Here is a 288,358-nt window from a genome sequence, read left to right as displayed (position 1 = left end):
AAAACTGAAATACGGAAACGGAAGGCATAAGGAGTACCTTCCGTTTTTTATTGCGGATTTATTGAAATGAATGGTTCTTTATACGGTCCGTATACGGAACGCAAAAAACGGAACGGAAACGAAAAAATAATGTTTGTGTGCAAGAGGCCTAAGGCTCCATTCACACGTCCGCAACGTCTTTTGCGGATACACGGAGCCGCGGATCCGCAAAACACGGAAAGCGGAAATGTGCGTTCCGCATTTTGCGGACCGCACATTGCCGGCTCTAATAGAATATGCCTGTTCTTGTCCGCAATTGCGGAACGGAAGTGCGGATCCGCAATTCCGTGTCTGGGCAGAACATCATGCTGCCCCATAGAATGAATGGGTCCGCAATTCCGTTCCGCAAAATGCAGAACGAAATTGCGGACGTGTGAATGGAGCCTAAGGGCTGTTTCACACGAGCGGATGCCGTGCGTGACATCAGCTCCGTGAATGACAGCCAAGACCCGATGCAGACAGCAGAAGCACGGAGCATTAACATGACTGATAATGCTCCGTGCCTCTCTGTGATCTCTTTACTACGAAATCACAGTGACAACTTTATCTCATTGTGATTTCGTAGTAAAGAGTGAAACAGCCCTAAGGGTTACATAGCATCCTAAATCAATATAATGCTATGCGACCCCAGCAGTGTTGGAAGTTCAGGACAGGTGCTGCGCTGCGAGCCCAAAGATTGACACTCGCTTATGTGAAACCAGCCTTAGGATGCGTGATCAATATCAGATGGGTGAGGTGCCATCTCCCAGAACCTCTGCTGATCAGCTCTTTTCAGGAGCTGCTGTGCATTGGGACCACCAGGCACCAGACTTCACAGCTTTGTACATTGTGTAATGGCTGTGCCTGCTCCTATTCACTGAAGGATGACCAATTCTAAAATTATAAAACCCCCAGAAAATCCTTTAACGGAAACACGGATATCTCTCTAGCTGGCTATTTATATATTAAGTCCACATTCCGCCATTACAAGGATATTATTACATTCTCAGCACAGGTAATATTGGCTGCACTGTGGCTGTAATGAAGTCTGACCACCCTATTCGCTCATTCAGACATTTCTAGAGAAAAACAGGATCTGAGCAGAGAAAAATTGAATTGATGATCTCAGATTACAGCAGAGGAAATAATCCTACAGGCAGTTTCATTTCTAACAATATATTTCTATATTACGGAGAGAAAATCCATTCTGCACTGTAATGATTCTTCTCGTATGCTCGGCGGGATTACTGGGGCAAAGCTGTATTTGGCACTATTAAAAAGAACATTTTATTGTATACAAGACTGAATGAGTGCACTAAATGCATACAGTTACTTGTTGGCACATATGTTACTGGTCCCAGAGCTGCAGTAATTTGGCCCAGTCGTTTGTGTGAATTCTGTGTGTTTCATTATTTTTACACATTGGACACATTCATTTAACAACAAATCCATAAAATCACTGCTTTCCATCCAATGCAAAAAATGTTTTCACTAATGTGAAAGGTGTAGTATGAATTTGCAAGAAAATGGTTTTACCTGGGATACTGGTGTTTCTAGGGTAAGTTGATCGTTTTTCAGTTTATTTAATTTGTTTTTAATGGACCATGAAATGGTGGTGCAGTCAGAACCCGGCAGAGTTTCCTTCTGTTTCTCTGCTCCAGCTTTAAACGACATTATTGGTTCACTTTTTGTGTATTTGTTTTAATCTAACCTTCCATATTACAGGTATATGGTTGGTAGTTACATTTTCCATATTTCATTATGTCCAAAAGATAGAAATGTGACAGATTTTTGGTGGAAAGATCAAGTCATTTACAGAGAAAATGGGCCACCCTAGCTGTGTTCAAGTCAGCATGTGTTCAATTTAGTATTCCGATTTTGTTACCATGTTCTTGAAATAAAATGATTCTTTATGCGTAGAATCAGGGCCGGTGCAAGGATTTTTGCCAACACAAGCGAAGCTACATTTTGGCCCCCCTATCCCCCCCCTTCCCCCGCAGTTCACCTGGCCCTGGTCCCATCTTCATCAGCTGGCTTCTCCTCTGTGTGGTCCTGGTATGTTCACTCTGCTTCGGACAATCGCTGGTTTGAGGACCGTATTTTTCGCCCTATAAGACGCACCGGCCTATAAGACGCAACTAGGTTTTAGTGGAGGATAATAAGAAAAAAATATTTTCCATTGCACCTCAGGTCAGACCAGCAATTATACCCCCAATGTTGATCAGGCCTCAGATCAGACCCCCAATGCCTTAGATCAGCCCCCCATGTCAGCCATCATTCCCCCATGTCTGCCCATGCCATAAGCCCCCCATGTCAGCCATCATGCCCCCATGTCAGCCATAAGCCCCCCATGTTACATTTCTCCCCCTCAAGGCCTCCATGTCACATTTCTCCCCCTCAAGGCCTCCATGTCACATTTCTCCCCCTCCATATCACATTTCACCTGCTCAATGTCACATTTCTCACCCCTCCATGTCACATTTCTCCCCCTCCATGTCAAATCACCTATGTCACATCAGCTCTCCATGTCACATTTCTCCCCCTCCATGTCACATATTTCCCCTTCCATGTCACATTTCTCCCCCTCCATGTCAAATCACCTATGTCACATCAGCCCTCACATTTCTCCCTCTCCATCCATGCTGCCACATTTCTCCCCTTCCATCCATGTTGCCACATTTCTCCCCCCTTCATCCATGTTGCCACATTTCTCCCCCTCCATCCATGTTGTCACATTTGTCCCCCCTCCATCCATGTTATCACATTTCTCCCCCTCCATCCATGTTGTCACATTTCTCCCCCTCCACCCATGTTGTCACATTTCTCCCCCTCCATCCATGTTGTCACATTTCTCTCCCCCTCCATCCATATTGTCACATTTATCCCCCCTCCATCCATGTTGCCATATCCCCCCCTCCATCCATGTTGTCACATTTCTCCCCTCCATCCATGTTGTCACATTTCTCCCCCCTCCATCCATATTATCACATTTCTCCCCCTCCATCCAGGTTGTCACAATTCCAGTTGCTGCTGCCTGCCGCCTGCCGTCACTCGGCAGTCACACCCCCCTGACCCCATGACTGTCTGTGTTGCCGATGCCGTGCTGCTGCTGAGCCTACGTGCCGCTCTGTGAGGAGGTGAGGGCTGGGGCCACACGGCACATCTGCAGGCTGGGGCGGGGCAAGTCCCTTCTCTGTGCCCTCAAGTAGCCACTTTGTCTGCCTTATTATAGAGCCGACCCTGCGTAGAATGTGTTTCATATGATAAGGATTAATATGTTGTCTTATGCTACATACAGGGTCAGGTTTGTATTAGCTTTTCTTTGGGTGCAATAATACAGAATTAAAAATAACCATCAAATACTGAAATGTGTAATGTGATCATATAGGTAGAAAGTGCACCTATTTGCAAAGTTTAGTCTGATTTGTCAGATTGTTGATTAAATGGATTATTTATTTAGTCTGATTTGTCAGATTGTTGATTAAATGGATTATTTATTTATTTATTTATTTATTTTCCTATGTCGTCAAAGTGGAGCGCTTGGTGCAGAAATAAAAGAATATATTACCCCTATAGATGTCACCTATGTTGTACTCCAGGAGTGTATTTTAGTACTATTGCAAAATGTGTTGAGCTGCAATACCAGACACAGCCCATGAGCAAGAATGGCACTCATGAGGAGGAAAGGATATGGCAGATGAGAATTTGTAAAGAAGGCCAGTCATATAAAAAAAATACAAATTAGCTTGAAATTAGCTTGTGACATCTTCTAAAAGTATGGGAAACAATGTTCTATGTGGGATACAATCATGTGTTTTAAGCCAGTTGTCCAAACATACCATACAGTCTTTGTAGCTAGTGATTTATGTAGTTTGGGCCCTGATCCCTATAGGGTAGTTGATACAGAACCACATCAAATAAATATTAACAATACAGAGCCCTAATAATAATCTATAAGGCAGCCATATGTACATGGCTACATAGCATCCAGATAAATAACATTCAACAGCATCCAGGTTGAGCACAGTGATGGTTATTGTCTATATCCCTGGTGGCCTAGTGGAGTGAAGGGTTTCATGTCTGTATCCCTAGTGGTCTAGGGCAGTGAAGTGGTTAATGTTTGTATGCCCGGTGGTCTATTAAGGTAAAGGCATAAGAGTCATAATTCCTGATTATGTAGGACAGTGAAAGGGCTAATGTCAATATCCCTGGACATCTACAGAAGTAAATAAGTTAATGTCAATATCCCTAATTGTCTACAGCTGGTACAGGATTAATATCAGTATAGTTAATGATCTAGGACAACTAGAGGGTAAATTCCAGCATACCTATTGGTAGAGGACATTGAAAGGGTTAATGTCAAAATCCCTGATGGTCTCCCACAGTTGAATGGTTAATTTTTAGGATCTTTGGTGGAGGCAGTGGAAAGGTTAAGGCTACACACCAGGAATGCAGCAGTTACTCACCGCTCCAAGTTCCAACATTTTTATGGATGTAGCCAGAGGCCAGACACTGATAATTCAGCATTTTGTTGTCGCCCACACTGATCATAGAGATCATTCTCTGAGTGATTGGACAGAGAGATTCAGGAGTAGAGATGTCCCGAATAGTTCACCGGCGAATAGTTTCCGGCGAACATAGCTTGTTCGCGTTCGCCGCGGCGGTCGAACATATGCGATGTTCGGTCCGCCCCCTATACATCATCATTGAGTAAACTTTGACCCTGTACCTCACAGTCAACAGATACAGCAGACCCTCCCACCTCCTGGACAGCATCCATTTTAGATTCATTCGGAAGCTGCATTCTCAGTGAGAGGAGGGACAGTGCTGCTGCTGCTGATCTAATAGGGAAAGCGTTAGCTAGGGCAGTGTTCTGTGTCCACAGACTCATCTGCTGTTAGGACAGCATCCTGACAGCACCCCAAAAAGCCCTTTTCAGGGCTGGTACATCAGTCTGCTTTTTTTTTTTTATTTAGATATATTGCAGTTGCCTGCCCGTGTTGTGTGAGAGGCTGCAGGCTCAGTCACAGACAGTACTGTGTGCACACCATTCATACAGGGTGTGACAGAAAATACCTTGCAGATAAAAAAAATTCAATTTATTATTTATCTGTGATATAATCGCAGTTGCATGCCAGTAAATGTCTGGCCCACAGACAGTACTGTGTGCACACCATTCATACAGGGTGTCACAGACAATACCTTGCAGACCAAAAAAATTCAATTTAATATTTTTCTGTGATATAATCCCAGTTGAAAGCCAGTGTGTGTCTGGCCCACAGACTGTACTGTGGCCACTGGCTACTTGGCTAGGCCACCACTCATACCGTTACAGGGTGTCACTCACTCACAAATACCTTGCAGATAAAAAAAATTAAATTTAATAATTTTCTGTGATATAATCGCAGTTACAAACCAGTGTGTGTCTGGCCCACCACTCATACCGTTACAGGGTGTCACTCACTCACAAATACCTTGCAGATAAAAAAAATTCAATTTAATATTTTTCTGTGATATAATCCCAGTTACAAACCAGTGTGTGTCTGGCCCACCACTCATACCGTTACAGGGTGTCACTCACTCACAAATACCTTGCAGATAAAAAAAATTCAATTTAATATTTTTCTGTGATATAATCCCAGTTGCAAGCCAGTGTGTGTCAGGCCCACACAGACTGTACTGTGCCCACTGCCCACCACTTATATAGGGTGGCACAGTACCTTGCACGCATAGTACCACTTATCTAAAAAAAAATGACAGGCAGAGGCAGGCCACCCCGCAGGCGCCGTCGTGGTGCTGTGATTTCCACTGGCCCTGGAATAATGCCCAGTGTTCAGAAGCCACGTACCCTGAACCCAAAAAATTCGGAGAAAATAGTTGACTAAAAACCTTGACGCACCATCCTCCTCCAGCTCAGCTTTGGTCACCTGCTCTCAAGTTACCACTCTCCCGCCCACCACCACCACCACTACCACCACAGCACGCCAATCAATTTTTTTTGTGTGTCTGCCTCTGATAACAGCAATGCCATTTGCAACCTGTGCCAAAAGAAACTGAGTCGTGGGAAGTCCAACACCCACCTCGGTACAACTGCTTTGCGAAGGCACATGATCGCACATCACAAAACGCCTATGGGATCAACACATGAGTACAAGCAGCACACAAACTCAAAGCCACCATCCTTCTCCTGGTCCAGCATCTTCAGCCACGTCAACCACTGCTGTCCTCCTTGCCCCCTCTCAACCACCCGCCACTCTGCCTCTCACCTTCAGCAGTTCCATCTCATCTGCCCACAGTCAGGTGTCTGTCAAGGAAATGTTTGAGCGTAAGAAGCAAATGTCACAGAGTCACCCCCTTGCCCGGCGTCTGACAGCTGGCTTGACTGAACTCTTAGCCCGCCAGCTTTTACCATACCAGCTGGTGGAGTCTGAGGCCTTCAAAAAATTTGTCGCTATTGGGACACCACAGTGGAAGGTACCCGGACTAATTTTTTTTTCAAAAAAGGCAATCCCAAACCTCTACTCAGTGATTGAAAAGGAAGTCATGGCATCTCTGGCATACAGTGTTGGGGCAAGGGTCCATCTGACCACTGATACCTGATCTGCAAAGCACGGTCAGGGCAGGTATATCACGTACACTGCGCATTGGGTCAACCTGCTGACGGCTGATAAGCATGGAATGCGTGGCTCTGCAGCGGAGTTGGTGACACCGCCACGACTTGCAGGCAGGCCTACTGCCACCTCCTCTACTTCTCCTACTCCATCCTCTTTGATAACCTCCTCGGCTGAGTCCTCTTCTGCTGCAGCGTCTGGCTGCACATCAACGGCACTCCCCCAGCTCCCCAGGGGCTATTCCACATCCCGGATACGACAGTGTCACGCTGTCTTGGGGTTGACTTGCCTGAAAGCAGAGAGCCACACCGGACCAGCACTCCTGTCTGCCCTGAACGCACAGGTGGATCAGTGGCTGACACCGCACCAACTGGAGATCGGCAAAGTGGTGTGTGACAATGGAAGCAATTTGTTGGCGGCATTGAATTTGGGCAAGTTGTCACATGTGCCGTGCATGGCACATGTGTTGAATCTCATCTTACAACGCTTTGTGTCTAAGTACCCAGGCTTACAGGACGTCCTCAAGCAGGCCAGGAAGGTGTGTGGCCATTTCAGGCGTTCCTACACGGCCATGGCGCACTTTTCAGACATTCAGCGCCGAAACAACATGCCAGTGAGGCGCTTGATTTGCGACAGCCCGACACGTTGGAATTCAACACTCCTAATGTTCGACCGCCTGCTCCAACAAGAAAAAGCCATCAACGAGTATTTGTATGACCGGGGTGCTAGGACAGCCTCTGCGGAGCTGGGAATTTGTTTGCCACGTTACTGGACGCTCATGCGCAATGCCTGTAGGCTCATGTGTCCTTTTGAGGAGGTAACAAAACTAGTCAGTCGCACCGAAGGCACCATCAGCGACCTCATCACATTTGTTTTCTTCCTGGAGCGTGCCCTGCGAAGAGTGCTGGATCAGGCTGTAGATGAGCGTGAAGAGGAAGAGTTGTGGTCACCACCACCAGAAACAGCCTTGTCATCATCGCTTGCCGGACCTGCGGCAACACTGCAAGAGGATTGTGAGGAAGAGGAGTCAGAGGAGGAATGTGGCTTTGAGGAAGACCAACCACAGCAGGCATCCCAGGATGCTCGTTGTTGTCACCTATCTGGGACCCGTGGTGTTGTACGTGGCTGGCGGGAAGAACAGACCATCAATGACATCAGTGAGGACGAGGAACGGGAAATGAGTAGCTCGGCATCCAACCTTATGCAAATGGGGTCTTTCATGCTGTCATGTCTGTTAAGGGACCCTCGTATAAAAAGGATGAAAGAGAACGACCTGTACTGGGTGGCCACGCTACTAGACCCCACATTTCCGCCACTATAAGCAGAAAGTGGCGGAAATGTTACCAAATTACCGAAAGTCAGAAAGGATGCAGCAGTTCAAAGCCAAGCTAAAAAATATGCTTTACACAGCTTATAAGGGGGATGTCACAGCACAACGGGAATTTAACTGGGGAAGAGGTGAAAGTAATCCTCCTCCTACCACGACCACGGCGGCAAGGACAGGACGCTGTACAGATGTGTTGTTGATGGAGGACATGCAGAGCTTTTTCAGTCCTACACATCGCCACAGCCCTTCGGGATCCAGCCTTAGAGAACGACTCAACCGACAGGTAGCAGACTACCTCGCCTTAACTGCAGATATCGACACTCTGAGGAGTGATGAACCCCTTGACTACTGGGTGTGCAGGCTTGACCTGTGGCCTGAGCTATCCCAGTTTGCGATAGAACTTCTGGCCTGCCCCGCTTCAAGTGTCCTGTCAGAAAGGACCTTCAGTGCAGCAGGAGGCATTGTCACTGACAAAAGAAGTCGCCTCGGTCAAAAAAGTGTTGATTACCTCACCTTCATTAAGATGAATGAGGCATGGATCCCGAAGGGACTGACAGTGGGGGATACGTTTGACTAGCAAAAGGCCTGATGGCATGCCTTGGCCTCAAAATGGTCCCCACGCTGCTGTATTTAATGTCTGCATACCGGATGACTTTCGTGAATTCTCCGCCACCAACTAGGGTTCAAGCCACAATGTTTTAGTCACCTTTCTGCCTTAAAAACATAAAGTTTTCCGGCCGCTGCTACAACAGCGGCTGCAATAATACCATTATTTTTCAGGCATGTGTACATGCCTAATTTTTCTGGCCTCTGGTGCTGCACTGTGGCTGCAAAAACAAAACAAAAAAAAAAGGCACATACAAGTGTCAATTCCCCTTCGTGATCGTTACCTTGTTGTGGTGAAGGGGCTTGCGTATCACAATGAAGCGATCATCACCTCTTTGAGTGTGTTGGCAATGTTACCACATCCCAGATGATTAGGCCGTTGCTTCATTATGATCAGACCAAAAGCGATCGGCTGGATAATTTTTCATAGAAAAAACATTAATTTTTTAACCATCTCCCCGTTCGAAAAATCGATTTAATAAATGGACCCCAGATTGGGGACGTAACAAGGATTAAACTGATGAGAAGAGAGAACTACAGAAAATAGCACTCATATCGGGTGTGAGAGTAAATTGCACGGCGCAGACGTAGTGACCATGGCGTGGATGCAAACAAAGAGGAGGGAGCCAGCGTTTTTTTTTAACCATCTCCCCGTTCGAAAAATCAATTTAAGAAATGGACCCCAGATTGGGGACGTAACAGGGATTTAACTAATGAGAAGAGAGAACTACAGAAAATACCACTCATATCGGGTGTGAGAGTAAATTGCACGGGGCAGACGCAGTGACCGTGGCGTGGATTCAAACAAAGGGGAGGGAGCCAGTGTTTTTTTTAATCATCTCCCCGTTCGAAAAATCTATTTAATAAATGGACCCCAGATTGGGGACGTAACAGGGATTAAACTGATGAGAAGAGAGAACTACAGAAAATACCACTCATATCGGGTGGGACAGTAAATTGCACGGCACAGACGCAGTGACCGTGGATTCAAACAAAGGGGAGGGAGCCAGCGTTTTTTTTAACCATCTCCCCGTTCGAAAAATCTATTCAATTCACCTTTCGGGGACCCTTGGTGTTGTACGTGGCTGGATGGAGGAAGAAACCTTCAATGACAACAACGGGACATGGCTAGCTTGGTATCCAATCTTGTGCAAATGGGGAGTTTGCGGTTGGGCAAATGGACTGTTTGCGGTTGTTTGCGGTGCATTAAAAGGGGAGTTTGGTCTGTCAATGTCTGTGAAGCGGGCGTAACCCTTACACTACCTGATCGATACAACATCATACTTGATCGTATACACACACTGGATGTTTTAAACCACTTTGTTCAAAAAAAATTAGGATTGTTAGGTGATTTATGCCCTTTATGGATTAAAACCCGACTCTGCGTCAACTATGTAATTTTCCAAGGGAGTTTTGCCATGGATCCCCCTCCGGCATGCCACAGTCCAGGTGTTAGTCCCCTTGAAATAACTTTTCCATCACTATTGTGGCCAGAAAGAGTCCCTGTGGGTTTTAAAATTCGCCTGCCTATTGAAGTCTATGGCGGTTCGTCCGGTTCGCCCGTTCGCGAACATTTGCGGAAATTCGCGTTCGCTGTTCGCGAATGGAATATTTTATGTTCGCGACATCACTATTCAGAAGCTCTCTGCCCGATCATTGAGGGAAGAGTTCAGGGGATCCACATAGGAGTAGGTTTTTCCTGAGTGGGGTTTACTTCTGAGATGTGCAGCTGTACTATTAATTATCTTAGAAAGTACAGTCAAACTGCCCTAAGTTTGAAGAATGTTGGTGCTATATGACAATGTGAACTATAAGCTTCCAAGTCAGTCTTATTCTTCAATGATCATATTATGTTATTCTGGGCAAATTTGAAGCCCACAAATGCCATAGTCAACTACAGCTGATGAGAAGCATCTCAAACTATGGTCTGTTCAGTTTCAGAAGTTTAACTGTACTACGTACCTGCTACTTTCTATCAAGTCTGAATTCAACACAATATTTACTACTGTACATTGGCAGAATTTTATTTGTTATGTAAAATAATTATAATACATGTCATTGAAATATTGGCCCACATTTACTAATGATCTCTAATAAATGGACAGCATAAACTTCTTGCTACAAGTTAGACACTTACTTAACAAGACAGTACAGAGATACTATAGGGTCCAATAACAAAGTTTACTGTGGCCTTCTGTGAAATTTCAATTTACAATTTCTTTTACTACGTGGAGGAATATTTGAACGAAAATCATCCACTTGAAAGGGGTTTTCCGGGATTTTGTTACTGATCACCTATCCTGAGGATAGGTCATCAGTATCTGATCTGTGGGGGTATGACACTCAGGACTCCCACCGACCAGCTGTTTTGAGAAGGCAGCGGCTGTGCTTGGTATCGCGCTCGGTCTCATTCACTTCAATGGGGCTGAGTGCGATACCAAGCACAGCCGCTATGCAATGTAGGCACGGAGAAGGCTGATTGGCGAGGGTACCCAGTGTCCTGAAAATCCCCTTTAGCATACAATTTCTTTGATTTTACAGTATAACAAAAATAACTGACAATTTAATGACTCACAAAAAGGAAAAGTATACTGTATACTGTAAAGTAACAGGAAAATATAGGGTACCAATATCATAATGACTTAAAGAAGAAATAGCCCATGAGATAGCCCATGAATTCATATATCTCAATTGAACCATACAGTAAACTCAGAAAATGTAAAACAGGTGCATTATAAATATGCCACTCATTCTGAAAACTGTATTTCTCAATGTGTTTATACCAGACAATTGTCATAAATACATTTATACCATCATTGGGGGAAGTTCAGTGCATAGGAATTTACACATCACCCTTGAGCTCAATGGAAACTGTTAAATCTGCTTCAACTGAGCTCCCCCTAGTGGTGGCTGCAGAAAAATGTTGTGGTTTTCAGTTTTTTGTCTCTGTGGTAGGTATGCTACTGTTGCAAACAACTCTTACTTATATTATACAATACATTTTTGACAAAAAAAACTGAGGCAGTCCACTAATAATAATAAATTTTTTTAGTAGAAAGAAAGTCAAATATGGTGCACACAGGCATCCTTTTTGGTATAAAAAACACTTTGGTAAAGTGTCTAAAGAAAGTATAGAAAATGGAAATGGTGCATATAACCAATGTTGGACTAGAGTGCCTTGGGCCCACCAGTAAAAGTTGTTCTGGGGGCCCACTGTACAGCTACATGTAAACTATAACCTGCTAACACAGTGGCAGGCAGCAGCAAGAGGCTACATGATGATTGCATGTTGGGGGTCCCTGTAGCAACTTCAATAAGATGTGTCCCTGAGAAAGAGCACGCTGGCTGGTCTGCCTCTGCACCTACAAATCATCTCAGCCATTTTATGCATCTATGATAATAAACTTAGTAGTTTGTTAAATACATCTACCCAGTTTGTTATATGAACGCATAGGCTGGTTGGGATGCTGCCTATCTATATCTAGTGCAGTCAGTCTACTGTCACTTGTGCCAAATGGGTAAGGGGTGGGGAACTCGGGGCCTACCAGGGAATTTACCTGTTACCCTGTGGGCCAAACTGAGCCTGCATATAATACCAGGGAAAAGGTACAATGAGGAGATTTATCAAAGACCAGTGTTTTACACCAGTCTTGTCTTTGAAATCTCCTGAGATGCAGGAGGATGCACCTGATAAATGACAAGGCGCAGGCCTCATCATAAATCAAAGGCATCCTCTGGCCATCTATTCTCCAGATTTCTCTCTTCATTTGTGCTGAAAACTGTCCTGAATGTGTTAAACCAAAACAAATTGCAAAAAGATTTAGATTCACTGGAATCCGAAGTTAATGGAGAAAAAAGAAGTAAGTTTAAGTGAGAAAATTCATAAAAAGTAGCACAAAAAATAAAACATTCCTTTACTTGCAACGTTGATAATTTATGTATTATGGCTGTAAATTCTAAATGGCTTCAAATATGTCAAATTTATTTCAGTCCCCACCCTACCCCCCCAAACACACTGGGGAGATTTATTATTACTGTCTTAAATTTAGACACTTAAATCTAGACCAGGCAGAAGATATGATAAAGCTATCACAGTGACTCAAGTTATGATACAGACTTTTACTTATGCCACCTATTGATTGGTGGCAGGGGTGTAGCTATAGGGGGTGCAGAGGCCCAGATGCCTTAGGGGGCCCAAAGAGCCTTGTGCCACATAAGAAGATACTGGTATTATAGAAAGTGCATGCTGATCAAGTTACACTTCTGGCTGGATGCCAGGGGTTAGGTCAAGAATTTGGCATAAATGCTGTTACAATTTTTGCCTCAGTCAGCACGAAGACTATGTGCTGCCTGGCCCCTTGCCACAAAGCACTAAGGGAAGGGGGGCCCAAGCTGAACTCTTGCACCAGTGCCCATGAGCCTTTAGCCACGCCCCTGATTGTCAGACTTTATACCAATGCTTTGTGCCAAAAATGTGGCACATTTTCAGCCATGCCCCTGCCTCAAAGTCTCAACCCCTCTTTGGAGATACACCACATGCACCTCATGTCAAGTGAGGTGCAAAAAGTGACTAAAAAACAAATTGTGGCCTATTTAGGTGATTATGCGGCTGGAGGTACATTAGACGGTCAGTGGATAACAATTTTACTGCAGGCCAGTGGAGTATAGGCCCCAAAAAATATGCATTACCCTGACAGAAAAGAACAAGTGATTATGTGGCTGGAGGTATATTAGGTGGTCAGTGGATAACAATTTTACTGCAGGCCAGTGGAGTACAGGCCAAAACATTAGGCATTCACCGGACAGAAAAGAACAAGTGATTATGTGGCTGGAGGTATATTAGGCGGTCAGTGGATAACAATTTTACTGTAGGCCAGTGGAGTACAGGCCCCAAAAATTATGCATTCACTGGACATAAAAGAACAAGTGATTATGTGGCTGGAGATATATTAGTCGGTCAGTGGATAACAATTTTACTGTAGGCCAGTGGAGTACAGGCCACAAAAATTATGCATTCACTGGACAGAAAAGAACAAGTGATTATGTGGCTGGAGACAGTGCTTTAAGTGGGCCAAAAGAGGTGCCGGTACTCTATTAGGCGCCGGTGCTCCCCCCCCCTGCACATCAGACCCCCCCATCACACACATATATATTAGTTCCTCTATGTACCAGTACAGTACCCCCTCCACCACCGCACATTCGTTCCTCTCTGTACCAGTACCCCCCTGCACATCAGACCCCCCCCCCACTCATCACACACACACACATTAATTCCTCTCTGTACCAGTACCCCCCTGCCAGGGGGGTACTGGTACAGAGAGGAATTAATGTGTGTGTGTGTGTGATGAGGGGGGGGTCTGATGTGCAGGGGGGTACTGGTTCAGAGAGGAACGAATGTGCGGTGGTGGGGGGGGGGGGGGGGTACTGGTACATAGAGGAACTAATATATATGTGTGTGATGGGGGGTCTGATGTGCAGAGGGGTACTGGTACAGAGAGGCACTAATGTGTGGTGGTGGTGGTGGGGGGGGGGTACTGGTAAAGAGAGGAACTAATGTGTGTGGTGAGGGGGGGGGGGTCTGATGTGCAGGGGGGTACTGGTACAGAGAGGAACGAATGTGCGGTGGTGGGGGGGGGGTCCTGGTACATAGAGGAACTAATATATATGTGTGTGATGGGGGGGTCTGATGTGCAGGGGCCCCCTACACATCAGACCCACCCATCAGACACATATATATTAGTTCCTCTATGTACCAGTACCCCCCCCCCCACCACCGCACATTCGTTCCTCTCTGTACCAGTACCCCCCTGCACATCAGACCCCCCCCCCCCCCCCTCATCACACACATCAATTCCTCTCTGTACCAGTACCCCCCTGCCAGGGGGGGGGGGGGTACTGGTACAGAGAGGAACTAATGTGTGTGGGGGGAGGGGGGGTGCCTGTCACTCACCAGTACTCTTCAGAAGTTGGATTCCAAAGCAAAGTCGATGTTCTTTGCTGCACCGTCCGACTCCTGACTCCAAGGAGGACCAGTCACTGGTCGCCGCACTGATCGCTCCTCAGTCACAGGCGCGCGGGAAGGAGTTGACGTCACCTAACGTGAGGTCAACTCCCTGCCTGCGCCAGCCTTAGCCGTACTCTGCAACGACCCGCCCCCCTCCACTAGCTGCCCAGCCAACGACATTAGGGAGGAGATACTGCCAGCTCTCCGCTGCGCTCCGGCAGGGCCGGCCTTAGGTGTCCAGGCGCCCTGTGCGAGCTAACCTTGTGGCGCCCCCCCCCCCCCCAAAAAAAAACAAAAAAACACTGCTTGTTGCTGGCATCATGGCATAGGCTGGCTGACTATCCAACCAAGTAGTTACCAGCCCGCACACCCCAAAGGCCGGTGTAATGTTATACTTCCCTACTTCGTGAGATTTCCCTACCTTCGTCACTTCCGGTCGCACCGGACATGACGTGAGGAGGTGTGCAGCGCCGCGCAGGCGCACAATGACAGGTTAGGGAAGTTTCACAGCAGAGTGCGCATGCGCCAGGAGTCTCGCCGGCGGTTAGGGTAGGGAAAAACTATGGGCCAGTGCGCAGGCGCAGTGATCGGATGGATGTTCTCAGCTGGACACCGGCCGACACTGCGCATGCACCGGGAGCCTCACCAGCGGTTAGGGAAGGGAAAAATTATGTACGGGTCAGTGCTTTTTCCCTACCCTAACCGCTGGTGAGGCTCCCAGCGCATGCGCAGTGTCGGCCGGTGTCCTGCTGAGAACATCCATCCGATCACCGCACCTGTGCACTGGCCCATAATTTTTCCCTACCCTAACCGCCGGCGAGGCTCCCAGCGCATGCGCACTCTGCTGTGAAATTTCCCTAACCCGTCATTGTGCGCAGTGCGCCCCCCCAATATAATAAACATTGGTGGCGCAGTGCGCCCCTCCCAACACTCCAGTATAATAAACATTGGTGGCGCAGTGCGCCCCCCCAACACCCCAGTATAATAAACATTGGTGGCGCAGTGCGCCCCCCCCAATATAATAAACATTGGCGCAGTGCGCCCCCCCAATATAATAAACATTGGTGGCGCAGTGCGCCCCTCCCAACACCCCAGTATAATAAACATTGGTGGCGCAGTGCGCCCCCCCAACACCCCAGTATAATAAACATTGGTGGCGCAGTGCGCCCCCCCAACACTCCAGTATAATAAACATTGGTGGCGCAGTGCGCCCCTCCCAACACTCCAGTATAATAAACATTGGTGGCGCAGTGCGCCCCCCCAACACCCCAGTATAATAAACATTGGTGGCGCAGTGCGCCCCCCCCAATATAATAAACATTGGCGCAGTGCGCCCCCCCAATATAATAAACATTGGTGGCGCAGTGCGCCCCCCGAACACCCCAGTATAATAAACATTCGTGGCGCAGTGCGCCCCCCCAACACCCCAGTATAATAAACATTGGTGGCGCAGTGCGCCCCCCCATCACCCCAGTATAATAAACATTGGTGGCGCAGTGCGCCCCCCCCCAATATAATAAACATTGGCGCAGTGCGCCCCCCCCAATATAATAAACATTGGTGGCGCAGTGCGCCCCCCGAACACCCCAGTATAATAAACATTGGTGGCGCAGTGCGCCCCCCCATCACCCCAGTATAATAAACATTGGTGGCGCAGTGCGCCCCCCCAACACCCCAGTATAATAAACATTGGTGGCGCAGTGCGCCCCCCCATCACCCCAGTATAATAAACATTGGTGGCGCAGTGCGCCCCCCCATCACCCCAGTATAATAAACATTGGTGGCGCAGTGCGCCCCCCCAACACCCCAGTATAATAAACATTGGTGGCGCAGTGCGCCCCCCCATCACCCCAGTATAATAAACATTGGTGGCGCAGTGCGCCCCCCCTCAATATAATAAACATTGGTGGCGCAGTGGGCCCCCCTCAATATAATAAACATTGGTGGCGCAGTGCGCCCCCCCTCAATATAATAATCATTGGTGGCGCAGTGGGCCCCCCCTCAATATAATAATCATTGGTGGCGCAGTGGGCCCCCCCTCAATATAATAATCATTGGTGGCGCAGTGGGCAGTGCCAATGAGGGTTAAAAAATAAAAATAATAATTAACTCACCTCCTCCAATTGATCGTCTTCTGTTCTTTCTTCATGACCTGTCAAAGGACCTGTGGTGACATCACTGTTAGCATCACATGATCCATCACCATGGTAATGAGTCATGTGATGAGCTCAGTGACGTCACCACAGGTCTTGAAGAAAACAGGAGAACGGCAGCTACGCGATCATCTGGAGGAGGTGAGTTAAAAAAAATTTATTATTTTTTAACCCTCACTGGCACTTCCCACTGAGCCACCAATGTTTCTTATACTGGGGTGTTTGGGGGGGAAAGCGCACTGCCTACCAACGTTTCTTATACTGGGGTGTTGGGGGGGGGGGGGGCGCACTGTGCCACAAACGTTTCTTATACTGAGGGGGGGGTGGGGGCGCACTGCCTACCAACGTTTCTTATACTGGGGTGTTGGGGGGGGGGGGGCGCACTGTGCCACAAACGTTTCTTATACAAAAACAGGAGGCGGGTGCTGGAATCAAATAGCCGGCACCCGACCTCTGTGACAGGGAGCTGCGATCAGCTACAATTAACCCCTCCAGTACCGCACCTGAAGGGTTAACTCAACTGCAGCTGATCGCAGCTCCCTGTCACAGAGGTCGGGTGCCGGCTATTTGATTCCAGCACCTCCCTCCTGTATTTGTATGACAGGTCAGTTTTCTTCATTGGTGGCGCAGTGGCCACAGCCCCTCCCCTCCTCCTCCCGTCTCTCTTCTTATTGGCAGCGGCGGGGGCAGCAGGCAGGTCAGACAGGGGAGGAGGAACGAATCAGGTCAGACAGGGGAGGGCTAGATGGAGGGGGCGCCCCGAGGGAGAACACAAGTTCAGCCTCGCCTGCCGCATATTACATTGCGAGCTGTCGGCCGCCCAGCGCCCCTGTTACTATGGCGCCCTGTGCGGCCGCACAGCCCGCACACCCCAAAGGCCGGCCCTGCGCTCCGGTACCGGAAACCCACGTACTGGGCGCACGGAGAGGTGCTGGTACTCTCCAGGGCAATTTTTGGAAGTGGCGGTACTGAGTACCGCCGCGTTCCGGCCCACTTCAAGCACTGGCTGGAGATATATTAGTCGGTCAGTGGATAACAATTTTACTGCAGGCCAGTGGAGTACAGGCCACAAACATTAGGCATTTACCGTACAGAAAAGAACAAGTGATTATTTGGCTGGAGATATATTAGACGGTCAGTGGATAACAATTTTACTGCAGGCCAGTGGAGTGGCTAGTGAAGTACAGGCCCCAAACATCAGGCATTCACCGGACAGAAAAGAACAAGAGATTATGTGGCTGGAGGTATATTAGATGGAGAGTGGATAACAATTTTACTGCAGGCCAGTACAGGCCCAAAACATTAGGCATTCACCTTACAGAAAAGGCCTTTTATGCCGCTGTATATACATAAGACAAGGACCATTCTTTGTTCTGTGTGGTGGCGGATATGTGTGGGCTGGCATGAGGAAATTCAATTACACGTGGTTGTCACAGGTGTTGAATTCCTCCGAGATCCATGCCTCATTTATTTTTAGAAATGTGAGGTAGTCCACACTGTCGCGAGCTAGGCGAGTGCGCTTATCGGTCACGATCCCCCCTGCTGCGCTGAACGTCCTTTCGGACAGGACACTCGATGAGAGCAAGCCAAGAGTTCCAAGGCAAATTGTGCCAGCTCTGGCCACAGGTCAAGCCTGCACACCCCGTAGTCTAGGGTTCCTCGCTTCTCAGAGCATCCACATTGGCCGTTAACCCGATGAAGTTGGACACCTGTCGGTCTAGGCATTGCCCGTGGCTTGATGGGTTGGCTGCAAGAATGATCTCCTATCCGAATCGACCAACACATCTTCAAACCGCCCTCTTCTTGCAGGCGTGATAAGATTGGTACCCGCACCTGTTTCACTGTGGGTGGAAATTCCTCTGCCAGCGCCCTCAAGATCAGAATGCAGCATCTCTCGCAGCAAGGCCTGGAAATGCTGCATTCTGACAGCCCTCTGTGATGCTGGTAACATGTCCGCCATTTTGTGTTTGTACCGGGGGTCTAAGTACGTTGCCACCCAGTACTGGTCCTTGCCCTTTATGCTTTTTATACGGGGGTTCCTCTTCATACACTGCAGCATGAAGGCCTTCATTTACACTAAATTGGAAGCAGTGGAGCTCCCTGGCTCCTGCTCATCGGCCAGAAGAATGTCATCCTCGGTCTTCTCCCCTCAGCCATGGACAACACCAGGGATCCCTGAAAAGTTTAAAGTTCCCCTCAAAGTCTGCTCTTCTTGCTCCTCCTCCTCCCTCCAGCCACCATCCTCCTCTGACTCCTCTTCAGCAGTGATGAGCGGCATAGGCAATATTCAAATTCGCGAATTTTTGCCCGAATATTCGCCATAAATTAGTAAATTTGAGAATTTGTGATTTCCAGTCATTGTTTACTTGATTGCGAAAATCGGCAATGTAATATATTCGCGATAAATTTGCGATAAATTCGCAATTAGAATATTCAGCACTATTCGCGAATACGAATATATAGCTCTATATTCTAAATATCAGCAAATTCTCGAAGAGGCGATATTCGCGATAAAAATTTGCGATTCGAATATTCGCGCTGAACACTACTCTTCAGACTCCTGCTGACTTGTCTCAGATGGAGTAGCCCCCCTGGGAATTCATTCAGCATTGCGACTATCTCATCTTCCTGCTTCTGCTCCTCGATGGCTTGATCAATGACACCACACAATGCACGCTCCAGAAAGATGGCATAAGGTATGATGTCACTGATGGTGCCCTGGCTGCGACTGACCAGTTTAATGATCTCATCAAATGGCCTCAGAAGTCTGCATGCGTCGCGCATGAGCAGCCACTGGCGCGGTGAAAAGAAACCAAGCTCCCCAGAACCTGTCCTGCTACAGAGTTCGTACAGGTAGTTGTTAACGGCACGTTGCTGCTAGAGCAGCCTATCAAGCATATACAAGGTGGAGTTCCAGTGCGTCGGGCAGTCACAAATCAGACGTCTGACGGGCAAGTGGTGTCGCCGCTAAACGTCAGCAAGGAGAGCCATGTAAGATCTAAAATGGCCAGAGATTTTCCTGGCCTGCCGCAAGACATCCTGGACCCCGGGGTATTTGGCAACGAATCGCTGCACAACTAAGTTTAGGACGTGTGCCATGCACAGCACGTGTGTCATTTTGCCCTGTTTCAGCACGCTCAACAGATTGGCACCGTTGTCACACACCACTTTACCAATTGTCAAATTGAGCGGGGTTAGCCACTGATCGGCCTGTGACCGCAGAGCTGAAAAGAGTGCAGGATCGGTGTGGCTCTTGGCTTTCAGGCGCAACAGCCGCAAAGGATGCAATATGGATGATCACACTACTGTACATTAGTAAGTCTACATAATAAATACTATTTTCTGAAGTGAGACAACTCCTTTAAATGTCCATTACATATTAAACTCTTGACAACTGTCTGGATTGTGGCTTCTTAGAACACATTTAGGAAACACTGATATATCTGCTCCGTTATGTACTCCTGAAAAATATGGAGATAAAGAAGAACACCCCTTAATAAGAATGGTAATAGGATAAAAAGTTTTTCATATAATCATAATGAATATATTTACAAGCATTTCATTGTCATGCATCAAGACTTCATGATCCACAGTTCTGAGAGATGTAATTTGCCATTTCATATATACCGTTAAAAATATGAACCAAGTTAGTTGCTGAATAATTTTAAAAAGTTATACATTAGCTCCCTCTTCTGTAGAAAGACCTGCAACTGAAATGACAAAAGTAATGACTGCATAGTGAATTTTGTGGTGAGGATTTCCATATAGTAAAAAAAAAACTTCTAAATTACCATGAAAATTAAACAAAAAGCTGGTGTTTCAAGTTTGATTGTCGGAATAGGTTTGTTTTGGCAGATAGAAGAGGTAGAATATTTTTTTTATACTTTTTTATAAAACACATTTTTTTCTTAATGGCATATGGCATGCAAATATTTACAGATTTAGCAAATTCTCATTAGTTTTCTGCATGGTAGGACATTGTGGTGACATGCAATGTGTCACTTGTACTTTGCAGTGAGGAAAATGTATAAACTACTGCACCAATTATTTCTACCACTAGGTGGCACTTTGAATTATTGCAGTAAAAAGCACTGCTATGGTTTGCTTTTGAATACAGCTTCCTTTAACAGTATACTAAATAAGTATAGTACTGAATGAATGAATGAATATTGTTATACGAAACTAGGCTTGCATGAAGAATTATTATGATGTATGAAAGGCACAAATTGTTACCCCTGTCTAAAAATGAATTTTTCGAAGTCTCCTAGGACATTAGACCAGAGGTATAGCTATGCTTTCTTTCACAGAGGAAAACAATTCCATATGCAACCTCCCCATCTGGAATTTAATTCCATTTTCTTCACTGCAACCATCATAACTGCCACCACCACTAGGTAATGTAATGTAACCTTTTTTCTTTCTTATTAACACCATTTAATCTAGTGTGACTTCAATAAATTTAGGGGCACATTTATTAAGACCGGTGCCAGTCTTAATAAAGGCCCTGTGCTGGCGGTGCTGGAGTAGAAAATGAATGAATGAGATGAGCCTGCTGGCCCATCCCCTTCCTCGTCCTCTATAACAGAATATTTGTCCATTAAAAAACTTTTCTCGATCAATTAGCTTGTCTGCAAGCTGAACCCCCAGCTGGCGACGTTGCTGGTGGTACAGTCTCTGTCGTACCATTGTACTAGTGCCTTGTATTCTCACGAGGTGGAGAACAAGGCCCACTCCTTGCAATTCTCACTGTGCGGCAAGCTGCACTCCAAAGTGGACACCTGGAGCAGCTGTTTTTCAAGGCCCACTGGATCAATGTTTTTTGTGGCAAGGAAGCACCCCAGCAACATGGCCAGGTCCTTTTGTCCCCCCTCCTCCCCACAATTGCATCGGACTGGTTCCCACAGAAAGCACATATCCGCCTCCTGCATCTCCTCCAAGAAATCAAGGTTAGAAAGCCCAAGTAAATAAAGCAACCCCCCCAAGGTAGTTAGGACATAAACCTCAAAAGGTGCTGCTAGGTGGTGGAGAGATTAAACTATATAGCAGTGGTGCAATATAGCAGGGTTAGATAAAGTCATGGGAGAAACCCATAGTAAGAGGGGTCAAATAAAACAACAGAAATTAAGCTGTTCATTGAGCCCCTTTGGGGCTATGGTTTTAAGATAAAAAATCCACCGGGCTTCTCTTTGAAGCAACACAAAATTATGTGTGAGGCCTTGCTTAAAGATTGTGAGACATACAAAGTGTTAACTAAGGATCCAATTGATATTTTCAGACAGGAACTCAAGACAATTCTAGATGAGGCCAAACAATTGCAGTTGATTACTCAGGACGAATATAATTTCTTGCTACCACCTTTCCCACGAATGTCTACTTTTTACTGTCTCTCGAAACTGCACAAGGGGCTTTCACTATTAAAAGGTAGTCCAATTGTATCGAGGGTTGGGAACCTATGCCAAAATGTGGGCATTAACGTTGACCAAGTGCTAGCCCCTTTTGAGACAGCTTTACCTTCTTATACGCGTGATACAACATATTTGCTCAAACAAATTGAAGGGGTTTACATCGAGGAGGGTAGTTTCCTCTCCAGTATTGATGTTGAGGCCCTGTATTTGTCAATTCCTCATGAATTAGGGATTAGGGCCGTAGACCACTTCTTATAAACCCGTGGATGTCAGTATCGTGCCCACAGCCTGGTCCTCCTCCACATCCTGGAATTTACACTCACCAAGAACATCTTCACTTTTAACAAAAAGCTCTACCACCAGCTCAGGGGTACTGCAATGGGGAGTCCCTGTGCCCCATCATATGTAACTTTGTTCCTGGGCTAGTGGGAGAGCTTGTTGTTAAAAGTGAAGATGTTCTTGGTGAGTGTAAATTCCAGGATGCGGAGGATGCCCAGGCTGTGGGCACGATGAGATGAGATGACTGAGGACATTCGGTCAATAGGGCTGTGGGCGCGATACATAGACGACATTTTCATCATCTGGAATGGGGAAAAGGGGGGGTTCGAATCCTTTGTGAGTGGTCTTAACAACAATCAGATAGGCTTGAGATTTACATGCGAGTCCGACAAAATGTCCCTACCTTTCCTAGATGTATTTATCACAAGGAATAGGAGAGGTGAATTGGACACCTCTGTATACAGGAAACCTAACTCCACCAATTCCCTCCTGAGGTGGGAGAGTAGCCATCCTCTCCCCCTCAGGAGAGAAATTCCAAGGGGGCAATACCTCAGACTTAGGAGGAATTGCTCTAACAAACATGAAATCATCTCACAGGCCTCTGATTTGTGCCAGAGGTTCCTACAACGTGGGTATCCGTGATAGGGTCCTTCTACCAGCTTATAGGTTCGCTTTACAAAAGGAGAAATCCGCTCTACCCACTCTGAGACACACTGAAGAACATAGCAACAAGCTGATATGGCCGCCAGACAGGTATGGGAGATTGTCACCAAACACTGAGAGATCCTTACAATGGATCCCGATTAAAATAAGTTTTGGGTGACTACCCCCACATAACCCACCGTTGCAGTAAGAGCCTATGGTATAGATTGGTGCACAGCCAATTTGCATCCCAGACTGCATTGGGCAGCTCTTGGATCCAGAGGAGATCCAAGGGTTGTTGCAGATGTGGCGGGTGTGTCGTATGCCGTCACATCCACACAGGGAAAACCTTTAGGAGTAATATAACTGGCAGAAAATATTCCATTCCTGATTACATTAACTGAAAAATACAGGGAGTCATTTATAGATTCACGTTTGAGTGCGGTATGGAATACATTAGCAAACCCATTTTAGAATTTCACAGAAGGGTAGGTGAACATCTCAGGGAGAGATACTCCTATTGCCAAGCATATCTGTCAATTTCATAATGGCATAGCTCATGTCTCCTTCATGGGCATTGACACCGTGAAACCACCCGTGAGGGGAGGCAATTGGGACAGGGAGTTGCTTCAAAGAGAAGCCCGGTGGATTTTTTATCTTAAAACCATAGCCCCAAAATGGCTCAATGAACAGCTTAATTTCAGTTGTTTTATTTGACCCCTCCCACTATGGGTTTCTTCCATGACCCTATGGACACTATCTAATCCTGCTATATTGCACCACTGCTATATAGTTTAATCTCTCCACCATCTAGCAGAACCTTTTGAGGTTAATGTCCCCATTACCTTGGGGGGTTGCGTTATTTGCTTGCGCTTTCTATCCTTGATTTCTTGGAATGTTTTTGTTTAAGTTTTTCTCTTTATTTCTGTCCATTTTTGTTTAATTGTCTGGATACATCGACTGTAACATAATTTTGCCTCACTGCCCTGTCGACATGTTGTTTTGATTTGTATTCCGTCTAACAAGCTCCTATTTATTTCCCTTCTGATGAAAGGATAATGTTACCAAGGATGCAGAATGCCCTTTTGTGTCCATTTGTAGCAACCGGGACGGCTTCTGTCTTGCCTGGCATCCTGGTTGCTATGCACAAGACTTGCCCTCTCTCACTAGCTTTGTTCCACCCCACATGACCCTGCTTGGCGCCCAACGTGATGTGAGGCGGTGGCCACGTGACCAGGTCACATGACCGGATAGGCGGCTCTTATGAGTAGGAGCACGCGGTGCGGACATTTAAACTGCCGGACTTGACATCAAACCTTGCTGATAGGTGAACCCTCCACATCAGCGGGGACTGTTGGCATCCTGTTGGGCTGTGATGCGTTGGTTAAGGGGTGCACCCTTTCTTTTGAATTGACTTAAGGTCCACTGACCGGGGGCCCCCTCACCTATATGCTTCTGTCCATCTCACCTGGTCTTATTTCTGAACATCCTTTTAATGGGCATTGATTTGGGACCCTTAATCCAATATACCCTGTATATGTATTTTGCACAATACCCTAACCACTAGGTTTCCCCTGACGAGTTATCAGATGAAACGTGGCACGTCAGGATTTTTCTTTAGGGTTTACCAGGGATACTGCCCGGGTTTAGGGACAGGTATCTGGACAGGGTCGCCCCTGTCGGGTCGGGTGCTCTGTGTAGATAGGTAGATAATTTCTAGCCCCCTACCCCCCATGATAGGGATAGCTAGGGCTAGCACTTCCCGGTGCCTATCTATCACAGCTGCTGACCAGATACCAGGATTTCCACATCTCTTGGGATCGCACCTTCATCTGTTTGAACCATCTTACCTGCATACTTCAGGATTGGTTAGAATTTTAAATTTTTTCAAGCAGAGCCAAACAAGTGCCCCATTTGAGATATTCGACTGGTATGCTGATCTAGACAAGTTTTCTTTTTATGTCTTTTGTGTTGTTGTATGTCATACTATGGTGCATATCATATATCAGTAAAAGTTAAGTGTTATCTCCCTATTTTTAGCTTCTTCTGGAGGAGATTTGGTGTTGCTACCTACACTTTAGCCTGTCTCTGGCACATACCCTGTTTCCTGACCCCATGGATTTCTGGGCAGGCAGACTGAAACAGTGGCCGAAACTGGCACAACATGCTATCTTTCTTCTTTCTTGCCCAGCCTTCAGTGTCATCTCAGAGAGGGTTTTCAGTCCAGCAGGGGGCATAACACCCAAACGTACCAAGTTGTCTTCCGCCAGTGACCAAAACTTTTCACTTTTGTCAAAATGCACCAAGTCTGGATTCGGGAAGATTTTCACACTCCTCTGACTAAGGCGGATGAATAGATCTAGCCTTGCTGATGGTGCCCCATCTATCCACTGTTGCTGTCTGCCTGCCTGCCTGCATACAATCATGTTGCCTGCCTGCCATTATATTCCATAAGGCTGGTGCTGCTGCCTCCATCATGCCACTTCCACCTTCATGCCACTGCTACTCTCTAACTACCATCATGCTCTGTATGGCTGCTGCTACCTCTGTCATGCCACTGCCAACATTATGCCACTGCTGCAGCTTTCCTACCATCATGCTCTGTATGGCTGCTGCTGCTACCTCCATCAAGCCACTGATGCCTTCATGCCACTGTTGCTGACTACCATCATGTTTCGTACGGCTGTAGCTGCTGCCTTCATCATGCCACCGCCAACACTATTAAAGATACAAATCTGCCACTACTATTAATACCATCACTACTACTATAACTACTATTACCCATAAACAGCTGATGTACAGCCTTGCATGTTACATGCTATGCTGCCGCCACGTGCCTCTAGTACTCTGCCCTTTCCACATCCACACTTTACTGCTGCTGCTCTAAATTAAAAGGAAGAATTTTCCAAGTAATGTTGGGAATGAACCTCTTTTTCTTCTGACAATGAACATTTGTCGCATGGGCAGGCATTCTGACCCTGTGAGGGCATCATTTTTGGATGCTTTCGAATATTAAAAAGCATAACATATGCCAAGGCTCGGTGTGTTTTTAAAACGGTCAAACATGTGTTTATCCATAGCTATGTATATCAGTGTCCCTCAGACATGATTTACTATTGCCATCATTGCATTCAAGAGCGGGGTGGGGGGCATAAAAAAAAAATCATAAATTAACGAAAAGAGAAAACATGTTTTCCTAAAAATCTTGAGTCCTCAGAGACTAGTAGCTTCCTCTAATAAAAATGTGGTTGTTGAGGATTAAGAAATTCACCAGTCAGGGGCCAATAAGCATACACAGAATTGGTGTACAATACAGTCTGGGTTTCCCTGTTCTCAGTGTTTATTTATACATATAGACACAAACAAAAAGCCACTCAGATGTTTACGAATAGTGATGGATGTACATCAGCCGGGACATACCAGAGGGGGATCAATGACAATAAATTCCCAGAAAAAAATATGTATTTTAATCAAGGGCCATTTTTATGTGTCTTAAAGGGAAACTGTCAAAAATGTGCCCTGCTGGAGCCTAGAAAATTTTTGTTTTAGACCACGGGAGTACAGGCCCCAAACATTAGGCATTCAACGGACAGAAAACATCAAGTGATTATGTAGCTGGAGGTATATTAGACGGACAATGGATATCAATTTTACTGCAGGCCAGTGGAGTACAGGCCCCAAAAATGATTCATTCACCGGATAGAAAACATCAAGTGATTATGTGGCTGGAGGTATATTAGACGGTCATTGAATATCAATTTTACTACAGGCCAGTAGAGTACAGGCCCCCAAAAATTATTCATTCTACGTACAGAAAAGAACAAGAAAATAAGTGGCTGAAGGTATATTAGACGGTCATTGGATATCAATTTTAATGCAGGCCAGTGGAGTACAGGCCCCAAACATTAGGCATTCACCGGACAGAAAACAACAAGTGATTATGTGGCTGGAGATATATTAGACGGTCATTGGATATCAATTTTAATGCAGGCCAGTGGAGTACAGGCCCCAAACATTAGGCATTCACAATTCACCGGACAGAAAACATCAAGTGATTATGTGGCTGGAGGTATATTAGACAGTCAATTAATATCAATTTTACTGCAGGCCAGTGGACTACAGTCCCCAAAAATTATTCATTCACCATACAGAAAAGAACAATTGATAATGTGGCTGAAGGTACATTAGGCAGTCACCGTACAGCATTTTTACTGTTGGCCAGTTAGATTACAGGCTCCAAAAGAAACGCATTCACCGTACAGAAAAGATCAAGTGAATATGTGGCTGGAGGTATATTAGACGGTCAATGGATATCAATTTTACTGCAGGCCAGTGGACTACAGGCCCCAAAAATTATTCATTCACCATACAGAAAAGAAAAATTGATAATGTGGCTGGAGGTACATTAGGCGGTCACCATATAACAATTTTGCTGTTGGCCAGTTAGATTATAGTCCCCAAAAATTATGTATTCAACGTACAGAAAACATCAAGTGATTATATGGCTGGAGGTATATTAGATGGTCAATGGATATAAATTTTACTGCAGGTCAGTGGAGTACAGGCCCTAAAAATTATTCAACTACCGGACAGAAAACTTCAAGTGATTATGTGGCTGGAGGTATATTAGACGGTCATTGGATATCAATTTTACTTCAGGCCAGTAGAGTACAGGCCCCAAAAATTATTCATTCAACGTACAGAAAAGAACAAGTGATTATGTGACTGGAGGTATATTAGACAGTCATTGGATATCAATTTTCCTGCAGGCCAGTACACATACATGTCAAATATATATATTTAAAAGGAACTAAAAATATAAAATTGGATTAAAAACATGGCTAACGAAATCCCCCCTCTTGAAAAACCCTAAATGATAATAGTTGAAATTCGATAACAAGTGGTTGTCACAGGTGTTGAATTCCTCCGTGGCCCCAAACATTAGGCATTCACAGAAAAGTCCTTTTATGCCGCTGTATTTACATAAGACAGGGACCATTATTTTTTCTGGATGATGGCGAATATGTGTGGGCTGGCATGAGAAAATTCTATTAAACGTGGTCGTCACAGGTGTTGAATTCCTCCGAGATCCATGCCTAATTCATTTTTAGAAATGTGAGCTAGGCGAGTGCGCTTATTGGTCACGATCCCCCCTGCTGTGCTGAACGTCCTTTCGGACAGGACGCTCGACGAGGGGCAAGCCAAGAGTTCCATGGCAAATTGTGCCGACTCTGGCCACAGGTCAAGCCTGCACACCCAGTAGTCCAGGGGTTCCTTGCTTCTCAGAGAGTCCACATCGGCCGTTAACCCGATGTAGCCGGACACCTGTCGGTCTAGGCGTTCCCTGAAGCTGGATCCGGAGGGTGGCTGTCGATGGGTTGGCTGCAAGAATGATCTCATATCTTAAGTGACCAACACATCTTCAAACCACCCCCTTCTTGCATGCCCTATAGGATTGGTACCCGCAACTGTTTCTCTGTGGGTCGAAATTTATCTGCCAGCACCGGCAACAGCAGAATGCAGCATCTCTCGAAGCAAGGCCTGCAAATGCTGCATTCTGACAGCCTTCTATGATGCTGGTAACATGTCCACCATTTTGTGTTTTTACCCAGGGTCTAAGTACGTTGCCACCCAGTACTGGTCCTTGCTCTTTATGCTTTTTATACAGGGGTCACTCTTCAAACACTGGAGCATGAAGGCCCCCATTTGCACTAAATTGGAAGCGGTGGAGTGGCCTGGCTCCTGCTCATCACCCAGGAGAATGTAGTCCTCGGTCTCCTCCTCCCATCCACGGACAACAACAGGGATCCCAGAAAAGTTCAAAGCCTGCTCTTCTTGCTCCTCCCCCCACGCACTATCCTCCTCTGACTCCTCTTCATACTCCTGCTGACTTGTCTCAGATGGAGTAGCCCCCCTGGGAATTCATTCAGCATTGGGACTTCCTTATCTTCCTTCTCCTGCTCCTCGACAACTTGATCAATGACCCGACCCAATGCACGCTCTAGAAAGAAGGTGTAAGGTACAATGTCACGGATGGCGCCTTGGCTGCGACTGACCAGTTTGGTGATCTCATCAAATGGCCGCAGAAGTCTGCATGCATCGCTCATGAGCAGCCACTGGCGTGGTGGAAAAAAAAACAAGGTCCCCAGAACCTGTCCTGTTTTCGTACAGGTAGTCGTTAATGGCACATTTCTGCTGGAGCAAATCAGACATCAGGCAAGTGGTGTCGCCGCTAAACGTCAGCAAGGCGAACCATGGCCGTGTAAGATCTTCTAAAATGGCCAGAGATTTTCCTGGCCTGCCGCAAGACGTCCTGGACCCTGGGGTATTTGGCAACGAATCACTGCACGACTAAGTTCAGGACGTGTGCCATGCACGGCATGTGTGTCATTTTGCCCTGTTTCAGCGCACTCAGCAGATTGGCACCGTTGTCGCACACCACTTTACCAACTGTCAAATTGAACAGGGTTAGCCACTGATAGGCCTGTGACCACAGAGCTGAAAGGAGTGCAGGACCGGTGTGGCTCTTGGCTTCCAGGCACAACAGCCGCAGCACAGCATGGCAACGTCTCACCTGGCACGTCGAATAGGTTCTCGGGAGCTTGGGGGGTGCAGCCGAAGAGGCGGTAGCAGTGCAAAAGGAGGAGTCAGCCGAGGAGGAGAGGGAGGATGGAGTAGGAGGAGGAGAAGAAGAGGCAGGCCTGCATGAAATCCATGGCGGTAACACCAAATCCACACGGGTGCCACGGGTTGTATGCTTGACAGCCGTCAGAAGGTTCACCCAGTGGTCGGATGTATCTTGGCACCGACACTGTGTGCCAGAGATACATTCACTTGCCGCTGAACATGGCCATATAGCTCTGGGATGCCTTTCTGGGAGAAATATTTCATTCCGGGGACCTTCCATTGCTGTGTGCCAATGGCAACAAATTTTCTAAAGGCCTCCGAGTCCACCAGTTTATATGGCAGTAGTTGGCGGGCTAGCAGTTCCGACAAGCCGGCGGTCAGCAGTAGAGATGTCCCGAATAGTTCGCCGGCGAATAGTTCCCGGCGAACATAGCTTGTTCACGTTCGCCGCGGCGGGTGAATATATGCGATGTTCGGTCCGCCCCCTATTCGTCGTCATTGAGTAAACTTTGACCCTGTACCTCACAGTCAGCAGACACATTCCAGCCAATCAGCAGCAGACCCTCCCTCCCAGACCCTCCCACCTCCTGGACAGCATGCATTTTAGATTCATTCGGAAGCTGCATTCTTAGTGAGAGGAGGGACAGTGTAGCTGCTGCTGATTTAATAGGGAAATCGATAGCTAGGCTAGTGTATTCAGTGTCCGCTACAGTCCTGAAGGACTCATCTGATCTCTGCTGTAAGGACAGCACCCCAAAAAAGCCCTTTTTAGGGCTAGAACATCAGTCTGCTTTTGCAGTTGCCTGCCTGCCAGCGTGTGTGTCAGGCTCACAGCGTATACTGTGCCCACTTGCCCAGTGCCACCACTCATATCTGATGTCACAATAGCTTGCATTTAAAAAAAAAAAAAAACTTTTTTGACTGTGATAATCAGTCTGCTTTTTTCCCCCCTGTGTAATCTAATTGCAGTTGCCTGCCTGCCAGAATGTGTGTCAGGCTCACAGCGTATACTGTGCCCACTTGCCCAGTGCCACCACTCATATCTGGTGTCACAATAGCTTGCATTTAAAAAAAACAAAAAACTTTTTTGACTGTAATATAATAGCAGTCAGTTTCCTTCACACGTGTGAGTTTCAGGGCCTGCCAGGGCACAGTGTCACACCAGTGCAACTCATATCTGGTGTAACAGTAGTGCACATTTAAAAAAAACAACACTTCTTTGACTGTGAAATAATATCAGTCACTTTCCTTCACACGCGTGCTTTTCAGGGTCTGCCAGGGCACAGTGTCACACCAGTGCAACTCATATCTGGTGTAACAGTGGTGTACATTTAAAAACAACAACACTTTTTTGACTGTGAAATAATATCAGTCAGTTTCCTTCACACGTGTGCGTTTCAGGGCCTGCCAGGGCACAGTGTCACACCAGTGCAACTCATATCTGGTGTAACAGTAGCGCACAATTAAAAAAAAATAAAAACTTTTTGGACTGTGAAATAATATCAGTCAGTTTCCTTCACACGCGTGCGTTTCAGGGCCTGCCAGGGCACAGTGTCACACCAGTGCAACTCATATCTGGTGTAACAGTGGTGTACATTTAAAAAAAAAAAACTTTTTTGACTGTGAAATAATATCAGTCAGTTTCCTTCACACGTACCCTGAACTCGAAAAGTTCTGAGGACATAGTTGACTGGCTAACACAGGACACCCAATCTTCTACAGCTTCTGCTCGGAACCTTGACGCACCATCCTCCTCCAGCTTAGCTTCGGGCACCTCTCAAGTTACCACTCGCCCGCCTACCGCCACCACCAACACTAGCACCACAGCCGCTTCACTTGATCTATCAGAGGAGTTATTTACACATCAGTTGGAAGAAATGAGTGATGTGCAACCATTATTGCCAGAGAATGTAGATAACAGGGATATGTCTCAGTCAGGCAGCATTACACACATGGACGTACGGTGTGGTGATGATGATGATGTTGTACCCGCTGCTGCTTCCTTTGCTGAGTTGTCAGATACAAGTGAAGCGGTTGATGATGACGATGTGTCCGTGGATGTCACGTGGGTGCCCGCTCGAAGAGAAGAAGAACAGGGAGAAAGTTCAGATGGGGAGACAGATAGGAGGAGGAGACGAGATGGAAGCAGGGGGAGGTCGTCGCAAGGAGCTAGTGGCACAGTCAGACAGCATGCATCGGCACCCGGGTCAGCCAGACAGCACGCCAATCAATGCATGCTGTTGCCACCACCAGAATGCCGTCATTGCAGAGCTCAGCAGTGTGGCATTTTTTTGGTGTGTCTGCCTCTGACAACAGCGATGCCATTTGCAACCTGTGCCAAAAGAAACTGAGTCGTGGGAAGTCCAGCACCCACCTCGGTACAACTGCTTTGCGAAGGCACATGATCGCACATCACAAACGCCTATGGGATCAACACATGAGTACAAGCAGCACACAAACTCAAAGCCGCCATCTTCCTCCTGGTCCAGCATCTTTAGCCACGTCAACCACTGCTGTCCTCCTTGCCCCCTCTCAACCATCCGCCACTCCGTCTCTCGCCTTGAGCAGTTCCTGCTCATCTGCCCACAGTCAGGTGTCTGTCAAGGACATGTTTGAGCGTAAGAAGCCAATGTCACAAAGTCACCCCCTTGCCCGGCATCTGACAGCTGGCTTGTCTGAACTCTTAGCCCGCCAGCTTTTACCATACAAGCTGGTGGAGTCTGAGGCGTTCCAAAAATTTGTAGCTATTGGGACACCGCAGTGGAAGGTACCCGGCCGAAATTTCTTTGCACAAAAGGCAATCCCCAACCTGTACTCGATTGTGCAAAAGGAAGTAATGGCATGTCTGGCACACAGTGTTGGGGCAAGGGTCCATCTGACCACTGAAACCTGGTCTGCAAAGCACGGTCAGGGCAGGTATATTACCTACACTGCGCATTGGGTAAACCTCTTCGATAACCTCCTCGGCTGAGTCCTCTTCTGCTGCTGCATCTTGCTCCACATCAACGGTACACCCCCAGCTCCCCAAGGGCTATTCCACATCCCGGATACGGCAGTGTCACGCCGTCTTGGGGTTGACTTGCCTGAAAGCAGAGAGTCACACCGGACCAGCACTCCTGTCCACCCTGAGCGCACAGGTGGATCAGTGGCTGACTCCGCACCAACTGGAGATCGGCAAAGTGGTGTGTGACAACGGAAGCAATTTGTTGGCGGCATTGAATTTGGGCAAGTTGACACATATGCCGTGCATGGCACATGTGTGTAATCTAATCGTACAACACTTTGTGCATAAGTACCCAGGCTTACAGGACGTCCTGAAGCAGGCCAGGAAAGTGTGTGGCCATTTCAGGCGTTCCTACACGGCCATGGCGCACTTTTCAGATATCCAGCGGCGAAACAACATGCCAGTGAGGCGCTTGATTTGCGACAGCCCGACATGTTGGAATTCAACACTCCTAATGTTTGACCGCCTGCTCCAGCAAGAAAAAGCCGTCAACGAGTATTTGTATGACCGGGGTGCTAGGACAGCCTCTGTGGAGCTGGGAATTTTTTTGCCACGTTACTGGACGCTCATGCGCAATGCCTGTAGGCTCATGCGTCCTTTTGAGGAGGTGAAAAACCTAGTCAGTCGCACTAAAAGGCACCATCAGCGACATCATACCATTTGTTTTCTTCCTGGAGCGTGCCCTGCGAAGAGTGCTGGATCAAGCTGCAGATGAGCGTGAAGAGGAAGAGTTGTGGTCACCATCACCACCAGAAACAGCCTTATTAGCATCGCTTGCTGGACCTGCGGCAACGCTGGAAGAGGATTGTGAGGAAGAGGAGTCAGAGGAGGAATGTGGCTTTGAGGAGGAGGAGGAAGACCAACCACAACAGGCATCCCAGGGTGCTCGTTGTCACCTATCTGGTACCCGTGGTGTTGTACGTGGCTGGGGGGGAGAACATACCTTCAGTGAGATCACTGAGGACGAGGAACGGGACATGAGTAGCTCGGCATCCAACCTTGTGCAAATGGGGTCTTTCATGCTGTCGTGCCTGTTGAGGGACCCTCGCGTAAAAAGGCTGAAGGAGAACCACCTATACTAGGTGTCCACGCTACTAGACCCCCGGTATAAGCAGAAAGTGCCTGAAATGTTACCGAATTACCGCAAGTCGGAAAGGATGCAGTAGTTCCAAAATAAATTAAAAAGTATGCTTTACACAGCGTATAAGGGTGATGTCACACAACAACGGGAATCTAACAGGGGAAGAGGTGAAAGTAATCCTCCTCCTACCACGACCACGCCGGCAAGGACAGGACGCTTTACAGACGTGTTGTTGATGGAGGACATGCAGAGCTTTTTAAGTCCTACGCATCGCCACAGCCCTTCGGGGTCCACCCTCAGAGAACGACTCGACCGACAGGTAGCAGACTACCTCGCCTTACCTGCAGATATCGACACTCTGAGGAGCGATGAACCCCTTGACTACTGGGTGTGCAGGCTTGACCTGTGGCCTGAGCTATCCCAATTTGCAATAGAACTTCTGGCCTGCCCCGCTTCAAGTGTCCTGTCAGAAAGGACCTTCAGTGCAGCAGGAGGTATTGTCACTCAGAAGAGAAGTCGCCTAGGTCAAAAAAGTCTAGATTACCTCACCTTTATTAAGATGAATGAGGGATGGATCCCGAAGGGACTGACAGTGGGCGATACATTTGACTAAAAAAGGCCTGATGAGATGAGCTGCCTTGGGCTAAAAATGGTCCACGCGCTGCTGTATTTTATCTCTGAATGCCGGATGACTTATCCGCCACCAACTAGGGTTCAAGCCGCAATGTTTTAGGGCACTTTCTGCCTGGGAAACAAACATACATTTTTCTGGCCGCTGCTACAGCGGCTGCAACAATACCTAATTTTTCAGGCATGTGTACATGCCTAATTTTTCTGGCTTCTGGTGCTGCACTTTGGCTTCAAAAACCAAACAAAAAAAAAGGCACATACATGTGTCAATTCCCCTTCGTGATCGTTACCTTGTCATAGTGAAGGGGCTTGCGTATCACAATGAAGCGACCACCTCTATGAGTGTGTTGGCAATGGCAATGTTGGCACACCCCAGTTGATAAGGTCGTTGCTTCATTGTGAACAGACCAAAAGCGATCGCCTGGATAATTTTGCATAGAAAATTTTTTAATTTTCTTTGTGATCATCTAAGGTGATAATTAAAGCCTACTAGGCCAACAATGGGCCCACACTACAGAATCATTGTTTTCTGGGTCACTTAACTGTCACTGAACTACCTCAGCACGACCATAGGCTTTGAAAAACCCCCATCGCCTGCAATCTCCCAAACATGCGCACAAGCACAGTCATTACTACACTAAGATTGACGCATAGAGGTATAAAATTTATGTCATGAGTGTGTCAACTATTGACAACTCTTTGCGGTTGTCTAAAATCTATTACATACACGTCCCCTGATAGGGGACGTAACATGGATTAAACTGATAAGAATAGAACTACTTAACACACCACTCCTATCTGGTGGCACATTAGATTGCACACGCAGTGCCCCAAATTTGAAGAAGGAGGACTGACCAAGCATCTTTTTCCATCTCCCGGTTCCTAAAATCGATGCCATATACACGTCCCCTGATAGGGGACGTAACAGGGATTAAACTGATAGGAATAGTACTACTTAACACACCTTATAATAATAATAATAATAATAATAATACTAGTGGACGTAACAGGGATTAAACTGATATGAATAGTACTACTTAACACACCTTATAATAACGCAGAGAGAGGAGTCTGAAGAAGAGGAGTCAGAGGAGGAAGGTGGCTTTGAGGAGGTGGAAGACCAAACACAGAAGGCGTCCCAGGGGGCTTGTTGTCACCTTTTGGGGACCCTTGGTGTTGTACGTGGCTGTGATGGCATGTCATTTTAGAATATTGGAATATGCCTTTAAACAGCGGATTCAGCGGATCTCCCTCCCCTGTCATAGAGGGCCGGGTATGTGATAGGGCCGGCACCTGCAGCCTACATTTGTATTAATGGTTTACTTATATTACTTGGTGGTGCAGTGCGCCCCCACCCTCCCCAGTATTATAATCATCGGTGGCAGTGGCAACAGGGTCCACTCCTCTCCTCCTCAGTATTCTCATTGGTGTCAGTAGCAGCTTCCGCTCGGAGCCCCAGCAGTACAATTGCAGGGCTCCAATCGGTTACCATTGCAGCCAGGATGCTACTGAAGCCTTCTCTGGCTGCCATGGTAAGCTCCTTACTGCTGTGTGCACAAAGCACAGGGAAGCAGGAACAGTGTAAAATCCTATTCACCTTAATAGATCTCTATTAGGGTGAATAGAAAAAGGGTTATAGCCCCTTAGGGGGCTAATAGTTATTAAAATAAAAAATAAAAAATAAAAAAACAGCAACCGGGCGCTTCCATCAATACAGATGGAAGCGCTCATTCCTGGAGCAAAGGGGAGCCGGCGGTCCTTTCGTTCAATAACCACAGCTCCTTCTCTCCTCCAGGCCCGGCCCAGCGGTGACGTCATGTTGTGTGTCTCACTGCTGTGCTGGGCAGGAGGAGAGAAGGAACGCAGGGAGATCAGCTGCGGTTAGTGAATGAAAGAACGCCGGCTCCCCTGCTCTCCAGTAATGATAGGTATGTGAGGGGGCCACTGGGGGGTCATTACACTGTGGGGGGCCAGGATTATAATACTGTGGAAGAGGGCCACTGGCTGGCTCATTATATTGAACGGAGGGCCACTGGGAGGTCATAATACTGAATGGAGGGCCACTGGGGGCTCATTATACTGTGTGGGGGCTAATTGGGGTGTCATTATACTGTGTAGGTGGCCACTGGGGGTCATTATACTGTGAGGAGTCAGGGTTATAATACTGTGGAAGGAGGCCACTGGTGGGGTCATTATTTTGAATTGAGGGCCACTTGGAGGTAATAATACTGTATAGAGACCACTGGGGGTTACTATACTTTCCAGAGGGCACTGGGGGTCATAATACTGTGTGGAGGGCCACTGGGGGTCATTATACTGTGTGGAGGGCCACTGAGGGTCATTATACTGTACGAGGGGGCACTGGGGGGTTATTATATTGTATGGAGGCCATCGGGGGTCACTATACTTTTCAGGAGGCATCGGGGGGTCATTATTTGGTGTGGGAGTCACAGGGGACACGTAAATGTAAAAAATGCCACAAAGGGCCCACTGAGATTTATCTCTGCAGCTCATTTAGAGTGACCATGGGCCTCTTGGCTGCTTCTCTAATTAGTGTTCTCTTTGCCTGGGCTGTTAAGTTTAAGTTTTTTTGCATGATGGATTGAACAGTGCTCCATGAGATGTTCACAGCTTAGAATATTGTTATAACCTAACCCTGCTTTACACTTCTCCACAACTTTATCCCTGACCTGTCTGGTGTGTTCCTTTGTTTTCATGATGCTGTTTGATTACTAATGCTCTCTAACAAACCTCTGAGACCTTCACAGAACAGCTGTAGTGATAGTGAAAATAAATTACACACATATGGACTCTACCTACTAATTAAGTGACTTCTGAAAGCAATTAATCACACTGGATTTAATTTAGGGGTCTCAGAGTACCAGAGGCTGAATACAAATGCACGCCACACTTTTCAGATTTTTATTTATTAAAAAGTTTAAAAACCATGTATCATTTTCTTTTCACTTCACAAATACTTGCTACTTTGTGTTGGTCTATCACATGAAATCCCATTAAAAAATGTGGAACAGTTCAAGGTGTTCAAGGCCTTGTACCTATGAAACTGTAATCTTTGTTGGTCTCATGTTCATACATGCCCACATTACTGAGAAAAATTATGTTTTAATACATGAAAATGAGCCTCAGAGAGCAATGGGGGTATTGTCATTACTCCTAGAGGCTGAGATGCTACACCCTTTGCACTTTAATTGACAGGGCCAGGCAGGCATGATCACGTTTTCACTGCCTGGCCCTGTCAATCAAAGTGCAGAGGGCACAGCAGTTGCAGACAGAGCTGAAGCTCTAGGAGTAAGGCAATGACCTGTTGCTCCTAGAGGCTCATTTATGAAAAGATCATTTTCCCAGCACTGCGGGCACATATGAACATGAGACCAACACAGATGCCTTCAGCTGCCAGGTGCACATGCAACAGATCAGACAATTTAATAGGTATAGATCTGCTGACAGATGCTTTTTAAACTTAGCAGTGGCATTGTGTAGGGCTTGCATGACAATTAAGATATTACCTTTGCTTTGGAAGTCCGTGGCTGCATCTTTCAGAAAAAGCACTTTTTTGAAATATGCAAATAAGATATTCGGATCACCAAGGGCAGGTCCTAGTTTAGATTTGTCTCTCTTCTCAGTAAGACACTCCTTTCCTTTGTTGAATAAGTTCATGGCACATGTTTAAAGCTCCTACTTTATTGCCATTTCTGCCTTCTCCTTTCTGGGTACATAGCGAGTGCTATGTGGAAAGAGGAAGTGGCAATAACATTTCCTCTATTAGACCTGATCAGCTTTGCCTGTGTAAAATACTCCCATAGGAGGCTGTTTCCCCCTGTAACTGAAGCTTTTTTTGGATGCCCTAGTTACAGCTGAAAAGCCCCAAGGGGATTTTTAATGAGGTCTTTTGGACATATTACATGCCAACAATATATTAACCCTTTCCCGGCTGCCCAATGTAAATTTATATGGCGGACAGAAATCAAAAATTGGCACAAGCTGGTGCGGGCACCATAGCCACAGAGTGTCTGCTGTTTTAAACAGTTTTTAACCACCTCCGGACCGCCTAACGCAGGATCGCGTTCCGGAGGTGGCAGCGCTGCGCAGAGTCACGCATATACGCATCATCTCGCGAGACGCGTGATTTCGCTCAAAGCCGGCCCGCGCATGCGCATCGCAGGCCGGCAAAAGTTAAAGAAGAAGTTCGTCACCAGCCTGCCAGCAACGATCATTGGCTGGCAGGCTGGCGATTTTTAAAAAATCCAATCACAAGCCATATAACAGATCATATTAGTAAATATGATCTGTTATATGGCTTCTCTGCTTCTCTGCTGGTCCTTTTCGTCGGTTGGATCCAGCAGAGAAGCAGACTGAACTGTGAGTACACCAAACACTACACCTTAGCCCCAGATCACCCCCCTGCACCCCAATTAACCCTTTGATCACCCCTTTGATCGCCCCTGTCAATCACTAGTGAAAGACAAAAAGTGATCAGTGTAAACTGTCACTTTTTTTTTTCACTAGTATTGGCTGTTAGGTTTTAGGGATAGTTTAGGCCCTTTGGTTAGGTAGTTTAGAGTGAGTTAGCGCCCAGCCCACCGCACCGCAGTCACTTATTCGCTGTTTAGCGTATCGCTAATCAGCATTTGTACTTTTATAGTATCTGTAAGTGATCAAAACTGATCACGGTCAGATCTATAATAGTATTAGTGTCACCTTAGCTCGCCCTCCACTCAAAACGCAGTGTTTGCCCGATCAGGCCTGATCGGTCGCCCACACGTGCGTTCACCCACGCCCGCCCCACCGCAGTGACAAAAAAATATATTTTTTTGATCACTGCACATTCACTTTACACGCACTGCGGCGATAAAAAAATCAGTTTTGATATTTTTTATCAACCGCAGCGGCCTCCGGTACTTCACTAGCCTCCCCTTTGTAAGACAGGCTTGCTTTTTTTCTTGGGTAGTCTCAGGGAATACCCCTAAATTTAGTAGTCCAAAATGTCAAACAGGGGGTATTCTTCTGAAGAGGCCTACAGGATTCTGACCCAGTCGGATGAGGAGTGGGAACCCTCATCTGACGAATCTAGCGGGTCAGAATATGAACCTGTGGAAAGCAGTGGCTCTCTGACCCAAAGTTCGGACGAGGAGGTGGAGGTCCCTGGCAGCACCAGGCGTACCCGGCCCCATGTCGCTAGACCACAGGTTGCGCAGGATCCGCTTCAAGAGCAGCAGAGTGGGGCTGTCGCTGCCGGATCACGTGGTGAGGCATACACCAGCAGCGCAGCCCTTCCTGGACCTAGTACCAGCACTGCCGTACAACATGGTGAAGTAGCGAGCACCAGAAGGGCAGTTGAAGCTGGTACGGTGGCACGTGCAATAGTTACCCCGTCGCAGCCACCGCACAGACAGGCCCGTAGACCCCCTAGAGTCCCTGAGGTGCTGGCAAATCCTGATTGGCAGTCACCAACTTCAGCCGCACCAGTAGTTCCCCCTTTCACCGCCCAGTCTGGAGTTCGTGTTGAGACGGCTCAAATCGGTTCGGCCCTGGGATTTTTTGAGCTGTTCTTGACTGCGGAGCTCTTGGACTTAGTCGTGGCAGAGACAAACCGGTATGCCACACAATTTATAACCGCAAACCCGGGAAGCTATTATGCCCAGCCTTTCCAGTGGAAACCAGTCCAAGTTTCCGAACTTAAAATTTTTCTGGGCCTTCTCCTCAACATGGGCCTGACAAAAAAGCATGAATTGCGGTCATATTGGTCAACGCACCCGATTCATCACATGCCCATGTTCTCTGCTGCTATGTCCAGGACACGATTTGAGACCATCCTGCGTTTTCTGCATTTTAGCGACAACACCACCTCCCGTCCCAGAGGCCACCCTGCTTTTGACCGGCTCCACAAAATTCGGCCCCTCATAGACCATTTCAACCAGAAATTTGCAGATTTGTATACCCCTGAGCAAAACATCTGCGTAGACGAGTCCCTAATACATTTTACCGGGCGCCTTGGCTTCAAACAATACATCCCAAGCAAGCGTGCCCGGTATGGGGTCAAATTGTATAAGCTCTGTGAAAGGGCCACAGGCTATACCCACAAATTTCGGATCTATGAGGGAAAAGATCAGACCCTGGAGCCGGTCGGTTGCCCTGACTACCTGGGGAGCAGTGGGAAGACAGTCTGGGACTTGGTGTCACCCTTATTCGGCAAGGGGTACCATCTTTATGTGGACAATTTCTACACAAGTGTGGCCCTCTTTAGGCATTTGTTTCTAGAACGGATTTGCGCCTGTGGCACCGCGCGAACTAGTCGCGTGGGCTTCCCCCAACGGCTTGTAACCACCCGTCTTGCAAGGGGGGAGAGGGCTGCCTTGTGTAACGAAGAACTGCTCGCGGTGAAATGGAGAGACAAGCGTGACGTTTACATGCTCTCCTCCATTCACGCAGACACGACAATCCAAATTGAGCGAGCAACCCGTGTCATTGAAAAGCCCCTCTGTGTCCACGACTATAATGCGCTCATGGGAGGGGTGGACTTCAATGACCAGATGTTGTCTCCGTATTTAGTTTCCCGCAGAACCAGACGCTGGTATAAGAAGGTGTCTGTATATTTAATTCAATTGGCGCTGTACAATAGTTTTGTTCTCTACAGTAAGGCTGGGAGAACACGATCTTTCCTCAAATTCCAGGAAGAGATCATCGAGAACCTCCTTTACCCAGGAGGTTCCGTGGCCCCATCCACCAGTGTAGTTAGCCGTCTACACGAGCGACATTTCCCCAGTGTAGTTCCTGGTACCTCAACCCAACCGTCACCCCGAAAAAGATGTCGTGTCTGTAGCAGGAGTGCAATAAGGCGTGACACCCGCTATTTCTGTCCTGACTGTGCTGACCACCCTGCCCTATGCTATGGAGAGTGTTTCCGGAAGTACCACACACAGGTACACCTAGCATAGGGATTGCATCTCACAGGACAGGCACACAGGGCTATTAGGGCCCTTTTACTCTCAGCTGCTGCAAACCTCTCCTTTCACCTGGGATAAAGTGCATAACGTACTTTGCCACATCTTTGGGCGATTTGCGCTTTGCACATTGTCCCATGGGGAAGGAGAGGTTTGTTCTATAAAGGTAAAAAAAACGAAACAAAAAAAAAATTACCGGTAAGTAAAAAAAGTTAAAAAAGTTTAAAAAAAGTTAATATGTTCTGTTCTAAAGTTAATAAAGTTATTGCTTTGCGGCCTGGTTTTTTCTTTTTTTTTTTTTTTTTTTTTTTTACCTTTCAGGTGGACCAACTGATCGACTAGCTGCAGCACTGATGTGCATTCTGACAGAAGCATTGCGCTGCTGTCAGATTACACGCAAGTCGGTGTATGCGGCGCTGCAAGACGAGATTTCTCCTCTGCAGTAAAAGATACGTTTGCCGAGGCATATGAGCTGAGGAGGTGGCGGTGTTCATATACTTTGGCAAACACTTTGTATATATAAAAACAAAAATCCCGGCAATGATTTATTCATCCACATCAATTGATGTGGATGGAGAAATCGGGTTTGCCAGGGCATACGAGCTAAGTGGGTATGGATGTTGGGCGGAGCTCCTATGTCCTGGCAGACGCCTTTCCCCTCCTTTTTTTTTTTTGGCAGAGATTTTTTCATCCACATTGATCGATGTGAATGAAGAAATCTGTGCCGTTCATTTTTTTCTTTCAGCCCAGAGGCTGAACGGAAAAAAAAAATCTCATTACCCGTATGCTCAATATAAGGAGAATAGCAGAAACTCCTAATGCTGGGCATACATGTAATGATTGTGGAGACCCTCAAATGCCAGGGCAGTACAAACACCCCACAAATAACACCATTTTGGAAAGAAGACACCCCAAGGTATTCGCTGAGGGGCATATTGAGTCCATGAAAGATTGAAATTTTTGTCCCAAGTTAGCGGAAAGGGAGACTTTGTGAGAACAAAATCAAAAAAATCAATTTCCGCTAACTTGTGGCAAAAAGATTTTTTTTCTATGAACTCGCCATGCCCCTCATTGAATACCTTGGGGTGTCTTCTTTCCAAAATGGGGTCACATGTGGGGTATTTATACTGCCCTGGCATTTTAGGGGCCCCAAAGCGTGAGAAGAAGTCTGGTATCCAAATGTCTAAAAATGCCCTCCTAAAAGGAATTTGGGCACCTTTGCCCACCTAGGCTGCAAAAAAGTGTCACACATCTGGTATCTCTGTATTCAGGAGAAGTTGAGGAATGTGTTTTGGGGTGTCTTTTTACATATACCCATGCTGGGTGAGATAAATATCTTGGTCAAATGCCAACTTTGTATAAAAAAATGGGAAAAGTTGTCTTTTGCCAAGATATTTCTCTCACCCAGCATGGGTAAATGACACCCCAAAACACATTCCCCACCTTCTCCTGAGTACGGATATACCACATGTGTGACACTTTTTTGCAGCCTAGGTGGGCAAAGGGGCCCACATTCCAAAGAGCACCTTTCGGATTTCACAGGTCATTTACCTACTTACCACACATTAGGGCCCCTGGAAAATGCCAGGGCAGTATAACTACCCCACAAGTGACCCCATTTTGGAAAGAAGACACCCCAAGGTATTCCGTGAGGGGCATGGCAAGTTCCTAGAATTTTTTATTTTTTGTCACAAGTTAGTGGAAAATGATGATTTTTTTTTATATATTTTTTTTCATACAAAGTCTCATATTCCACTAACTTGTGACAAAAAAATAAAAACTTCCATGAACTCACTATGCCCATCAGCGAATACCTTGGGGTCTCTTCTTTCCAAAATGGGGTCACTTGTGGGGTAGTTATACTGCCCTGGCATTCTAGGGGCCCAAATGTGTGGTAAGGAGTTTGAAATCAAATTCTGTAAAAAATGACCTGTGAAATCCGAAAGGTGCTCTTTGGAATGTGGGCCCCTTTGCCCACCTAGGCTGCAAAAAAGTGTCACACATCTGGTATCTCCGTACTCAGGAGAAGGTGGGGAATGTGTTTTGGGGTGTCATTTTACATATACCCATGCTGGGTGAGAGAAATATCTTGGCAAAAGACAACTTTTCCCATTTTTTTATACAAAGTTGGCATTTGACCAAGATATTTATCTCACCCAGCATGGGTATATGTAAAAAGACACCCCAAAACACATTCCTCAACTTCTCCTGAATACAGAGATACCAGATGTGTGACAATTTTTTGCAGCCTAGGTGGGCAAAGGGGCCCATATTCCAAAGAGCACCTTTCGGATTTCACAGGTCATTTTTCACAGAATTTGATTTTAAACTCCTTACCACACATTTGGGCCCCTAGAATGCCAGGGCAGTATAACTACCCCACAAGTGACCCCATTTTGGAAATAAGAGACCCCAAGGTATTCGCTGATGGGCATAGTGAGTTCATGGAAGTTTTTATTTTTTGTCACAAGTTAGTGGAATATGAGACTTTATATGAAAAAAAAAACAAAAAAAAAAACCTTCATCTTTTTCCACTAACTTGTGACAAAAAATAAAAAATTCTAGGAACTCGCCATGCCCCTCACGGAATACCTTGGGGTGTCTTCTTTCCAAAATGGGGTCACTTGTGGGGTAGTTATACTGCCCTGGCATTCTAGGGGCCCAAATGTGTGGTAAGGAGTTTGATATCAAATTCTGTAACAAAATGACCTGTGAAATCCGAAAGGTGCTCTTTGGAATATGGGCCCCTTTGCCCACCTAGGCTGCAAAAAAGTGTCACACATGTGGTATCTCCGTACTCAGGAGAAGGTGGGGAATGTGTTTTGGGGTGTCATTTTACATATACCTATGCTGGGTGAGAGAAATATCTTGGCAAAAGACAACTTTTCCCATTTTTTTATACAAAGTTGGCATTTGACCAAGATATTTATCTCACCCAGCATGGGTATATGTAAAAAGACACCCCAAAACACATTCCTCAACTTCTCCTGAATACAGAGATACCAGATTTGTGACAATTTTTTGCAGCCTAGGTGGGCAAAGGGGCCCATATTCCAAAGAGCACCTTTCGGATTTCACAGGTCATTTTTTACAGAATTTGATTTCAAACTCCTTACCACACATTTGGGCCCCTAGAATGCCAGGGCAGTATAACTACCCCACAAGTGACCCCATTTTGGAAAGAAGAGACCCCAAGGTATTCGCTGATGGGCATAGTGAGTTCATGGAATTTTTTATTTTTTGTCACAAGTTAGTGGAATATGAGACTTTGTATGAAAAAAAAAATCAAAAAAAAATCATCATTTTCCACTAACTTGTGACAAAAAATAAAAAATTCTAGGAACTCGCCATGCCCCTCACGGAATACCTTGGGGTGTCTTCTTTCCAAAATGGGGTCACTTGTGGGGTAGTTATACTGCCCTGGCATTCTAGGGGCCCAAATGTGTGGTAAGGAGTTTGAAATCAAATTCTGTAAAAAATGACCTGTGAAATCCGAAAGGTGCTCTTTGGAATATGGGCCCCTTTGCCCACCTAGGCTGCAAAAAAGTGTCACACATCTGGTATCTCCGTACTCAGGAGAAGGTGGGGAATGTGTTTTTGGGTGTCATTTTACATATACCCATGCTGGGTGAGAGAAATATCTTGGCAAAAGACAACTTTTCCCATTTTTTTATACAAAGTTGGCATTTGACCAAGATATTTATCTCACCCAGCATGGGTATATGTAAAAAGACACCCCAAAACACATTCCTCAACTTCTACTGAATACAGAGATACCAGATGTGTGACACTTTTTTGCAGCCTAGGTGGGCAAAGGGGCCCATATTCCAAAGAGCACCTTTCGGATTTCACAGGTCATTTTTCACAGAATTTGATTTTAAACTCCTTACCACACATTTGGGCCCCTAGAATGCCAGGGCAGTATAACTACCCCACAAGTGACCCCATTTTGGAAAGAAGAGACCCCAAGGTATTTCGTGATGGGCATAGTGAGTTCATAGAACTTTTTATTTTTTGTCACAAGTTAGTGGAATATGAGACTTTGTAAGAAAAAAAATAAAAATAAATCATCATTTTCCGCTAACTTGTGACAAAAAATAAAAAGTTCTATGAACTCACTATGCCCATCAGCGAATACCTTAGGGTGTGTACTTTCCGAAATGGGGTCATTTGTGGGGTGTTTGTACTGTCTGGCCATTGTAGAACCTCAGGAAACATGACAGGTGCTCAGAAAGTCAGAGCTGCTTCAAAAAGCGGAAATTCACATTTTTGTACCATAGTTTGTAAACGCTATAACTTTTACCCAAACCATTTTTTTTTTACCCAAACATTTTTTTTTTTATCAAAGACATGTAGAACAATAAATTTAGAGCAAAATTTATATATGGATGTCGTTTTTTCTGCAAAATTTGACAACTGAAAGTGAAAAATGTCATTTTTTTGCAAAAAAAATCGTTAAATTTCGATTAATAACAAAAAAAGTAAAAATGTCAGCAGCAATGAAATACCACCAAATGAAAGCTCTATTAGTGAGAAGAAAAGGAGGTAAAATTCATTTGGGTGGTAAGTTGCATGACCGAGCAATAAACGGTGAAAGTAGTGTAGGTCAGAAGTGTAAAAAGTGGCCTGGTCTTTCAGGGTGTTTAAGCACTGGGGGCTGAGGTGGTTAAACAGCAGACATCGGGAACTAATGTCTTTTAGCCCTTCAGATGTTGTGGTCAAACGTGACTACGGCATCTGGATGCCCTAAAACCACGCTTTCAGGTGTGCTCCCCCAGCAGGGATTGAAGGAGTGAGAGAGTGTATGCGGCAGCCCCTCTGCTCCTGTGTGCATATTAGTTTCTATGGAGGCATTGCCTGTGGCAGGGCTCCATGGGTACATAGTTAATTTCTCATAGACTCCAATGCAATCTTATGATTGCTTGTTATACTTCCTTATGGGAACTATAAAAAAGTATTTTTTTAAAGTTAAAAAAAAATAAAAATCTAATATTCAAAATTAAAATCACCCCCCCCCCCCCTTTTTCCAAAATGTAAAAATGTAAATAAAAATTGGGGGGGGAATACGTTTGAGGTGAGAAGGAGGCCATCTACGTAAAAATGGAGAAGGAATTCTATACAGAATTAGGAAATTTATCTGCCCAAGCGGCAGGAGAGGAGCAGTAGAGCAGGAGGAGCTAGAGGGAGATGATTAAGACAATGCAGATGACTGAGATAGACCGCGGTAGTTTGCAGTGGAGATGGAGGCAGGGAGTCTGTCCGAGTCCTTTGCTCAAATGGCCAGATGCATGCTGAGTATCTTGCCTAGTGATAGCCGCATTATCACCATTCGGCAGAGGGATGACTACTGGCTCTCCACAGTGTTAGACCCTTACTACCGGTCCAAAATGGGGGCCTTTTTTACACCTTCTGAGAGGGATGAAACACTGCCAAGACTGCTGGAGGGGAATGGGGGGGGGGGGGGGGGGAGGGCAGGAGCAGCATCAGCTCCATTAGCAGCAACTTAAGTCTTGAGTCTCTAACGAGAAATTTTCTTCACCCGCCTACTGAAGAAACCACCCAGCAGGACATGGAGCAGAACCTGAACCAGCAGGTGGTGGCATACTTGGATTTCACCCTGTTATCCCATATCCAAGATCCCCTGGAGTACTGGGAATTCAAACTTGAATTGTGGTCCTGGGCAAACTTTGCTGCCAAGCCACTAGTGTGGCATCATAGCCACTGTTTAGTGTGGCAGGTGGCATAGTTACCCTAAAGAGAACTCGCCTTTCAACACAAAATGTTGAGAGATTAACCTTTATAAAGATGAATCACGCCTGGATCAAACAGGATTACCAGACACCGGTGCCTGTTATGACAGACTAGATCATTCTGGCAGTAATGATCTGACTGTAGTGTGCTGCCACACCTGAAAATTGGCCCGTCACTTCTGCTCATGTGCTGCTGCCACTATTCTGATGCTGTCACCCGCCTAATGCCACAAGTCTGCTGCCTCTACTCCCATATGCTCCTACTGTGATCTGTCACCATCTTGTGCTGTTACTGCCACTGCTGTTGCCCCTCCCTCCATTCTGTTCTGGGGTCACTATTATAACTCTTAATGCTGTTGCCACCCTCACTACTCTGTTACAGAAACACAATTGTGACTCTTCAGGCTGTTGTCAGCCTTATCAGTCTGTTCTGAGGCCACCATTGTGACTCTTCATGCTGTTTCCACCCTCCCCACTCTGTTTGACTCTTCATGCTGTTGCCACACTTACCAGTCTGTTACAGTGCCACTAGTGTCCCTGTTTGGCTGTGTTGACATCACTGTTTATTTTTTCCGTCCTTCTGATCCGTCAGAAGAACAGAAAAAAATATTTAAAAAAACGGGTCCTGTTGCTTGAGCGTCCATGAAGCCTCTATCACATGGTCAGTATTTGCATCAGGATTTGATCATGATTTGGAAGCCAAAAGCAGGAGTGGGTCCAAAAAACACAAGACATGCAAATATTTCCATCACATGTTATCTCTTTTTCGACCCACTCCTGTTTTTCCCTTACCAATACTGATCAAATACTGATGCAAAAAACTGACCAAATACTGACCATGTGATAGAGGCCATAAAAGTCTTGCATGCAGGACTTCTTTTCCATCTGAGTAAAACTGATTTCAGATGCAAATTGACAAAACTCACGCTTGAGCATCCATGAGGCCTCTATCACATGGTTAATATTTTGCATTAGGATTTGATCATGATTTGAAAGCCAAAAGCAGGAGTGTGTCCAAAACATGGAATACATGCAAATATTTCCATCATATGCTACCTCTGTTTTGGTCCCACTCCTGTTTTTGCCTGATCCCTGTATAGCAGCATACCGCACGATAAGGGACTTCTGGCAATAGCATACTATCTTGGTACAAGAGGGATATTCTTGAATGCCCACAATCATTTCATTATGACCTTGCTTGAATTCACTCTGAAGCATTACTTCCTGTTCAATGAGGTTTTACCACCAGCTCAGGGGGGCGGCGATGGGGTTCCCCTGTGCCCCCACGTACATCAATCTCTTCCTTGGCTGGTGGGAGGACAATATAGTTTTTCCTAGCACACAACATGGTGGAATGAAAAGATAACCTTCTGGAAAAGGTATATTGATGATTTTTTTGGTGCTTTGGAGTGTCAACAAGGACGAGTTTATCAGGTTTGTGGATACTCTGAATAAAAATGAAATTGGCCTGAAATTCACATACAGATGTAGCAGGGTTAACACACAAACTCTTAACTGAAATTTCTTAACTCATCGTGTTATCTTAAAACAAAAGTCATTGAAAAGCAATTGAAGGTGTTTACTTAACGCATTTAGTTTAGATAACACGTCTCTTAAAGCATGTGTGTTAACTCTACTACATCCGTATGAGATACAAACTGAACAGATAAACTTTCTAGATGTGAAGGTCAGCAAACGGGGATAGACTTATGAACACCATCTTTAGAAAATCTACAGCAACCAATACAATTCTGCACTGGGAAAGCCACCACCCTGTCCCGCAAACAAAAAGGGATCCCTAGAGGCCAGTATCTACGGGCAGTGGCGTGGCGGGCCACACCGGGTGACACCAGCAGGGCCGGCATTTACGAATCATTTGTATTGCCGTCCTCGGGAGAGGGAGAGATGTGTCTGGGATTCGAACCCACAACCTTCGAATCATTTGTATTGCCGTCCTCAGGAGAGGGAAAGATGTGTCTGGGATTCGAACCCACAACCTTCTGTATCAGAGGCAAAGCACTTACCCACACAGCCATAAGAGCTGCATTGCCACTGACTGAAAAAATATGAGACTTCTACTGTTATAGCTGGCTAAGTGTACATCTATACACATGACAGCTGCCCCAACACACCCAGCACTGCTATATCTCTATATGACAACTGTCCCAGCACACTCAGCTCTGCTATATCTCTATATATGATAGCTGCCCCAGGACACCCAGCTCTGCTACATCTAATACACATGACAGCTGCACCAGCACACTCAGCTCTACTATATCTCTATATATGACAGCTGCCCTAGCAAATCCAGCACTGCTACATCTATACACATGACAGCTGCCCAAACACACCCAGCTCTGCTACATCTATACACATGACAGCTGCCCCAGCACACTCAGCTCTGCTATATCTCTATATATCTATCTACTGTATAGCAATACTTAGAGATATATAGATGTAGCAGAGCTGGGGCACCTGTCATGTGTATAGATGTACACTTAGCCAGCTATAACAGTAGAAGTCTCATATTTTTTCAGTCAGTGGCAATGCACCTCTTATGGCTGTGTGGGTAAGTGCTTTGCCTCTGATACAGAAGGTTGTGGGTTCGAATCCCAGCAGAAACTTTTCTGAAATACAGGCTAAATTAGAATACACAAGCACTGACTCCATATATGTATACATACAGGAAGAGGCTGCATCGCATCGCTGACATGGAGGTAAGTGGAAGTGTTTTTTTTAATACCCGACTGTTACTGCCATGGGGGGAGCGGGAGGCACTTGATACTGGCACATGGGGGGAGGGGGGTTGGCACCTGATACTGGCACATGGGGGGGGGGTTGGTACTATGATACTGGCACATGGGGGGAAGGAGAGAGGCACATGGGGGGGAGGGGGGTTGGCACCTGATACTGGCACATGGGGGAAGGAGAGAGGCACTTGATACTGGCACTTTTGGGGGGGGGGGGGGAGATGGCACTATGATACTGGGACATGGGGGTGAGGAGAGAGGCACATAGGGGGGAGGGGGGTTGGCACCTGATACTGGCACATGGGGGAAGGAGAGAGGCACTTGATACTGGCACTTTTGGGGGGGGAGATGGCACTATGATACTGGGACATGGGGGGTGAGGAGAGAGGCACTTGATACTGGCACTTTTTGGGGGGGGAGATGGCACTATGATACTGGCACATGGGGGGGAGAGAGGCACTTGATACTGGCACTTTTGGGGGGGAGATGGCACTATGATACTGGCACATGGGGGGGAGAGAGGCACTTGATACTGGCACTTTTTTGGGGGGGAGATGGCACTATGATACTGGGACATGTGGGGGAGAGAGAGGCACTTGATACTGGCACTTTTGGGGGGAAAATAGCACTATGATACTGGCACAATGGGGGATAGAGGCACTTGATACTGGCACTTTTTTTTGGGGGGGAGATGGCACTATGATACTGGGACATGGGGGGGAAGAGAGAGGCACTTGATACTGGCACATGGGGGGGTTTGGCACTATGATACTCCACCATAGCCCCCATATATGGCTAAAAAATTATTGCTTCGGGGGGGAGGGGGTGGACACCATTTTCTACTGCACCAGGTGACACCAGCCCTAACAACGCCACTGTCTACGAGTACGTAGGAACTGTTCCAGCATAAATGATTTACACTTGGGAGGGAAGGGATGCAAACGAGCTCCCAACAAGCTCTGCCTCTAATGCCACCAGATGTAAGGCAGCTATCCTATAAGTCAATGTTCAGCTCTTAAAATAAGTCTTGAGACACGACTTGGATATTAAATAAGCCAGCATCTCATCTGCAGACAGCTGTTTCGGGGTGATTGCCCCTCATCAGTGCAGATCAGAGTACTGGCTTAACTCTCCCTAAGGAGAGTTAGTTCCCCCCTGACCCGGACACAGGTCTCTCGCCCAGTTAAGCCTGAATTGAATAGAGGGGGTAGGACATTAAGGGTGGTTTGCTTTAAAGTAGCCCCCACTTTTTGTCCTCCCCTTCTTTCATCGGGCAGAGTTCTTTTCTTTGTTGTGAGGGGCTCCACCCACCATTACCCTTTGGGGTTGTGTGTGGGCCGGCACTTACTCCGGCTGTCCTGGAGCTCATGCGATACGCTGAACAGGAAGCGACGCATGCGTTCCAGGAGACCGGAAGTACAACTCCGGTCATTTTTCTGGACCTCTGATTCTTTCCCCTATCATTACCCTAACCAATTGCATCTTTATCCTGATATCAACACATTCCATTATTGGGTCTTTTTAGTGGATGACACACGCCTACTTTTTTTTTTGGGGGGGGGACGGGCTATATTATTGTCCTTGTGTATTTTTTTATTCATCCAAAATTATAGGGCATCCTTTTATCTGATGTAGATTAAAAGTTAAGTCTTAGTTGTGTTTTGCCTGATCAAATGCTAAAGAAATACTGACTGTTTGTGTAACATCCCAGAGTGGGGTTACTAAACGCTTTTATCCCGCTACAATCTGCTAGGGCATCAACACGGTCATTTGATGTGATTTCCCTCATGTCATTCACAACTGTGAAAATGAAACCATTTTAAATGTGATATTTTGTTTGTAATGTTTCAGGTCTACCAGCAGGTGGCAGCGTCGTTGGTGGGAATAGTTAATGTTATGGCCAGTTCTGTTCTGCCCCCCTGCTTAAGGGAAGTGGAGTTTCCCACGCCCTGCGGCAAGGGAGGGAAAAACCAGTTAGATCCAGTGTGTTCCAGCTCTCCCTGCAAGGGGAAGGCTGTGCAAGTAGGAGCTCCCAGAAATAGGGATCCCAAACCAGGATCTCGTCTCGGTTGAGACCAAAGATCACCCTTCCCAGTCTGAGCCTTACAGCCTTAGCTGGTGACAAGCAAGCAGCCATCTCCAGAACTCCAGGACGAACCATTCCCTGTGAGCATAACTGTGAGTAACATCCAAAGACCAGGAGAAGCCAAATTCCTCCCCAGCTAGTCAGTCCCATACACAGCAGAAGACAGAGCAGAAGATGGTAATTCCTTCCATATTCTCCAGGTATATGATAGAAGCAGAAAACAGATTGCTGCCATCCATAGCCAATACCTGCTGGGACCAAGGACTATTGCTGTATCTCGTGTGGATTAATGCTGCATCAAGTAAAGGACGAGTTTGAAATCTGGATCTCATTCATTGCTACCAAGTTCCTCAATTACTCCTACTAGCAACACTCATTTATTGCAAGTAAGACAGGATCCAGGAGTCCAGCCGTACCAAGGTAGGAGACACCGTTGACACTATACCTACTACCACACAGAGACATTACACCACTCTGGCATTCCTAACCTGGTACATGAGTTGCAACACCTTAAAGGGCCCTGAGACTGTACCCTGCGCAAGCTGCAATTGGCGTCACAAACAAAAACAATAGACTTCTATATCCATATGCGGACCCACTGCATTATTTTGGCATCCGCCTAACCGTACCATGGTCCTGCTCATTGCATTTTGAGACGGATGCTCAAACTACAGGATCCGCATTTTTTGGCCTGTTCTTCTGATCTGTCAACATAAACAATGATGTGAGTATAGCCTTACTGCTGACACCCTCCCCACTGTCATGGGGCCACTACTTAAACCTTGGGCCACTGCATAGTTAAGTCCACACAGATAAATTAGAGCTGACACTAACATTGACCAGTAAGGCTGAGTGCAACCTTCTGTTAATTGGTCAGTTATTTCCATTACTTATTGTGAGCCAAATTCAGGAGCCAAGCCTACTCTTGGATTAGGTATCATGAATAAATCTGTATCTGTTCTGTGGTTTTGACCCACACCTTCTTCCGGCTGACAGTAACTAATGAGAATAACTGACCAAATCTGTGAATTGTGAACTAAGCCTAATAGTGACGCACAGTCATTCTACAGCTAAGGCTACTTTCACACTAGCGTTCGGGGCTCCGCTTGTGAGTTCCGTTTGAAGGGGCTCACAAGCGGCCCCGAACGCATCCGTACTGCACTAATGCATTCTGAGTGGATGCGGATCCGCTCAGAATGCATCCGTCTGCCAGCGTTCAGCCTCCGCTCCGCTCAGTGAGCGGACACCTGAACGCTGCTTGCAGCGTTCGGGTGTCCGCCTGGCCGTGCAGAGGCAAACGGATCCGTCCAGACTTACAATGTAAGTCAATGGGGACGGATCCGTTTGAAGTTGACACAATATGGCTCAATTTTCAAACGGATCCGTCTGAAGCTACTTTCACACTTAGAATTTTTTTTTCAATATAATGCAGACGGATCCGTTCTGAACGGATCCAAATGTCTGCATTATATGAGCGGATCCGTCTGGGCAGACCCCAGACGGATCCGCTCTGAACTCTAGTGTGAAAGTAGCCTAACAGAAGGGATTCAAACGCATATGTTTACACTGCCACAATACGGATCAAAAGAATCTTTTTTTTTATTCCACTAAAGAGTCATTGGGGCACCTGCAGGGCGCGCAGGGTTTATATATTTTTTTGCTTTACTTAAAGAATGCAGTCTGCTTTTTTTTGTTTAGCTAGAGGTTAGCTGGGAATGTTGGTGGCCTGTACGATAATGTGCATGTCCATATATGTGACCTGCCTCTCATTCTGACACACAGTAACAGTTTCACTACCAGAAAGGATTAACTATGCATGTTGATGCATTGCACACTGATGTACACCAGGATGCATTCTCCCTAAAGTTTAACTGCAGGCAGGTTTAGACCTGATTTAATGTGCTTAGTAAAGAACTAATTCGTAATGAAACAAATTTTTGGGAAAAATTGAGCTAAGGGTACCAGCGTTTTTGTTTTCCGGTATTGAGTTCCTTCCTAGGGGCTTAATACCGGAAAAAACTGATCAGTTTTATCATAATGCATTCTGAATGGAGAGCATTCCGTTCAGTATGCATCAGTTCAGTCCTTCTTACGTTTTTTGGCTGGAGAAAATACCGCAGCATGCTGCAGTTTTCTCTCCGGCCAGAACTCCTGAACACTTGCTGGAATGCCGGATCCGGCATTAATTTCCATTGAAATGCATTAATACCATATCCGGCCCTAAGTGTTCCGGCAAAACGGATCAGTTCTTTCCATCCGTGCATGCGCAGACCATTAAATCTGTGAAGAAAATAAATACCGGATCCGTTTTTCCAGATGACAACTAGAAAGACGGATCCAGTATTGCGATGCATTTGTCAGACGGATCCGCATACCTTTGGGTTTCTGGGAAAGATTTTTAAATATTTCCTTTCAAAAAGAAAAGATCTCTTGGAAAACTTTATGCGATTGAGCTAAGGCCTCTTTCACACTTGCGTTGTCCGGATCCGTTGTGTACTCCATTTGCCGGAGGTGCCCGCCGGATCCGTAACACCGCAAGTGAACTGAAAGCATTTGAAGACGGATCCGTCTTCAAAATGCGTTCAGTGTTACTATGGCACCCAGGACGCTATTAAAGTCCTGGTTGCCATAGTAGTAGTGGGGAGCAGTATACTTACCATCCGTGCGGCTCCCGGGGCGCTCCAGAATGACGTCCATGCGATCACGTTGTCCATGCGCGTGGGGCGCCCTGACGTCACTCTGAAGTGCCCCGGGAGCCGCACGGACGGTAAGTATACTGCTCCCCCGCTCCCCACTACACTTTACCATGGCAAACAGGACTTTAGTGTCCTGGCAGCCATGGTAACCATTCAGAAAAAGCTAAACGTCGGATCCGGTAATGCGCCGAAACGACGTTTAGCTTAAGGCCGGATCCGTATTAATGCCTTTCAATGGGCATTAATTCCGGATCCGGCCTTGCGGCAAGTGTTCAGGATTTTTGACCGGAGCAAAAAGCGCAGCATGCTGCAGTATTTTCTCCGGCCAAAAAACGTTCCGGTCCTGAACTGAAGACATCCTGATGCATCCTGAACGGATTTCTCTCCATTCAGAATGCATGGGGATAATCCTGATCAGGATTCTTCCGGCATAGAGCCCCGACGACGGAACTCTATGCCGGAACAGAACAACGCAAGTGTAAAAGAGCCCTAAGACTGTAAAAGCGCAGCATGCTGCGGTATTTTCTCCGGCCAAAAAACGTTCCGTTCTGGAAGTGAAGACATCCTGATGCATCCTGAACGGATTTCTCTCCATTCAGAATGCATGGGGATAATCCTGATCAGGATTCTTCCGGCATAGAGCCCCGACGACGGAACTCTATGCCGGAACAGAACAACGCAAGTGTGAAAGAGCCCTAAGACTAACAAAGTATAAACTGCTATTGCTAGTGGTGCTTGATCAATGTTCTTTCTTGTTCCCGGGAGGTCCTGCCATCAGGCCTGCTCTGTACCTTCACACAGGCTGCAGTTTGATTGCCAGCAACATCTCTCTGTCTCTACCCATACGCCAACACACTTGTCCTAACTATTGTACTTGTCCTAATTGTCACCAGCCAATGGCCAGAGACCTTGGGGTTGAGGTCAGGGCTTTGTGTGGGCCTGTCAAGTTCTTTCACACCAAACTTACACAACCATGCCTTTATAGACCTTGCTTTGTGCATTTTTGCATATTCATTATGCCTCCACCAAACTTTACAGTTGGCACAAGTAGGCAATGTCCTTCCTCCTGGCATTCACCAAACTCAAACTCGTCCATCAGATTGTCAGATAGAGAAGTGTGATTTGTCACTCCACAGAACATATTTCCACTGCTCCAGAGTCCAGTGGCAGCTTTCTTCATACCACTCCGTCTGAAGCTTAGCATTGTCTTGGTGATGAAAGACTTGCATGCAGCTGCTCTTCAAAGGAAACCCATGCCATTTTGTGCTGAAGTTAATGCCAGAGGAGGTTTGCATTTATTGAGTCAGCAGAGCATTGGCAACTTTTATGCACTATTTGCCTCAGCACTTGACTACTTCACTCTGTCATTTTATGTGGTCTGCCACTTTGTGGCCAGGGCCGGACTGGCCTGCCGGGATACCGGGAAATTTCCCGGTAGGCCGGCAGGCCTGAGTGCCACAAGGCCGCGGCCCTGGTGGCAAGTGGGGGGCGGCCGGCGGCAGGGCACAGCAGCAGGAGATGAGCGCTTCCATTGTGGAAGCGCTCATCTCCATAGTCATCTGTATCGCCGTCCTCAGGACGGCGATACAGATGTCTATGCTGCGGCAGGGGAGGGAGAGATGTGTCCCCTCCTGTTCTTCTGATAGGCTGCCAGCACTAGGCCGGCAGCCTATCAGAGGCCGGTGCAGGCGGCGCGATGATGTCATCGCGCCGCCTGAGCCGTATAGTGAGGGAGGCCTGCATCGCATCGGAAAGACCTGCATCGCATCGCTGGAGGTAAGTATAAGTGTTTATTTTTTTTATATAGGTACAATACTGGATCATGATAAGGGGGGGGGGGCCTACTGGCACATGATAAGGGGGCTATTGGCACATGATATGGGGGCTACTGGCACATGATATGGGGACTATTGGCACATGATATGGGGGCTATTGGCACATGATAAGGGGGCTACTGGCACATGATATGGGGGCTATTGGCATATGATATGGGGGCTATTGGCACATGATATGGGGGCTATTGGCACATGATATGGGGGCTAAGGGCACATGATATGGGGGCTACTGGCACATGATATGGGGGCTACTGGCACATAAGGGGGGCTACTGGCACATAATAAGGGGCGGCTACTGGCACATAAGGGGGGTTACTGGCACATAAAGGGGCTATTGGCACATGATATGGGGGCTATTGGCACATGATATGGGGCTATTTGCACATGATATGGGGGCTATTGACACATATGGGGTCTATTGGCACATGATATGAAGGCTATTGGCACATGATATGGGGGCTATTGGCACATGATATGGGGCTATTGGCACATGATATGGGGGCTACTGGCACATGGTATGGGGGCTATTGGCACATGATATGGGGGCTATTGGCACATGATATGGGGGCTACTGGCACATGATATGGGGGCTATTGGCACATGATATGGGGGCTATTGGCACATGATATGGGTGCTACAGGCACATGATATGGGGGCTACTGGCACATGATATGGGGGCTACTGGCACATAAGGGGGGCTACTGGCACATGATAAGGGGTGGCTACTGGCACATAAGGGGGGGTTACTGGCACATAAAGGGGCTATTGGCACATGATATGGGGGCTATTGGCACATGATACGGGGGCTATTTGCACATGATATGGGGGCTATTGGCACATATGGGGTCTATTGGCACATGATATGGGGGCTATTGGCACATGATATGGGGGCTATTTGCACATGATATGGGGGCTATTGGCACATATGGGGTCTATTGGCACATGATATGGGGGATATTGGCACATTATATGGGGCTATTGGCACATGATATGGGGGCTATTGGCACATGATATGGGGGCTACTGGCACATGATATGGGGGCTACTGGCACATGATAAGGGGCGGCTACTGGCATATAAGGGGGGTTTACTGGCACATAATAAGGGGGGGTTATTGGCACATAAGGGGGGGCTACTGGCACATGATATGGGGGGCTCTGGCTGCTGGCACATGATGGTGGGGGGGCTCTTATTACTGGCACATGATCGGGGGCATCTATGGGGACACATCTTACTGGCACATGATTGGGGGCATCTATGGGGGCGCATCTTACTGGCACATGATTGGGGAGCATCTATTGGGGCACATCTTACTGGCACATGATTGGGGGCACTATAGGGGCATCTACTGAGGCTAAAAAGAAGGGGTATTTTATATGGGGGGCTCTGTATAGGGGCATTTTATACTGGGACATATTATGGTGGGGGGAGGGGGGAGGAGCACTATGGGGTCATCTACGGGGGCACTGAGAAGGGGTATTTTATATTGGCACATTATGGGAACATTTGCTCAACTGGGGGCATTACAAAGGGGTATGTTTTGCACATTATAAGGAGAATTATTTCTACTGGGGGGGCATTATGGTGGGCTTTATTACTCCCCCATGGTATGAGCCCCCTAGTTGCAGCACCAGCCTTTCCCTGCTCTGCTATCCCTCTGCTCCTTCTCCAAATCCTTATTATGAAATCTTTCTCATTAGGATAAAACACAACATCAGCTCCGCCGAGTCCCCCAGCCAAGTGTTGAAGTGGTGTCCGAGATCCCCAAGGGTCAAGCCAAGTAATTGTAAGTTTTCATGTGAAATATGTTTATGTTTGTAGTTGATCTTTATTATCGATTTTACATTGCAGATTTTTTTTATTTTTTCCAGCATATGGGTGAGATTTTATAAATATTTTTATTATTTGGTCGAAAGGCTCATTGGGGGGAGGGGGGATTGTAACAGGACTGCCGTAGAATATCCAAAATAGCTGGTGAAGTAAAATGTTGCATGCAACAATCATTAAATAGGTGGCCAACAAAAAAGGGGCGGGTCAAAGGGCGTGGTAAAACACTGTCTGAGCATGCTGAGAGTTGTAGTTTTGCAACAGTTGGAGGCATCTTGGTTGGGAAAACACTGTGATAATATGAACAATGGGGGTTCTACAAAAGAGCTATCGTAGGGCAACGTTCATATTCGTGTTTACACACGTGTTTTAAAATGAATGCTTTCTCCTATTATAAACAAGTAAATAATGACGCAATGCTGTGGGGCTGGTGTGCAACTTTTTCCAGGGCTGGTTTTTATCCCCAGTCCGGCCCTGTTTGTGGCTGTGTTGCTAAGGTTCCTAAACACTTTCACTTTGCAATAATACCACTCATAGTTTATTGTGGAATATTTAGGAAGAAAGAAGTTTCATGAACTGACTTACTGCAACAGTGGCATCAGTGCTCCAGACTAAAAAAAATACCTAGTAGCCATTGGCTCCTGAACTGAAAAATGTAGTCGCCAAATTAAATTTTTAGTCGCCAAATCAAAACCGAATAAAAATTTTGGTATCATGACAAAGCTACGCCGATCAGATTGGCGTAGGGTTGTTTCGATACCAAAGTTTTGATTCGCTTTCGTCACCATAAAAAAGTATTGCGATACTCAATACCGTGCAAAAAAAAAAAACACCAAAAAAAGCCGCGTGCATTTCACATTTTATGAAACGTTCGGCCCATAATAGAACAGTCCTATCCTATTTTTTGGGGTGACAAGGTGCCTAAAAATGGCGAATGCTCACCGCATAGGAGAAATGTTTTAAAAATTTAATAGTTTGGACTTTTCGGACACAGCGCTATTGTCACGAGGGTATCGAGAACCACGCCTGACTCCGTTATACCCGGGGTCAGGAAGTCGCAGCGGTTGGCTGCACGCTCTATTTAAGATAGGGCTGTTTAACTTATGGTAGATTTCTGGGTTTGCTTTGCAAACCCTTTTGGCTCACTCAGGGATCCGTAGCAACTTCTCCTCAGCTGTTCCTTGTCCAGCAATCCCAAACCTCCTTATATTCCTCTCTCACACTTCTCTGGTTGCCAGAGATAGAACTTCCTGCCTGGACATCTATTCTGACCTTCTGGAGCTGTGTTGCTACGTTCTCTGGTAGTTGGTCCAGAACGCTACCCTCCGGATCCCTGTTGGACCTTTGTGGTCTATTGTGATCGCCCACCTGGGTGTATGTGTTTGTCTGTTTTGTCTGTCCTCTCCCTGGTGTTTCCCTCTTAGTGATAGTGGTGCGGACTAGCGATCCCACCGGCCCGTTCACTATCTAGGGCTCATTTTAGGGAAAGCCAGTGTTTAGGCACGTGATCGCCGCACGGGTGAGGAACCCGTCTAGGGACGTCAGGGCAGTCAGGTGCCAGCTGCAAGGTGAGTTAGGGGTCACCACCTTTCCCTCTCCCTTGGGCAGGGCTTTCCCTTTTATCCTCCCTGTGCGTGACGTCAGTCATTACATTATCTCTGGCCATTATTTTGTGTAGGTAAAAAAAAAAAAAAAAATTTTTTTTTTTACCTACTTAGAATCCAGTATGGATCAAATTGCTGCTCTGTCCAAACAATTTCATGGCCTGTCTTGTGAGGTGGCAGGATTGAAGGCGTCGGTCCTCCAGCAACAGCAGCGATTACAACTGAGTGCAAGCCCAGCGGTTGCTACTGGTAACCAGGTTTTTGCGGAACCCAAGGTCTCTCTCCCTGACAGATTTTCTGGGGGAAGGGACAAGTTTTTGACATTCCGTGAGGCCTGTAAGTTATATTTTAAACTGCGCCCTTACTCCTCTGGTAATGAAGATCAGCGGGTGGGGGTTGTTATTTCCCTGCTGCAGGGGGACCCGCAGTCCTGGGCGTTCTCTTTACCTACTGATTCCCAGGCTCTCCGGTCAGTGGATAAGTTTTTCGGGGCTTTGGGTCTCATATATGACGACCCTGACCGAGTCGCACTGGCTGAATCAAGATTACGGAGACTCTTACAAGGAGAGCGGCCGGTAGAGGAGTATTGCTCTGAATTCCGGAGGTGGGCTACGGATACCCAATGGAACGACCCGGCTCTCAGGAGTCAGTTCTGCTCTGGGTTATCCGAAAGGGTTAAGGATGCGCTTGCATTATATGAGACCCCGTTTTCCCTTGATGCGGTTATGTCCCTTTCTATCCGTATAGAGAGACGCCTTAGGGACAGGTTGAAAAAACCGGAGCAATTGGTAACCCCTCCCAAGCAGCAGTTAGTCTGTACGGACTTAGACGAGCCTATGCAGCTAGGAGAAACTACTCGTCAGGTCCGTCCTCCTGAGGCTCGCCGTAGGCGTGGGGTTTGTTTTTTTTGTGGGGAGTGGGGTCATTTCATTAATGTCTGTCCTTCTTTCCTCAGAAGCAAAAGACCGTCGGAAAAACTACTAACCCCAGGCTGTGTGGAGGATGTCAGCCGGGGGGTATACGTTTCCTCCATACGTACATCGCAATTTGTGTTGCCAGCGGTTATTATTTTTGGTGATAAGACGGAGACTATTTCTTTCTTTCTAGACAGTGGAGCAGGAGTAGATTTGATAGATGCCCATTTTGCCCGCACTATGGGTTTGTCTCTCTGTACGTTACAGAGACCCATTCCCATATTCGCTATTGATTCTGCTCCCCTGTCTCAGAGAAACCTCACCCACATTGTTCATAATTTACACCTTCGGGTAGGGGACCACCATAACGAGATGCTTTCAGGTTATGTTCTGGAGGGGCTTCCCACTCCGGTGGTGCTGGGCCTTCCCTGGTTGGTAGCGCACAATCCAGTAGTGGATTGGCAGGCCAGGGAGATATTGGAGTGGAGTGAGCAGTGCAGAGAAAATTGCTTAAATAGCAATTGCTTAGTCGCCTCCATAACTACCCTACCTACATTTATTTCGGATTTTGAGGATGTTTTTTCTGAAAAGGGTTGTCAGAAGTTACCACCTCATCGTCCTTATGATTGCCTTATTCCCGGCGCAAAATTACCCAAGATCAGGTTATATAATCTTTCGGATCCAGAGAGACAAGCCATGAAAGATTATGTCTCCGAGAGCTTGGCTAAGGGACACATCAGACCCTCTTCTTCACCCGTGGCTGCAGGGTTTTTCTTCGTTAAAAAGAAAGATGGGGGCCTGCGTCCTTGCCTAGATTTTCGCGAATTAAATCGGATAACCATCCGAGACCCATACCCTCTTCCTCTCATTCCTGACCTGTTTAACCAGATTGCGGGTGCTAGGTGGTTCTCCAAACTTGATCTTAGGGGGGCCTACAATCTGATTCGTATTAAGGAGGGGGATGAGTGGAAGACAGCATTTAACACCCCTGAGGGGCATTATGAAAATCTAGTTATGCCTTTCGGTCTGACCAATGCTCCTGCCGTCTTTCAACATTTCGTTAATGACATTTTTAGTCATCTTATCGGCAGGTTTGTGGTAATATACCTAGATGATATTTTAATTTATTCGTCTGATCTGAAAACACATGAGGTGCATGTCAGACAAGTACTGCAGGTCCTACGGACGAATGAATTATATGCTAAAATTGAAAAATGTGTCTTCGCCGTTCAGGAGATACAATTCCTAGGTTATTTTTTATCTGCTTCAGGTTTCCGTATGGATCCTAGGAAGGTCCAGGCAATTTTAGATTGGGATCTTCCTGAGAACCTCAAAGCACTACAACGGTTCTTGGGCTTCGGGAATTTCTATAGGAAATTCATAAAAAATTATTCACTTATTGTAAAACCGCTTACTGACATGACTAGGAAGGGGACTGATTTTTCTAAATGGTCTGACGCCGCTAAAGTTGCTTTTTCCTCTCTAAAAGAGAGGTTTACCTCAGCACCTGTACTAGTCCAACCTGATGTCTCTCAGCCTTTTATTGTTGAAGTCGATGCGTCAGAGGTGGGAGTGGGGGCGGTGCTGTCTCAGGGTCCGTCTCCTGGCAAATGGCGTCCTTGTGCTTTCTTTTCTAAAAAACTATCTGCAGCAGAAAAGAACTACGATATTGGCAATAGGGAACTATTAGCTATTAAACTTGCGTTTGAAGAATGGCGTCACTTCTTAGAGGGGGCAGTCCACCCCGTCACTGTGATTACGGACCACAAAAATCTTCTGTACCTCGAATCAGCTAAGCGTCTCACCCCTAGACAGGCTAGGTGGTCGCTATTTTTTACCAGGTTTAACTTTGTGATTACCTATCGTCCTGGGGCAAAGAACATCAAGGCTGATGCACTATCTCGTTGTTTCCCTGGAGGGGGTAATGTGAGTGATCTGGTGCCCATTCTTCAAAGAGGAGTGGTTGTTTCTGCGGTACACTCTGTTTTGGAGGGGAAGGTGTTAGAGGCCCAGGGGGACGCCCCGGTCTCTTGCCCCTCAGAGAAATTGTTTGTACCGTTGAACCTACGTTTCGAATTATTAAAGGAACATCATAGTTCGGCACTTGCTGGGCACCCGGGTAGTAAAGCAACCTTGGAGCTATTGTCTCGTCGTTTTTGGTGGCCAAGGTTGCGTCAGGATGTATTGGATTTTGTGTCTTCTTGTTCTACCTGTGCGCGCGCAAAAGTTTCACATACACGTCCTGCAGGGTCTCTATTACCACTCATCATTCCCAATAGACCGTGGACACATCTGTCAATGGATTTTATCACTGACTTACCTTTGTCTGCGGGTAAAACAGTTATTTTGGTAGTAGTGGACAGGTTTAGCAAAATGGTACACTTCATTGCATTACCCGCACTACCTAATGCTAAGACTCTTGCTCAGGTATTCGTCAGTGAAATCGTGAAGCTTCACGGGGTCCCCTCCGATGTTGTTTCGGATCGGGGTACCCAGTTTATTTCTAAATTTTGGAAAGCTTTTTGTTCCCGTTTGGGGGTACACTTGTCCTTTTCCTCAGCTTTCCATCCTCAGTCGATTGGACAGACTGAGCATACCAACCAAAACCTTGAGACATATCTAAGATGTTTTGTGTCTGAAAACCAAGAGTTGTAGTCATCATATTTACCGTTAGCTGAGTTTGCCATAAATAATCGTCATCAGGAATCCACTGGCAAGTCACCATTTCTTGGTGCATATGGTTTTCATCCCCAATTCTGTACTTTCAAAGAGGGGGGGTCTTCTGGGGTTCCCGAAGAGGAACGGTTTTCGTCATCTCTTTCATCGGTATGGCAGAAGGTGCAAGCTAACTTGAAAAATATGGGAGGTAAATACAAATGCATGGCTGATAAGAGATGGTCGCCAGGTCCGGACCTAGGAGTGAATGACTATGTGTAGTTGTCTACTAGGAATATTAAATTGAAGGTTCCCTCTTGGAAACTGGGTCCTAGGTTTATTGGCCCTTACAAAATTGTAGCCATCATCAACCCCGTGGCTTTTCGCCTGAAGTTACCTCAGACTTTTAAAATTCATAATGTTTTTCATAAGTCGTTACTCAAAAAATATGTTCCACCTCTAGAACCGTCACCGCTGCCACCCCCTCCTGTTGTCGTGGATGGTAATCTAGAATTTCAGATATCCAAAATTATTAATTCTCGTCGGGTCCGCCGCTCTCTTCAATATCTGGTGCATTGGATAGGTTACGGTCCCGAGGAAAGAATGTGGGTTCCTGCGTCTGAGGTAAACGCAGACAGGCTAGTTCGGGTTTTTCATGCCTCTCATCCTGAGAGACCTGGTCCTGAGTGTCCGGAGGCCCCTCGTAGAGAGGGGGGTACTGTCACGAGGGTATCGAGAAACACGCCTGACTCCGTTATACCCGGGGTCAGGAAGTCGCAGCGTTTGGCTGCACGCTCTATTTAAGATAGGGCTGTTTTCCTTATGGTAGCTTTCTGGGTTTGCTTTGCAAACCCTTTTGGCTCACTCAGGGATCCGTAGCTCCTTCTCCTCAGCTGTTCCTTGTCCAGCAATCCCAAACCTCCTTATATTCCTCTCTCACACTACTCTGGTTGCCAGAGATAGAACTTCCTGCCTGGACATCTATTCTGACCTTCTGGAGCTGTGTTGCTGCGTTCTCTGGTAGTTGGTCCAGAACGCTACCCTCCGGATCCCTGTTGGACCTTTGTGGTCTATTGTGATCGCCCACCTAGGTGTATGTGTTTGTCTGTTTTGTCTGTCCTCTCCCTGGTGTTTCCCTCTTAGTGATAGTGGTGCGGACTAGCGATCCCACTAATCTAGGGCTCATTTTAGGGAAAGCCAGGGTTTAGGCACGTGATCGCCGCACGGGTGAGGAACCCGTCTAGGGACGTCAGGGCAGTCAGGTGCCAGCCGCAAGGTGAGTTAGGGGTCACCACCTTTCCTTCTCCCTTGGGCAGGGCTTTCCCTTTTATCCTCCCTGTGCGTGACGTCGGTCATTACAGCTATGTAATATGTTTATTTATTGTTTATATATTTTATATGTAAAATTGGGAAAGGGGGGATTTAAACGTAATATTTTAGGGTACTTTCACACTAGCGTTCTTCATTTCCGGCATAGAGTTCCGTCACAGGGGCTCTATACCGGAAAAGATGTCTTCAGGTCAGTCTTTTTGACTGATCAGGCAAAAGATAAAACCGCAGCATTCTACGGTTTTATCTCTGGCAAAAAAAACTGAAGATTTGCCTGAATGCCGGATTCTGCATTTTTCCCCATAGGAATGTATTAGTGCCGTATCCGGCATTCAAAATACCGGAATACCGGATCCATCCTTCCGGTTGAACCGTGCGATTTTCACACATGGTTGCTAGGATGAAAGTCTATTCACTGTATTACTTTCCCTTATAACAACATGGTTATAAGGGAAAATAATAGCATTCTTTAATGCAGAATGCGTAGTAGAAGGTCAATATAATAAACATTATATACACCCCAATATAATAAACATTGGTGGCGCAGTGCGCTCCCCCCCCAACACCCCAGTATAATAATTATTGGTGGCGCAGTGCACCCCCCCAACATAATAAACATTGGTGGCGCAGTGCGCCCCCCCTTCCCTAGTATAATAAACATATAAACATTGGTGGGCAGTGCCAATGAGGGTTAAAAAACTAAATAAAAATTAACTCACCTCCTCCAATTGATCGCGTAGCAGCCGGTCTCCTGTTCTTTCTTCAGGACCTGTCAAAGGACCTGTGGTGACATCACTGTGCTCATCACATGATACATCACATGATCCACCACCATGGTAATGGACCATGTGATGGAGCTCAGTGACGTCACCACAGGTCCTGAAGAAAGAACAGGAGACCGGCAGCTACGCGATCAATTGGAGGAGGTGAGTTAATTTTTATTATTTTTTTTAACCCTAATTGGCACTTCCCACTGCGCCACCAATATTTATTATACTGGGGGGGGGGCACTCAATGTTTATTATACTAGGGGGGGGCGCACTCAATGTTTATTATACTGGCGGGGGGGCCGCACTTAATGTTTATTATACTGGGGGGGGGCCGCACTCAAAGTTTATTATACTGGGGGGGGCCGCACTCAATGTTTATTATACTGGGGGGGGCCGCACTCAATGTTTATTATACTGGGGGGGGCCGCACTCAATGTTTATTATACTGGGGGGGCCGCACTCAATGTTTATTATACTGGGGTGTTGGGGGGGCGCACTGTAACACCAATGAAGATAACTGACCTGTTAATACAAATACAGGAGGCGGGTGACGGAATCAAATAGCCGACACCCGACCTCTATGACAGGGGGCTGCGATCAGCGGCAGTTAACCACTCAGGTGCCGCTCCCTGTCATAGAGGTCGGGTGCCGGCTATTTGATTCCGGCACCCGCCTCCTGTATTTGTATTAACAGGTCAGTTATCTTCATTGGTGGCGCAGTGGCCACAGCCCCTCCCCCTGTCCCTCTCCTTATTGGCTGCGGCGACAGCAGCACAGGGGGGAGGGAGAGACTCTGCTGAGAAGAACATGATAGTTCAGCTTCTGTGCCCGCCGCTGTATTCAGAGCTGCGGCGCGGCTCTAGTCGCAAATGGCGACAAGACTAAAAAGTCTTGTCGCCATTTGTAAATTCTAAGTCGCATTGGCGACCATTTTGGTCGCCATCTGGAGCCCTGGGCATCCTATTACAGTACCACTCTCGAATTCAGTAAGCTAGGTCTGTGATGGCTAACCTCCGGCACTCCAGCTGTCGTAACACTATGACTCCCAAGATGCACTCTTTTTTCGAACTCCATAGAAATTAATGGAGCATGCTGGAGTTTTACCACAGCTGGAGTGCCGGAGGTTAGCCATCACTGAGCTAGGTGCTTGATTTTATACACCTATTGCAATGGGACTGAATGAAACACCTTATTTAAAGAATAGTACAGCCAATGAAATCTATTTAACTTTTATGCTATTTCGTATTTTTGTATCTTTTATTATCTTGTAAATATAATTCCATAAACATCTTAATACAGTAAATCTCTTCTAAAGAAATAACCTTGTACAGTTGCTTTTACAATTCTGCTGTGCCCTATAACAGAGAGGGATGTAGACATAGAAGTGTAACTACTACAACACCTAATGAGAAGCTGCAGCCCATTCAATTATCCTAAGCAGTCTGTCGTTTTGCTGTTTGATTGACAGCTAATTATTGTGGTGCCATTTCTTTGGCTGTAGGATTTAATCTCCCAGATGGAAAACAAATCAGTTGGTCCTTGCATCACAGCTGAGGTATGGTTTGGCTCAGATTTAATTTATTCTTTTAAGCCAAAAGCGTCTTGTAATTTTAAGGTACAAAAAATACCATTTTCAGACTTAAAGCGCAAAAGTGAAAAGCACCAGTCAGACTTACAGATTTTATGATATTGCGGGGAATATTGGCACAATTTGATATGCAACTCTCTCAAGTAATGTCATATGTGGATGATTCCCATTTTGAGATGTAATGGTGGCATTTTGACTTGGGAGCTTTTTGTAATGGTTAAACATGAGGTTGGAAAAGCATTAAGTTGGATTGTAGAGAGGAACGAGACAAATCTCTGAACAACACGGAGCAGGAAGGAATCAGTCACAATTTTAAATTTTGAGAGCTTTTCAAAACATGTCAGTTCCCAAGTAGGTTTTACACTAGGGATATAACAACAATCCTTTTACTTACCTGTACTACTGAGATCTATCAATTATCCAAGTGTCTTACAGTTCCTTGGCCAATTTAGGTATTATCCAACCATGTACAAAATGTAACATGCATAACCAAGTGATATCCCATTCTAACTATATTCTCTGCAGTAGAAAGTCATATAACAAGAAAAGAATAAAAGCTTAGTGGCTAAAACTTTGTAATACTCATCATGTAAGTTATTAGAGAAGACAACACATTTTTCAACAGTACATATCATTTTAGATTGTGTATAATATTGTTCATACTTGAGTGCATCTATATTTAGTTGAGTTATGTAAAAGTGATTGATGGAAACAGTGTAATAAAAGTACAGAGAGCTCCTGTAAAGGTTATGCAATAAAAGAAACAACAGTGCCCATTAGACAGTCACCATCAAAATGACATGACTTTTATCTCTCAAAGCCCCATTAGCCAATGCAAATATATGAAAGTGGTCATATGATACTTTTGCCTGCAGATCTCTTAAAAAATGGCAGCAAGCAAGTGCAAAGGTGTCCTTTTCTACCTGTCCTATTGGATCTCAGCCCAACATATCCCAAAATGTGTACCAAGAGATGAACAGCCTTTAAAAAATGATTTTGCAATACTATGTCATCAGCTATGTATCCTACATGGGAGTATGCGTGGCCACAAAGTGATTGTGCGGAACTATGCAGCCTGTTAATGGTTCTGCTAGCATGTCACAATATTGCTTTAAATTGGCTTAATGATAAAGTCCTTAAAGAGGCTCTGTCACCAGGATAAACCCTATTAAACCAGACATACTGACTGGTAGGGCTCATCATGCGTATTAAAACTATGCCTTTCTTTTGTCTGTATTTTAAACGGCTGCAGAGATATCTGTGTTTTTATTCATATGCAAATGAGCAATTCGAGCACTAAGAGGTGGGGCTGAATATTCTGAGCACTGCTCTAAAAAACCCTCTGTGCTCTGCACACGACCCCCTCCCCTTGATTGACAGGGCTAGACATCAGGCTGAGGGCTGAGCTGTGTCCTAGCTTATACATACCTACTGTATATATGTGTATTATACACACTCTGTACTATAGCTTCACCACACTGAGATCTGCTCAGAAAGCTAATCTACATATTACTGCTTTATTCACAGGTACAATATATGATTATAAAGACACCAGTGATGTGTGATAGCTTATAAGCAAAGAAAAAACATGCATCTCTGTAAAGTAGTGTTATAGCTTAGAGGTTAAGTTATTGGTTTTGCATGTAGAGATCCTGTCACAGTGGAGAGTGGCGGAAACTCCCCACCATACAATGGGAAGCAGACGGGATAGCAACTAGGACAGCGACTGGGATAAGGGAGCAGGTCACCTCCTAAAGCATGTATAGTACCCTAAGCTCATGAGATCAGAGTTCGGGTGGATTTGATTGTGACGCCCCAGACGAAGCGAAGGCAAAACCCGGGTCGGGCAAGTTTACACGCTATATGCAAGTTGTTTTATTGTAAGTACAATAAATTATACCTTTTAAAAAAGATTCGGGTATTGCACTATGATCTGTTCCTCTTGAAGGAAGTCGCTTTGCTGGTTGGTATCGAGACCATATACCGGGGATGCATCTGTGAAGCTGCGAAATCTCCGTGAAGACTTCCTGTTTGTGAAACACTCCCCATTCAAGTTTACCGCTGACCCATATGTAATCTTTCACCTCCTAAAGCATCCCTAATCCTCGCCCTAACTCCTCATCGTATGAGCGGACCTGGATGGTAGGATGGCTCATACCCAGGAAATCTAGGACCCTGAGTCGCCCTGATAATCCCTCAAATAAAGAAAGGGCAGAGACGACCTGTTCATCCCAGACACAGATGAACAGGAGTCTCCAGCGGCCTAGCTGCAAGGAAAAAGAGGAGACTGTATACAGTAACTGGATAGGAAGGTAAGCACACCATACAACACACTTACAAACAACCACACCCAGGTATTCAGCACACCAGTTATTACCTGGACCCCCATGCAACAAGATGCTCGGCGGCCCCAGGCAGCGCTGCATACAGGCTTGTGGTTCCCCCTCCGGGGAACCCTGAGCCCCCCTTCCGGAGGCACACCTCACAGGGAACATGTCTAGAAAACATGCTGGACTATAGACACCAACAGACCAGATATGTAACAATCACTAGACAAGACAACAGCCACCCATACATAAACAACACCAAACATATGCAAGCGTAGTGAAGGGAAGGAGAACAACGGGAACATAGAGGAGACATCATGGTGACCTTGATGTTTCACAAGGTGGCCCTCAAGCACTGGGCAGATAGCAGAGGCCTGGCAGGAGCACAGGTCCAGCACAAAGCAAGGCTGGAGGAACACTGAACCCACCCAACAGGCCACAGGCAATATAAACCTTGTGGCCACACCCAGGACACACCTAAATCCCCACCAGCTATATAATTAATCCCTCCGGCACCAAGGCCCCAGGAGAAAGGCATCTACATGCTGCAACCACAAAACGTTGCCGCTGGCAATAGCATGCACTGCAACCGTGTCACGGCGCACACCAAAGGCCGTGACAGATCCCTGGTTTGAATCTCAGGAGAGACTTTTAAGTTTTTTTCTTCCACATTTATCCCATAAGAAAAGGCTATGTCCTTATCATATTGAGAATAATCATATATTTTTATATACTTTATAATCATATATCTCACGAGCAGGGTCCTCACTCCTTCTGTACCAGTCTGTAACTCGTCTTGTTCATGCTTAGTGCAATTGTCTGTATTATGTATGTGCACCCCTTATCATTTGTACAGTGCCATGGAATGAATAGCTCTATAATAATAATATATTGTGTCTATGAATAAACCAAGTAATTGGTCTTAATATAGTAAGGCTATATTATTATATGAGTATGTATTATTTATTATAGTATAGCCTTTCAATAAGGTTTTAAATAAAAATTTATATACTGTATATAATAATAATAGAAAGAAAATATATATTTGTCCTGGGACTTGAAGCAAGCATGTCTACATACAAGGTAGACCACTATACCACTAAGCTATAGCATTACTACTTAGAGATGCATGGTTTTTCTATGCTTATAAGCTATCACCTATTACTGGTGTCTTTTAAAGTTCAAAGATCCAGCTCCACTTCAGTAAAGGAATTCTTTTATTTTTGCTTGCGGTAAAAACCCATCCAGTTTACAAAAAGTCTTGTCTACGCGTTTCGGGCTACCATAAGACAATTTAAGCCCTTACTCATGACATCGTAAGACATTAAAAAGGCGATATTTGTAAGGCAGGTTGCACCTGTCTTCACTAATTGTGGTCACATGACTGCAAACACCCTCAAAAGATGCCACACCTTAAACAATACTTCACCACAGAAAACGAAAAAAAACATACAATAAGTAAAAAAAATCCTTGAGTTATATTAGCTTGAAATAAGTTGTTTAAAGGAATCATTCATAAATATGGGAGGCTGCAAGAAATCTACACATAAAATTATTTTTTTATGTTCAACACCAAGTTTTATTTGCAGATATCGGGGGTGTCAATGGGGGCCAAGTTCTCTCCCTCCATAGCCAATATTTTCATGGCATGGTGGGAGAGGAGCTTTCTCCTCATCGACCCCCACCCTTTCTGGCATTGCATCAGGTGGTATGGTTGTTACATCGACGACCTGATCTTAGTGTGGACGGGCGATGTGACGACCATACCGTCCTTTGGCTGCTACATAGATTCCTGTGTGGAGACCATCTCCTTTAGTCTTCATCATGACACACATCTGGATCTTTGAACTTTTGGATTTATGTTTGCCCGGTTTCTGATACGGGCTTTCCGTGCTCACAGGTGAAGGTAGGGCAGGTGAGAGCTGCTGAACTTTCCTTTTCATACTGGTGTCTTTACAATCATATATTGTGTCTGTGAATAAAGCAGTAATATGCATATTAGCTTTCTGATCAGTTCTCATTGTGGTGAAGCTATAGCATTACCACATAGAGAAACAGCTTTTCTATTCTTAGAAGCTATCACATATTACTGGTGTCTTTACAATCATATATTGTGTCTGTGAATAAAACAGTAATATGTAGATTAGCTTTCTGAGTAGTTCTCATTGTGGTAAAGCTATAGTACAGAGTGTGTATAATACACATATATACAGTAGATATGTATTAGCCAGGACACTGCCCTAAGCCTGTCTAGCCCTGTCAATCAAGCGGAGGAGGTGCTCAGAAGATTCAGCCCCGCCTTTTAGTGCTCAAAATTCTCATTTGTATATGAATAAAAATACAGATTTATGTGCAGCTGCTTATCATACAGACAAAAGCAAGGTACAATTTTAATCAGCATGATGAGCCCTACCTGGCAGTGTGTCTGGTTTAATAGGGTTGATCCTGGTGACAGAGCCTCTTTAAGGGAGTTGTCTAGGCTAGCCTAATTAAATAAAACTAATAGCAAGCAGCAATCAGTTAAAGTTAAAAAGAAAACCTTATCTTTCAAAACTCTCTCTGCTCCATGGTATGGCTCCCAGCAGTCCCTGCTGGACCGGGAGTGATCCACAAAATGCACATATCATACTGAAAACATTTGGACACTCCTGGAGGATATATACAGTTTATCTTCTCTATATCAGGCATAAACAGCGTGATGAAAAACACAAGATGCAGAATAACAATCAAGACTGGCAAATAGTCAATATAAGTTGTCTTCTTTCTTCATCTGACCTACACAAAGAGATATGGTGTCAATATTATATTGAAGAAACTTAGAAGGCTAGTTTCAGATGGCTGATGGGAAACTCTTCCATATTCTGACCTATTCATTTGAATAAGGCCTCATGCACACGACAGTTGTTTTTTGCGTCCGCAAATTGTGCGTCCGCAAAAAAAAACAGATGCGGCATCCGTTTTTTTGGGAGGATCTGTTTTTTTCCACAGATCCCTTGTAATAAATGCCTAAGGCTACTTTCACACTTGCGGCAGGACGGATCCGACAGGCTGTTCACCATGTCGGATCCGTCCTGCGGCTATTTTGCCGTGCCGCCGGACCGCCGCTTCGTCCCCATTGACTATAATGGGGACGGGGGCGGAGCTCCGGCGCAGCACGGCGGTGCATGGCGAAAGCCGCCGGACTAAAAAGCCTGACATGCAGTAATTTTAGTCCGACGGCCTTTCGCCGTGCACTGCCCTGGCTGTGCCGTAGCTCCGCCCCGTCCCCATTATAGTCAATGGGGACGGAGCGGCGGTCCGGCGAAATAGCCGCAGGACGGATCCGACATGGTGAACAGCCTGTCGGATCCGTCCTGCCGCAAGTGTGATAGTAGCCTAACCTTGTCCGCAAATGTGAAAAAAGTAGGACATGCACTATTTTTTTGCTGAAGGGAAACACGGACAACGGACGCGGAACACAAACGGATGAACTATCAGCATTTTTTTGCTGAACCATTGAAATGAATGGGTCCCCATCCTATCCGCAGAAAAAACGGAACGGAGGCCTGAGGCCTAAATGATTCTTGCAGGAAAAATGGACAGAAAATATGCTGCAATTTTCTCTTCATGGACAGATGATCCTTGCAGAAAATCGTCCATGTGAATGTACCGATTCAGTTGAATGGGTCAGTGTTTTCAGGGGTGCACCTAGCCATTCTGCTGCCTGAGGCAAAAACTGAACCTAACCCCTTTGCCACAATAAATGTGCTTATTGCCCATGGCCCTTCCGCTGCCCCCCTCTTGCCCCTACCTGGTGCTGCCTGAAACGATCGCCTCACCTTGGCCTCATTGGTGGTGCACCCCTGAGTGTTTTCATCTAGGTGCTAGTTCTAAAATTGGACTGCGACCAGATAGAAACATTTCCAGTCTGAACACTCCCTAAGGTATGGGCTCCACAGAACTTTATATTAACAACGTGTCATATCCTGACTGTGATCTGGCATGAGATTGAAAGATGTAGATTTTCTGCAAGCCCATGACAAGAATGGGATTTTGTCTGTATCATTAGAGACTTAACACTTTAAATTGCCATACATGACAGTTTAGAAAAAAACGTACAGTACAAACCACCCCTTATTCAGACTGGATTTCCTATGACAGTGTTTCAGTTGCACTGTTTATTATACGTACTGTCCACCTTCTTTATAGCCCCTACAACATTATGCTGTATATTCAGTCCTAAAAACATCAGTTGACATATTATGTACTATACATATATCAATACATAGTAGAAAAGTTAAATATTGTGAGGCAGTGACATAGATATGATCTACTCCATAATAAACTCGTGTTCGTGACAAACCAAGCTCTGTTGTCCTGGGTCTGGCAGAATAAAGGGAAGACTGTAGGCCAGGTAGATGCCCTCTCACAAGCATCTTGGTTTGGTGCTAGTGTTCACTCCTACGGGCTTGAACAAAGGGGGGGGGGGATATGTGAGGCAGTGACAGGCCTCACGGCTGCTAGGGGAAAGATATGGCAGGAGTTTCCATTTCTCCGCTGTCAATCAGCAGGTCACAGCCTGTCGCATCCGAACAATCAGTCTGGGATAAGAGCCCAGTCCAGACTGTAAGGAGGAGGAAGAGTCTGTGTGCAGCAGAGGCCTGAGAAGGCTCTGTACAAGTGGGCTCAGCCGAGCTGGATGAGGGGCCACGGGGCTAGGTGTTAGCCTGAACTTTGGGGGACTCCGCAAAGTCTTGGAATCGAAGGTCGCTAGGCCAGAGTCAGGAGGACTTCTGGGCCACAATCCCCCAAAAGGTACTGGACTTTGTTACAGCCTGGAAGTGCTGGATTGTTAGGCTGGAAAAAGCCAGATGTTCTTCCCGTGTGTGAACGGGGCTTTCAGTGAGGTAGGGAGTCCTCATGTTTAGTTAGAGCCCAGCCGGGCAGGTGTTTTATTTGTATTGTTTGTTTTGGTTTTACTGAGGTGCCAAATATAAGCAATGTTTGGCCCCTAACCCTGTGGTCGATGAAGATCATTGTGAGAATGACCCCCGAATAGGAGGCGATCCCTTACAATATATACTAACTTTTTTAAAAACATAACCCCAATTTCTCATCTTGACAATGCAATCCACCCTTGTCTTAAAGGGGTTATCCCATCATAATGATCACTGTTAAATCAGTTAATGATTTGACAGTGATTATTTTTTGTAAATATACTTGATTAACAAATTCCCACCGTTTAGGAGAAAATTCATCCCCACTTACCTTATTGTTGTGACTCGGTCTCCCCTGGTTACGGCCACCGCTCTTCTCCAGAATCCCGATGGTCGCGCTTGCTCAGAAGACTCCTTCTTTGCTCCCGGCCGGGCTGCTCGCTGTCCTGAATGCGCACGCTGCCGCGCATGCGCGACGGTGACTTCTTCCCGGCCAGAATAGTACAGAGCTGCGAACGCCGGCTCTGTACTATATTGGCCAGAAATAAGTCACATGGCGCATGCGCGGCAGCGTGCGCGTTCAGTCCAGCGCGCGGCCCGGCCAGGAGCAGACTTCAATCAAGATGAAGCCCGCCCCCAGCCAGAATCCAGGAAGTGAACGGCGCGGTGGCAGCAGGTAAGTATGAAAAGGCGAAGTGGGATAACCCCTTTAATAATAATTATGTGATAAAGTTTTGAATCTGGGAGGCACTCAAAATAGATGGGGTCGTGTATATTAATCGCAATATGTGAACTGGGTCAGTGGCTGCTCCGAACTGAAATAAATCTGGATAGGTGCTCTACCCAGCGACTCACCCCTGTGTCACTGAAGGAAATTGATTATAATAAATTGATTATAACAAAATATAAATGTGGGAGGCACTCATAATTACCTAGGGTTGTGTATAATAACCACAATATATGTAGTATTGTTAACAATTTATTGATGCTATTAATGAAAAAATTAATTAAATTAAAAATTTTTATAGTTGATCTGCTAAAATTTACAAAAAAGTATAAGAAAGGTACTAAAAAGGAAGAAAAAGTAAAAAAAAAATGGTAATAGAATAAAAAAATAAAAAATAGAAAATAATAAGGTCACAATATATTATCCGTATTGTCCACCCTCTTTATAGCCCCTACAACATTATGCTGTATATTCAGTCATAAAAACATCAGTTGACATATTATGTACTATACATATATCAATACATAGTAGAAAAGTTAAATATATGCTAACTTTTTTAAAAACATAACCCCAATTTCTCATATAGACAATGCAATCCACCTTTTTCTTAATAATAATTATGTCTTCCACCGGAAACCCTCAAGCTCTGCCATTCTGGTACTTACAGAAACCCAAAATGATACCCAATATCCTGTACAGCTAATGGAGGTAAATATTTAATTGTGTATCTATGCTTCATTTTGTATCCCATAATTGCCTAATTCTGTAAATTGTTAGTCCACTTTAAAATCTATGCAGTTCTACATCCTTTCAGAGTCTAACATTACACAGCTTAAGTTTATAACCTTAAATATTTCTACACTAAATAACAATTGACATTTTTCTCCCCAATTTCCAGCTTCTATCAGTCCCTCCATATTATAATAAAATTCTGCTCCAAAAATGGATTTATTTAATTTACCATAATCTACAAAAATGGATATTACAAAGTAATTAACACCTTCTCTCACAGACAAATCTGGCTGTGACATTTTTGCTTCTTCATTCCAATCTTTCCTGACCCATAATTTTTTGCTAACATATTAATGAGAAGGCTTGTTTTTGTGGGCCGACTTTCTTTTTTAATGACACCATTTAATGTACCATATAAAATATAGAAAATTTGTTTTTGGTCAAATTTTTTCGAGATTCATTGTGAGTAAAAAATTCATGTAGTTTTGTTATGTTTTACTTCTAAAAATTGCAAATAGTTTTTTGTTGCCATAATCTCAAAAACATTTTGGGGGAGATTTATCAAAACTGTCTTAGTTGTCCATAGCAGCCAATCAGATTACAACTTTCATTTTCCAAAGGAGCTCTGAAAAAACGAAAGGTGGAATCTGATTGATTGCTATGGGCAGCTAGCTGATTTTCCTTTACACTAGTTTTGATGAATCTCCCACTTTGACTTTTTTGACAATCGAGCTGTATTCTGAGTGAACTGCAGTTTTTATTTGTACCATTTTGGAGTAATTGTCACAGCAGTTCTTGCTTTTTTTTAAAAAATTTTAATTTAATTGTCCGGGAATAAATAACATGACATTCTAGTAGTTCAGAATTTTACAGGCACAGTGATACCAATTATGTGTATTTATAATTGTTTTGATTTATTATGTGATAAATGAGGAGAGGGATTCTTTTGCGCTTTCTTTTTAAATTGCTTTAAAAATTATTTTACATTTTTTCAACTCTTTTTTTTAGTCTTACTAGTGGACCTTAATATGTGATTGCTTGCATAATACACTGCAATACTTTTGTACAGTGCAGTATGCCTTTTAGTGCTATTCTATTACACTCTTTAGCAGGATGTATAGTACTGATAAGGCAGATAGCAGTACTAGGCTTCCAGATGCCATGACAACCCCTCAGACCTCACAGTCAGTGAGCATGGGAGGGAGGCTGTTTAGTAACAGAGGAAACCCCTTCTCTGCCTAACCATTTAGATACCACAGTCAGTATTGACTGCGGCATCTAAACAGTTAAATGGGCAGGATCTGAGATATCTCTTACCTGACCATTGCAGCAATATGTCAGCTGTAATATACAATTCGATATAGAAAGCATGCAGGACTGACCAGTTATATTGAGGCATGGAGAAAACTGCCCTGCAACCTCTCGCTTACATATAGATGTTCAGAAGTGGTTAATAAAACTAATTTAAACAGAAATTTCTATTGTCATAGCCAATATAAACCACCTTTTGGAAGAGTGGTGGTTGCCCATAGTTTTTAGATTGCGTGATGATAACACATAAAAAAATTATACAGTAATCAAAAACTATTTAACCATTAACTATACTTATATATAGCATATAGCTGTTGTTCTTGATCCTCCATTGTGTGGTCCGACTCCAACCCATTCCAAACCATCTCTACTGGGTTTAGGTCAGATGACAAGCATTGGTTTACTATATATATTTATTTATACATATGTTATAGTATGTTCACAGAGCCATTACATTAACCCCTTCATGCCCAGCACCATACATGTACAGTGCTGGGCGGGTGTTTAAAGATGGTGTCTGCTCCTGCCCGCTGCGGGCGCCATAGCCGCAGGTGGCCGCCTGCTTCTTTTAGCAGACACCCGTGGTCATGTCCGCAACCGGCAGTAATGCTCATCGTGGACATTTATCCCCTTAGATGCCGTAGTAAATCCTGACCACGGCATCTGGGCGCGCTGAAACTGAAAGTACACACTTTCGGTTGTGCTCTGGCTCCCCCGTGTGGCAATCAGAGGAGCCAGAGCGTGTATGCTGCAGCCCCTGTCTTTATGAATGACAGGAGGCTGCTGCATAGTACAAACCGGATTCCAAAAAAGTTGGGACACTAAACAAATTGTGAATAAAAACTGAATGCAATGATGTGGAGATGGCAAATGTCAATATTTTATTTGTAATAGAACGTAGATGACAGATCAAACGTTTAATCCGAGTAAATGTATCATTTTAAAGGAAAAATACGTTGATTGCAATTTTCACGGTGTCAACAAATCCTCAAAAAATTGGGACAAGTAGCAATAAGAGGCTGGAAAAAGTAAATTTGAGCATAACGAAGAGCTGGAAGACCAATTAACACTAATTAGGTCAATTGGCAACATGATTGGGAATAAAAAGAGCTTCTCAGAGTGGCAGTGTCTCTCAGAAGCCAAGATGGGTAGAGGATCACCAATTCCCACAATGTTGCGCAGAAAGATAGTGGAGCAATATCAGAAAGGTGTTACCCAGCGAAAAATTGCAAAGACTTTGCATCTATCATCCTCAACTGTGCATAACATCATCCGAAGATTCAGAGAATCTGGAAAAATCTCTGTGCGTAAGGGTCAAGGCTAGAATTGAGCGAACACCTGGATGTTCGGGTTCGAGAAGTTCGGCCGAACTTCCCGGAAATGTTCGGGTTCGGGATCCGAACTCGACCCGAACTTCGCCCCGAACCCCATTGAAGTCAATGGGGACCCGCACTTTTCGGCATTAAAAAGGCTGTAAAATAGCCCAGGAAAGGGCTAGAGGGCTGCAAACAAATGTGGATAGGGAAATGAATAAAAATAAAAATAAAATAAAATTAACCAATATCAATTGGAGAGAGGTCTCATGGCAGAGAATCAGGCTTCATGTCATAGCAGAGAATCAGGCTTCACGTCACCCACCACTGGAACAGGCCATTGTCAGATATTTAGGCCCCAGCACCCAGACAGAGGAGAGAGGTCCCATAGCAGAGAATCAGGCTTCATGTCATAGCAGAGAATCAGGCTTCACGTCACCCACCACTGGAACAGGCCATTGTCAGATATTTAGGCCCCGGCACCCAGACAGAGGAGAGAGGTCCCATAGCAGAGAATCAGGCTTCAGGTCACCCACCACTGGAACAGGCCATTGTCAGATATTTTTAGGCCCCAGCACCCAGACAGAGGAGAGAGGTCCCATAGCAGAGAATCAGGCTTCATGTCATAGCAGAGAATCAGGCTTCAAGTCATAGCAGAGAATCAGGCTTCATGTCATAGCAGAGAATCAGGCTTCACGTCACCCACCACTGGAACAGGCCATTGTCAGATATTTAGGCCCCGGCACCCAGACAGAGGAGAGAGGTCCCATAGCAGAGAATCAGGCTTCATGTCATAGCAGAGAATCAGGCTTCACGTCACCCAACACTGGAACAGGCCATTGTCAGATATTTAGGCCCCGGCACCCAGACAGAGGAGAGAGGTCCCATAGCAGAGAATCAGGCTTCATGTCCCCCACCACTGGAACAGGCCACTGTCAGATATTTAGGCCCCGGCACCCAGACAGAGGAGAGAGGTCCCATAGCAGAGAATCAGGCTTCATGTCACCCACCACTGGAACAGGCCATTGTCAGATATTTTTAGGCCTTGGCACCCAGACAGAGGAGAGAGGTCCCATAGCAGAGAATCAGGCTTCATGTCATAGCAGAGAATCAGGCTTCAAGTCATAGCAGAGAATCAGGCTTCATGTCATAGCAGAGAATCAGGCTTCACGTCACCCACCACTGGAACAGGCCATTGTCAGATATTTAGGCCCCGGCACCCAGACAGAGGAGAGAGGTCCCATAGCAGAGAATCAGGCTTCATGTCATAGCAGAGAATCAGGCTTCAAGTCATAGCAGAGAATCAGGCTTCATGTCATAGCAGAGAATCAGGCTTCACGTCACCCAACACTGGAACAGGCCATTGTCAGATATTTAGGCCCCGGCACCCAGACAGAGGAGAGAGGTCCCATAGCAGAGAATCAGGTTTCATGTCACCCACCACTGGAACAGGCCACTGTCAGATATTTAGGCCCCGGCACCCAGACAGAGGAGAGAGGTCCCATAGCAGAGAATCAGGCTTCATTTCATAGCAGAGAATCAGGCTTCAAGTCATAGCAGAGAATCAGGCTTCATGTCATAGCAGAGAATCAGGCTTCACGTCACCCACCACTGGAACAGGCCATTGTCAGATATTTAGGCCCCGGCACCCAGACAGAGGAGAGAGGTCCCATAGCAGAGAATCAGGCTTCATGTCATAGCAGAGAATCAGGCTTCAAGTCATAGCAGAGAATCAGGCTTCATGTCATAGCAGAGAATCAGGCTTCACGTCACCCAACACTGGAACAGGCCATTGTCAGATATTTAGGCCCCGGCACCCAGACAGAGGAGAGGTTTATTCAACTTTGGGTTGCCCTGCAATATAATGGTAAAATGAAAATAAAAAAAGGATTGAATGAGGAAGTGCCCTGGAGTACAATAATATATGGTTAAGGGGAGGTAGTTATAAATGTCTAATCTGCACAAGGGATGGACAGGTCCTGTGGGATCCATGCTTGGATCATTTTTATGAACATCAGCTTGTCCACATTGGCTGTAGACAGGCGGCTGCGTTTGTCTGTAATGACACCCCTGCTGTGCAGAATACACGTTCAGACAAAACGCTGGCCGCCGGGCAGGCCAGCACCTCCAAGGCATAAAAGGCTAGCTCTGGCCACGTGGACAATTTGGAGACCCAGAAGTTGAATGGGGCCGAACCATCAGTCAGTACGTGGAGGGGTGTGCACACGTACTGTTCCACCATGTTAGTGAAATGTTGCCTCCTGCTAACAAGATCCGTATCAGGTGGTGGTGCAGTTAGCTGTGGCGTGGTGACAAAACTTTTCCACATCTCTGCCATGCTAACCCTGCCCTCAGAGGAGCTGGCCGTGACACAGCTGCGTTGGCGACCTCTTGCTCCTCCTCTGCCTTCGCCTTGGGCTTCCACTTGTTCCCCTGTGACATTTGGGAATGCTCTCAGTAGCGTGTCTACCAACGTGCGCTTGTACTCGCGCATCTTCCTATCAGGCTCCAGTGCAGGAAGTAAGGTGGGCACATTGTCTTTGTACCGGGGATCCAGCAGGGTGGCAACCCAGTAGTCTGCACACGTTAAAATGTGGGCAACTCTGCTGTCGTTGCGCAGGCACTGCAGCATGTAGTCGCTCATGTGTGCCAGGCTGCCCAGAGGTAAGGACAAGCTGTCCTCTGTGGGAGGCGTATCGTCATCGTCCTGCGTTTCCCCCCAGCCACGCACCAGTGATGGGCCCGAGCTGCGTTGGGTGCCACCCCGCTGTGAACATGTTTCATCCTCATCCTCCTCCACCTCCTCCTCATCCTCGTCCTCCAGTAGTGGGCCCTGTCTGGCCACATTTGTACCTGGCCTCTGCTGTTGCAAAAAAACTCCCTCTGAGCCACTTCTAAGAGACTGGCCTGAAAGTGCTAAAAATGACCCCTCTTTCTCCTCCTCCTCCTCCTGGGCCACCTCCTCTTCCATCATCGCCCTAAGTGTTTTCTCAAGGAGACATAGAAGTGGTATTGTAACGCTTATAACGGCGTCATCGCCACTGGCCATGTTGGTGGAGTACTCGAAACAGCGCAACAGGGCACACAGGTCACGCATGGAGGCCCAGTCATTGGTGGTGAAGTGCGACTGACCCGTGTGTGCTGCAGCTGAAGCTCCACTATGGCCTGCTGCTGCTCGCACTGTCTGTCCAGCATGTGCAAGGTGGAGTTCCACCTGGTGGGCACGTCGCATATGAGGCGGTGACCGGGAAGGCCGAAGTTACGCTGTAGCGCAGACAGGCGAGCAGCGGCAGGATGTGAACGCCGGAAGCACGCACAGACAGCCCGCACTTTATGCAGCAGCTCTGACATGTCGGGGTAGTTGTGAATGAACTTCTGCACCACCAAAGTCAGCACATGCGCCAGGCAAGGGATGTGCGTCAAACCGGCCAGTCCCAGAGCTGCAACGAGATTTCGCCCATTATCGCACACCACCAGGCCGGGCTTGAGGCTCACCGGCAGCAACCACTCGTCGGTCTGTTGTTCTATACCCCGCCACAACTCCTGTGCGGTGTGGGGCCTGTCCCCCAAACATATGAGTTTCAGAATGGCCTGCTGACGTTTACCCCGGGCTGTGCTGAAGTTGGTGGTGAAGGTGTGTGGCTGCCTGGATGAGCAGGTGGAAGAAGAGGAGGAGGGAGCCGAGTAGGAGGAGGAGGCAACAGGAGGCAAAGAATGTTGCCCTGCGATCCTTGGCGGAGGAAGGACGTGCGCCAAACAGCTCTCCGCCTGGGACCCAGCCGCCACTACATTTACCCAGTGTGCAGTTAGGGAGATATAGCGTCCCTTGCCGTGCTTACTGGTCCACGTATCTCTGGTTAGGTGGACCTTGCCACAGATGGCGTTGCGCAGTGCACACTTGATTTTATCGGATACTTGGTTGTGCAGGGAAGGCACGGCTCTCTTGGAGAAGTAGTGGCGGCTGGGAACAACATACTGTGAAACAGCAAGCGACATGAGCTGTTTGAAGCTGTCTGTGTCCACCAGCCTGAATGACAGCATTTCATAGGCCAGTAGTTTAGAAATGCTGGCATTCAGGGACAGGGATCGAGGGTGGCTAGGTGGGAATTTACGCTTTCTCTCAAATGTTTGTGAGATGGAGAGCTGAACGCTGCCGTGTGACATGGTTGAGATGCTTGGTGACGGAGGTGGTGGTGTTGGTGGTACATCCTCTGTTTTCTGGGCGGCAGGTGCCAACGTTCCTCCAGAGGCGGAGGCAGCAGAAGAGGTAGCAGGGGGAGCCTGAGTGAGTTCCTTGTTTTTAAGGTGTTTACTCCACTGCAGTTCATGCTTTGCATGCAGGTGCCTGGTCATCCAGGTTGTGCTAAGGTTCAGAACGTTAATGCCTTGCTTCAGGCTCTGATGGCACACCGTGCAAACCACTTGGGTCTTGTCGTCAGCACATTGTTTGAAGAACTGCCACGCCAGGGAACTCGTTGAAGCTGCCTTTGGGGTGCTCGGTCCCAGATGGCGGTGGCCAGTAGCAGACGGACTCTCTTGGCGGCGGGTGTTCTGCTTTTGCCCACTGCTCCCTCTTTTGCTACGCTGTTGGCTCGGTCTCACCACTGCCTCTTCCTCCGAATTCTGAAAGTCAGTGGCACAACCTTCATTCCATGTGGGGTCTAGGACCTCATCGTCCCCTGCATCGTCTTCCACCCAATCTTCCTCCCTGACCTCCTGTTCAGTCTGCACACTGCAGAAAGATGCAGCAGTTGGCACCTGTGTTTCGTCATCATCAGAGACGTGCTGAGGTTGTATTCCCATGTCCTCATCAGGAAACATAAGTGGTTGTGCGTTAGTGCATTCTATCTCTTCCACCACTGGGGAAGGGCTAGGTGGATGCCCTTGGGAAACCCTGCCAGCAGAGTCTTCAAACAGCATAAGAGACTGCTGCATAACTTGAGGCTCAGACAGTTTCCCTAATATGCATGGGGGTGATGTGACAGACTGATGGGCTTGGTTTTCAGGCGCCATCTGTGCGCTTTCTGCAGAAGACTGGGTGGGAGATAATGTGAACGTGCTGGATCCACTGTCGGCCACCCAATTGACTAATGCCTGTACCTGCTCAGGCCTTACCATCCTTAGAACGGCATTGGGCCCCACCAAATATCGCTGTAAATTCTGGTGGCTACTGGGACCTGAGGTAATTGGTTCACTAGGACGTGTGGCTGTGGCAGAACGGCCACGTCCTCTCCCAGCACCAGAGGGTCCACTAACACCACCACGACCATGTCCGCGTCCCTTACTAGATGTTTTCCTCATTGTTACCGTTCACCACAATAAGAAAAAAAATATTTGGCCCAATGTATTGAATTCAAATTCAGGCCTTTTTTTACAGGCACCTAACACTATCTGGCTATCTATTTAGGTACCGTATTACACTAATACAGGCACAGCAGTAACGACAGATTTAGCTGAATATAAATTGTAGGCCTAGTATTTAGGCGCTGGATGACAGGTATCCCTTTTACGGACAGAATTAGACTTGGAAATGCACGGTAGCGTGTGAAGTTGTTGAGGATGACCCTATCCGCACCTTCAATCTAATATACCCTTTTATGGATAGATTTAACCTTGGCCTGATAGAGCAGAAACCACTAATTTAGGGAATTGCTAAGTTGGGAATTGTATTCAACCCAGAACAAAAACTGTGCTTCGGCAGACAGCAGACAGTATTACAATTGGCTAGCCACAGCTGAAACACCAGATTTAGGGTACTGCTATTTTGGCAATTATATTTTACCCCTCAATAAAATAGCAAAATAGCACAGCCAACCCCCTGATGTAGGATATAGCAAAAAAAAACAACACACTATTGATGGTTAAAAATGGACTTGGTGGCAGCTTGTGCTGGCGCACCACAAGACACAAAATGGCTGCCGATCACCCCAGAAAAAAGTGACTGAAAAACGCTCTGGGCAGCCTTAAAACAGTGAGCAATTGAATAGCAGAGGTTGTATGATACACAGCTGTATATCGATCACTTCAGTAAATAAATCCCTGCCTAATCTCGCCCTAACAGCAGAAGCTGCATCCTCTCCCTACACTGATCAGAGCAGAGTGACGTGCGGCGCTACGTGACTCCAGCTTAAATAGAGGCTGGGTCACATGCTGCACTGGCCAATCACAGCCATGCCAATAGTAGGCATGGCTGTGATGGCCTCTTGGGGCAAGTAGTATGACGCTTGTTGATTGGCTGCTTTGCAGCCTTTCAAAAAGCGCCAAGAAAGCGCCGAACACCGAACCCGAACCCTTACTTTTACGAAAATGTTCGGGTTCGCGTCCGTGTCACGGACACCCCAAAATTCGGTACGAACCCGAACTATACAGTTCGGGTTCGCTCATCCCTAGTGGTGTGTAATCATCTGAATTGACCTGCGGTTTTCTGCGATCGTCGTTACGGGGGTGTCACATGACCCCCCTGGCGTTGTGACAGGATGCCGGCTGAATGATTTCAGCCGGCATCCTGATCCGATTAACCCCCGCGGCGCCGCAATCGCATTTTAAAGCCATGACGTACTGGTACGTCATGGGTCCTTAAGGACTCGGGAAACATGCCGTACCGGTACGTCATGCGTCCCTAAGGGGTTAAAGAGGTGGATGAGTTCTGTAAGTCTTACCCAGGCAACTAGCCCCCAGCACCTTTTACACAGTCCCTTGGTACCTCTCCAGATCATCGAGGTACCGTTTGAGCGAATCGCTATGGACCTAGTAGGCCCAGTACCGAAGTCCGCTGGGGACACCAACACATCTTGGTTGTCCTTGATTACGCCACTTGGTACCCGGAGGCAGTGCCACTGCGAGACTTATAGCTAAAGAGCTAATGGAAATGTTCTCTAGAGTGGGGCTACCTAAAGAGGTCCTGACTGACCAGGGGACACCTTTTATGACCAAGGTCATGAGGGAACTCTGTAAGTTACTGTGTATTAAACAGAAGGAAGGCGGCATGACGTAGACACGATGCGTGCTACGGCCCCACCCCCCACACACCAGCCTCGGCTCTTGCCCCAGCTCCCGTATGCTCCTCTGCGCTGAATGATTTCAGCCGGCATCCTGATCCGATTAACCCCCGCGGCGCCGCAATCGCATTTTAAAGCCATGACGTACTGGTACGTCATGGGTCCTTAAGGACTCGGGAAACATGCCGTACCGGTACGTCATGCGTCCCTAAGGGGTTAAAGAGGTGGATGAGTTCTGTAAGTCTTACCCAGGCAACTAGCCCCCAGCACCTTTTACGCAGTCCCTTGGTACCTCTCCAGATCATCGAGGTACCGTTTGAGCGAATCGCTATGGACCTAGTAGGCCCAGTACCGAAGTCCGCTGGGGACACCAACACATCTTGGTTGTCCTTGATTACGCCACTTGGTACCCGGAGGCAGTGCCACTGCGAGACTTATAGCTAAAGAGCTAATGGAAATGTTCTCTAGAGTGGGGCTACCTAAAGAGGTCCTGACTGACCAGGGGACACCTTTTATGACCAAGGTCATGAGGGAACTCTGTAAGTTACTGTGTATTAAACAGAAGGAAGGCGGCATGACGTAGACACGATGCGTGCTACGGCCCCACCCCCCACACACCAGCCTCGGCTCTTGCCCCAGCTCCCGTATGCTCCTCTGCGCTGAATGATTTCAGCCGGCATCCTGATCCGATTAACCCCCGCGGCGCCGCAATCGCATTTTAAAGCCATGACGTACTGGTACGTCATGGGTCCTTAAGGACTCGGGAAACATGCCGTACCGGTACGTCATGCGTCCCTAAGGGGTTAAAGAGGTGGATGAGTTCTGTAAGTCTTACCCAGGCAACTAGCCCCCAGCACCTTTTACGCAGTCCCTTGGTACCTCTCCAGATCATCGAGGTACCGTTTGAGCGAATCGCTATGGACCTAGTAGGCCCAGTACCGAAGTCCGCTGGGGACACCAACACATCTTGGTTGTCCTTGATTATGCCACTTGGTACCCGGAGGCAGTGCCACTGCGAGACTTATAGCTAAAGAGCTAATGGAAATGTTCTCTAGAGTGGGGCTACCTAAAGAGGTCCTGACTGACCAGGGGACACCTTTTATGACCAAGGTCATGAGGGAACTCTGTAAGTTACTGTGTATTAAACAGAAGCAAGACGGCATGACGTAGACACGATGCGTGCTACGGCCCCACCCCCCACACGCCAGCCTCGGCTCTTGCCCCAGCTCCCGTATGCTCCTCTGCGCTGATCCCAGCTGATACCAGCCTTGCCGTCCGACTGCCCTTCGCTGCCTGGGAACCGTCGACCGATAACTGCGGTATTGTCCGCGAAGCTTGGCCGTGCCTGTGAAGCAGGTGAAGTGTCCCGGCTCTGCGCTTAAGTACATCACACCGCGCCGCGAACGATCATGCGCCCGGTGTACAGAGGAGCTACCTCCGCTGGTGTCAAAGCGGTGAGCGGTCCGTGGGGAGAGGAGACTTGTTATCTGGGAGCTCTGGGAGATCTGTGACGGACTTATTGCGGGGATGCCGTTTCTGCACATGGTGACCTACCTGCTCTCCTGACTGGGCCACCAATTGAGAGCGAACCCCCTCCAGTAAACGAAGCTGCTGCAATTCAGGCTGTGTCATAGGCGGTGTCACTCTCTGGGTCTCCTTGACAAGGGCACTCCAGGACACGTGAGACTGTTTGCTTATTTGTTTTGAACTGTAAGTAACAGTTAAATTCTATGTGTTTTTCAGAGTTTTAAAAGTCCAGTGAGGGCGGTTTGATCTGCTGGAGGTCCGCACTGATTTAATCATCTGCGCTGGAGTCAGGGTGGACCCCCTCTGAGTGAGGTTATGATGTTTTAGGGGGCCTCAGCGACCTTCTTGATCCCCATATTAAGGGTCACGCCATATCAACCCCCTCTCATTAACATCCCACTGGCGATACGTAAATTTGAGTGCATGTATTGGAATTTATCCGGCAAGTAGTGGATACCCAGTCACTTTTGTAACAAAAAATATATAAAATGCCCCCTAAACCTCAGAACAGAAAGTCACTGGGTAATACATCACCTAAGGGAGGTACAGTCCGCAGCCCCATGACGCAGCTTGACAAATACCTTAAATCTCCGCTCCCGCTAAGTAAGACCAGGAGTAATCAGAAACAGTTATTGCAAACGGAGGGTCGTGATGAAATTGAATGTCCGTTGAATAGGGCAGGATCTAGTAGTGTACCGGACGTGGATAACCAAATGAGTAATATTGATTTAAAACTAGCGGGTATACTGGACGCAGTTAAAATCACCAATCAATCATTAAGCACCTTGACAGTTACGGTCGCAGCTGTACAGACCGACATCTCGGTAATCCGAGATGATCTCAATAAAATGAGGCAACGCATAAAAGAGACTGAGGTATTAACAGCAGAGCTGCAGAAAGAAACTAAATGTATTAAAAAAAGGATTGAAGAAGTAGAGGTGGATAATAAAGTTCTGAAAGATAAAATGGCCGACTTGGAGGACAGATCCAGAAGATACAACCTTAAATTAGTTGGTTTTCCGGAAGGAGTAGAAAGAGATGACTCCCCTGATTTTATTCAAAAATGGTTACTTGATAACATAGTAACCAGAGAAAAATCCTCAACATTTATAGTTGAACGAGTACACCGTATCTCTATTAGAAAACCACCATTAGGGTCGGCTCCAAGGCCTTTGTTAATCAAGATGCTAACCTCAAAAGATCGGGACAATATCCTTAGACGAAAAAGAGAGATACAAACTGTGAAATATAATGACTATAACATTGAGATATACCCCGACTTCTCTAAAATTACGCAAGATAAAAGAAGAGAGCATAAAGATATTAAGAAGAGATTGATACAAGCTAAAATAAAATACTCGATGATCCAGCGAAACTACGCGTCATCTATAAGGACACGGTTCAATTTTTTTCCAATCCAACCGACGCATCAGATTGGATGGACTCTAAGGGAATCAAATAGGACATACCCTGAGATGTGTTGATAAAGAGAGAGCTGGGGGGGCTGACGGTGTTGGGGGAGGGGAGGCTTAAGGTTAGAGACCTATGAGATTTATTTTTCTGATCATGGGCCAGCACAGGGGGATAGGGGGGGTGGGGTTTGGTTTAGGGGGGAAGGAAGGGTTAAGAGGGTTTGGGGGCAAGGGAGGGTCATTTCCGCGGGGGCCGCTGGAGTTGGGGGAATGTTCTTCTATTTACCCCTTACTTTTTGTCTGGTGTTGTTATAAAGGAAGGATATGTCAAGCATATTAACTTGGAATATCCACGGGTTTGAGGATAAGCATAAAAGGTGTGCGGTTTTTGACTTAGTTTCTAGACACTTACCTGCTATAGTGGCCTTGTTAGAAACACAACATCCAATAAATACCCCAACCATGGGATGATTACTTCTTTAAGTAATAAAGCCTTTGGCATTACTGATACTAATACATAACGTACACAGAAAATGCCAGACCGCTAATACTGATAAATTTCTTTATTACAAAAAATCACATTAAATGAATCACAATTAAATACATACATGGTTAAAAGAATCGGTACAGGAGATAAAAAAACGACATCACTGGAGGAAACACACAGTGGACGCAGGTCCCAGTTAATCCGACATGATTGTTCACTAAAGTGCATACATAGGATTCAATTGAAAGCAGAACATAGGACAATTACCCATACTGTGTCTCCTCCAGGATGGCGCCAACGCCGAAACGTGCGTTGGGGTTGGTGTGTTTCCTCCAGTGATGTCGATTTTTATCTCCTGTACCGATTCTTTTAACCATGTATGTATTTAATTGTGATTCATTTAATGTGATTTTTTGTAATAAAGAAATTTATCAGTATAGCGGTCTGGCATTTTCTATGTAGGTTATGTATTTGTTAGAAACACACCTATCACATGAAAAAGTTGCAGCATTTGGTAGAAAGAAATGGGCCTCATATGAATATCATTCTTATTACTCTACATACTCTCGGGGTATTAGTGTCTACGTTCATAGCCAGGTGGATTACGACCCAATAGAACAATCAATAGATCAAGAGGGACGGTATATCTCCCTTACTGTAATTGGCAGGGTCAAAGGAATATCCTTGCGTTTATTTACATCCCACCACCTGTCACTACCAGAGCTTTGGGACGTTCTCACAGCTCTGTTTCTCCACCCCTGTGATGATGTCACTACTAGAGCTGGGAGGAGTTCTCACTGTTCTGTTTACTTTTGGTTTCCTTCCTCCCAGCTGTTCCTCGTGCGTTTGATTTCCCTCTCTTTATATCACCCCTCCTCCTATTGTAGGGCGTGGATTATAGTTCTCATTTCAGTTGTAGCTCTTGCTTTAGTATCTTCACTTGTAGCTATCAGTTCACTGGACCTGTGTTCTGCTGCAGCAAGCACTCCGGATATTGCCAGCTGTCCTTGGATCCGTCTTCTCCGCGGCTGCAACACCTTCAGCTAAGTGTACAGACATTGTTGTGTACCTGATTATTTTCTAACTGGATCTGAGGTGGCCACGGTTCCCTCCATATACTGAGTAGGGCACCGGTGGCCGTGCCCCTTCCACTATTGTAGGGGTTACAGTGGTCATCAGTCTTAGGCACGTGGGCATGCCTCGTTCCGCCATTTGGATCCGGGCATGTGCTTTAGCAGCATAGGGAGAGCTTTGAGGGTCGGACAGGGGATCCGCTTTCTGGCGTGGTTGACCGCATGCAGGGTCTTTCTTTGGAAGTAGCGGATCTCCGCCAATCTATGACTCAGCTTCAAGCATTGGGCTCTGCTCCGGCTCATGGAGTCTGTTGCGAGCCAAAGGTCTCACTTCCGGAGACGTTCTCCGGGGGCAGTGAGAATTTTGTTCGCTTCAGAGAGGCATGCAAACTCCATTTTTGCTTGTGTCCCCACTCCTCTGGTAATCAGGAGCAGAGGGTGAGGATTGTCATCTCCCTGCTCAGGGGTAATGCTCAGACTTGGGCTTTTTCGCTGCCATCAGGGGATCCCACCCTTCGATCTGTGGAAAGATTTTTTGTGGCCCTGGGGCAGATTTATGATAACCCGGATCGTGTTGCTCTGGCCGAATCTAACTTACGTGTTTTATGCCAGAACAAACTGTCTGCGGAGCTTTATTGTTCTGAATTTCGGAGATGGGCAGCTGATTCGGGTTGGAATGATGCTGCACTCCGGAGTCAGTTCTGTCATGGTCTCTCAGAGAGATTGAAAGATGCGTTTGCTTTCCATGAGAGACCAACGTCCTTAGAGTCTGCCATGTCATTGGCGGTACGCCTTGACAGGCGTCTAAGAGAAAGAAACGAGACCTCTCTGTCCAGCCATTGTCAGTCTAGGGGCAGTGGTGCAGACTCATTCAGTGTGCAGGGGCCTCATCCTGTCTCGCTCCCCTCTGAGGAGGAGCCCATGCAGCTAGGTCGACTTGCCCCTGATAAAAGAGGATTTAGTCCTCAGAGTATGGTGTGTTTTTGTTGTGGGGGCATAGGTCATTTGGCAAATGTTTGTCCGTCTAGGAGATTCTTGAACTGTACTAAGAGCGATAATAAGAGAAAAACCTCAAAAGGTAAATCATCAAATTCTGCTTCATCTGCTACTTTGGGCAAAGTTGATGTAGGAATTGATGCTTTTCCTCTGACCTGCAGTTCCCGTTTTCTCCTGTCTGCCAGGGTGGCGCTAGAGAGCAAAGTCATTTCTTGTGAGATTTTTGTCGATAGTGGAGCGGCCGTCAATCTTATTGACACTCAATTTGTAGCCATGCATGGTTTTCAGGTTTGCACATTAGAAAAGGATATACCTGTTTTTGCTATTGACTCTGCTCCACTCTCACAGAGATCTCTGAAGGGCATTGTTCACAATATCCGGCTAGCTGTAGGTGACACTCATGTGGAGGATATATCTTGTTTTGTCCTTAACGGATTGCCTTCTCCTCTAGTTTTGGGGTTACCCTGGCTCACTAGACATAACCCCACTATTGATTGGCAAGGAAGGCAAATAAATGAGTGGAGTGACTTTTGTAGAGAGAATTGTCTCACAGCGACTTTTGCAGAGGTGTCTAGTAAAACTGTGCCATCATTTCTCTCTGATTTCTCGGACGTTTTTTCCGAGAGCGGTGTTCAGGAGCTACCTCCTCACCGGGAGTTTGACTGTCCCATTAACCTCATTCCGGGCGCCAAGCTGCCAAAAGCACGCCTCTACAATCTCTCACAACCGGAAAGAATCGCAATGCGAACTTATATCTCCAAGAGTCTCGAGAAGGGGCATATTCGTCCCTCAAAGTCACCTGTGGCCGCAGGTTTTTTTTTTGTTAAAAAAAAAGATGGCTCTCTGAGACCTTGCCTAGATTTTAGGGAGCTGAACCGTATCACGATTCGCGATCCCTATCCCCTTCCTCTGATCCCGGACCTCTTCAACCAAATTGTTGGGGCCAAGGTGTTTTCCAAATTGGATTTGAGAGGCGCATACAACCTGGTCAGGGTCAGAGAGGGGGATGAATGGAAAACGGCCTTTAATACCCCTAACGGGCATTTCGAGAATCTCGTTATGCCTTTCGGCCTGATGAATGCTCCGGCCGTCTTTCAGCATTTTGTTAATAGTATTTTCTACCATTTAATGGGGAAATTTGTATTGGTGTATCTTGATGATATTTAGATTTTTTCCCCTGATGTTCAGACCCATCAGGATCATCTTTTTCAGGTTCTGCAGATTCTGCGGGAAAATAAATTGTACGCCAAGCTGGAGAAATGTCTTTTTATGGTATCGGAGATTCAATTTCTGGGTTTTCTCCTCTCTGCTTCTGGTTTTCGCATGGATCCGGAGAAGGTCCGTGCTGTACTTGAGTGGGAGCTTCCTGAGAATCAGAAGGCATTGATGCGCTTTCTGGGTTTTGCGAACTATTACAGAAAGTTCATTTTTAATTATTCCTCTGTTGTCAAACCCCTCACTGACATGACAAAAAAGGGGGCGGATTTTTCCTCTTGGTCGGAGGAGGCGCTTGCAGCCTTTTATAAGATTAAAGAGAGTTTTGCGTCTGCTCCCGTCTTGGTGCATCCCGATGTTTCCTTACCTTTTATTGTTGAGGTGGATGCTTCCGAGGTGGGTGTGGGTGCGGTTTTGTCCCAGGGCCCTTCTCCTGCCAAATGGCGACCCTGTGCCTTTTTCTCTAAAAAACTCTCCCCGGCAGAGAGAAACTATGATGTGGGAGATAGGGAGTTGTTGGCCATCAAGTTGGCTTTCGAGGAATGGCGCCATTGGTTGGAGGGGGCCAGGCACCCTATCACCGTTTTTACCGACCATAAGAATCTGGCATACTTGGAGTCGGCCAGGCGTATGAATCCGAGACAGGCCAGATGGTCTCTGTTCTTCTCCAGATTCAATTTTGTTGTTACATTCCGACCTGGGATAAAAAATGTGAAGGCTGATGCTCTCTCTCGCTGTTTTCCGGGAGGAGGAAACTCCGAGGACCCGGGTCCCATTTTGGCGGAGGGGGTAGTTGTTTCTGCTCTATATTCCGATTTGGAGGCCGAGGTCCAGGCTGCCCAGACTGAGGCACCTGCCCGTTGTCCTTCTGGGAAGTTGTTCGTGCCTCCTGAGCTACGTCACAAACTCTTTAAGGAGCATCATGATACGGTTCTTGCTGGTCACCCCGGGAGTAGAGCCACGGTAGATCTCATTGCTCGGAGATTTTGGTGGCCGGCTCTTCGTAAGTCGGTGGAGGGTTTTGTGGCTGCTTGTGAGACCTGCGCTCGCGCTAAGGTCCCTCGTTCACGGCCTTCAGGTTCCCTTCTCCCGTTACCCATACCTTCCTGTCCTTGGACACACCTGTCCATGGACTTTATCACGGATCTTCCTCGTTCCTCGGGGAAGTCGGTGATCCTGGTGGTGGTGGACCGTTTTAGCAAGATGGCTCATTTCGTACCTTTCCCTGGTTTACCCAATGCTAAAACGTTGGCGCAAGCTTTTGTCGACCATATTGTTAAATTGCACGGCATTCCCTCTGATATTGTTTCCGATAGAGGCACGCAGTTTGTGTCCAGGTTCTGGAAGGCTTTCTGTTCTCTTCTGCTTTTCACCCACAGTCGAATGGTCAGACTGAACGCCTCAATCAGAATCTGGAGACATATTTGCGCTGTTTTGTGGCAGAGAACCAGGAGGATTGGTGTTCATTTCTCCCTCTTGCTGAGTTTGCTCTGAACAACCGTCGTCAGGAATCTTCTGATAAGTCACCATTCTTTGGTGCATATGGGTTCCATCCGCAGTTTGGGACATTCTCGGGAGGGGCTCTTTCTGGTTTACCTGAGGAGGAGAGATTTTCCTCGTCTTTGTCTACCATTTGGCAAAAGATTCAGAGTAATCTTAAAAAGATGAGTGAGAGTTATAGGCGTGTGGCTGATAAGAGACGTGTGCCTGGTCCGAACCTGAATGTGGGTGATCTGGTGTGGTTGTCTACAAGAAACATTAAACTGAAGGTTCCCTCCTGGAAATTGGGTCCCAAGTTTATTGGGCCTTATAAAATCTTGTCAGTCATCAATCCTGTTGCCTTCCGTCTTGATCTTCCACGGGTTTGGAAGATACATAATGTATTTCACAGATCTCTCTTAAAACCATATGTCCAGCCCACGGTACCCTCCTCTTTGCCTCCTCCTCCGATTTTGGTTGATGGCAATCTGGAGTTTGAGGTTTCCAGAATTGTGGACTCTCGCATTGTCCACGGTTCTCTTCAGTACCTCGTTCATTGGAAGGGTTATGGTCCTGAGGAGAGGATGTGGGTTCCGGTGTCGGACATTAAAGCCACTCGCCTCATCAGGGCATTTCATAGGGCTCATCCTGAGAAGGTGGGTCCTGGGTGTCCGGAGTCCACCCGTAGAGGGGGGGGTACTGTCACTACCAGAGCTTTGGGACGTTCTCACAGCTCTGTTTCTCCACCCCTGTGATGATGTCACTACTAGAGCTGGGAGGAGTTCTCACTGCTCTGTTTACTTTTGGTTTCCTTCCTCCCAGCTGTTCCTCATGCGTTTGATTTCCCTCTCTTTATAACACCCCTCCTCCTATTGTAGGGCGTGGATTATAGTTCTCATTTCAGTTGTAGCTCTTGCTTTAGTATCTTCACTTGTAGCTATCAGTTCACTGGACCTGTGTTCTGCTGCAGCAAGCACTCCGGATATTGCCAGCTGTCCTTGGATCCGTCTTCTCTGCGGCTGCAACACCTTCAGCTAAGTGTACAGACATTGTTGTGTACCTGATTATTTTCTGACTGGATCTGAGGTGGCCACGGTTCCCTCCATATACTGAGTAGGGCACCGGTGGCCGTGCCCCTTCCACTATTGTAGGGGTTACAGTGGTCATCAGTCTTAGGCACGTGGGCATGCCTCGTTCCGCCATTTGGATCCGGGCATGTGCTTTAGCAGCATAGGGAGAACTTTGAGGGTCGGACAGGGGTCACCCTTTATCCTCCCTAGTTTGGGTCCGGTCAGTAGCTCTTTTACTGTGTATACTATTGTTGCTCACATACAGCCGTGACACCACCTTTTTCATCTACAGTACTGGGAAGATTGATGGATTTTATTTCCACAAGGGATGAATGCCCGGTGCTGGTGATGGGCGACTTCAACTCGGTCATGGACGTAAAAACAGATCGGATATCCGCCATCACCAACTATGAACAAAACTCTAGATCAGGTACCGTACTTTATAGAATATGTAGAGAGATGGCATTGGTTGATGTATGGCGGTTTCTGTATGGAGATAAACGTGTTTTCTCGTGTTTTAGTAACACATACAGGTCTATGTCTCGAGTTGAACTGGCCCTCGCCAGCGCCGGGCTCATTGATAGGGTCAAGAAAATGAACTATGAAAGTCACGGTATCTCTGACCATTCCCCGGTTATGGTATTAATTGACCATTTCAAGAAAAGTAACATAACTAGGAGTTTTAAGCTTAACCCCCACTGGATAGCATTAATGGGCGACACAGATCTGATCAACACTGAGATTGAGCATTTCTGGACTTGTAATGCTAACTCTACACATATCCACATGGTTTTGGATTCGTTGAAGGCCTATTTACGAGGTTTTTATGCCTATCAAATTAAGAAACAAAAGAAAAATTTTGCGCAAACACAAAAAAAATTTGAGGGAACTTGAGATTATTCAGGTAAACACCTTAGAAAAACAACAACAACTAAAAAAAGTTAGAGATGAATATAAACAATATTTATATAAGAAAGCTCAAAATAAAATGTTTTTTCTGGGTCAGAGAAACTTTAGCGAGTCCTTAAGACCAAGTAGATTATTATCTACATTAATAAAAAATCAAAGAGGGAGTAACAAAATTAACAGCATCAAGACCGGTTCGGGGAGGGTTCTGCGGGACCCTGAGGATATCCTAGGGGAATTCACCACATACTTCTCTGGATTATATCAAGCGGGGCATGCAGACCTTGGAGAGAAAATGGATCAATATCTTGATAATATTCTGATCCCTGAACTTGATAAACAAGATACTGAAAGGTTGAACAGACCGATCCAATTGACAAGTTACAATCCACGTTGAGATCTATTAAGGGCAATACATCCCATGGGGCAGATGGCTTTCCGTTCAAACTATACTGTAAGCATGAGGGAGTGATTCTGCCTCGATTGCTGGAAGTATTGGATCAATCATGGAAGGTGGGCTTTCTCCCCCCTTCCTGGATGGATGCAATCATCACCTTAATCCCTAAAAAGGGAAAGGACCCACAATTAACAACTTCATAACATCCGATTTCTCTGAATACAGATTACAAAATCCTGGCTAAACTCCTAGCCAACAGATTAAAAACCGTAATCCATAAAATCATCCACCCCGACCAAACTGGGTTCATCCCTAAAAGGGATATACAGGACAATATAAGGAAAACCTTCCTGAATATACAGGTGGGAGGGGGGGAGGACCACTCCATTCTGTCTTTGGACGCAGCTAAGGCCTTCGACAGGGTGGAGTGGTCCTTTCTTTGGAGAGTGATGACCCGAATGAAAATGGGTAGTTATTTCTCTGGATGGGTTCAGATTCTATACCGGAACCCTGTATCCAGAATTCGTATTAATGGGGAATACTCACCGCCCTTCTCCCTAACACGAGGAACACGTCAGGGTTGCCTCTTTCCCATCTGCTCTTTTCATTGTTTCTTGAACCACTTGCATGCAAAATCAGAGCAGATGAGGAAATAATAGGTTTTGGCTGTGAGGGGGATGTCAACAAAATAAGTCTATATGTTGTCGACATTCTGCTTTTTTTGAAAAATGGATATGTCACCTTACCCAGGCTTATGGAAAATATAGATGACTTTGGATATCTATCAGGTTATGAAGTAAACGGGGAAAAATCTAAATTCCTTCCGCTAAAACGTCCGGTTCCTTCGGGTCATAATTTTAGGGTCTGTATACTAAACCCAGTTGACTCTTTGCTGTATCTCGGTATTCATATCGGGACGAAATTGGAGCACTACACGAAACTGAACATCTCCCCAATGGTAAATAAAGTAAAGGAGAAAATCAGAACGTGGCTAAAACTCCCTCTGTCAAAAATCAATCGTATAGCTCTTATAAAAATGACTCTACTACCAATGCTATTATATGTAATGAATGCAAGCCCAATAATGATTGAAGATATGTTCTTTCACAACCTTGAGAGCCTTTTTAATGAGCTAATATGGGGTCGCAAAAGGGTCAGAATTAAATTACAGTACCAATATAATAAAGAACAAGAAGGAGGATTATCAGTCCCCTTTCTTAAAGGATACTATATTGCCGCACAACTGAGATGGTGTATGAGAAATCGGAAGAATGACTGTGTTCGGCTAATTTTCAAGGATTGTTGTAGACCCCAGGAGGACATTTTCCATATCCTCGAAACTGGAACCCCTGATAAAAGAGTACTAGAAGGCCCGTTTAGTAAAATGCTCAGGGGAGTCTGGAAACAGGTCAGGCTTATGGTTAGACTATCTCAAGCGGTTCAGTTTACTCCGCTCTGGGGGAATGCTAACTTACCGCATGTTAGGCAGTTATTGGATGTTGAATATTGGGAAAAACGGGGGATATTTTTTATTTCACAGGTTTTTTATAAGGGGCAGGTAAGACCACTAACGGAAATTTTTCCGGACATCACATTAGGATTCATCTATATATTTCGATATGAACAGTTACGACACGCTATAAATTATACAAAAAATAAAAACTACTTAACAGTAATGTTATGAAACGACACTAAATAGCTCTGTCACATCACATATATATGCAAAGTTAAAACATGAACACACAAAACTTATCACATTTAAAAGTGAAGCTAAATGGGAAAAAGACTTGCAACTAGGGATGAGCGAACCCGAACTGTATAGTTCGGGTTCGTACCGAATTTTGGGGTGTCCGTGACACGGACCCGAACCCGAACAAGTCCGGATTCGTGTTCGGCGCTTTCTTGGCGCTTTTTGAAAGGCTGCAAAGCAGCCAATCAACAAGCGTCATACTACTTGCCCCAAGAGGCCATCACAGCCTTGCCTACTATTGGCATGGCTGTGATTGGCCAGTGCACCATGTGACCCAGCCTCTATTTAAGCTGGAGTCACGTAGCGCCGCACGTCACTCTGCTATGATCAGTATAGGGAGAGGTTGCAGCTGCGACGTTAGGGCGAGATTAGGCAGATTAACTCCTCCAAAAGACTTCATTCTGTGATCGATCTGCAGCTGTGGATCATTGAAGTGCTATTATTGACTTGCTCACTTTTTTGAGGCTGCCCAGAGCATTTTTAGATCACTTTTTTTCTGGGGTGATCGGCGGCCATTTTGTGACTTGTGGTGCGCCAGCACGAGCTATCACCAAGTGTATTTAACCATCGATAGTGTGGTTATTTTGTGCTATATCCTACATCAGCTGCAGGCTGAGCCTGTGTCACCGAAGTGCATTTAACCATCAACAGTCTGGTTATTTTTTTGGCCATATACTACATCAGCTGCAGGCTGAGCCTGTTTCACCCAAATGCATTTAACCATCAACAGTCTGGTTATTTTTTGGCCATATATTACATCAGGGGCAAGTTGAGCCTGTCACCCAGCGCCTAAAAAATAGACCTGACATTTCTATTCAACCAAATCTGCACAGTTTTAGCTGGTCAAGTTATTTGTAGTGACCGTCAAAGCAGACTTTTTGTTCTGGGTTGAAAAAGCATTCCCAAATTTGCCATTCTGAAAATAACTAGTTTGTGGTATTTCAGGCCTACTTGAAATCTATCCCAAAAAGAAAATCTTCCATTAAAGTTATTGATAGTATCATTCAGAAAAACCTAAGACACACGCTAGCGTGCTGATAGAAGTGTCATTCTGTGATTAAAGCTATAACTGTCACACAGCGCAAAAAAAAAACAGGTCTCACATCTCTATTCAACCAAATCTGCACAGATTTAGCTGGTCAAGTTATTTGTAGTGACCGTCAAAGCAGACTTTTTGTTCTGGGTTGAAAAAGCATTCCCAAATTTGCCATTCTGAAAATAACTAGTTTGTGGTATTTCAGGCCTACTTGAAATCTATCCCAAAAAGAAAATCTTCCATTAAAGTTATTGATAGTATCATTCAGAAAAACCTAAGACACACGCTAGCGTGCTGATAGAAGTGTCATTCTGTGATTAAAGCTATAACTGTCACACAGCGCAAAAAAAAACAGGTCTCACATCTCTATTCAACCAAATCTGCACAGATTTAGCTGGTCAAGTTATTTGTAGTGACCATCAAAGCAGACTTTTTGTTCTGGGTTGAAAAAGCATTCCCAAATTTGCCATTCTCAAAATTGTGGTGAACGGGAACAATGAGGAAAACATCTAATAAGGGACGCGGACGCGGACATGGTCGTGGTGGTGTTAGTGGACCCTCTGGTGCTGGGAGAGGACGTGGCCGTTCTGCCACAGCCACACGTCCTAGTGAACCAACTACCTCAGGTCCCAGTAGCCGCCAGAATTTACAGGGATATTTGGTGGGGCCCAATGCCGTTCTAAGGATGGTAAGGCCTGAGCAGGTACAGGCATTAGTCAATTGGGTGGCCGACAGTGCATCCAGCACGTTCACATTATCTCCCACCCAGTCTTCTGCAGAAAGCGCACAGATGGCGCATGAAAACCAAGCCCATCAGTCTGTCACATCACCCCCATGCATATCAGGGAAACTGTCTGAGCCTCAAGTTATGCAGCAGTCTCTTATGCTGTTTGAAGACTCTGCTGCCAGGGTTTTCCAAGGGCATCCACCTAGCCCTTCACCAGGGGTGGAAGAGATAGAATGCACTAACGCACAACCACTTATGTTTCCTGATGATGAGGACATGGGAATACCACCTCAGCACGTCTCTGATGATGACGAAACACAGGTGCCAACTGCTGCGTCTTTCTGCAGTGTGCAGACTGAACAGGAGGTCAGGGGTCAAGACTGGGTGGAAGACGATGCAGGGGACGATGAGGTCCTAGACCCCACATGGAATGAAGGTCGTGCCACTGACTTTCAGAGTTCGGAGGAAGAGGCAGTGGTGAGACCGAGCCAACAGCGTAGCAAAAGAGGGAGCAGTGGGCAAAATCAGAACACCCGCCGCCAAGAGAATCCGCCTGCTACTGACCGCCGCCATCTGGGACCGAGCACCCCAAAGGCAGCTTCAAGGAGTTCCCTGGCATGGCACTTCTTCAAGCAATGTGCTGACGACAAGACCCGAGTGGTTTGCACGCTGTGCCATCAGAGCCTGAAGCGAGGCATTAACGTTCTGAACCTTAGCACAACCTGCATGACCAGGCACCTGCATGCAAAGCATGAACTGCAGTGGAGTAAACACCTTAAAAACAAGGAAGTCACTCAGGCTCCCCCTGCTACCTCTTCTGCTGCTGCCGCCTCAGCCTCTTCTGCTGCTGCCGCCGCCTCGGCCTCTTCTGCTGCTGCTGCCGCCGCCTCGGCCTCTTCCTCTGCCTCTGGAGGAACGTTGGCACCTGCCGCCCAGCAAACATGGGATGTACCACCAACACCACCACCTGCGTCACCAAGCATCTCAACCATGTCACACGGCAGCGTTCAGCTCTCCATCTCACAAACATTTGAGAGAAAGCGTAAATTCCCACCTAGCCACCCTCGATCCCTGGCCCTGAATGCCAGCATTTCTAAACTACTGGCCTATGAAATGCTGTCATTTAGGCTGGTGGACACACACAGCTTCAAACAGCTCATGTCACTTGCTGTCCCACAGTATGTTGTTCCCAGCCGCCACTACTTCTCTAAGAGAGCCGTGCCTTCCCTGCACAAACAAGTGTCCGATAAAATCAAGTGTGCACTGCGCAACGCCATCTGTGGCAAAGTCCACCTAACCACAGATACGTGGACAAGTAAGCACGGCCAGGGACGCTATATCTCCCTAACTGCACACTGGGTAAATGTAGTGGCGGCTGGGCCCCAGGCGGAGAGCTATTTGGCGCACGTCCTTCCGCCGCCAAGGATCGCAGGGCAACATTCTTTGCCTCCTGTCTCCTCCTCCTCCTAATCAGCTTCCTCCTCCTCTTCTTCCACCTGCTCATCCAGTCAGCCACACACCTTCACCACCAACTTCAGCACAGCACGGGGTAAACGTCAGCAGGCCATTCTGAAACTCAAATGTTTGGGGGACAGGCCCCACACCGCACAGGAGTTGTGGCGGGGTATAGAACAACAGACCGACGAGTGGTTGCTGCCGGTGAGCCTCAAGCCCGGCCTGGTGGTGTGCGATAATGGGCGAAATCTCGTTGCAGCTCTGGGACTGGCCGGTTTGACGCACATCCCTTGCCTGGTGCATGTGCTGAATTTGGTGGTGCAGAAGTTCATTCGCAACTACCCCGACATGTCAGAGCTGCTGCATAAAGTGCGGGTCGTCTGTTCGCGCTTCCGGCGTTCACACCCTGCCGCTGCTCGCCTGTCTGCGCTACAGCGTAATTTCGGCCTTCCCGCTCACCGCCTTATATGCGACGTGCCCACCAGGTGGAACTCCACCTTGCATATGCTGGACAGACTGTGCGAGCAGCAGCAGGCCATAGTGGAGTTTCAGCTGCAGCACGCACGGGTCAGTCGCACTGCGGATCAGACCCACTTCACCACCAATGACTGGGCCTCCATGCGAGACCTGTGTGCCCTGTTGCGCTGTTTCGAGTACTCCACCAACATGGCCAGTGGCGATGACGCCGTTATCAGCGTTACAATACCACTTCTATGTCTCCTTGAGAAAACACTTAGGGCGATGATGGAAGAGGAGGTGGCCCAGGAGGAAGAGGAGGAAGAGGGGTCATTTTTAGCACTTTCAGGCCAGTCTCTTCAAAGTGACTCAGAGGGAGGTTTTTTGCAACACCAGAGGCCAGGTACAAATGTGGCCAGACAGGGCCCACTACTGGAGGACGAGGAGGACGAGGATGAGAAGGAGGTGGAGGAGGATGAGGATGAAGCATGTTCACAGCGGGGTGGCACCCAAAGCAGCTCGGGCCCATCACTGGTGCGTGGCTGGGGGGAAACACAGGACGATGACGATACGCCTCCCACAGAGGACAGCTTGTCCTTACCTCTGGGCAGCCTGGCACACATGAGCGACTACATGCTGCAGTGCCTGCGCAACGACAGCAGAGTTGCCCACATTTTAACGTGTGCAGACTACTGGGTTGCCACCCTGCTGGATCCCCGGTACAAAGACAATGTGCCCACCTTACTTCCTACACTGGAGCGTGATAGGAAGATGCGCGAGTACAAGCGCACGTTGGTAGACGCGCTATTGAGAGCATTCCCAAATGTCACAGGGGAACCAGTGGAAGCCCAAGGCGAAGGCAGAGGAGGAGCAAGAGGTCGCCAACGCAGCTGTGTCACGGCCAGCTCCTCTGAGGGCAGGGTTAGCATGGCAGAGATGTGGAAAAGTTTTGTCACCACGCCACAGCTAACTGCACCACCTCCTGATACGGAACGTGTTAGCAGGAGGCAACATTTCACTAACATGGTGGAACAGTACCTGTGCACACCCCTCCACGTACTGACTGATGGTTCGGCCCCATTCAACTTCTGGGTCTCCAAATTGTCCACGTGGCCAGAGCTAGCCTTTTATGCCTTGGAGGTGCTGGCTTGCCCGGCGGCCAGCGTTTTGTCTGAACATGTATTCAGCACGGCAGGGGGCGTCATTACAGACAAACGCAGCCGCCTGTCTACAGCCAATGTGGACAAGCTGACGTTCATAAAAATGAACCAGGCATGGATCCCACAGGACCTGTCCATCCCTTGTGCAGATTAGATATTAACTACCTCCCCTTAACAATATATTATTCTACTCCAGGGCACTTCCTCATTCAATACTATTTTTAATTTCATTTTACCATTATATTGTGGGGCAACCCAAAGTTGAATGAACCTCTCATCTGTCTGGGTGCCGGGGCCTAAATGTGTGACAGTGGCCTGTTCCAGTGGTGGGTGACGTGAAGCCTGATTCTCTGCTATGACATGAATACAGATTCTGCGCTGACATAAGGCCAGATTCTCTGTTACTGAACCTTTCTCCTCTGCCTGGGTGCCTGGGCCTAAATGTGTGACAGTGGCCTGTTCCAGTGGTGGCTGACGTGAAGCCTGATTCTCTGCTATGACATGAAGACAGATTCTGTGCTGACATAAGGCCAGATTCTCTGTTACAGGACCGCTCTCCTCTGTCTGGGTGCCGGGGCCTAAATGTGTGACAGTGGCCTGTTCCAGTGGTGTGTGACGTGAAGCCTGATTCTCTGCTATGACATTAAGACAGATTCTGTGCTGACATAAGGCCAGATTCTCTGTTACGGGACCTCTCTCCTCTGCCTGGGTGCCTGGGCCTAAATGTGTGACAGTGGCCTGTTCCAGTGGTGGGTGACGTGATGCCTGATTCTCTGCTATGACATGAAGACAGATTCTGTGCTGACATAAGGCCAGATTCTCTGTTACAGGACCTCTCTCCTCTGTCTGGGTGCCGGGGCCTAAATATGTGACAGTGGCCTGTTCCAGTGGTGGGTGACGTGAAGCTTGATTCTCTGCTATGACTTGAAGACAGATTCTGCGCTGACATAAGGCCAGATTCTCTGTTACGGGACCGCTCTCCTCTGTCTGGGTGCCGGGGCCTAAATGTGTGACAGTGGCCTGTTCCAGTGGTGGGTGACGTGAAGCCTGATTCTCTGCTATGACATGAATACAGATTCTGCGCTGACATAAGGCCAGATTCTCTGTTACAGGACCTCTCTCCGCTGCCTGGGTGCCTGTGCCTAAATGTGTGACAGTGGCCTGTTCCAGTGGTGGGTGACGTGAAGCCTGATTCTCTGCTATGACATGAATACAGATTCTGCGCTGACATAAGGCCAGATTCTCTGTTACGGGACCTCTCTCCTCTGCCTGGGTGCCTGGGCCTAAATGTGTGACAGTGGCCTGTTCCAGTGGTGGGTGACGTGAAGCCTGATTCTCTGCTATGACATTAAGACAGATTCTGTGCTGACATAAGGCCAGATTCTCTGTTATGGGACCGCTCTCCTCTGTCTGGGTGTCGGGGCCTAAATGTGTGACAGTGGCCTGTTCCAGTGGTGGGTGACGTGAAGCCTGATTCTCTGCTATTACATGAATACAGATTCTGCGCTGACATAAGGCCAGATTCTCTGTTACGGGACCGCTCTCCTCTGTCTGGGTGCCGGGGCCTAAATGTGTGACAGTGGCCTGTTCCAGTGGTGGGTGACGTGAAGCCTGATTCTCTGCTATGACATGAATACAGATTCTGCGCTGACATAAGGCCAGATTCTCTGTTACGGGACCTCTCTCCTCTGCCTGGGTGCCTGGGCCTAAATGTGTGACAGTGGCCTGTTCCAGTGGTGGGTGACGTGAAGCCTGATTCTCTGCTATGACATTAAGACAGATTCTGTGCTGACATAAGGCCAGATTCTCTGTTACGGGACCTCTCTCCTCTGCCTGGGTGCCTGGGCCTAAATGTGTGACAGTGGCCTGTTCCAGTGGTGGGTGACGTGAAGCTTGATTCTCTGCTATGACATGAAGACAGATTCTGCGCTGACATAAGGCCAGATTCTCTGTTACGGGACCGCTTTCCTCTGTCTGGGTGCCGGGGCCTAAATGTGTGACAGTGGCCTGTTCCAGTGGTGGGTGACGTGAAGCCTGATTCTCTGCTATGACATGAATACAGATTCTGCGCTGACATAAGGCCAGATTCTCTGTTACGGGACCGCTCTCCTCTGCCTGGGTGCCTGGGCCTAAATGTGTGACAGTGGCCTGTTCCAGTGGTGGGTGACGTGAAGCCTGATTCTCTGCTATGACATAAATACAGATTCTGCGCTGACATAAGGCCAGATTCTCTGTTACGGGACCTCTCTCCTCTGCCTGGGTGCCTGGGCCTAAATGTGTGACAGTGGCCTGTTCCAGTGGTGGGTGACGTGAAGCCTGATTCTCTGCTATGACATTAAGACAGATTCTGTGCTGACATAAGGCCAGATTCTCTGTTACGGGACCTCTCTCCTCTGCCTGGGTGCCTGGGCCTAAATGTGTGACAGTGGCCTGTTCCAGTGGTGGGTGACGTGATGCCTGATTCTCTGCTATGACATGAAGACAGATTCTGTGCTGACATAAGGCCAGATTCTCTGTTACAGGACCTCTCTCCTCTGTCTGGGTGCCGGGGCCTAAATGTGTGACAGTGGCCTGTTCCAGTGGTGGGTGACGTGAAGCCTGATTCTCTGCTATGACATGAATACAGATTCTGCGCTGACATAAGGCCAGATTCTCTGTTACGGGGCCTCTCTCCTCTGCCTGGGTGCCTGGGCCTAAATGTGTGACAGTGGCCTGTTCCAGTGGTGGCTGACGTGAAGCCTGATTCTCTGCTATGACATGAAGACAGATTCTGCGCTGACATAAGGCCAGATTCTCTGTTACGGGACCGCTCTCCTCTGTCTGGGTGCCGGGGCCTAAATGTGTGACAGTGGCCTGTTCCAGTGGTGGGTGACGTGAAGCCTGATTCTCTGCTATGACATGAATACAGATTCTGCGCTGACATAAGGCCAGATTCTCTGTTACGGGACCGCTCTCCTCTGTCTGGGTGCCGGGGCCTAAATGTGTGACAGTGGCCTGTTCCAGTGGTGGCTGACGTGAAGCCTGATTCTCTGCTATTACATGAATACAGATTCTGCGCTGACATAAGGCCAGATTCTCTGTTACGGGACCTCTCTCCTCTGCCTGGGTGCCTGGGCCTAAATGTGTGACAGTGGCCTGTTCCAGTGGTGGGTGACGTGAAGCCTGATTCTCTGCTATGACATTAAGATAGATTCTGTGCTGACATAAGGCCAGATTCTCTGTTACGGGACCTCTCTCCTCTGCCTGGGTGCCTGGGCCTAAATGTGTGACAGTGGCCTGTTCCAGTGGTGGGTAACGTGATGCCTGATTCTCTGCTATGACATGAAGACAGATTCTGTGCTGACATAAGGCCAGATTCTCTGTTACAGGACCTCTCTCCTCTGTCTGGGTGCCGGGGCCTAAATGTGTGACAGTGGCCTGTTCCAGTGGTGGGTGACGTGAAGCCTGATTCTCTGCTATGACATGAATACAGATTCTGCGCTGACATAAGGCCAGATTCTCTGTTACGGGACCTCTCTCCTCTGCCTGGGTGCCTGGGCCTAAATGTGTGACAGTGGCCTGTTCTAGTGGTGGGTGACGTGATGCCTGATTCTCTGCTATGACATGAAGACAGATTCTGTGCTGACATAATGCCAGATTCTCTGTTACAGGACCTCTCTCCTCTGTCTGGGTGCCGGGGCCTAAATGTGTGACAGTGGCCTGTTCCAGTGGTGGGTGACGTGAAGCTTGATTCTCTGCTATGACATGAAGACAGATTCTGCGCTGACATAAGGCCAGATTCTCTGTTACGGGACCGCTCTCCTCTGTCTGGGTGCCGGGGCCTAAATGTGTGACAGTGGCCTGTTCCAGTGGTGGGTGACGTGAAGCCTGATTCTCTGCTATGACATGAAGACTGATTCTGCGCTGACATGAAGCCAGATTCTCTGCTATGGCATGAAGAGACTGATTCTCTGCTGACATGAAGCCAGATTCTTTGCTATGGCATGAAGAGACTGATTCTCTGCTGACGTGAAGCCAGATTCTCTGCTATGGGACCTCTGTCCAATTGATATTGGTTCATTTTTATTTTTTTTATTTTTATTTAAATTCATTTCCCTATCCACATTTGTTTGCAGGGGATTTACCTACATGTTGCTGCCTTTTGCAGCCCTCTAGCTCTTTCCTGGGCTGTTTTACAGCCTTTTTAGTGCCCAAAAGTTCGGGTCCCCATTGACTTCAATGGGGTTCGGGTTCGGGACGAAGTTCGGATCGGGTTCAGATCCCGAACCCGAACATTTCCGGGAAGTTCGGCCGAACTTCTCGAACCTGAACATCCAGGTGTTCGCTCAACTCTACTTGCAACCTAATGAGCAGATCCCCTGGGATACTGTTTATAGGAATATTTTAAAAATCCACCGTTTCTCTTGCTCACATGTGAATTCTTCTCAAAATAATACACAGTCTATATTATACACCATTTTTAATCTCCATCATTTACAAAGATAAAGAACCAAAGTGCTATAAATGTCACATGGGCAGAGGGGACTATAAACATCTATTATGGGAATGTTCAGGTATAATAGAGTACTGGTTTAAAATATTTACTAAAATACAGAATAGTTCCCCTCTGAAATATGAAGCCTGTACTGAATATGCGATTCTTTGCAATCTCCCAGAGACTAATAAATATAAAAAGGAGCAATTACTTTGGTTTAGGGGGATCTCCCTCGCTAAGATCATAATAGTGAAGTATTGGGGTTCGTGTAAATACCCACCTTTCCAGGAATGGAAAGAGTATATGGATAGGGTAATGGAATATGAACTTGGCCTCGCCCTGACAGAAGGGAAGAAATCAACCTGGTTACGGACATGGGGTGACTGGAATTAGGCTGCACTCAGGAATACAACGGCGGCTCAGCGGAAATGGGGATTGTTGGGCGGGATAGGGGGGTAAGAATAAGAAGAAAGTTCAGTTTGTGATGATATCATGTTGCAGTATATCACACGAGTAGAGAGAGGGGCGGTACAGTTACACCAACAATCCGCACAATAGCGCGGCGGTTATCTGGGCTGGTGAGGATCTACACACTCGCGGTTGTGCACAGCTGATCGCAGTAGGTAAGGTACATCTGGTCACAGTATAAGAGAAGGAATATACAGCGGCACTCACCAGTGTGTTGTAACAAAAAGGTACTTTTATTCCATGTATAGGATGTAGCAGGGGGCAGACAATTCTTAATCACGCATCCAAACAGCGACGGCCGTTTCGCGCTACAAGCGCTACCTCAGGCTGTGCGCCGGCGCGTACTTTCGCGTCACCCTTTTAAATACTGGCGCTGTCTGTTGTCATGGTAATCGACAACAAAGTTGTGCCCACATCAAAGGTTAATAGAAAAATATACATGCAACATGACAACTACAAATACCAAGCAATACAATTCCACATGACAATTACGTGTGCAATATATAACTATAAGAATCGACTCAAATCATTCCTGTCATTTAATCTGAGCTCACCTAGAGCTTGCGTACGCAGAATCCATCTCGCTTCCCTTCGCAGGAGGAGGCGGTGTCTGTCCCCTTCCTGCAGAGGGGTGGATACAATCTCTAGCCCTGTGAAAGAGATACATTCCACGTTACCTCCATGAACACTTCTTATGTGGTCTATAAATCTCGGGCAGCCTTTTCCTGTTTTTACGGAATTGAAGTGCTCCCTCACTCTTTCAAACATGCACCTGATTGTCTTCCCAATATAGAATCGCCCGCAGCTGCAGAGTAGTAAATATACCACATACGTGCTCCTGCAGTTGATAAAACTATTGATTCTATGTTGGGTGCCTGCAAACTCGATATATTTCTTTTGGGAATTATGGGAGCAGAGTGAACAGCTGCCACATCGAAAATTGCCCTTTGGAATATTATTCCTGAGCCAATTATTACCTTTAGTAGCCTGAAACCTGCTTCTCACAAGTCTGTCCTTAATCGTGTGGCTTCTTCTGAAAGATATGAGTGGCTTCTGTTCTGTAAGTTCACTCAGGGTTGCATCCCTCCTCAAAATGTCCCAATTCTTGGATACTACTGAACGAATACGTTCTGCCATGGGGCTATATTTGAAAGAGAATGCAAACCTTGAACCCCCACTAGTGGCCCTGATCTGTTTATTTCTACCACCACTACTCGTAAGTAGATCATTCTGGGAGAAGGCATCCTCTACTCTCTTTATATCCTTGTTGAGTAATTCTTCTGGGTATCCTCTCTCTAACAATCGCTGTTTTAAATCTGATGCCTGTCTGTGATATCCACTATCCCTACTATTTATTCGCCTTAGTCTGATGAACTGACCGTAGGGTACGGCTTTTTTCACACTTCGTGGATGGAAGCTGTCGTAGTGGAGCAAGGAGTTGGTCGCCGTGGGCTTGCGAAAGCCCTCCGTGAGCAACTCGTCGCCCTCAACCACGACAGCCACATCCATAAATTCTAATCTTGTACCTCCAAAATTGAGGGTGAATGTCATTCCCATGTCATTCGCATTAAGGTATTTAACAAACTCGCCACACTCAATCTCTGTACCTTCCCATACTATGAATGCGTTGTCCACGAAGCGTATATACGTTTTCAACCTGGGTAAAAATGGATTCATAGTAGAGTAGATATACTTATCTTCTAATCTGGCAAGGTACATATTTGCAAATGTGCAGGAGACGGGGGTCCCTATAGCTGTACCCAGCCTTTGCCTATACCACTCGTTTCCAAACTGGAACACATTGTTGGTTAAAATGAATTCAAGTGCCTCACCAATGAAATCACAAAAGATCTGACTTTTTCCCAGATTAATTACGATGTCAAGGACTGCCTCTACACCCGCACCATGAGGGATGTGGGTGTAGAGGCTTTCCACATCGAGGGATACCAACTGGTACCCTTCCTGCCAATGCAGTTCCTTTAAAGCCAATAAGAAATCATTGGTGTCCCTGAGATAAGCAGGGGCACTTACCAAAGCAGGCCTCAAGAGCCAGTCTACATATTTAGACAAAGGCTCCGTCACTGAGCCAATCCCCGCGACAATGGGGCATCCAGGGGGGTGGCTCAGTGACTTGTGGACCTTGGGGAGAAAGTACCACGATAGTCTAGCTGGAAACGAGGGAACAAGTTTGTCCAGCATATTTTTAGGGAGGAAACCTGCCTCCACATATTTAGTGACAAGGGACCTAAGTAGATGCTGGGTACTAGGTATGGGGTCCCCCCGCACCCTTTCATACACGCGAGTATCCCCCAGTTGTCTGAGGGCTTCCCCTATATAGTACTCACTAGACATGAGAACTACATTGCCCCCCTTGTCCGCCGGCTTTACCACTACATCATTTCTGGAGCGCAGCCACTGCAGGGATTTCTGCTCTTCAAGACTGATATTGGGTTGGGCTGTAGAATAAATAATAGCTCGGATATCTCTCATTACTTGATGTTGGAATATGCCAATGCTACTGCCGGAGGGCATAGGGGGGCAAAAGGTGGATTTGACTCCACCTTTGAATGGATCCACAGAGGCATCACCAGGGGGTTCCTCGATGGTATCAATCCCCGTGAGAAATTCCAGACAGGCTAATTCCTCTGTATCAAATTTAGTGGATATATGAAAGCCTACAGGATCAGGACCCAGGGGTACCTCTCCCTGTGTATGGACAACCTTCTGCGCTGCATCCCTGAATAATTTGTGTAAATGGAGCTTACGGGTGGCTTTAAATAGGTCCACTTCAAACGTGACAGGTTCAAATTGCTCAGTTAAGCTATATCCAAGTCCTTTACTGAGGACCCTCATACAACCTGGTGGTAATACTTGGTCCGTGAGATTAATCACCAAGTTCTCATCAGATGGTGAGGAAATGGTTATTTCCTCCAGGACACTTGCTTCTTCTCTCTTTCCGATTTCCTGACTCCTTTTCTTCTTGGTCTTTCTACGGCCCCTTCTGACCTTTTTCCTAAAGGGTCACTCGTCTCTCCCTCGGTATCAATTGTCGCTTGATTAATTTCATCTGATACACAGGTTTGCATTCTCTTTCAAATATAGCCCCATGGCAGAATGTATTCGTTCAGTAGTATCCAAGAATTGGGACATTTTGAGGAGGGATGCAACCCTGAGTGAACTTACAGAACAGAAGCCACTCATATCTTTCAGAAGAAGCCACATGATTAAGGACAGACTTGTATCCACAGGGGGGGGGACAGACACCGCCTCCTCCTGCAAAGGGAAGCAAGATGGATTCTGCGTACACAAGTTCTAGGTGAGCTCGGATTAATGACAGGAATTATTTGAGTCCATTCTTATAGTTTGCACACGTAATTGTCATGTGGAATTGTATTGCTTGGCATTTGTAGTTGTCATGTTGCATGTATATTTTTCTATTAACCTTTGATGTGGGCGCAACTTTGTTGTCGATTACCATGACAACAGGCAGCGCCGGTATTTAAAAGGGTAACGCGAATGTACACGCCGACGCACAGCCTGAGGAAGCGCTTGTAGCGCGAAACGGCCGTCGCTGTTTTGATGCGTGATTAAGAATTTTCTGCCCCCTGCTACATCCTATACATGGAATAAAAGTACCTTTTTGTTACAACACACTGGTGAGTGCCGCTGTATATTCCTTCTCTTATACTGTGACATCATGTTGCAGTATGTTCTTAAAATTAGAATAATAAAGAGGGGAAAAAACAAAACAAAAACAAAAAAACAGTTACGGACGTCCGTGTACCATCCATGGTTAAAAGATTTAACAAAACTCTAAAAACCATGTTAAAAAGGGTGGTGTCGAAAGATGGAAAGGATTGGGACCTTCTTCTGCCCTATCTCTTGTTCGCAGTGCGAGAGGTGCCCCAGGCCTCTACTGATTTCTCGCCCTTCGAATTGCTATATGGCAGACATTTTCGTGGTTTGTTGGACGTAGGCAAAGAGGTGTTGGAACAACAACCCACTCGGCATAAAAGCATCCTTGAATATGTTACCAAGATGTAACAGCGGAAAGAGACCGTTTTGCCTCTTGTAAGGGAGCATATGGAGGCCGCTCAGCGAGCCCAGAGTTAGATCTATAATCGGCAGGCCCGGGTCCGGATCTTTAACCTGGGCGATCGGGTTTTGGTTCTGGTGCCGACCGTGGACAGTAAGTTCCTAGCCAGGGGGCAGGGGCCCTACGAGGTAAGTGAAAAAATTGGAGATGTAAATTACAAGGTACACCAGCCGGGGAGGCGAAAGCCGGAACAGGTTTACCATGTTAATTTACTAAAACCTTGGAAGGATAGGGAAACCTGTATGGAAGACAACTAGCGACTGGGTTTTCTAGGGGAAGAGGTTCCGGCTCCTCTGTCTGATGCAAGGGCAGCGGTTGCCACAATAAAATTGCTGACAGCCTCTCCTCTAAACAGGCTCAGGAGACCAGGGAGTTCGTTAGTCGGAACACGGACTTCCGTAATCCAACATGACATTGTCACTGAGCCTCAGGCAAAAGTCCGCTTAAAGCCATACCGGGTGCCCGAGGCTCGGCGAAAAGCCATCTCGGAGGAAGTGCAGCTCATGCTGCGGCTAGACGTCATTGAGGAATCTAAAAGTGAGTGGGCCAGTCCTATAGTCTTAATTCCTAATCCAGATGGGACATTACGATTTTGTAACGATTTTAGGAAGTTGAACGAAATATCTAAATTCAATGCATATCCCATGCCTCGGGTAGATGAACTAATTGAAAAGTTGGGCCAAGCCAGGTATTTTTCTGTTTTGGACCTCACTAAAGGGTACTGGCAGGTGCCTTTGACGGAGGCTGCCAAAGAGAAAACTGCCTTCGTCACACCAGAAGGGCTGTACCAATATAAAGTGTTACCCTTTGGCCTGCAAGGCGCCCCAACCACTTTTCAACGTCTAATGGATATTGTACTTCGTCCACATCGGTGGTACGCCTCGGCTTACCTGGACGATATTAGCATTCACAGTATCGACTGGGAAAGTCACCTGCCCAAAGTACAGGCCGTAGTGGGCTCCCTTCGAAAGGCGGGACTAACAGCTAACCCAAAGAAATTTGCGATAGGTTTAGATGAGACTAAATACCTTGGGTATGTCATTGGGCGCAGAGTCATCAAACCCCAAATAGACAAAATAGAGGCGATACGGAATTAGCCCCGACCTGCCACATCTAGACAAGTAAAGTCGTTCCTGGGAATGGTGGGCTATTATATGAGGTTTGTCCCCCATTTTGACACTTTAGCGGCTCCGTTGACAGGGCTCTTAAAGGGACGGAAGTTCATGATAGTCCGCTGGAATGACCAGGCGGAAGAGGCTTTCTCCGCTTTGAAGTCAGCCCTGTGTGGGTCCCCGGTTTTGGTGACACCCAACTTCAAGAGGGAATTTGTGGTACAGACCGATGCCTCCGAAGTAGGTCTCGGTGCGGTACTGTCTCAGGAAGTCAACGGGGAGGAGCATCCTGTTGTCTTCCTCAGCTGTTACCTCACTCCAGCGGAGACCCGGTACAGTATAGTAGAGAGAGAGTGCCTGGCCATCACGTGGGCACTCTAGTCTCTCCGCTATTATCTGTTGGGGAGGAAGTTCCGTCTGGTGACCGACTACTCCCCTCTCAAGTGGAGGAGCCAGGCCAAGGAGAGGAATGCTTGGGTCACCAGGTGGTTCTTGTCTCTGCAAAACTTTAAGTTCACAGTAAAACACAGGGCAGGCCGGTTACAGGGAGACGTGGATGTCCTGTCCCGAGTACACTGTCTGGCGTGTGTTCACCCCCTCAGGGTTGACCAAAGGGGGGAGGCATGTAGGAAGGCGCAGGAGTCCGTCATTGACGGAAGATACGTGTCACCAAGGTTCCTGGCCTCGGTGAGATAAGAACCGGTAATTTTGTGTGTCAGCCGCAGCTAGTGCTCGCTGACACTGTTGTACTTAGTATGGCTGTAAAGCAAATCCGGGCCGGTTCTTATGGGGAGCAGCCAAAGAGCAGGGTGGGTGGCTGTTCCCCACGTCCAGGCCTTGTTTTGGGATAGGGTTTAGAAAACCCAGCCAGCAGCTCAGCTGGGTGTGGTGTGATTCTCCAAGTGATACTGGACCTGTGGAATCTCTGTGTTTTGGGAGCTGAGGAGACCCTCCACGCTGCAAGGATGAGAGCCGCATAAGAGCAGCCTGCTGTGGACTGCCAGGTGATTTGTGGAATCTTGCTGTGTGAATTAACACCAAGACCCTGTAAAGTGTAGTTTTTTTACTTTTCTGCTTGTTTTCGTGTAAATAAACACTGAACTTTTGTTTTTTAACCGTGGTCTTGCCTCTGTGTTGCGTCCGCAAATATTTTATTCTATCTTTTCATGGGACAACACTGAAGATATGACACTTCGATACAATGTAAAGTAGTCAGTGTACAGCTTGTATAACAGTGTAAATTTGGTGAGCCCTCAAAATAACTCAACACACAGCCATTAATGTCAAAACCGCTGGCAACAAAAGTGAGTACACCCCCAAGTGAAAATGGCCAAATTGTGCCCATTTTACCTCCCTGTTGTCATGTGACTTGTTAGTGTTACAAGGTCTCAGGCGTGAATGGGAACAGGTGTGTTAAATTTGGTGTTATAACTCTTACACTCTCTCATACTGGTGACTGGAAGTTCAATATGGCACCCTATGGCAAAGAACTCTCTGAGGATCTTAAAAAAAAGAATTGTTGATCGACATAAAGATGGCCTAGGCTATAAGAAGATTGGCAACACCCAAAAACTGAGCTCCAGCATGGTGGCCAAGACCATACAGCGGTTTAACAAAACAGGTTCCACTCAGAACAGGCCTGGGCCATGGTAGACCAAATAAGTTAACTGCACGTGCTCAGTGTCATATGTATGACACGTATGAGTGCTGCCAGCATTGCTGCAGAGGTCAAAGGGGTGGGGGGTCAGCCTCTCAGTGCTCAGACCATACGCCACACACTGCATCAAATTGGTCTGCATGGCTGTCATCCCAGAAGGAAGATGATGCACAAGAAAGCCCACAAACAGTTTAGTAAAGACAAGCAGACTAAGGACATGGATTACTGGAACCATGTTCTGTAGTCTAATGAGACCAAGATAACCTTATTTGGCTCAGATGATGTCAAGCGTGTGTGGCGGCACCAAGGTGAGGAGTAGAAAGACAATTGTCTAATTGCCTACAGTCAAGAACGGTGGTGGGAGTGTCATAGTGCATGCATGAGTGCTGCCGGCTGTAGGGAAATACAATTTGTTGAGGGAACCATTGATGCCAACATGTACTGTGACATACTGATGCAAAGCATGATCCCCCTCCCTTCAGAAACTGGGCCGAAGGGGCAGTATTCCAATATGATAACAGCCCCAAACGCCTCCAAGACGACCAATGCCTTGCTAAAGAAACTGAGGGTAAAAGTGCTGGACTGGCCAAGCATGTCTCCAGACCTAAACCCTACTGAGCATCTGTGGGGCATCCTCGAAAGGAAGATGGAGGAGCTGAAGGTTTCTAACATCCACCAGCTATGTGATGTCATCATGGAGGAGTGTAAGGGGATTCCAGTGGCAAACTATGAAGCTCTAGTGAACTAATAGTGGCCACACAAAATATTGATGCTGTGGGCAGAATTTGGCCATTTTCACTCAGGGGTGTGCTCACTTTTGTTGCCAGTGGTTTAGACATTAACGGCTGTGTGAGTTATTTTGAGGGCACACCAAATTTACACTGTTATACAAGCTGTACACTGCCTACTTTACATTGTATCAAAGTGTCATATCTTCAGTGTTGTCCCATGAAAAGATAGAATAATGTGAGGGGTGTACTCACTTTTGTGAGATACTGTGTGTGTGTATATATATATATATATATATATATATATATATACAGACCAAAAGTTTGGACACACCTTCTCATTCAAAGAGTTTTCTTTATTTTCATGACTATGAAGGCATCAAAACTATAAATTAACACATGTGGAATTATATACATAACAAACAAGTGTGAAACAACTGAAAATATGTCATATTCTAGGTTCTTCAAAGTAGCCACCTTTTGCTTTGATTACTGCTTTGCACACTCTTGGCATTCTCTTGATCAGCTTCAAGAGGTAGTCCCCTGAAATGGTTTTCACTTCACAGGTGTGCCCTGTCAGGTTTAATAAGTGGGATTTCTTGCCTTATAAATGGGGTTGGGACCATCAGTTGCATTGAGGAGAAGTCAGGTGGATACACAGCTGATAGTCCTACTGAATAGACTGTTAGAATTTGTATTATGGCAAGAAAAAAGCAGCTAAGTAAAGAAAAACGAGTGGCCATCATTACTTTAAGAAATGAAGGTCAGTCAGTCAGCCGAAAAATTGGGAAAACTTTGAAAGTAAGGGCTATTTGACCATGAAGGAGAGTGATGGGGTGCTGCGCCAGATGACCTGGCCTCCACAGTCACCGGACCTGAACCCAATCGAGATGGTTTGGGGTGAGCTAGCCCGCAGAGTGAAGGCAAAAGGGCCAACAAGTGCTAAGCATCTCTGGGAACTCCTTCAAGACTGTTGGAAGACCATTTCAGGGGACTACCTCTTGAAGCTCATCAAGAGAATGCCAAGAGTGTGCAAAGCAGTAATCAAAGCAAAAGGTGGCTACTTTGAAGAACCTAGAATATGACATATTTTCAGTTGTTTCACACTTGTTTGTTATGTATATAATTCCACATGTGTTAATTCATAGTTTTGATGCCTTCATAGTCATGAAGATAAAGAAAACTCTTGGAATGAGAAGGTGTGTCCAAACTTTTGGTCTGTACTGTATATAAAAATTTGTTTCTGTCTGTCTAAATGTGTCTGTCTGGACGTTCTTTATGCGTGAAGGGGCAGGCACTATAAAAAAAAGACGGGCAATGTGGAGGTCACTGTTCAAAGGGCAGGCACTGTGAAGGTCATTGTTAAAGGGGCGGGCACTGTGGAGGTCATTGTTAAAGGGGTGATCAATTTTAAAGGGGCGGGCACTGTGAAGGTAACTGTTAAAGGGGCAGGTACTGTGGAGGTCACTGTTAAAGGGGAGGGCACTGTGGAGGTCACTGTTAAATAGGCGGGCATTGTGGAAGTCACTGTTAAAGGGGCAGTCACTGTTAAATAGGTGGGCACTGTTAAAACGCAATCATTGATTTCAACAAAACTTGGTATACACATCCCTTGCTACCTGGAAAGAAATCTTGTGGGGGGGTCACAGCTCTCTATGACGTACTGTTCCTGAGATATTCCCAAAAAAATGACCTGCATTGGCCAATACAAGCCTGCAAGTCTTTCTCTTCATATCCCAACTGCCATACACACGGTCATATGTCCCTTATCACTCAATAGAAGCTTGCAGACCCTTAGTCTCCACATACACACTGTTTTACTCCAGGTTTCCAGAACAACCCAGCCATTTTTCTTCCCTGCTGTAGGTCAGCTTTAGGCTAGGGCTACACAACGACATGTGTTGTATGGCACATAGGGCACAACTACACTGCTACATGTGTCACACAACAATATTTAGAATGATAGTCTATGGTGTTGCACTGCGACATGTGACATGCTGCGATAAGACAGTCGCAGAAAAATCCCTCTTGGATGTATTTTTTTTGCAACTGTCGTGTCGCAGTCACAGCATGCCACATGTCGCAGTGCGACACCATAGCCTATCATTATGAAAATTGTTGAGACAAAATGTCGAGCGACACATGTCGTCATGTAGCCCTAGCATTAAAGGGGCAGGGAGCTGTGGTGGTTACTGTTAAAGAGGTGTTCACTGTGGATGTTACTGTTAAGGGGGCAGTACATACAAAGTAACAAAAAAATTTTTTAGAACAGAAAATATAGTAGTCAAGTGGCAACATAAGGAATGTATGTATTATATATTATTATAGATACCATCTCAGCTGAGTAATCCTTCATTGGGTGGTAGATGTCTAAAAAATAATAATGATACATATTAGATATCCAAAATGAACAGGAATTGTGCATTGATCAACCAGAATCCTAAATGTGCATAATTTCATAGTCCCTATTGAGACCTCTAGGGTATAGGGTATCCAGGGTATGGATCCAGTAAGCCTCCCGGCGTAATAATAATTTCTTGATGTCTCCTCCCCTTCTGGGTCTGGTGACCCGTTCTATTACCTGGAACTTCAATTGGGCAATAGTGTGTTTACATTTTTCAAAATGGGAGGGGACTGGAAACAATAGGTTCTTTGTCCTAATGGTGGACTTGTGTTTTCCAATACGATCTCTGATGGTTTGCATTGTTTCTCCAGAAAGGACTTTCGTTTAGCCCATCCACTAATTTTGATACATTCCAATATGACTGACTTAAACCAATTCTTCCGCAAATTGTGACTTAAAGCTCACTTCTGTGATTCAGGAAACAGGACTTTAGGTCCGGATGACGGGGAGAGACCAGGCGGCTGTCACGGATGTTTGTGAGCAACAATAGAACTACACAGTACAGAGCTACTGACTGGACCCAGAACTAGGGAGGATAAAGGGTGACCCCTGTCCGACCCTCAACGCTCTCCCTATTCTGCTAAAGCACATGCCCGGATCCAAATGGCGGAACGAGGCATGCCCACGTGCCTAAGACTAATGACCCCTGTAACCCCTACAATAGTGGAAGGGGCACGGCCACCAGTGCCCTACTCAGTATATGGAGGGAACCGTGGCCACCTCAGATCCAGTCAGAAAATAAACAGGAACACAACAATGTCTGCACACTTAGCTGGAGGTGTTGCAGCCGCAGAGAAGACGGATCCAAGGACAGGCTGGCAATATCCGGAGTGCTAGCTGCAGCAGAACACAGATCCAGTGAACTGATAGCTACAAGTGAAGAAACTAAAGCAAGAGCTACAACTGAAGTGAGAACTATAATCCACATCCTATCATAGGAGGAGGGGGTATATAAAGAGAGGGAAATCAAACACATGAAAAACAGCTGTGGTGAAAGAAACCAAAAGTAAACAGAGTAGTGAGAACTCCTCCCAGCTCTAGTAGTGACATCATCACAGGGGTGGAGAAAGAGAGCTGTGAGAACGTCCCAAAGCTCTGGTAGTGACAGCGGCTTGCGCCTGGTAGATTTAGGTTTAAAGAACGTCAGTAAATTCATGCCTCCAAAATCATACCACCCAATTGAAACTTACGTACAATTGGTGACTAGAGACATTAATAAGCATATAGACGAGATTAAGAGAGGTGAACTACGGTTTACAGAGAATGTGACACCACAAGAAAGGATAGCCATTCATTCCCTAATGCAGTGTTTCCCAACCAATGTGCCTCCAGCTGTTGCAAAACTACAACTCCCAGCATGCCCACACAGCCAAAGGCTGTCCGGGCATGCTGGAAGTTCTAGTTTTGCAACAGCTGGAGGCACACTGGTTAGGAAACACTGCCCTAATGGATGATAAAAATTTGGTTTTGAAACCAGCGGACAAAGGGGGTGCTATTGTCCTCATGGACAAAATGAAATATGTAGCAGAAATTAAGCGACAGCTCTCGGATAATAATACATATGAACCTTTGAACGGGGATCCGGTTTTTAATATCAAAGAAAAAATCCTGAAGACTGTGGATCATTTTGCTACACTTTGTATCTTTGACAAAAATATGCATACCTTTCTAATTAACCATACACCAATTACACCGGTTTTTTATGTGCTCCCTAAGGTCCATAAAACCCTAATTGACCCCCCAGGACGCCCGATTGTGGACTCGGTGGGATCCATTTTATCACCATTGGCAATAGTGCTTGAGAAGATACTTACACCCCTAATAAAGGATACTCCATCCTTCTTAGCAGACACGCAACATTTTCTCAGCACTATAGCCCAACTAGGACCTATTCCACCAGAAAGTCTTTTGGTGACGATCAATGTGGTAAGCCTATATACCTCCATTGAACACAGTGGAGGTATACAGGCAGTTAAGTCATTTCTAGAAAAAAGTGATTACTCTTCTACTGAATGTGAATTTTTTGTACAACTCCTCCATTTTGTCTTATATGATAATTATTTCATGTTCGAAGATACCTACTATCTGCAGAGGTGGGGGCCCCGCCCTATGCAAATACTTATATGTCAAAATTTGAAGATACATTTGTATATAACACTGAGTGGCACCACAACCACATTTTATTGTGGAAAAGATTCATTGATGACATTTTTTGCATATGGGCGGGGCCACGTGAGACCCTCGCGTCCTTTCTCTTACATCTGAACCATGCATGTATTGGCCTACAATTCACATTAACTTGTGATAGCCAAACAGTAAGTTTTCTTGACACAAGGGTAATCAAGGATCCCAATGGTAACCTCTCTACTGATTTATTCAGGAAAGAGACGGATAGAAACAGTATCCTCCACTTTACCAGTGCTCATCCACCTTCTCTGAAAAGGTTAATTCCCAAGTCCCAGTATCAGAGGGTGAGACGTATTGTCTCTGATCCCTCTATACAGGGACTTAGAATTGATGAAATGACCAAGAGGTTTGTGGAAAGAGGGTATCCCTCATCAGCTCTAAGAAAAACTTTGAGTGATCTGGATAACCCCAGTAGATCTGAAAAGGTAGAAGCCCCAAGAGTGGAACTCATTCACAAGTACCATGCTTTCAATCACAAATTAGACAATATTGTGAGGAAGCACTGGCACCTGCTGGGAAAAGCATACCCCCAGATTGAAGAATTTAAAAATCCCCTGCTTATCTGTAACATCTGTAAAAATCCCCCGCTTATCATAGAGATAAGCTAGTACGCGCTGATATGGGGAGTCCGAAAGGTACCCTTAAACAGAGTGTACTTGCTACACAGCGGAAAGGTACGTTTCCCTGCTTGCATTGCTTCCAGTGCTCAAATATAATCAAAGGACCCAATATCTATCACCCACATACTGGACGTATATATCCGGTGGATGGTTTCTTCACCCGTGAATCTACTAATGTGATATACCTAATCAAATGTCCTTGTGGGTTATTATATATTGGAGAAACAATGCAAACCATCAGAGATCGTATTGGAAAACACCATTAGGACTAAGAACCTATTGTTTCCAGTCCCCTCCCATTTTGAAAAATGTAAACACACTATTGCCCAATTGAAGTTCCAGGTAATAGAATGGGTCACCAGACTCAGAAGGGGAGGAGACATCAAGAAATTATTATTACGCTGGGAGGCTTACTGGATCCATACCCTGGATACCCTACACCCTAGAGGTCTCAATAGGGACTATGAAATTATGCACATTTAGGATTCTGGTTGATCAATGCACAATTCCTGTTCATTTTGGATATCTAATATGTATCATTATTATTTTTTAGACATCTACCACCCAATGAAGGATTACTCAGCTGAGATGGTATCTATAATAATATATAATACATGTGTCTTGATACATTCCTTATGTTGTTACTTGACTACTATATTTTCAGTAATACATTTTTTTTTTGTTACTTTGTATGTACCACCCCTTCCGGTGTCTGACGTCACTGGGAGGTGCTTTATCCTCATGCATTATTGGTGTATATAAACCTGGCTTTGTAATGGATACTTACCTGTTGAAAAAGGCTACCTTAGCCGAAACACGTCCTAGAATATGGGACATTTTGTTATCTTGCAATAAAATTCCAATGAGCATCAAGTCACGTCTGCTGGGATCCTTTACTTCATTGCACGTGGAAACCGGTCCTGGTCCCGCGCGGCGTGCATCAGAGCGAGTGCTGACTGATTTATCTTGATACTGTTAAGGGGGCAGGCCGCTGTGGAGGTCACTGTTAAAGGGGCCGACACTGTGGAGATCACTGTTAAGGGGGCAGGGGTCACTATTAAAGGGGCAACTGCTGTGGAGGTCAATGTTAAGGCAGCAGGGTACTGTGGAGGTCACTGTTAAGGGGGCAGGCCCCTGAGGAGGTCACTGTAAAGGGAGTGGGGTGCTATGAAACTCACTGTTAAAGGGGTGGGCTGCTGTGAAGGTCAAAGTTAAGGGGATGGGCTGCTGTGGAGGTCCCATTTTAAAGTGGCGGGGCACTGTTAAAGGGTGTGGGACTGTGGAGTTCACTGTTAAAGGGGCAGGCTGCTGTAGAGGTCACTATTAAGGGGGATACTGTCGATATCTTTTAACGACACATGCAAACATTAAAATAAATAGATGAAATATATCCGTAAGAAGCCGGGTCCTTCTGCTAATATATATATACACTGCTCAAAAAAATAAAGGGAACACAAAAATAACACATCCTAGATCTGAATTAATTAAATATTCTTCTGAAATACTTTGTTCTTTACATAGTTAAATGTGCTGACAACAAAATCACACAAAAATAAAAAAATGGAAATCTAATTTTTTAACCCATGGAGGTCTGGATTTGGAGTCACACTCAAAATTAAAGTGGAAAAACACACTACAGGCTGATCCAACTTTGATGTAATGTCCTTAAAACAAGTCAAAATGAGGCTCAGTAGTGTGTGGGGCCTCCACGTGCCTGTGTGACCTCCCTACAACGCCTGTGCATGCTCCTGATGAGGTGGCGGACAGTCTCCTGAGGGATCTCCTCCCAGACCTGGACTAAAGCATCTGCCAACTCCTGGACAGTCTGTGGTGCAACGTTGGTGGATAGAGCGAGACATGATGTCCCAGATGTGCTCAATTGGATTCAGGTCTGGGGAACGGGCGGGACAGTCCATAGCATCAATGCCTTCATCTTGCAGGAACTGCTGACACACTCCAGCCACATGAGGTCTAGCATTGTCTTGCATTAGGAGGAACCCAGGGCCAACCGCACCAGCATATGGTCTCACAAGGGGTCTGAGGATCTCATCTCGGTACCTAATGGCAGTCAGGCTACCTCTGGCGAGCACATGGAGGGCTGTGCGGCCCTCCAAAGAAATGCCACCCCACACCATTACTGACCCAATGCCAAACCGGTCATGCTGGAGGATGTTGCAGGCAGCAGAACATTCTCCACGGCGTCTCCAGACTCTGTCATGTCTGTCACATGTGCTCAGTGTGAACCTGCTTTCATCTGTGAAGAGCACAGGGCGCCAGTGGCGAATTTGCCAATCTTGGTGTTCTCTGGCAAATGCCAAACGTCCTGCACGGTGTTGGGCTGTAAGCACAACCCCCACCTGTGGTCGTCGGGCCCTCATATCACCCTCATGGAGTCTGTTTCTGACCGTTTCAGCAGACACATGCACATTTGTGGCCTGCTGGAGGTCATTTTGCAGGGCTCTGGCAGTGCTCCTCCTGTTCCTCCTTGCACAAAGGCGGAGGTAGCGGTCCTGCTGCTGGGTTGTTGCCCTCCTACGGCCTCCTCCACGTCTCCTGATGTACTGGCCTGTCTCCTGGTAGAGCCTCCATGCTCTGGACACTACGCTGACAGACACAGCAAACCTTCTTGCCACAGCTCGCATTGATGTGCCATCCTGGATAAGCTGCACTACCTGAGCCACTTGTGTGGGTTGTAGACTCCGTCTCATGCTACCACTAGAGTGAAAGCACCGCCAGCATTCAAAAGTGACCAAAACATCAGCCAGGAAGCATAGGAACTGAGAAGTTATCTGTGGTCACCATCTGCAGAACTACTCCTTTATTAGGGGTGTCTTGCTAATTGCCTATAATTTCCACCTGTTGTCTATCCCATTTGCACAACAGCATGTGAAATTGATTGTCACTCAATGTTGCTTCCTAAGTGGACAGTTTGATTTCACAGAAGTGTGATTGACTTGGAGTTACATTGTGTTGTTTAAGTGTTCCCTTTATTTTTTTGAGCAGTATATATATCATACAGTGGGAAAAATTGATGCACTGGCGATTTTGCAAGTTTTCCCACCTACAAAGAATAGAAAGGTCTGTCATTTTTATTGTAGTTACACTTCAACTGAAAAAATAAAATAAAAACCAGAATATTAAATTGTATGATTTTTAAATAGTTAATTTGCACTTTATTACATGAAATAATATTTGGTACGGAAACCTTTGTTTGCAATTACAGAGGTCAGACGTTTCCTGTAGTTCTGGACCAAGTTTGCACACACTGCAGCAGAGATTTTGGCAAACTCCTCCATACAGATGTTTCAGGTTTCGGGGTTGACACTGGGGTACATTGAGTTTCAGCTTCCTCCAAAGATTTTCGATTGGGTTCAGGTCTGGAGATTGGCTAGGCCACTCCAGGACCTTGAAATGCTTCTTACGAAGCCACTCCTTAGTTGCCTTGGCTGTGTGTTTCGGGTAATTGTCATGCTGGAAGACCCAACCATGACCCATCTTCAATGCTCTTACTGAGGAAAGGAAGTTGTTGGCGAAAATCTCGCAATACATTGCCCCATCCATCCTCCCTTCAATATGGTGCAGTCATCTTGTCCCCTTTGCACAAAATCACCCCCAAAGTATGATGTTTCCACCCCCCATGCTTCATGGATGGGACTGTGTTCTTGGGGTTCTACTCATTCTTCTTCGTCCTCCAGACACGACAAGTGACGCTGTTACCAAAAAATTCTATTTTGGTGTTATCTGACCACATGACCTTCTCTCATGCCTCCTCTGGATCATCCAGATGGTCATCGGCAAACTTCAAATGTGCCTGGACATGTGCTGGCATGAGTAGGGGGACCTTGCGTGCCCTGCAGGCTTTTAATCCATGATGGCGTAGTGTAACGGTAATCTTTGACTGTGGTCCCAGCTCTCTTCAGGTATCCTGTGTTTTTCTGGACTGATTCCTGATCTTTCTCAGAATCATCGTTACCCCATGAGGCGAGATCTTGCATGGAGCCCTAGACCGAGGAAGATTGACAGTCATCTTGTGTTTCTTCCATTTTCTAATAATTGCATCAACAGTTGCTCCCTTCTCACGAAACTGCTTGCTTATTGTCCTGCAGCCCATCCCAACCTTCTGCAAGTCTAAAATGTTGTCCCTGGTGTCCTTAGACAGCTCTTTGGTCTTGGCCATGGTGGAGAGGTTGGAGTGTGATTGATTGTGTGGACAGGTGTCTTTTATACAGGTAATGAGTTCAAACAGGTGCAATTTATACAGGTAATGAGTGCAAAGTAGGAGGTCTTCTGAAAGAAAAACTAACAGGTCTGTGAGAGCCAGAACTCAGAACTCTTGCTGGTTAATAGGTGATAAAATACTTATTTCATGCAAAAAAATTCAATTAATTAAAAATCATACAATGTGATTTTCTGGATTTTGAAAATTTTTTTTTAGATTCTGTCTCTCACAGTTGACGTGTACCTACGATAAAAATTACAGACCTCTTCATTCTTTGTAGGTGGGAAAAATAGCAAAATCGCCAGTGTATCAAATACTTTTTCCCCCCACTGTATATATACCGTATTTTCGCTTTATAAGACATACCCCATGTTTTAGAGGACGAAAATAAAAAAAACAATATTTTTCATCTGATCCTCAGATCAGACCCCCAAATCAGAACCTCAAATCAGACCCCCATCATACCTCCATGTCAAACCTCTATATCAGACCTCAAATCAGACTTCCATGCCAGACCCCTATCAGACTTCAGATCAGAGATAAAATAAATACATTCACATACCTCTCCTGCTCTGCCACTCATCTTCAGGTCCGGCCCGCACTGCACAGTGTGCACTATGTCCTAATGCTGTATGCAGTCAGGACAGTGCACCGTGGCCCCAGGGAAGAACACCAGGGAGGGTGAGTACAGGAAGTGCTCGTAGCATTTCATTCCCTGAACTTACTGCATACTTGTGAGCACTTCTGTAATGAAAGCCCTCACTATTATTCACTTTATAAGACGGACTGAAATTTTCCCGCCACTCTTGGGTGGAAAAAGTTTCTTTAAAGCGAAAAATTCGGTATATACAGTATATATACCAGTGCATCTCAATACATTAGAATATTATAAAAAGTTCATTTATTTTAGTAATTCAATTCTAAATAGTATATGAGTGAAAATTGGATATTATTTAAATTCATTACACACAAAGTGATCTATTTCAAGCGTTTATTTATTTTAATATTGATAATTATGGCTTATTAAGAATTAGTATTAAGAAAATTTTGAATATTCTAAAAAATCTATCAAAATAGTTATTTTTAATACAGAAATGTTGGGCTACTGAAAAGTATGTACAGTATGTATTCAATACTTGGTACTACATTAATGCGACGTGGCAAGGAGGAGATCAGCCTGTGGCAACACTGAGGTATTATAGGAGCCCAGGTTGCTTTGATAGTTGTCTTCAGCTCGTCTGCATTGTTGTGTCTGTTGTCTCTCATCTCCCTCTTGACAATAGGTCAGGCAAGTTTACTGGTCAATCAAGCACAGTGATATCGTGGTTATAAAACCAGGTATTGGTAGTTTTGGCAGTGTGAGCAGGTGCCAAGTGCTGCTGGAAGATGAAATCAGCATCTCCATATACAGTGGGGGAAATAATTATTTGACCCCTCACTGATTTTGTAAGTTTGTCCAATGACAAAGAAATGAAAAGTCTCAGAACAGTATCATTTCAATGGTAGGTTTATTGTAACAGTGGCAGATAGCACATCAAAAGGAAAATCGAAAAAATAACTTTAAATAAAAGATAGCAACTGATTTGCATTTCATTGAGTGAAATAAGTATTTGAACCCTCTAACAAAAAAAGACTTAATACTTGGTGGAAAAACCCTTGTTTGCAAGCACAGAGGTCAAACGTTTCTTGTAATTGATGACCAAGTTTGCGCACATTTTAGGAGGAATGTTGGTCCACTCCTCTTTGCAGATCATCTCTAAATCCCTAAGGTTTCGAGGCTGTCTCTGTGCAACTCTGAGCTTGAGCTCCCTCCATAGGTTTTCGATTGGATTAAGGTCCGGAGACTGACTAGGCCACTCCATGACCTTAATGTGCTTCTTCTTGAGCCACTCCTTTGTTGCCTTTGCTGTATGTTTTGGGTCATTGTCGTGCTGGAACACCCATCCACGACCCATTTTCAGTTTCCTGGCAGAGGGAAGGAGGTTGTCGCTCAGGATTTCACGATACATGGCTCCGTCCATTTTCCCGTTTATGCGAATAAGTTGTCCTGTGCCCTTAGCAGAAAAACACCCCCAAAGCAAAATGTTTCCACCCTCATGCTTGACGGTGGGGACGGTGTTTTGGGGGTCATAGGCAGCATTTTTCTTCCTCCAAACACAGCGAGTTGAGTTAATGCCAAAGAGCTCTATTTTGGTCTCATCAGACCACAGCACCTTCTCCCAGTCACTCTCTGAATCATTCAGGTGTTTATTGGCAAACTTCAGACAGGCCTGCACATGTGCCTTCCTGAGCAGGGGGACCTTGCGAGCCCTGCAGGATTTTAATCCATTGCGGTGTAATGTGTTTCCAATGGTTTTCTTGGTGACTGTGGTCCCTGCTAATTTGAGGTCATTAACTAACTCCTCCCGTGTAGTTCTAGGATGCTTTTTCACCTTTCTCAGAACCATTGACACCCCACGAGGTGAGATCTTGCGTGGAGCCCCAGAGCGAGGTCGATTGATGGTCATTTTGTGCTCCTTCCATTTTCGAACAATCGCACCAACAGTTGTCACCTTCTCTCCCAGCTTCTTGCTAATGGTTTTGTAGCCCATTCCAGCCTTGTGCAGGTCTACAATTTTGTCTCTGACATCCTTGGACAGCTCTTTGGTCTTTCCCATGTTGGAGAGTTTGGAGTCTGCTTGATTGATTGATTCTGTGGACAGGTGTCTTTTATACAGGTGACTAGTTAAGACAGGTGTCCTTAATGAGGGTGACTAATTGAGTAGAAGTGTCTAACCACTCTGTGGGAGCCAGAACTCTTAATGGTTGGTAGGGGTTCAAATACTTATTTCACTCAATGAAATGCAAATCAGTTGCTATCTTTTATTTAAAGTTATTTTTTCGATTTTCCTTTTGATGTGCTATCTGCCACTGTTACAATAAACCTACCATTGAAATGATACTGTTCTGAGACTTTTCATTTCTTTGTCATTGGACAAACTTACAAAATCAGCAAGGGGTCAAATAATTATTTCCCCCACTGTAGATTGTCAGCATAAGGAAGCATGAAGTGCTCTAAAATTTCTTGGTAGATGGCTGCGCTGATTTTGGACTTGATATAACACAGTGGACCAACAACAGCAGATGACATGGCCCCCTAAACCATCACTGACTGTGGGAGCTTCACACTAGACCCCAAGTAACTTGGATTGCGTGCCTCTCTACCCTTGCTCCAGATTCTGGGACCTTGATTTCCAAATTAAACTCAAAATTTACTTTCATCTGAAAACAGGACTTTGAACCACTGAGCAACAGTCCAGTCATTTTTCTCTTTAGCCCAGGTAAGACGCTTCTGACATTGTCTCTGGGTCATAAGTGGCTTGACACAAGGAATGCGACAGTTTTAGCCCATGTCCTGGATATGTGTCTGTGTGTGGTAGCTCTTGAAGCACTGACTACAGCCGCAGTCCACTCCTTGTGAATCTACAAAGAATTCTTGAATAGCCTTTTCTTGAAAATACTTTCAAGGCTGTGGTTATCCCTGTTGCTTGTGCACCTTTTTCTACCACTTTTTCCTTCCACTTAACTTACCATTAATATGTTTGGATACCGTACTCTTTGAGCAGCCAGCTTCTTTGGCAATGAACTTTTGTAACTTACCCTCCTAGTAGACAACCTCTGAACAGCTGTGAAGTCAGCATTCTTCCCCATGATTATGTAGCATACTGAACCAGACTCAGAGACCATTAGGAAATCTTTGCAGGTGTTTTGTGTTGATTAGCTGATTAGAGTGTGACACCATGAGTCTTTTTCACATGGTGTCTAACATTTGGGTTTTCATTAGATATAAATCATAAACAAACAAATGCTTTAAATAGATAACTCTGTGTGTAATAATTCTATATAATATGAGTTTCACTTGTTGAACTAAATTACTGAAATAAATTAACTTTTTGATGATATTCAAATTTTATGAGTTGCACTACTATATACTCCTCAACACTGAGGTTGCAAAAGTCAAGGAATTATGGAAATCACAGGATCAATAAATACATGCTAATAATATGCAAATTATACAAATTGGGAAACAAAATATTCAAAGCATATTTATTTATTCAGTGTCGAGTATGAGCGCCACATGCAGTAATGCATGCTATCAGTGAGGTTATTAATGGCTGTCTGAGGAATGTTCTGTCACACTAAATACACTTGGTCATGCAAATAATCAAGATCTGCTGCTGGCAGTGCCCTTTGCAATTGCTGACCAATGACACCTCAGATGTGCTCGATGGGAGACAAGTCCGGAGATGCTGCAAGACATGGTGGAACGTTTAGTCCACACAGGCAGCTCAAAGTTGCATGAACAACATGCAGCCTGACATTGACCTGTTGAAAAATAGCTCCTGAGTCACTTTTGGGAAATGGCTGTACCACTGGTTTCACGACCAAATCAATGTAACACTGTGTCATTAGTGTACCTGAAATTAAGACTAGAGGGGTCCTACTACCATACATTATGCCACTACCTGTGGCTGGACATCTGGCTCATAGCCAAATGTTATGCAAAGGCCTTTTGATGGTTTGTGTAAACACTGCCACCCTCGTGTGGGATATGATGTCCAATTTCACTTGCAGTACAGAATGGATTACAGTGGGCCTTTCTTCTAATCAGATGATCGTTCCATGTTGAGGTTCACCTCTGTGACCTCTTGCTGTCATTTCAGTTCGTCGATGTTCTCCCAACTACCAGGACATGCAACGTTAAACAGTTCTGACATCTCGGCATAGGCACGAGTGATAAAAACAAGAGTAAAGCAAGGTCTCTCAGTTCAAGGATTCTGTGCCTCTCAGTTTGTGACAATTAGCAATAAGTGGTACCTCGACAAGCAGGAGGCATCACACAATTCCAATTGACTTGATCCGATTTTTAAAGGGGTTGTCTCACTTCAGCAAGTGGCATTTATCATGTAGAGAAAGTTAATACAAGCCACTTATTAATGTATTGTTATTATCCATATTGCTTCCTTTGCTGGCTTGATTAATTTTTCAATCACATTATACACTGCTCGTTTCCAAGGTTATGACCACCCTGCAATCCAGCAGCGCTGGCCGTGCATGCACACGATAGGAAAAAGTGCCGGCCTCTCTGGTGGCCAGGACTGTGGGAGCTCACATAGGCCTGTACTTTTTTCTACAGTGTGTAAGCATGGCCACGGCTGATGGATTGCAGGGTGGTCATAACCATGGAAACGAGCAGTGTATAATAATTGTGATGGAAAAATCTATCTAGCCAGCAAAGGAAGCAATATGGATAATAACAGAACATTAGTAAGTATTAACTTTCTCTACATAATAAATGCTATTTGTTAAAGGTTTTATGAGGCTAAAAAACTTACAATCTGGCTTTCTTTGCCCCTTTCACATGTTACAGATTGGAGCTAGGTGCTTGAAAATTTGATCATCTGCAGATCTTAGCAACACCTAGTACTTCCTTGATTTTCAAAACCTTAAAGGGAACCTGTCACCTCCAAAAGTGATATAAAACTGCCAGCATTACCTTATAGCAGCCCCCAGTCTGTAACTGATCATGTGTGTGAGCCAGAAATTCATTAATTCATACTTCAGAAAAACACTTTTTTATTCTCCCTGAGCGCCCTATTTACAGTGTGTTTGAAGTCAAGGGGGCAGCGGCCTCCTTGCTTCAAGACAAGCAATTCCCGTCTTTTCATCGCCCCCTCCCGATTATGATTTACATATTTACCATTCCTTGGGATCGTGCCAGTCTGGCTCGATTCGGCGAGCGCGCACGCTGATTAATGTCGGTGCGCACGCCAAATCGAGCCGGCCGGCGCATACACAGTTCCAAAAGTATGCCCGGCTGACTGCGGGAGCCCGAGATGACTGCGGGAGCCCGATCCCAAGTAATGGTAAATATGTAAATCATAATCGGGAGGGGGCGATGAAAAGGCGGGAATTGCTTGACTTGAAGCAAGGAGGCCGCTGCCCCCTTGACTTCAAGCACACTGCAAATAGAGCGCTCAGGGAGACTAAAAAAGTGTTTTTCTGAAGTATGGATTAACGAATTTCTGGCTCACACACATGATCAGTTACAGACTGGGGGCTGCTATAAGGTAATGCTGGCAGTTTTATATCACTTTTGGAGGTGACAGGTTCCCTTTAAGGCTTGCCCTTCTTGGTGTTGCAAAGAGAAAGGTTAAAAAGAGACACAGGCCCATCAAGTTCAACGTTTTGCAGATCAATTATACATAATTATTAATTACTGCATAACCTTCAATGCCATTTGCTAACAGATAAGCATCTAGCCCTTTTAAAATTCTGAGATAGTATGTGCCATTACTACCTCTTCAGGTTGGCATTCCATAGTTTGGCTACTCCTAATGTAAAGAATCGTTTCCTGTACTGATGTCTAAATCGCTTTTCTTTCACACGTAATGAATGTCCTCTGGCCCCTTGTAAAGTCTTTGGAACAAATTCTGTGCAGATCTTTGTACCAAGGACACATACAGTGGGATGCGAAAGTTTGGGCAACCTTGTTAATCGTCATGATTTTCCTGTATAAATCGTTGGTTGTTTACGATAAAAAATGTCAGTTAAATATATCATATAGGAGACACACACAGTGATATTTGAGAAGTGAAATGAAGTTTATTGGATTTACAGAAAGTGTGCTATAATTGTTTAAACTAAATTAGGCAGGTGCATAAATTTGGGCACTGTTGTCATTTTATTGATTCCAAAACCTTTAGAACTAATTATTGGAACTTAAATTGGCTTGGTAAGCTCAGTGACCCCTGATCTACATACACAGGTGAATCCAATTATGAGAAAGAGTATTTAAGGGGGTCAATTGTAAGTTTCCCTCCTCTTTTAATTTTCTCTTAAGAGTAGCAACATGGGGGTCTCGAAACAACTCTCAAATGACCTGAAGACAAAGATTGTTCACCATTATGGTTTAGGGGAAGGATACAGAAAGCTGTCTCAGAGATTTCAGCTGTCTGTTTCCACAGTTAGGAACATATTGAGGAAATGGAAGACCACAGACTCAGTTCAAGTTAAGGCTCTAAGTGGCAGACCAAGACAAATCTCGGATAGACAGAAGCGACGAATGGTGAGAACAGTCAGAGTCAACCCACAGACCAGCACCAAAGACCTACAACATCATCTTGCTGCAGATGGAGTCACTGTGCATCGTTCAACCATTCGGCGCACTTTACACAAGGAGATGCTGTATGCGAGAGTGATGCAGAGGAAGCCTTTTCTCTGCCCACAGCACAAAAAGTGCCGCTTGAGGTGGGCTAAAGCACATTTGGACAAGCCAGCGTCATTTTGGAATAAGGTGCTGTGGACTGATGAAACTAAAATTGAGTTATTTGGCCATAACAAGGGGCGTTATGCCTGGAGGAAAAAGAACACAGCATTCCAAGAAAAACACCTGCTACCTACAGTAAAATATGGTGGTGGTTCCATCATGCTGTGGGGCTGTGTGGCCAGTGCAGTGACTGGGAATCTTGTCAAAGTTGAGGCACGCATGGATTCCACTCAGTGTCAGCAGATTCTGGAGACCAATGTCCAGGAATCAGTGACAAAGCTGAAGCTGCGCCGGGGCTGGATCTTTCAACAAGACAACGACCCTAAACACTGTTCAAAATCCACTAAGGCATTTATGCAGAGGAACAAGTACAACGTTCTGGAATGGCCATCTCAGTCCCCAGACCTGAATATAATTGAAAATCTGTGGTGTGACTTAAAAAATGCTGTCCATGTTCGGAAGCCATCAAACCTGAATGAACTAAAGATGTTTTGTAAAGAGGAATGGTCCAAAATACCTTCAACCAGAATCCAGACTCTCATTGGAACCTACAGGAAGCGTTTAGAGGCTGTAATTTCTGCAAAAGGAGGATCTACTAAATATTGATTTCATTTTTTTTTTGTGGTGCCCAAATTTATGCACCTGCCTAATTTTGTTTAAACAATTATTATTGTTTAAACGATCTGTAAATCCAATAAACTTCATTTCACTTCTCAAATATCACTGTGTGTGTCTCCTATATGATATATTTAACTGACATTTTTTATCGTAAACCAACGATTTATACAGGAAAATCATGACGATTAACAAGGTTGCCCAAACTTTCGCATCCCACTGTATATTCATACATGTAAATAAAATCACCCGTTTGTAAACCTGGAGTGCGTTTTGTGAACCACTAGCCTTCAGTGGTAGAAAGTTTTTTTTGTTTTATTACATTATTTTGCCACATTGGTTCCCTTTTATTTCTGGACATTTTGTTACCACTACTATACGATGATATATTGTTTAAATCAGGTTTTTTTCTTATACATATTTTTAACAAAATGCTGGTAGTTATTTTTAAATTTCAATGTCAATATCTATATTTAAACAAAAACCATAAACTCCTGCAGTTTTTGCACTGACAACTAAGCCTAATAACAGGCACCACTTCTTGGTCTGTACAGATCACTTTACTGCAGTTATCTGCTAGTCATTAGAATGCCAGATATCATCTCTGTGTATAGATAACACAGGATCCACCATTCACAATAAATGACTGTTAAAGTTTATCTACTCCCTCCTGACCTCTGCACAGGTCACAGAGCATGCCTAGAAAACTCTCCCATAGAAGTTAATGAGGTCCCATCCTGTCCATTGTGTCTATGGTCTATGTGGCTGCTGTAAAGCATATCTCTAAGTGTTCTCTAAATGCTGTTAAAAACAGTTCAAGCAAGATGGCAGCCCCTATAATCATGTTCAGCAAATAAAACAAAACAAAAAAATCTGCAATAAGAAAATAAAAACAGATTGCAAAAAAGCTATGTGCTGCTATCTGGTTTTACCTGGAAGAAAAAGAATTAGGTGACACATTCCCTTTAAGTTCCATGTTTTTGTCGTTTCCTTTTCTAGGACTTTATTGAATATTTTATTGAAGCTTTCCATATTACGGTCACTGCTGCCCAAGTTCTCCTGGACCTGCAAATCTAATATTGTATCCGGTCTGTTTGACAAAACCACATCCGGCAAATTATCTCCACTGGTTGAGTCACTGACTAGCTGAGACAAATAATTGTCTAGAACTGTGGCTAAACCATGGCAAGTCCAGGTTTTTGAGTTCTAATACAGACACTAAAATGCAGCATATAATGTGCAAGGTCTTTATAATATGGCCGTGAAATTGTTCCAGCAGTCAATTTCTATAAAACCAGGAAAGAGGGAATAAACAACATTTATTTAGCAAATTCACAATATTTTCAATGCACAGAATATCTATTTTTCCATGGTAATGTCTCCTTAAGTACAACCGTCTGTTTTACTACCTTTTTTTTAAATAACAGATGGCATCATTAACTGCTAGGTCCTGAAACAGTGCACTAACTTCCTAGATTCAGTTTACTTGTGCTTGTAAAATATCCCTAATGAGCTAATGGTGCAGAATTACGGACATTTCTTCATTCGTTTGAGGTTACTTAGAAAGCTGATTCAATCAGGCTACCATAAAATAAACAGAAAGACAGCTTTGTGTTTAAATAAGGGACTGTAAGATATCAGACACGGTGTGAATATCTCTCTTTACAAAAGACAAAAAATAGACCACCACATACTATACAGTAAAAGCACCACAACACATTTACAAAATAGTCCCTCCGTGCCATCCACATACAAAATACAATATACTCCTGACTACAATCTGTATCATTTCATACCTCAGTAAAATAAAACAATAAAAATCTTCTAAATTAACAACGCCGCAGATATAGTGCATCAAAAAACGTAATGCCAGCTATCCGTGCCAAAGGAACACATTTTTGAAAAGGTCAAGTGGAATCCTTGGTCTCCCAAATGAGCATATTTTCACACCATGGTGTAGTCTTGCAAAAAGGGCTAAATGCAGTATTTTTAGTAAAGAGTGGAGTTGAGTGGGAGGGGGTTTGCTGGATTCAAAGGCTTAGTTGGCATCTAGCTTTGCCATTTCCTGCACGTATATGCCTATGCTTTCACTGTCAAAAAGCACAAAATACACAGTCTTGATTGAAGAGGACATTGTAGACACAAAGTAGTTGGAAATCGCTTTCAGGATAACCTGCGCGGCGGTCTGCTTCGGGAAGCCATTTCTGCCAAATCAAAGGAGTACAGGGTAAATTATCACTGTGAAGAAGTCAAACAGGATCATTACAAAGTAAAAAAAATACCATAGGACTATAACCTTTATTATTAATAATAATCTTTATATAGTGCCATATTCTGCAGTGCTTTACAATACAGACAGAATCAGACATTACACAGTGGCAAAACTAATCAACAACAACAGGAGTGAGAGCCCTGTTCCCATGCGCTCTATGAGTGCCGCTGGACAATAAACATGTTCATCAGCTTTCGTTCGAATAGGCCTATTACACAGGCCGATATAAAGTAAATGTGAGAGGAAGGATTGTTACCGCACTCAATTCTCCCTCATTTAGTTCTAGTGATTACTGACAACATGTCCCTGCTTACACCAGGAGATGTGCTGCCGATAATTGCACAAAAAACAAACGCTGTATGCCAGTACTTTGAAGGAAACATATGGCAAAATTTTGGACACTGTATTATTGCATGATTACATGAGCAGTGTTCCATGGCATATTTGTGCACTCTATGGCGTTAGAATTTAAAAAGTAAATGTCAATACTTATTTGGGTACCCCCGCTGAAATATTATCCACTATAACCACCCCCAGCATTACTTATTGGCCCTAATGACTGTGAACCTATATCTTCAGGAAAATTCTGGTTTCAGTGCAGTTAAAGGGGTTGTCCCTTTAAGACAATTTATTGACTATCCACAGGATAGGGTATAAGTGTCTAATTGGCAGTGGTCCAAGAGCTGGGGCCCCTGCCAATCGTGAGCTCCCCGTTTGAATGGAGTGGCGGACAAAAAACTGTAAGCTCGAAATTTCCATTTTTTTTAAATAGCATTTTTTTTTCCAGCAAAAACATTTATATTCACATTTTAACATCTGAAATAGAAAATGATACCTTCATTTAAATTATCATGAAGAAAATATAGAAAGTGACAGATGGGCTATGTATGATAGATAAAAATGTGAAAAGAAGGTTTTCAAGGTACAAATGTGGGATTTATATTAACACTATACATATAAAAATACTGTGCAAAAGTTGTGTTTCAGTTCAGCTATGTGAACATAACTCTTTTTTCTCTCCTTGAAGTACAGCATGATTTATATGATCCTTCTGCCCAAAGCACAATCCTATTCTGCAGTTATAAAGAGGAATTAAGCTGTTTCTCTTGCTTTCAGAAGTCGTGTCTGCCCCACAGATGTTTTCAGTTCAGCAGCTGCGCCACTAAAAGTACTGTATACTGCTTTTATAATGCAGTTTGACTTTGAGTTCTTTAATAAATACCCTTAAGTTTTTGTAAGGTATCTCAATCAGCATAGTCTATAATGGGACAGTTCTACTACTCCATTAGCGAAAATGAAGAATGCAAGACTTCTTATGTTGCCAATTTACGCTATTACAACATGAAACCATTACAATGTTTAAAACCAACTGCCATATGGATGATGGAATCATAGAATATAATACACTGTAAACATATATCTATATATTTTGCAGAGTATTTTCATTAGTATACTATGTGAATACATAAAACTTTATAAAATATCTTATTAGGCACAAGTGTCATCTTCCTAATCATCTGGCAGCATTTAGTCCCCATTTCCTTGCAAGAACTCTGTAATGTTCAGAAACATCTTCAGCCTGTAAAACACTTGTCTTCAATGACACAGCACCAGTATATACAGAGGAGTGAGATACAGTAGCAGGCAGGAGAACTAGGGATCAACCTGTTTGTGACACTCATACTGTGAGAGGGGAACAGGAAGTGGATCACTCCTGTCCATGGCCTTCCTCTAGTTTTGCAATTCACTGCAATACTAGGCACCTTGGACAGTCATGATGCTTTTTCCTGGAAAATAAGTAGAAACTTTTTAGATCCTGGCTATTCCCTAAATGTAACATTTGAACCCCTGTGATTTGGCTGAACTTTACGCACCATAAGGATTTATGGCAATGTAAGTTTGGTTCCGTCCAGTATATTGAATGTTAAAGGGTACAATATGCCCATCGGGAGAAATAAATGTTCAGAAACGATACAGAGGTAAGGAAAAGACCAAGAATGCACAGAATAATAATTACATTTCTGAAATGAATGGAAACCCTAAGATATCTAGTTACACAAAGGCACATGCTTTGCAAGGTGGGGGTTCTCATCTCAATGTAGCTATTACTTGTCCACTATTCCAAGTAGATCCATAAGGCACAGGAACCTGACTATGACTAACATAGACAACAATACAGACATAGAGGGAGAGTAGAGAGCTGAGGTGTTTCTGAATATATTCATAGATTGCAATGTCAGTCATGAAAACAATTTCCTAAAAAAAGACTCAAAAACGTGATACACAAAACAGGGAAGTAGTCAAATAGCTGAAAAAGCGATGCCTAATGATTGATATACAGTAAATCTGAATAAACAAGTACAGTATGTATCATACTTTTCGGACTATAAGACTACTGGACTATATAACGCACCTAGGATTTTGGGGAGGAAAATAAGTGAAAAAATATTTTGTAATCAGACCCCCATTCTTCATCAGACCTCAGATCAGACCCCAAGATCAGACTCCCAAGCTCCATCAGCCTCAGTCATACCTCTCAACCTCCATCAGTCTCTGATCAAACCCCCCCCCAGCCTCCATCAGATCCTCCAGCCTATGTTAGCCTCAGATCAGTCTCTCATCAGACCCCCCCAGCTTCCATTCGCCTCGGTTTAGCCCTCCATCAGACAACCGAGCCCCCATTAGAGTCAGATCAGACCTGCAATCAGCCTTAGATAGGACCCCCCAGCACCAATCATCCTCAGATCGGACTCCACAGCCCCTATCAGCCTCAGATCAGACCCCTCCCCCAGTCCCTCTCAGCCTCAGGTCGGACCTCCCAACCCTCATCAGCCTCAGTTCAGCCCCCATCAGACCCCCCAGTCGCCATCAGACTCAGATCAGACCCCAATCAGACCCTATCAGCCTCTGATTGGACCCCCAACCCCACTCAGCCTCAGATCGCACCCATCAGACCTCAGATCAGACATGTCCAAAAAAAATAAAAAATTTCCTCACTTACGGCATCGCACATCCAGGACTCACCGCTCCATTGCTTCTCCGAGGTTCCGCTATGTAATGTTAGAAAATACTATGGCACTCCAGGCAATTTTAGAAGCCTTTAATCCAGAAATGTCATATAACTACAGTACAATTCATATCCAGAGAGTTTAAATAATCAGGCCATATCCAGAACATGTTGTTCTACTCTTGGCCACAGATCCCTTGCTACATTATAAATGACCTCATGATTATTTAAACTCTCTGGATATGAATTGTAGTAGTTATATCAAATTTCTGGATTAAAAGCATCTAATTACCTGGAGTGCCAAAGAATTTTCTACATATTTAATGTAACGTCTGTCCTCTATATGCACTACGTCCTGCTGCTGTGCGTGCACAGGACACCACAGGGGGACCTGAAAGAAGATCAAGGGAGGTGAATACAGCCAGCTCAGCACTGCCCTCATCTCCCCGTGCCTCCTGCATGCTAATGACCACTTCCATAATGGAAGCGGTCATTAGCATTCAGAATATAGGATGCACTGCCACTTTTCCCAAATTTTTGCATTTTATAGTCCGAAAAATACGGTATTTAATCTGTTTTAGGTCCCCAGATTTAGTCTTTCGGACTTAGCTGAGAAGCTGGTTCTACATTGTTTGAGACAACAGTGAGAACTCTAGCACTATTATTTCAGTTGAATTGTAGCAACTGCAATGTTTTTATTATTAGAGGACTGGAGGGAACATAAATGCCTGTCCTCCACTATCTGCTCGGGGTGAGGTTTCTATGTGAACTACAGGTTAGCAAGGTTGTGGTAAGCAATGTTGGCTCATAGCACTGGGGTCCTGGGTTTAAACCTAACCAAGGACAACAAGGACTACTTGGAAGTTTCTATGTTCTTTTCATGTTTTCACGCGTTTCCTCCCACACTCCAAAGACAAGCAGAAGAAGTGGATCAGCACTCGCCCTTTGATGCTAATAAATCTTCACTTTATTGCCATAAACAGAATACAGGCAAATGTGATGCATTTCAGCTAAACAGCCTTTCTCAAACAAGCTCCAAAGACATACTGATAGGGAATGTAGCTTGAGAGCCCCGCCACTATGAAATGTAAGTGATGACAATGTCTATAAAACACTGTGGAATATGTTGGTGCAATATAAGTAAGAGAAATTAATTTGGCAATAGGCTTCCTAAACCATAAAAACCTATTTAAAGGGGTTGTCCAAGTTCTCAAATCCCCCCTTCCCCCATGTGCCGGGCCCCTCACAGGTAATATACTTACACCGCTCCTGGTCCTGCTGCTTCTTCCTGTACACGGATGAAAAAATCCGGTGTCGGGGGAGGGGTGCAGCCAATGGCAGGTGGGGACGGGGACGAGCCTCTCTAGCATCACACGGGATGCTAGGGAGGCTCGTCCCCACCTGCCAATGGCTGCTCCGCCTGAAACCGGATATTTTAATCCGTATACAGGGAGAAGCACCAGCAGTGGCGGTGCCGGGACCAGGAGCGGGGTAAGTATATTACCTGTGAGGAGCCCCGCACATGGGGGGGCTGTTTGAGAACTCTGATAACCTCTTTAACTGTGTAGTACATTGAGTTGCCAATACTGAAAAGGCACCTTTTTAATCTGGCCCCAAGACCAGCAATCAATGAGAATTTCTTCTTAAACTGTCAAATAATCTGGAATCTCATGTCCAATATAGTTCTGTGCACTATCCTAATCCAGAATCTAAGAAGATCAATAAGGGAAGGTTTAGTAAAAATCACGTTCTCCATTGTAATGACTGAGGAGACAACTGAGGAGCCCAGTAACATAAGAAGACAATGATTTCAAGCACCACCCCCATTTTAAATCAACCAGCCTGCTCTTCTAATTCAATCAGGATGACACAGTGGTGTCACCTGCCTTGTCCTCATTAACATTTTTTCCTAAGCTAATGAGAAGGCCATTGACATTATGTTAGCAGGTAATTTTATGGCAGGTCTGAAATGCTGTAGAAATTGGATTTTTTGTGATTGAAGGGGTTGTGCAGGCAGTACATATTGATGACTTATCTTCAGGATATGTCCTCAATGTCTGATCGGCGGGGGTCTGACATCTGGCACACCCACAATCATTTGTTTGAAGAGGAGGTCATGTGAGTGCAGCTTCCTCTTCATTACCACTGAGCGTCATCTTCCTTGCAGCGCCGGCCTAGTGTAATTACAAGTATTTGCTCCATTCAAGTGAATGTGGCGAGTACTTGTACTTACACTGCGATTCTGGGGCGAAGGGCAGGGTAATGAAGAGGAACTAGTGCTCGCTTGGCGCGCAGCCTCTTCTTTAGGGTCCATTCACACTTCCGTTGTTTCTTTCCTGATCTGTTCCGTTTTTTGCGGAACAGATCTGGACCAGATCTGGACCCATTCATTTTCAATGGGTCCTGAAAAAAAACGGACAGCTCAATGTCTGATTTTTTTTCAGGACCCATTGAAAATGAATGGGTCCAGATCTGGTCCAGATCTGTTCCGCAAAAAAACGGAACAGATCAGGAAAGAAACAACGGATGTGTGAAAAAGGCCTTAAACTGATGATCGTCAATTAATTGTAATTCATCTAACCACTCTTCATAATAATCTAGAGTTAATGCAAATATTGCCCCCATAAAAACTGAAGCAGCAAACTTTGTGAAAAACAAAACTTTTGGCCACAACTGTAGTTAATTCAAGTTCTTATCAACTTCCCTATATCACGCCGTACACTCATTGTATGTAGAAGGTATAAGCATCATTGTTAGTCCTTTTATGCAGAGCTTTCTATGAACTGAAGCAAGACTGGCATGGGATTGAATGTTTTATCATAGCAGGTAATACAGTGGCCATAAAGAAACTGGAACTCAAAAGCTTGGATATCACCTTATGAGTCTGAAGAATGGATTGCTGACAAAATGATATACAAAGACTGTAGTGTCAGACTAAACAAATTAGGCAAACTGAAAAGAATGGCGTGGTATTAAACAAGCAGGGGGTGCTCAAACCCACATGCAGTTGTGCATATATATAGGGGAGCAATTCCTGCACTTGTGGCCCGTTGCTAATGGCAATCCCCAGCAAAAATGCATACAGTGGAAGATGCCCGCAGCGAACCACAAGTACCACAATAGACATCCTACACAAGATAGCAATTATGTGGATGTGATAATCAATATAACAAAATAATAACTAATTAGGTTCATAAATTATTTTTGTCTAACAGAGTTATTATTATGTAGACGTGACAAAGCATTTATGTTGTGTGCTCTGAATCCCACTTCTAACTCACTTCTATTTACTATTGGAGTTTCCACAACATCCACCGTTACTTAGAGGACCTGTCACCTATCCTGACTTGTCTGTTTTAGTAACTACTTGTTTTCTCCGTGCAATAATATCTATGATGTTCCATTCCTCTATTATTCATATTAGAAGTTTATCTGATGAATTACCAGCAACCTGCAATAAAGGTCCATTTGGGTGTTAATGGTTGGGGTTGTGTCCCTGCACAGTCTAACATTTGCAACTCTGATTGGATAGTGTCAAAGTGGGCAGGGACATACCCCCAATTGGTAACAACCAGATAGAACTTTACTGGAGACTGCTGAGGGCCACTTGGTATGTATGCACAAGGGTAAACTTCTGTTTTTGTTTGGTTGTCTACTCGTCCAGAATATCATTACTTATCTTGATCCTGAGCTGCACCATTTCTTATGACCCAGAGCTGCATTCAACCGTTGTGCAAGTTGACAGTGGAAGCCGTCAACACTATATAGACACGTTGAGCTGAGCTCAAATAATGAGTTGACCTACTTGATTCTTGTGGAGATACTTTTTACTTCACTAAATGAATCTACATTGATGTAAAACCATCACTTCTCAAAATGCAAATCATCAGAATATACAAACTATATAACAGGTCATAACTCAGTGCAAGACAAGAAAGCAATGTATTCACAATGTTACTGAATGTTTTATGTGGATTATACACAGTAAAACGTGACTTTACACTTGAACTTTATTGGCACCAGCTGTATCACTCACCTTCCACTGCCAATTGAAGGGAACGCAATTGATTTGATTTTTTTCTCCTCTGCCAAAGCCAAGCAGTTCTTCACTGTCTTTTCCAGCAGTTCTTCACACTTATCAGAGCCCCAGCTTGGGCTGTTGCAATGGATAACAAACTTTGCAGGTAATCCATGACCCGAGCTCACTGCAGCTGGTCAGACACAAGAGACAAGAGACATCATTGTGAGAAACCTTGTACTCATGGAAACTGTCAGACTTCAGTCCCTCCGTGGTGGCGCTCAGTTCCCTAACAGATTACAGCTGGTAGTTAGGGGACACATTAGCTGGACAGTCTATGATCAGCTTATTGTCCGAACAAGGAAAATACATTGTCCAAAGGGGATAACACCTTAAAGAAAATGTATTCTGAAACCAACTCAATTTCATATGTACGGCACTGGTTAAAGAGTAATGTAGGTAGTTTATAGTTTGAAGACGAAGAAAGGGTTTGGGGGCAGATTTATTAATGAAAATGATACCGATTTAGGCTAGTTTCCCACTAGCGCTTAGGATCCGACAGGCTGTTCCACACAGCGCTTTTCTTCTGGTCGATTCTCGGCGAATATTTGCCGGGTTGTGCCAGGATCTCTGCTGGTCCCCATTATGTTAATGGGGCCAGACAGCGATGTTTAAGCTTCCCGCAATGCTGGAATGCACAGAGATCCAGCAGGCTGTTCCCTGCTGGATCCTAAGCGCTAGTGTAAAGCTAGCCTTACTTTACACACTTTTTGCAGCTTGTTTGACTTGGACTTGGCTTAGAGGGAAAGAGATGAGGCTTACCAGAGAGGGTTTGTGGCTTAAATTGTGCCAAAACTGAGCCAGATATTATGCACAAAATTCTGGCGCAAAGTAAGCCACGTAATAAGTGGCATGAAGACCAGACAGCAGCCAGCCACTCTGATTATTGAGGCACATCATTAGACTTAATAAGACAGTGTTAGTAAATCTACCCAATGTATCCTAACATAAGAAACATTTCAGAGGTATTTCCATCTTATAAAGGGGTGGCCTATCACTAGGATATTCTGAAACACCAATCAGGAGAATAAAGGTCTATGTGGCTTATTCCGTGCACAAAGGTGCTCTCAGCCCCCTGCTTCACAAGGAAACACAGCCCCATTCAAATCAATGTTCCCTGCACAGTGGGTGACTGGGAGCATTGCTGGGCAAAGATATGTAAAGAAGAAGCAACCTTTAACTAGTGCTGAATCTATTTAAAGGGATTGTCTGACCCCCAATTCAATTTGAATTATGGCTCTGAAACTGTGTGCAAAGAGGTATCTCCCAGGGAAAGAGAACCATCTCGATAGCGCCCCCATCTGGAAGTGGCTCTATTATGTACTTACCCAGCCACACTAATGCATCGCAGGTGGTGCTCTATCGCTATGGCAACCAGCCCTGCTAACAGTGGAGCGGGTCAGCCTATCAAGGAGCAAGGCTACCGGACCAATCAGTGTCATGTGCTTTCTGAAGGAAGTTGCCTGTGATCTGGTCTTCTTGCTTGCCTCACAGGCTTTGTCTATGTTTCATGTGGGTGCCTGGACTTCTGACTTTCTGCCCATTAGTGACTTTGCCTCGAACTGCTGATTCCAGTTTTGATGTTACCTCATGGTTTTGACCCTGCTTGGTTTATTATTCTGTGTTTGTTTCTTCTTCGGTTCTGATGGTATTCTCTGGTTTTGACTCAGCCTGTCTGACTTCCCCTTTTGTCTCCTTTATATAGGTCCTGCACACTTAGTCAAGTCAGGGACTGTCACTGAGTTAAGGGCCTCCGTTTAGGGCGGCTCATCAAAGTAGGTAGAGACAGTGGTATTGGTGGAGGTCAGCTCTGCACTGTTCCCTGCCTGACATGACATAATCCCTATATTGGATATTTGACTTTGCTATTTTCCCTTGACATGTTCTATTAAAATATTGCTCCTACACCCCCTGTAGTTTTCCCGCTCAGTATGTTAATACTGAACATCGGTACAGGGAGGAGGAGACGCCAGGGTTTCTCAATGGGCTCCTTCTCCCTGGCTGTGCCGCGATCCAATCACAGCGGAGAGCGTCACAGCCAGGGAGAAAAAAAAAGTTCACCTTCTCCCTAGCTGTGACGTTCTCCGCTGTGATTGGATCGCGGCACAGCCAGGGAGAAGGAGACGCCCATTGAGAAGCTCTGGCGTCTTCTCCTCCCTGTACCGATGCTCAGTATTAGCATACTGAGCGTGAAAACTACAGGGGGGCACAGTGGGTCGTAGGAGCGATATTTAAAAAACAGGCAGAGTGGCAGCATCAGCACAAGTACTACAAGTAAAAAGGTATTTATCTAGGATAAATATAAACCATGAAAGGTCCTCTTTAAAAAGTCGGACTTTGACTCATAGGGGGTCACTTGCAGAAGGTGCTGCTAACGAGATGGTTCTCTTTCTCTGGATATTGAAAGTGATTAGCATAAAAAAGCACTAACCTATTCACCATTCAACAATTACTCCATTCCAGCGTCAAGCGTCCTATCCCCTCTGTTTCAGTCACATGTGGCCTGAAATTGTGACATTGCATCAATCATCATGTCCACTGCTGTAGCCATTCACTGAATTCAGCAGTTACATGCTGCTTGCAGATAAATAACTGCTGAGGCCAGTGAATGGCTTCAGTGGTGCATGTGATGATGGACGAGACCTCCCACTTATGGTCCACAGAGGACTGGAAGCAGCGAAGACAAGATGCTGGGTGCAGAAACAGGGAACCAGTGAAAAGTTTACTGACTTTATTTTTCTTTATTTTACTGACTTTCAGGGCCATATTTAAAAATGTTCTGGGGTTGTACAACCCCGTTATTTATGAGGATCACGAGAATTATGGGAGCTTGATCTCCATCAAACAGTAAGTGAGGGCATATACTAGCATTACACCATTGTTTGCTATCATGGAAATAGCCTTTTAAATGAATAAAATCTAACTGAAAATTTTTCACACACCTGAAGTGTGAGAGTCCTGTAAAAGGGTGCTCGCTAAAAAACACTGGAATGATAATAAAACAGTCACCAATGACACCAAGACTTAAAAGCAGACTCAAAAGAATTATACAGAAGGCCTTCTTAAATAGTATTCTTTCATTTCTTATAAATATGTTCAGTATAAGCTTCATTGGAACCATACTATTTAACATTGAAAACAGCTATCTTAGTCTTTCTCACGTCAGTTATACTATATCATCCTAATGAAATATAATCCATGAACTCTGACGGGACCATATTCCCAGCAGCCTGTTACAGCAGAAACAGTCTCCTCTACTTGTGATCTACAATACATTTAGTAAAGCACCTCTAGCTAGAAAGAAGCTATAGATTTATGGATGCATGGCAGATGTTCTCTAGGTAATATTTTGCCATCAAGTCATCTGCTCTTGCAACTAAACCAATATATTTCCCCCTGTAACACAAATTACCAGTAATGACTGTATGCCTTTGATGCTCCTCGGTCTACAGAAATCCATGTTTATCATGTATACCCCATTATTCATGGTCATAAGCACATGTGTGCTCATTGCAGTCTTTCAAATATCTAAATTATGGAATTTCTTAGAAAACGTGGCCATAAAATCTTATCGAAACAGTGATTTTCACAGCTACACTTCACTGCTCCGTGTCATGATCCATCTGCAGCATTAAAGTTAAACAATTCAAGACACTGCTGTGCAATAATATTGCAATATGTGCACATAATTGAAAGCCAGTGTTCGTCAGATCAACATCTTTCAGGAGGCGACCAAAAAACCCTGCTTTTATTTGGTATGAACATGTTCATTCCTTCGATGTTATTGCTTTTCTTTTTCTGCACAGACATAAAAGAGCCATCATCAAGGACGAAAATTAAAGTGATTGCTTGAAAACCCGGGTCAACTATAAATTTCATGGAGTAAGGGGAGTACCAGGAACAATTGTGCAGTTGGGCGTTGTTCCCTAACATATTGAAGAAGTTGAGCTCTGGACATTTCCAATTTGTTCTAATTTATGTTCCTCTGTTTCGTTTGGCATATGGAGAATGCTTCATAAATTCAAGAGAAATCTAATAAAACAACCTGACATTCTTGTAATCAGAAGGGGAATTATATGCAAAATGTGCCCAATATGGCAACTTAAGTGTTTCACCTTTTCCTCTAGAATTAGAAGTTATCCATGGTGTGTCTGTCAAGTTTTCTTGTCCTTGAAACAGCATGCACTTGGTGAACTTTGCAGGTTGACAAAAAGCAGCCAGAGGATTATATACTGTGTCAACCACTATCACAGTTGTAAATGGAATTGAATGCAAGAGTGAAATACAATTCACTGGTTCCAGAAAACAGGCCCTTATACAACTTCAACCTCAACATGCTGGACATGGCCCATAATGCACAACAGTTATAGCTGTAATGTTCTAAAGACATCAAATCTAATTTATCCACTAGCTTATCTGTTAATCTACAGACTAAACCTGAGACTGCTAACCAATCCTAACCATAGTGGATGTCCCCAAAAGCAGTCTCTTGCACACTCCCAAAAGGTACTATACATTGAAGTATATGATGACATTAATTGGACAATTTCCCAATAAACATCAACTTCCAAAAAAAGGCATTGAGTATGTGTTTCTTTATTCTTTTCTATATGTTTAATAGTTGTTTTATCTAGGTTATTGGCATGAAAGACTGCAGCTAGTGTTTCCGTATACATTCCTTCCCAAGCAAATGGATTGAGAAATATTTGTGGCAATGTCTTTACATTCTCACTTTGTGCATATTTCTCCCCCAAAAATCAAATAAAAATTTGAAAAAAAAACTTATAACCCACAGGTCTTGGAACATTTGTTAAACTTAGGTTCATAAGGATTGCAAGTAGCTGCAGAACCATGGTCCAAGCAACAGACTGGTCTGCAAGCAGAGACATCATAGCCTATGGACTGCCATAGTGTGACTTAACCCCTTCTTACCCGAGCTAGTTTTCACCTTCCTGCCCAGGCCATTTTTTGCAAATCGGACAAGTGTCACTTTATGTGGTAATAACTTTGGAACACTTAATTATCTAAGCCAGGGGTGTCAAACTCAAATTCATCGGGGGCCGCATCAGCAGTTTGGTCCCCCTCAAAGGGCCGGTCCCGGCCTGACCTGCAAGCGCTGACTGGGGTCACATAGCATTATACTGATTCATGATGCTATGTGACCCTTACAGTTCTGGAACGTGTTGGATAACACTGACATAATGCTGTCAGTGTTATCCAACACATTCCAGAACTGTAAGGGTTACCGTATTTTTCGCCCTATAAGACGCACCGGCCCATAAGACGCACCTAGGTTTTTGAGGAGGAAAATAAGAAAAAAAAAATTTGAACCAAAAGGTGTGCTTTTGGTGGGTTTTGAACTAATTGTGGTCTGTGGGTGGCACTGTTATGGGGGATCTGTGGATGGCACTGTTATGGGGGATCTGTGGATGGCACTGTTATGGGGGATCTGTGGATGGCACTGTTATGGGGGATCTGTGGATGGCACTGTTATGGGGGATCTGTGGGTGACGCACTGTTATGGGGGATCTGTGGGTGACGCACTGGTATGGGGGATCTGTGGGTGACGCACTGGTATGGGGGATCTGTGGGTGACACACTGTTATGGGGGATCTGTGGGTGACACTTATGGGGGATCTGTGGTGACACTTATGGGGGATCTGTGGGTGACACTTATGGGGGATCTGTGGTGACACTTATGGGGGATCTGTGGTGACACTTATGGGGGATCTGTGGGTGACACTTATGGGGGATCTGTGGTGACACTTATGGGGGATCTGTGGTGACACTTATGGGGGATCTGTGGTGACACTTATGGGGGATCTGTGGTGACACTTATGGGGGATCTGTGGTGACACTTATGGGGGATCTGTGGTGACACTTATGGGGGATCTGAGGTGACACTTATGGGGGATCTGTGGGTGACACTTATGGGGGATCTGTGGGTGACACTTATGGGGGATCTGTGGGTGACACTTATGGGGGATCTGTGGGTGACACTTATGGGGGGGATCTGTGGGTGACACATATATAGCATCTTATGCTATGTGTCATCCACAGATCCCCTCCATAAGTGTCCCTGTAGTGTGAATGACCCCCAATACACGGGCTAGGGGCCGGCATCTGCTTTTATTATGTCAGCGGGGCCCGTGCAGTGACTATTCTACTACACGGGCCCCGCTCACTGTATAATCCTATGTCTAATAGTTAATTGTAATTGTATGTAATCGCATAAGGAGCGCTGGGTATTACGGTACTTACAACTACAAGCGCTCGCCGCTCGGTAGGTAGCAGAGAGGAGGCAGGAGGCAGGCCAGGAGGAGAGGCGCTGGCAGCGTGAGTCATACGTCACGCGCCTGCTTCATTCATAAAGTGGGCGGCGCAGGCGCGTGACGTATGACTCACACTGCCAGCGCCCGTCCTCCCAGCCTGCCTCCTCTCGGCGAGCGCTTGTATCTGTAAGTACCGGTAATACACAGCGCTCCTTATGCGATACACCCGATACAGGAGCCAGGAGGAGCGGGGGCCGCCTGCGGCTACGCGGGCCACATGACGAGGTCTGGCGGGCCGGATTCGGCCCGCGGGCCTTGTGTTTGACACCCGTGATCTAAGCCATTCTGGGATAGTTTTCTCGTGACACATTGTACTTGATGACAGTGGTAAATTATATATTTATATATATTATATCATTTTGTAAATGTCATTTAATTTTTTTTAGGACATTAGAAGGCTTAGAAGCCATTTTTAAAATTTTCCAAAACCATTTTTTTAAGCAGCAATTCAGATACAAAGTAATTTTGAGGGGCTTACGTAATGGAAACCACCCATAAATGACCCAATTTTAGAAACCACACCCCTCAAATTATCCAAAACTGATGTTACAAACTTTGTTAATCCTTTAACCACCTCAGCCCCCAGTGCTTAAACACCCTGAAAGGCCAGGCCACTTTTTACACTTCTGACCTACACTACTTTCACCGTTTATTGCTCGGTCATGCAACTTACCACCCAAATGAATTTTACCTCCTTTTCTTCTCACTAATAGAGCTTTCATTTGGTGGTATTTCATTGCTGCTGACATTTTTACTTTTTTTGTTATTAATTGAAATTTAACGATTTTTTTGCAAAAAAATGACATTTTTCACTTTCAGTTGTAAAATTTTGCAAAAAAAACTACATCCATATATAAATTTTGCTCTAAATTTATTGTTCTACATGTCTTTGATAAAAAAAAAATGTTTGGGTAAAAAAAAAATGCTTTGGGTAAAAGTTATAGCGTTTACAAACTATGGTACAAAAATGTGAATTTCCGCTTTTTGAAGCAGCTCTGACTTTCTGAGCACCTGTCATGTTTCCTGAGGTTCTACAATGGCCAGACAGTACAAACACCCCACAAATGACCCCATTTCGGAAAGTACACACCCTAAGGTATTCGCTGATGGGCATAGTGAGTTCATAGAACTTTTTATTTTTTGTCACAAGTTAGCGGAAAATGATGATTTTTTTTTTTTATTTTTTTTTTCATACAAAGTCTCATATTCCACTAACTTGTGACAAAAAATAAAAACTTCCATGAACTCACTATGCCCATCAGCGAATACCTTGGGGTCTCTTCTTTCCAAAATGGGGTCACTTGTGGGGTAGTTATACTGCCCTGGCATTCTAGGGGCCCAAATGTGTGGTAAGGAGTTTGAAATCAAATTCTGTAAAAAATGACCTGTGAAATCCGAAAGGTGCTCTTTGGAATATGGGCCCCTTTGCCCACCTAGGCTGCAAAAAAGTGTCACACATCTGGTATCTCCGTACTCAGGAGAAGGTGGGGAATGTGTTTTGGGGTGTCTTTTTACATATACAGGGCTCCAGACAAAAAAAAATCTCAAGGAGCCATTGGCTCCTAATCTGAAAAATTTAGGAGCCAAATGAATTTTTTAGTCGCCAAATGTAAAATACATATAATTATAATAAAAAATAAATAAAGACTTGTCTGGCTACAGTGCGGGGAAAGCGGACTGGGGTGACGTTACGCAGTCCGGCATGCTGCCCAGGTGTGGCATGGCACAGTAGGGCCCATCCCTTGCGGCTCTTCAGCGTACGGGGCCCCAGTGAACACTGAACAGACGCGTCCACTCTGGGGTTCACCTGAACCCCTACTACTTTGGTGTAAGAGCGGCTCAGCCCCAGCTCCGGCCCCAGCTGGCTGAGCAAGGCCTACAGCTGAGCCCATATCCGGTAGTTATCCAGGCAGTTAAAGAGAAGGGCAGACTTCATGGGCCCCCTTGTAGGGAGGCTTCCAGTAGGGCCCCTTGGGTTTGTAGTAGGGGGGCTGTAGCCGGTAAGTGGGCCCATAGTTTGGGAAGGGCGGATAGGGAGGGTGCATGATCAGAGTCCTGCAAGGAGCAGGTGGGCTGCGCGGCTGCCCCTTATATCAGCCTAACGTTACTTTAACGACCGGCAGCCTTAACACCTTCACTGCCAGCCACACCTGAGCCTCCCCAGCGTGGTGGCATCTCCGCATCGTAGGCTGTACAAATGGCAGAGTGCTCCCTCATACCGCTGCACGTGTGCCAACTGATGGAACTGGTCACAATCACACTTATCAGGCTCACACCAGAAAAGGTTCCCCCCCACCTTAGCATAAAATAGGAGATGTGCAGAGAAAGTTAGGTAGGTAGGTAGGCGGGGGGAATACTGGGCAGCAGCAGCCATTAGCAAGTGGTGAGGTGATCATCAGTCATCTCACCACTTGCTAATGTTAAGTATGTAAAGGGTTAATAGGAGCCGCTGGTCAAGACACTAAAAAGCCAGTGAACCATATCTCTTTCAAAAGTCTTAGGAGGAGGAGATAACCTCCAGGAGATAACCTCTCCTCCTACTAAGCAAGGACTATTGAAAGAGATATGGTTCACTGGCTTTTTAGTGTCTTGACCAGCGGCTCCTATTAACCCTTTTATTCCCTTATTAAGAATGTTTGTGAGCCCAGGCAGGGAGCTCACACGGAGCACCAGCAGCGGCCCCTGAGTGTTATCAGGGTTGTAAAGACGATAAGGATTAGCCTTTATCAGCGGCAGCGCAGGGGTGACTGTGACAGTCTGTAGATTGTTAAGTATCCGCTTCTCAAGCTAACCTCTGTTCTATGGAGCGGCTCCCTGTCTTCATGACTCTGAAGCTGCTGCTGTGTTCAGCGCAGGAGAATGGGGGTGTGAGAAGAGCATCCAATGGTACAGCAGCACACTGATACTGACCAATCAGCAGCCTCCTCTCTAATAACAGAGCTCTATACTGTGCGGAGCTCTGTTATTGGATTGCCGCCTGCCTGCTGTATGAAATGCCGTTCTTCTTAAAGCGGCAGAGCAGAGGAGGCTCTAGGCGCAAATGGCGACAAGACTACAAAGTCTTGTCGCCATTTTGCAATTCTAAGTCGCATTGGCGACCATTTTGGTCGCCATCTGGAGCCCTGATATACCCATGCTGGGTGAGATAATTATCTTGGTCAAATGCCAACTTTGTATAAAAAAATGGGAAAAGTTGTCTTTTGCCAAGATATTTCTCTCACCCAGCATGGGTATATGTAAAATGACACCCCAAAACACATTCCCCACCTTCTCCTGAGTACGGCAATACCAGATGTGTGACACTTTTTTGCAGCCTAGGTGGGCAAAGGGGCCCATATTCCAAAGAGCACCTTTCGGATTTCACAGGTCATTTTTTACAGAATTTGATTTCAAACTCCTTACCACACATTTGGGCCCCTAGAATGCCAGGGCAGTATAACTACCCCACAAGTGACCCCATTTTGGAAAGAAGACACCCCAAGGTATTCCGTGAGGGGCATGGCAAGTTCCTAGAATTTTTTATTTTTTGTCACAAGTTAGTGGAAAATGATGATTTTTTTTTTTTTTTTTTTTTTTTTCATACAAAGTCTCATATTCCACTAACTTGTGACAAAAAATAAAAACTTCCATGAACTCACTATGCCCATCAGCGAATACCTTGGGGTCTCTTCTTTCCAAAATGGGGTCACTTGTGGGGTAGTTATACTGCCCTGGCATTCTAGGGGCCCAAATGTGTGGTAAGGAGTTTGAAATCAAATTCTGTAAAAAATGACCTGTGAAATCCGAAAGGTGCTCTTTGGAATATGGGCCCCTTTGCCCACCTAGGCTGCAAAAAAGTGTCACACATCTGGTATCTCCGTACTCAGGAGAAGGTGGGGAATGTGTTTTGGGGTGTCTTTTTACATATACCCATGCTGGGTGAGATAAATATCTTGGTCAAATGCCAACTTTGTATAAAAAAATGGGAAAAGTTGTCTTTTGCCAAGATATTTCTCTCACCCAGCAGGGGTATATGTAAAATGACACCCCAAAACACATTCCCCACCTTCTCCTGAGTACGGAGATACCAGATGTGTGACACTTTTTTGCAGCCTAGGTGGGCAAAGGGGCCCATATTCCAAAGAGCACCTTTCGGATTTCACAGGTCATTTTTTACAGAATTTGATTTCAAACTCCTTACCACACATTTGGGCCCCTAGAATGCCAGGGCAGTATAACTACCCCACAAGTGACCCCATTTTGGAAAGAAGAGACCCCAAGGTATTCGCTGATGGGCATAGTGAGTTCATGGAAGTTTTTATTTTTTGTCACAAGTTAGTGGAATATGAGACTTTGTATGAAAAAAAATAAAAAAATAAAAAATCAGCATTTTCCACTAACTTGTGACAAAAAATAAAAAATTCTAGGAACTCGCCATGCCCCTCACGGAATACCTTGGGGTGTCTTCTTTCCAAAATGGGGTCACTTGTGGGGTAGTTATACTGCCCTGGCATTTTCCAGGGGCCCTAATGTGTGGTAAGTAGGTAAATGACCTGTGAAATCCTAAAGGTGCTCTTTGGAATATGGGCCCCTTTGCCCACCTAGGCTGCAAAAAAGTGTCACACATATGGTATCGCCGTATTCAGGAGAAGTTGGGGAATGTGTTTTGGGGTGTCATTTTACATATACCCTTGCTGGGTGAGAGAAATATCTTGGCAAAAGACAACTTTTCCCATTTTTTTATACAAAGTTGGCATTTGACCAAGATATTTATCTCACCCAGCATGGGTATATGTAAAATGACACCCCAAAACACATTCCCCAACTTCTCCTGAGTACGGCGATACCAGATGTGTGACACTTTTTTGCAGCCTAGATGCGCAAAGGTGCCCAAATTCTTTTTAGGAGGGCATTTTTAGATATTTGGATACCAGACTTCTTTTCACGCTTTGGGGCCCCTAGAATGCCAGGGCAGTATAAATACCCCACATGTGACCCCATTTTGGAAAAAAGACACCCCAAGGTATTCAATGAGGGGCATGGCGAGTTCATAGAAATTTTTTTTTTTTGGCACAAGTTAGCGGAAATTGATATTTTTAATTTTTTTCTCACAAAGTCTCCCGTTCCGCTAACTTGGGACAAAAATTTCAATCTTTCATGGACTCAATATGCCCCTCACGGAATACCTGGGGGTGTCTTCTTTCCGAAATGGGGTCACATGTGGGGTATTTATACTGCCCTGGCATTCTAGGGGCCCTAAAGCGTGAGAAGAAGTCTGGAATATAAATGTCTAAAAAATTTTACGCATTTGGTTTCCGTGAGGGGTATGGTGAGTTCATGTGAGATTTTATTTTTTGACACAAGTTAGTGGAATATGAGACTTTGTAAGAAAAAAAAAAAATAATTCCGCTAACTTGGGCCAAAAAAATGTCTGAATGGAGCCTTACAGGGGGGTGATCAATGACAGGGGGGGTGATCAATGACAGGGGGGGTGATCAATGACAGGGGGGTGATCAATGACAGGGGGTTGATCAATGACAGGGGGGTGATCAGGGAGTCTATATGGGGTGATCACCACAGTCATTGATCACGCCCCTGTAAGGCTTCATTCAGACGTCCGGATGCGTTTTGCGGATCCGATCCATCTATCAGTGGATCCGTAAAAATCATGCGGACGTCTGAATGGAGCTTTACAGGGGGGTAATCAATGACAGGGGGGTAATCAATGACAGGGGGGTGATCAGGGAGTCTATATGGGGTGATCACCACAGTCATTGATCACGCCCCTGTAAGGCTTCATTCAGACGTCCGGATGCGTTTTGCGGATCCGATCCATCTATCAGTGCATCCGTAAAAATCATGCGGACATCTGAATGGAGCTTTACAGGGGGGTAATCAATGACAGGGGGGTGATCAGGGAGTCTATATGGGGTGATCACCACAGTCATTGATCATGCCCCTGTAAGGCTTCATTCAGACGTCCGGATGCGTTTTGCGGATCGGATCCATCTATCAGTGCATCCGTAAAAATCATGCGGACATCTGAATGGAGCTTTACAGGGGGGTGATCAGGGAGTCTATATGGGGTGATCACCACAGTCATTGATCATGCCCCTGTAAGGCTTCATTCAGACGTCCGGATGCGTTTTGCGGATCGGATCCATCTATCAGTGCATCCGTAAAAATCATGCGGACATCTGAATGGAGCTTTACAGGGGGGTGATCAGGGAGTCTATATGGGGTGATCACCACAGTCATTGATCATGCCCCTGTAAGGCTTCATTCAGACGTCCGGATGCGTTTTGCGGATTGGATCCATCTATCAGTGCATCCGTAAAAATCATGCGGACATCTGAATGGAGCTTTACAGGGGGGTAATCAATGACAGGGGGGGTGATCACCACAGTCATTGATCATGCCCCTGTAAGGCTTCATTCAGACGTCCGGATGCGTTTTGCGGATCAGATCCATCTATCAGTGCATCCGTAAAAATCATGCGGACATCTGAATGGAGCTTTACAGGGGGGTGATCAGGGAGTCTATATGGGGTGATCACCACAGTCATTGATCATGCCCCTGTAAGGCTTCATTAAGACGTCTGGATGCGTTTTGCGGATCGGATCCATCTATCAGTGCATCCGTAAAAATCATGCGGACATCTGAATGGAGCTTTACAGGGGGGTGATCAGGGAGTCTATATGGGGTGATCACCACAGTCATTGATCATGCCCCTGTAAGGCTTCATTCAGACGTCCGGATGCGTTTTGCGGATCGGATCCATCTATCAGTGCATCCGTAAAAATCATGCGGACATCTGAATGGAGCTTTACAGGGGGGTGATCAGGGAGTCTATATGGGGTGATCACCACAGTCATTGATCATGCCCCTGTAAGGCTTCATTCAGACGTCCGGATGCGTTTTGCGGATCGGATCCATCTATCAGTGCATCCGTAAAAATCATGCGGACATCTGAATGGAGCTTTACAGGGGGGTGATCAGGGAGTCTATATGGGGTGATCACCACAGTCATTGATCATGCCCCTGTAAGGCTTCATTCAGACGTCCGGATGCGTTTTGCGGATCGGATCCATCTATCAGTGCATCCGTAAAAATCATGCGGACATCTGAATGGAGCTTTACAGGGGGGTGATCAGGGAGTCTATATGGGGTGATCACCACAGTCATTGATCATGCCCCTGTAAGGCTTCATTCAGACGTCCGGATGCGTTTTGCGGATCGGATCCATCTATCAGTGCATCCGTAAAAATCATGCGGACATCTGAATGGAGCTTTACAGGGGGGTGATCAGGGAGTCTATATGGGGTGATCACCACAGTCATTGATCACGCCCCTGTAAGGCTTCATTCAGACGTCCGGATGCGTTTTGCGGATCCGATCCATCTATCAGTGGATCCGTAAAAATCATGCGGACGTCTGAATGGAGCTTTACAGGGGGTTGATCAATGACAGGGGTGTAATCAATGACAGGGGGGGTGATCAGGGAGTCTATATGGGGTGATAACCACAGTCATTGATCACGCCCCTGTAAGGCTTCATTCAGACGTCCGGATGCGTTTTGCGGATCCGATCCATCTATCAGTGGATCCGTAAAAATCATGCGGACATCTGAATGGAGCTTTACAGGGGGGTGATCAATGACAGGGGGGTAATCAATGACAGGGGGGTGATCAGGGAGTCTATATGGGGTGATCAGGGGTGATCAGGGGCTAATAAGGGGTTAATAAGTGACGGGGGGGGGGGGTGTAGTGTAGTGGTGCTTGGTGGGACTTTACTGAGCTGCCTGTGTCCTCTGGTGGTCGATCCAAACAAATGGGACCACCAGAGGACCAGGTAGCAGGTATATTAGACGCTGTTATCAAAACAGCGTCTAATATACCTGTTAGGGGTTAAAAAAAACACATCTCCAGCCTGCCAGCGAACGATCGCCGCTGGCAGGCTGGAGATCAACTCTCTTACCTTCCGTTCCTGTGAGCGCGCGCGTTCACAGGAAATCTCGGCCATCGCGAGATGACGCATATATGCGTGACTCTGCGCAGCGCTGCCACCTCCGGAACGCGATCCTGCGTTAGGCGGTCCGGAGGTGGTTAAGGTGTTCCACAAGAATTAAAGGAAAATGGAGGCGGAATTTCAAAATTTAATTTTTTATGCAGATTCTTCATGTTAATAAATTTTTTATTTCAACACAGCAAGGGTTAACAGCAAAATAAACCTTAATATGCATTAGGCCTCAAGCACGTGGCCGTCGTGCGGCCGTTCTGTGCATTGGGGACCGCAATTTGCGGTCCCCAATGCACGGGCAACGTCTGTGCGGCGGCCGGGACGGATCGAGATCCATTCAATTTGAATAGGTCCGTGATCTGTCCGCACCGCAAAAAAATTTAACATGTTTTATTTTTATTTGCGGTGCGGAGGTACGGACAGAAACACCACAAAAGCACTTTTGTGAGGCAAGGAGAAAAAAAATGGCTATTTTGGCATAGATTTTTTTTTTTCAGCATTCACCTAAGGGAGTATATAATGTGATATTTCTATAGAGCAGGTTGTTACGGACGCGGCGATCCCCAATGTGTCTATTATTTTTATTTTTGTTAAGTTCTACACAGTAAAAGCATTTTTGAACAGAATAAAATTTTTGTGTTGCCATCTTCTGAAAGCCATATTTTTTTTTTTTTGGGCGATTGTGTTAGGTAGGGTCTCATTTTTTGCAGGATGAGATGACGGTTTGATTGGTACCATTTTGGGGTACATATGCCTTTTTGATCGCTTGGTATTACACTTTTTGTAACGGAAGGTGACTAAAAAATGGCTGTTTTGGCACTTTATTTTTTTTTTGTGGGTCATGTGATACTTTTATAGAGCCGGTCGATATGGACACGGCGATACCTAATATGTATACTTTTCATTTTTCACTATTTTTTTGATTACTTAATTATGGGAAAAAATAGTGATACAATTTCAAAATTTCAACATTTTTGGCAGATTTTCCATTTTAATATTTTTTTTCCAGTTACAAAGCAAGGGTTAACAGCTAAACAAAACTCAATATTTGTGGCTTTGATTCTGTAGTTTACAGAAACACCCTATATGTGGTCGTAAATTGCTGTATGGGCACACGGCAGGGCGCAGAAGGAAAGGAATGCCATACGGTTTTTGGAAGGCAGATTTTGCTGGACAGTTTTTTTGACACCATGTCCCATTTGAAGCCCCCCTGATGCACCCCTAGAGTAGAAACTCCAGAAAAATGACACCATTTTAGAAACTACACCCCTCAAGGTATTCAAAACTGATTTTACTAACTTTGTTAACCCTTTAGGTGTTCCACAAGAATTAATGGAAAATAGAAATACAATTTCCAAATTTCACTTTTTTGGCAGATTTTCCATTTTAATAATTTTTTTCCAGTTACAAATCAAGGGTTAACAGCCAAACAAAACTAATTATTTATGGCTCTGATTCTGTAGTTTACAGAAACACCCCATATGTGGTCGTAAACTGCTGTACGGACACATGGCAGGGCGCAGAAGGAAAGGAATGCAGGGCGCAGAAGGAAAGGAATGCCATACGGTTTTTGGAAGGCAGATTTTGCTGGACTGGTTTTTTGACACCATGTCCCATTTGAAGCCCCCCTGATGCACCCCTAGAGTAGAAACTCCAAAAAAGTGACCCCATTTTAGAAACTACGGGATAGGCTGGCAGTTTTGTAGGTACTAGTTTAGGGTACACATGATTTTTGGTTGCTCTATATTACACTTGTGAGGCAAGGTAACAAGAAATAGCTGTTTTGGCACTGTTTTATTTTTTATTTACAACATTCATCTGAAAGGTTAGATCATGTGGTATTTTTATAGACCAGGTTGTCAAGGACTCGGCGATACCTAATATGTATACAATTTTTTTATTTATTTAAGTTTTACACAATAGTCTGAGAGCCATATTTTTTTCATTTCTTTGGCGATTATCTTAGTTAGGGTCTCATTTTTTGCAGAATGAGATTGGCACTATTTTGGGGTGCATATGACTTTTTGATCGCTTGCTATTACACTTTTTGTGATGTAAGGTGACAAAAAATTGCTTTTTTTACACCGTTTTTATATTTATTTTTTTACAGTGTTCACCTGAGGGGTTAGGTCATGTGATATTTTTAGAGATCCGGTCGATACGGACGCGGCGATACCTAATGTCTACTTTTTTTTTTCCCTATTTTTTTACAATTTTTTTTAAACTTTATTAAGTTTTTGTTTATTTTTGCTTGAAACTAAATTTTTGGGGGGGAAAAATTTAGTTTTCAACTTTTTTTTCACTTTCTTTTTTGTCCCACTTTGGGACTTCAACTTTTGGGGGTCTAATCCCCTTTAGAATGCATTCCAATACTTCTGTATTGGAATGCATTGGCTGTATGAGTAATACAGTGTGTATTACTCATACAGCTTCCTGCCTGTGAGATCCAGGGGGCTGGATCGCACAGGCTCGTCACCGGAAGGCAGCGTCGATGCCTAAGGAAGGCATCGCGCTGCCTTCCATGCCATCAGGTCCCCCTTACAGCCGCCGCAACTGAATTGACCTGCGGTTTGCAGCGATCGCCGACACGGGGGTGGGGGGGGGGGGTGGGGGCCCCTCGCGCATTGTCCCAGGGTGCCTGCTCAATGATTTGAGCAGGCACCTTGTTCCGATCACCGCCCGCCGGTGATCGGAACTAAACATGACGTACCAGTGCGTCATGTGTCCTTAAGTACCGGGACATCATGACGTACCGGTACGTCATGTGTCCCCAACAGGTTAAATCGCACTTTAATGCGACTACTCCAAAGAGTTTCAAATGTCTCATAGCCCTGTATGTTATGTAATACAATAGAAATGTGGAGCTTCATTGTAGGTACATGAACATACTTGCTTTCCATTACCATTTATACATTTAATGACCTTCCGTGAGTGATGCAGGTCCTCAGTCTGCATTAACGTCTTCTGGTGTCGCTGAAGTTGAGGAGGGGTAAAGTGCTGCCGGAGAGCTTCAGCTCTAGGAAGTGGCTGTTGCATTCCTAGTACAAGCTCAGCTTCACAGCCGTTAACCTCTGTGGTCTGTACTGCGGAGTGATTGAAGGGGACTCCACCCTGTACAGAACGTAGCTGGGGAAGTGATCCAAAAGTCAGCACATACCAGAGCATATGTGTTAATTATCTGATTATACCCTGCATCCTGACCCCCTAAGGAACCCACTTTGTTGAGGGAAACGTGTCGGGATCTTGGGGGTTTCACCCCCAAACACCTTTAGGGTAATTTAGGGCTATCTAGCCGAGGAACGCGGACAGACAGTCTCCACCACTGGGATTCTTCTCTGGGCTGAGGGGTACAGTAGGGTGATATAGGGTAAGTTTATTGCCCTCCCCCGGGACCCCGGCCTGTTCCTTTCTGTATGTATATCTCATTTCTACCTTTATTTTTTCTATCTTTGAACTATCAGGGTGATTGATTGGCACTGCAATCCAATCATAGTTTGGGTAATAGGTTTTAGATTGATATATTAACCCCTTAAGGACTTAGGACGTACCGGTACAGCATGGTTCCTGAGTCCTTAAGGACCCATGATGTACCGGTACGTCATGTGTTGTTCAGATCACCGCCGCCCGGCGGGCGGTGATCGGAACCCGATGCCTGCTCAAATCATTAAGCAGGCAGCTTGGCTAAATGCGCGGGGGGTCCCGTGACCCCCCCGTGTCGGCGATCGCCGCAAACCGCAGGTCAATTCAGACCTGCGGTTTGTGGCTTTTACCTGTGCTTGCGGCGGTGATCCGGCGTGCCATCGGGTCAACGTGCGGCTGTAGGTGGGACCCGATGGCATCGAAGGCAGCACAATGCCTAAGGAAGGCATCGCGCTGCCTTCCGGTGACGAGCCTGTGAGATCCAGCCCCCTGGATCTCACAGGCCGGAAGCTGTATGAGTAATACACACAGCAACCAAAAATCATATGTACCCTAAACTAGTACCAACAATACTGCCACCCTATCCCGTAGTTTCTAAAATGGGGTCACTTTTTTGGAGTTTCTACTCTAGGGGTGCATCAGGGGGGCTTCAAATGGGACATGGTGTCAAAAAAAACAGTCCAGCAATACCTGCCTTCCAAAAACCGTATGGCATTCCTTTCCTTCTGTGCCCTGCCGTGTGCCCGTACAGCGGTTTACGACCACATATGGGGTGTTTCTGTAAACTACAGAATCTGGGCCATAAATATTGAGTTTGGTTTGGCTGTTAACCCTTGCTTTGTAACTGGAAAAAAATTATTAAAATGGAAAATCTGCCAAAAAAGTGAAATTTTGAAATTGTATCTCTATTTTCCATTAATTCTTGTGGAACACCTAAAGGGTTAACAAAGTTTGTAAAATCAGTTTTGAATACCTTGAGGGGTGTAGTTTATAGAATGGGGTCATTTTTGGGTGGTTTCTATTATGTAAGCCTCGCAAAGTGACTTCAGACCTGAACTGGTCCCTAGAAATTGGGTTTTTGAAAATTTCAGAAAAATTTTAAGATTTGCTTTTAAACTTCTAAGCCTTGTAACATCCCCAAAAAATAAAATATCATTCCCAAAATGATCCAAACATGAAGTAGACATATGGGAAATGTAAAGTAATAACTATTTTTAGAGGTATTACTATGTATTATAGAAGTAGAGAAATTGAAACTTGGAAATTTGCAATTTTTTAAAGAATATTGGCAAATTTGGTATATATTTTTTTATTAATTAAATTTTATTTATTTTTACTTCATTTTACCAGTGTCATGAAGTACAATATGTGACGAAAAAACTATCTCAGAATGGCCTGGATAAGTCAAAGCGTTTTAAAGTTATCACCACTTAAAGTGACACTGGTCAGATTTGCAAAAAATAGCTGGGTCTTTATGGTGAAATAGGGGTTAAACATTACAGTTTTAAGGGTCCTATATATAATTTTTGTGGATTAACTATTTCTTTAATTAGACTCATGTATATATCCTTTTTTAATACCAAAGCATATGTAAATTAAATGCAGAGAGGCAGAAATGAAAATAAAAAATGCTGGTCATTAAAGGGGTTAAAGGATCGTCATGTGTCATTTAACCACAGCAGACATCCATGGGTTGAAATCATGTAAAGCCATTACCTCCAGCTATATCTAAAGGTCCATTCTTTTTCTTCAGTTCAGTGACAGCTTCCATGAACTCTTTCCCTCCTTTCTTCTCTAAGGCACTGCCTAAATGGAAACAATATATAAGTTACATTTACTATATTACAATAATCAAGCTCTTACTTATCCTTGTTTGACCAAATGGCTGAATAAACATAGAGACAGAACAATACTGACTGGTAATCAAAAGCAAACAACAGCATTAAAGGGGTTTTCCAGGATTTAGATACTCATAATCTATCCTTAGGACAGGGCATGAACATCTGATCAGTGAGGGTCTGACAGCAAGCACCCCCACCAATCAGCTGTTTCTAAAAATATACAGTGAAGCTGGAAGCATAGGGCTCCATCCATTGTATAGTGTCTGGCATCAGTGTACTGTAGCTCAGTTCCTATCACCTTGAATGGGAGCTAAGCTGCAGTAACTCTGGCAAGGCCACCACACAATGGATGGAGTCTTCTGCTTCTGGCTTAATCCACTGTATATCTTCTGGTAACCCTGAACGATCAGATAATGATGACCCATTCTGAGGATAGATCATCAATATTTAAGTCCTGGAAAACCCTGTTAAGCACAGTTCTGTTCACTGGTGTAAATAAATGTAGTATAAATTAAAGGGCAAACCTCAGGTACCTCTTACACTGCCCAATGCCATCCCAATTACAAGAGGTGATTGATGATATCTAAGTTAAATAAATGGCTGTTAGTATGATCACTTGTCCACCGTTCACCTTGCATATTGTCAACAGTAATCAGGATGATGTGCTGCTGAACATTTTGCTCATGTTTCTGTGGTTTGGCAGCAACCTTACACTTGAGATGTTCAATTTTGACCACTGGCCCGATCCTTAGACAGCTCTAAAGGACCCTTACACTGGATTGTTGTTTAACAACAATGAATATGTAATACTTGGACACTAGTTACATTATAAAGTCTACATCCTTCCATAGAAATGGGGTATTGAGAGCCTTACACAAATGCACAAAGCTGGGTTTGATTAGAGCAGAAAGAATCCAAAACTTCTTATCAAATAATGGTGGGCTGCCACCAATGTAATATACTCATACAGTGGTGCTTGAAAGTTTGGGAACCCTTCAGAATTTTCCATACTTCTGAATAAATTTGAATTAAAACTACATCAGATTTTCACACAAGTCCTAACAGTAGATGAAGGTGAAGCTAAGGCCAGGTATTTTCAATCAAAGGGATGACAATCAGCTGTGAGTGGGTGACCTGTTTTATTTAAATAGGGGTCCATCATAGTCTGAACTTCACAATATAGGTTTATGGAAGTGTAATATATCACAAACAAATCGCTAGAAAAGGTTACAAAACCATAAAAAGCTTGGACTCCATATTCAGGACCATTATTAACCTCCCCAGGAGTGGTAGACCAACAAAGATCAAGCCAACAGCAAGGCGTCTAATAGTTTATGAGGTTACAAAGAAATTCAAGGTAACCTTTAAGCAACAAAATGCCTCACATTAGCTACTGTTAATGTTCATGAGTCCACCATCAGGAGGACTGAACAACAATGATGTGCATGGAAGGATCGCAAGGAGAGCACTACAGCTATTGCAACAATATATTGTAGATGGACGAGACCCAAAATAGTTTAAATAAGAAGCTTTGCATTTGTAGAAAGGAAAACACTGCAACACTGTATCATGGTTTGGGTCTGGTTTTGCTGCATATGTCTTGTCATTGTTGATGGAACAATCAATTTTGAACTATACCAGCAAATTTTAAAGGGAAATTTCAGGACATTTGTCTACGTGCTGTATCTCAGAAGAACGTGGGCCATGCAGCAAGACCCTAAGCACACAACCAAAGAATGGTTAAAGAAGAATGAAGTTTTATGGCAGAGCCTCCGGGAATCCCATGGCTGCTTGTTGGGGATTATAACTGTACACCTGATGAACGTCTAGATAGGTGCAGGGTGGAAGGAACTGGGAGATCACCAGGAAGCTCTGCGTTATGTAATATTATGAAAGAGGTAGGCCTGATAGATGTATGGAGGGTGCGGCATCCTTCAGAATGTAAACATTCCTGCAGCTCGTCCACATATTATAGTCTGTCCAGAATAGATCTGGCACTTGCGAATGCTGCAATGTTTCCGATGGTCCAGTCCTCTGATTATCAGCCTAGATCGTTATCAGATCATTCCCTACTGAAGGTGGAGTGTTCCGGGGGGGGGGCAGGCCGAAAATGTGGAAATGTAATGCAATTTGGCTGCAGATTCTGGGGGATCAGACAAACATGAATGATGTCCTACCGGAGTACTTTACATTTAATGTGGGTACGGCATCTCCACATGCAGTGTGGAAGGCCATGAAAGCTTATTTGAGGGGTCTTTTGAATAAGTCCATTAGTACACACAAAACTCGGTCTAGGGAAGCAGATGTTAGGATTCATAAAGCTGTGGCTGATGCGGAGGAGGCCTTTGGGGCAGCACCACCACAGTCTACCAGCAGGGCACTGAAAGAAGCGCAGGAGCAATTAAGATGTCAATTGCCTCAGTCAGCTGATAGGAAACACATCTTTTATAAGCAATGTCTGTTCGCAGAAGGAGAAAGGCTGGGCCATATGTTATCCGTTATCTCTAGGGCCCAACAAGGATTGACATGTATAACTGAATTATTGGATCCCCAGGGGAAGTCGTGTGTGGGTACTGAGGATATCCTGGGTATCCTGAAGGGTTTTTACTTCTCTCTTTATACTTCTAGGGCCTCTGGTTCATAGGAGGAGCTGCTAACATTTTTACGAGATGCCGAGCTACCTAAATTATTGGCAGCGGCGAAGGAACAATTAGAAGCACCTATTAATTTGGAGGAACTAGAGGCTTTAAAAGATATGGCCAATGACAAGGCTCCGGGATTCGATGGCATTCCATAAGAGATTCCAGGGAGTGCTGCTGCCGGAACTGCTGAGAGTTTTTAACTACTCTTTTGAGGTGGGCTCTCTCCCTGACTCTATGCAGGAGGCGCTCATAGTATTGATACCGAAGCCAGGGAAGGACCCGAGACTTCCTGACTCGTATAGACCCATCTCACGTCCGATGTCAAACTTCTAGCCAAGGCCCTGGCAAAGCAATTGTCCAAAGTGATTCTTACTATAATAAATCCAGATCAGACAGGCTTCATGCCTCAAAAATCCACCGCTATTAATATTTGCAGAGTGTACATCAGTCTACAGGTCTCGGTGGATAATTGCGGAGATAGAGCTGTTCTGTCTCTTGACGCCGCCAAGGCATTTGATAGTGTGGAGTGGGGATATCTCTGGGGTACATTAAGTTGTATGGGCTTTGGACAGCGCTTTATTAAATGGACACAGGTACTGTGTATTCTAATCCGAAGACAAGGATCAGAGCTAATAAGGGGGAGTGTCCTCCTTTATTCACCTGGCTCGGGGGACTAGACAGGCATGCCCGCTGTCGCCCCTACTGTTTGCAATAGCCATAGAGACCTTTGCGGCAGCAGTGCGAAAATCCTCTAACATTAGAGGGTTTCAATATGGACAGGCACATAATAAAATTGCCCTGCATGCTGATGATACTCTACTATTTCTGGGAGATACGTCAACTTCCGTGTCGGCCACTATGTCTCTTATAGACCAGTTTAGTAGGTTGTCAGGCCTTACTATCAACTGGCAAAAATCGGCACTGATGCCCATTGATGGACAGGCTGTGTCTGCCACGGCCATCGCTAACAATATCCCATATTTTGAGAGTATTAAAGGGGTTGTCCAAGTTATATTTATTGATGACCTATCCTCAGGATAGTTCATCAATATCAGATCGGCTGGGGTCCGACACCCGGCACCCCCGCCGATCAGCTGTTTGAAGAGAAGGCGCGTGCCATGCCAGCGCTGCCTCCTCATTGTTTACCTGCTCGCCATTGCATCTGCAGCGGTGAGCAGGTGTAATTACACCCAAGCCGTTCCATTCATTTCAATGGTACGGATCGCTCCTATACAAGTGAAAATGAATGGGGCGGCTTGGGTTTAATTACACCTGCTCACCGCTGCAGAGGCAGTGGCGAGCAGGTAAATAATGAAGAGGAGGCAGCGCTGGCACGGCACGTGCCTTCTCTTCAAACAGCTGATCGGCGGGGGTGCCGGGTGTCGGACCCCAGCCGATCTGATATTGATGAACTATCCTGAGGATAGGTCATCAATAAATATAACTTGGACAACCCCTTTAACTCCTTAAGGACACAGCCTTATTTCACCTTAAGGACCAGGCAATTTTTTGAAAATCTGACCAGTGTCACTTTAAGTGGTGACAACTTTAAAACGCTTTTTCTTCTCCAGGCCATTCTGAGATAGTTCTTTCGTCACATATTGTACTTCGTGACACTGGTAAAATGGAGTAAAAAAAAAATCATTTTTATTTATAAAAAAATACAAAATTTGCCAAAAATTTGGAAAAATTTGCGAATTTTCATGTTTCAATTTCTCTACTTCTATAATACATAGTAATACCTACAAAAATAGTTATTACTTTACATTCCCCTGTAGTTTACAGAAACACCCCATATGTGGTCGTAAACTGCTGAACGGGCACACGGCAGGGCGCAGAAGGAAAGGAATGCCATACAGTTTTTGGAAGGCAGATTTTGCTGTACTGGTTTTTTTGACACCATGTCCCATTTGATGCCCCCCTGATGCACCCCTAGAGTAGAAACTCCATAAAAGTGACCCCATCTAAGAAACTACACCCCTCAAGGTATTTAAAACTGATTTTACAAACGTTGATAACCCTTTAGGTGTTCCACAAGAATTAATGGAAAATAGAGATACAATTTCTAAATTTAACTTTTTTGGCAGATTTTCCATTTAAATTTTTTTTTTCCAGTTACAAAGCAAGGGTTAACAGCCGAACAAAACTCATATTTATGGCCCTGATTCTGTAGTTTACAGAAACACCCCATATGTGGTCGTAAACCGCTGTACGGGCACATAGCAGGCCGCAGAAGTAAAGGAATGCCATACGGTTTTTGGAAGGCAGATTTTGCTGGCCTGGTTTTTTGACACCATGTCCCATTTGAAGCTCCCCTGATGCACCCCTAGAGTAGAAACTCCAAAAAAGTGACCCCATTTTAGAAACTAAGGGATAGGGTGGAAGTTTTGTTGGTATTAGTTTAGGGTACATATGATTTTTGGTTGCTCTATATTACACTTTTTGTGGGGCAAGGTAACAAGAAATAGCTGTTTTACAACATTCATCTGACAGGTTAGATCATGTGGTATTTTTATAGAGCAAGTTGTCACGGATGCAGCGATACCTAATATGTATCCAATTTTCTTTATTTATGTAAGTTTTACACAATGATTTCATTTATGAAACAAAAAAAAAATCATGTTTTAGTGTCTCCATAGTCTGAGAGCCATAGTTTTTTCAGTTTTTGGGCGATTATCTTAGCTAGGGTCTCATTTTTTGCGGGATGAGATGACGGTTTGATTGGCACTATTTCAAGGTGCATATGACGTTTTGATCGCTTGCTATTACACTTTTTGTGATGTAAGATGACAAAAAATTGCTTTTCTTACACCGTTTTTATTTTTATTTTTTTACGGTGTTCACCTGAGGGGTTAGGTCATGTGATATTTTTATAGAGCCGGTCGATACGGACGCGGCGATACCTAATATGTATACTTTTTTTTTTATTTATGTAAGTTTTACACAATAATATCATTTTTGAAACAAATAAAATCATGTTCTAGTGTCTCCATTTTCTGAGAGCCATAATTATTTCAGTTTTTGGGCCATTATCTTGGGTAGGGTATGATTTTTGTGGGATGAGATGATGGTTTAATTGGCAGTATTTTGGGGTGCATATGACTTTTTGATCGCTTGCTATTACACTTTTTGTGATGTAAGGTGACAAAAAATGGTTTATTTAGCACAGTTTTTATTTTTTTACGGTGTTCATCTGAGGGGTTAGGTCATGTGATATTTTTATAGAGCCAGTAGATACAGACGCCGCGATACCTAATATGTATACTTTTTTTTATTTATTTAAGGTTTACACAATAACAGCTTTTTTAAAACTAAAAAAATGATGTTTTAGTGTCTCCATATTCTGAGCCATATTTATTTATTTTTTTGGGCAATTGTCTCAGGTAGGGGCTCATTTTTTGCGGGATGAGGTGACGGTTAGATTGGTACTATTTTGGTGGGCGTACACCTTTTTGATCGCTTGCTGTTGTACTTTTTGTGATGTAAGGTGACAAAAAATGGTTTATTTAGCACAGTTTTAATTTTTTGCGGTATTCATCTGAGGGGTTAGGTCATGTGATATGTTTATAGAGCCAGTCGATACGAACGCGGCGATACCTAATATGTCTATCCCCCCCCCATTTTTTACCTTTTTTTTAACTTTATTTGGGGGAAATGAAGTTTTTGTTTATTTTTACTTGAAACTTAAAATTTTTTGGAGGGAAAACTTAATTTTTTAAACTTTTTTTTTCACTTTATTTTTTGTCCCACTTTGGGACTTCAACTTTTGGGGGTCTAATCCTTTACAATGCATTCCAATACTTCTGTGCTAAAATGCATTGGCTGTATGAGTAATACTGTGTGTATTACTTATACAGCTTCCGGCCTGTGAGATCCAGGGGGCTGGATCTCACAGGCACGTCACAGGAAGGCAGCGGCCATGCCTCAGGAAGGCATCGCGCTGCCTTCCATGCCATCGGGTCCCCCCTACAGCCCCATGGGGACCCGATGGCACCGCCGCCGCCCGCACAATAAAAAGCCGCAAACCGCAGGTCACGGGACCCTCCCTCCTTAAGTACTAGGACATCAGGGCGTACGCCCTGTGTCCTAAAGAGGTTAAGTATTTAGGGATTCAAATTTCGCCCAGGCTCATGGACTTTGAGGAGTTAAATTTGTATCCGCTGTTGGCGAAACTCCAGAGTGAAGATTAGAGCATGGTGTAAGTTGTTTCTTTCAGTAGTGGGAAGAGTTGATCTCCTCAAGATGGCAATGATGCCTCAACTCCTATACATCCTCCACAACGCCCCTGGATAGATTCCATAGAATTAATTCCATCTTCAGGGATTAAGGATAGCGGGGAGGTCAGCATAGGATAAAATTGGAGACATTGCAGTATGCCAAGACGGCAGGGGAAATGGCTGTACTGAATCCTTGGGTCTATTACTTAGCAGTGCAGTGTCAACATTTTAAAGGCTGGTCGGACTACACACTAGTTGATATGACTAGTCAGATTCTGCAACAAAAAATAGGTGGGAAAGATCTTATGTGGATTCTGGAAGGAGCAGGGATTCCAATTCTGGAGTAAAACCTTCCCTTGATAAGGCTCATGAGAAAAGTGTGGAATAAGGTTAAGCAACTGAGAGGTGTTACGGGCACTAGTGAATTGGCTCCATTATGGAACAATTTCCTTCTACCCGAGTTCCTCTCATTGACAGGAATGAATGATTGGAAGAAGAACAAGGGGATTCTTAGTATAGGTGATTTATTAGATAATGGGGTGTTTAAATCCTTCACGGAAATACAGGAGGTATTTCAAATCCCGCACATGAGTTTCTACCAATATCTCCAATTGCGTCATGCATATAACACTACGATTAAAAAAAGGCACTGGTATTATTAAAACAGAGATAGCCCAAAATTAATGCTTTCAGGGGGGATAAGAGAGGCCTGATACAGTCCTGATCAAAAGTTTAAGACCACTAGAAAAATAGCAAAAAATCATATTTAGCATGGCTGGATATTAACAAGGTTCCAAGTAGAGCTTCAACATGCAACAAAAAGAAATGGGAGTAAGACAAAACATTTTTTGAGCATTCAATTTAATGAAAACAACAAATAAACTGAAACAGGCTGTTTTTCAGCTGATCAAAAGTTTAGGACCACACCTCTAAAAAAAAAAAAAAAAAAAAAAAAAAAAAAAACACACAAAACAGAAATCCAAATTCCAAACATGAACTCAGTAATGAGTAGCTCCGCCGTTATTGTTTATCACTTAAAAAATTCGTTTCGGCATTCTTGATGCAAGCGTTTCCATGAGGTGAGTGGGAACATTTCTCCAAGTGGTGAAGACGGCCACACGAAGGCCATCTACTGTCTGGAACTGTTGTCCATTTTTGTAAACTTCCCTTGCCATCCATCCCCAAAGGTTCTCAATTGGATTTAGATGTTATTCTCCTGGAAGAAGTCCCTTGTCCTGCGGGCATTGTGTACTGTAGCGTTGTCCTGTTGAAAAACCCAGTCGTTACCACACAGACGAGGGCCCTCAGTCATGAGGAATGCTCTCTGCAACATCTGGACATAGCCAGCGGCCGTTTGACGCCCCTGCACTTCCTGAAGCTCCATTGTTTCACTGAAGGAAAAAGCACCCCAGACCATTATGGGGCCCCCTCCACTGTGGTGCGTAGAAAACATCTCAGGTGGGATCTGCTTGTCATGCCAGTAACGTTGGAAACCATCAGGACCATCAAGGTTAAATTTTTTCTCATTAGAGAATAAAACTTTCTTCCACCTTTGAATGTCCCATGTTTGGTGCTCTCTTGCAAAGTCCAAACGAGCAGGTCTGTGGCGTTCAAGGAGACGAGGTCTTTGAAGACTTTTTTTTGTTTTTGAACCCCTTCAGTCTCAGATGCCGTCTGATGGTTATGGGGCTGCAGTCAGCACCAGTAAGGGCCTTAATTTGGGTCGAGGATCGTCCACTGTCTTGACGGACAGCCAATTGGATCCTCCGGCTCAGTGCTGATAATTTTTTGGGGTCTTCCACTTGACTTTTTTTTCCCATAACCCTCAGGATCATTTAAGAAATTCCAAATGACTGTCTTACTGCGTCCCACCTCAGCAGCGATGGCGCGCTGTAAGAGACCCTGCTTATGCAGTTCAACAACCCGACCACGTTCAAAAAGGGAGAGTTTTTTTTGCCTTTGCCATCACAACGTGTGACTACCTGACAGAAAATGACAATGAATCCACATCTTTGCACAGATTTGGCCTTTTAAAGGCATGTGGTCCTAAAATTTGGATCAGCTGAAAAACACCCTGATTCAGTTTAATCGTTATTTTCAATTAATTGAATGCTCAAAATTTTTTTTGTCTCACTCTCATTTCTTCTTGTTGCATGTTGAAGCTCTACTTGGAACGTTGTTAAGATCCAACAATGTAAAATATGATTTTTTGCCATTTTTCAAGTGGTCTTAAACTTTTGATCAGGACTGTATCTATGCTTTACTCAATGCTGCTGGATAAATTCCTGGATTCCAACCCATTGACACGGATGAAATGGGAGAGAGATGTGGGGGTGATATCTCAGGATCAATGGGATGATATTTTAGAGGCGGGGCCACTGGTGTCATTGAGTGAACAGGGGAAACTATCCCAACTTTTTATTATTCATAGAGTATACAAAACGCCAATATTTTTATAGCACATTGGTGTTAGAAATGATGGAAAGTGTCCAAGATGCTTATTGAAACCTGCTAATCTGCTTCACATGATGTGGCACTGTCAGAGATTAGATGAGCATTGAGTGGGTATATTAGAGATTATACAACAAGTATTTTCCGTATTGGGTTCTGTCTCTAAGGTAGGGACGGACGAGGCTATAAAGGTCGCGTTAGGAAGGCTCTTGTATGTAGCCAGGAAACTGATAGCCTTACACTGGATACAGGCGAGTCCTCCGACAATTGAGGAATTCCGCTTAAAGGTTAATAACATGTTGGTGTATGAAAAAGCTATATTCCTAAAAAGAGGTTGCCCACATAAGTTTGACAAGCTATGGAGTAACTGGATGTCTTATAACCACATTGTGATCTAAGAGTATAGGGTAAAGAGACAGACCATTGCCGGAGTGAGTAAGGGTAAGAGAGGGAGGTAGGGAATACTGGGGGTGGGGTGTTGGTGGTAGGTTTTCATATGTCTACTTATCTATGAAATGACTCTAAAGTACAAAGTGGATCATATCAAATAGATTTATTTTGGTATGACCTTATATACCTAATGTGAATTTGTAACATTATTCTTGTCAATAAAAAAGATTTGATTTAAAACAATAAATAAAATTAAGTTATATATTGGAATGCCAAGTCAAAGGAATGACCTTAAAGTGTTTTTTCAGACCCCCCTTAAGTGGCTGGAGTGCTACAGCAGTGGTGCAAATGAACTGGAACTCAGTGGCAGGGAGCAGGTAAGTATGTTTCCCTCTGGAGGTCCAGCCATGGGGAAAGGGAGAGTTGTGAGAGGAGCAGTGCATATCATATTCTGCCAGTCCTGACTGCTACTGGAGAGGGATCTTCTTCTCAACACCTGCACGGCACAGTAGTATACCTTTTAAAAGGGATTATGCCATGATTGATGTAAAATATGAAAATCAGACATCATATAGTACATGACAATCTCTTTCTAACAAAGCTATAACCTACCCTGTACCTCACATAGAACCAGGGATCTCCCCAGTGATTGTTCTAGTTTTCTGTTTCTGTCTATTTATTTCTGGCTTGTAAATGCCACAACGGAATATATGGCTGGCGACAGTGGAAAACAAAAAAGGAAAAGAACAAACAGAAGGTGACGCTATATAGGTAATTTTTATTGAATAGCTTGATGGCTATACAAAATTTTTAATTATATGTAATTACAAAAGTATTCAGATCCAGGTGCTGGTTTGAAAAATGTACTGTAGAATATTTTCTTGTAGCACATACCTCTTGAAGGTGGTTTTGGAGCTAAAGCATAAGCAGGCTACCTTTAAATAATCAAAAAGGGTGTGTTCTCCAAAAAGCATAAAAGGCAGAAAAAAAAATATAACTTTTTAGTTAATAGCAGGTATTAACCCCTTCTACCTCGGGCCAGGTTTCACCTTCCTGACCAGGCAATTTTTTTGCAAATCGGACATGTCAATTTATGTGGTAATAACTTTGGAACGCTTTTACTTATCCAAGCCAATCTGAGACCTTTTTCTGGTGACACACTGTACTTCATGTTATTGGTAAATTTGAGTCGATATGTTTTACCTTTATTTATAAAAAATATCCAAAAATTAGGAAACATTGGCAATCTTAAAAATTTGAATTTCCTGGCTTTTAAGACAGATAGTGATACCTCATAAAATAGTTAATAATTAACATTGACCATAATATCTACTTTATGTTGGCATCATTTTTAAATGTCATTTTATATTTAGGATGTTAGAAGGCTAGAAGAAATTTAAGAGGCAATTATTAAAATTTTCAAGAAAATATACAAAACCCGCTTTTTAACTCATTAAAGGGTTTCTACCACTTAGTTTTCACATAATTAGCTTTCAGACACTAGCGATCCGCTAGTGTCTGCTCTAACAAACAATCCTAATATAATAGCTTTTGGGGCAGCCGTTTCGCTAAAAAAAGAACTTATATTGACATGCTAATGAGCCTCTAGGTGCTATGGGGGCATCATTAGCACCTAGAGGCTCGGTCTACCTTCACAAAATGCCGCCGCCCAGCACGTCCCTCCAGCCCGCCCATCTCTTCCGGAATGCGATCCTCCCTGTGAGCGTATGTATTCGGCTCATGCGCAGTGAATGTCTGACCGCTTTCCTCTCAGACATCTCCACTGCACCCGTTCCTCGGAGCACTATGACGTCATCGGCGCAGGCGCAGTGGAGATGTCTGAGCAGGGAAGTGGTCAGACATTCACTGCGCATGCGGCGAATACATACGCTCACAGGGAGGATCGCATTCCGGAGGAGATGGCCGGGATGGAGGGACGCGCTGGGCGGCGGCATTTTGTGAAGGTAGACCGAGCCTCTAGGTGCTAATGACGCCCCCATAGCACCTAGAGGCTCATTAGCATATCAATATAAGTTATTTTTTTAGCGAAACGGCTGCCCCAAAAGCTATTATATTAGGATTGTTTGTTAGAGCAGACACTAGCGGATCGCTAGTATCTGAAAGCAAATTATGTGAAAACCAAGTGGTAGAAACCCTTTAAGGACCGGGGCTCATTTTCACCTTAAGGACTAGGTCATTTTTTGCAAATCTGACCAATGTCACTTTCTGTGGTGATAACTTTAAAACGCTTTGACTTATCCAAGCCATTCTGAGATTGTTTTTTCGTCACATATTGTACTTCTTGACACTGGTAAAATGGAGTCAGAAAAATTCATTTTTAATTATTAAAAAATACCAAATTTACCAAAAATTGGGAAAAATTTGCAAATTTTCAAGTTTCAATTTCTCTACTTCTATAATACATAGTAATACCTCCAAAAATAGTTTACTTTACATTCCCCATATGTCTACTTCATGTATGGATAATTTTGGGAATGACATTTTATTTTTTGTGGATGTTACAAGGCTTAGAAGTTTAGAAGCAAATCTTGAAATTTTTCAGAAATTTTCAAAAACTTTGGCTGTTAACCCTTGCTTTGTAACTGGAAAAAAATTATTAAAATTGAAAATCTGCCAAAAAAGTGAAATTTTGAAATTGTATCTCTATTTTCCATTAATTCTTGTGGAACACTTAAAGGGTTAAGAAAGTTTGTAAAATCAGTTTTGAATATCTTGAGGGGGGTAGTTAATAGAATGGGGTAATTTTTGGGTGGTTTCTATTATGTAAGCCTCGCAAAGTGACTTCAGACCTGAACTGGTCCCTAAAAATTGGGTTTTTGAAAATTTCTGAAAATTTTCAAGATTTGATTCTAAACTTCTAAGCCTTGTAACATCCACAAAAAATAAAATATCATTCCCAAAATGATCCAAACATGAAGTAGACATATGGGGAATGTAAAGTAATAACTATTTTTGGAGGTATTACTATGTATTATAGAAGTAGAGAAATTGAAACTTGGAAATTTGCAATTTTTTTTAACAATTTTTGGTAAATTTTTAAAAAAAATTATAAATAAAAAGATTTTTTTTTTACTTCATTTTACCAGTGTCATGAAGTACAATATGTGACGAAAAAACTATCTCAGAATGGCCTGGATAAGTCAAAGAGTTTTAAAGTTATCAGCACTTAAAGTGACACTGGTCAGATTTGCAAAAGATGGCCAAATCCGTAAGGTGAAATAGGGCCGAGTCCTTAAGGGGTTAAGGACCAGTTCAGGTCTGAAGTCACTTTGTGAGGCTTACATAATAGAAACCACCCAAAAATGACCCCATTTTAGAAACGTCACCCCTCAAGGTATTAAAAAATGATTTTACAAGCTTTGTTAACCCTTTAGGTGTTCCACAAGAATTAATGGAAAATAGAGATACAATTTAAAAATTTCACTTTTTGGGCAGATTTTCCATTTTAATAGTTTTTTCCAGTTACAAAGCAAGGGTTTACAGCCAAACAAAACTCAATATTTATGGCCCTGATTCTGTAGTTTACAGAAACACCACATATGTGGTCGAAAAACTGTTGTACGGGCACACGGCAGGGCACAGAAGGAAAGGAATGCCATACGGTTTTTGGAAGGCAGATTTTGCTGGACTGGTTTTTTGACACCATGTCCCATTTGAAGCCCCCCGATGCACCCCTAGAGTAGAAACTCCAAAAAAGTGACCTAATTTTAGAAACTTCGGGATAGGGTGGCAGTTTTGTTGGTACTAGTTTAGGGTACATAATATTTTTGGTTGCTCTATATTACACTTTTTGTGAGGCAAGTAACAAGAAATAGCTGTTTTGGCACGGTTTTTATTTTTTATTTACAACAATCATCTGACAGGTTAGATCATGTGGTATTTTTATAGACCAGGTTTTTTTACACCGTTTTTATATATATATTTTTACGGTATTCACCTGAGGGGTTAGGTCATGTGATATTTTTATAGAGCAAGTTATTACGGATGTGGCGATACCTAATATGTATACTTTTTTTAATGTAAGTTTTACACAATGATTTTATTTTTTAAATAAAAAAAATCATGTTTTAGTGTTTCCATAGTCTGAGAGCCATAGTTTTTTCAGTTTTTGGGCGATTATCTTGGGTAGGGTACGATTTTTGCGGGATGAGATGACGGTTTGATTGGCACTATTTTGGGGTGCGTATGACTTTTTTGATCGCTTGCTATTACACTTTTTGCGATGTAAGGTGACAAAAAATAGATTTTCTTTACACTTTATGTTTTTTTAGTTTTTACGGTATTCATCTGAGGGTTTAGGTAATGTGATATTTTTATAGAGCAGGTTATTACGGACGTGGCGATACCTAATATGTATACTTTTTTTTATTTATGTAAGTTTTACACAATAATATCATTTTTTTAACTTTTGTGATGTAAGGTGACAAAAAAGTGCTTTTTTTACACCGTTTTTTTCTTTTTTTTACGGTGTTCACCTGTGGGGTTAGGTCATGTGATATTTTTATAGAGCAGGTTATTACGGACGCGGCGATACCTAATATGTATACTTTTTTTATCACTTTAGTTTTACACAATAACAGCTTTTTTAAAACAAAAAAAAATGTTTTAGTGTCTCCATATTCTGAGCCATAGTTTTTTTATTTTTTGTACGATTGTCTCAGTTAGGGCCTCATTTTTTGCGGGATGAGGTGACAGTTAGATTGGTACTATTTTGGTGGGCATACGCCTTTTTGATCGCTTGCTGTTGGACTTTTTGTGATGTAAAGTTACAAAAAAATGTTTATTTAGCACAGTTTTTATTTATTTTTTATTTTTACGGTGTTCATCTGCGGGGTTAGGTCATGTGATATGTTTATATCGCCGCTCGATACAGATGCGGTGATACCTAATATGTCAACTTTTCCCCCCATCCCTAATTGTTACCATTTTTTTTTTACTTTATTAGTGGAAAATGACATTTTTGTTTATTTTTACTTGAAACTTTTAAAAAAAAATTTGGGGGGGACAACGACTTTATTTCTTCAACTTTTTTTTCTCTTAATTTTTTTGTCCCACTTGGGACTTCAACTTTTGGGGGTCTAATCCCCTTTACAATGCATTCCAATACTTCTGTATTGGAATGCATTGGCTGTATGAGTAATACAGTGTGTATTACTCATACAAGTTCCTGCCTGTGAGATCCAGGGGGCTGGATCTCACAGGCTCGTCACCGGAAGGCAGCGCCGATGTCTAAGGAAGGCATCGCGCTGCCTTCCATGCCATCGGGTCCCCCTTACAGCCGCACCGGGACCCGATGGCAGCGCTGACCGCTGCAGCAACCTGTAAAAGCCGCAAACCGCAGGTCTGAATTGTCACAGGACCCCCCCCGCACATTGTCCCAGGGTGCCTGCTCAATGATTTGAGCAGGCACCTTGTTCCGATAACCGCCCGCCGGTACCACGTACCGGTATGTCATGTGTCCGCAAGAGGTTAAAGGACCAATTCAGTTCTGAAGTGACTTTGAGGTGCTTACATAATAAAAAACACTCATAAATTGCCCAATTTTAGAAACTGAACCCCTCAATTTATTCAATTAAAGCAAAATGTAGGTGACATTTAAAAATCAAACTTTTTTTTTTGCAGATTTTTTTTTTTTTTTTAACACAGCAAGAGTTAGTAGCAAAGCAAACCTCAATATTTATTACCCCGTTTTTTCAGATTACAGAAACACCCCATATGTGGTCGTAAATTGCTGTATGGGCCCACTACATGGCTCAGAAGGGAAGAGGCGTCATATAGTTTTCGGAGGGCAGATTTTGCTGGAATGGTTTTTGGGAGCATTATCGCATTTGAAGAGGACCCTGAGGTACCCTTACATTGGAAAGCCCCAAAAAGTGACCACAATTTGGAAAGCAAACCCCCGAAGAATTTTTCAAGCGGTATAATGTGCACTTTGAATCAACAGGCATTTCATAGAATTTAGAAACACTTTACATTTTTTACAAATAAAATGGACCCCACAATGTGTTACCCATTTTCTCCTAAATACGGCAAGCCCCCATATGTGGTCATAAATTACTGTTTCGGCACACTGCAGGGCTCAGAAGAGAAAGAGCACAATGTGCATTTGAAGCCTAGTTTGGAGATTTATACAGCACTGGCTGACAACTGCAGATGCTCGCAGGTTAAATTAAAAAAGAAATCCCAAGAAGTGACCCCATTTCAGAAACCAAACGCCTCACAGAACTTACCAAGGGGTATAGTGAGCATTTTGGCTCCACAGGTGTTTTGCAAAAATGAATTCACAGCAGATGTGTAAAGTGAAATTGCAATTTTTACACAGATATGCCATGTTAGTATCCAATGTGTTGTGCCCATTGTGTGCCAGTGTGAAAAGCACACCCTTGTATTATTTTGCCATGCTTCCTTATTTTTAAACACCCTACAGGTGGCCCTAATCTTTTGCCTGGACATACAACAGGGCTCAGAAGTAAAAGAGCACCATGCGCATTTGAAGCCCAATGTGGAGATTTACACAGCTTGTGCTAACTGTACAGACTCGGGAGTGAAATAATAAATGAAACCCTCTATAGGTGACCTTTTTGGAAACTCCACCTAGGTACTAAGGGGTTGAGTGGAGTGAGCAGAGGTATTTTGCAGAAATTAATGAGCAATTTCAAAATTGCCATTTTTTCACAGATATGGCATTTAGATATCCAGTATGTTGTACCCGATGTAACATGGTTAGCGCTACTTTTTTCTGAGATTTCTGAGTTTGGTTATCTAATCTAAGCAAACACCTTCAATTGCTTTTCAATGGCTTTTGTCTCAAGATAATGAAATGAGTTAAGAAATTTGAGTTAACAGCGGGAGTGCTAACCATGGTACATAGGTAAATTGTTAGGCGGCTTCTACTGGGTACTGAAGAGCCATAAAAGTGGACGTCTTTAAACAGTCTCTCGGGTACCACTGAAGTAGTTTGTTTTTTATTTTTTCTGTTGATGGAGACAGGTGAAGGCTTATTTTTTGCAAGATGAGCTGCCATTATCATTGGTACTATTTTGTGGTACATATGGCTTTTTGGTTGCTTTTTATAATGGTTATTGGGAAGTAGGATAACGAAAAGGAAGCAGTTACGCCATTGCTTTTTGCATTTTGCTTTTGTGATACACCCTGTGCAGAAAAAAATTACATTATTTTTATTCTGCTCTTCAATTACAATTAAACCAGTTTTACAGTAATTTTTGCATTTTACCAGTTTTACACAAAGCATTTTTGGAAAAAAATAATTTTGCGTTACCATTTTCTGGGATGAGGTGACTTTTTTGGTACCATTTTGGGGTACATACGACTTTTTGATCGCTTGATATTCTGCTTTTGTGAGGCGCGTGACCAAAAAATGGCCATTCTGGCACCGCCTTAAAAATATATATTTTTAAAAGCGTTCACCTAATGGGTTAATCATGTGATATTTTTATAGAGCTGCTCGATATCTAAAATCCAAGCATAGGAGCCCAGCCTATATACATTGCCTATAAGATCACCAGTAAAAACAATGAAAACTGTCAATGACAGTATCGCAATGGTGATACATAAATAGCGACCAAATGGTACTTGGCTATATGTACAGTACAGACCAAAAGTTTGGACACACCTTCTCATTCAAAGAGTTTTCTTTATTTTCATGACTATGAAAATTGTAGATTTACACTGAAGGCATCAAAACTATGAATTAACACATGTGGAATTATATACATAACCAACAAGTGTGAAACAACTGAAAATATGTCATATTCTAGGTTCTTCAAAGTAGCCACCTTTTGCTTTGATTACTGCTTTGCACACTCTTGGCATTCTCTTGATGAGCTTCAAGAGGTAGTCCCCTGAAATGGTTTTCACTTCACAGGTGTGCCCTGTCAGGTTTAATAAGTGGGATTTCTTGCCTTATAAATGGGGTTGGGACCATCAGTTGCGTTGATGAGAAGTCAGGTGGATACACAGCTGATAGTCCTACTGAATAGACTGTTAGAATTTGTATTATGGCAAGAAAAAAGCAGCTAAGTAAAGAAAAACGAGTGGCCATCATTACTTTAAGAAATGAAGGTCAGTCAGTCAGCCGAAAAATTGGGAAAACTTTGAAAGTAAGGGCTATTTGACCATGAAGGAGAGTGATGGGGTGCTGCGCCAGATGACCTGGCCTCCACAGTCACCGGACCTGAACCCAATCGAGATGGTTTGGGGTGAGCTGGACCGCAGAGTGAAGGCAAAAGGGCCAACAAGTGCTAAGCATCTCTGGGAACTCCTTCAAGACTGTTGGAAGACCATTTCAGGGGACTACCTCTTGAAGCTCATCAAGAGAATGCTAAGAGTGTGCAAAGCAGTAATCAAAGCAAAAGGTGGCTACTTTGAAGAACCTAGAATATGACATATTTTCAGTTGTTTCACACTTGTTTGTTATGTATATAATTCCACATGTGCTAATTCATAGTTTTGATGCCTTCATAGTCATGAAAATGAATGAGAAGGTTTGTCCAAACTTTTGGTCTGTACTGTATGTGCCTATGGCAATAAACTACATATAGAAATCGGAATTTGCCGGACCGCACAGAAAAAAATCATCAATGCTTTATTAATTCACAAGTAAAAAGATGTTAAAATAGTGAAGGGAAAAAAGGCAGCATCACTGGATAAGACCACAAAGGGTAAATAACTACAAATTACAACAATCAATGCTGACAATATAAAGTGAAAAGTGTCTCTACAATAAGAGCATATAACAAAACCAATAATAAACTGCCCATAATGTTAGTCTCTTTCCAGAATGGTGCCAACCCGATGCACGTTTCGGCGATCCTTTGTTTTTCATTTGCTAATGGCTTGATGGAGGAAAGGGACACTTTTTTACTTAAAACTTTTGTAAATTTTTTTGTTTACTTTTCATTTTTATCCCAGTAGAGCACTTCTACTTTTGGGGGTTTGATCCCTTTTCCAATGCAGTACACTACATGCTGTATTGTACTTCACGGGAACTCTGAGTTTTACGCTGACAGTTGTCTATGAGACCCAGACTGGTGGCTGGGCCTCAAAGGCTTCCGTAGATGGCAAGCTTCGAGGCCTTTGCAAGGCATCGGCCTGGTGTAGCAGCCATCAGCACATAGCGATTTCATTGCAGGGAGCCTATGGATTCTGAGAGGGTGCTCCCTCCCTCGGCAAACCTCATAGATGAGGCAGTCAGCATTGAACTGTATGTCTGTATTTGTGGATTTATCCCTCTTAATCTGTTCTGTGAGCTCCAGAGCTGAAAACAAACATAGTGGGAAGTAAGGAAAGGATATCATAGCAGTACAGTGCGGGGAGATTTCACAGAAGGGATACACCCCCTGGAGTGAAATGCATCTAGCTGTGAAGCCGAAACAGGGAATAATATAGCTGAAAAAAAACATTAGGGAAGCCTAAAAAAAACAGTTCCTTAACAGTTATAATTGTGCAAAGAAGCACAGTCATTATGGAAACTTTTTTTTTTTGGAAAACTCAGGTACGCTTTAGAAGTAGTAAAATATAACAAAACTTATATAAATTTGGTGTAATTGACTGATTCACCTGTATAATGTGGGTTTCACATCATTTCTATTACAATTTTTCTTTTACATTTTTCAGTACATTATATTGAACATTAATGGGTGCCATCAAAAATTTGTCCTGAAAAATAAATAAAAAAAACACAAGCGCTATGCCATGAAAAAATAAAGTCAGAACTCTTTGCTTATTTTTAAGACGTATGGGTGCACATAGCCTTCTAAAATCTGTTCATTAATTTATCCAGCTTAGGTTATGGCAAGTGTAAAATGAGCATGAGCAGACCCCAATGTGCAGTATAAGCCGGGTCATTGAGGAATGTTTAGATAAAGAATGAATGGACGTGGTGCTCCTTGGTATTTTATTAGCAGATGATGTGCTGATGTATTTGCCTTATATAACAGCTGCAAGGATTTGTATCACAGTTGAATATACATTCGTCTCTTCTGGGAATGCCCTTATTATCACACCATTCCAGAAAAAGCTCTCAGAGGTCGCTGTGACATTGAAAGGTAGTGGAAGGATTCATTCTATGCATGATATGTATTATGTGTACTATGTATTATGACTATGCATTAGACACCTGTCCCCAGCAGTTGTATACGTAGTGCCCCAAGGTGACTTGTTTTTAATTAAAGTGACTGCATAAGGAATAAAGGTAATGACTTAATAGAATTTTCATAATCAGCAAAGAAAATGCATAATAAACTAAATGATTAAAATGACAGATGAGTGCGCAATTTCCATCTAAAAAATACAGACATATGTAGACGTCCGTAGGGTGGCCAGGTGTGTCCGTATTTTTTTCCTGGGCTCATTCACTTCATAGAATGAGTCTCGGAGAAAAAAACTGACAAAAATAGTACATGGTATAAACCAATGGTCTGTGTAAAAAAACTGACATGTGGATTGCTCCATTTACTTAAAGGGAGTCTGTCATCAGCATGTCACTTTTTTAACCCTTCCCATAGCTCCCTAGCATGCTTACATTTAATAAAAACGTTACCTCTGGCATCAATCCTGGACCTATAGAACCATCAAAAACGATCTTTATAACTTATGCAAATGAGGGCTCGCAAGTGCCCAGGGGCGGCGTTACACTCGTAGGTGCCCTGCTTGCTCAGCCTTTTCATTGCGTCCCCCCGCCCCTCCTTTCCCTCTGACCGCCTTTCTACTAACTTGTTATTGCGCCGAGATCCCGCGCCTGCGCAGTCAGTCCGTCGGCGCATGCGCACTGCAATGACCATTCCTTGTACGGCATCACAGTAACTATTGCACATGCGCCGGCTAACGGCGCGAAGCCACGTTATTGCAGTGCACTTCCCATTCATTTCTATGGGACTTCCAAAAATAGCCAAGCAAGCCACATGGCTATTTTCGGCACTCCCATATAAATGAATGGAGGGTAGACGCGCATGCACGGTCCGCTCTTCTTTACTTTGCAGGCTCCATTCTAGAGATAGGTGCAGGTCCCAGAGGTGGGACACGCGCCTGTCAGACATTGGAATGTGTGAGATGCCCTAACCCCTTTAACGTTCCTTCCCACTAGGTATACTGTGAATCTACAACGCATTTGCAACACTTCAAAACCTCTCACTTTTTTCGCATTTTGTTATGTTGTGGCCTTGTACTAAATTTTTTTTAAAAATATAGTTTTCCCCATCATTCTTCACTCAACACTCCATAAAGACAGTGAAAACAGAAAGTTTGAAATCTTTGCTAATTTATCGAAAAGGAAAAACTAAAATTTTGCATTGACATAAGTGTTCAGACCCTTTGCACAGTACTTATTTTTTTTTTGTCATTCTTTATCTGAAGGTTAAATTGAACAGTAGGCAGTTACAATGAGCAAGATCTCCTTGTGAAGTAAGCAAAATGTATATGCAGTACAGTTATTTTGACTGTAGGAGGTGCACAAATATATAACAAAATACAGGATCATCCAAAAGGAATAACAAAAACAGAGTAAGGGGAAAGTGAGGGATGGCTGGGGAGGGGGGGTGGGAGGTTCTATATCAAGATGGACAGCTGGATGGATATCTAGCCTTTTGATGGACATTATGAGGAGCTATCAAAAAGGGGGGGGGGTACTATGGAAGTGTTGTGACTAGTTGAGGCACTTTTAGCGGCAATTATAGCCTCCAGTCTTCTTGAGGTGATACCACAAAGTTTGCAGATTTGGATTTGGGAATTTTCTGCCTTCTCTGCAGAACCTCTCAAACTCTACAGATGGATGGAGACCGTCGGTGAACAGCCATTTACAGGTTTCTCCAGAGATGCTCGATTGGGTAAAAATCAGGGCTCTGGCTGGACCACTCAAGGACAATCGCAGAGTTGTCCCATAGCCACTCCTGTGTTGTCTTGGCTGTGAGCTTAGGGTCATTGTCTTGTTGAAAGGTGAACCTTAAGCCCAGTCTGAGGCCCAGAGTACTCTGGATGAGGTTTTCATTAAGAATATCTCTATACTTCGGTCCATTCAACTTTTCCTCAACCCTGGCCAGTCTCCCTGTCCCAGCCACTGAAGAACACCCCCACAGCATGATGCTGCCACCACCATGCTTCACTGTATCGATGGCATTGGGCAGGTGATTAGCAGCGCCTGGTTTCCTCCAGACATGACACCAAGAAACGAGGCCAAAAATGTCAATCTTGGTTTTAAGAGACCAGAGAATCTTGTTTCTCACAGTCTAAAAGTCCTTCAGGTGCTTTTTTTTGCAAGCCCCAGGCAGACCTTCGTGTATCTTTTAATCAGGAGAGGCTTCTTTCTGTCCACTGTGCCATAAAGCCCAGATTAGTGGAGTTGATCTTCTTAAAGTTTAAAGATGCACCCATGATCTTTGGGGTTCTTGACAACCTCTATTATCAAAGCCCTTCTCCCCCAAATACTTTGTTTGGTAGCAAACTCTAGGAAGAGGTCGTGTTATTCCAAACTTCTTCCATTTAAGAATTATGGAGGTCAACTGTGCTCTTGGGAACTTTCAGTGCAGCAGAATTTTTTTGTACCCTTCTCCAGATCTGTGCCTCCAGATAATCCTGTCTCTGAGACAGTTATTTCCTCCTGATGGCTTGGTTTTCGCTCTGATATGCATTGTCAGCTGTGAGACATATATACAGGGGTGTGTCTTTTCAAATCATGTCCAATCAACTGAATTTACCACAGGTGTAGAAAGATCTCAAAGATGATCAAGAGAAATGGAAGACTCCCAAAGCTAAAGTTTAAATGTCATAGCAAAGGGTCTGAATACTTATGTCCATGCAATATTTTAGGGAACTTTCACACTAGCGTTAGAAGAATAAGGCAGGCAGTTCCGTTGCTGGAACTGCCTGCCGGATACGGAAATCCATATGCAAACGAATATCATTTGTTTCCGGATCCGTCTAACAAATGCATTGCAATACCGGTGTCTCTCCAGTGTCATCCGGTGTTTATCTTTTTCACAGATTTAAAGGTCTGCGCATGCACAGACCAGGAAACAGGATCCGTTTTTCCGAAACACTTGGTACCGGATCCGGCATTAATACATTTTAATGGAAAAGGCAAGTGTTCCGGAATTTTGGCCGGACAAAAAAGGGACTGAACTGAAGACATCCTGATGCATACTGAACTGAATGCTTTCCATTCAGAATGCATTGGAACAAAACTGAAGCGTTTTTTTTCCAGTATTGAGCCCCTATGACGTTACTCAATACCAGAAACTTTAACGCTAGTGTGAAAGTAGCCTTAGTTTTTATTTTTTAATAAATTGGCAAAATTTTTGAAAATAAATGTTTTCACTTTTAAATTTTGGGGTATTGAGTGAAGATTGACGGGTGAAAACAAGGTATTTTTATTTATTTATTTTAGTACAAGGTCGCAACATAAAATGTGAAAAAAGTAAGAGTCTGAAAACTTTCTGAACTGTATGTGTTGTGACACAGTGAGGGGTTGTGTCTGGCAAGGCAGGCATTCTCCTCCCAGCACGTGCGGGTGGGCTGGTTTCCAGCTAGGTGAGGTCAAATACCGGATCGGAGTTTAAGTGCGGGTCCGGGTTTTAGCAGCACCTGGCTGTCCTTAAATAGTCAGCTGGGCTCAGCAGAGATTCTCTGTTTTTGGGATCTGAGACTTTGTGGCATGCTGGAGGGCTGAGAGCCGCACGCTGGGAAAACAGGCCCCCTAAAGCCTGCTGTGGACTACTGGAGGCAGAACTGCCAGCAAGGTGACTTGTGTTATATTGTGTGTGAATTAACACCAAGACTGCAAATTTACGTGCTGTTTTGTGCAGTTGCCTCAAGTGTGAATAAACACTGACGTTTTGAGTTAAGAACTTGTATTCTGCCTCTGTACTGCGCCCGCTTACCCTATCTACCAGAGCAAAACCCCATAGTGTATGCAGAATAACTATGGTATTACATATTCAAACAAAAGTGCAACCATGTGATATACTGTATATACCACCCATAGTTCTTTAGAATGGGAGCTTCTCTTAGTGGAAGCAGTCTGCTCTGATTACTAAAAGGAGCTCCACGCAATGGACAAGGGTTAACCTAATGGTGAAGACATGACAAATTCCACACTTAATCACTTGTAAGCATTAAAAAGGTTCTCCCAGAATCATAACTTATCATCTTCACTGAAGTTGGAGAGCTGCCTCATTTTTTGCAATTATCTATTTAACAGATAAGTGGACTGGAAAACAGAGCTTTTCTTACAGTATCCCCTGTCCTGTATACTTTGTAATTTTTTCCTTTGATTTCCATTAGGACAGCAACATGTAAAAAAAAAATACAACAATAATTTTATGGTTTCAAGAAACATGGGCACAAAATAGGTGAAGATATACCTTTAGTCAAAATTTTAATTATCGGTACCATGATACCACCACCTCCATAACTCTTGCTGGCATCAGACTCTCCATCTCTAAGATCAGCTCGGTGAGGAGGGTGTACTTTGCACCATGTTGTTTTGACAGTTTTGTTTTCAGTTCTCACAGCAATCTGTGAAGTGGATTCCCACAGCAGTTGTGCCTGTACCAAGGCCCCCATAAATGTTATACTACTGCTGGCCAAACCCAGGTTTCAGTAGCCCCGGCTGACAATCTATTATGTATGGTGCCCCACAGACCCTCCTCCGAAAGATAGCATTAGATGAGAGAAATATCAGGTTTGCTGGATTTTTACATACACACTCAGCTACTTTCACATTAGCCTTCTCCGGCAAAGGCTGCCGCTAATGTGAAAGTAGCCTAAGCAGACAGTGTATGGCACATTCGTCTGAAAGCTTTTGAAGGTGTGTGGGCACCGTAAAACAGAACTTTCTATACAAGTGCAAGATTACAGTAGCACACATGACTCAAATTCTTTAGAGATGCTATCAAAGCAAAGACCTGCAAGAAGGTAAAGATATAGACAACTCTCGCTCACTTTGATGTTAGGTAGTGGGACCTAGTACCAGTAAAAGTTATTGGGAATAAGACAATAATAGGTTTATCACTGAGACAATAAACCCATCATCTTTACATATATACCGTACATGGGAGGAGCCATTTTATGATCAGAATCAATATTCCTTAGAAGGCCTCCCACACTGGTGTCTCAGTAGCTCCCAGGAGTACTGGTTCATATGATGAAGGATGCTCTCTTATATGTGACACAAATGTGTTAATGTAATTGCTCCTGAAATAAATCCCATTATGGTAAAGGTATCAATGTGATACAGATCTGGTCAGCTGGAGAAATTTGTATCATGTTGATTCTATGTTACCATGCATACAAATATGAACTCTGCATCACTAAACTTTTCATTACCTACTTCACCACCGGTGTAGATGTCAGAGCCTGTCGGATGAACGACAGCATCACTTTCGAGGGTGGCAATGTCAGCCTTTACAACTTGCAACTATAATAGGCAAACACATGTACGTCAACCATGTGGGGTAAAGAACACAAAGGACACATAGTATGATTTTACCTCTTGCCTTGTCATCCTACCTTAACAGCTCAATGAAAAAGAATCAGTCTTCAAGCTATTTTACATATTCAAACAGGAGCACATATAGGGTGATTGCAGCCATTCATGTCTGTACAGAGCAGTCGGGTTGATTCAGACTTATAATTACAAGGATGTAGGTATTGATTGGTAAACTGGTCCTGAAGGAAGGCAAGCTGGTTGTAGACTAAGATACTATGACCACACGTCTTTAACCTTTAGTATACTTTAATTTGTTAAAGGGGTATTCCATCTTGACATTTATGGCATATCCACAGGACCTCATATCAAACCTCTGGAACCCAAATCTCTCAAGATGACCTTGTCATGAACTCTACATTTACTATAAAAATATCTGTCCACGTTTCTACATGAGACAGGGCCCCATTCTGGAGATAGCTGCAGCGCCTAGAGGTCCTGTGGAGATCTCAGAAATGTCAATATGCTAATACCTCTTTAAATATTTTACCGTTTAAAGAGGGCCAGTCCCTGGTCAATGGCACATACATACAATATTCATGAAGAGCTGTTTTATGTACCGTAGTTCCAGAAATGTTTAGATGTCAATGTTACCATGGGTGTGATGTCATCACTTCTAGTCCTACCGGGAGTAGAAGCACCAGGGACCGGAGCTTTGGCGCTGGAATGGAGTGGACTTCAATAGTTTAGTGTTTTTTTCCACCACGCCATATGGCATATCCAGCAGGTTACTTATTTTTTCTATGGGTCAGTACAATTACAGCAACACCAAATATGTATAGCTTTATTTGTTTTAGTACTTTTGAACAAAAGTAGTATGACTGAAGTTTTTTTATATCGCCAAGATTCCAAGAGCCATACGTTTATAAATTTTTATGCTAATGTAGCCATGGCCAGCTTGATTGTTTTGTGAAATGACATGTACTGGTACTAATTTCGGGTATATGGGACTAATTGATTGCATTTTTTGGGGGGGAGAGGGAGGTGGAATAGGGACTAAAAAAACATTTTTTTTTATATTGTTGATGAGCAGTTTAAACATTGTTATCTTTATTACAAGAGTTGCAATGAATGTGTTGATACCATATATGTCTATGTGTTTTATTTTTAGCACTTTTATAAAATAACACTTTTAATGCAAAAAAAAAATGATTTACATTTTTTTATAAACTTTACTAACCTTTAAATAGTAATCTTTTTAGACATCGCTATTAGAATGAATAGGTACACCTATACATTGTAGCCTATAACTGTCATAGGTGGTCCATTAATTAGACTGTTGCCAAGGTCACAACTGACAGTGGCATGTAGGGGGTTTATCGAGGATCCCGGCTATTATAGCAGGACCCCACTTTGGTTTGTGTCGGGCTCCTCTGGGGTTCATGTGGCCAGATATTAGCCCGCCTGTGGGGGCAGGACTAATATTAATTTCACAATTCTATTAGTGGATGCATGGAATAGCCTTCCTGCAGAAGTGGTAGCTGCAAATACAGTGAAGGGGTTTAAGCATGCATGGGATAGGCATAAGGTCATCCTTCATATAAGTTAGGGCCAGCGGCTATTCATAGTATTCAGTATATTGGGCAGACTAGATAGGCCAAATGGTTCTTATCTGCCGACACATTCTATGTTTCTATGTTTCTAAATCAAAATCAATATTCACTGAAATGATGATCAACTGAATAAATTTAATTAATCGCTCTTCCCCAGCTGTGAGAAGACGAAAGCAGTCATAAAACAGCCTTTGTATGGTAACAGTTTACTGCTCTCCTTTTTATTATTATCTCTCCTATTTTACAAGAGCAATTCAGATAATAGAGGAATACTAGGGAAATGCTCTGGATACAATTCCAACATGAAAGTGTAGCTTCACCAAATGTGAATTAAGGTCTCACAGTTGTAGAAGTGCTCCTTGTGGAATTGTGGACGTATCAGTATCTGAAGAAGTCATGAATGAGTGGTTGTTCTGCAGCGAAACGGTCCTTTCAAGGGTTGTATGCCGCATCTAGGCTTAGTAAGAGTCAATCTTATAAATGATGTTGCAGTGGAACTTTCACTTCAGCAAAAGTTAGCTTTTGTGAAATGTGTAAGAGGACAGTTTATTTAGTATGCACCGTTGGTTGAGAGAATGTGACTTATGTAGGACTGACCCCTTTAAGAAGACTAATGTGGTTGTGAACTACAACATTAACTACAACCAGCTCTGTTATCTTAATTTTTTTTTAAAAGATACAAGAGGAAATGAGTTATCCGCCCCTGCTCAAGATATTTCTCAATTTTACTTATGACAAGCCAAAATATATACCATATGTACTACTGACCATTGAAGTGAGACACCTCTGAATTAAAGGGAATGTCACAAATACTGAACTGAATTAACATCTTTGGAAGAGAAATATTATGATTATCATTTTATTAAATGTTGTAGCTATTTGTTTCAGTTTCCTGGTGATAGCCTAAGGGGCCTTGCGTAGCGAGAGAATTCATGCACTGCCCTCCTTGGGTCCTCTTGAATGTAACGTAGAATCTTCTCATTCACTGAAGGCACCAAATATCTTGGAAATGGAGAGGAATTAAAACACCTAAGGGGAGAGTTATCAAAGACTGGTGTTTTACGTCGGTCTTTGAAATCTCCAGCGCTGCCAAAGGATGCAACTAATTTATGATGAGGTGCAGGCCTCGTCACATTAGACGCATTTTACGGCAGTCTTCATTTGCACCTGGAAATGCCTGTCCCCCTCGTCACACGCCCATTTTCAGAAAGTGCCGAGGCGGCACTGTTAAAACTGGGGTTTAAAAAGTCACACGACTTCTTATGCCAAAAATGATAAATCTCCCCCAAAGGATACTATAAGGTTGTAGCACTTTTCATTAATACAGAGGTTTAATTCCTAAATGAAGAGTCATACATCTTTCCTCACCATTTCCTAGATATGTATTTGGTGTCCGCAAATGAGAACACATTCAATGGCAACAACCCTACAGTGACCTGGTACGAGTGGCGACAGCTGTATCTAGCCCAGGCATTGCTCTATGAGAAGGATAGAGTGGCAGCAGCTATACAGATCTCTCTGACAGTTTGCTACAATGTTTCAGTCTGAATTCCTCGCTGTTTGGTACAAGAAAGTCCATCTCCAGATATTAGTTTTAAGGGTAACAGAAGCGCTGCTCAGTGCGCTCTACCCCTTCAGATTTTATTGGCTCTGCTTGGCTTTTTGAGCATGTATGGATCACACATGCTTTCTATGGATCTGTACTCCACATACTCAAAATGCTCAACAGTGTCACTGAAACCTACAAGGGCAGATCACTCTGAGCAGCGCTTTTGCCCTTTTATTCTTGAAACAAAGGTTTAGTTACCCTTCAAAGGGGGTTCTCTTGGATTTTGACATTGATGGCCTCTTGGTTTGACTCCTGGCATCCCTATCAACTATATAAAGAGGCCCCAACACTCTGTGAGCACTTAGGCTTCTTCCTAGACCCAGGGCTGGTGCTATAATAAGGCAGACCAAGCGGCTGCCTTAGGGCGCAGAGACGGGGGGGGTGGAAAAATGAAACTTTTTTTTATTTGAATACCCCATATTTTTACCCTGGGTCTTATGGGGCGAATACTAATGAAGCACTTCCATTTTGAAAGCACTTCATTAGTACCAAAGGAGACCATGTGACCTCACTGTGCGCAGACTTCACACCTGATAGACGAGAACCAGGAAGTAGAGAGCGAGCACTGGTGGTGAGGAGCAGCGGTGTCCAGGAGCAGGAGAGGTAAGTTATTTTTTATTTGTTCTGATGGCTGACATGGTGGGGGGGGGGGGGGGGAGCATGATGGCTGACATGGGGGGGCATGATGGCTGACATGGGGGGGGCATGATGGCTGACATGGGGGGGGCATGATGGCTGACATGGGGGGGGCATGATGGCTGACATGGGGGGGGCATGATGGCTGACATGGGGGGCTGATGGCTGACATGGAGGGCTGATGGCTGACATGGGGGCATGATGGCGGACTGATCTGAGGCATTGGGGGTATGATCTGAGGTCTTATTAACATTGGGGGTCTGATTGCTTGTCTGACCTGAGGTAAAATTGAAAATATTTTTTTCTTATTATCCTCCTCTTATGGTCCGGTGCGTCTTAGAGGGCGGAAAATACGGTCCTCAAACCAGCGATTGAAGCATAGAGAAGATACCAGGACCACACAGAGGAGAAGCCAGCAGCTGCAGATGGGACCAGGGCCAGGTAAGCTGCGAGTGGGGGGGCGGCGGGCGCCAAAATTTAGCTTAGCTTGTGTTGGCAAAAATCCTTGCACCGGCCCTGCCTAGACCAGTCATGTCACAGTACATAGGTGCCTAGGTATAGCTCAGTCCCATTCAAGTCAATGGGGCTTAGCTGCAATGCCAAGCAAATCTGCTATCCAATGGACAGCAATGTGCTTTAAATAGCTGATCGTTGGGGGTGTAAGAAGTTGGACGCACCGCCAATGTGAAAATCCCTTTAAAGATGCCTGATGTGCAGTCCTTTTCCATGGCTAGCTGTGCATACAGTATGTAAATTGATAGAACTGGTTAACACCAAATGTTTCTGCTTTCACTAAAAGTAAAATTGAGAAATAATCTCTTATGAGACAGACTGCAAAAAAATACCACAAGCGAAAGAGAGAACAAAGCAGCTAATAGTGTGAGATAATTCTAGAGCAAAATGCCGGCATTAGTTATGGGTTAATATTATAATATATATATATTTAAGAGCAGTGCTATGAGCAATTCTCTGAACCTGTGGGGAAACTGAATGATCCTGTCTTACTGATGCCACACTGGATTTATGGCGGACTGTATTCTGTGTAGAAACTAATTATACCTGTTACCTGGTAGTAGGCACTTTGGGGAACATATTTCAAATCAGATTCCAGTTCTCATTTTCAACAGATCCTTTGAAAATAAAGGAGGGGTCTACTTGGTTTCCATGGGCAACTCCTGTACTTTTCCTTTGCACCAGAATAGGTAAACAATATCAGATCTGTTGGGGTATGACTCCCGACACCCCCGCTCATCATCTGTTTGGCCTCCTAACAGCATACCAAGCACAGCGCCCTACATTGTATAGTGGCTATGCTTGGTACTGCAGCCCAGGCACATTCACTTAAATAGGACTGAGCGGCACATATAGGCCATGTGACCAACAAACATGATATCACTGACCTAGGATGTGGCCTCTTCAAGCAGCTGATTGACAGGGGTGCCAGGAGTCAGACCCCCATGGATCTGATAGTGATGATCTAGCCTGAGGATTGGTGTTAATATTTTACTGCCAGAAACCCCTTTAAATTTTTACCTTTTTCCTCACCCCTATTTCCTCATAGATTGTAACTTTTGGGGGCATGGCCCTCACCCCTAGTGTTTGTAGATCAGCTTGTAATCCTGTGATGTCTGATTTGGTTTGTACCCTCTGAATTGTAAAGCGCTGTGGAATAAGTTGCCACCATATACAGTAGATAAAGATTATTATTTTTATTATTAAAATATATATATATTGGGAATTACCCATAGCACAGTTCCCACAAACAATACCCATATAGGTGCTTCATTTTAAGTCAAATAACTCCATTTGAGTTTCCCAAATATCCTTTTCCAAACTTTGGAATCTAAAATTATCTCTCGACCATTAGCTATTAAAAACCCACGTCCCATTTACCTATATCGTCTTTAAGGTCAATGTCAGCATTGGTAGGGTTGATAACAGCCTCCACCTCAAATCCGGCTAAATTACTGATCTCACTGTGAATAAGGTTCAGCTGCAAAGAGAAGCATGAGCGGGGAAGTAGTAGAGCAGCGGGAAGAGATCAGGATAGCAGCAAAGTAGCAAGCCACAGACAGAACTAGATGCAAGACCATCAAAATGAAAATAAAAACAGGTTACAGAGAGGAGTGGTTAGTGTGCTGACTGCTTCTATCAAGTAACTTAGCTCATGCATTTCACACATTTATGGTATGTTCACAAAGGAGGTAAAGTGAGTGGAAAAAAAGCTGCTGAGACGTTGCTGTAAATACTCTCCGAACTGCAAAGTAATCCGGAGAAATCTGCATGAGTTACATGAGGATTAGTCCCAGACCTTGTGTTTGCATTGCAAAAGGCGAAATTCATGGTTAAATCATAACATAAATTGACATGCAGCAGATTTATAATCTTCACCGCAGGTCAATTTCCATCTCCTTCCACAGCACATGGAGGAGATGTAGAAAAATGTCACCCGGTCTGCTGCTACTGGAATACACTGCAGATTTTCTGCTTGGAAAATCCAGGAGGAAAATCCGCAGTCCATGCACTCTGTGTGAACATACCCTTCTCTAACATCTTCAATAAATCAACTCATGCAATGTATTATTAGTGGGCGGAAAGGGAAGCTGAATGCTATGAGCACTGGCTCTCCTATGTAAGAACCCAACCATCTAGTTGGCAGACATATGTTTTGTATCTTTTACTAGTGCTATTATTCGGAAATCTTCTAACCTAACTCTGCAGACATTTAAAGGGGTTGTCTCACTTCAGAAAGTGGCATTTATCATGTAGAGAAAGTTAATACAAGGCACTTACTAATGTATTGTGATTGTCCATATTGCCTCCTTTGCTGGCTTGATTCATTTTTCTATCACATTATACACTGCTCGTTTCCATGGTTACAGACCACCCTGCAATCCATGAGTGGAGGCCGTGCTTGCACACTATAGGAAAAAGCGCTGCCCCCTCTGGTGACGGGGACCGCGGGAGTGCGTATAGGATGGCACTTTTTCCAACAGTGTGCAAGCATGTTCACCGCTGCATGATTTCAGAGTGGTCATAACCATAGAATGGAGAAGTATATAATGCAGTGAAAAAAATAATCCAGCCAGCAAAGGAGGCACTATGGAAAATCACAATAAATTAGTAAGTGCCTTGTATTAACTTTTTCTGTATGATAAATGCTGTTTGCTGAAGTGACACAACCCCTTTAAATATGTAATAAGCAAGGAGAGTCAAAAGTCAAGACAATGCAAAATAACCGTAATACTAAAGCTATGTCAACAGGGGACCGAAAAAATTGGACTTCAAATTCCACAGCAAATCAATGGCAAAATCTGCATGTTTTACATGCAGATTTTGTCGGATTTGCTGCGGATTTTACAAGTGTAAAAATTGTCCCAACAGCAAAAAGTTTAAAGGGGTTGTCCAAATTATTTTCTTGTTCTTTATGTTTCTAAATAAGCAAATGTAAGGGGTTTTCAATTCACTTACTTCATCCCCAGTGGCCCTGTTCTCCTAGTTAGCCGTGTCACATGACCTGTTATGCCAGCTTCTTTTCCTGCTCTGATGACGTTCCGTGCACAAGTATGAGGGAGCAGGTCTGCCTCTGTGCACAGGACGTCACTGTGAAGCCTCTGCTGGTTAGAGCAACAAGCCACGCCCCCTGCACCGCCAAATCTGCTGGCTTAGCTGTCTGCCGTGTCTCCCTTCCCACTGGATTCTTCAGAAAAGTTTAACCCCTTCTACCATCAGCAGCACAGACTCTGGGCTGGAGGCTCTACCTCAGGTACTGAGCAGTTGCAGGGTTTCCTCTTCTTCAGGCACTGAAGAGACAAATGCTGTGCACAGGGTCCTCCCTCCTCACCCTCCAGACACAGAGTTGACAAAAGACTGGAGGAATTCTCTCCTCTGTACTCTCAGGCTACTCTGTACTCTCAGGCTACTCTGTACTCTCAGAGAACTCCTGCTGCAGCTGTACTCTGGCAGCTGCATGCAGCGGTTTGTGTTTGGCCAATTCCCGGCATTCTCTGCTGGATCAGGTGGCCGGATCTGCATGCCACAGGTGTGAAAGTAGCCTTATGCTGGCTGTGAGTAAGTGTCTGCAGAGCATTGCATAAGAGCAGGTAAGGGGAAGATCCTATGAGTGTCAGCAATGTCATCATATTGTACAGCTGGGACTTGTAGTCCCATACGTACAACATGAGTATCCCAGCAGTCAGACCGCAGAAAGGGTAGCACTTTTATTCACTCCCTTTGCAGAGCAGAGGGAGGAGAAAAGCAGTCTTTGACACTCACAAATATTCATGAGGAAAACTTCAGAGATTGCTGTTAAATGTCCCACAGCTCTGCAACTGCATGTAAACAAAGGGGCCAGAACAGAACTAGGTAAGAGTAAATATGTATATTTTTGGCCTAAAACTTGCTTAGTTTATGTATATATTGCTTACCATCAGATTTACAGTGCTTAATGTTTTTTACATAACTTAGACAACCCCTTTAAAACATCAGAATCAGAGGTTTTCTGATCTCCACCTTTCGAGCTGAAGTGTGGCTGTCAGCGATAGTGTGGGCACAGCTTTGTAATCTTGATGTTTGACTCACAATGTCTTGTTTATTGCTGTTCAATAACGATCATGTATTTATATATATTTGACACTATTACTTACTGCTCACGACCCCCATATGTCTCCAGTATAAAGTGCAGAGGAGTGAAAGTCCCTGTAGTAACCCCCTTATAATATTCCTGCTCTCATCTAGTTTTGCATCATATATGATTTTGTCTAAATACAGCATACCTTTTGTCCAAGGAAGAGACTTTTGGTGGAAAGGATTGTGAATCCATTGACTGGGGTTCCTTCGGTTGTGCTGTCGGCACTTGCCGCTTTACTGGCTTCTCCTTGCTTTTTCTGAATACATATAAACATATACATTTTACATTAGGAAAACACTTTCATAGGTGCCATAAACATGAAATTAAGAAGCCTGAGAAAAAGAGTCAATAAGATTTATCAAGACCGGAATGGGATATGCTGTCCTTGATCGACCCTGTGATGCTGGAGGAGGCTCTTAATTTATGATGATGTGCATGACGGCAGTCCATGCTCCAGACTGAAATGTACTCTAGCTCATAGCTGTCGTAAATTTCAGTCATCATTTATGCCAGTTTCTGATGTAAATGGTAGTAAATGTGCCGAGGCCATTGGCCCTGCCCATTCACCGCCCTCAACAAGCGCCCTTTTGGGAAAGCTGGCGACCAGTGTAAAAACACCAGCGGCAACAAGATTTAGTTGCAATAGTGTTTAGAATGTTGCAAAACCAGGTTTTAGGACTTTTTAACGCCCCCCAAATCTCCCCCATAGAGTATTATTATTGCAATATTATTACTATGATAACATACTTCTTAACCTGTAAAAACAATAAACCTGTAAAGCTCAAAGAACTTTTAACGTATCAACAGAACTTGCTCTATGACTGACGAAGGGCAGTTACTTATCTGAAGTTGGAACACTGGGGCAGATTAATAAGTCAAATTAAACCAGAATTCAGACACACATCATGTACCACATTTATTAATAGTTTGAGACACTTTTTGCAGGTAATGTATCAAAGATACTATGTCAGAAAAGTTGAGTATTTTTTCCTGTTTCGTTGGTGGAGTACGTATCTGCAACAAATTCATAAAGTATATGTGACCTTTTCAGCATGGTTTATGCCACGGTTGGTTGTCTACATTTACTAAGGGGCGGACAGATGTTTTGTGGATGGAGATACGTTTTTAGCCACATTTATCATTGTGACTAGAAAAGTTACAAGTGTACTCCAGTCCCCTGTTGGAGCAGAAACTGACGTATCTGTGAATAAGATTAGATTTTAGACTGTCAAATCAGTAATTTGGGTGAAATTTGTGTGACAAATTTAACAGATGAATGTAAAGCATAATGCGCAAGGAATTGTATGGAGCAAGCTGCTGCATAATACAGCAGATGTCCGGCCACAATGACCGGGATCGGCGATGATGCTGAAATCAGTCATTTAACCCCTCAGATACCGCGATCAACAGCGACAGTGGCAAAAAATTAAATCATCCCTATTCCCATTTCACATATAAAAATATATGAACAATAAAAAATTAAATATAAAAAGGTATTGCTGTGCCGAAAAATGTCAAAACTATTGAAATATTTTTCCTGCGCGGTGAACGCCGTGTGGAAAAAAAAACAATAAAAACATGTGAATTGAAATTTTTTTGGTCATCTTGTCCCCCCCCAAAAAATGGAATAACAGTGATCAAAAAGTTGTACGTAACCCAAAAATGGTACCAATAAAAATTACAGTTCATTCTGCAAAAAAAATAAAAAATGCTCATACAGCTCTGTACAAGTTATGGCCCCCTGCACATGAACGTGTGCACCCCATGGTCGTGCTGCGGCTTGCAAAATGCTGGCCGCAATGCACGAACACAGTCCGTGGGGCAGCCGCAGCGGATCACGGACCCATTCACTTTAATGGGTCCGCGATCCGGCCGTTCGGCAAAAAGATAGGACATGTTCTATCTTTTTGCGGAACGGAAGTACAGGACAAAACCCCACGGAAGCACTCCGTAGTGCTTCCGTAGGGTTCCGTTCCATGCTTCCGTTCAGCACCATTCCGCATCTCCGGATTTGCGGACCCATTCAAGTGAATGGGTCCGCATCCGTGATGCGGAATGCCCGCGGAAGTACGGGACAAAACCCCACGGAAGCACTCCGTAGTGCTTCCGTAGGGTTCCGTTCCATGCTTCCGTTCAGCACCATTCCGCATCTCCGGATTTGCGGACCCATTCAAGTGAATGCGGTCTGCAATACGGCAACGGGAAGCACACGTTCGTGTGCAGGGGGCCTATGGCTGTCAGAAAATGAGGATGAGGAAGAAAAAAAAATGCAGCTTTTTGTTAAAAGTTTTTTTTTAAAAAGTAAATCAAAATAAAAACTATACAAATTTGGTATCACCATATTCGTATTGATCCACAGAATAGGAACACCATTTAATTTCATTCACATATCATTTGTCACGCACAGTGAATGTCATAATATCAAAACCCAAAAAAACCTTGGCAGAAAGTTTTTTTTATTTTTTTTATTTTACCCCACAAAGAATTTTTTTCTCGTTTTTCAATACAAGACATGGTAAATTAAACGGGGCATCTTCCCCGTCCCGTCCCACAAAAAATAAGCCAGAAAATTTCAAATGTTATGGCTACTGGAATGTGGGGAGGAAAAATCAAAAAATGCAAAAACGAAAATAGGCCCAGTCCTTAAGGGGTTAAAAAAGCACATTCCACCAAAAAAATCTGTTCAAAAAGTCACATCATTATATATTTCCCCCTTTCTGCCTTGTTCAACAAAGGGATGTGACTTAGGCTGCTTTCACGCCTGCGTTAGGTGCGGATCCGTCTGGTATCTGCACAGACGGATCCGCACCTATAAATGCAAACGATGGTATCCGTTCAGTACACATCCGTCTGCATAACTAAGTAAAAAAAAAGTCTAAGTGTAAGTCAAACGGATCCGTCCTGACTTACATTGAAAGTCAATGGGGGACGGATCCGTTTACAATTGCACCAATATTGTGTCAATGAAAACGGAACCGTCCCCATTGACTTACATTGTAAGTCAGGACGGATCTGTTTGTCTCCGCACCGCCAGGCGGACACCAAAACGTTGCAAGCAGCGTTTTGGTGTCCGCCTCCAGAGCGGAATGGAGGCTGAACGGAGCCAAACTGATGCATTCTGAACGGATCCTTATCCATTCAGAATGCATTGGGGCTAAACTGACCCGTTTGGGGCCGCTTGTGAGAGCCCTGAAACGGATCTCACAAGCGGACCCAGAAACAGCAGTGTGAAAGTAGCCTTAGGCCTCTTTCACACGACCGTTTTTTTTTTTTCCGTTTTGCGGGCCGTTTTTTGCGTTCCCTATACGGTCCGTAAACGGAACCATTCATTTCAATGGTTCCGCAAAAAAAACGGAATGTACTCCGTATGCATTCCGTTTCCGTATTTCCGTTTTTCCGTTCCGTTGAAAGATAGAACATGTCCTATATTTGGCCGCAAATCACGTTCCGTGGCTCCATTAAAGTCTATGGGTCCACAAAAAAACGGAAATGCATCCGTATGTCTTCCGTATCCGTTCCGTTTTTTGCGGAACCATCTATTGAAAATGTTATGCCCAGCCCAATTTTTTCTATGAAATTACTGTATACTGTATATGCCATACGGAAAAACGGAACGGAAAAACGGAACGGAAACGGAAACACAATGGAAGCAAAAAACGGAACGGATCCGTTTAAAACGGACCGCAAAACACTGAAAAAGCCATACTGTCGTGTGAAAGAGGCCTTAGGCTGAGTTCACACGGGCGAGATTTCCGCGCGGGTGCAATGCGTGAAGTGAACGCAATGCACCTGCACTGAATCCAGACCCATTCACTTCTATGGGGCTGTGCACATGAGCCGTCATTTTCATGCATCACTTATGCGTTGCGTGAAAATTGCAGCATGCTCTATATTGTGCATTTATCACGCAACGCAGGCCCCATAAAAGTGAAGGGGGCTGAGTGAAAATCGCAAGCATCCGCAATCAAGTGCAGATGCGGTGCGATTTTCACGCATGGTTGCTAAGATGACAGTCTAGTCACTGTATTATTTTCCCTTATAACATGGTTATAAGGGAAAATAATAGCATTCTTTAATACAGAATGCTTAGTAGGTGGTCAATTGAGGGTTAAAAAATAATAAAAATAATTAACTCGCATCACATGGTCCATCACTGTGGTGATGGACCATGTGATTGGACCATGTGATCTGATGTCACCACAGGTTCTTTAGCCGGCAGCTCATGATTAAAGAAGTAAGAAGAGACCGGAAGCTACGCGATCAAGAAGAGAAGGTGAGTTAATTATTTTTTAACCCTCAATTGACCACCTACTAAGCATTCTGTATTAAAGAATGCTATTATTTCCCCTTATAACAATGTTATAAGGGAAAATAATAACATCTACACACCACCTAACCCAAACCTGAACTTCAGTGAAGAAGTTCGGGTCTGGGTACCACAGTCAGTTTTTTATCACGAGCGTGCAAAACGCATTGCACCCGCGCGATAAAAACTGAACAACGGAACGCAATCGCAGTAAAAACTGACTGCAATTGGGTAACTACTCACGCGGGTTTGCCGCAGTACGCCCGGGACGCATCCTGAACAAATCCGTCACGCCCGTGTGAACTCAGCCTTAGGCCCCTTTCACATGGGCGAGTATTCCGCGCGGATGCAATGCGTGAGTTGAACGCATTGCACCCGCACTGAATACCGACCCATTCATTTCTATGGGGCTGTTCACACGAGCTGTGATTTTCACGCATCACTTGTGCGTTGCGTGAAAATCGCAGCATACTCCTCTTTGTGCGTTTTTCACGTAACGCAGGCCCCATAGAAATGAATGGGGTTGTGTGAAAATCGCAAGCATCCGCAAGCAAGTGCGGATGCGGTGCGATTTTCACGCACGGTTGCTAGGAGACGATCGGGATGGGGACCCGGTCATTATTATTTTCCCTTATAACATGGTTATAAGGGAAAACAATACATTCTGAATACAGAATGCATAGTACAATAGGGCTGGAGGGGTTAAAAAAAATAAAAAATTATTTAACTCCCCTTAATACACTTGCTCGCGCAGCCCGGCATCTCTTCTGTCTTCATCTTAGCTGTGTGCAGGAAAAGGACCTGTGGTGACGTCACTCCAGTCATCACATGATCCATCACCATGGTAAAAGATCATGTGACGGACCATGTGATAACCGGAGTGACGTCACGTCACCACAGGTCCTTTTCCTGCACACAGCTAAGATGAAGACAGAAGAGATGCCGGGCTGCGCGAGCAAGTGGATTAAGGGGAGTTAAATAATTTATTTATTTTTATCCCCTCCAGCGCTATTTTACTATGCATTCTGTATTCAGAATGTATTATTTTCCCTTATAACCATGTTAAAAGGGAAAATAATACAATCTACAGAACACCGATCCCAAGCCCGAACTTCTGTGAAGAAGTTCGGGTTTGGGTACCAAACATGCGCGATTTTTCGCACGCGAGTGCAAAACGCATTACAATGTTTTGTACTCGCGCGGAAAAATCGTGCATGTTCCCGCAACGCACCCGCACCTTTTCCCGCAACGCCCGTGTGAAAGAGGCCTTAGTCGGAAAAGCTGTGGCTTAGGCTACATGCACACGACCGTATGTGTTTTGACGTTCCGTATGGCATCCGTTTTTTTTTTGCGGATCCGTTTTTTTTGTGGATCCATTGTAATAATGCCTATCCTTGTCCGCAAACTAGAAAAAAATAGGACATGCACTATTTTTTCTGCAGAGCAACTCAACGGACATACTGATGCGGACAGCACACGTTGTTTGTGGACCCATTGAAATGAATGGGTCCGCATCCTATCCGCAAAAAAAACGGGTCGGACACGGAAACAAAATACGGTCGTGTGCATGAGGCCTTAAGATGTGATAATTAGCACAAAGTAAATTGAAACAAATATGTATATCATCCATTGTGAGCCACATGTGGAGCATCTTAAGGCCTCTTTCACATGAGCGTGACCGATTAGGTCCGGATGCGTTCAGTGAAACTCGCACCATTTTGCAAGCAAGTTCAGTCAGTTTTGTCTGCAATTGCGACCAGTTGTTCAGTTTTTTCCGCGCGGGTGCAATGCGTTTCGATGCGTTTTTCAAGCGCGTGATAAAAAACTGAAAGTTTACAAACAACGTCTCCTAGCAACCATCCGTGAAAAACGCATAGCATCCGCACTTGCTTGCGGATGCAATGCATTTTTCACTGAAGCCCCACTCTCTTCTATGGGGCCAGGGCTGCGTAAAAAACGAAGAATATAGAACATGCAGCGATTTTCACACAACGCAGAACTGATGCGTGAAAATAAATGCTCATGTGCACAGCCCCATTGAAATGAATGGGTCAGGATTCAGTGCGGGTGCTATGCGTTCATGTCACGCATTGCTCCCGTGTGGAAAACTCGCACACGGGTGAGTTTTCAGCGCGGGTGCAATGCGTGACGTGAACGCATTGCACACACACTGAATCCTGACCCATTCATTTCAATGGGGCTGTGCACATGAGCAATGTTTTTCACGCATCACTTGTGCGTTGTGTGAAAATCGCAGCATGTTCTATATTTTACGTTTTTCACGCAGCCCTGGCCTCATAGAAGAGAATGGTGCTTTAGTGAAAAACGCATTGCATACGCAAGCAAGTGCGGATGCAATGCGATTTTCACGGATGGTTGCTAAGGAGATGATAATAAATAGGGATGAGGTCCATTCACTTTATTATTTTCCATTATAACATGGTTATAATGAAAAATTATATAATTCTTTAATACAGAATGCAAAGTCAAATGTCCATTGAGGGTTAAAAAATAAAAAAATTACTCACCTCATCCACTTGATCGCGCAGCCGTTATCGTCTTCTTTCTTCTTCTTTTTAACCCCACAATGGACCTTTTACTTAGCATTCTGTATTAAAGAATGCTATTATTTTCCATTATAACCATGTTATAATGGTAAATAATAAAATCTACAGAACACCGAACAGAAACCCGAACTTCAGTGAAGAAGTCCGGGTTCAGGTCTGCGTACCAACATTCAGTTTTTTATCAGGCGCGTTCAAAAAGCATTAAAACGCTTTGCACTCGCGCGGAAAAAACTGAGTAAAAAAATCTCAGTAAAATTGCGTGTGAACCCGCCCGCAACGCATCCAGACTGAATCCAGCACGCTCGTCTGCAAGGGGCCTAAGACCATCTTGTCCACGGATCAGCATCCTTCGGCACACCACCTGCTGTGAAACTACAACTCCCAGCATGCAAACATGCCTGGTTGTTATTTTAACTCAGGGCTCCAGATGGCGACCAAAATGGTTGCGAATGCGACCTAGAATTGCTAAATGGCGACAAGACTACAAAGTCTTGTCGCCGTTTAGCAATTCTAGGTCGCATTCGCAACCATTTTGGTTGCTATCTGGAGCCCTGAGTTAAAATAACAACCTAGACCCGCCGCTTTCACATTACTGACATGGGACGCGCTGCTCTCAGCGCGTGCCATGTTCTTCTCAACAGCACAGGGGAGAGAGAGGCAGTCCCTCCCCCCTGTGCCGCTGCCACCAATGGGCTGATAGCAGGGAGGAGGAGGGGAGGGGCTGTGGCCACTGCGCCACCAATGAATATTGTTTATGCTTAAATAAAAAATCTAAACTAAGTATGCTACATGGAGAGCGGCACCCAGGGATCTCCCTGCACTTACTATTATCTCTGGGCGCCGCTCCGTTCTCCCGGTATAGGCTCCGCTATCTTCAGATTTTCGGCTCAACTGGGAGGAGCCTGCCGGCGTCTCCTTCTCAGGCTATGAGCTGAGCGATGCGATTGGCCAGCGCTACAGCCTTATACCGGAGCCTATACCAGGAGAACGGAGCGGCACCCAGAGATAATAGTAAGTGCAGGGAGATCCCTGGGCGCCGCTCTCCATGTCAGCATAGTTAGTTTAGATTTTTTATTGTAATGAAAGGTCCTCTTTAATACAAACGCAGGCTGCGGGTGCCGGCCATATCCCATACCCGGCACCCAGCCTCTATGACTGCGCGCTGCGATCCACCGCTATTAACCCCCCAGGTGCGGCTAGGGTTGGACGATATCAAAAATATTCAGACGATAACGATATTAAAAAATTTATCGCGATAACGATATATATCGCGATAAATACCCGTTTAAAAGAAAAAAAAACACAAGGAGACGTTATACTGTATGGGGGGCCACAAGGAGACGTTATACTGTATGGGGGGCCACAAGGAGACGTTATACTGTATGGGGACAGCCACAAGGAGACGTTATACTGTATGGGGACAGCCACAAGGAGACGTTATACTGTATGGGGACAGCCACAAGGAGACGTTATACTGTATGGGGACAGCCACAAGGAGACGTTATACTGTATGGGGACAGCCACAAGGAGACGTTATACTGTATGGGGGCAGCCGCAAGGAGAAGTTATACTGTATGGGGGCAGCCACAAGGAGACGTTATACTGTATGGGGGCAGCCACAAGGAGAAGTTATACTGTATGGGGGCAGCCACAAGGAGACGTTATACTGTATGGGGGCAGCCACAAGGAGACGTTATACTGTATGGGGGCAGCCACAAGGAGACGTTATACTGTATGGGGGCAGCCACAAGGAGACGTTATACTGTATGGGGACAGCCACAAGGAGACGTTATACTGTATGGGGACAGCCACAAGGAGACGTTATACTGTATGGGGGCCACAAGGAGACGTTATACTGTATGGGGGCAGCCACAAGGAGACGTTATACTGTATGGGGACAGCCACAAGGAGACGTTATACTGTATGGGGACAGCCACAAGGAGACGTTATACTGTATGGGGACAGCCACAAGGAGACGTTATACTGTATGGGGACAGCCACAAGGAGACGTTATACTGTATGGGGACAGCCACAAGGAGACGTTATACTGTATGGGGGCAGCCACAAGGAGACGTTATACTGTATGGGGGCAGCCACAAGGAGACATTATACTGTATGGGGGCAGCCACAAGGAGACGTTATACTGTATGGGGGCAGCCACAAGGAGACGTTATACTGTATGGGGGCAGCCACAAGGAGACGTTATACTGTATGGGGACAGCCACAAGGAGACGTTATACTGTATGGGGACAGCCACAAGGAGACGTTATACTGTATGGGGGCAGCCACAAGGAGGCGTTACACTGTATGGGGGCAGCCACAAGGAGGCGTTACACTGTATGGGGGCAGCCACAAGGAGGCGTTACACTGTATGGGGGGGCCACAAGGAGGCGTTACACTGTATGGGGGGGCCACAAGGAGGCGTTACACTGTATGGGGGGCCACAAGGAGGCGTTACCCTGTATGGGGGGCCACAAGGAGGCGTTACCCTGTATGGGGGGCCACAAGGAGGCGTTACCCTGTATGGGGGGCCACAAGGAGGCGTTACCCTGTATGGGGGGCCACAAGGAGGCGTTACCCTGTATGGGGGGCCACAAGGAGTTACCCTGTATGGGGGGCCACAAGGAGGAGTTACCCTGTATGGGGGGCCACAAGGAGACGTTATACTGTATGGGGACAGCCACAAGGAGACGTTATACTGTATGGGGACAGCCACAAGGAGACGTTATACTGTATGGGGACAGCCACAAGGAGACGTTATACTGTATGGGGGGCCACAAGTAGACGTTATACTGTATGGGGGGCCACAAGTAGACGTTATACTGTATGGGGGCAGCCACAAGGAGACGTTACACTGTATGGGGACGGCCACAAGGAGACGTTACACTGTATGGGGACGGCCACAAGGAGGCGTTACACTGTATGGGGGGGCCACAAGGAGGCGTTACACTGTATGGGGGGCCACAAGGAGGCGTTACACTGTATGGGGGGCCACAAGGAGGCGTTACACTGTATGGGGGGCCACAAGGAGGCGTTACACTGTATGGGGGGCCACAAGGAGGCGTTACACTGTATGGGGGGCCACAAGGAGGCGTTACACTGTATGGGGGGCCACAAGGAGGCGTTACCCTGTATGGGGGGCCACAAGGAGGCGTTACACTGTATGGGGGGCCACAAGGAGGCGTTACACTGTATGGGGGGCCACAAGGAGGTGTTATAATAAGGTCTTGTGGCCACAGGCCACCATACATGCAGTAATACTTTGCGATATACCTTTCCCGCGGCTGCCTCGCTTGTGTGCTCCGATTCTGACATCAGATGCCGGTGGGCAGAGATTTGAATATGGGAGCAAGGAGGAGGGAGAGCCGGGGGCGGCCGCTGCGGGAAGTAGTAAGTTTATAATTTCGTCACCAGAGCACACACTAGTGAGGCAGCTGCAGGAAAAGTCTCTCCAGAGACAACAGTACTCACACAGGGGATCGATTCGCCATCTCCACATATACAATAGAGCCGGTGGGTGACGACGGTGATGATGTCAGATGGTGGGTGGAGACTTGACTAAGGGAGGCGGAGCAAGAAGGAGCCAGGCCAGGAGCGAGAGGAAGTAATGTTACTCAGCGGCAGCGCTATGCAAGGTGCAGCGGCGGGCGGGCGCACGTTTAGAAGCGGTCAGCGCACAATGTGAGCTGACCGCTTTGACGTCACAAAATACCGCGGTATTTTGGAAACAGCGATATCGCCATATCGCCGTTTTTTTAATACCGCGGTATATCGTGATACCGGTATATCGCCCAACCCTAGGTGCGGCATCTGAGGGGTTAATAGCGGCGGATCGCAGCGCGCAGTCATAGAGGCTGGGTGCCGGGTATGGGATATGGCCGGCACCCGCATGGCAGCCTGCGTTTGTATTAAAGGGAGTCTTTCACGCAGATTCACCCTATTAATCTAATAACAGTGTTATGTCCACGGCATCCCCCCTATTAAAACGGTGCTTACCGTTTGTTCCTTGCTAGCGTCGTTGTGGAGAAAAACACTTTTAATCCGCATGCAAATGAGTCTGTGAAGGTGCCCAGGGGCGGCGTTACAACAGCCGGTGCCCAGGCCCCTGGGTCATTTTCATACGAAGGCACTCCCCCTCCGCCGCGTCTGCCCGCCTTTAGTCTCTGTTCTAACCTCCCTCCTCCCGTTCGTAATCCCGCGCATGCGCACGCTAAACTGCGATGCCCCGGCCCGACAATGCTCATTCAATGCTCACGCACCGATATCGCGTTCATCGGCGCATGCGCAGGATTACGGACGGGAGGAGGGAGATTAGAACAGAGACTAAGGGCGGGCAAACGCGGCGGAGGGGGAGTGCCTTCGTATGAAAATGACCCAGGGGCCTGGGCACTGGCCGTTGTAACGTCACCCCTGGGTACCTTCACAGACTCATTTGCATGCAGATTAAAAGTGTTTTTCTCCACAACGATTCTAGCAAGGAACAAACGGTTTTAATAGTGGGGATGCCGTGGACATAACACTGTTATTAGGTTAATAGGGTGAATCTGCGTGAAAGTCTCCCTTTAAGCTTAAACAATATTCATTATTATAAAGTAAAATCATTGGTGGTGCAGTGCGCCCCCAACCCCTCCATCCCTCAAGTATTATCATTGGTGGCAGTGGCAGCTTCCGATCGGAGCCCCAGCAGTGTAAGCCTGGGGCTCCGATCGGTTACCATGGCAGCCAGGACGCTATTGAAGTCCTGGCTGCCATAGTCAGCTCCATGCTGCTGTGTGCACAGGGCACAGAGAAGCAGGGAGAGTGTGAGGTCCTATTCATCCTGATAGAGCTCTATCAGGGTGAATAGGACAAGGGTTCTAGCCCCTAAGGGGGCAAATAAGTATTAAATAAAAAAAAACACCAAAATATTAAGTTTAAATCACCCCCTTGCCCAATTTTACATATAAAATATATAAACAATAAAAAAAATTACATATCGCCACGCCTGAAAAAGTGTGAACTATTAAAATATTTAAAAATATCTACTATGCGGTGAACGCCGTAACAGAAAAAAAAACAAAAAACGTACAATTTGCCATTTTTTTGTCACCTTGTCCCAACAAAAATTAGGTTAGGACTCTTCTATTATGGTCCAGACGTTCCATAAAATCTGGAATGCACGTGGCTTTTTTTGTGTTTTATTTTTTTTCATGTGGTATCGAGTATCGCAATACTTTTTTATGGTATCGAAATCGAGTCAAAATTTTTGTATCGTGACAACCCTAGGTAAGACGTGTGTTTTTTTTTTTTATTATACCGTAATTATATGTATTTTAAGTTTGGCTCCTAAATTTTTCAGGTTAGGAGCCAATGGCTCCTTGAGATTTTTTTTAGTCTGGAGCCCTGTAACTCCCATAAAAGTGAATGAAGCACTCTGGAAGTTGTAGTTTCTGAACAGCTGGCATACCAGAGGTTGCTAATCCCTGATCTAGTCTAAGCTTATACTGTACCCCAATGATCCTGCCCCAGCTCACAGCACAAGAAAACATTACAAGTGAATGTGAAGTCCAATGCCATTTTATGTAAAATTTCTTAAAAGCTTCTACACAGCAGGAAGGAGAGCACAAAAAAATCAGGTTTAGGGCGGGTTCGCATCGGCGTTATAGTTTCCGTTGTAATAGGGTTATAATGGAATATAACGGAATTCTAGGAAGGAATGAAAAACGGAACCCTTTAAGAGGCATTCGGTTTTGCTCCGTCCTAATACATGTCTATGGGGACACATAACAGGTCCGTTTGGTTCCGTTGTTCATGACGTAAAAAAATAGTCCTGTCGGAATGCCTCTTAAAGGTTTCCATTTTGGAAACACAAGGAAAATAATCAATTACTTATTAATAGTTCATTGACTTTCATCAGTGTAAAAGAAATATGGCAAGCATCATACCTTGGATTTCCTCACCCCCTTTTTGGCACCTGGCTTCTTTGCCGTTGACTTCTTTGGTGAGGTGGTTTTGTTTTTTTTAGCTGGTGGTGGTGTGATAATTGCTTCCAGTTTTCCTTTGGTTCCCCGCTTCTTTGCCAACAGCTCAGGGTGAATATTTGGTAATACACCACCACTTGCTATTGTGACGCCTTTTAGCAGCTAAAACACATAAAATTAAATAAATTAACAAAAAAATAATAAAATAAATAAATAAATATATAGCAATTTTTTTTGTGCTTTTAGACAACGGATTAATTCACTTGCAAAGTGGCTTATGCTGTTCTTACTATTCCAAGAACAAGATGCAGCCATAGCTTTCATGTAAGGGCTCGTGCATACAAACATATTTTTTTCTGCATCCAATCTGCATATTCTCCAGGCCGGATACACACAGATTCACTTGAATGGGCCTGCAAAAGATGCGGACAGGACACCGTGTGGCGTTGGCATCCGTATGTTCGGTCCATGGCACCAGCAAAATAATAGGACATGTCCTATTCTTGTCCGTTTTACGGACAAGGATAGGAGTGTTCTATAGAGGCCAGAACGTTCCGTAAAATGTGGAACGCACACGGCCAGCATCCGTGTTTTGTGGATCTGCAATTTTCAGACTATGAAGCAGGCTACAGTTATGTGCATGAGCCCTAAGCATGTACTTCCTATTTTCCCTCTCCTCATATGTCAGTCTAATATAGCTTACTAATTTTGCCAAAGCCCTATGCCCCATTGAGGGTTTCTATTCCTTTCAATAGGAACTGCAGTTTGGAAGAACGCAGCTATAATTCAACAGGATAAATAAAAAGTGGTGAGGTATATTTGTACAATAAATTTTGAAGAACTAGCTTGGCATCCACTTGAATCTTAGTTTTATCTTGTTAAACGATCAATCCTAAAAATAAATATCTGAATTAGATTAAACAGCTGAACACAGAGCAAATAGAGGAATTAACCCTAGTAGTGTTGCAGTGAGAGGTTCAATTAATAGACACTAATACACACACAGAACAGATCTAGTAGCTAGGCTGCAGCCTGCAGCATAGGACACAGGAGTCTGGCGGCTGGCCTGAACAGAGGCTAGGTGAGTGATGCGGCACCCGTGCCTGCCCTGGACAGAAGGATAGCAGCGGCCACAAGATACTCATATATAAAAAAAATTAAAGAAAAACATAATTGGTATCACCATGGTCACAAAAATCATAGATATACAATTATTCCATTATTTAATCCACATGGTGAATGCCATAAAAACATTTCTATAATCAGAACTGTCATTTGTTAAAGAGATTTCTAATTTTTTAAAGTAGTAAAACATAAAAACCATATAAATTTGGTATCTACATAATGATCAACAATGTCATTAAAGAATACAACTTGCTCAGAATAAAACAAGCTCTCATTCATCTATGTTGATTGAAAAACAAAAAGGCTTTTTCCCACAGCATTTTAACCCCTTCCAGATACAGCCATTTTTCACTTTCCTGACCCAGCCTAATTTTGCAAATCTGACAAGTGTCATTTCATGTGGTAATAACTTTAGATAACTTACCCATGAGATTCTCACTGTTTTATTGTGACAACTTGTACTTCATGTTAGTGGTAAATTTGGATCCCCGTCTGATCAGTGCACTGTCCATGTACAGCGTAAATCTGGAACTCCCTGCCTGCTGCGCTGTAAACCTATGGCTGGTTTCAGATCAAGTTTCATCATCAGCTTAGCAGATTAGTTTAGGGCTACTTTTTTTGGATCCGTCATAGATCAGCAAAAACCCTTCCGTTATGATAATACGGAAGGCCTTATACTGCATCTGTTATGAACGGATCTGGTTGTATTATCTTTAAAATAGCCAAGACAGATCCATCATTAACTCCATTGAAAGTAAATGGGGGACGGATCCGTTTTCTATTGACGTACTTTGTGAGTCATGACGGATCCGTCTTGATACGCATCACATCACGGACAGAAAAACGCTGCTTGCAGCGTTATTCCATCTGCGATGGGAATGCAACCAAACGGAAGGGAATGCATTTTGGAGCATTCTGTTTCGTTCAGTTCAGTTTTGTCCCCATTGACAAAGAACGGAGACAAAATGGAAGCGTTTTCCCCCGCTATTGAGATCCTATAACAGATCTCAATAGTGGAAAGGGAAAGCACAGATGTGAAAGTAGCCTAACAGATATCCAAAAAACAGATGCAAATGGATGTCAATTTACTTTTTACATTTACGTTTTACATTTACTTCACAGTTTTTTTATTAGAAGGCAACAGACATGGGTTTTTCATTGCATTTTTCATTTCAAACAACATTTTTGGTAGTGTTTATATTTTGTGAGATTTAAAACCACATTTAAAACATTTTATAGATAATGGGGCAGACTTACTGATCATATAGATGGCACAAGCTTAGGATGTCTACTGTCTAGATATGCACTAGATGGCTCAGGCTGTGTAATAATCTGGGGCAAGGCTAGACATTTTTGGCAAACTCTATACCAATCACTGACAGAATTAGGCCTCATGCACACTCGGCCTCTGTTCCGTTTTTTTTTGCAGATAGGATGGGGACCCATTCATTTCAATGGGTCAGCAAAAAAATGCTGATAGTTCATCCGTTTGTGTTCCGCGTCCGTTGTCCGTGTTTCCCTTCAGCAAAAAAAATAGTGCATGTCCTACTTTTTTCACATTTGCGGACAAGGATAGGCATTTATTACAAGGGATCTGTGGAAAAGAACAGACCCTCCAATAAAAACGGATGCCGCATCCGATTTTTTGGCAGACGCACAATTTGTGGACGCAAAAAACAACTGTCGTGTGCATGAGGCCTTATACAGCAGAATTGTGGCACGCCCCCTTCCTATGAATTCCAGTAAGCCATGCCACTTTCAAACTAGGCACAGATAATTTCTCGATATCTGCCCCACATTTACATTGAAATCTAGGTGCACTCATATTAGTTTATGTGTAAATGTACACTACAAACTTTAAAATTCACTTAAAAAAGCTGTGTGTGAATCTAGCCTAAGGCAGCTGTAGATGTGTATTAGGCCTCATGCACACGACTGTTGTTGTGTTCCGTGTCTGTTGTTCCATTTTCCGTGATTTTCTGCGGACCCATTGACTTTCAATGGGTCTGTTGAAAACTCGGAAAATGCACCGTTTGTCATCCGCGTCCGTGATCCGTGTTTCCAGTCCGTGAAAAAAATATCACCTTTTTTTCACGGACGACAGTTCGGGGACCCATTCAAGTCAATGGGTCAGTGAAAAAACACAGAGGCACACAAGATGTCATCCGCGTCCGTGATCCGTGTCCGTTTTTTTCCTATCATTTGCAAGGCAAACTTGACTTAGGCCCCTTTCACACGGGCGTTGCGGGAAAATGTGCGGGTGCGTTACGGGAACACCCGCGATTTTTCCACACGAGTGCAAAACATTGTAATGCGCTTTGCACTCGCGTGAGAAAAATTGCGCGTGTTTGGTACCCAAACCCGAACTTCTTCACAGAAGTTCGGGCTTGGGATCGGTGTTCTGTAAATAGTATTATTTTCCCTTATAACATGGTTATAAGGGAAAATAATAGCATTCTGATTACAGAATGCATAGTAAAACAGCGCTAGAGAGGTTAACTCACCTTAGTCCACTTGTTCGCGGCCCGGCATCTCCTTCTGGCTTCATCTGATCTCTGTGCAGCAACAGGACCTTTGGTGACGTCATTCCGGTCATCACATGATCCATCACCATGGTAAAAGATCATGTGATGACCGGAATGACGTCACCAAAGGTCCTGTTGCTGCACAGAGATCAGTTGAAGCCAAAAGGAGATGCCGGCTACGCCGGTCAAGTGGACTAAGGGGAGTTAAAAATGTTTTGATTTTTTTAACCCCTCCAGCGATGTTTTACTATGCATTCTGTATTCAGAATGCTATTATTTTCCCTTATAAGGCCTCATGCACACGACCGTTGTGTGCATCCGTGGCCGTTGTGCCGTTTTCCGTTTTGTTTCGCGGACTCATTGATTTTCAATGGGTCCGTGGAAAAATCGGAAAATGCACTGTTTTGCAGCCGCATCCGTGATCCGTGTTTCCTGTTCGTCCAAAAAATATGACCTGTCCTATTTTTTTGACGGACAACGGTTCACGGACCCATTCAAGTCAATGGGTCCGTGAAAGAACACGGATGCATACAAGATTGGCATCCGCGTCCGTGATCCGTGGCCGTAGGTTACTTTCATACAGACGGATCCGAAGAGCCGTCTGCATAAAAGCTTTTTCAGAGATGAGTTTTCACTTCGTGAAAACTCATATCCGACAGTATATTCTAACACAGAGGCGTTCCCATGGTGATGGGGACGCTTCAGGTTAGAATATACTACGAACTGTGTACATGACTGCCCCCTGCTGCCTGGCAGCACCCGATCTCTTACAGGGGGCTGTGATCCGCACAATTAACCCCTCAGGTGCTGCACCTGAGGGGTTAATTGTGCATATCATAGCCCCCTATAAGAGATCAGGGGCTGCCAGGCAGCAGGGGGAAGACCCCCCTCCCTCCCCAGTTTGAATATCATTGGTGGCCAGTGTGCGCCCCCCCCCCCCCCGCCCCCCCTATTGTAATATTATTGGTGGCCAGTGTGCGGCCTCCCCCGGCCCCCCCCCCTCCCTCTATTGTAATATCATTGGTGGCCAGTGTGCGGCCTCCCCCGGCCACCCCCCCTCCCTCTATTGTAATATCATTGGTGGCCAGTGTGCGCCCCCCCCCCAACACCCCCTCTATTGTATTAATATCATTGGTGGCCAGTGTGCGGCCCCCCCCCCCCCCCCTTCCCCCCTTCCCCCCCGATCATTGGTGGCAGCGGAGATTTCGATCGGAGTCCCAGTTTAATCGCTCTGGGGCTCCGATCGGTAACCATGGCAACCAGGACGCTACTGCAGGCCTGGTTGCCATGGTTACTTAGCAATATTACAATATTAGAAGCATCATACTTACCTGCTGGCTGCTGCGCTGTCTGTGTCCGGCCGGGAGCTCCTCCTACTGGTAAGTGACAGATCATTAAGCAATGCACCGCACAGACCTGTCACTTACCAGTAGGAGGAGCTCCCGGCCGGACACAGACAGTGCAGCAGCCAGCTGCTGGCCACCAATGATATTACAATAGAGGGGGGGCCGCACACTGGCCACCAATGATATTACAATAGAGGGGGGGAAGGGGGCCGACGGAGGCCGCACACTGGCCACCAATGATATTACAATAGAGGGGGGGCCGCACACTGGCCACCAATGATATTCAAACTGGGGAGGGAGGGGGGTCTGCCCCCTGCTGCCTGGCAGCCCCTGATCTCTTACAGGGGGCTATGATACGCACAATTAACCCCTTCAGGTGTGGCACCTGAAGGGTTAATTGTGCTGATCACAGCCCCCTGTAAAAGATCAGGTGCTGCCAGGCAGCAGGGGGCAGTCATGTACACAGTTCGTAGTATATTCTAACTAGAAGTGTCCCCATCACTATGGGAACGCCTCTGTGTTAGAATATACTGTCGGATCTGAGTTTCACGATGTAACTCAAATCCGATCCTATGGTATATTAACTCCTGACTTTACATTGAAAGTCAATGGGGGACGCATCCGTTTGAAATTGCACCAAATTGTGTCAACGTCAAACGGATCCGTCCCCATTGACTTGCATTGTAATTCAGGACGGATCCGTTTGGCCAGGCGGACACCAAAACGACTTTTTTTTTTCATGTCCGTGGCTCCTCCAAAAATCAAGGAAGACCCACGAACGAAAAAACGGTCACGGATCACGGAAAAACGGAACCCGTTTTTGAAGACCGCAAAAAAAAACGGTCGTGTGCATGAGGCCTAACCATGTTATAAGGGAAAATACTAATGATCGGGTCTCCATCCCGATCGTCTCCTAGCAACCGTGCGTGAAAATCGCACCGCATCCGCACTTGCTTGCGGATGCTTGCGATTTTCACGCAACTCCATTCATTTCTATGGGGCCTGCGTTACGTGAAAAACGCACAAAGAGGAGCATGCTGCGATTTTCACGCAACGCACAAGTGATGCGTGAAAATCACCGCTCATGTGAACAGCCCCATAAAAATTAATGGGTCGGTATTCAGTGCGGGTGCAATGCGTTCACCTCCCGCATCGCATCCGCGCGGAATACTCGCCCGTGTGAAAGGGGCCTTCGATTTTTTTTTTCACTTTTCATGTCTGGTGATCCTCCAAAAATCAAGGAAGACACACGGAAACGGATCACGGAACAACGGAACCCCGTTTTGCGGACCGTGAAAAAATACTGTCGTGTGCATGAGGCCTTACACGTAGTGGAGCCAAAAATGCTGTGTATAAGAGTCTCTCTCTCCAAGTAACAATATTTGTGTATTTGTCTAACTGGAATGTGGTAGCCCAGGGATCAGCAACGTTCGGCACTCCAGCTGCTGTGAAACTACAACTCCTAGCTTGCACACTTGCTTGTTCTTGAAGCATTCTGGGAGTTGTAGTTTCAGAACAGCAGGAGTGCCGGAGGTCGCTGATCCCTGTGGTAGCCTAGTACTTTATATTACACAGATGTTTTGATGACTGTGAAAGTTTTTCACCCATTCCTTTCAAGAACAGATCAGGAAAACTACGTAAATTAGGTATCATTACACACCATATTAGTTGTCCTACCTCACCGCTTGCAGTCACATCGATAAAATGCTACCACAATCCTGAAATGTCAAACATGGCACTAGGCCTACCCAGCTGGTCCCAACTGTGGATGGTTAAAGCCTCTGTGGCCACCCATTATAGTCCGGGGCTATAGTTCCACGTGACTGACTTGCTGCGAATCTTTATGCAGCAAATCATCAACTTGCTGCGTACAAAGGCCACAGTGTAAAAAAACCATGGCGGATTTTATGCTGTGGCTCTCCCCTGCGGATTTCACGCATTGCAATGGAGAGGGTGAAGTCCGCAGCCTTTTCCTTGGCATAAAGTACATGTAACAAATACTGCTTGTGTCGTGGTTTTTGCTGCAGAACCATGGCAAAAAAAAGAGGCCAGGTTACACAGTACCTTTATGTTGATTTTTTCATTGCAAAAACTGTATGCCTTTTTACTCAGATTGCATTTTTCGACAGGTGAAATACGCTGAATCAACGTGGTAATTGGCTATGTAGACTTACAAGTGAAACACACAGATTTAACCTTTCACCGGTAAACAAAGCACAATCGTGGTAATGCATTCTAAGGCTCCATTCACACGTCCGCAAAATGGGTCCGCATCCTTTCCGCAATTTTGCGGAATGGGTGCGGACCCATTCATTCTCTATGGGGACGGAATGCATGCGGACAGCACACGGTGTGCTGTCTGCAGCCGCAATTGCGGAGCGCGGCCCCGATTTTGGATCCGCAGCTCCGCAAAAAGATAGAGCATGTCCTATTCTTGTCCGCAGCTTGCAGACAAGAATAGGCATTTCTATGGGGGTGACGGGCTGGTGTGTTGCGGACCCGCAATTAGCGGGTCCGCAACACACCACGGACGTGTGAATGTAGCCTTATAGTTATGTTTAGCTGTTAATTAACATCAAATATTTTATTGATATAACCAAAATGTTGCATATTACGGTACTTAAATAGATGAGAAATTAATAATATATATTTATCTTATAAAAGGTGAGTTGATAAATAGTACAATTCCGCCCTCTAGTGTTCAGAAGTAATTGACACTGCACTCATACTATGGACATTTTTAAAATGACCTCCATGATGTGTGATCAGAAAAGGACTGACTGAAACTGAAATGTAGCTTTCAATATGGGTACTTAACCCCTTAGTGACCAGCCTGTTTTACACTATTGTGACCAAGCAATTTTTTTCATTCTTACATTCTAAGAGCTGCATTTTTTTTAATTTTTCCGTCGATGTATGAAGGATTGTGTGTTTGCGGGACAAGTTGTAGCTTTTAATGGCACTATTTTGGGGTACACACATCTCATTGATTAACTTTTCTTAAGGCCTCTTACATAAGGCCGTTCCGTGCATTGGGGACCACAATTTGCGGTCACCTATGCACGGGCCCCATCCGTGCAGCAGCCGCAACGGATCCAGACCTATTGAATTCAAGTGAATGGGTCCCCAGGCGTGATGCGGGGAGCACACTTTTTTTTACAATGTTCTTTTTGCGGGATAAATAATTATTAGGATTTCAGTGATACCAAGAATAAATATATATTTTTTTAATTCTATTATAAAACCCCCTTTTTAAAAAAGACTGAGATTTATCATCACCCTATGCCAATTTTCTGGCAGAAAAAAAGCTGTAAACCGTGTGACAAGGTGGCATAGCGGGAATAGGTTCATTTATCTTCTTTTATGCCAGTTTTGTAGCATAAATGAAGACTGGAATCTACAGCAGCTCAGAGCAGACTGCTGGAGGATGCGCCCAATTTATGCCTGCATCTTGAAATAAATTAATTGCAATCCAGCAATGGATACCAAGACCGGCGTAGTATGTGCCAGTCCTCATAAACCCAAAAATGTTGTGGCATGTCTACATCCCAACACCCAGAATTTGTTTCTGTTTTCTTTCGACAGTTATGTGTGGGCTTGATTTCTAGTGTTCATTGGTGTTAGAATATGTGGCAAGGTCCTCATACACCGCAGCTCCACCAGCTGCTTAAACGTGCACTTTCACACGTGTATTCCATGGACCAAAATAGATGAAACACTTCCTTTATTCATATGCCATAAAAAGATAAAATTCTGTAATACGTTACATACTCCTTTCTGCCATGTTCAGACTGCCGCATCTCTGTGCACTCATTGTTTCCATACAGCAACATCCACAAGTGCTGGAGCAACAATATCGTCCACAGCTAAAGAACAACGTTGCGGGGGACACGCCCCCTTTGTCAAGCTCATCTCATGACATAATTAGCATTTCCCAAGTCTGGTAGCACACAATAAAATAATATCATATAATACCAGTCTCCAATGACAGCCCCGTCAGTCACATAGTAATGTGCTACAGGAAGACGCTCAAGTTACATACTTCATTCAAGCCCTTTGGGCTCAGTGTCTCAAGCCGCTGAATCCAAAAGACTTTACGCTGGAAAAGTCTCTGCTGGTTAACACTTTCATTACCAGCCCTTTCAACATACTCAAGAATCTGCCATCGCAGTTCAAATATATTATGTTTTTTTTTTTTCTTCAAAAAAATGTTTTGCAACAGTGGTCTCACCATATTTTCTTTCAAATGGATTTATGAATAAAGAAAATGTGTGGAATACACGTGTAAAAGTGCTGGTTTAGGCCTCCTGCACACGACCGAATGGCTTTTTCAGTGTTTTGCGGTCCGTTTTTCACGGATCCGTTGTTCCGTTTTTTGTTTCCGTTGTCTTTCCGTTTCTGTTCCATTTTTCCGTTCCGTTTTTCCGTATGGCATATACAGTATATAGTAATCACATAGATAAAATTGGGCTGGGCATAACATATTCAATAGATGGCTCCGCAAAAAACTGAATGGAAACAGAATGGAAACTGAATGGAAACGGAAGACATTTCCGTATGTGTTCCGTTTTTTTTGCAGACCTATTGAATTGAATGGAGCCACGGAACGTGATTTGCGGGCAATAATAGGACATGTTCTATCTTTAAACGGAACGGAAATACGGAAACGGAATGCATACGGAGTACATTCCGTATTTTTTTTTGCGGAACCATTGAAATGAATGGTTCCTTATACGGAACGCAAAAAACGGCCAGTAAACGGGGGAAAAAAACGATCGTGTGCAGGAGGCCTTACGTTGATACCATTTTGGAGTATATAAGACATTTTGATCACTTTCTATTCCTTTCATTTTGATGGTCGATACTCATTAGTAGGGATCGACCGATTATCGGTTTGGCCGATATTATCGGCCGATATTGAGGATTTTGAAAGTTATCGGTATCGGCATCTATTTTGCCGATTTTCCGATAACGTATTTGGAACACAGAACGCGCTGCTGACAGCGCGTTCTGTGTTCCCTCCGCAGCACAGGGGAGAAGGAAGCAGTGTCTCCTCCCCCTGTGATGCTGCTGCCGCCAATGGCAGGAGAGGAGACAAGAGGAGGGGAGGGGCTGTGGCCGCTGCGCCACCAATGAAGATGAGTCTTTCATTAATTCATATACAGGAGGCGGGAGCTGGCTGCAGAATCACATAGCCGGCTCCCGACCTCTATCAGCGGCAGCTGCGGTCCGCGGTAGTTAACCCCTTAGGTGCCGCGGATCGCAGCTACCGCTCATAGAGGTCGGGAGCCGGCTATGTGACTCTGCAGCCAGCTCCCGCCTCCTGTATATGAAAGAGAGGTATCTTCATTGGTGGCGCAGTGCGCCCCCCCCCCCCCCCCCTCAAGCCCCCTAGTATTAATCATTGGTGGCGCAGTGCGCCCCCCACCCCCATCCCAATAGTAAAAACATTGGTGGCGCAGTGCGCCCCCCCCCACCCCCCACCCAGTATTACTCATTGGTGGCAGTGGCCACAGGATCCCCTCTCCCCTGCAGTGTAATCCTGGGGCTCCGATCGGTTACCATGGCAGCCAGGACACTATTGAAGCCCTGGCTGCCATGCTAAGCTCCCTGCTGCTGTGTGCACAAAGCACAGAGCAGCAGGGACAGTGTGAGATCCTATTCACCCTGGCTGATAGAGATCTATCAGGGTAATTGGGACAAGGGTTCTAGTCCCTAAGGGGGCTAAAAGTTTTATAAAAAAAAAACACCAAAATATTAAGTATAAATGAAAAAGATTTACAAAAAAAATAAAATAATAATACACGTTAACAATAAACATTAATTTTCAGCAGATTTGTGTAGGAAAATTTTTTTTTTCTCAAAAATAAAAATACCCAGAATATCGGTATAAATTATCGGCTATCGGCCTGAAAGTTGACAAATTATCGGTATCGGCCCTAAAAAATCAATATCGGTCGATCCCTACTCATTAGCATAACTTTGCTGGGTCAGTATGATTACAGTGATGCAAAAATAAATCTGTAGATATATCCGTTTGTATTATCTGTAACATAAGAACCAACCAAAGGAAATGGGTCAATTAGGTACAAAAACACATATAATACTGAGGTAATCAAAAAATAACATGATTTTATTGAGAATCACAAGAGGACATAATTGGCACAAATCACAAAAACACATTTAACACAGGTCACAATACATAAAAATATTAAAAACCAAGAGGACCGATGGTGGGCTGTTGGTATATATTTGTAAAGTGCAAGTGCAAAAATTATGATTGGTCACTTGTAAAAAAGGTTTATTCAACCAAAACACTATGGCTCAAAAATACATAGTACAAAAAACTCATATGCATATACACTCACCTAAAGAATTATTAGGAACACCTGTTCTATTTCTCATTAATGCAATTATCTAGTCAACCAATCACATGGCAGTTGCTTCAATGCATTTAGGGGTGGGGTCCTGGTCAAGACAATCTCCTGAACTCCAAACTGAATGTCAGAATGGGAAAGAAAGGTGATTTAAGCAATTTTGAGCGTGGCATGGTTGTTGGTGCCAGACGGGCCGGTCTGAGTATTTCACAATCTGCTCAGTTACTGGGATTATCACGCACAACCATTTCTAGGGTTTACAAAGAATGGTGTGAAAAGGGAAAAACATCCAGTATGTGGCAGTCCTGTGGGCAAAAATGCCTTGTGGATGCTAGAGGTCAGAGGAGAATGGGCCGACTGATTCAAGCTGATAGAAGAGCAACGTTGACTGAAATAACCACTCGTTACAACCGAGGTATGCAGCAAAGCATTTGTGAAGCCACAACACGCACAACCTTGAGGCGGATGGGCTACAACAGCAGAAGACCCCACCGGGTACCACTCATCTCCACTACAAATAGGAAAAAGAGGCTACAATTTGCATGAGCTCACCAAAATTGGACTGTTGAAGACTGGAAAAATGTTGCCTGGTCTGATGAGTCTCGATTTCTGTTGAGACATTCAAATGGTAGAGTCCGAATTTGGCGTAAACAGAATGAGAACATGTATCCATCCTCTGATGGCTACTTCCAGCAGGATAATGCACCATGTCACAAAGCTCGAATCATTTCAAATTGGTTTCTTGAACATGACAATGAGTTCACTGTACTAAAATGGCCCCCACAGTCACCAGATCTCAACCCAATAGAGCATCTTTGGGATGTGGTGGAACGGGAGCTTCGTGCCCTGGATGTGCATCCCTCAAATCTCCATCAACTGCAAGATGCTATCCTATCAATATGGGCCAACATTTCTAAAGAATGCTATCAGCACCTTGTTGAATCAATGCCATGTAGAATTAAGGCAGTTCTGAAGGCAAAAGGGGGCCCAACACCGTATTAGTATGGTGTTCCTAATAATTCTTTAGGTGAGTGTATATATAATACAGACACCTAAACATGTGGGTGATAATACACACCACAAGGGCTGACTGAGGGGCCGAGTCCGGCGCATGCGTGGACCGTCGGGCGCACCGCAACCACCATATCAGATGAGGGCAAACTGGGCTAGCGACTCCTATCAATATAAGCAGTGGGATTTTTTACCAAATCTAAACCCCAATACAATTGGAGTATAAATAACCATCCCATACGTATAGGACACCACAATTTGGGCCAATTTTTAAATGCAAGTTCAAATGTATAAATACAACACCTAGTAGGGGAGAGAAGAGCAGAGACAGCGAGGTGGGGAAAGAAGGAGAGGGGAGAAAACCATAATAAAAGATAGAGGAGTAATTAAATCGAATCACAACTTCTCATCCAATAGTAACTTTCTTGCTTAGAGGGCAGTCATATAATAAAAAAGAAGAAAACACCTATGTGATATGTGTGTGCATAATGCAATCAACACTACGCACACAACATAGAACACCAGATTAAGGAAAACCTTTGTGAAATTTTGGCCGATCCTACAGACTGATCATGTTCTTGATTCAGTGCTTACATCTACTCCCACACTGGTGGCCCGACGTAGCAAAAATCTTAATGACATTTTGGTATCTAGCCATTATGTTCCACCAAAATCCCAAGATTTTTTATCTCAAGCTAGAGGGCCAAAGTGGGGGTCGATATCCTGTGGGCACTGCAGCATCTGTAAGGCTATGATTAAGACTGACTCATTTTGTGATTCATCTGGGAAAAGTGTGTACAAGATTGTACATTTTATTAATTGCAGCACATCAGGCGTCATATACTATGCGACATGCCCATGTGGATTAATCTATATAGGCATGACAACACGGGAACTTCGCATACGCATTCAGGAACATCAAAGTGATATATGTACTGCATCCAAAATCGGTGATCATGATAGAGACAGGATAGTGAAACTCAAACCAGTTGCGCGACACTTTCGCCTGAAACATAATAATCGATGGCAGGACCTCAAGGTCCGTGGCATTGATAGAGTGAATCTTGGCTCTAGGGGTGGTGACCTCTTTAGACGTCCAGAACAGGTCGAAAGTAAATGGATAATTAAACTCCAGACCCAAATACCATATGGGCTCAATGACAAGGTTCCCTTTGCCTCCTTTCTGTGATTGACTCCTCCTTGAATCTCCTTGCTGTGTACAGGTTCTTTTATTGTAATTATGATGGTGGTGCGAGTATGAGTCTTGATTGGGCTATTAATCGTGTAAAATGGTAATTCCACCTCTATGTGGATGAATTAAACATCTATGATAGGTGGATATAGTGTTCCTTAGGGACTGTTGAGGTGGGTAAGATGTGTATGGTTTTTATTATTGGATGATGGGGAGACATAATGGCTTAGAATGTGGCATAACTACAATTGGGTTTTTATAAACAAGTTGGCACTTGGGGCTGTTGTTATAGTAATCACAGCTGGATGGCATTTATTTGTATGAATGTTATTTACATTAGAACTTGGTCTAGTATAATATTGTATATTGATTTAACCCACATATGGTATAAAATTTCTTTCACAGGTTTTTCACAGCATTTTATTTTTTGCGTTAACAAATTTTTTTTATAATTTTTTCACTTGTTTTTCCTTTTTTAAGGGTATTAATTATATCTAACTTTTACATTATTTTTTTATTGTTTTGGTTTTTCACTCTATCAATCACACAAATAATCGATAATTTAACTGATATATACTATGTGTGATTGGTTATTTCCACATAAACAATTGTCACTTAATCTGGTGTTCTATGTTGTGTGCGTAGTGTTGATTGTATTATGCACACACATATCACATAGGTGTTTTCTTCTTTTTTATTATATGACTGCCCTCTAAGCAAGAAAGTTACTATTGGATGAGAAGTTGTGATTCGATTTAATTACTCCTCTATCTTTTATTATGGTTTTCTCCCCTCTCCTTCTTTCCCCACCTCGCTGTCTCTGCTCTTCTCTCCCCTACTAGGTGTTGTATTTATACATTTGAACTTGCATTTAAAAATTGGCCCAAATTGTGGTGTCCTATACGTATGGGATGGTTATTTATACTCCAATTGTATTGGGGTTTAGATTTGATAAAAAATCCCACTGCTTATATTGATAGGAGTCGCTAGCCCAGTTTGCCCTCATCCGATATGGTGGTTGCGGTGCGCCCGACGGTCCACGCATGCGCCGGACTCAGGCCCCGCCCGCCGCTCATGGATGACGATGGTCGCGCAGTTCTTGCGTGACCCTCCTCCTCCGGACAGGCTGGGCGTGGCTGCGGGCTCGGCGTTCATGGCGGAGTGCCGTGCGCCATATAACGAGCACTCACCACTTTATGCAGTTCAGGCGGGATGTAACGGACGGACGACAGGCCAGCCAATAACATTAGTAAGGTAATTAGACCAAACCTATCAGATAACACGGTATAGCCATTCCACCTATTTAAGAGACCATCCTCACCACATCAGCCAGTACCCCCTTGAAAAAGCTAACGCGAAACGTGCGTTGGGGAGTGGACTGGTGGTGGTCGTGTGTGGTATACGAGGCTGGTTGGTATTTTTCTATGTGCCTATTACATTTTTGCTGCTCTATTGCCTCAGTCAGCCCTTGTGGTGTGTATTATCACCCACATGTTTAGGTGTCTGTTATATATATATATATATGCATATGAGTTTTTTGTACTATGTATTTTTGAGCCATAGTGTTTTGGTTGAATAAACCTTTTTTACAAGTGACCAATCATAATTTTTGCACTTGCACTTTACAAATATATACCAACAGCCCACCATCGGTCCTCTTGGTTTTTAATATTTTTATGTATTGTGACCTGTGTTAAATGTGTTTTTGTGATTTGTGCCAATTATGTCCTCTTGTGATTCTCAATAAAATCATGGTATTTTTTGATTACTTCCGTATTATATGTGTTTTTGTACCTAATTGACCCATTTCCTTTGGTTGGTTCTCATGATATAGTTAGGGGTGGGTCCTGGACTTTGATTTTGGGCTATATATAGGTTTCTTATCATTATCTGTAACATAGCCAAGACGGATCCGTCTTGAACACTATTGAAAGTCAATGGAGGACGGATCCGTTTTCTATTGTGCCAGATTGTGTCATAGAAAACTGATCCGTCCCCATTGACTTACATTGTGTGTCAGAATGGATCCGTTTGGCTCAGTTTCATCAAGCAGCGTATGGTGCTATCAAGTGAATGGAACAAGAACTTGCAATTACACCGGACTGCCGATACTTCCGTGCAGTATAATCTTAAAGAGGAAGTGAAGTAGTGCTTATACAAGCAGCGCCTCCTCTTCAAACAGCTGATTGGCGGGGAGTGGCGGGAGTCTGACCTCCGCTGATCTGATATTGATGACCTATCCGGGGCATAGGTCAATTATATATACTAGGTGCACAGCCCCTTTAACCACCGTGACTGCTTTTCTCATATCAATGACTGTAACCACAATAGATTTTCCCTCATTAAATGAAGTTGTTTGAAGCTATTTGTGCATAATATTTGTCTATATCATGTGCGACTGGGCACCCAGGGTTGTTTCTCAGTCTAAAGAACATGGGAATTTACATTTTTGTGAACAGGCAGCCCTTGGTTCTTTTCTAGGTTCCCAGGGCTGACTGCACAAGGTTTGCTAAGTCTCTTCCCCATCTTTGCAGTCACTGGTTTGGGGGTTCCTCTGATCGCAGCTATTAGAGCAAGAATGAAGGTATCTTTACACTGCTCAATTTAGCATTCCTTTCTGACAATCGCCTGCTCACCAGTGAAGGAGACCGCTGCTATTACATGCAGCGATCTCCTCCACAGTATGGGGAGCAGCGTTTGCTAATGCCATCACTCGTCCCTATACAGAATCATTGTTTGCCCACAGCAGAGGCTGCTTACGCAGCACAATCAGCTGTCGTCAAATGATGACTTTGGTGACTGCATGAAAGATCCAATTACGTGATGAACGAGCCTTTTGCTCGTTCATCAGGTAACTGGCAGCACCTAGTAAGATGGCAGCTTCACATTCAAGAGGGGGCAAGATATGCAGGAAGTCACCCCACCATCTGAGGCACCAGTTACACCAATGGCTTTGGAGAACTCTGCTGCTTCTGGAGTTGAGCCCACTATAAAATACAGCTTTACTGCTGTGCAGCATTGCAGCAGCTCACTACATATTCTTAATACAAGTATGGGCAGCTTACAGGAAAATGTCTCCCTCATCCGGCAAGACCTCAGGCAGGTGAATGAGAGGATCAAAGAGGTGGAAGACAGAGTGAGCACTATTGAGGATCAGCTACCCCCAGTGAAGAGAGATTTCGGCAGAATTATTCATAATGTGTCTTTATTGATGTCCAAAACCGATGACCTAGAAAATAGGTCTCGCAGAAATAATCTCAGGGTGATTGTGGTCCCTAAAAAGGCTGAGGAATCTGACCCAGTGGTATTTTTTGAAGATTGGCTGACCCTTAAATTCGGCAAGGACTCTCTGCCGTGTGTTTGCCATTGAGAGAGCACATAGAGTGCCATTTCGTGCACCGCCACCAGGGACCGCCCCTCGTCCAATCTTGATGAAGTTACTGCACTTTATGGACAGAAATAATATTCTCAAGAAAGCCAGAGATCACCCTGATCTCCTAATCAATGGGAATAAAGTATGCATTTTTCCGGATTTTTCCGCTGAGGTTCAGCGCAGAAGAGTGAAGTTCCAGGATGTGAAACGCCGTCTTCGAGACTTACAGATTCCCTATTCTATGCTGTATCCGGCCAAGCTGAGGGTGATGGCGCATGGAGAGGTCTGCCTATTCAAAACACTGATGGATGCCGCGCAGTGGCTGGAGACCAACGAACGCTCTCTTAAATCTTCAGCAAACACTGGATGAATATGCTCCCTGCTAGTTCCTGGGACTTTAGTGGATCTTGTCTGGATCGAGGGACGTGCCTGATAAGTGCAATATATTGCTTTTGTCTTTTATTTTTTTTCTCTCTTGCCTTATTACTGCGATTTATCTCTGCAATATTACATTTATAATAGAAATGTGCTAATACCTATTACTGATTGCTAGAGTGTATATGTTTGCCTTAGACCAATCAGGCCGTAGATACAGTGCTGCCCATAATTATTCATACCCCTGGCAAATTTTGACTTAAAGTTACTTTTATTCAACCAGCAAGTAATTTTTTGACGGGAAATGACATAGGTGTCTCCCAAAAGATAATAAGACGATGTACAAGCGTCATTATTGTAGAATTATTATTTTTTTATTTACATTTGAGCAAAAAATTCAAGATGTTCCGCACTGTGGAAGTGGTCGGAAGCCAAAAGTAACACCTGTGCTGGCCAGGAGGATAGTTAGAGAGGTGAAAAAGAATCCAAGGATCCCCACCAAGGCCATCCTGGTGAATCTGGGCTCTGCTGGTGGCAATGTCTCAAGGCAGACAATCCAACGGACACTGCACACTGTTGGGTTCTACGGATGCAGACCAAGGAGGACTCCACTTCTCCAGATAAGGCACACAAAAGCTCGCTTGGCCTTTGCAAAAGCTCATCTGGACAAAGAAGAAGACTTCTGGTCTTCTGTGTTATGAGAAAAAGTGAATATAAAATTTTGGTCTATAGTGTTATCGACCTTCTTGATCAACAGCTACACAAAAGCGCCTAATCCCCAAAAACTTGTATACATCAGTGGTAAGAATCAGTGGTAAAAAATCTATATTTCTCTATACAGTACTTTAAAAACTATTGACATCATAAATGGGGAATTTGTATTATAAAAAGGCCAAGATCGGTTATAGTATCTTAGAGGTTGAAGTCAGCACGCATAATCATATATGGAGAAATTATATTACAGAACACACACTTTGGAAGTTGCTACTCACTTCACTGGGGGGCTGTCAAACAGGTTAAGCTCAAGACGTCTGAGACAGTACCCCCCCGGCCAGGATCGCTTATAGTGTCTTACAGGTTGAAGTCAGCACACACAGTCCAGGGCTTCTCTTCATACTCTTTAATCAATATACAGGGCTCAACGCATTTCGGGGTGTACATAAAAGACCCCTTCCTCAGGAGCAGACTATTAAACATTACACATACATTACTCACATGTTTATATGCTCCCATGTATCCAATACATCCTCATTCCCGTGCTTTTTAATCTTGAAAAACAGGAAGTCGCGTGTATTCCGCGACTTCCGGTCAGGTGGAACGCATGTCGGCTGCAGATGGAACACACGCCGGCTGCGTCATCGGCTGTCGATGGCGTCACTTCCGCTCGGGTGCGCTTCAGCAGTGGAACGCACTCGGGAGGAGAGCAGCCCAGGGGAGGAGCCTGTGCGTATCAACAGTGAAGCACATCCTTCACTGTGCGCAGAAGCTGATCGCATTGGTCGCAGATGTTGGTAAATGACGGCAATTACATCACAATTGGAAAGTCTCACATATATGACTTTCTAAAGACATATGTGGATATGTATAGGTCTATGAATTGCTGTTTAAAAAACTATAAGTCGGTATAATTATTTATTACCCTATATAGAAAATATATAAAAATGTATAAAAAATATATATATATGAAAAATATCACATAAGGTAATTGGGATCTGGGCAGCATATGTACTTCAGTTGTGTATATAAGTATATACATATGGACCCCCTTGCAGATCCATACATATATAAATATGCTGCTGAATATGTGGGATACACATGGGTGACTTCATACAACAATACATTCGCATATGGGGGGCAATAAATTAGTGAAAAAAAGAGAGACCCACATACATAGATGAGTGGGTACATTCATAGATATCCCCTCAAGACCCATAGAAAGGGGTATTTTTTAGTTCATATCAATTATCCTAAAATTATGTAAAAATTATTTCATGACAATTATATCTAGACAGCGGTGTTATCTAAAAAAAGGGGATTATCTAAAAAAGGGGATGATATGTGGACACATAGGAGCACAGAAACGAGTGTAAAAAATTACAAATACCAAAAATAACAATATAAAATAGATGTAAAAATTAAAACTTAATAATCATTAAAAGATGATAAACACTAACATTAAGCCAGGGGAATCCTTGGAAGAAAACATAGAAAAGAACCAAAATGTTTCATCTAGATAACCTAGAACTATCAATTTATCAATTAAGTCCTGAAAACAAATTCCTGGCACTTCCAACAAACCTGTCTGGAAACTCTTTTTTAGACCAGGTTTCGCTCACTCCCAACAAGGGTCCGCCATTACCCCCAGCCAGACAGATCCTCGCCAGTTTCCTAGCCCTAAGCCCAGTAATTCATCCAAACGAGCCCCCCCAGTTGAGTACCCCAATAGCACCTCAGTAACTAAAAATAACCCATTTCTACACTCCGGTTTCATCCCTGAAAAAGAAAAGAATAAACGAAGATTCCGAGGATGTAGAGGTGGGAGAAGGAAGCGCGCCTGTAAACAAAAAACTAAAACGCAAACATTAATTTGTACAAAAGACCAAGGGAAGAAAATTGGTATCTTCAATCTATCCAATTATATTTTAAAACAAAATGAAATAGAACTCCTAGCGAAAGGTCTATCCTTCTGTCCAACTAGTCAACCCGATCTGTTCGAACTATTCGTTAATCTAAATCAATTTGCATAGACACTTCACTATGAAAAATTTCCAACACACAGATACACAATTCCGATGTCATCCTCTAGGATCCCAAGAAGTAAACTTGGACCAATTACCCATTGCTCCAATTATGTCAAATATTAAAATCAAATCAGATTTTTACCCATTGGATAGTAGAGGTCCACACATTGAAACCTTTTATAATCTAGTCATGTCTGACTTTAGGGAGAGTTTTTCCGGATCCCCGTTGGACATTGGATACAACAATTTAAATGAGAGCGAAACCAGAGCCCTAAAATCCCTTACCAACAATAGAGACATTGTGATAAAAAATGCGGACAAGGGAGGGGGCATTGTCATCATGAACTCCAGCTACTATAAAAATGAAGCATTACGTATCCTCTCTGATAAAGAGTATTATGACATCCTGTCACACGACCCTACTTCAGAATATAAAAAGACATTAGGAACATTGATAGATGAGGGTTTTCATGTAGGCATTCTGAACAAGAAAGATAAAAAACTTTCTAAAGATCAATTACCCCTCTACGGCAAGATTTTATTTCTTGCCAAAAATTCACAAATCTCTAATAGAACCTCCAGGTAGACCCATTATCTCGGACATAGGCTCGCTAACCACCAATCTCTCAGAATATGTAGAAAGATATGTACAAAGATACGTCTTAGATCTAACATCTTATTTGAGAGACACCTCACATTTTCTTACTATTCTAGAAACTGTGAAATGGGAGAATCACTTCCGTTGGGCTACACTAGATGTATGCTCATTATATAGTAATATTCCACACGTCCTTGGAATTAAAAAAATAGAAAAAGTCCTGAACTCAGATTGCCTAATGCCAACTACAGAAAGATCCTTCATACTAAAATCCATAGACTTCATTCTTAAACACAACTATTTTTTATTTCAAAATACTATAGACCAACGAAGAAAAGGTACGGCTATGGGGACGAAATTTGCGCCAGCTTACGCAAATCTGTTTATGGGGGGCTTTGAGAGAGATATTGGATTTCTAACACATCCCAACATCCGATTCTACATGCGCTATATTGATGATATTATCTTAATATGGGATGGGGGCGAGAACGAATTGATCACCTATGTAGACGAGATGAACACAAATAAGTGGAACTTAAAATTTACTCTAGATCATCACAATACGGAAGCCATATTTTTTAGATCTGCATATAAAAACTGTCAATAACGTAATAACCACAAAAAGCTCATTTAAAAAAAAGATAGATACTAATAGCTATCTTGATTTTAGAAGCTGCCATCATCAGAGATGGAAAACCAACATACCGTATGGGCAGATGAAAAGGATTCGAAGAAATTGTAGTGATAATGATACTATGAGAGAACAGTTAGACGTCTTGAAAAAGAGATTTAAAGAAAAAGGTTATCCTAACAAATTAATATCAGAATCTGAAAATAGGATTCTAAAAGAGAGCCAAAAAGAGAGTCTCAAAAGTGCCCCGAAAAAGGAAACTCAACAAAAATATACTAATATAAATTTAATTACTAGTTACAATAAAAGACATGCAGATATTAGAAGAATAATAAATAAACACTGGAAAATCCTACTAAAGGATTCGATTATGGAGAAAAACATCCCGCAAGCTCCGAACCTCACTTTCCGTAGAGCTAAAAGGCTAAAAAACATGCTAGCACCTTCATGTCCAAAATTTCTCTAAAAAGGTGAACAACACGATCAGAGGAATCCGACGAGTGTTGTAGGGTCATCTAAGTGCGGCTCCAAAAAATGTAAAGGCTGCGAAATGATAAATTGTGGAAAGATACTGACTCTACCACCACCAAAAGAATCAATCTCCCTAAAACATGCAATAAATTGCAATACCTCATATGTAGTTTACCTATTAGAATGTCCTTGTAAGTTATTATATATAGGACGCACTATACAAACTTTGAGGGAGCGTATGAACGAGCATCGTTCCAATATAAAACGGAAGATAGCCACACACAGTGTATCTAAACATTTTTCGCTATACCATGAGGGGGATCCAAAAGGCCTAAAAGTCACCCCGCTGGAATGGGTCCCACAATCCAACCAGACATTATCAAGAAAAGAAAGGTTCTGGATCTATAAACTAAATACACTTACACCTTTCTGACTCAATGAGGCCTTGGAATATACAAATTATTGATCTCCTTAATTAGGCAAATCCGCAAACCAATACTTTGGCTGGAAAAAAATTGATAAATTGAAATTGAAATATACAGTTTTTTGTTTTATATTACATATATTTTACTAGTATTTATCATCTTTTAATGATTATTAAGTTTTAATTTTTACATCTATTTTATATTGTTATTTTTGGTATTTGTCATTTTTTACACTCGTTTCTGTGCTCCTATGTGTCCACATATCATCCCCTTTTTTAGATAATCCCCTTTTTTAGATAACACCGCTGTCTAGATATAATTGTCATGAAATAATTTTTACATAATTTTAGGATAATTGATATGAACTAGAAAATACCCCTTTCTATGGGTCTTGAGGGGATATCTATGAATGTACCCACTCATTTATGTATGTGGGTCTCTCTTCAGTAATTTATTGCCCCCCATATGCGAATGTATTGTTGTATGAAGTCACCCATGTGTATCCCACATATTCAGCAGCATATTTATATATGTATGGATCTGCAAGGGGGTCCATATGTATATACTTATATACAATATTGAAATACATATGCTGCCCAGATCCCATATATACAAGTAGTTCTTACCTTTATATGTGGTGATTTCCACTGATATTTTTCAGATATTTTATATATTTTTTTTTATACATTTTTATATATTTTATATATAGGGTAATAAATAATTATACCGACTTATAGTTTTATAAACAGCAATTCATAGACCTATACATATCCACATATGTCTTTAGAAAGTCATATATGTGAGACTTTCCAATTGTGATGTAATTGCCGTCATTTACCAACATCTGCGACCAATGCGATCAGCTTCTGCGCACAGTGAAGGATGTGCTTCACTGTTGATACGCACAGGCTCCTCCCCTGGGCTGCTCTCCTCCCGAGTGCGTTCCACTGCTGAAGCGCACCCGAGCGGAAGTGACGCCATCGACAGCCGATGACGCAGCCGGCGTGTGTTCCATCTGCAGCCGACATGCGTTCCACTTGACCGGAAGTCGCGGAATACACGCGACTTCCACTTTTTCTCCTGACTATCGAAGCGTTTTTTAGCAGCCTCCCCTATTGTTGTTTTCCTTTTCAGAGATCTATACGTTAATAATCTACTAATAGTCCTATCACCATTGGCGCCTCTTGAGTGGGATATTCTGTGTTATGGTCAGATGAAACAAAAATGTAATTGTTTGGTCACAATGATGTTTCCTTCATTTGGCGTAAAAAAGGAGAAGCCTTCAACCCAAAGAACACCATCCACACTGTCAAACATGGTGGTAGGAACCTAATGCTTTGGTGGTGTTTTTCAGCCAATGGACCAGGGAACCTAATCACAGTAAATGGCACCATGAAAAAAGAGCAATACATGAGGATTCTCAAAGACAACATCAGGCAGTCTGCAGAGAAACTTGGCCTTGGGCACCAGTGGACATTTCAGCATGACAATGACCCAAAAAAACACAGCAAAAGTGGTGAAGAAATGGTTAGCAGACAACAACATTAACGTTTGGAGTGGCCCAGCCAGAGTCCAGACTTGAATCCAATTGAGAATTCTGTGGGAGGGAGCTAAAGATCAGGATGATGGCAAGAAGACCCTCCAACCTGAAAGATTTTGAGCTCATTGCTGAAGATGAATGGGCAAGAATACATGTGGAGACATGCAAAAAGCTGGTCTGCAATTATAGGAAGCGTTTGATTGCTGTAATAGTCAATAAAGGCTTTTCTATTGATTATTGAGAAGGGTATGAATAATTTTGGACTGGACACTTTTTGCTCAAATATAAATAAAAGCTGAGAAATGTTTTTTTTTTTCCACAATAATGCCTCTTGTACATCGTTTCATTATCTTTTGGGAGACACCTATGTCATTTCCCGTCAAAAAATTTCTTGCTGGTTGAATAAAAGTAACTTTAAGTCAAAATTTGCCAGGGGTATGAATAATTTGAGGCAGCACTGTATATAGTGCACGATTTGCTCACTTATTGCACACTGAAGACTCTACTGTATAGCAGGCAGGTTAGAGAAGCAACTCTGCTTACTGTTTATTTAAAATATGTTTTTGATAGTTTATTTTCTATGCCGGCGCCCGGCTACAGGAAGTTTTTATGGTGTTTTTTTTAGGCTACATCTTTTATGGAGTGCTTTTTTGAAAAGTGAATTTATGTTCATGATGTTTATGTGGGGTTGGGGAATGGGTGAGACCAATGATGAGACAGGTACATTAATAATTTGGTTTCGGGGGAGCGTCAGAGCACCAGAATTCTCGAGACATGTCTCCTGGCATGACTTACTACCATGCAGACTATGGCTGACAAACTTAAAATAGTAGGATGGAATGTCAGGGGATTGGGAGAGGTAGCAAAACGCTCTGCGGTATTCTTTACGCTGCAGCATTATCAGCCTGCTGTGATTTGCCTGTCAGAGACACATATGGTTCCCACCACTACTAACTTGTTACACAAACCATGGGTGGGTCATTCTTATCACTCCACACTCTCTACGCATTCCAGTGGGGTGAGTGTTCTTGTGCACAGATCTCTACCATTTATATGTCACTCATCTTGTATAGATCCTATGGGTAGGTATGTGTGCCTGCACTGTACCTTTTACCACTCCTCCTTTGTCTTAGTTGCGGTATATATTCCTTTCCCTTACAGTGGCGAAGTGTTGATGGAAATAATGGCCTATGTTGAGGAGATCCCTCCATGTCCCATTTTTTTAGTAAGTGATTTTAATACTAATACTCTGATCATTCCCTTATGCATATAGTGCTCCAGTTGGGTGTAAGGAGACCTTTTGGAGTGGGCACAAGGAGGCTTAATCCTTTTTGGCTGCAGCTGGTGGATGGGGAGGTATCACAGAGAAGATCCGGGAATTTTTCAATAATACGGAATCGGCCCCTATGGGAGTAGTGTGGGATGCATGTAAGGCATTTATCCGTGGATTATACATCAGCGGATTAGTTGCCAAAAAACAAGGTCCAGGGTAACTCTAAAACAGCTCCAGGACCTAGTCATGAAAACGGAAAAGAGAATTGTTGAACATCCCTCACGTAAGAGTGAGACGTCGTTGGTGACAGCGCAGACAGAATTAAAGGAACATCTAATTCAAATCGCTGATAATATACATTTTTTTCTTAAGCAAAAATACTTTGACACTGGGGAGAGTTCTGGCAGACTGCTGGCCAAGGTTGTGCGGGCGCAGGATAGGCCCTCAAAAATTCTGTTTATCCAAGGAACCGATGGGTCTTTGGTCACAGCAGATTCGGATATTCTGGCGGTATTCCATTCGTACTATAAAACTCTGTATCAATCTAAGTTAGCAGTGAGCTATCAAAATATTGCAGATTACCTAGCTGGGATCGAAACCCCGCGGCTTTCGATGGACAGTGCGGCCTACTTAGGCCAACCTCATTCATTGACCGAACTAGAGGTGGTGCTTAAATAATTCCTGAATGAAAAAGCTCCCGGGTTGGATGGTTTACCGGCGAAGTTCTTTAAAAACTATAGCACTCTATTACCACAGTTGCTATCTGTATTTAATGTCTCCCTTCAAAAAAGAGAACTGCCCGCTTCTATGAAGGAGAAAATAATAGATGTATTGCCAAAGCCTGGGAAAGACCCCACTCTCCCAGAGTTGTATAGACCGATCTCCTTACTAACTTCTGATGTTAAGATACTAGTGAAGGTCCTAGCAAATAGGTTACAAGCAGTCATCTCAACCATTATACATAGTGATCAAGATGGTTTTATGCCTGATAAATCTAACTTGATTAACCTTAGACAGTTATTTCTTAATATTCAGAGGCGGAAGGAATCGGAAGGGAGTCGGGCCATACTGTCCCTGGATGCCGCCAAAGCCTTTGATAGTGTTGAGTGGCAATATCTATGGGAGGTGCTGCGAGTCATGGGATTTGGGAACACCTTTATTTCTTGGGTCCAACTATTATATTGTGGCCCTAAAGCTAGGATCAGAGCTAATGGTGGTACATCAGAAGTGTTTGAGTTGGGAAGAGGTACACATCAGGGATGTCCACTGTCCCCTCTTCTATTCGCCATTGCAATTAAGCCACTTGCATGGTTACTTCGATCTTCAGATAGAATTGTGTGATTCCCCATGGGAGCAAGGGAGGAACGTGTGTCCCTGTATGCAGACAACATGCTCATATACGTTGGAGATGTGGAAGGATCGTTGATTCCCAACCAGCTCCTTCCTAGACCGATAAAAAAGAAAACCTCTTCTTTGAAATGATTGCGAACGCTTTCTTGCCGTCAATTTCTATGTTTCCCTCTGAGAACTGTCTTGTGGTCAATTTCTGGGTTCCTCTTGAGATAGAAACTTAAAAAGTTTGTTGTGCATATAGACATACTAGATCTACCTATGCCTCGGATTTGAAGTATGCAGCTCTTTCCTATACCGAGAAATAAGCAAGAACAGGAAGCCTCTTTTTTGGAATGATTGCGAGCACTTTCTTACGGCCAATTTCTGTGTTTCATTCGGAGAACTGTCTTGCGGTCAATCGTTGGGAATCGTGGTTTCATCAAACATTGGGCATTACGTGAAAAACAATATAGAGCCACTCCTGAACAACATGTCTGAAAAAATCAATGAGTGGTGTAAACTACCAATGTCCAAAATAGGTAGAAGCAATCTCCTTAAAATAATACTTATGCGAAACGTATGTTATGTCTTGCATAACTCCCCTGTGTGGATTCCACAACAGATCTTTTTTGGAATACAAAGGTTTTTAGAAGCTTGATTTGGCGCAAAAAACGGGCCAGGATCTGGCTGGATATTTTACAGAGAGGCTTATCCGGCTGGCTTTATTTTATTGCCTCACAGATGCAGCAGTTGAGGGGTTGGGGGAAGGTTCCTGGGGACAACACATCTGCGCGGCTGATAGCACACATTATAGAAGATGAATCTCCTGTAACCCTATTGGAGCACAGTGGTCTCTCTGGCAAGTTGGTGGGACATCCTACCCTTAATTTGATATATAAGGTTTGGCATAAGTGTCGTAACTTGCTGTCTATATGGGGCTTTACTCAGGTTACTCCTCTGTGGAGAAACCCTAAGTTGTCTGAAATATTTCCGCCTGGAAGGGTTCTCTCCATGGGAACGGAAGGGTGTGAGGTTTTAGTATCAGCTGCAAAGAGATGGTGTGTTTAAATCATTTGAGCAATTCAGGAATGAGTTTACCCTTTCCCATACGTCCTTTTATAAATTTTTGCATTTACGACACGCATTCCAGGCTCAATCAAAGTCTATGTCGCTTGTACCACTGCTACAACAGATTCTCACAAGAGACTCCTCGAGTGGACTAATATCATCCATATATAGGAATTTATTTGTGAAATCTGTGCAGCATGATCCCTTGGTGGTCAAACAAAAATGGGAGGGAGAGGTTGGTTCTATTTCAGAGGATTAATGGAAAGCAGTACTGGCACTGACCCCTCAGTTAACACTGTGCGAGGGCCAGCGTATCTCCCAATTATTTCCTATTCACCGAGTATATTGGACTCCATCCTTTCTGTTTAAGATCAGGGTTAGGAACGATGCTTCCTGCCCTAGATGTGGGCACAGTCCTGCATCCCTGATGCAAATGTTCTGGGAATGTACAGAGCTAAAGAATTTTTTGACAGGTGTGTTAACCTGTATCAAAGAAGCATATCACATTGTGATCCCGCCTAGTTCGAGGACGTGTGTGTTGGGAATATTGGAAATTAAAAACCAAAATTCATGCTTGGGAGTGCAGTGTCTGCTCTTCCAGGCCAGGGAATTAATTGCTAAATACTGGCTTAGACCCCAGCCCCCATCTGGGGCTGAATTTTTGAACAGAATGGCTGAGATCCTCCGCCTGGAAAAAGGTGTATATATTAAAAGGCAATGCATGGCCAAGTTTACCAAAATATGGAACAAATGGGTAGCGTATAGGACTGCTGCGACATAGCTTGGTTTATGGTTCTCTTGGCCGTGTTGGGAGGAGTGGTGATACATGGAGTTTTGGAACATGCATACGCGTGACCGGAACTGGGAAGGGGAATTATGGTAGGTGACTTGGAGTGGAGGTGCTTACTGAAGAGTTTATCTTGGAAGGGATGGAGGTTGAGCTCATACTTAGAGTGTCGGCAATATCTTCCTCAGTGCTCTGATACGCTATACCTATGTTAGTGGTGTGGCGCCCGTCTCATCGCTGGATGGGGGGGGGGGGTGGTTTATTCTATACTAATATGTAATACAGTTGCAAGGGTAGGTTTCTGTATCATTTAATTGTATTATCGAAAGTTGGCCTTGAATTATGAAAATGTCTCGATAAAACTCTGAATGTCCAATGGGATTGTATGTACCTACTTCTTTATCCTCTGATGGGGTCTTTTTTTATTTCTGTAGATTGAAAAATCTGATTAACAAAAAACAAGCGTTCCTACAAACGCTTGTTAGCGATGATCTGCCCGATGTTCGGGCAGTGTAAAGGGGCCTTTAGTAAAACATATCGCACACAATCTGGGGCAGCACAGGACACCTGTACATGGTTTATTGCACAGAACTGCAAAAACACAGTGCTGTAAAAACTGCCACTGTAATGACCGCCGTAAGAGGTGTGTACTGGCGTCAAGAATATTTTTTTTTAATAAAATGAAAAAAAGATTTTTTTCTTAATACTAACAATGTGTTTCTTTTTGTATTACTCTTTATTCAACTTTATTTAGCGGACTTGAAGATGTGATCTAATGAAATATTTAACACTTTCAAATCCAGTAGTCCCAAAACTACAATATTAATTGGTTCTGTGTCGACAATCGTATATTAGAACTATATTTAATTATGGAGAACAGGTAATCAGTTTGAAAACCCTCAAAATGTAAACCCAAAATAAGAAAAAAAGGAGAACTGAAGATAAATAAGCACAAAAATAATATAGATTCTGATCCTAATGCACAGGGCTTTCTCAGTGCATTCCTTGATGTTTCACACTTGTCATTACTGCATCCCTCAGTGTTTTAGACTGGCCATTACTATAACCCTTAGGCCCCTTTCACACAGGTGAGATTTCCGCCGCGGGTGCAATGCGTGAGGTGAATGCATTGCACCCGAACTGAATCCGGACCCATTAATTTCTATGGGGCTGTGCACACGAGCGGTGATTTTCACGATCATTATTATTTTCCTTTATAACATGGTTATAAGGGAAAATAATAGCATTCTGAATACAGAATGCATAGTAAAATAGGGCTGGAGAGTTAAAAAAATAATAAAAAAATATTTAACTCACCTTAATCCACTTGTTCGCGCAGCAAACAAGTGGATTAAGGTGAGTTAAATTTTTTTTTTATTTTTTTTTAACCTCTCCAGCCCAATTGTACTATGCATTCTGTATTCAGAATGCTATTATTTTCCCTTATAACCATGTTATAAGGGGAAATAATACAATCTACACTACAACTAAGCCAAACCTGAACTTCTGTGAAGAAGTTCGGGTCTGGGTACCACACAAAAACACATTGCAAAACTGACTGCAATTGCGTTCCTACCCTCGTGCGGGTTTGCCGCAATGCACCGGGACGCATCCGGACCTAATCCGGACACGCTCGTTTGCAAGGGGCCTTAGTGTTTCACACTTGTCATTACTACAACCCTTAGTGTTTCACACTTGTCATTACTACAACCCTTAGGCTGCGTTCACACGAGCGTGTCCAGATTAGTTCCGGATGCGTCCCGGTGTGTTGCGGCAAACCCGCGCGAGTAGGAATGCAATTGCAGTCAGTTTTGACTGCGATTGCGTTCGGATGTTCAGTTTTTATCGCGCGGGTGCAATGTGTTTTGCACGCGCGTGATAAAAAAACGACTGTGGTACCCAGACCCGAACTTCTTCACTGAAGTTCAGGTTTGGGTTCGGTGTTGTGTAGATGTTATTATTTTCCCTTATAACATGGTTATAACCATGTTATAAGGGAAAATAATACAGTGAATAGACTGTCACCTAGCAACCGTGCGTGAAAATCGCACCGCATCCGCACTTGCTTGCGGATGCATGCGATTTTCACGCAACCCCATTCACTTCTATGGGGCCTGCGTTGCGTGAAAAACGCAGATATAGAGCATGCTGCGATTTCACGCAACGCATAAGTGATGCGTGAAAATCATCGCTCATCTGAACAGCCCCATTGAAATGAATGGGTCCAGATTCAGTGCGGGTGCAATGCGTTCACCTACCGCATTGCACCCGCGCGGAAATCTCGCCCGTGTGAACGCAGCCTTAGTGTTTCACACTTGTCATTACTACAACCCTTAGTGTTTCACACTTGTCATGACTGGATCCCGCAGTGTTTCACACTTGTCATTACTGCATCCCGCAGTGTTTCACACTTGTCATGACTGCATCCAGCAGTGTTTCACACTTGTCATGACTGCATCCCGCAGTGTTTCACACTTGTCATGACTGCATCCCGCAGTGTTTCACACTTGTCATGACTGCATCCCGCAGTGTTTCACACTTGTCATGACTGCATCCCGCAGTGTTTCACACTTGTCATTACTGCATCCCGCAGTGTTTCACACTTGTCATTACTGCATCCCGCAGTGTTTCAGACTTGTCATTACTGCATCCCGCAGTGTTTCACACTTGTCATTACTGCATCCTGCAGTGTTTCACAACTGTGATCACTGTATTCCTTGGTGTTCTTTTTAACATAATCCAGTAGTACCCTGGGACCTGCCTTTTACTTCTCCTTGTTGATCAACGGGTCCCCACAATGGGACTGCAGGAGGGAGCAGCAGCCTTTAGAAATTTCTACATGCCATTACGTTTTGCGCAACCAACCTTCGTAGGCATTGTCCACATACACAGGCCTGGCGTCAACCAGAGGGTACTCATACCACAAGCGCTCCACTCGTGTTTGTTTTATCTGTATTACTTGGTGTGTCACATTTGCCACTGCCGTATCTTTGTGTTTCACACTTACTACTCCTGCATCCTTCGGTTTGTTACAATTACCATTACTATATCCATCAGTGTTTCACACTTGCCACTATTGCATCCGTCAATGTTTCACACTTGCCATTACTCGATTCCTTGGGGTTTCACACTTGCTATTATTGCATCCCTCACCGTTTCACATTTGCCAATGCTGAATTCCTTGGTGTTTCACACTTGCCACTACTGCTACCCTCACCATTTCACATTTGCCAAAGCTGTATTCCTTGGTGTTTTGCACTTGCCTCTACTGCTACCCTCAGATTTCACATTTGCAACTACTGCTGCCTTCAGATTTCACAATTGCCACTACTGCAACCCTTTGACTTTACTGTGCCACTACTGTACAGTCAATCAGCATTTACACATGAATAAGCAATGCTAACTGGATGCAGGAGAACGCTAAATTAAGCGCTGATTGCCTGTTGCCCCTCAACCAATCGCGGATGTACCTCCCTAGAGTGGGTGTGTGAAAGTGAACCCAAAAGTAAGCCGTGATTGGAAGTTGTCACTTTGCCAATTGCACATTGCTAACTGGCCTTAAAATAGTGTCCTGAGACTGTATTCAACTTATGATGGGCCATGAATTTCTTGCATGTTGAGGTCAGAGGATCCCTATAGGTAGTATCACTGACAGACAATATATATGTACATCCAAATGTGTGAAGGGGTTATGCCACAAGTACTCTGATTACGTTGACAGTTACTCACTTGATTCAGTTCTTCATCATTGGCTATTGCAAGCAGAATGTGCCTAGGGGTGACTCTTCCCTTTTTATTATCTCTAGCAGCATTTCCAGCCAATTCCAGTATTTCAGCTGAAACAAAAAGAATATATTAGAGTACTAATCCATCAGGAAAACTCCTATCCATATGTCTTATTAGGAAACATCAACAGCAAAAAAGAGGAGAAGAAGAGTCCGACTCTCATCACTACACTCTATAAGCCAGAGCGGATTGCTGATACGGAGGATGACTACCATGTACAGTAATACTAAATGTCTGGCTGGCTGCAGCTTCACCTAGCAAAATCAGCTTTTAGCCAGGGGTCTTGGGAGTTAGGGGGTCTAATAATAAATGGGTTATTTGTTTTGAGGATGTCCAGCCTAGGAGTTGGCCTCAGAGGTCACATGTGCTTGCAGGGCATGTGCCATTCAACACGTGACTGCTGAAACCAGTGATTGGCCACAGAGGTCACAAAACCTGCAAGGAAAGGAAGCGGCAAGGCTGGGAACAGGACAGTGGCACAGGCACAACAAGACCACCGACAGGTAGTGGTTTTGTGGCTTTTTTTCCCCTTTTTTTATGGGTTGTTGTTTCCTAGGCCATATAACCCCTTAAAGGGATTGGACAGATAAACATATCCAAGTATGTGCTGAAGCTGGGAGTAAAGAAACATATAGGCAACAAACCACTCGCTTTTTCAATAGTTTGTTACTTCTCCCGAGAAGGAACCTTGCAGATATACTGTAGAACACAATGCATACTGATATTAAATTTTTCTGACTGTTGACTATCAAACTTGATGAACCAGGTCTAATGAACTCACTACTGTCAGGAGCCCTTCTAGGAAACCAAAACTGGACGGTTCAATGATGATATAGGCCCACTACTGTCAATGTATTATTTCCCGCAGGATGCAAACAGACTGAAATATACCTCCCCGGGTACGAAAATCACGGCTGATGCAGGTAATAACCGGGAATATAATCATTATAATCAGATTGTAATTCCTGTCCCACTTAACCCTTTGCGTGCAATGACTAATTAAAACACTTTAAGACTGGATTAACACGTCCGTGTTGTGGATGTATTATACATTCCTATCTAATAAAAAAGGAAAATAGAGTTGTGCGAGAGCAGGCTCAACTCTAAAGAGGGAAAAGACAGAAATCACTGCCACTGTGGAAAAGCCGCTTCCTTCTGCTCCATGTACCGGTCCACGGTCTCGTCATGCCCTTTAGGGAGCTGATGTCCACAATAAATTTATTTACTTATGTCTTATTGTTTTTAGTAATAAATTTACTGTGGACATTAAAGCCCCGTAATCTGAATTTTCCCTTGGATCTGCTACTTATACATTTGTATTACGGAGTTGTGTTATGGCGCACAATCACAGGTTTAAGTGATCTATGATACTGTGAGATCAGTTAACCCCTTAAGGACACATGACGTACATGTACGTCATTTCTGTCCAGGGCTTAAAGACCCGTGACGTACATGTACTTCATGGTGATCGAGCGGGCGCAGCTTAGTGGCAGGGGTCCGGCAGTCACTGATAGCTGGACCCCTGCTGCATGCGCCAGCATCGGTGAAATCACAGATGCCGGTGCATTAACCCTTGAGCTCCAAATCTTCGGGACAAACTGGTATGTAGCCATTTCCAGAGGCATACACAAGGTGTAGGAAGGGGTATTAGACTGCGTGGGACATATCCATGTGGAAATTTTAATATTTGTCAATACATGATTTGCACTGACTCCTTTTCCACCTGTAGGCATCCAGATGGGGTTTCCCTTGGACACTACATCAACTGCCGGTCACGGATGTGGTGTACGCACTTATCTGTGAATGTGACAAAATCTATGTTGGTCAGGAAGTACGGAAACGTATTCAACAGCATCTATCGAATATTGCCTTGGCTCGACGAGATCGGACCCAAGCCAAGAAACCTCTAACCTCAGTAGCCGCGCACTTTCTAGACTACCATCAATGTATAACATCTGGACTTAGGATCATTGGCCTTGATCTGGTACGCACAACTTTGAGGGGAGGTTCGGCCACCTCTCAGCTATTACGTCTAGAATCCAAATGGATTTTCATTTTGGATACGGTGGCTCCCCATGGACTAAATGAAGAACTCACATTTACTGTTTTTTACAGTTCATGTACTTAGTACATAGTCATTTTGCGTCACCAGTGTTGATATCCATACATCAATTTTGTCATCTTGTAACTTTATATTGGTACCTATATTGAGTTCCGTGAAGTGTCAGGTACACATTATGTACATTCAGCGACTAGGTGCTTATTATCAGGGGTTGCACTATCGTCTATTGTTTATTGGTTATTTAATACTATATGTATTCTTTATTCCATTTTTGCATTCATGGGCGCTCCAGCTTATTAGTGCCTTACACAGGGTGATTGCACACACGTGCAGTTGTTTACACTTCTCTACAATATGGTAGAATATGAGGGTTGGGTCATGTACACACTGTAATTATGTGTCTATTGGTGTACATTATCCATCATTAGTTGGTTATGATATACTGTCTATTATTAACTTTTATAATCATGCCTCTAATCTCCAAAAGGTTTTGTTCACTATTTTATTCACTGGATGCACTCACATCCCCTTCCCCATCACTTCCTGCACTTTCACGGCACCATTTTTGTCCTTGTCGTTTTTGCTTTTGTTTTTGCATGTGGTTCTTCACTTTTTCACCATTTACAAGGGTCTCAGTTATTACTTATTATTGTTATTTCATTACTATTGTCATTTATTATTTATTTATTATTCATTATTTATTTGCCTATATAAATTACTTTTATCAAATTTTGATTGAGCCCTGTCTCTGATGTGTATATTACCATACATGTATCCTTGATGCATCTGGACACCAGGTTTCATGTTTTATATTGGCCCGTGTGATACCTCCGTTCACTAGCAGCGCAGATTGCGTTCCACGGCGATTCATTTCGCTTGTGGAACGCATCTTGCGTTCCATTGCGGCCCTTCACTTCCGGTCACATGTTCTCCTGCATTTCCGGTCCGTGACTTTGATATGGATGTACATATTTTCTGTATTTTGGGGTAGCTATTGCGCATTAGCACATGCGATTTGCACCCCACATTGGCCCTTTAGACGCCTCTATTGTTTATATATGCAGGGCACATTCCATGGCAGCCATTGGTGCTGGTGGAACGCAATCTGCGTTCCACCATTGGCTCCTACTTCCGGTCATGTGATCTCCCCCATGTCCGGTTTGTGTTCCATCTGCCTGCCTGTTCAGCTGCTCGTTTTTGATATACTGCTGCGCTCCCACACCTCCATCTTACAGGTGAATCTCATTATATTTTATTGATTGATTACTTTTTTCTGTATATATGTGACACACTGACATTGGGCTCATTACCTTCAAGGAAGCCGGACTGCGCCGGCGATACGCGTTGGGCGTCTATCATTTACTCAGATCCACTGCACCAGCTGTTCACACAGGTTTTGGCTCTTGCTATTTGACCTCATTGTGGTCTTCTTTTATTCATTTAGTGATCTTACCTCATCTGACATTCTCTTCATGTTATTTATAAGTGCACATTTTTGTTTAGCTGGGTTATATTGCATGCCCATATTCAATGGACGTTCAGTGGATTCTGCATGTGTCGGTGATACCATATTTTTGCACCGACATGCTGTTTATATTGTATACAATCTTTTATGTGTTTGTTTGTTTGTGTGTCTAATAAACTTTATATATATTTTTACCTATAGCGATTGTTGGATGTGCATTCATGTAGGGTGGTTCTTGTGACTCTTCCTTGGGTCGGATTTGTGTTGTACTATTTTTTATTCAACCTTTAGACTAATTGTATTCATTGGTGTGCCCCCTCTTTCTACATTTATTTAACCCTTGATGTCAGCGCTGACCGCGGCACGTGCGATGTCGGGTGGAGATCGGAGCTACCATCAGGTCCTCCGGCTGCTGTGACGGGGACCCGATAGCAGGGAAAGCAGCGCGATACCTTCCCTAGGCATCGGGGCTGCCTTCCGGGGGAGAGCCTGTGAGATCCAGCCCTCTGGATCTCACAGGCAGGAAGCTGTATGTGTAATACACACTGTATTACACTTACAGCCAATGCATTCTAATACAGAAGTATTGAAATTCATTGTAACGGAGATTAGACCCCCAAAAGTTGAAGTACCAAAGTGGGACAAAAAAAAGTTGAAAAAAAGTTGAAAAATAAAGTTCCCCCCCAAAAAATGTAAAGTTTCAAGTAAAAAAAAAAACTGTCATTTTCCCCAAATAAAGTAAAAAAAAAAAGAGGGAAAAAAAGAGGGAAAAAAGAAAAGTATACATATTAGGTATTGCCGCGTCCGTATCGACCGGCTCTATAAACATATCACATGACCTAACCCCTCAGATGAACACTGTCAAAAAATAAAATAAAAAACTGTGCAAAAAAAGCCAATTTTTGTCCACCTTACAACACAAAAAGTGTAATAGCAAGTGATCAAAAAGTCATACGCACCCCAAAATAGTGCCAATCAAACTCTCATCTCATCCCGCAATCATACTTTACCTAAGATAATCGCCCAAAAACTGAAAAAACTATGGCTCTCAGACTATGGAGACACTAAAGCATGATTTTTCTTTTTGTTTCAAAAATTATATTATTGTGTAAACTTAAATCAATAAAAAAGAAACGGTGTAAAAGATTTTTTGTCACCTTACATCACAAAAAGTGTAATAGCAAGCGATCAAAAAGTCATATACACCCTATAATAGTACAAATCAAACCGTCATCTCATTCCGAAAAAATTTGTCCCTACACAAGACAGTCGACCAAAAAATAAATAAAACTACGGCTTTCAGAATGTGGAGACACAAAAAAAAATATTTTTTTCAAAAATGTAAAACTAAAACAACCAACCAAAAGAAGTAGTCATATTTGGTATTGTCGCTTCCGTAATAACTTGCTCTATAAAAATACCACATGATCTAACCTGTCAGATGATGTTGTAAATAACAAAAAATAAAAATTGTGCCAAAACAGCTATTTCTTGTTACCTTGCCTCACAAAAAGTGTAATATAGAGCAACCAAAAATCATATGTGCCCTAAAATAGTACCAACAAAACTGCCACCTAATCCCTTAGTTTCCAAAATGGGGTCACTTTTTTTGAGTTTCTCTTCTAGGGGTGCATCAGGCGCGCTTCAAATGGGACATGGTGTCAAAAAAACAGTCCAGCAAAATCCGCCTTCCAAAAACCGTATGGCGTTCCTTTCGTTCTGCGCAATGCCGTGTGCCCGTACAACAGTTTGAGACCAAATATGGGGTGTTTCTGTAAAGTACAGAATCAGGGCCATAAATATTGAGGGTTTTCTTGGCTGTTAACCCTTGCTTTGTAACTGGAAAAAAAGGATTCAAATGGAAAATCTGCCAAAAAAGTGAAATTTTGAAATGTTATCTCTATTTTCCATTAATTATTGTGGTACACCTAAAGGGTTAATAACGTTTGTAAAATCAGTTTTGAATACCTTGAGGGGTGTAGTTTGTAAAATGGGGTCATTTTTGGGTGGTTTCTATTATGTAAGCCTCACAAAGTGACTTCAGACCTGAACTGGTCCATAAAAAGTGGGTTTTAGAAATTTGCTGAAAAATGTCAAGATTTGCTTCTAAATTTCTAAGCCTTCTAACGTCCCCAAAAAAATAAAATCACATTTACAAAATGATCCAAACATCATATGTACCCTAAGTAGACATATTGGGAATGTAAAGTAATAACTATTTTTGGAGGTATTACTATGTATTATAAAAAGTAGAGAAATTGAATTTGTTTTCCAAATTTTTGGTAAATTTGGCATTTTTTTTATAAATAAAAAATAATAATTTTGACTCAATTTTACCACTATAATAAAGTACAATATGTGACAAGAAAACAATCTCAGAATGGCCTGGATAAGTGAAAGCGTTTTAGAGTTATCACCACATAAAGTGACACGTGTCAGATTTGCAAAAAATGGCCTGGTCCTTAAGGTGAAAAATGGGGCAAGGTCCTTAAGGGGTTAAACCTATGGACAGACCATGACACATCCCAGTAACGTAGACGTATAACATGTCTGGAACATGGACATGTGAATCTGGTGTATCACAGAGGAAGGAAATGAACGTGAGCGTCTCATTTCTTCTACTTGTTCCACGTAATGTGTCACACATAAGCATGCTCACCAGTTAGATACTCCAGCACAGCAGCCATATAAACAGGCGCACCAACTCCGATTCTGTATTTAGGGTGTCCTTTCTTAATGTAACGCAGCATTCTTCCCACTGGGAAGATGACGCCTGCCTTTGCAGACCTTGAGGTCTTGGTGGTCTTCTTTTTTCCACCTCTGCTTGACATCTTGATTATGTGCTATGCGACTGTGAACAGAACAAGAGTGTAACAGTAAATAGAGAAACAAGAAAACAGACGAGTATTGTCACATATGCATGCAAACAGGAAAAGCAGGAAGCTGATATCAACGGCGACAAATACTACAGGACTTTACCCCCAAGCAGTGATATTACAAAGGTCATGAACAGCATGTTATAAATGGCATACACAGTATGTTGGATACTACACTGGCCAACCTATGTCAAACAAGAGTCCTATTGACATACTTTGATAGGTTGGCCTAAATTCTTTACCATACAGAACCACATAGCCTGCTCTTCTGCACCACAAAAATGATGTAAGTGTCCGTATAGTTTTTTTCCCCCAATGAATGTCAAAGGGCAAACATATGAATATCTATGCGGTGTACTGCCCCCTATTACTGTGCTGTCATTCAGAGGGTGGAGGGGGAGCATGTATAAATTAAAGACTACTTACTGGCAGTGCTTGCCGAGTGCACATTTAAAGAAGTTTCAATCTCAGCGGGTCTTTTGAGCAGAACCCCCCTTCCCTCCATTCCTAGACTTGCAGAGGGAAGCATACTTACCTGCACCCTGGCGCTGGGTTCTTGCTCCTTCAATGCCCTGTCTCGCTGCGGCCAGTGACTGGGGTGGCTGCGAGGGAGTGACTTACATCAATTTGTCATGTGACGGAAGAGGTGCATCACTGCTGTGGCCTGTGATCTCCATCTCAAACATTTATGCCATAAATGCCTGATAGATGTGAGTCCCGCCTCTGGCAACTGGACCTACCTCTAGAATGAGACCTTCCAAGAACATGCCCCACCTGGATGCGATGGCCAATTGTGGACTGTACTATGAAAACCTCCGGGTGGGCTAAGCTATGCTGTATCCACATCTCACAAGTTACGGAACAGCACAGCCCTCTCGGCTGTTTCTATAGTCCCAAACAGTTCTGGTCATCGCATCCAATGGGACAAGGTTTAAGATAGGGATAACCCTTTAACACATAAGTGACAGACCCATATTAATTCAGTCTAATACAGTCACAGTACCCCAACAAAACGGAGTGGGTGCCGTGGCCGCAGGGTTCCTGCTGTTTTACCCAGAGGCATTGTCTGTGACTGGTGATAACGCCAATAAAGGACATTTAACCTATCAGATGCCCCGGTCAATGTTTTTCCCTATGTTCACCCGAGATTGAGGTAGCCATTTGGTTGCTATGGCAGTCTCAGGCCTTCAGAAGGCTCTGATGACTTTCACAGCTATGGTCCTATGGCAGGGCTCCACAGTGACACAGTAAATCTCCCATAGGCTGCAATGGTAATACATTGCAGCCTATGGGGGAAGCAATCAGATGATTGCATGTAAGGTTTCGGCTATACGGCGAAAACAAGATGCAGAAAAGTTGCATGACAAATAAATAAGTGCGAATTGCCTGCAACTTGCTGTCGCGCAACTATAGCTGTGAAAAAACAGCCAAGTCGCAGGCCAGTCACGTGTCACGTTACAATAAATTCAATAAAGTAAAAGGCGAAAGCCTTGCGACCTACTTTTTTTTCCAACAGTCATATACTAGTACTCGGACTCCTTTTTTCCAAGGCTGCCCTATAGTAGCTCAGCACTCAACAGAGTAATCAGACTGTAGGGTATGCCGGGAGTTTCTGTTTAACATCCTTGTACTACTTGCACTGGCACTACCAGGAGAGGAATGATAGAGGAGGAGGAGTAGAGGAAGGTGGCCTAGTAATAGGAGGGAAGTTATAGAAGTGAAAGGACAGAAATGATACAGGGGGTATAGAAAAGGTTACAGCCAGCTCACCTTCACGTCCTGCACAGCGGTGCACGGGGCGGACTCAAGCCAGTCCTCGATAATGATAGCAAAAATAGAAGAAAAGCTCCAGCACCACGATGGACATTGTGAAAATCCCGGTCATTATTGTCACCAAAATTCAGGTAGGTACAGCAATCAAAACATTGGTGCCCACCGGTTCCCAAGATCTACGCGTTTCGAACAGTCGTGTTCTTAGTCATGATCCTAAGTGTCTGACATGTTCCAAGCTAAAATACGGCTCACTTCCAAGATCTCCGCCCTCCTGGGAGGGGTGTAGAGAGTTAGGGCGAGCAGGCTAGGCTAGGGCTAGTAGCTGAATTATAAAAGTAGTAGAGAGCAATGGGTACATCCACCAAACAGTGGAAAACAGCCCTGTGACAGCTTTTTATTAACGACCAGTGAACAGTGGCTGTAAGAAAATGGGCATGTCCTATTTTTGGACGTTTTGATGGCCAGACAGACCCCACTAAAATCAATAGGTCCGTTTTTAATGGCCACTTAGATATAAGTGCACCTGTCAAAGGCTTTTCAGGACTTAAAATAAAAAATAAAATACACCTCATCCACTTGATAGCTCAGGGACACTGGCTTCTCACTGGATGCAGCTGTGCTCCTTGCGTGATTACGTCACATGATCAAACTGAGCACACAGGTGGTGCAGCATCCAGTGAGGAGCGAGCGTCCCCGCGCCATCAACTGGATGAGGCTTTTATTTTTTGTTGCCACTATACTGGGGGGTAATGAGAGGGGCATTATATATACTGGGGAGTACTGAGAGGGGCCTTATATATACTGGGAGCACTAAAAAGGACTTTGAAATTCATACATTTCTAATGGCCATTTTTGGTCATTAAAAACAGACAGACAATCAGGAAACAGAGGCACACTGATGCAAAATCGCCAGGAAAAAATGACAGTGTACTGTATTAGTTTTTAATGGCTGTTTTATTTCATGTTGTGTGTATGTACAGCAGGGCTCGACAAATCCCAGGCGCCAGGTCGCCATGGCGACAAGGAATTTGGTCCTGGGGCTTGGGTATTTGTCAGCCCGTTTTCAAAGATGGTTTCCTGAGCCAGCACAGTGGAGAAGGAGAGGAGTCCCTCCCTCCCCACTGTGCGCGGCTGCCGCTGACCACCAATGAGAACCGAGTAGGAGTAGGAGGGGAGGAACTGTGGCCACTGCGCCACCAATGAATGCCTGAATACCAAAGTGGCGGCCATATCCCGGCCCCTATGACTGCACGCTGTGATCCGCGCGATTAACCCCTCAGTTGAGGGGTTAATCGCGCGGATCACACTGTCCTGTCAGAGGTCAGGTGCCGGTAATGTTTGTCTGCATTGGTGGCAGTGGGCAGTTCTGATCGGAGTCCCAGCAGTGTAATGCTGGGGCTCCGATCGTTTACCATGGCAGCCAGGAGTCACGCTACTGAAGTCCTGGCTGCGATGGTATGTTAGTGAGCAGCATTATACTCACGTGCGCCGTGGCCGCCGTGCGCTCCTTCTTCTGTCTGTGCGGCTCATTGCTAATGCTTATAGCATTATCAATGCGCCGCACAGACCTATGAGAAGAAGGAGCTCCCGGCGATCACGGCTCACGTGAGTATAATGCTGCTCACTAACATACCATCGCAGCCAGGACTTCAGTAGCGTCCTGGCTGGCATGGTAACCGATCGGAGCCCCAGCATTACACTGCTGGGACTCCGATCGGAACTGCCCACTGCCACCAATGATGGGGGGGGGGGACGACGACCCTGTGGCCACTGCCACCAATGATTAATACAGGGGAGGGAGGGGGGGTGGGTTTGTTACCAGAGGGGGCTGATAAGAGGGAGAGGCTGGAGGGGCTGATCAGAGGGGGGGGGGGGCTGATCAGAGGCTGGAGGGGCTGATCAGAGGGGGGGGGGTGATCAGAGGCTGGAGGGGCTGATCAGAGGCTGGAGGGGCTGATCAGAGGCTGGCTGCCATGGTCAGCTCCCTGCTGTTGTGTGCACAAAGCACAGGGCAGCAGGGAGAGTGTAAAGTCCTATCCACCCTTAAGGAGGCTAATAGTTATTAAATAAAAAGTAAAAAAAAAAAGTTTAAACACCCCCCCCCCCCCAAATATAGAAAACAATATATCGCACATGCTTAAAATTATATTGCAATATAGATTTTATGACGCGGCTCCGCCTGGCTCCTAACTTTTTTAGCTGGCTCCTAGATTCCAAGGAAATATGTCAAGCCCTGATGTACAGTAGTCTAAGAGTTAGAAGTAATTTGTGAGAAAGAGAAAAAGATAGAAATAAGATGAGATGAACTATGGAAGTGCTAGGAGAGGAATGACAGAAGTACTAAGGAGATGACAGAAATACTAGGAGATGAAAGATAGAACTACCGTACTAGGAGAGTAATGAAAGAAGAACTAGGAGAGGAAGGATAGGAGTAATAGGAGTACTAGAATGGGAATGACAGGACAATAAGGAAAGGAATGATATTAAGTAGTAGAAGAATGATAGAAGTACTAGGAAATGAATGATAGAAGGCAAGAAGGGGGAGGGGTGGCCCTGTATGTGAAAGATAGCATAAAATCTAATCTAATACAAGTTAGCGAGACCAATTTAGAGTCAGTTTGTGTTACCTTGCCGCTCGATAATCATAAGGTAACTCGTGTAGGTTTGATATATAGACCACCTAGCCAAGTCAAAGAATTAAATGATCTACTAGTTGAGGAAAAAGCTAAAATGACATTGAAGGGGGAAGTTATCACTATTATGGGAGACTTTAATCTTCCTGATGTAAACTGGAAAACCAAAATAGCTAGTACAGATTTTCTAAATGGCAGAAAAACATGGTGAATGTTTGTTCAAGAGGCCAAAACCGCAAAGAAATATCTATTCAACCAAATGCAGCGGATAATAAAGTGCATGTGCAAGCTACAAAAAATGGCAGAAAAACATGGTAAATGTTTGTTCAAGAGGCCAAAACCGCAAAGAAATACATCAGACAAGCGGAGAGAAAAAATGAGGTCACATACCGTATGTTAAAGATAGCAAATCCACAGGAAGACTGCACACCCCGACGCGCGTTTCGATTTGACCCCCAGAGGAAGGTTTCAAATATTCACCATGTTTTTCTGCCATTTTTTGTAGCTTGCACATGCACTTTATTATCCGCTGCATTTGGTTGAATAGATATATATATATATTCAAAGACCCACACTGGAGAGTTGCCATCCTCTTTTCTGCTCATATTGCAGCTTGCACTTTATACTTGATGATATTACCTGCACTCTCATTAATAGTGGATACTCTTTCAATATATATCTTATATGGCAGTTTTCTTACTTATAGGCGCTTATGCTTAGGTCACTTGCCTCATTACATTGTTGTACTCTACAAACTCTCCCAGGATTGTACTGCACTTTTTGCATTTGTCTGTCATCTCTTTTGTATGTTTTAAATTATATATCCACCAATGAATATAGTTGATATGCCTGAATATAAACGTAGCCTGCATGTGCCGGCCATATCCCATACCCGGCCTCTATGACTGCACGCTGTGATCCACCGCAATTAACACCTCAGGACCTGAGGGGTTAATTGCGGCGGATCACGGTGCGCAGTAATAGAGGCTGGGTATGAGATATGTCCGGCATATGCAGGCTACGATTATATTCAGGCATAAACTATATTCATTGGTGGCGCAGTGGCCACAGTTCCTCCCCTCCTCCTCTTCTCTGTTCTCATTGGTGGCGCAGTGGCCACAGTTCCTCCCCTCCTCCTCTTCTCTGTTCTCATTGGTGGCGCAGTGGCCACAGTCCCCCCTCCTCCTCCTCTGTTCTCATTGGTGGTCAGCGGCAGCTGCACACAGTGGGGAGGGAGGGACTCCCTCCTTCTCCACTGTGTCGGCTCAGGAGAACATGGTGCTCGCTGAGAGCGGCGCATGCCATGTTCTACCGCGATATGGCGATATAAACGAAATCTCTATCGTTGGCCAAATTTATATTGTTTATATCGCATATAGTCTATATCGCCCACCCCTATGTCCCACATAGAAGGCTTATCAATAAATTGCAGTCTTTGGGCTTGGACTCCCATATTGTTGAATGGATTAGGCAGTGGCTGAGGGACAGGCAACAGAGAGTTGTAGTCAATGGAGTATATTCAGACCATGGTCTTGTTACCAGTGGAGTACCTCAGGGATCTGTTCTGGGACCCATATTGTTTAATATCTTTATCAGCGAAATTGCAGAGGCCTCGATGGTAATATGTGTCTTTTTGCTGATGACGCAAAGATTTGTAACAGGGTTGATGTTCCTGGAGGGATACACCAAATGGAAAAGGATTTAGGAAAACTAGAGGAATGGTCAAAAATCTGGCAACTAAAATGTAATGTTGATAAGTGGAAGATAATGCACCTGGGGCGTAAAAACCCAAGAGCAGAATATAAAATCAGTGATACAGTCCTAACCTCAGTATCTGAGGAAAGGGATTTAGGGGTCATTATTTCAGAAGACTTAAAGGTAGGCAGACAATGTCATAGAGCAGCAGGAAATGCTAGCAGAATGCTTGGGTGTATAGGGAGAGGCATTACCAGTAGAAAGAGGGAGGTGCTCATGCCGCTCTACAGAGCACTAGGATTGCAGGATAAAACTTACCAGGAAAGATTAAAGGACCTTAACAGGTATAGCTTGGAAGAAAGACGAGACAGAGGGGATATGATAGAAACTTTTAAATACATAAAGGGAATCAACAAGGTAAAAGAGGAGAGAATATTTAAAAGAAGAAAAACTGCTACAAGAGGACATAGTTTTAAATTAGAGGGGCAAAGGTTTAAAAGTAATATCAGGAAGTATTACTTTACTGAGAGAGTAGTGGATGCATGGAATAGCCTTCCTGCAGAAGTGGTAGCTGCAAATACAGTGAAGGGGTTTAAGCATGCATGGGATAGGCATAAGGCCATCCTTCATATAAGACAGGGCCAGGGGCTATTCATAGTATTCAGACTAGATGGGCCAAATGGTTCTTATCTGCCGACACATTCCATGTTTCTATGTATGTTACTAGGAAATGAATGATAGAAGTACTAGGAAATGAATGATAGAAGTATCAGGAGGAGAAGGATAGAAGTCTCTGGAGCAGAATGATAGAAGTCTCTGGAGCAGAATGATAGAAGTACCAGGAGAAGAATGATAGAAGTACCAGGAGAAGAATGATAGAAGTATCAGGAGGAGAATGATAGAAGTACCAGGAGGAGAATGATAGAAGTATCAGGAGGAGAATGATAGAAGTACCAGGAGAAGAATGATAGAAGTACCAGGAGGTGAATGATAGAAGTACCAGGAGGTGAATGATAGAAGTACCAGGAGGTGAATGATAGAAGTATCAGGAGGAGAATGATAGAAGTACCAGGAGAAGAATTATAGAAGTACCAGGAGAAGAATTATAGAAGTACCAGGAGGAGAATGATAGAAGTACCAGGAGGAGAATGATAGAAGTACCAGGAGGAGAATGATAGAAGTACCAGGAGTAAAATGATAGAAGTACCAGGAGGAGAATGATAGAAGTACCAGGAGGTGAATGATAGAAGTATCAGGAGGAGAATGATAGAAGTACCAGGAGAAGAATTATAGAAGTACCAGGAGGAGAATGATAGAAGTACCAGGAGGAGAATGATAGAAGTACCAGGAGGAGAATGATAGAAGTACCAGGAGTAAAATGATAGAAGTACCAGGAGAAGAATTATAGAAGTACCAGGAGGAGAATGATAGAAGTACCAGGAGGAGAATGATAGAAGTACCAGGAGGAGAATGATAGAAGTACCAGGAGTAAAATGATAGAAGTACCAGGAGGAGAATGATAGAAGTACCAGGAGGAGAATGATAGAAGTACCAGGAGTAAAATGATAGAAGTACCAGGAGGAGAATGATAAAAGTACCAGAAGGAGAATGATAAAAGTACCAGGAGGAGAATGATAAAAGTACCAGGAGGAGAATGATAGAAGTACCAGGAGGAGAATGATAGAAGTACCAGGAGGAGAATGATAGAAGTATCAGGAGGAGAATGATAGAAGTACCAGGAGGAGAATGATAGAAGTACCAGGAGGAGAATGATAGAAGTACCAGGAGTAAAATGATAGAAGTACCAGGAGAAGAATTATAGAAGTACCAGGAGGAGAATGATAGAAGTACCAGGAGGAGAATGATAGAAGTACCAGGAGGAGAATGATAGAAGTACCAGGAGTAAAATGATAGAAGTACCAGGAGGAGAATGATAGAAGTACCAGGAGGAGAATGATAGAAGTACCAGGAGTAAAATGATAGAAGTACCAGGAGGAGAATGATAAAAGTACCAGGAGGAGAATGATAAAAGTACCAGGAGGAGAATGATAAAAGTACCAGGAGGAGAATGATAAAAGTATCAGGAGGAGAATGATAAAAGTACCAGGAGGAGAATGATAAAAGTATCAGGAGGAGAATGATAAAAGTATCAGGAGGAGAATGATAAAAGTACCAGGAGGAGAATGATAAAAGTACCAGGAGGAGAATGATAGAAGAATCAGAAGAAGAATTATAGAACTACCAAAGATATGACAAAAATAATGAAAAGGCATTTGCGTCTTAAAAAATTGGTAGCACCTTACTCTGGCAGATATTTACTCGGGAAATGCCAGTCTTTAGTATATGTGCCCCAGTAGGTTATAACAAGCAATAAGGCGGCATTCCTTGCTGTGCGGGAGACCTCAGGTGTTTCTTCTTTTCTCTATAATTAGAAGTTTTCTTGTAGGAATAAGTGTCCACTCCTTACATACCTGTTGCTAAGTTACAGCTTCATATACACATAAACCAAGCTACGGTACAGTCCATGTTACTACAGTACAGATTTATTAATTCCACAATTTACATTTATATCTTAAATTCTTTTTAAACTAATTTTGGTATCAAAATGTACAAGGGAAACATTTACAGTAAAACATAAATTTAATAGCGGAGATTTATCAAGACCAGTTTTTTTTTCCCCCAGTGTATCCCCTGCGCTGCCGGAGGATGCACCACATTTCTGACAAGGCACAAGTCTCATCATAAATTAGGTGCAACCTCCGGCGATCCATGCACTTTAACCCCTTAAGGACTTACCGGTACGCCATGTTTGCCGAGTCCTTAAGGACCCATGACGTACCGGTACGTCCTAACTTTAAAACTACATTGCGGCGCAGCAGGGGGTAATCGGAACAGGATGTCCGCTGAAATCCTTCAGCGGGCATCCTGTCACAACGCCGGGGGGGTGTCATGTGACCCCCCGCATCGGCGATCGCAGCAAACCGCAGGTCAATTCAGACCTGCGGTTTGGGGCTTTACCTGAGGTTTGCGGCGGCGATCAGCGGTGCCATCGGGTCCTCCTGTAGGGGGGACCCGATGGCATGGAAGGCAGCGCGATGCCTTCCTTAGACATCGGCGCTGCCTTCCGGTGACGAGCCTGTGAGATCCAGCCCCCTGGATCACACAGGCCGGAAGCTGTATGAGTAATACACACAGTATTACTCATACAGCCAATGCATTCCAATACAGAAGAATTGGAATGCATTGTAAAGGGGATTAGACCCCCAAAAGTTCAAGTCCCAAAGTGAGACAAAAATAAAGTGAAAAAAAAAGTTGAAAAAATAAAGTTTTGCCCCAAAAAATTAAAAGTTTCAAGTAAAAATAAACAAAAACGTCATTTTCCCCAAATAAAGTTAAAAAAAATTGGTCAAAAATAGAGGGGAAAAAAAAGTATACATATTAGGTATCGCCGTCTCCGTATCGACCGGCTCTATAAACATATCACATGACCTAACCCCTCAGATGAACACCGTAAAAAATAAAAACTGTGCTAAATAAACCATTTTTTGTCACCTTACGTCACAAAAAGTGTAATAGCAAGCGATCAAAAAGTCACACGCACCCCAAAATAGTGGCAATAAAACCGTCATCTCATCCCGTAAAAATCATACCCTACCCAAGGTAATCGCCCAAAAACTGAAAAAATTATGGCTCTCAGAATATGGAGACACTAACACATGATTTTTTTTGCTTCTAAGGCCTCTTTCACACTTGCGTTGTTGGGATCCGGCATGCACTTCCGTTGCCGGAGGTGCCCGCCGGATCCGGAAAAACGCAAGTGTACTGAAAGCATTTGAAGACGGAACCGTCTTCCAAATGCTTTCAGTGTTACTATGGCACCCAGGACGCTATTAAAGTCCTGGCTGCCATAGTAGGAGCGGGGAGCGGGGGAGCGGTATACTTACAGTCCGTGCGGCTCCCGGGGCGCTCCAGAATGACGTCAGAGCGCCCCATGCGCATGGATGACGTGATCCATGCGATCACGTGATCCATGCGCTTGGGGCGCCCTGACGTCACTCTGGAGCGCCCGGGGAGCCGCACGGACGGTAAGTATACTGCTCCCCGCTCCCCACTGCACTTTACCATGGCTGCCAGGACTTTAGCGTCCCGGCAGCCATGGCAACCATTCAGAAAAAGCTAAATGTCGGCTCCGGCAATGCGCCGAAACGACGTTTAGCTTAAGGCCGGATCCGGATCAATGCCTTCCAATGGGCATTAATTCCGGATCCGGCCTTGCGGCAAGTGTTCCGGATTTTTGGCCGGAGCAAAAAGCGCAGCATGCTGCGGTATTTTCTCCGGCCAAAAAACGTTCCGTTCCGGAACTGAAGACATCCCGATGCATCCTGAACGGATTTCTCTCCATTTAGAATGCATTAGGATAATCCTGATCAGGATTCTTCCGGCATAGAGCCCCGACGACGGAACTCTATGCCGGAAGACAATAACGCAGGTGTGAAAGAGCCCTAAAATGAAATCATTGTGTAAAACTTACATAAATAAAAACAAAGTATACATATTCGGTATCGCAGCGTCCATGACAACCTGGTCTATAAAAATATCACATGATCTAACCTGTCAGACGAATGTTTTAAATAGCAAAAAATAAAAACGGTGCCAAAACAGCTATTTCTTGTTACCTTGCCTCACAAAAAGTGTAATATAGAGCAACCAAAAATCATATGTACCCTAAACTAGTACCAACAATACTGCCACCCTATCCCGTAGTTTCTAAAATGGGGTCACTTTTTTGGGGTTTCTAGTCTAGGGGTGCATCAGGGGGGCTTCAAATGGGACATGGTGTCAAAAAAACCAGTCCAGCAAAACCTGCCTTCCAAGAACCGTATGGCATTCCTCTCCTTCTGCGCCCTGCCGTGTGCCCGTACAGCGGTTTATGACCACATATGGGGTGTTTCTGTAAACAACAGAATCGGGGCCATAAATATTGAGTTTGGTTTGGCTGTTAACCCTTGCTTTGTAACTGGAAAAAAATTATTAAAATGGAAAATCTGCCAAAAATGTGAAATTTTGAAATTGTATCTCTATTTCCCATTAATTCTTGTGGAACACCTAAAGAGTTAACAAAGTTTGTAAAATCAGTTCTGAATACCTTAAGGGGTGTAGTTTATAGAATGGGGTCATTTTTGGGTGGTTTCTATTATGTAAGCCTCGCAAAGTGACTTCAGACCTGTACTGGTCCCTAAAAATTGGGTTTTTGAAAATTTCAGAAAAATTTCAAGATTTGCTTCTAAACTTCTAAGCCTTGTAACATCCCCAAAAAATAAAATATCATTCCCTAAATGATCCATACATGAATTAGACATATGGGGAATGTAAAGTAATAACTATTTTTGGAGGTATTACTATGTATTATAGAAGTAGAGAAATTGAAACTTGGAAATTTGCAATTTTTTAAAAAAATTTGGTAAATTTGGTATTTTTTTATAAATAAAAATTAATTTTTTTTACTTCATTTTACCAGTGTCATGAAGTACAATATGTGACGAAAAAACTGTCTCAGAATGGCCTGGATAAGTCAAAGCGTTTTAAAGTTATCTGCACTTAAAGTGACACTGGTCAGATTTGCAAATCCTTAAAGGGAGTCTGTCATCACACTTTCACCTTTTTAACCCTTCCCATAGCTTGCAGCATTACAGTTGATAAAAACGTTACCTTTATAAGCAATCGTGGACTTATAAAACTGGCAAAAATCATCTTAGTGGGATATGCAAATGAGGGCTCGCAAGTGCCCAGAGGCGGTGTCAACCTCGTAGGTGTCCAGGCAGCTCTGCCTTATCGTCGCTTCCCCCCGCCCAGTCTTTCCCTCTGCCCGCCCATCTTCTTACTTCTTCTCTCGCCGAGATCCCGCGCCTGTGCGCTGAGTCAGTCGGCCGGCGCATGTGCACTGCGATGTCCATTCCTGGTACGGAATCACAGTAATTAATGTGCATGTGCCGGCTAACGGCGAGTGGGCATGGGCAGCACACGTTCGTGTGCAAGAGGCCTGACACTGCTGGGTACTCCTATAACACCATGTGACTAATTTGTTCTGTTGTAGTCTGACTGACACTGCTGGGTACTCCTATAACACCATGTGACTAGTTTGTTCTGGTGTAGTCTGACTGACACTGCTGGGTACTCCTATAACACCATGTGACTAATTTGTTCTGGTGTAGTCTGACTGACACTGCTGGGTACTCCTATAACACCATGTGACTAGTTTCTTCTGCTGTAGTCTGACTGACACTGCTGGGTACTCCTATAACACCATGTGACTAATTTGTTCTGGTGTAGTCTGACTGACACTGCTGGGTACTCCTATAACACCATGTGACTAATTTGTTCTGGTGTAGTCTGACTGACACTGCTGGGTACTCCTATAACACCATGTGACTAGTTTCTTCTGCTGTAGTCTGACTGACACTGCTGGGTACTCCTATAACACCATGTGACTAATTTGTTCTGGTGTAGTCTGACTGACACTGCTGGGTACTCCTATAACACCATGTGACTAGTTTGTTCTGGTGTAGTCTGACTGACACTGCTGGGTACTCCTATAACACCATGTGACTAATTTGTTCTGGTGTAGTCTGACTGACACTGCTGGGTACTCCTATAACACCATGTGACTAATTTGCTCGGGTGTAGTATGACTGACACTGCTGGGTACTCCTATAACACCATGTGACTAGTTTGTTCTGGTGTAGTCTGACTGACACTGCTGGGTACTCCTATAACACCATGTGACTAGTTTCTTCTGCTGTAGTCTGACTGACACTTTCCGTTACCCTTCTATACCATGTGACTGATCCATCCTGGTGTAACCTGATACTTCTTAGTGACTTGTCCACAACATGTGACTGATGTCTCGGTGTAGTCTGAAACTTCGGGTAAGGTCACACGGTCAGATTTCTACATACAGTCTTGGAAGCCAAAATCATCAGTGGATAATAAAAGGTGGAAAAGTAAAAGGACATGGAGGACCTCTCCTCTTTTTTGAATTCACTCCCAATTTTGGCTTCCAAAAGGGAATCCAGAAACCTGACTGCGTGGCCGTTCCTTTATTGTGATACCTCCACAACATGCAGATCTGTCCTCTCACAGTCAGATTTACACTGCTGGTTCCCTTCTACACAATGTGACCGATTTGTTCTGGTGTAGTGACTGACACGTCGGCCCCTACACTAGTGTATTTTTGGTCCACATCCGATCCATATTTTTAGCGGATTGCACACAGACCCATTCATTTCCATGTGTCCACGACAAAGGAAACAGACAGCACACTGTATGTTGTCTGCATTCGTATATCCATTCCGCAGACAATAGCCACTGTTACAATGGGTTCGAAAAAAAAAACAAATGCAACATCGATATCCATATTTTTTTGTGGATTCACGTTCTGCGGACGCAAAATACATACGGTGATGTGAATGCACCCTTTCAGTGACCCTTCTACATATGTGACTGATCTGCCTGGTGTAGTCTGACAGACAATTCTAGTGACCCTGGTACACCAAGCAAAGATGTCCTCTCACAGTCTGATACTTCAGGTGACCCTTGTACATCATGGGAATAATCTATCCTCTCACAGTCTGACACATAAGGTGACCCTTGTACATCATGGGAATAATCTATCCTCTCACAGTCTGACACATAAGGTGACCCTTGTACATCATGGGAATAATCTATCCTCTCACAGTCTGACACATAAGGTGACCCTTGTACATCATGGGAATAATCTATCCTCTCATAGTCTGATACTTCAGGTGACCCTTGTACATCATGGGGATAATCTATCCTCTCACAGTCTGATACTTCAGGTGACCCTTGTATATCATGGGAATAATCTATCCTCTCATAGTCTGACACATAAGGTGACCCTTGTACATCATGGGAATAATCTATCCTCTCATAGTCTGACACATAAGGTGACCCTTGTACATCATGGGAATAATCTATCCTCTCATAGTCTGATACTTCAGGTGACCCTTGTACATCACGCGGATAATTTATCCTCTCATAGTCTGATACTTCAGGTGACCCTTGTATATCATGGGAATAATCTATCCTCTCATAGTCTGATACTTCAGGTGACCCTTGTACATCATGGGAATAATCTATCCTCTCATAGTCTGATACTTCAGGTGACCCTTGTACATCATGGGAATAATCTATCCTCTCATAGTCTGATACTTCAGGTGACCCTTGTACATCATGGGAATAATCTATCCTCTCATAGTCTGATACTTCAGGTGACCCTTGTACATCATGGGAATAATCTATCCTCTCATAGTCTGATACTTCAGGTGACCCTTGTACATCATGGGAATAATCTATCCTCTCATAGTCTGATACTTCAGGTGACCCTTGTACATCATGGGAATAATCTATCCTCTCATAGTCTGATACTTCAGGTGACCCTTGTACATCATGGGGATAATCTATCCTCTCATAGTCTGATACTTCAGATGACCCTTGTACATCATGGGGATAATCTATCCTCTCATAGTCTGATACTTCAGATGACCCTTGTACCTCAAGCAAATAAACTGAGCTGTCCTAGTCTGGCACTTCGGATGACTCAACAACCTGCCTATTGTATGGCAACTGACACTTCTCTCTTCTACAACATGTGACTGATATCAGGGTTGCCAACCTTTGTCCAGAAATTCCTGGACCGTCAGTAAAAATGAGGAACTAAGTTCTTCAGAGAAAAGACAGATTCAGGTTAGCAACACTGACATATATCTGTAGTGGTGTAGTCTGACTGACGCCTCCAGTGCTTCTGTTACAACTAACAGGGGGAGAATTATCAAACTGGTGTAAAGTAGAACTGGCTTAGGCTACTTTCACACTAGCGTTCGGGTGTCCGCTCGTGCGCTCTGTTTGAAGGGGCTCACGAGCGGCCCCGAACGCATCCGTCTGGCCCCAATGCATTCTCAGTGGAGGCGGATCCACTGAGAATGCATCCGCCTGCCAGCGTTCAGCCTCCGCTCCGCTCAGTGAGGGGACACCTGAACGCTGCTTGCAGCGTTCGGGTGTCCGCCTGGCCGTGCAGAGGGGCGAGCGGATCCGTCCACACTTACAATGTAAGTCAATGGGGACGGATCCGCTTGAAGATGACACAATATGGCTCAATCTTCAAGCGGATCCGTTCCCCATTGACTTTCAATGTAAAGTCTGAACGGATCCGCTCAGACAACTTTCACACTTAGAAAATTTTCTAAGTTTTAATGCAGACGCATCCGTTCTGAACGGATGCGAACGTCTGCATTATCGGAGCGGATCCGTCTGATGAAACATCAGACGGATCCGCTCCGAACGCTAGTGTGAAAGTAGCCTTAGTTGCCCATAGCAATCAATCAGATTCCACCTTAAATTTTTCACAGCTCCTATGGAAAATGAAAGGTGGAATCTGGTTGCTATGGGCAACTAAGCCAGTTCTACTTTACACCAGTTTATTAAATCTCCCTCACAGTCTATTCCGACAGTTGTGTAGAAAACAGGTTTTACAAACGGACTGCACAAATTTGACCACCGCCCACAAAACTATGAGTCACCAGAACATGCAGAAATGGTGCCCGAAATGTTATAAGTTCCATGTGTTTTTGCCATTTTCAACCCCAAAACTGTGAGAGTTGTAATGAATTGTAAGGAGAACTCCCAGACCATACACCAGAACACCAATGAAAAAGTCAGTGGAAGTAGCAGGTCTCCACAAGAGGGTCCACTTACCTGGGAGCCCCCTCAACCCCGTAGTCTTACAGGGCGTTACTATGACAACTTGTCACGGTCACCGGCAGGACATGTCAGTTACTTACATCTCTCAGCAATATGTCTACTGTCTGTGCTCAGGTTCCTGCATGAACTGGAAAGACTAGGCAGCGCTGTCAGACCCACGCCCACAATGCACCGCGGCCCGAGGCGTCACATCCCATCTTGTCCTGTACAGTGAGGCTGACAGGAATGCCGCACGGTGAGCGGCGCTCGGTGTCTCCCTGGCTGCTGAGCGGCGGGGATGTAACGCTCGTCTCCATTGGTGCTGCTACCACACGAAGCCCTGCGCTATTGGTCGGCAGCAGCCCCTGCCTTGTGTGCACAGTCCGGGCTGCTAGGGTGCGGCTACACAGAGAATCCCACACAGCGGCACTTCTGGATCAGCGTCTGCAGGCATTCCTATGGCAGCCCTGCCACACTGATAGTTGTGCCCAAAACCACCCTGTAGCCACACGGGCGTCCCGTGTGCATTGCGGGAAACCCGCGCGAGTAGGCACGCATTTTAAGTCAGTTTTGACTGCCATTGCGTTCCGATGTTCAGTTTTTTCCGCACGAGTGCAATGCGTTTTCCACCTGTGGGAGAGAAAACTGAATGTGGTACCCAGACCCGAAACCGGACTTCTTCACTGTAGTTTGGGTTAGGTGTTCTATTAATTGTATTACTTACCATTATAACATGGTTATAAGGGAAAATAATACTAAAATGTGGTTGGAGGGGTTAAAAAAATAAATAAAATAACTCACCTCATCCTCTTGTTCGCGCAGCCGGCATCTTCTTCTTTCAGGACCTTTGATGACGTAATCGCGCTCACCACGTGGTGACGTTAGCTAAGGTCATGCTGAATGAAGATAGAAGATCTTTCTTCGTTCAGCAGGACCTGCGCTGACGTCACCACGTGGTGAGCACGATTACGTCATCAAAGGTCCTTTTGCAGGTCCTGAAAGAAGAAGATGCCGGCTGCGCGAACAAGAGGATGAGGTGAGTTAATTTATTTTTACTTTTTAAGCCCTCAAGCAACATTTGCATTCTGTATTAAGAATGCTATTATTTTCCCTTATAACAATGTTATAAAGGAAAATAATACAGTGATTAGACTTTAATGGGGTTGCTCATCCCTATCATCTAGCAACCATGCGTTAAAATCGCACCGCATCCGCACTTGCTTGCGGATGCTTACGATTTTCACGCAGACACATTCATTTTATGGGGCCTGCGTTGCGTGAAAAACGCAGAATATAGAACATGCTGCGATTTTCACGGAACGCACCCTAAGGCCCCTTTCACACGGGCGAGATTTCCGCGCGGGTGCAATGCGTGACGTGAACGCATAGCACCTGCACTGAATCCTGACCCATTCATTTCAATGGGGCTGTGTACATGAGCGTTTTTTTTCACGCATAAGTTCTGCGTTGCGTGAAAAACGCAGCATGTTCTATATTCTGCGTTTTTCACACAGCCCTGGCCCCATAGAAGTGAATGGGGCTTCAGTGAAAAACGCATTGCATCCGCAAGCAAGTGCGGGTGCGATGCGTTTTTCACTGATGGTTGCTAAGAGATGTTGTTTGTAAACCTTCAGTTTTTTATCACGCGCGTGAAAAACGCATCAAAACGCATTGCACCCGCGCGGAAAAAACTGAACAACTGAATGTAATCGCAGAGAAAACTGACTGAACTTGCTTGCAAAGTGGTGCGAGTTTCACTGAACGCACCCTGAACGCATCCGGCCCCAATCCGCAACGCCCGTGTGAAACCAGCCTTAGGCTGGGTTCACACTTGAGCGTTTTACAGCGCGTTCAAACGCGCTGTAAAACGCTCAACACATGAAAACCAATGCTTCCCTATGGCCCTGGTTCTCACTTGAGCGTTTTACAGCGCGTTTGAACGCGCTGAAAAACGCCCTACGCTCAAACAAGTTCTTGAGCTTCTTTGGGGCGATTTGACGCGCGTTTACTATTGCAAAAAACGCGCATAAAAACGCGCGTCAAAAACGTGCGTTAAACGCGCATATAAAATACGCTCAGGTCTGAACCCAGCCTAAGTGATGCGTTAAAATCACCGCTCATCTGAACAGCCCCATTGAAGTGAATGGGTCCGGATTCGGTACGGATGCAATGTGTTCACCTCACGCATTGCACCCGCACGTAATTCTCGCCCGTGTGAGGCCACGCAATAAAAAAATCTTGATTGCAACACTAAAAATCTGTGTGCCTCAATTTCGCTACATCTTTCACACGAGCGTGACGGATTAGGTCCGGATGCTTTCAGGGTGCGTTCAGTGAAACTCGCACCATTTTGTAAGCAAGTTCAGTCAGTTTTCTCTGCGATTGCGACCAGTTGTTCAGTTTTTTCCACGCGGGTGCAATGTGTTTTGATGCGGTTTTCATGCACGTGATAAAAAACTGAAGGTTTACAAACAACATCTCCTAGCAACCATCAGTGAAAAATGCATTGCATCCGCACTTGTTTCCGAATGCAATGCGTTTTTCACTGAAGCCCCATTCACTTCTATGGGGCCAGGGCTGCGTGAAAAACAAAGAATATAGAACATGCTGTGTTTTTCAACCAAAGCAGAACTGATGCATGAAAAAAAAACCGCTCATGTACACAGATCCATTGAAATGATTGGGTCAGGATTCAGTGCAGGTGCTACGCATTCATGACACGCATTGCACCCGCACTGAAAACTCGGTCGTGTGAAAGGGGCCTAAGGGCTCATACACACGAACGTATGTATTTTGCTGTCTGCGAAAAATGGATCCGCTAAAAATACGGATGACGTCCATGTGCATTCCATATTTAACTGGCCTCTAATAGAACAGTACTTTCATTGTCGGGAATGCGGACAATAACAGGACATGTTCTATTTTTTTGTGGAACAGAAATACGGAAACGGAATGCACATGGAGCACTTTCCATTTTTTTTGTGGACCCATTGAAATGAATGGTTCTGTATATGGTTCGCAAAAAAAACGGAACGGACACGAGAAGAAAATACGTTCATGTGCATGAGCCCTAAGGGCTCATTCAGGCGACCGTATATTTGTGTCCGCCTCCGTTCCTGATCCGGACTCATACATTTTAATGCAGCCGCAAACAATGCTGACAGCACAATGTGTGCTGTCCACATCCGTACTTATGTTCCCCGGCCCGTAAAAAGGTAATGCAAGTCCTATTATTGTCCGCGGACAAGAATAGGCATTTCTATCACAGGGCTGGCCGTGTGCGTTCTGCAAAATGTGGAAGACACACGGACGGTATCCGTGTTTTGCGCATCCACAATTTGCTGACCGCTAAACGTATACAGTCGTCTGAATGAGCCCTAAAAAGCACAGGAGGGTGCGTTACTCTTAACCGCATAAGGACCTGCGCCGTACATGTAACCGGACGTGACTTAACCCCTTAAGGACTTAGGACGTACCGGTACGGCATGGGTCCCGAATCCTTAAGGACCCATGACGTACCGGTACGTCATGGCTTTAATTCGCGATTCCGGCACCGCGGGGGTTAATCGGAACGGGATGCCGGCTGAAATCATTCAGCCGGCATCCCGTAACAACGCAGGGGGGGTCATTTGACCCCCCCGTATCGACGATCGCAGAAAACCGCAGGTCAATTCAGACCTGCGGTTTGCTGCGCTTTTAGCCGATTCTGATCCCCGCGGTCATCAAACTTTAAAATGCCCGAAATAAAGTTTTATTACCCCCCCCTGCACCCCTGAATGATATTATGTGGCCGTGTGGTGCAGGGGGGGTGTCGCAGGCGGTGCGGGAGGCGGGCGGTGCGCCCACCTCCCCTTGAATAATCGTTGGTGGACAGTGGGTATACCAGGGTGTCAGCACATTGCTGACACCCTGGTATAAACGGCTGGCATCGGTGATGCGATGTCAGCCGTTTAACCCTTTCCATACAGCGGTCCGTACGAACCGCTGTATCGAAAATGTTAACAGCTCAGGGAGCTCCCTCCCTCTCCCATCGGGGGGACTGCTGTGCCTTTGCAGCCCCCCGATGGGAGAGGGAGAGAGCCCCCGTCCTTACCCTTCCCCGTCTGCGAAGTTCTGACCACTACTGAGCAGACGGGGAAGGTTCCCATGGCAACAGGACGCCTTCTCAGACATCCTGCTGTCCATGGTGCTGAACAGATCTGTGCTAAAGGCATAGATCTGTTCAGACAAAGTGTAAGTAAAATACAGTACAGTACACTATATATTGTACTGTACTGTATTATACAGACATCAGACCCACTGGATCTTCAAGAACCAAGTGGGTCTGGGTCAAAAAAAAGTGAAAAAAGTTAAGATTAAAAAAAACACATTTATCACTGAATAAAAACCAAAAAAATAAATACACTACACATATTAGGTATTGCCGCGTCCGTAACGACCTGTTCTATAAAACGGTCATGTTACTTTCCCTGCACGGTGAACGCCATAAAAATAAAAACTATGAGAAAATTAAAATTTTGCCCACCTTACTTCCCAAAAAAGGTAATAAAAGTGATCAAAAAAGTCGCATGTACGCCAAAATAGTACCAATCAAACCGTCATCTCATCCCGCAAAAATCATACCCTACCCAAGATAATCGCCCAAAAACTGAAAAAACTATGGCTCTTAGACTATGGAAACTAAAACGTGATTTTTTTTGTTTCAAAAATGAAATCATTGTGTAAAACTTAAATAAATAAAAAAAAAAGTATACATATTAGGTATCGACGCGTCCGTATCGACCGGCTCTATAAAAATATCACATGACCTAACCCCTCAGGTGACCACCGTAAAAAAATAAAAATAAAAACGGTGTAAAAAAAGCCATTTTTTGTCATCTTACATCACAAAAAGTGTAATAGCAAGCGATCAAAAATTCATATGCACCCCGCCCCTCGAGGCGGTCGTACCAGGCCAGGTACAGATGGGGGGATGGGTGGGTGGGTGGGAGGGGATGGTTTTGTTTTGTTATGGGTGACAGATAATTGGCAATAATTTGAGGCGCTCTCGGTCTTGATATTTGTTGGGCTATATACGTGTGCCTCGACATCATGGGTAATATTGTACAAATGTACCTGTTGTGTCCATTCTCTGTGATCAGATACCTTTTTATATTGTTATGCCGTAAGAAAATCAATAAAGATATTAATATAAAAAAAAATAAAAAAAAATTCATATGCACCCCAAAATAGTGTCAATCAAACCATCATCTCATCCCGCAAAAAATAAGACCCTACTTAAGATAATCGCCCAAAAACTGAAAAAACGATGGCTCTTAGACTATGGAGACACTAAAACATTTTTTTTGTTTTAAAAATAAAATCATTGTGTAAAACTTACATAAATAAAAAAAAATTGTATACATATTAGGTATCACCACGTCTGTGACAACCTGCTCTATAAAATTACCACATGATCTAACCTGTCAGATGATTGTTGTAAATAACAAAAAAAAAACGTGCTAAAAAATCTATTTCTTGTTACTGTCACGGATGGTGTACAGCAAACAAGACAATACCATATAAACAATGTCTCTCTGGATCCACAACTAAGGAACAAAGGGAGACCACTGCAATAGACCTGCCGCTCTCCCTCACTGCTCAGCCTATGCGAACACCCCAAAGGTGGATGGCCGCATATCCACGTTCCTCGGCTATCTATTAGCTGAAGACCCTACAATAGTGAAGGGACACGACCACCGGCTCCCTACACTGACACGGAGGGAGTCAGGGTCACCTGGATCCAGAAAAGACAAAATCATAAATACATAAACAGCACTTATCTTGCTGGGAACTGGGAACAGCATGCACACACACTCCAGGAAGTTGTATCAGCTGCACACTACTGCATTATGGGGAGGAACTTAAAGGGTAGCAATCAGTCCAACTGCATGACAGCTGAGATAGACTAACGAGATGAGAAACTAAACCAAAACAAAGAAATTCAAGGAGGAGGATCTGAGAAGCTCCTGTGAGCGCTTCTCAGCTGTCTGGCTGTGACAGTACCCCTCCCTCTAGGAGTGGACTCCGGACACTCAGAGCCCACCTTCTCAGGATGGGACCTATGGAAAGCCCTGATGAGACGAGAGGCCTTAATGTCCGTCACTGGGACCCACATCCTCTCCTCAGGACCATAACCCTCCCAATGAACAAGGTACTGGAGGGAACCGCGGACAAGACGAGAATCCACAATCCTAGAGACCTGAAATTCAAGATTTCCATCAACCATAATCGGAGGAGGAGGCAAAGGCGAGGGTACAATAGGTTGAACATAAGGTTTCAATAAGGACTTATGAAAAACATTATGGATCTTCCAAGTCTGAGGAAGATCAAGACGGTAGGCAACAGGATTGATGACAGACAGGATCTTGTAAGGCCCAATAAACCTAGGACCCAACTTCCAGGAGGGAACCTTCAATTTGATATTCTTGGTAGACAACCACACCAGATCACCAACATTCAGGTCCGGACCAGGCACACGTCTCTTATCCGCCACACGCTTATATCTCTCACTCATGCTCTTAAGATTATCCTGAATCTTTTGCCAAATAGATGACAAAGACGAGGAGAATCTGTCCTCATCAGGCAAACCAGAAGAGCCCTCTCCCGAGAAAGTCCCAAACTGCGGATGGAACCCATATGCACCAAAAAATGGTGACTTATCAGAGGACTCCTGACGACGGTTATTTAAAGCAAACTCAGCAAGGGACAAAAAAGAACACCAATCCTCCTGATTCTCCGCCACAAAACAGCGCAGATATGTCTCCAGACTCTGATTGACGCGCTCTGTCTGGCCATTCGACTGCGGATGGAAAGCAGAAGAGAATGACAACCGAACCCCCAAGCGAGAACAGAAAGCCTTCCAGAATCTGGAAACAAACTGCGTGCCCCTATCAGAGACTATGTCTGAAGGAATCCCATGCAATTTGACAATGTGGTCAATGAATGCCTGCGCCAGCGTCTTAGCATTGGGCAAACCAGGAAAAGGGATAAAATGCACCATTTTGCTAAAACGGTCCACCACCACCAGAATCACAGACTTCCCCGAGGAACGAGGCAAGTCCGTTATGAAGTCCATGGACAGATGTGTCCAAGGACGGGAAGGAATGGGCAAAGGAAGGAGAGGACCTGATGGCCGTGAATGAGGGACCTTGGCATGAGCGCAAGTCTCGCAAGCTGCCACAAAACCCTCAACCGACTTACGAAGCGCAGGCCACCAGAATCTCCGAGCGATGAGATCCAGTGTGGCTCTTGCCCCCGGGTGCCCAGCAAGGACCGTGTCGTGGTGTTCTTTAAAAATCTTGTGTCTCAAAGCGAGAGGCACAAACAACCTCCCAGGAGGACAAAGATCAGGAGCTTCTGACTGGGCTGCCTGCACCTCTGCCTCCAATTCAGGAAAAAGAGCAGAGACCACCACACCTTCAGCCAAAATGGGACCCGGGTCTTCAAAATTCCCACCTCCCGGAAAACAACGTGACAGGGCATCTGCCTTCACATTCTTAACCCCAGGGCGGAACGTAACAACAAAATTAAACCTTGAAAAGAGCAAAGACCATCTGGCCTGTCTCGGGTTCAGACGCTTGGCTGACTCCAAGTAGGCCAGATTTTTATGGTCAGTAAACACGGTAATAGGGTGTCTGGCTCCCTCTAGCCAATGGCGCCATTCCTCAAAAGCCAACTTGATGGCCAACAATTCCCTATCTCCCACATCATAATTTCTCTCTGCGGAGGAGAGTTTCTTTGAGAAAAAGGCACACGGTTGCCATTTGGCAGGAGAGGAACCCTGAGACAAGACCGCACCCACCCCTACCTCAGAAGCATCAACCTCAACTATGGAGGGTAACGAAATATCAGGTTGTACTAGGATGGGAGCGGAAGCAAAACTCTCCTTGATATTAGAAAAGGCCTTACGCGCCTCTACCGACCAGGAAGAAAAATCTACCCCCTTTCTGGTCATATCAGTGAGTGGTTTAACAACAGAGGAATAATTCAAAATAAATTTCCTGTAATAATTGGCAAAGCCCAAAAAACGCATCAGCGCCTTCTGATTCTCAGGAAGCTCCCACTCAAGCACAGCGCGGACCTTCTCGGGGTCCATGCGAAAACCAGAAGCGGAGACAAGAAACCCCAGAAATTGGATTTCTGGAACCGCAAACACACATTTTTCCAGTTTCGCGTATAATTTATTCTCCCGCAGGATGAGCAAGACCTGACGTAAGTGTTCCTTATGAGTCTTGAAATCAGGAGAAAAAATCAAAATGTCATCCAAATACACTAATACAAATTTTCCCATTAAATGATAAAAAATGCTGTTGACGAAATGCTGAAAAACGGCTGGGGCATTCATCAAACCAAAAGGCATAACCAAATTCTCAAAATGGCCCTCAGGGGTATTGAAAGCCGTCTTCCATTCGTCTCCTTCTCTGACCCTAACCAGGTTGTATGCCCCTCTTAGGTCTAATTTGGAAAAGACTTTAGCCCCAACAACCTGGTTAAACAGGTCCGGGATCAGAGGAAGCGGATAAGGATCACGAATAGTGATACTGTTCAGCTCCCTGAAATCCAGACAAGGTCTTAAAGAACCATCTTTTTTCTTAACAAAGAAAAAACCAGCGGCAACAGGTGACTTCGAGGGTCGTATGTGTCCTTATCTCAGACTCTCAGAGATATAAGCCCGCATAGCGACCCTCTCAGGTTGGGAGAGATTGTATAAACGAGATTTAGGCAGCTTGGCGCCTGGGATGAGATTAATAGGGCAATCATACTCCCTGTGCGGAGGTAAACCCTGAACTCCACTCTCAGAGAAGACATCCAAAAATTCAGAGAGGAAAGGTGGTACAGTCTTAGTAGAAACCTCAGAAACAGATGTTATGAGGCAATTCTTTCTGCAAAAGTCACTCCAACCATTTATTTGCCTCGCTTGCCAATCAATGGTGGGGTTATGTTTAGTGAGCCAGGGTAGCCCCAACACTAGAGGAGTAGGCAAACCGCTAAGGACGAAACATGACACATCCTCAACATGAGCATCACTCACAATTAAACGGATATTGTGAACTATGACCTTTAATGATTTCTGAGAAAGTGGAGCTGAATCAATAGCAAAAACAGGAATATCCTTTCCCAAAGTGCATACCTGGAAACCATGAGTTATTGCAAATTGATTATCAATGAGGTTGACAGCTGCTCCACTATCCACAAAAATCTCACAAAAAACGTTCTTGCTCTCTAGCGCCACCCTAGCAGGCAGGACAAAACGGGAACTACAAGCAAACGGAAAACCTTTAATTTCCGCCTCAACCCTGCCAATAGTAACAGACGGAACATTTTTAAAAGATTTTTTCCTTTTTGTCTCTTTATTACTCCCAGAAAACTGCCTGAATCTCCTAGAGGGACAAACATTTGCCAGATGATTTATACCTCCACAACAAAAACAAACCCTCCCCTGCGGGCTGAATCTTCTATTGTCAGAGGCAATCAACCCCAGCTACATGGACTCCTGCTCAGAAGGGGCTGACAGCGACTGAGACCCCTGTGCACAGAATGAGACCGCTGCACTGTCCCGGGACTGAGTATGACAGGAAGGAGAGATCTCTCCTCTCTCTCTAAGACGCCTGTCAATACGAACAGCCTGAGACATAGCAGAATCCAAGGAGGTAGGTCTTTCATGAAAGGCAAATGCATCTTTCAATCCCTCTGAAAGACCATAGCAAAATTGACTTCGGAGTGCAGCATCATTCCAACCTGTATCAGCTGCCCATCTCCGAAATTCTGAGCAGTATATCTCTGCGGATTGTTTACCCTGGCATAACAGACGTAGTCTAGACTCAGCCAGAGCAATACGATCCGGATCATCATATATCTGACCCAGGGCTAAAAAGAATTCATCCACTGAACGAAGGGGCCGTGCCCCCTCCGGCAGCGAAAAGGCCCAGGACTGAGCGTTACCCCTGAGCAGCGATATAATGATCCCCACTCTCCGTTCTTCATCACCAGAAGAATGGGGAAGAAGGCGAAAATGGAGTTTGCAAGCCTCTCTAAAACGCACAAAATTCTCACTACCCTCAGAGAACGTATCCGGGAGCGAGATCTCAGGCTCAGCACAAACTCCATGAACGCAAGCTGAACCGGTCACTTGAAACTGAGAAAAAGTCTTACGGAGATCAGCTACCTCCAAAGAAAGACCCTGAAAGCGTTCAGCCAAAAGTGAAACCGGATCCATGCTTGAGACGGTTTTGGCGGCTGATAATGTCACGGATGGTGTACAGGAAACAAGACAATACCATATAAACAATGTCTCTCTGGATCCACAACTAAGGAACAAAGGGAGACCCCTGCAATAGACCTGCCGCTCTCCCTCACTGCTCTGCCTATGCGAACACCCCAAAGGTGGATGGCCGCATATCCACGTTCCTCGGCTATCTATTAGCTGAAGACCCTACAATAGTGAAGGGACACGACCACCGGCTCCCTACACTGACACGGAGGGAGTCAGGGTCACCTGGATCCAGAAAAGACAAAATCATAAATACATAAACAGCACTTATCTTGCAGACGACTGAGGACTGGGAAATGGGAACTGGGAACAGCATGCACACACACTCCAGGAAGTTGTATCAGCCGCACACTACTGCATTATGGGGAGGAACTTAAAGGGTAGCAATCAGTCCAACTGTATGACAGCTGAGATAGACTAACGAGATGAGAAACTAAACCAAAACAAAGAAATTCAAGGAGGAGGATCTGAGAAGCTCCTGTGAGCGCTTCTCAGCTGTCTGGCTGTGACAGTTACCTTGCCGCACAAAAAAGTGTAATATAGAGCAACCAAAAATCATATGTACCCTAAACTAGTACCAACAAAACTGCCACCCTATCCCGTAGTTTCTAAAATGGGGTCACTTTTTTGGAGTTTCTACTCTAGGGGTGCATCAGGGGGCTTCAAATGGGACATGGTGTCAAAAAACCAGTCCAGCAAAATCTGCCTTCCAAAAACCGTATGGCTTTCCTTTCCTTCTGCGCCCTGCCGTGTGCCCATACAGCGGTTTACGACCACATATGGGGTGTTTCTGTAAACTACAGAATCAGGGTCATAAATAATGAGATTTGTTTGGCTGTTAAACCTTGCTTTGTAACTGGAAAAAAATTGTTAAAATGGAAAATCTGCCAAAAAAGTGAAATTTTGAAAGTGTATCTCTATTTTCCATTAAATCTTGTGCAACACCTCAAGGGTTAACAAAGTTTGTAAAATCAGTTTTGAATACCTTGAGGGGTGTAGTTTCTTAGATGGGGTCACTTTTTTGGAGTTTCTACTCTAGGGGTGCATCAGGGGGGCTTCAAATGGGACATGGTGTCAAAAAACCAGTCCAGCAAAATCTGGCTTCCAAAAATCATACGGCGCACCTTTCCCTCTACACCCCGCTGTGTGGCCGTACAGTAGTTTACGGCCACATATGGGGTGTTTCTGTAAACGGCAGAGTCAGGGCAATAAAGATACAGTCTTGTTTGGCTGTTAACCCTTGCTTTGTTAGTGGAAAAAATGGGTTAAAATTGAAAATTAGGCAAAAAAATGAAATTCTCAAATTTCATCCCCATTTGCCAATAACTCTTGTGCAACACCTAAAGGGTTAACGAAGTTTGAAAAAACAGTTTTGAATACCTTGAGGGGTGTAGTTTATAGAATGGGGTCATTTTTGGGCGGTTTCTATTATGTAAGCCTCGCAAAGTGACTTCAGACCTGTAGTGGTCCCTAAAAATTGGGTTTTTGTAAATTTCCGAAAAATTTCAAGATTTGCTTCTAAACTTCTAAGCCTTGTAACATCCCCAAAAAATAAAATATCATTCCCAAAATGCTACAAACATGAAGTAGACATATGGGGAATGTAAAGTCATCACAATTTTTGGGGGTATTACTATGTATTACAGAAGTAGAGAAACTGAAACTTTGAAATTTGCTAATTTTTCAAAATTTTTGGTAAATATGGTATTTTTTTATGCAAAAAAATTAACTTTTTTGACCCAATTTTACCAGTGTCATGAAGTACATAAGTGACGAAAAAACTATCTCAGAACGGCCTGGATAAGTCAAAGCGTTTTAAAGTTATCAGCACTTAAAGTGACACTGGTCAGATTTGCAAAAAATGGCCAAGTCCTTAAGGTGAAATAAGTCATTTTTCATTTTTGGGCTAATAAAAATCCTTATAGTGCGATTATTCAATATATAGTGCTCTTACCTCTTTCTGTGGCTTAGTTTCTTAAAAAAACACACTTTTATAATATGTTAATTACCTCGCTACCAGCAAGTAGGGCGGTTACTTGCTGGTAGCCGCCGCATCCTCCTTTCAAAAAAACGCCCCCTCCTCCTGTTGATTGATAGGGCCAGCGAGCGCTCTCCTCCTCCGACTGGCCCTGTCAGCATTTCAAATCCCGCGCCTGCGCCTTCCGTGTCTTCATTCGGCGCAGGCGCTCTGAAAGAAGGACGCTCGCTTCCTTCGCAGGCGCACTGAGGAAGTGCTGAGGAAGCGAGCGTCCTTCTCAGAGCGCCTGCGCCGAATGCAGACAGACAAAGGGTTTAGTAAGATTGCAGCGTGCACCTGTCTTTGCTATTTTGTTATATTGTTATATTGATTATGACATCCACACAATTGCTACCTTGTGTAGGATGTCTACTGTGGTACTTGTGGTTCGCTGCGGGCATTCTCCACCGTATGCATTTTTGCTGGGGATCGCCATTAGCAACGGGCCACAAGTGCAGGATTTGCTCCCCTATATATATGCACGACTGCATGTGGGTTTGAGCACCTCCTGCTAATACCACGCTAGTCTTTTCAGTTTGTATATATAGATTCCTGGAGGTGTATAAACTCCAATTTAAATGTGCCTGTTTTCCATCTACAGGCCACATTAAGGTGCACCTGTGAGGCCTGGGACATATCAGCCAGTCTTGAGTGGGACTCGCAGACTCCTCCCTCCTCCCATTGCAAGCATGGTTACATGCTGGAGGTAACTGGTGAGTTGTTTGTGAGTTGGCCTCATGCTCCTGTAATTTGCCCACTTGCTCCTGGTATTGCCCATACGGCCCAGTTAGGAGAGTGTTAGGTCCCGGGCTACTTGAGAAACCTTGGCGTGGTGCCCGGGCTTAGACATGTTCTACACCGTAGGACATGTTGACTAATCTCTCAATTTTAAAACCAGTTTGAGGGTTTAGTAAGACCGCAGCGTGCACCTGTCTTTGCTATTTTGTTATATTGTAAGAGCACTATATATTGAATAATCGCACTATAAGGATTTTAATTAGCTGAAAAATGACTTTTGGGGGTGACAGAAGCCCTTTAAGGACCAGAAGGTCCGAGGGGCTCTGGGGAACGATTGAGTCGCGGCACCATGATCTGCTCTTACCGGCAGGCAGCCAGGTAAGGGCACCATGGTCAATGAAGACCGGCACATCGCAGCACAGAAAGCTGTCACAGGCATCAGGGGGGGCCGGGGTGAGGTGGGCGGTGCTGAACTGGTCAGCACAAGTCACCTCAGAGGTGAGGCAGGGGACGTTGGTGTTTTGGGTCCCCTGCCAGCGTTGCGATTGGCTGGAACAACGCTCCAGCCAATGGCAGCACTATAGCTACACAGGAAAGGGCAGAACTAGCTGGTGACTGCATGCAGAGAGGTTCTGTGCTGTTTGTGGCTTGCTGGGACTTGTGGTGCACCAGCACTGTGATTTAACCCTTTACTGCAGAAAAATGAAGAACATCTAGAATTGTTGCACTGATTTTTTTATTTGCAGCTGTTCCAGATCCCTAAACCACCCTCCATCCCTGTCCCTTCCCTTCCCTTTTCTGGTTCAAAAAGAAGAAATTGTCATTAGGGTTTTATATAAATATATATAGAGCTCTATATTTATATATACCGTATATACTCGAGTATAAGATGAGTTTTTTGGCACATATTTTTGTGCTCAAAAAGCCTCCTCGTCTTATACTCGAGTCTAGTCTAGCTCCGGTAATACAGGCAGTGCGGGGGGCGGCGCTCACTCACTGACGTCACACGCATGCGCCGCCTAGTGGGAGAAGGCGCGTGACGTCAGTGAGTGAGCGCCGCTCCCCGCACTGCCTGTATTACCGGAGCACAGACAAAGTAAGAATACTGCTGTGAGCGTCGGGGAGGGGGATCTGTGTATGGCACTGTAGGGGGATCTGTGGATGGCACTGTAGGGGGATCTGTGGATGGCACTGTAGGGAGATCTGTGGATGGCACTGTAGGGGGATCTGTGGATGGCACTGTAGGGGGATCTGTGGATGGCACTGTAGGGGGATCTGTGGATGGCACTGTAGGGGGATCTGTGGATGGCACTGTAGGGGGATCTGTGGATGGCACTGTTTAGGGGGGAGATCTGTGGATGGCTCCCTGTATTTAATGCAGAGTGTGTGTGTATATAATGCACACACTCTGCATTAAATACAGGGAGTCACCCTCTTGCAGATGTGTGTATATAATGTAGAGTGTGTGCATTATATACACATACACTCTGCATTATAGCTGCATTTCCCACCCTAGTCTTATACTCGAGTCAATAATTTTTCCCATTTTTTTGGGGTAAAATTAGGGGCTCGGCTTATACTCGGGTCGGCTTATACTCGAGTATATACGGTATATATATATATGTTGATAATGCCTCATGCACACAACCGTTGTTGTGTTCCGTTCTGCAAAATGGGGTTCCGTTGTTCCGTGATCCGTTTCCGTTTTTGTTTCCGTGTGTCTTCCTTTATTTTTGGAGGATCACCAGACATGAAGGAAAGTAAAAAAAAATCTAAGACAGGTTTGCCATGCAAATGATAGGAAAAAAACGGACGCGGATGACAATCTTATGTGCCTCTGTGTTTTTTAGCGGTCCCATTGACTTGAATGGGTCCGCGAACCGTTTTCCGCGAAAATTATAGGACAGGTTATATTTTTTTGACGGACTGGAACCACGGATCACGGACGCGGATGACAAACGGTGCATTAGCCGAGTTTTTAACTGACCCATTGAAAGTCAATGGGTCCGCAGAAAATCAAGAAAAACTGCACAACGGACACAGAATAAAAAAACGGTCGTGTGCATGAGGCCTAAGGCTGATTAGTCGGCCTGCATTTGTGGGAGGGGCGGAGGCTCTTCATATACGAGCCACAGCCTCACTTCCAGGTGCACAGCTGCCGCTGGGTGTCATTAGCAAACTAGCTTCTCTGGTGGTAGGAGTCTTTCTTTGCAGCATGGAGCTTGTTATTTTGCTCTCTGCTACCGTAGCATGCAAGCGCCATACTATGTATGTAAGTAAGTTGGGCCGGGGCTGTCTCTCCTGGCCGGTCGGAACCGACTTTGCTAGCGAACGGGAGGCTTCGCCTCAGAATCTGCTACCTCAGGTTTGTTTGTTGGGCCTAAATACTTCTATTTCTTTTCAACTTTGTTTGTTGGTAATAGGAGTTAGTTCCTACAAATCTTACAAGTTTTACTTCGCTTTGTTCGTCTCGTATGAAAAGTTACTTCAGCCGGTTTGCTGTAAAGGAAGAGTTACCCGGGCTGCACGTGACGTCATGTTTGGAGATCGGACGCAGCATTTATTGTTTAGGCCTCTTGCTGTAGCTGTTCCTTGCCATGTGTCTCCACCCCCCCCCCCCGCTACCACCATCTTTAGACTTCACGTATTTCACTGCTCCATGTACTTAAAAACCCTGCCGCACTTTCATGCTCTGCTGTTATCCTGAGCGGCATTTACACTTTCGGCTTTTATTTCATGTCTCATGCTGCATCCGCACGTCCTTACTGTCCTGCACTTTCCTACTCTTGGTTCGTATTCACTCAGATTGGTCTCACATTCAAGCTGCGGTCAGCTGTTGGCTGTTACATCTCATTTCGTACCCAGCCGACAGCCGGATCCGTATTACACGCCTGGTATTACATGTTGTATACTCGGCTTACAGCCATAGCTGCTACTGTTACTCCGTTTTTATGCTCTGGACGCACCACCCTGGTGTTCACACCTTGATCCACTCACAACCAGAGCTGCGTTCATGCGTCGACTGGTATGCCATGTTTGCTATGCTCACTGTGAGAGCTGTGTTTACACGTCCGCTGTCACAACATGTTCATACTAGGCTTGTTTCAGAGCTGCATTCATGTTCACTGTTACATCATGTTTATGCTCCACTCACATTTAGAGCTGCTATTCTTCCAATTTCATTCTCGGCCACACCCAGAGGTGCATTCACACTACGCTGTCAAATAATTTTTTGCACTTCACCCACGACCAGAGTTGCATTCATACGTCTATCGGTACATCATGTTTGCTCTACTCGCACTCAGAGCTGCGTTCACACGTCCTATGCTACTACAGGTTCTTTCCAGGCCCATTTCAAGAACTGCATTCACGTCGCTGTTATATCTGTTATGCTCCATTCACAACCAGAGCTGCTGTTATACCAAATTTCATGCTCTGCTTATACCCAGAGTTGTGTTCACACTTCTACTGCTACACCAGGTCGTATACCCCACTCGCCAAAGCCGCTTTCCATGTCTGCTGTCACATCAAGTTAATATTCCGTTCACATCCAAAGCTGCGTCCGCATGTCTGCTTTTACATCTTGTCCTATACTCCATTCACTACTAGAGCTGCGTTCACGTGTCTGCTTTCGCATCACGTCAATACTCACTTTCAGATTGCATTTATACGTCTTCTTTATACCATGCTTTTCATGCGCTACCCATACTCAGAGCTGCGCCCATACCATGTTTTTTAGGTACCACTCGCATCCAAAGCTACATTCACCCATTTGTTGTTACATCATGTGTTATACTGTGCTCCCACTCAAAGCTGCATTCTCGTGTTCATTGCTAAGTCATGGTTTTACTCAATAATCTCACCGGGGCAGTCTGCACCCACCGCTCTGTTACCTCTCTCTCGACAAACATAACTGCTTTCTTTTCAGGCTTACGTTCCTTTCCTCTGTGGTCTGTTGCATTCCATAGGCCTACTTTTCTGTTTAATCCTGGTTCATAATCACTCAGACTGGTCTCCTTTTACTTCTGGTTCGTATTCACTCAGATTGGTCTCCTGCCCCAGTTCACCAAACAGCTCCTCAGCGGAGGACAGTGGGCCAATAGGAGCGAGTTTCCTGCTATGTTTTCACAAGCTGTTCATTTGTTTGTCACGATAAGAGACTTCTCTTAGCGAACTTGCAATGCCTCAGGCTCTTGTTTTTCTCCCCTCTCGTTTCAATTTCATGTTTACGTTTATGGTTCGCGGTGGTTAGTGTTATGTATGCACGTGTTTCGGATTACTAATGTCTATATTTTCAACGCCTGTAGGCAGTTATGTTCCTTAGGCCACCTAGCCAATCCAATCATTCAAGTCGCTGCATATCCCATCGGGTTCGGCTTACGTTTTAATTACTTATAGTCACCGCAACGTCATCCCTCTGGCTTCGGGGGCCCTATGACTGATCCAGCCTCATGGCTCTGGGGGCCCCATGACCATTTTGTTTGTTAGGGGTACGACATGGTTGTAGGCTGGTTAGTGTCCCAGGTTTGCTGTTGGAGGGGGCTATGGTTATGCAAATCCCCAAGGCATAAATGCTGCATAAATATTTTTTTTTAAAAATAAATCATATGTGGCTCTTCTCTTATAGGACCTCACGTTTGGCACCGACACTTGTAGTTCGCACGGCCATCTGATACTTTTTTTCCGCCATAAGAGACACGCACGCATGGCTGTTCGCTTATAGGACCTCACGACTGGCATCGTCATTCGTAGTTCGCACCGCCATAAGAGACTCGCACGCATGGCTCCCGCCATACTCATGCTGGGGGTCACCTTCCACGTCGGTCAGGTCTCGTTCCTAACGAAATTTCGCCTTGCATGTTATTCAGGCCACGTAGTTTATCTTAGGTATCGCCTGCCACATCGGTCAGGCTCATGGTCACCTGCACCTTATTCAGGTCACTTATTATAGTTGTTATTCTTCATTTAAAAAAAAAAAAAAAACTCGGCCCCATGGCTTTGGGGGCCCGATGACCGCTTCGGCCCCATGGCTTTGGGGGCCTGATGACTGTTTTCAGTCCTGCTGGGTTGGTTGTCCATCTGTGCTGATTTGGCCCGTATGTATTGCATACATACCTGCTTCCCTAATTTCCTAATAATCCATGTTGATCGCTCACTTTATGTTTTGACTGCAACCTGGTCCGGTTCGCCCTACAGCATCATTGTCATGTCTTACGCAGATATTTTGTCTTGCTTTAATTGTTCATGCTTTCGTTCAGGTCCTGCCAGAAGAAGAACAGGTAGGGAAATTCCCTCTAGCATTTCAGTTTCTGATCGTATTCTATCATATCTTGTCAACCAGGTCCCCGCGCAAAGTCTTTGCCTTTTTACCACGACCAGGAATTCATTTTTGCCGATAGCTTCATTGCAATTGCATTCCCTCACTCATGGGAGGGCATAGACAGAATCTTATATATTATGGCTTCGTAGCTTCTTGCCGCACTAACCTCAGACTCCCTACAACCACGTTGAATTGGGTTTTGGACAAGGTCCAGCATTTCCTCACGGTAGAAGATTCAGATAGTAGGTCGGTCTTCACGTCTCAAGCGTTAAAACAATTCTCAGGGGCACACAGTAGAAAAATGCGCGGACCACAGCTAGCAGATAGCTGTTGTCTGGGGAACTATACAAGGATTCTCTTCCTATCTACATAGTTCTTTTTGGCCCTCATTCCTGCATAGTCTAGGCAGTTAGGTTTCGGTCCCACGATCTCCTGAGGCTAGGGAATTGCCAGTACTCGCACTAGAACCAAAACTTTACAAGGTTCAGTTGGTTTTCATTATCCATTTCACAACGTATTCCCAGTCCTCCATTCCGCTTTGGGGCAGTATCCGCAATATTGAGCATCCATGTCTCTGGCCTTGTCATCCACAAGATGGGTTGTAGGTCTCCTTCTGGTCTTGCCTCTATGTGGATACACCCCGAATTTTCGCTCTAGATCCCTAACGCCTTGCAGTTGGCTTGGGGATTAGTTTGCACATGTCATTCGAGTTCCTTTTCTACCCTACTTGGCTTGGTTTTTGCCCACTTATAGGCCTACCCATGATCATGGCTTAGGGCACACAACAAGCCATTTAGTCAGGTTAGCTAAGACACGCCTAGCTGGGTTAGGTTGTTCCCGTTGTTTCTCTCCCTAGGGTTCTTCGGATATCTCTTGACCGTAGCCATGACTAGTGTATGTATGTGTGTGTGTGTGTGTGTGTGTGTGTGTGTATATATATATATATATATATATATATCTCATTTTTAGCTAGTGTTTACTTTTTTAACACTGATGAATTTTTATACTACAGTTTTTGCACGCACGGTCAGTATTGTGCTCATTTGCATCTGCACATTTTTCTTTATTTATTTTCATTTTTCTTTTTTTTTTTGTGTGAAAAAAGACCTGTAGTTAGTTAGAGATTATATATTTAATCTATTTCATTTAATGTTTGTTTGTGTCATTAACCCATAGAGGACCTGCTCCGTACATGTATGGCGCTGGTCCTTAAGTCACGTCCGGTTGAGCCGTACATGTACGGCACTAGGTCCACCGGGCTCTGGGTGAAAATCGTGGGGGGACCGAAGCGCAATGGCTGCTCTTACCAACAAGCAGCCATGCCGGGTAAGGGCAGCAACGGCTATTTCGGCCCTCCTGCAGCTCTGTGCGCTGTGATTGGCCAATCAGTGAAACTCGAAAAATTAGAACATCATGGAAAGTTTATTTATTTCAGTAATGCAACTTAAAGGGCTTCTGTCACCCCACTAAACTCATTTTTTATTTTTTTTGTGTGTACTTATAATCTCTATCCTGCCATATTGCCATACATTATGTTATTAATAATTTTCGTTCAGTAGATTTAGCAAAAAACTTACTTTTATGTATGCTAATTACCTTTCTACCAGCAAGTAGGGCGTCTACTTGCTGGTAGCAGCCGCAGAAAACCGCCCCCTCCTTCTGTTGATTGACAGGGCCAGCCGCGATCTCCTCCTCCGGCCAGCCCTGTCAGCATTTCAAAAATCGCGCGCCTGTGTTGATTCGGCGCAGGCGCTCTGAGATAAGGAGGCTTGCCTCCTCAGCACTCCCTCAGTGCGCCTGCGCCGATGAAGTCACCGAAAGAGAAGACGTCATCGGCGCAGGCGTACTGAGGGAGTGCTGAGGAGGCGAGCCTCCTTACCTCAGAGCGCCTGCGCCGAATCAACACAGGCACGCGATTTTTGAAATGCTGACAGAGCTGGCCGGAGGAGGAGATCGCGGCTGGCCCTGTCAATCAACAGAAGGAGGGGGCGGTTTTCTGCGGCTGCTACCAGCAAGTAATTAGCATATCATAAAAGTAAGTTTTTTTTGTTAATCTACTGAACGAAAATTATTAATAACATAATGTATGGCAATATGGCAGGATAGGGATTATAAGTACACAAAAAAAATAATGAGTTTAGTGGGGTGACAGAAGCCCTTTAAAAGGTGAAACTAACATTTGAGATAGACTCATTACATGCAAAGCGAGATATTTCAAGCCTTTATTTGTTATAATTTGGATGATTATGGCTAATAGCTTATGAAACCCCAAAGTCTCAATTTTGAGGTACCCTTTGCTCAGGGGGTATGGATTAATTAGCTGACTAGAGTGTGACACTTTGAGCCTAGAATATTGAACCTTTTCACAAAATTCTAATTTTAAGCTGCATTAATGCAATTCCTTTTAATTTGCATTACTGAAATAAATGGATTTTTGCACGATATTCTAATTTTTTTTTCCAGTTTCACCTGTATATAGAAATCAATTTTAGTTAGTGTAGGTTTGTGCATGCATCCAGCAATTTTTATTTCATTTTTTTTTTTTTCTACTCTTTTGTCTATAGTTAAAATTTATAACAAGCCCCGTCATGTGTGAAAACACTACATACACACCCCATACTAAATAAAGTTTTACACATTTCACACAAAACACCCCAATAAAATAATAATGGTCCGTCCGTCCCAACGAGTTTACTCAGCTGAAGAGGCATACGCCTATCTTGCCTCTCATACGGAGTCTGCCAGTGAGGGAGAAGAGGATGCTACTTTCCTCTACGCCCTCGTCATCATCATTATCCGCTGATGAGGGACCCTCTAGAAGGCGCCCCAGGGTAGCAGCGGAGGCAGCTCCCTAGAGTGATTCCATATGGACCCCACCCTCTGACGATTATCAGCCCCAAATTCAGGATTTTGTGGGCAACTCCGGAATACAGATAGACAGTGCGGGCTTCACAGAACAAGATTTTTTCAAAATGTTCTTCTCTGAAGATTTTGTAAATTTAATGGTGGCCCAAACCAATTTGTACGCCCAACAAGTTATAGCTCAGAACCCTACCTCGCCATATGCTAGACCCCTAGGTTGGACCCCAGTAAGTGCAGCAGAGATGATGACATTTTGGTGACTCGTGCTGCATATGGGCATTGTAAAGAACCCAAACGTCAGACAAGATTGCAGTTCGAACATTTTCTACCAGACTCCAATTTATAGTCAGACCATAACCCGGAAGCGTTTTGAGTCAATTTTGAAATTCCTACACTACAACGACAATACACAGTGCCCACCCCAAAATGACCCGACATTTGACCGTCTGTTCAAGGTTAGGCCCGTCCTTGACCACTTTAACACCAAGTTTGCTGAGGTGTACACCCCTGATAAAAATGTATGTGTAGATGAGTTCCTGTTACTTTTCAACGGGAGGATTAGATTCCGCCAATACTTGCCTAGCAAACGGGCAAGGTATGGCATAAAAATGTACAAACTTTGTGAGAGTTGCTCCGGGTACACCCACAAGTTCTGCGTGTATGAAGGGAAAGATTCCTGCATAGAACCCCCAGAATGCCCCCCCATCCTAGGAGTTAGTGGAAAGATTGTGTAGGACTTGCTGCACCCACTGCTAGATAAGGGTTACTACCTCTATGTGGATAACTACACTGCTCAAAAAAATAAAGGGAACACTTAAACAACACAATGTAACTCCAAGTCAATCACACTTCTGTGAAATCAAACTGTCCACTTAGGAAGCAACACTGAGTGACAATCAATTTCACATGCTGTTGTGCAAATGGGATAGACAACAGGTGGAAATTATAGGCAATTAGCAAGACACCCCCAATAAAGGAGTGGTTCTGCAGGTGGTGACCACAGACCACTTCTCAGTTCCTATGCTTCCTGGCTGATGTTTTGGTCACTTTTGAATGCTGGCGATGCTTTCACTCTAGTGGTAGCATGAGACGGAGTCTACAACCCACACAAGTGGCTCAGGTAGTGCAGCTTATCCAGGATGGCACATCAATGCGAGCTGTGGCAAGAAGGTTTGCTGTGTCTGTCAGCGTAGTGTCCAGAGCATGGAGGCGCTACCAGGAGACAGGCCAGTACATCAGGAGACGTGGAGGAGGCCGTAGGAGGGCAACAACCCAGCAGCAGGACCGCTACCTCCGCCTTAGTGCAAGGAGGAACAGGAGGAGCACTGCCAGAGCCCTGCAAAATGACCTCCAGCAGGCCACAAATGTGCATGTGTCTGCTCAAATGGTCAGAAACAGACTCCATGAGGGTGATATGAGGGCCCGACGTCCACAGGTGGGGGTTGTGCTTACAGCCCAACACCGTGCAGGACGTTTGGCATTTGCCAGAGAACACCAAGATTGGCAAATTCGCCACTGGCGCCCTGTGCACTTCACAGATGAAAGCAGGTTCACACTGAGCACATGTGACAGACGTGACAGAGTCTTGAGACGCCGTGGAGAACGTTCTGCTGCCTGCAACATCCTCCAGCATGACCGGTTTGGCATTGGGTCAGTAATGGTGTGGGGTGGCATTTCTTTGGAGGGCCGCACAGCCCTCCATGTGCTCGCCAGAGGTAGCCTGACTGCCATTAGGTACCGAGATGAGATCCTCAGACCCCTTGTGAGACCATATGCTGGTGCGGTTGGCCCTGGGTTCCTCCTAATGCAAGACAATGCTAGACCTCATGTGGCTGGAGTGTGTCAGCAGTTCCTGCAAGACGAAGGCATTGATGCTATGGACTGGCCCGCCCGTTCCCCAGACCTGAATCCAATTGAGCACATCTGGGACATCATGTCTCGCTCTATCCACTAACGTCACGTTGCACCACAGACTGTCCAGGAGTTGGCAGATGCTTTAGTCCAGGTCTGGGAGGAGATCCCTCAGGAGACCGTCCGCCACCTCATCAGGAGCATGCACAGGCGTTGTAGGGAGGTCATACAGGCACGTGGAGGCCACACACACTACTGAGCCTCATTTTGACTTGTTTTAAGGACATTACATCAAAGTTGGATCAGCCTGTAGTGTGTTTTTCCACTTTAATTTTGAGTGTGACTCCAAATCCAGACCTCCATGGGTTGAAAAATTTGATTTCTATCTTTTTATTTTTGTGTGATTTTGTTGTCAGCACATTCAAGTATGTAAAGAACAAAGTATTTCATAAGAATATTTATTTAATTCAGATCTAGGATGTGTTATTTTTGTGTTCCCTTTATTTTTTTGAGCAGTGTATTATACCAGCATACCCCTATTTAGGTCCCTAACTGCCAGAAGTACTGTGGCTTGTGACAAAGTGCACAAAAATCAGAGAGGCCTCCCTAGATCCCTGGTAGGGCAACCATGGAGAATGGGTCAAAGCTGGGCTCGCCTCCATGAGAACATGCTGGCGGTTAAGTACAAGGACAAGAGGGATGTCCTTTTACTGACCACAAATACCAGCTCCCCTGCTCATGTACGAGGTACCACTACTACTGTCCCCAAGCCAGTTTGCATCCTGGACTACAATAAGCACATGGGAGGGGTTGATCTTTCAGATCAAGTTCTGAAGCCCTATAGGGGGCAATGTACAATGCGTACGTGCTATTTCAATCTGCAAGCCACACAGGAACTTTCCTCCAGTTCCAAAAAGTGGTTATCAAGGCCCTAATTTTTTAAAGCCATGCCTGGGTGGGTCCCAGTACATCAGGAAGTCATGGTGCCTGTGTTGTACCAGGGCAACATTTTCCAGGTCAAGTCCCCCAGACAGCAAGGAAGGGAAGGAAAGGACCCCAAAAAAATGCAGGGTGTGTTCCAAAAGGGGGATAAGGAAACACACCATTTACCACTGCAAAACCTGCCCTGAAAAACCTGGCCTGTGCATGCAGAAGTGTTTTAGAATTTTAATTTCTGGGGACCTTAGGAATTTTTTAAGTTTGACATGGCACCTAAAATTTATGTCTGTTAATTGAGGCCTGCAAAATCCATATTCTTGTAGCTTGCCTCTAGAGGCCTGCTGTGCTCCAATACAGCAGGCTACGAGCACATATGGGATGTTCACAAAATGGGGAGAAAATGGGGAACATATACTGGGGTGCATTTTCTCCTTTAACCCCTTGTGAAAGTTAAAAATTGGGGTCTGCTAGTAATTTTTTATTTTTACAAATGTGTGCTTTGAAATGCTTCTCTCAAATAATTCTGCCTTCTGTGAGACACCTGTTTGCTAAAAAGTACCCTGTCCACCACTTAAAATGTTTGTACGGGGGTGCTCTTTCCGAAATGGGATCACTTCTTGGGGTTTTTCGTTTCTCTGCACCTCAGGAAATGTTTTAAATGCGACATGGCAGCTAAAATCCATGTCTGCCAAATCGGGCCTGCAAAAACCAGATTTTGCACTTTGCCTCTAGAGGCCTGCTGTGCACCAATACAGCAGGCTACGAGCACATATGGGGTTTTTGCAAAATGGGGAACATATACTGGGCTGCATTTTCTCCTTTAACCCCTTGTGAAAGTGAAAAATTTGGGTCTGCTAGTCATTTTTCATTTTTTACAAATGTGTGCTTTGAAATGCTTCTCTCAAGTAATTCTGCCTTCTGTGAGACACCCGTTTGCTAAAAAGTACCCTGTCCACCACTTAAAATGTTCGTACGGGGGTGCTCTTTCCAAAATGGGGTTAGTTTTTTGGGTTTTTCATTTCTGGGGACCTCCAGGAAATTTTTTAAATGCAACATGGCAGCTAAAATCCATGTCTGCCAATTCAAGCCTGCAAAAATCATATTTTGCTCTTTGCATCTAAAGGCTACGAGCACATATGGGGTGTTCACAAAATGGGGAACATATACTGGTGTGCATTTTCTCCTTTAACCCCTTGTGAAAGTGAAAAATTGGGGTCTGCTAGTAATTTTTTATTTTTACAAATGTGTGCTTTGAAATGCTTCTCAAATTATTGCTTCTGTGAGACACCTGTTTGCTAAAAAGTACCATTTTCACCACTTTACATGTTCAGAAGGGGTTGCTCTTTCCAAAATGAGGTCACTCCTTGGGGTTTTTAATTTCTGGGGACTAATTTTTTAAATGCGACATGACAGCTTTAATCCATGTCTGCCAATTCAGGTCAGCAAAATCCATATTTAGCTGTTTGACTCTAGAGCCCTGCCATGCGCCCATACATCATTTTTTGAGCTCATATGGGGTGTTGGAATATTTTGAGGGAAATGGAGGACAACATGTGGGGTGCATTTTGTCCTGTTACCCCTTGTGAAAGTGAAAAATGTGGGTGTAAAGCAACTTTTTCTGGAAAGTTTCCTAATTCTGTGAAACGCCTGATGGGTCAAAGTACTCACTACACACCTCGAAAAATTCCTTGAGGGGTGTAGTTTCTGGAATGGGGTCACTTTTTGGGGGTTTCCACTCTAGGGCCATCTCAGGGTGTCTTCATATGTGACATTTCCCAATTACCATTCCAGCTAAATCCTCTCTCCTAAACGCCATATGGTGCTCCTTCCACTCTGAAGCCTGTTGTGCGGCCATACATCAGTTTTTTTTTTAGCACATATGGGGTGTTGGCGTATTCGGGGGGAAATGGGGAACAAAATGTGGCATGCATTTTGTCCTGTTACCCGTTGTAAAAGTGAAAAATGTGGGTGCAAAGCAACTTTTTCTGGAACAAATTGTAATTTTTCATTTTCACAGCCAAGCGTTTCCTAATTTTGTTAAACGCCTGATGGGTCAAAGTGCTCACTACACACCTTGAAATATTCCTTGAGTGGTGTAGTTTCCGGAATGCGATCACTTTTTGGGGGTTTCCACTGCAGGGCT

General features: G+C 44.5%; 1 protein-coding gene across 1 annotated transcript; it reads right to left on the bottom strand.

The window, feature by feature from the left end:
- Nucleotides 1-134,507: 134,507 nt before the first annotated feature.
- On the bottom strand, nucleotides 134,508-262,411 carry LOC121009253 (core histone macro-H2A.1). The gene is made up of 9 exons (XM_040442249.1): nucleotides 262,278-262,411; nucleotides 246,103-246,294; nucleotides 239,860-239,966; nucleotides 207,905-208,102; nucleotides 195,253-195,363; nucleotides 186,520-186,610; nucleotides 161,335-161,424; nucleotides 141,827-142,001; nucleotides 134,508-134,715 (listed from the first exon to the last, which is right to left on the bottom strand). The coding sequence occupies exons 2-9, from the start codon at nucleotides 246,272-246,274 to the stop codon at nucleotides 134,550-134,552; spliced, it is 1,110 nt and encodes a 369-aa protein (XP_040298183.1). The 5' UTR covers nucleotides 246,275-246,294; nucleotides 262,278-262,411; the 3' UTR covers nucleotides 134,508-134,549.
- Nucleotides 262,412-288,358: the final 25,947 nt, after the last annotated feature.

Source organism: Bufo bufo, chromosome 1 (assembly GCF_905171765.1).
Source record: "Bufo bufo chromosome 1, aBufBuf1.1, whole genome shotgun sequence".
Lineage (NCBI taxonomy): Eukaryota > Metazoa > Chordata > Amphibia > Anura > Bufonidae > Bufo > Bufo bufo.
The sequence above is the reverse complement of the archived record's forward strand: the minus strand, read 5'-3'. Positions and strand labels throughout refer to the sequence as shown.

Coding starts and splice junctions, on each gene's coding strand:
- LOC121009253 (XM_040442249.1), bottom strand. CDS start 246,274: ATGTCAAGCAGAGGTGGAAAAAAGAAGACCACCAAGACCTCAAGGTCT. Junction 142,002..161,334: donor ACCTTTAGATATAGCTGGAG/GTAATGGCTTTA, acceptor GTGTCTGACCAG/CTGCAGTGAGCTCGGGTCAT. Junction 134,716..141,826: donor CCTTCAATTGGCAGTGGAAG/GTGAGTGATACA, acceptor TTGATTTGGCAG/AAATGGCTTCCCGAAGCAGA.